Raw genomic sequence first — 288,358 nt, 5'->3', positions numbered from 1 at the left:
GAGAAAGACAAATCCTGAATGGTGTCACTTATATGTGGAATTTTAAAAGAAAAAAAAAGTCAAATTCATAGAAACAGAATGGTGGTTGTCTGAGGCTGGGAGGTGGGGGAAATAGGGAGAGGTTGGTAAAAGGGTACAAACTTTCTGTTATAAGATGAATAAGGTCTGAGGATCTAATGTATAACATGGTGGCTATAGGTGATAATACCGTATTATGTAATTGAAATTTGCTAAGAGAGTAGAACTTAAGTGTTCTCACAAAAAAGAAGGTAAATATCTGAGGTGATGCATGTGTTGACTCAATGTTGAGAATCCTTTTGTAATGTATGTGCGTCAAATCATCATGTTGTTCACTTTAAATATATTTCAATTTTGTCAGTTATACCTCAGTAAATTTGAGGTATAACAAGAAAATAAAAGAACATTTTGGTCTGGAACTAAAACATTGATTTCTTAAACTGTAATTGAGTCCTGGTATATAATTTCAATTTTTGGTTAAGATTTGGGCTGACAACAAGGTTAGTAATGGTGTTGGTTATAATGCCACCATAAGAGGAAGACAGAGGGATGTTCTAGAAAAGATCACATCAGTTGGTGATCAGCAGGATTATCTTTGCTCTCAGGCTGAATGTTTTACAATTTGAAATTTAAACCATATCTTACTTTCATCTAATTATCTAAGAAGCACTTACTGACTACCCAGCATTGTTCAGAGCTAGGCATTGTGGGCAATAAAAAGACAAATCAAACACATTCTATCCCTCTCACGTAGAACAGCAAGAGAGATCCAGCTCTGAAAGTATTATAAAATATAAAGCAGAAAGTAGTAGATATCATAGGAAACCTACAGGCAGGTGAGACTTTTCAATATAATCTGAATCCTTTTTATTGGGGTAGGATAAAATTGATGAATTTGAATGAGTGAGAAAAAAATTGGGTTTGGGTCAGAAGGTCTGAGTTATGTCCTGCTTCTTACATTTCCTATGTGGCCATGGGCAGGCTACTTAACCTTTTCCATCGAGATTTTACCATCTCTGAAATGAGGACAATAGTACTTTTCCTGCGTACAGCACAGAGGGCTCATAAGAGACAATAGCAATAATTTTTTATAAACAGCTTATGTAAAATAGGCATTTTTTTTTCAGAAAACAGTCAAATATTTGTTTTTTTAAAACAAGAGATTAATTTATCTTCTTCTAATTCCAGTGAGGCGTTACCGTAGGCCAGTCCTAGGAATTGCTCCATGGGTGCAATTTAATTATTTTAGGTAACACACATAAGGTAGCAAAGAGCCTCTTTATGGTGCCCCCATCAAACGTCACTCTCTTACTGGCTTGGTGAGAGCCGGTAATTTTGACTATGACACTGATTGCTTTTGCTGCAAGGCAGTGTGCCCCGGGGGTTTAGCTTTGCCACAGACCCTGGCTTTTGTTTGTTATCCTTGATCCTCTCCTGTCCTTTCCCAGTGCCCACTGTTTGCTGAATGTAGCCGATACTTCAGGTTGTAAGTGGGCTAATGTGGGAGAGAAGCACCTGAACCAGAGATTCTCAGCCCTGACTGCCCATTAGAATCGCTGGAGGAACTTCAAATATAGGCTAAGGGCCAACCCCATCCCAGAGATTCTGATTGAGCTGTCTGGGTGGCCCAGGTTTTGTTAGTTAACAAAATCTCCCTGGGTGATTCTAATGCACAGATGCTGCTGAGAGGCACCACTACACTGGTTCTCTAAGTTTGGAGTGCACCAGAATCACACAGAGAACATGAGGAAATGCAGGCTCTGGGGCCTCACTCCCAGAGATGCTGAACCCAGAGACATGGGCTAGAGCCCACACATTAACTTTTAAATAATTCCGAAGCAGCTGATCTGGTGGCCACACTTTGAGAAACACTGTTTTAAATAGTGTCTTAGACACAGTATCAATGTGGTAGTAGCCATTTTGTGACCACTTCACTACGTGGATTAGAGGCCACTAGAGAGCCACACTTTTCCATACTTGGAAATTAATTTTTCTAATTTATGCATTCAAAACAGTTTCTCTAACACCTCTCAATTCAAGGCACTGTGTTGGGGCTGCAGGGGATACAAAGGGTGAATCAAACATAGATGCTATTCACTAAGAACCTACAGGCAGATGGGGACTGAACAGAAAACTGTAATTCATAGCTTACATAAAGGTTTACTTCTAAAGTTGGTTATAAGTATAAGGTGAAAATCATAACTAGTCAAATTACTAAGGAAGAGACACTTTGGAGGCTATTCTCCAACTTTGGGACAGAATGCTGCTTCTGCAGTTGGGTCCCCTATGTGGCTGGCTTGCAGTTAGGGATAATGTCTGAAAAGGTAAGTCTTGAAATACTGAAATCATTTTCAGTGCACGGGACCCGGAAGATTCAAGGCTCCCAGCTCAGGCTCACTCAGTCGTGTGTTCTTTGGGTGGGATCGAGTGGGAGGTAGTGGGGGGTGGGGGGTGTTGCTTGCACCATTTAGATAGGACTTCCTTCTCACGCTGTCACTCTCTTCATCTTTGGGTTGTTTATCTAAATTTTTTTAAGATCAGTGGGTGCCCGATAATTCGAGACCCTTTTCTACAATATGAAAAGCGATTAAGGTGTCAAGATAGACTGAGGCAGCCCTGCGTCGAATGAGAGAAATGTTAGTGAACTTCAAAATAACTGTGTAAAAATTGCCAAAAAGAGAAAATTTACCAGACTTTAATAATTTTCTTTACTAATGTAGCATTGTGTGTCAAAGCTATTAAAAAAAATATCTGTTTATGAGGAATAAGATAAAATCCAAGAGTAAGGTTGTTTGGGCAGATTAACTGAAGTCAAAAAAGAGAAAAAAAACACAAGAGATTGGCAAAATGTACAGAAAGAATAAGACATTAATGAATAAATGAAAGATTAACGCGTTTCTCTCCAAGGGCTCTGAAATGAAAACCGAACAGAGCAGAATCGTGTTTCACCATAGCCTTGCTTAGACCCTTGTGAATACCCTGTGCTGAGCTGGACCCACAGAGACCATCCACGATGGCCAAGCAGGGAATTTCAGGGCTGATCGGCTTTAAGCCTCAGGACACCTGGGACATGGCTGCCGCTGGCGGGGCTTCTAACCTGGAAAAGTCCCTTTGCTATTTTCATATCCTTTGTACTTCAGGGAGGGTTTAAGCATGGGCACGAACTGCATCCATCCATACAGAAGAGTCCTTTCAGGAACATTTGGCAAAGCCGAATTGATTGGTCCTTCGAGGATACTGGTTCCACACACGGAAATAGTCTCTGTGGACTCACGTACCTGTATGGTTCCACCTGAGACTGACAGTGAGTGTTCAAGAGAAAGCGGGTCCTGACTTCAAGAAAACAGAAGAGGCTTATTTTCCTACATACCTTGTTGGCTTACTTTGGGGCTTCAGTTGTTTTATGTTAACTTTTGGTGACTCAGACACTGGCCACCCCCTCCCTCCTAACATTTCAGCACCCGGGATGAGAGGACAGAGACTCACAGACCGTATGTCTACACACATGAAGGTTCTAAATCAAGCTAACATACTGCCAAATAAAATATGTTCTTTCTTTCTACTATGTATCTTCATAATGAGAAATAAAAACAATGTGGGTAAAGACATGTTTTTTATAGGATAGAAAGTTGGCAAATGTTAAGAATGACTAAATTTAATTATTATTGTGCACGCCTTGGTATTATGGTATGGGCCAATGATGTTTGGCTGAGTAATAAAATACATGCACGTTGTATCAGTTGTTATATATTTTTTCTGTAAGATACCTTTTTCTCTTTATTTTAGCAAAATCACTACTTATATTGTTATACCTAATATTTTTCATAATTTAAGTGGTATTTATAGAAATGAACTAAAGAATTAAAAGCAAGATATATTTGTACTCTAAAGTGTACAGTTGATTATATCTTATCAAAAGTATAAATTAGAGTAAATGTAAAAATAAAAACATTAAATTCATTTATCATTTCTTAAAAGTTATATTTATCTTAAAATATTCAAGATTTAATAACAGTGAGCTAAAATTACAAATCATAATTTATGAATATAACAATTTTTAAATAAAAGTGTTATTTAAAATTTAAATTCTGAGCATGTTTATAAGCATAAAGCTATTCACAATTCCAATGTTGAAAGTTCTTCTAGTTGCCAATATAAAGAATTTTTATTATTCTTAACACATATTATGTTCAGATCTACATGAAGATAAATTTAAGAGTAACATGAGTTAGTTATTTAATGTTGTGAATGTTCTTCGTCCTCTGAACTACTGCAAATATATGGCTCATTGTGAGTATTTGCAGAATCATAAATTGGTACTTGACGAGAAGTAACTCTTAGTTTTGTGAGAATCTGTCTGTGAGGGAAAGTTTGATAAGAGAATTAATTTGTCCTTTCTCTTGCCTAAGTGATTTTGCTGCTCAAATTCTGTTCTGCTCTTAAGCAATGTCCATTTGCACCTCAGCAGTGTCACAATCCATAAACCTTCACAGCATTTGGACACAGTTGCCTTTTGTTTTGACGAGATAGGACAAAAGATATAGGAAAGCCTAAATGGTATTAGTCACGAGACAGAAAGTTTAGGGTCTGGGTGGGTACTATGCCAGTACTGAGTGTCAAATCCTGAGTTGTGACAGAGATGCTCATATGTTTCTTATTTATTCACTCACTCATTCATTCATTCATTCATTTGAGAGAGAGAGGAAGAGAGAATCCTAAGCAGACTCCATGCAGAGCCTAGAGCTGGACATGCGGCTCAATCTCACGACCCTGAGATTACGACCTGAGCCAAAACCAAGAGTCCATCGCTTAACCAACTGAGCCCCCCAGGTGCCCCAGTGCTCATGTGTTTCTAATAGTGTGTGTTTGTGTGTGTGTGTGTGTGTATGTGGGTGCACACACGCGGGTGATTGTGTGTATGTAAAGAATTCTTGGTTCAGAGATAGCACAGTCAGTGAGTTCCCTGAAAGCAGAGATTCTATTTCATTCATCTTTATAACCGCAGTACTGAGCTCCGTGCCTGATGTTTAGTACATGCTCAGTGGACATTTGGTGAGTTGATGGATAAGGCACTGCCTGATGAAAGAAAGCTTCAGGAAATGTTGCCTTCTTTTTTCTAAAGTCATGTGTGATTCACATTTTGGTCCATCTCAATCAGAGACAGAGATTCAGACCAAGGCAGACCCAAAGACTATTCTGGAAGTCAACTACTGCACAAGATCTGACCCAGGAGCAGCCTATCTTGATCCTAGATATAAATCTGAAACTGTTCTAGAGGGCCTCCTTATATCTCATTAGCTGCAAATTATGTCGAGTTCCATCATTTCTTCTCTTATTTCTTGTACTAAGACAGCTTTTTTGGCCAGTGCTTATGTCTCTGGGGAGGAAAAAAATATAGAGTAGCTGGTGGAAGTTCTCTCTTTCTGAATCCAGCTCAATTGCTGGGGCCTTCCGCAAACCCCTTCATGAGCATTGGAAGAAATGGACCCTCAACAAACTGAATCCAGTTTATAGACTGGTAAACCAAGCCCTGGGCAGGAAGCAGGGAGACTTGGATTTTATTCTTTCTCTGCTGTTCACTGGCTTTGACTTGACTTCTTGGGAGTCTCAGATTCCTCATCTATGAAATGAAGGGATTTGTACTAGATATTCAAGATCACACTTGTTCAAAAATTACGTGATTTTATTTTAATAGTGTAATTGGGCAAAATAATTTTTAGGCTTTGCATATAATGAACTACGGCAAGGACCTTATAGGACTGTTAGGGGGCAGACAGGTTGAACAGCTACTTCCAATGTTTATAGAGCTCATGGGCCATGACTAAAAGGTATTTGTTCAGTGACATTAAGATCAAAGAAAATCTACTCGAAAACCATTTTTTCACTGCCATCCATATGAGGGGTTGGGGCTTCAAAGATGAAGAAGCCCAAGCTCCTGCTCTCAAGAAACATGCAAACAAATAATTTTGGTAGAATGTGATCATTGTTGTTACTGAGAGATTTTCAAAGTGTAGGAGTGACCAAGGACAAAGGGGTTCCTGCTAAAGAAAAGGGGTGAGAGCGTCAGGAAAGGCCCCCAGGTGAGGAGATCCTGGAGGGGTATATTAGGTGATTTTCATCTCTAAGCTCCCCAGGAGTACAGGAGCGATTTGAGCAGTGGCTTTCGATCAGTCTATTCTTTTCAGCAAACCACTATGATATCAGTGATTGGAATCATGACAAAGGATGAGCCAGTGAGTCTCAGACTTTGCTGTGGGCATTTGATGCATGTGCTTTTCTATGGCAGCGGATGGTTCAGGTTTCAAATTGTGCATATTTTCCTGCAGTGGGCCCAGGGGAGGTCCTACTGTTGAGCAGAGCCTTAGAGATGGATTTACGGGCACACTGCTCAAGTTCTGAGATTGCTTGTCTCATTAGCAGGGCAGGAATGGCTAGGGGTAGAGGCAGGAAGAGGCCAGAGATACTTGGTATGCAAATGATTTCATAGTCATGGACTCAGGGCTCTGAGAGAAAAAAATTCTCATCTTGGCTTCTGAATCATTTCAGCCAAGGACCTTAGTACTGAGTCTGCATATAGCAAGTTCTCAAAAAATATTCTCTGCATCAATAGTCACCAAATGCCTCCTATGTAACAAGAACTGTTGTAGGCACTTAATAAATATTTGTGGAATAAATTAATTTCACTTAACTAATAAAATGCCAAAGGACAACCAAATAACTTATATGAGTGTTTCGTTGCCATGAAATAGAAATGAAATATTGATTAACCTCTAACCACACATTATATAAATGCATCCCTCCCTGAATATGTAGCTTGTCAATGCCATCCAAGGGAACAATAACTTTTGTCTTTGTAAAATGTTTACTTGTTAAGTAAAATGGGAAATGAGATTTTTTTTGGCTTTGTATCTCTACTGGGTACTCTGCTAGTGGTCTTTTTCTAATGGTTTTTCTCTTATATCAGACACACATATTTGGGGTCACCTATGAAATACTGCAGTACTAGAGACCAAAAATTAACATTCTAAATAAATCAAAGGTAACAGACCCTCCTCTCAGTATTTATGCTGGTGGGGGCGGGGTTTAAAGGTAGACATTTGAATCATTTCAGGACCCTAAGGGGTCAAACATGAACACTTTTTTTATTGTTTTTGGAAGATTGAAAAAGAAAAGAGAAGAAATAAGAGCTCTGATGCACTGTTCATTTCTTAATCTTTTATTATAAGGATGTAGTATTCTCAATAAATGACATTTGCAAACTATAGTTTTTATTATGAATAGTCTACTTTTTTGTTACAGGTGGATAAAACGTTCATCAGCCCTAATCTTTAGCCATCTAATGTACAACTGGCATTTGGAAATCACATCCAGTAAAGATAGAAAAGCTCCTTTTGTTGTGTCAGAGAACATTGTCTCCTCAGACATCACCCAGACCAACATGTCACAATTATGTGTACAAAGTCTCCAGATCAACCCATACCCTACCTCTTGTACCGGTCCTTTTCCTTACAAAGCACTCACAGAAAAATTGAATAGGACCCAGTGGAACAACACTCTCTACCTGAAAATGGCCAAAGGAGTTCTCAGAAATAAATTGGAAAAGATAGGAGTTACCTAGAAAACTAGAAATGGAGGGAAGGAAGCCTATTTAACTCCTAGTAATCTCAACCAGTTTGTGCTTATCTGGAGAAGGAAAAAGGCTGCACTGGAATGGATTTCCAAGTAGCTAGGCTTATCTTGAGCTCAATTTACTAACAATGCTCATTCAGTACATTGAGCTCAAGGGCGACCTCTGGACCTAGATTTCCTTGCTGAAGGCTCATGCCTTTCTTTGAATTTTGTCTTAGCCCTTCTCACCTTCCTGAATTTGCATTTCACCTGTCCTCTCTGAGTTCTGTTTTCATTGCTTTTTCCAAGTGGCCTTTCCTCAGCCATTGGGTACCAAAAAGGGCTCTCAATATTTGTAGGGGTTTTGGGGCATGAGACATTTTGCTGGCTGAGAGATGAGGCCACAAGTTACAAACATGGTAGGAAAAGGTAGAGAGAAGGCAGTGACCATGTGTTTACTGGTCAGAATCTTCAATATTTGGATAATGTTTGGAAGACTAAATGAGCTTCTGAAATTGTACAATTTAAATTGTGTCATGGTGGTGGAGGTGCTAAAATCAAAGTCAAGGGGCGCCTGGGTGGCTCAGTTGGTTAAGCATCTGCCTTCGGCTCAGGTCATGATCCCAGGGTCCTGGGATCGAGCCTAATGTCGAGCTCCCTGCTCCGCAGAGAGTCTGCTTCTGCCTGCCACTCTGCCTGTTTGTGCTCACTCAATTTCTCTCTCTCTCCCTGTCAAGTAAAGCGGAGTGTCTCAACCTTTAGTGAACCTCAGAACCACATGGAGGGCTCCTTAAAATACCCATCACTATCCCCTATCGGCAAAGTTTCTGATTCAGTGGTTCTGAGGTGAGATCCAGGCGTTTGCATTTCTAACAAGTTTCCAGGAGACAGAGCTGCTGGTCTGGGAAACCATTGGAAATCATTGCTCTAAAATCTAGGGGGATTTGAAAAGGAGAAATAGAGGAGGAGTAGGGCTGTCAGTACAACACAATGAGCAAGGTTGATTCATTTTGTATTTAGTTGCTGTATACCAGCAATTTACTACAAATAATTTTTCCCCATTTTTCTATTTTTTAGTGTTTTGTTTTAAGATACAGTTGGTTCCCTGGTTCCCTTTGAGTGACAGGAACATTGTGCCTCCTTGACATTCCTCTTCCAGGGAAAGTTGAGTCTCTTTGCCTTCAGGCTGCCTGTATTCTGAAGTCCACAGTTTGCCAACAATGGGGGTCACTGATAACTTGGACACCACTGAAGTAAGGACACACATGCCCAACTAGGGCTCAGGAAGATCAACAGACCATTTTTAAAGTCCCCATGCCCTTAATAAAGCGTATATTTTGTTTAAACAATTTTGTGTAATTGTGGACCTCTCCTTTGGAGTTCAGAATGAGTTTGTGAGATAATTATGTGGGGGATTATCTGTAGGTGTCTGATAATATAGGAGAGAAAAAGAGCTTTTAGTGTGAGTAAACTTAGGGGAGATGAATGTGTGGTCGGCTTGAGAGATGATGCAGAGGCATTGTGGCTGGAGGTGTTTGGGTTAGGGTGATAACGTCTGTACCATCAGAGAGAGATGGGGTCTGGGCAGCAGAAAAAAGCTATTTGAAGAAAAAAAACCCAAATCTGAAATTGAATATCTTCTGCTTTGAGTGTGTGGAGACATTGAGCAGTTCTTACTGTCATATCATAGTTAGAATGTCAGCACTTAATGTCAAGTTTACCCACTCAGTGATGCGATCTGCTTTGAATTCTTTAGGATACCTAAAAATCTAAGCCAGCTGGATAAGGGTCTTAATTGTGTAGTTTATTTGGTAGCCTCTCAGGCACCCGAAATGCTTAAATTTCTCAGGTTGTGTTTGGAAGCTTGAAGCTCACAAGTACCAGACAGAGACCAATTCCCCCAGCCCCACCCAGGTGGTTGGGGACCAGCTGGGCCTCGGGCTTTAGTTCCTGTAGCTGAAGTGGTACTATCATCGCCTCTTCCTTACCTGACCGTGGTGCTGACCTGAGCAATTAGAGCATTAAAAGAAGTTATTGTTCCTAGAGGATTTGTGACTAGAAGAGTCACTGTGCTCTAGACTGGCGGGGGGGGGGGGGGGGCGGGGAGGTGGGGGAGAAAACTTTGCTCAGTCCAGTGACCCACATTCTATCCATCAGAGTTACTTGACTGAACAAGTGCATCCCTGGAATATAAATGCACATTGGGATATTTGGGGCTATGAGTTAGTCATCTTGATACTATTTGCTTTAATCAGATCAATATTTAGCTTAGGTAATTAAGATATTGGAGTTTCAAATTGGATTGGGAAAAAGAAGGAAAAAGAAATGCACAGGCTTTTGAAATCAGTCACATGTTTAGGTCTTCCATTGCAAAATCAAAACAGAAATAGAACAATTAATGTACTCGCTGATAGATTTCACTATCACTGACAGATTTCATTTCCTTTAATTCTTTGGGAGAGATACTTGAATTTGGTTCAAGTTTAGACAATAATCTTCAAATATATCAGGTTTTATTTTCCAATCTATCTTTATAAAATACAAAATTTTTATTTTATCCCTAATTTCAGCATGTTTAAATTTGCAAAATCTGAGGCATAAAAAAATGGACCTTGAAATTCTACTTACTTTGGTTTTCCCAGAAAATGGAATTGAGATGCTTATTCAAAACAGCAGAAATGGATCCGATGTCCTTAAAACACAGAAGGCTATTTTTAAAACATACTAGTTCATAGATACAAACAAAATCTTAATAATAAATTCCTAGGGAAAATACAGAAGATAAAATGTTTCTTTTAGTTCTTATTTATTATACTCTAAAACTCTGATATCTATCATCTGTCAATCTATCTATTGATCAATCTATCGATCTAGCAATCTGTCTATGTATATGGGTCCAGCACTGGGAGGGAATTGTCTGTCCCTTCTCCTTGCTGCACACCTGAATGGTAGGATTGGCAGGAGGATAGGACGCTGAGCCTTTCCTGATGTGTCTCATCTCCTTCCCTGCAATGTGCGGTGATCTGCCTGGATGGGATTTGTGGGGAGGCGGTGGCTATACAATTTTGTCCCTCATTGGACCAACAAATCAATTACAAAATTTTGACCAAGATCTAACCCCATTTCTCACCCAGCCTTAACAGTTTATGAGATTATACTGTATTTTGACTGTTTGACTTGTGTGGCTCACTTCTTTGAAATGAGTTCCCAATTCACAGCAGATTTAAGGTGGTGAGTAGTCCTCCCCCTACAGCTCCTCCAAGAGACAGTGCTGCTGAGATTCCTCAAAGAAAGTCATTTTCAGACTTTCACTTTATGATAGGGTTTTAAGTTTTCTTCTACTCTTGAGCTGTGTTCATGAGTAGAGAAGAAGGGGTGTGAGAACCTCATTATTTACTTGACCCCATCCTCATGCATGCCCCTCTCCAGCTACCTGCATACACACTGCTTTTCCACCTCTCTCCTTCTTTCCCTGACTCTGTACTACCAGGTACTAGGTTTTCTTTTTCGCTGTCTTTTGGCCTTTTCTTAAATTCCTTCTTTCCCTCTTAGCCTATACAATTTTTCTGGCTCACTTACTTTGAGCTAAATGTTTATTTATACCCCTCAAGCTGGATTTATCGAATACTTCTTTGGAAGTTCACCTACATTGGATTGTCTTTGTGTTTGTTGCATTGTTGTAAGGCAAGATTCTATTGTTACAAAACAGGACCCAAAAACTCTCTGGGGGCAGGCACTTAGATTTATACTTATTAGTGTGTCTCAAATGCTTTGCAAATATTAGGTGCTTTATGAATATTAGTTGGCTGATTTGCCTACTGGACAGTCTTTATAGTGCTGTTTTAGGGTAAATATTAGAAAGATGGGATCTCTGACAGGCGATTGACTCATTTTAGCCAATAGTTTTCAAATATGCAAATTGTTATTAGTCGTACTTTGAGTAAGTTGCTAATGGAGGTGGACAGAAAGGAATTGTTGCTTCTATTTTGGCTTACTATAAATAATAGTGATATTCTTGAGTCTCTGCAATACAACAGCCATCAAGCTAAGCATTTTTCCACATTAATCTCATTTGATCATTACAATAGCTATGCTGCTGCTGCTGTCATTACCTTGTCTCGCTAGAGAATCTGGGGCTCCAATATAATGCCAGGTTGTAGGTGTCAGAGCTGGGCTTTGAACTTGAGGCTTCTTGACTCCAAAGCCCAAACTTTTAGCCACAGTGCCATGCTGCCAGAAAGCTTTTCCATGCCTACTCTCAGGGGGTTGTTCAGGCACTCAGCAGGTGTTTTGTGCTCTTCAGCTGTGCTGTTAACCAGAGGAAATGTGTAGGATGCTAGTCCAGTGGTTGAGAATATTGCTCTGAAATCAGCTGGACTAGGGCTTGAATCTCCTCAGTACATAAAAGCTGTGCCATCAGGAATGGCTTCCTTAACCTTTCCGATCCTCAATTCCATCATCTAAAACATCAAGATAGTAATTCTTTTAAGTGAGATAATGCTAACAAAGCACTTAGCCCAGAGCCTTAAGTGCTCAGGAAATGTCAGCCATTACTCCTGCTATTATAGTCCTGCTGCAAACTACTGAAGATTACATTAGTGAAGGAAGTGAGGAAATTGGCCATGGAGTCCTATGTGGAAGGGATACTTGGAAAGACTGACAGAACTGCAGTCTCCCTCAGGGCTTAGAAATAGATAGCATACCAATATTTTCTAAAAACTTTATTCTTTTCTTTACCCATAAGAGGAATTGCATGGAACCTGCCAGTTAATCCAGTGAGGCTGCCTACAGATCAATAAAGTTGTGTATGTATATCTATGGACATGAAAAGATCTGGGGAATGAAATCCTCCCAAGCAAGTGTACATGTGACCCCACAGCCTCCCCACACACTATCTCACTTCCGCTGTATAGGGTTTTAGCTGAGCCTCCTGCACTGGGGTGGAAAGCTTGGAGGCATGCTCACGGAATGCTGTCCACAGAGAAGGTGGCCCAGGGCAAGTCAGGAGTAAGAGCTCTCACTACAAGGGACTGGGAAATTTAGGGGGACTTTTCTTCCTTTTTACCCTTTTCTGTGTTTCTGTAGGTTCTCTGCTTTGTTTGTTTGCTAAATGAACTCAGGGCTGTGATGACTTTGTATTTGAATGGCTACAGTAGTAGAAAGAACATCATCTTTAGGCTGAGCAGACCCGGCTTGGGATCCTTACTCTCCCACTCACTAACCTAGAGACCTTGGGGAACTCCCTGACTGGGCTGAGCCCCTGTTGTCTCTCAAGTGGGGACCACAGTGATGTCACTTCCCTTTAATGCTCAGGGCTGTCATCGGGGTCAGGAAAGGCACAGGGGTGAAGTCCTGAGCTGTGCAAACATTCTACCGAAAGAGCTGTCGTAGAGCTGCTTTGCACTTTTGTCCCTCCCCAAATGCTCTTTTCTTTGCATATTAATGAACTTATAGAACGTGCTCTCTTGCTCCCCATACTATTTCCTCCGCGCCTTCCCACCTTCTAAATCTGTAAAAAAGAATAGGAAATTTTGAGAAGCGAAAAACTCAGTGTGTTTGTGCCATTGGCCTTCACCAGCCAAGGTTGAGCGAGCATCTTGGTCCAGCCGTGAACCAGTTGCCCTCCTCCCCCCTCACCATCCTCCTGGAGCTCCTGCTGCAGCTGGTTGGAACTGGAACCCAACTGGGAACGCTTGGTTTTCTTCCATGTCTCCCAATCCCAACCCAAGTGTCTTCTCTGAGTAGTTCACTGAAGTCCTGTCACCAGGCAAGAGATAAAGTGTTACAGGTGAGGTAGCAAGGCCTGGAAAAGGAAGTTGCTAGCCCAAGGCTAAGTGAGGGAGCAGGGGGCAGAACTTACAGGACACCATGCTGTGTTTCTTCCAATCCAGGGAAGCAGGGAAGGACAGGAAAGCGGGGGCCTGATAAGGGGCCGAGTTAGAGGAGTAGACATAAAATGAAAAATGGAAGTGGCTACTGAATTTGCTCTTCCAGTAGTAAAAACATTTATACAAATATACATAAACTCTAATGTGTGCATGATGTAGTATACAGACAGCTACGTGAGTCCCCCAGCTGCTCAGTACAAAAATTCCTAAAGACCTACCTGGAATCTGGAAGATCTAGGACAAATTCTTATCCGATATCCCTGGTCCAGCTCTAACCTTTGCTTTAATTTTTTTTCTTGAAATTTAAAATATTACAGAAAAAGCAAAGGTAGAACTGTAATAATGTCTGTTTCCATGACTTCAAAGGAACCATGGTTAATATCCTGGCATATCTGCGTCTAGTCTTTTTTAAGATGAAAGTACTTTATCATTATCTTTATGAAATTATAAATGCTACTTTGAAGTAAAAATTATTAAATTTAATGTTACTTGAAATTACAGAAGTAAGACCAGAGTAACTATTGTATTTCAAATACATATTTCCTCATCTTGGGATATATTATTTCATGAAAGGGCTTTCAAAATTTAAGAAAACATAAAACATACTATTGTTGGAATCAAGATTTTTAAAGTTATATATTTTAATTTTCAACATTGTAAATTTACTCCCTGCTATGAAAGAATAGGGCCCTACCTAGTACTATCACACGTCTTCACACCTTTCTCTCCTTCACCTCCAATTTTTGTAAGTTTTTTATTATTTGTACATTGTTTGGGTTTATAACATTGCATTTTGTCCTGTAACTTCAATTTCTGTATGCTAAGAATCAATATTTAAGTGGATTGAATGTTCACTATTAGTCTTTAAAAAAATCATACCTTCTCTATTTTTGAGTTTTCAATTTTAATTAAAAACGAATTGGCAGGTGTTCATCGCCTAGTTTTTTCCAGACCTGCTCATGGGTAACATGCTCCCTTTGTCCTTCCACGGCTCATAATGCTTTTCTATTTGATCGCCACTGTGGGTATCACGTTATTGGATCGTGCAATTCTCACCTCAGAACAATTGTTCCATTGTCTTACAGCATTGATTGATCTAAGGCAGCCTGATTTTAATCTCTTGTAGGTTATTTGCTTTTTCTGTCCAGATGCCTAAAATTGTTTTATTCCTGAAATTCAGGAGCTTGACTAGAATCTATCTTAGTATAGAGTCCTGTATTAAATTTTCTCAGAATACATGTTCTTTCCAACTGTAGATAATTTAAAAATTGTTTCTTCAACTCAGATAAATTTTCTTGTATTATGTTTTTGAATACATAACCATTCCACGTATCAGGCTTTTTTTAGGACTATTGTCTTTTTTTCATTGCTTTATCTTTTTAAATGTGCTTATACCTTAATTATCTCAAACCTTTATTCTATGCCAGTAATTTGATTATCAGTGGTACTTATTTTGTTCCTTGCTTTTCTAATTTATTTGTTATTTCTTTAGTTATTCTGTTTTGGTTCTCCAATTTGTTTCCATGGGTCTGAAGTTTTGTTTTTCATAATATTCTTGTTTCACCATTTTATCTTTGGCTCAATATTACTTGGTATTCTTGTTAAGATGTTCTGTATCAAGAAGCATTTGTGAGAAAATTTCCTTGAGACATGTCTCTTCAAGGGTTAGGTGTTGGGGTTTTTTTTTTTTTGTTTGTTTTTTGGATGTTTTGTACAGTATGCTTCTTCCCTGATCATGAAGAAAAGTCCTCCCCAATGTAATTGAAACAAAATAGCCCCAGATTATGTTGAGACATCTGTATATTTTCATTCTGATTTCCTAACCAAACTCTCAGGTAGAAACCAGGAGCAAAAAGGGCTTTGTACATAACCAGGGTGAACACAAGCATCTACACAGAAGGCTCACACTGGGTCACCGAGTATTTCCTTATCATGACTTACTAGTTTTTATTCCCCACTCTGTTCAATTCCCAGGCCTCTTGTAGACTTTGTGTGCTTTTTGCAAAAGAACATTTCTAATTTTAGCTTGCTGGCTTGTTTACACATGTATTACAGTGTATTCAAGCAATGAATATGTACTCCCTTAGAGAAAGATTAAAAAATCCTTCCTTTAACCCACATCTTTTGTATGTTAACTAGAAAATAAATACACTAGAAACTTCTAAATTAAAATTAAGACTGTTTCATGCTGACAATCTTCTCTATAGAGTGAGTAACTTCATGCATCCAACATTACTTTCTTTTTGGCATTAGAAGCTAAAAAATATCTAATTAGCTGAGAAGATGAGATGCAAAGAAATTAATGCGGAATGAAGTCTTTCTAAAGGAAACACCAACATATTCACAGGCAAGACTTGAAATGTATATGGTATTTAAACTGTATTCAAGTAATAGCAAGATAATGGTCAGAAAATGAACCAGATTCATGTATGAGAACTCAATTCATCACAATACCCAGTGTTTTTATAGTTTCTCCTCACAGTTAGAAGGAGGCAATCCATTTCGATTACATGTGCTAAATTTTGTGGTCTCTGAAGTGATATACAGTAATGGGCTGTATTTGGGTTTCAGCAAATATAATCAAATCATTTCATTTACTTTAGAATGCAAATTCAAGCTCCCTACTGCAGTTTGAAACCAAAAAAGTTGCTGGAGTGGCATATGCTGACTGGCTTTGTTTTATTCTCCTTAGGCTGAGAGCAGGTAACAGTTAGCAGATAATTTTGGCAATTTTATACGGGAGACATTACAACAGCATGCAAAACGTTTAATCGTATAGTGATTTTTGCTTAAGGTACATATTCACCAGAATCTCCTTTATCAATTACTACCCTCTGGAAATATTTTTAAAAGTACGAAATTTAAATTTTGTTAAACCTTGCCTAGGAGTCGGTTCTATATACATAAGAAGAAGAAAAGAATCCAAATTTCCTTTCATTGTTAAAATAGGAGAAATGTAAAAGCTAGAAAAAGATAGATGTCATAAGTAATGTTTCTCTTTTCTGGTAGCTCATGATTCATCGAACTTCACTCAGAAGAATCGCTGTGAAAATCTGGACCCTCTGGGATATAGCAACGGAATCAAAGATGCCCCTCTCTCTTTTCTTACCCTTTCTTGTGTTTATCAAACTTTACATTTCCTTTCATTTGGTGTCCTAACTATGGGCATTTGTAATGTCTAAAATATGCTTGTCTCAAAAAGCCAGGAGTAACAGAAAGTAAATTTATCCGCCCAAAAGATGTGGTGCCAATTAGAGGGAGAGAATTTTATAGATAGGAAGGGTCATTTATCTCCACTTTCAAAACCAGAACAAGTATTTGCTTGAATACTACTGAGATGGCTGTTTTGCCAAACAATACATATGATAACACTTGCAAAGAGCCTTGGGGGGCAGGGGGCAAAGGAACCCCTTCCAGAACAATACTAAGAATTGAGTGAGAGGGTATGGTTCCACAGCAAGTAGCAGGGACTACTGCTTCTTTTGTATTCCATTTTTTTCTGGTACTCCTTGGTCCTCCTGGAAATCTGTGGGCCCAGCCATAGTGGCTGCTCAACAAATATAATAGCGCTGGATATTGTGTCTGCAGGAGAGGAACCGGGATGCTCAGCACAGGGAGGTGAGTGGATGGACTCCTGTGTGTGACAGGTCATCTTTATGGTCTAATTTCTAAATTCATGTCCGGTCAGGTGTGTGAGCTCCAGGCTCACCTATCCATCCACCTTCTTGACAGGTCACACCTCACAGACATTACAAAATGAATGTGTATCTGAGACAGGACAACTTACTCTCCACCCCCTGCTTTCTCTTATCACTTCCAATTCATAAATGTGCCTAGAATTTATCTACTTCTTTCCCACTGATCCCAGCCACCATCATCTCTCATTTAGGTTACAGCAACAGTCTCCAAATTAACAATCTGTTTCCTTCCCAAGCCTAACTTGTGTTCTATATGATAGCAAAGGTAACCTTTTAAAACACACATCAGGGGGTGCCCCGGTGGCTCAGTTGTTAAGTGTCTGCCTTCGGCTCAGGTCATGGTCCCAGCGTCCTGGGATTGAGCCCCGCATCGGGCTCCCTGCTCCGCGGAAAGCCTGCTTCTCCCTCTCCCACTCCCCCTGCTTGTGTTCCCTCTCTCACTGTGTCTCTCTCTCTGTCAAATAAATAAAGAAAATCTTAAAAAAAAAAAAAAAAAAGACACACATCAGGTTATGTTACTGCCATGATCAAAACCTATCAACAACTTCTCAACAAGTTTAGCATAAAGTTCAAGCCCTTTTTGATGGTCTGGCCCCAGCCTGGCCCTTCACCCCAACCCCGTGCCTTCTCCCCCATGCACAGCATCTCAGGGTCTCGTCCTGAACTCTTTGCCACCTGAGGACCTCTTCCTTCCTTCCTGACGACCTTCTCTCTAGTAGTCCACACCTTAGCCTCTTGTCTGTTTTCTTCATTTACACTTATTTATACTCCATTACACTAGAATTATTTTACTTATTTTCTTGTCTACCTGTTCCTTTCTGTCTTTGCCTGAAAGTATGTAATGACTATGAGGAAAGGGACCGTGTTTGTGGTCCTGCTCTTAGCAGCAGCACATAGAGGGAGCCCAGTAAATGTTTGTGAATGAATGAATGGATGACTAACGTGAAGCAGGCAAGACTGAGACAGAAAGACACACTACAGGCTCTGCAACGGGAAAAGGCTGAGCTAAGACATGGGCATAATCTATAAAATTATGAATCAAAAGGAAAATGCAGTCTGGTTATCAAATCCCAGAACACTGGGCTGAGGAGGCTGCCTTTGACATTTCAGGGAGGTGATTTTAGAACAAAAAACTTGTGAGGCTCATTAATTAAGAGGTAATATAAGGAGGATCCATAAATGAATGGGAATGAATATCAAAAAGATTGGACAAATATGCAAATGACAGTGTTCTAGAAGGCCACCAAATGAAGTCTGGATGACAGGAATCGTTATAGTTGAAGGCCAAGGGAGATCCGCCATCCATCCCCTTTTTGGAAGGTCATAGCTCTTGTCAGTCTGGGTTTAATTCAATATGAACAAAAGTAATCACCATGTTTTTGGTTTTGTTTTGTTTTAAACCAAGAACTGTACCTAGTGTTTATCTTCGCGACTCTATTTGGTGGACACTCCTGTGTTACTGGTGAGGGAGCAGAGGCTCAAGAGGCCAAGTAACTGGCTGTAGGTCACATTTGGTGAGGCGAAGGACCAGGGAATGAAAGTAGTAGTGTCACCACAGCTCTGCTCTCCCCTTCTTCCCTGACCCTAATGCATATTCGGCATCCTGAGCCCTAGGGGAAAATGGCAAGACAGAGACATTTGCCTTTAGCATTTATTTCTCCATTTTTACCCTTTTAGGAGGTCCCTACCCAGGCCCTCCCTGGCTAGAGTGCCTTTAGAAAGCAAGCAAGCTGATAAGTCATTAACACCTTAGCATGAATTAGCTAATGACCCTACAGGGAAGCCACTGACCTTTGTGAGGTGAAACTATTTTACAGCAGCCTTCTCCTCCCCCTCAAATCCCAGACTCAGAGCTGCAACTCATGGGTCCATGCTGGCTAATGAGCATGTGCGGGCAGAGGAGCTCAATAAAGATTGACTGATTTATTGATCGATGGGAGTGAGGCCGAGCTTAATCTTCCCTTGCAGCTGCTCCTTTCCTTCCATATCTCTGGAGAAGTGTGTTTGGCCCCGCCCCACAGCCACATGCATTGCCCACCCCACTCTTTTGAACTGGGCCTTAATGGGAGTTTGGTGTGAAGTTAATCAGTGGCAGAGAAACATCTAGAGGGGAGGGGCTGAAACTGCAGCCCCAGTGCTGGGATCCTGGCAGGAATCTCCGTATCACACAAGAGGAAGGCTGGCCAAGGGCTTCCCCACTGCCAGAGTGCGACAGGGGGAGCAACCTTAATCCCCAAGAGAAGCAATAAGCCAGGGCAGCTCCGGGCTCCCTGATTCTGTGTATGAAGCTGCAAAGGAGCTGGGAAGGGCTCAGAGACCCTGGGATGGGACGAGGAAAGGTGATACTGGTGCTCCTGGCCCTCCTTGCATCCAGGGAGAGAAGCCAGCATCGGGGGGACACTCAGCTGGTGGGTGGAGACTGCCTGGCATCTGGTGTGGAGCTGGGCCTTGTGGGTGCCTGCCCCCAGGTGCTGGGGGTGTGGCTGGGGCAAAGACAGCAGTGGCGGGGAGGTTGCCCACAATCAGGAATGTTTGTCTTCAAGGCCCACACTGCACATTTTATGTGTAGTTCTGGGAGCTGCACTCTGCAAAGGGGGCATAACAACCAGCACCTACACACAGTGTGGAGAGGGGGTTTCACACTCTGTCATATGAGCAATCATGGAAATAACCTCATCCTTGATGCAAAGACACCTAGAGGGCACCGGAGAACCAACTTCAAATACTGGTAAAGTTGTCACATCGAAGACTTATTCTCTCCCCAGGGGTTGGTACTCAGACCAATGAGCAGCAGGTGGAGAGAAGAGGGGCGGGTTTCTAAGCCAAAGTCATCTGAAAGTGAACTGGGCACTCCTGGGGGCATGGCAAGTGGCTCACTGTTGGAGGCATTCAAGAAGAGGCTGAGGGATTGGCATGAGCATTGTATAAGGTGCTTGAGCACCCAGGAAGAGATTAGGCTAGACCACCGAGGGCCCCTGCAACTTTGAGGTGTAGGGTTCCAGGAAGTCAGGATGGTAGACGAGAGCATCCATAGAACTCTCTCCCTGTGCACAGGGGGCTGGGCACCGAGGCCTTGCCTGTTCCCTTTCAGGAAAAGACTGGCTTTGGAACTCAAAAATGACCTTTTGGCACTGGGACTAAAGTTGACTTCAGAGTTCATTTCCAAATAACTCTAAAATCCAAAGCCTGGAAAGACAGAGACTTTGTGAAGGGAATGTGCCTTTACCTAATATTTACCATGTTTATGGCCTGTGTGGCCGCATATGGCAGCCCCCCTCACAGGCACTTGGCATGTAGCCAGTCGCCATTGAGATGTGTAATATACATATAGATTTCAGAGATTTCATATGACAAAACGAATTTAAAGGTATTTAATACTTTATACTGATGTTGTTTTGTAATGATAATATTTATATGCATATGTAAAATTAAGTTTACCTGTTTCTTTTCCTTTTTTAAAAAAAGGAAACTACTAGAGAATTTAGAATTACATATGTGACTCACATAATATGTCTATTGGACAGTATTGCTCTAGACCCACCTAAGTATTTTTTTCTTTCTTTTTTTTAGATTTTATTTAAATTCAAGTTAGTTAACATATAGTGTATTATCAGCTTCAGGAGTAGAATTTAGTGATTCATCAGTTGCTTATCCCAGTGTTCATTACATCACGTGCCCTCCTTCATGCCCATCACCCAATTACTCCATCCCCCCACCCACTCTTCCCTCCAGCAACCCTCAGTTTGTTCTTTATAGTTAAGAGTCTCTTATGGTTTGCCTCCCTCTCTGTTTTTATCTTATTTTATTTTTCCTTCCCTTCCACTACGTTTATCTGTTTTGTTTCTTAAATTCCACATATGAGTGAAATCACATGATATTTGTCTTTCTCTGCCTGACTTATTTCGCTTAGCACAATACCCTCTAGTTCCATCCACATCATTGAAAATGGTAAGATTTCATTCTTTTTGATGGCTGAGTAATATTCCATTGTATGTATATACCACATCTTCTTTAGCTATTCATCTGTCATTGGACATCTGGGTTCTTTCCATGTTTTAGCTATTGTGGACATTGCTGCTATAAACATTGGGGTGCAGGTGCCCCTTCGAATCATTCTGTTTGTATTCTTTGAATAAATACCGAGTAGTACAATTGCTGGATCACAGGGTAGTTCTATTTTTTTTATTTTTTAAAATTTTTTATTGTTATGTTAATCACCATACATTACATCAGTAGTTTTAGATGTAGTGTTCCATGATTCATTGTTTGTGCATAACACCCAGTGCTCCATGCAGAACGTGCCCTCTTTAATACCCATCACCAGGCTAACCTATCCTCCCACCCCCCTCCCCTCTAGAAACCTTAGTTTGTTTTTCAGAGTCCATAGTCTCTCATGGTTCATCTCCCCCTCCGATTTCCCCCCCTTCATTCTTCCCCTCCTGCTATCTTCTTTTTTTTTTTCTTAACATATATTGCATTATTTGTTTCAGAGGTACAGATCTGAGATTCAACAGTCTTGCACAATTCACCGCACTTACCAGAGCACATACCCTCCCCAATGTCTATCACCCAGTCACCCCATCCCTCCCACCCTAGCCCCCACTCCAGCAACCCTCAGTTTGTTTCCTGAGATTAAGAATTCCTCATATCAGTGAGGTCATATGATACATGTCTTTCTCTGTTTGACTTATTTCGCTCAGCATAACACCCTCCAGTTCCATCCACATCATTGCAAATGGCAAGATCTCATTCCTTTTGATGGCTGCATAATATTCCATTGTATATATATACCACTTCTTCTTTATCCATTCATCTGTCGATGGACATCTTGGCTCTTTCCACAGTTTGGCTATTGTGGACATTGCTGCTATAAACATCGGGGTGCACGTACCCCTTCGGATCCCTACATTTGTATCTTTGGGGTAAATACCCAGTAATGCAATTGCTGGATCATATGGTAGTTCTATTTTCAACTTTTTGAAGAACCTCCATACTGTTTTCCAGAGTGGCTGCACCAGCTTACATTCCCACCAACAGTGTAGGAGAGTTCCCCTTTCTCTGCATCCTCGCCAACATCTGTCATTTCCTGACTTGCTAATTTTAGCCATTCTGACTGGTGTGAGGTGGTATCTCATTGAGGTTTTGATTTGGATTTCCCTGATGCTGAGCAATGTTGAGTGGGTAGTTCTATTTTTAACTTTTTGAGGCACCTCCATACTGTTTTCCAGAGTGGCTGCACCAGTTTGCATTCCCACCAACGGTGCAAGAGGATTCCCCTTTCTCTGCATCCTTGCCAACATCTTTTGTTTCCTAAGTTGTTAATTTTAGCCATTCTGACAGGTGTGAGGTGGTATCTCATTGTGGTTTTTTTTGCTGTTTTTTTTTTTTTTTTTTTTTTTTTTTAGCAAGGATGTACCACAATTTATTTAACTAATTACTCTTACTATTTGTATTTCCCTGAAGCTGAGTAATGTTGAGCACTTTTTCATGTGTCTGTTGGCCATTTGTATGTCTTCTTTGGAGACATGTCTGTTCATGTCTTCTGCCCATTTATTGACTGGGTTTTTTGTTTTTTGGGTGTTGAATTTGTTAAGGTCTTTCTAGATTTTGGATCAGATTAAGTATTTCTGTTCATTATCTTATTTTATCCTCTTAACTATTCCATGAGGCAGGTAGTGTTATCACCCCCATTTTATTCATGAAGACACTAGAATTAGGGAAGTTGAATATCTTGTCCAAGGCCACATAGCTAATAATCGGCTGACTCTGGACTTGAACCCGAGTCCCCCAGACTCTCTGACCACACTCTCCCATTATTTTATGCGGCTATATGGACATCCTCTTTAGGGGATTGCTGCTTGTTGTAGAACACTGAAGAAGAAGGATCATGAGAAACGACTGTGGAAATGCTGACAGCAGCTAAACTACAAAATTAAAAATGCAACAAGGCCTCTGAAATATGTGCCATAGGGGCAGGAATGGACAGTGAATCTGGCTCTAGGTTTGACCACAAAATCCGTGCCCTCAGAAAAGGGAAGCTGTCAACCCAGAACTTTGGAAATGAACATCACTCAGGGAATTTTAAAGTTTCTGAGATGTGTGGAGCCTGCTTAAGATTCTCTGTCTTTCCCTCTGCCCCTCCCCTGGCTCATGCAAGTGCTCTCTCTCTCTCTCTCAAAATAAAACAAAACAAAACAAAATAAAATAAAACGAACATTTTCTGCAGGGTTATTTGGTAGGACTGCTGATGGAGCAGGAGGGGAAGGACAATTAGGAGGTGTCTTGGGGAGAATTGAAACAGCCCCTTCAGTTCTGGCTTAACAAAACTCTCATAAATGACCATACTGTATTTGGAACTGCTTTACCTGACACAAGAAGGCACTTTCTTTTCTTTCTTCTCAAATTAGTGTCATAAGGGAAATTTGGAAGGAGTTCTTCACATTTCTCAATACACAAAAAGACCTCTCTCCCTATGCTGCCCCAGTGCCTCCCTTGAAGAGAGACTGTTGCTTCCCCTGGCCTTGTTGTAGGCTGGGGGCATCTCCAGGCCAGGCTGTGGTGGGCTGAGGGCTGTGTGTTGGGGGGCCCTCCAGGGCTGTGCCTCAGGAAGTTTTCTCTGTGGGGATCATCCACCCTTCACTCACACTTAGGAAAACAGAAGGTGGCCCGAGGCTGTGGAGGGCGGGGAAATCAATGACAGGCCTTCTGCTGCTCTGAGTTAAATAAATAAGTCCAACCCCCCTGCCACCACTACCACCACCAAATAACATTCAGTTGAGAAGATTCATGAGACATGAGGTAAATGGCCTGTATAAATATCTGGCTGAGGGGAGAAAGGAGCCATGGTAATGATTTTACCTGCCCAAAGGGAAGAGGAACCAGAGTTGGAAGGAGAGTGATTGACTTATAATTACACTGACTGGGGACCCTGGGGTTGTGACCACAGAAAATTACTCAAGTTTTCCAGAGCCTTAGGGCAGCAACAAAACCCCTAATACCCAAGGCTCCAAAGCAAGTTGACTGCGGTCACCTCTGGGTCTCTCAGGAAGCAGTGGGGCACGTGGAGGGGGCAGTGGGAGGCCAGCCGGTTCAGGAGATTCAGGGCAAGGCTGCAGTTAGAGCTGTTTCAAGGACCTCACCACCCAGGACCATGGAAGTGGGGGAGGGAGGCCAGGAATGAGTCCGAAAGGGAAAAGTTTCCATGCACAAACCATAAAGAAAATTTGAGGATCCCATCCTCCCAGCTTTAAGGACTTTGGAATGGCGTGATGGGGCCCAGCAGATAGGACAGATGAATGACTCAGTTCAGACCACAGTTCCTTCAGCTCTGCATTCTGGGTCTGGGGGAGACATCCAGGAGTGACTTGAGGGAATGCAGGTGTTCTTCTTAATGGCCTCAGAAGATTGGGGCTGCACCTGCAGACTGACCCTCCCAGACCTGGCTGTCGGGAATTTTTCCACCCCTTTGGAACTCACTTTTTACTTCTAATGAGTTTCCACCGGTAGCATTGTTAGCAGTAAATGGTGTGACCAATTAGTGGTCAGAGCAGGGTGAGGTAGGTCAAGAACAGCATCTTTTGGCCAAAGGCTATGGACCTCGGTGTCTGCTATAATCTGCAGTTCTGTTTCAGGAGCCTGGGGAGAACAGGGCTTGTGGGACTCTGAAGAGAGTCCCCAGTTCCCATTAGCCCCAGAAAGTCCATCAAAATTTTTACCAGAGTCCTAAAAAGAAGGTAAATTAATAAGCTTGAGTTTTCTCTCTGTGTATTTTCCCAGCCCACATAGTAAGTCTGCTTTGCAGTGATGCTTTTCCAAGGGCCATTCGTTGTAGTCTCTCTGAAATATGCAAACAGTTGCAAGAGATACTTACTGAACCAACTGCCTTGAAGGTCCCGTTTCCCTCAAGCCTTCCCTCCACAGCATCACCAGTGAAGCATCCACTGAGCTATGCCAACGCAGCCCAAACAATACACAAGTCACCCTTTTCTAACAAGGGGAGCACATTATTTTAGGCTGCTTAAGGAGTCTTCTGGAGTTCCAGACAGAGGCTGAGCAAAGCTTGTCATTTGACAACGGCTCCAACAAAAGCATCAAAATGAGAGCAATGATTTCAAAGCCCAATGTGAGATGTCCAAATGGCATCCGGAATCAAAGAGGCCTTAACAGTGAAAACTCACTCAGCATCTCCCCCACCACCCCACCCCTTCCTCAGAGCTATAGAAAGTAAACTCTCCCCTCCCCCGCCCCCCCCCCCCCCCCCCCGATCCAGCTCTGCCACACAGTGTTAGCGAGCAAAGTGCAGAGCAGGTCACAGTATTTCTAATTCAGATTAATGACCCCATTCAGCCCTGTCTCCTTAGCAGGAAATTAGAAAGTGTAGGAAGGAGCAAATAGTGATTCATAATGCGTGACTCTGGGTATTGGCAGTTGTGCTCGTTAAAAGCTAAGATATTGTTTTGATATAAAATAATTGAGTCTGACTTATTTATGGGATCAAGTGTCCTCCATAATGCCAGATCCCTTTTGCAAAGCCAGCTGGTTCCATACTCATGTGTTCTCAAAGGACCGGAGAACTGCTCTTTGCCCGGTTTGTGTTTGCGGCAGCTTTGTGGGAAATAGCACTTTAGGGTAATGGGCTGGTAGGGTGGTGTACCTCTCCTACACTCTGCTTTTGATTCTGTCTCTTCTTCCTCCCCTGGGCCAGCTCTCTCCACTATGACCTAGTCCTGGCCTTTCATTCTCCATCCTCCTCCTCTACTTCTTCAGGGACCTTCTTTAATTAGGGGGCTTCGTTTGTCACCTGTTTGCATACAGAGTCATGACACTTTTTTCCAAACCTTTTCCCCCTCCTCCCCAACATGCATTCACTTCCATTTGATTCACATAGACTCGTGTATAAGAACAGACCCCACATCGTCCCTGTGTAAATTCCATTCCTTCTCTATGATCCCCTGGATAGCCATGCATATCTGTTCTTTCCCTCTTGTGTCTCCATATCTTGTCTGTCACCAAAAGCTCTTCCTTCGTTTTTGGATTCAGCCCTTTTCTTCCATTTCCACACTCAGTATACAAGCTAGGTTCAGACTCTTGTTTCAGAGGAAGAAATGATTTCTTTGAATGACAATCATGTGGAGCTCCATCCCTGGGCATGCCCAATAAACCTTATCCTGGGAGGATGCATTCTTTGTTTTTGTGCTCCGGGGATGTGTCCACACTCAGCTCGCACACCAAAGTAGTACAGATGAGAACTGAGAAAAGTTGGATGAGCTTTAGAAATAAGTGCAACTGAGAAGTCATTTCCAAATCTGGATGTGTATTGGATTCTCCTGGGGAGCATTTAAAAAATGCTGATTCCTATTAAATCTGAATTTCATCTCCTATCACTCCCTCTCTTGCACACCCCCCTTCTGCCACCCATCTCCTTAGTTCTCCTTGAATATAATGAGCACATTTCTGCCTCAGGGCCTTTGTATTTGCCAATTCCCCTTTGGAACTCTCTTCACCTATACATCCACACTGGCTTGTTCTCTGCCCTGATGGATACTGTCTCCTCAGAGAGGTGAACATCCCACTAAAATACCATCCCTCCATCTGCCCACTTTTTTGGTCTTTCTTTGGATCCCCGGTCACATTATATATTTGTTATTTCTGGTTGGCTGTCACTTCTAGATAGTGAGCTCTATGAAGGCAGAGATTTTTTTTCTTCTTAGGTTACAGCTTTATCTTCAGAACAAAAAAGAAGCTTCGGGGTGCCTGGGTGGCTCAGTTGGTTGGGCATCTGCCTTTGGCTCAGGTCATGATCCCAGGGTCCTGGAATGGAGCCCCCCAGTTGGGCTCCCTGCTCAGTCTCCCTCTCCCTCTGCCTGCAGCTCCCCCTGCTTGTACTCTCTCTCTCTGTCAAATAAATAAATAAAATCTTTTAAATTAAAAAAAAAAAAAAGGAGCTTCCCATATAGTAGATACTCCAGCAATGTCTGCTGAATCAGTGAATAAAAGATGACTCAGAGAAGCTGAGTTAATCCAGGAAGGCTTGTCCTAAAATAGTGGTTCTTTTTTTTTTTTTTTTTTTTAATTTAATTAATTTATTTATTTGACAGAGAGAGAGACAGCGAGAAAGGGAACATAAGCAGGGGGAGTGGGAGAGGGAGAAGCAGGCTTCCTGTTGAGCAGGGAGACTGATGTGGGGCTCAATCCCAGGACCCTGGGATCATGGCCTGAGCCGAAGGCAGACACTTAATGACTGAGCCACCCAGGCACCCTAAAACAATGGTTCTTGAAGTATGGTCTCAGGACCAGCAGCTTCAGCATCACTTGATAAATTATTAGAAGTGCAAATTCTTGGGCTTCCCACCAGTCCTGCTAAATCACAAACTGGGAAGTGGCCATGTGTGTTTCAACTGGTCTTTGGGGTGACTCTCATGCTACCTAAAGCTTGTGAACCGCTGCACCGAGACACTGTTTTGGTACCATGTTCTGTTTGGCACGGACTACTAATTATCAAGGCAAAAATGAATCTTGTGGCCCTCATATCTGACATTTACACTAATCTTAGACTCTTCCCTAATTGTTTCAGGCGCATTGGATCAGGAAGCTGGCTTGTCGTGTGCTCCTCAAGCATCCAGGAAGAGCTCAGTACGTATTTGTCGGCTGGTTACTTTTGCAATATTCCTTAGATATGCATTTTTTGGCTCTAAATGACATAAGGAAAAAGAAGGTTTATAATATTCTACTTAGTGTTAGGACAGTATATATCCTATTAGAATATAGAAAAGACATTGCTTAAAAATACTTGTAGGTTGGTTTTGACTCATTGTTTTACTACTTCTTAAGAAAGTATTAGTTAGGAACATGGGCTTAGGAGTCAGATTTGGTCTGGATCAGGCTTTAATTTGGTAAAATGGGCAACAATACCTGCCTTGAAAAATTAATAGCGCTGGCACGCAGTGGGTACTCAAAGTAGTTATTAATAATGATAATTGGCATTTTAAACATATAATATGTGATGTTTATTATGCTGGGGTGTGTGTGTGTGTGTGTGATTCTATTCAGGCAGAAGGAGGACAGTGGAAAGTATATTTTAGAACAGTGGTTCTCACAAAGTGGTCCTAAGACCACCAGCAGCAGTGCAGCCTGGAAATTGTTAGAAATGCACGTTTCTGGGCCTCACCCAGATCTACTGAAACAACTCACAGTGGGCCTGTTGCTGTTTTAATAAGCCCTCTAATGACTCATGCATGCTCGTCTTTGGGAACCCTGCTCTAAAATCACACACACACATACACACACACACACACGCACGCACGCACACACCCTCTATGAGGGGTGCCTCTTTTGGGAAATAATCTAATAACAGATGGAAGGAGCAGGGTAGTCAACGACCAGAGAATTTCTGCGGAGGGACACGTCAATAGAATCTGAGTCATCTGAATTTGGAAGAGAGACCCAGTTCCTGGTTTCTGTATCCAACGCATTCCGTGGACCAGCTTTCTGACAGGTCTTTGAAAAATGAGGCCCCCGGTAACAGCCCTCTCTCCCTCAAATGTTTCCCTGGCTGCAGCAATTAAAGGGCTGAGCAGGAAACTGGACCTGATGTCCTGTTAACTCTTCGTCAGCTAAAACCCAGAGGCAATCTGTCTCACTGCAGAGATTTTCTTCTCATCTGCTCTCCCTCCCACTGCACCACAAAGGGAGAGGCTCCTAAACCATCTCCTGGTTGAGTTGTTTCCAGTTTCGAGTTTCGTTCCCGTGTCTGTGTGATTGAAACAGCCGGGTCAGAGAGCAACAGAGGGGAAAGGTCATTACAAACATAACAATAAAAAAAGAATTCTCCCGATGACACTCTCCTTTCTCATCAGCCTCCAAGCATTTCTTAATGAGCTACGGCTCAGCCCCCTACAAGCCTGATGGTCTTCAGTCAGAGCTGAGCCTTGATGGAAATGATCAGAATGGAGTCGATGGGGCTGGCTGTCTGAACATTTTTGTCCTGGTGTCCTGAAGGTCGGGTCTTCGCCTCAGCCCAAGTCCTCCCTCTTACCACTTAATGACAGTGTCAGACAGACACGTGGCCTTCAGGGCCAGGCAGGACTTCCTGGTGACTGACAGTGGTGTGTCTTTCCCTTTGTCTTTTACGGACATCCATTTTCTTACTGTCCACACAGGCTTGATAGATTTTCTCTGGAAATTTTGAATTCTAGACCGGCGGCTCTCCCACCGTCTCCTGAGGGATTTCTCAGCCAATCTGAATATGAATTTAAGCGAAATATAATTTGGATCATCACCTTATTTAAGCCACATCTGTTAGAACCCGGTTACACTTTATTAAGGAAAGATGATCCTGCCTTCCTGTTTCTCCGTTTCTGAAGTTGAGAAGAGTTTTGATTTTGGCAAACAGAATAGGAACCATCCAAAATTACCCAAGTGAATGCCTCTTCAGTGATGAGAATCCCCTGTACTCACCTGAAGCTGATTTTTGTGAGGTCTTTATTGTTGTCAGCATAGGGCTTTGCTCACCAAATGCCCAACACCTTTTTCGGATTCGATATTATTTTCAAACGTGAGTTTTAGTCACATAAAGCATAAAAACTGGAATGGAGATATAAGAGGTGGAGATATCTGATTTTATAGTAAAATGAGGATTTATTAATCAAATTGGATTTCTACTCTATTAATGCAGATGATAGAAGAAAGAATTGGACTCCTGCTTTTATTTAAATTTTTTTATTGTTATGTTAATCCCCATACATTACATCATTAGTTTTAGATATAGTGTTCCATGATTCATTGTTTGTGCATAACACCCAGTGCTCCATGCAGAACGTGCTTTTAAACGAAAATATGTATATAAGCCAGCCAATATGGACCCACTCCTGTCACATAAGGGCTCAATGTATATGACTTCTCTTCTCCTCTCCCTCTCAGGTGAGTGATGTGCCTTCCACATGCCAAGAGCCAACTGTGCTAAAGAGTGGGTAGGAATCAAAACTGTAGTCAGGGATTTCCCACCTTGGCCTGTGGACATCTCCCGGCAGGGTGGGCAGGCAGGGTTGGGGGAGGGGTGGCGGGAAGGTTAGCAGAGTATCTGCAAAAGCTCTTAAACCCATACGTGCACTGTGCATTGCATATAGATGGATTAAACACTACCTTTTACACAGAGTTCCTATTCTTTCTCAAATATTCATATATACCTTACTACAGTAAATAAACCACATATTTATCTACAATCATACAAAATGAATTGTAAATTTTGGCCATCCTGCATTTTCCCAAATGCTACCAAGGGATGTCTGAGAAATTTTTTGAGTACAAGATTTCCTCGTATTGACAAACAGAGAGCATTGCTATTCTATAGTATGGCTGAAGGCAGGGCTTCCCAGGTGTGGTCCTAAGACTCTGCGGTCTGTTTAAAGTGCGGATTGCCTGGCCCCATCCCTGACAGTCAGGCTTAGGATCCCCGAGGGGAACTGCAAATCTGCTTTTTTTTTTTTAATTTTATTTTATTATGTTATGTTAATCACTATACATTACATCCTTACTTGTTTTCTTTTTTTTAAATTTAATTTTATTATGTTAATCACCATACATTACATCATTAGTTTTTGATGTAGTGTTCTGTGATTCATTGTTTGCGTATAACACCCAGTGCTCCATGCAATACATGCCCTCCTTAATACCCATCACCGGGCTAACCCATCCCCCCACCCCCCTCCCCTCTAGAACCCTCAGTTTGTTTCTCAGAGTCCATAGTCTCTCATGGTTCGTCTCCCCCTCCGTTAAAACCCACTTTTTAAACAAACCCCAATGCCAGTTTTTCCCATGCATTGGCACTGGAGAGCCATGGGCTTAAGGGAATTGGAAAATACCTTCACAGCATCAGGAATCAACTTCAGAAGTTTAAATCTTTGTGTTTCCAGTTTCACCTGAAGATGGAATCTCTCTTTCCTCTTTAAATCCTTGCATACAGTCCAGAAACTTGCTAGAATATCTATCAATCATGTCAGATAGTCTATCGACAATTTGAAAGCACGGTATCCCTGCTGGAACTCTAAAACAGCAACAACAAAAAAAACGGTTTGGGATCATCTACAGATGTGGCTTGGTCACATGACTCTGCCTGCATTGGTGTGCACTGAAATGCCATGTAAATGAAATTACAGTGGGCAGAGGAGCTCAGATCTGAAATCATGAGTAACTCCTGGGGGCATTCACCTGATTTGTGTGTATTTAAATATAATCTTCAATAAAATTAGGAAACATTTACCCCCATCTGTGTTGCCATAGCAAAGTGCAGGCGCAGCAAATAGCTGGCCTCTGTGTTAACACCCCTCTCTAGTCGCATGGCAGCTAGACATTTCTAATCAATTCCAGCAGTCCTTCCCCTTGAACCAGGATATTTATGCCTCAAAATCCCCTGCCTTGGGCGACTGTTAGCAGATGGGATGACTGGATGATGAAATCTATTTGCTGTGTCTGGAGTGGAGAAGGGCATAGGCTCTGCCGTCATATGGGGTTCGAAGGCTCAAACCCCAGTTTGGCCACCTGGAAACTGTGGGACGCAGAGTAGGATATGTCAGCTATGTAGGTATTCTGGCAGTCTCCTTCTCCTCGTCTGCAAGAGCAGGATGAGAGTCCCATTTCACAGGATGGTTGCGAAGGGGACAGAAAGACCCCAGGTCTTGCTTAGTATTGCTTAGTATTCCTAGTTCATACCAGGTACTCAGTACATTTTAGGTGCTATGAATTTTAATAGAGCTTGAAAAGACATAGTGATGAACACATGGAGGAAAGAACCCGTCTTGAGGGACGACTTGGGTTCTACAAAGCAAGCATGGAGGATTTTAGAGCAAAGTGCATCCTTATTGCAACCCCTTCTCTGGGATTATGGTTTATATGGCCCACATTTATTGAGAGCTTAATAAATTCCAGAAAGTGTCCTAAGCACTTTATGAGGGGTAACTATTTAATCCTCACAAGAACCTCGTGAAGTCGATGTTCTTATCCCCAGTTTACAGATGAGGCACCTGAGGCCTAAAGAGGTTCAGTAACTGACCAGGGATGGAGTTAGACCCATGCAATTCACAGTAACCCCCCCAATCCCCCCAGCAGCAGCCCCACTGAGAACTGGGAGAAATACAAACTCTCAGGCCCCACCCCTGAGCCCCCAAATCCAAAACCCGGTGTGTGAGCCCAGAGCTCTTTGTTTCCACAAGTCCTCCTGGTGATTCTGAGGCTTGTTACCCAGACAGATGGAGGAGCAGGGCTGAGCCTGTGACCAAGTGGGGGACAGTCTGATGGAATTAGAGAAGGCACATCCGTTAAGGACCTGTGGATGCCTTTTCAGAAACTTTTCATTCCCATCTGTATCTCTTCCAGTCAACATCCTGGAATTCTGCATGCATTTTTTTTTTCTCGTTTATGAGGAAAATTGGTTGGTTTGTGCTATTGTTTTTTTACTTTGTGTTACAGGTTCCAGTAGAACAAAGGAGAAAACCCATCTCTCTCTGAATTGTGTAGGAACTGGTGTGAAAGGCACCCAAGTCTCTTTCAAATCCTTGCTCTCCTTACTTTATGCAAATGTGAGTTCCTGCATTTCTCCCTCTGCAGTCTCTTGTCTTCTCCCTGTCCTTCAGTTCAGGTCAATAACTTCTGACCATCAAGGAAGGTTTTGAGCCCTCTCGGCTACATGAATTTGAAAGGGCCTTAGTTGGAGGCCTGCAGTACATATTAAAAATTACAATAAAAATCTAAATGTGTTAAGAAGTGCAGTGCTAAGGACTGCCCAGTCACAGCTTCACTGAATCTTTGTAAAGATCTTAGTGAGGCTCCCATTGTTACCCCTGGGGCAAATGAGAACACTTACCCACCCTTAGCTTTGGGAGGGCCCTAACCTGCCCAGCACGTGAGCCACGGGGCCAGGATTCAACCCCAGGTCTGTCTGACACCTGAACCCACTCTCTTGGCCACATACTGTATGTGACGGAGGAGGAAAGATGGATGGATATCTGAGGTCACTGACGTCACTAAGGTGGAAAAGCCAAAACCCACTAGAGAGCAACTGGCTGCTGGGATTTAGGGACCTTCCCTGGTGATTTCATCCTGATCTGCTTGTATCCCTGGCACATGATCATGAACCCCAGAAAGCTCTCTAGCTGTTATTTGTTGACTGGGTTCCATCTGACGGCTCTTTAGTTTCAGAAAGAGCGAGAAGCTGCACGGACCTGTGTCCTTGTGGGGTACTCTGGGGGCCGCCCACCTCATGACCCTCTGGTGCATGGGGGGATGAGGGAGGAACTATCCCAAAAGACCACGTGCCCTTTCCTGGTGACCTCTGGAGTAACGTGCACTTTGGGGGAAGAGGAAAGAAGGAAAGGCATTCTTTCTGAGCCAACCTGTTTCTGCTGCTTTCCTGCCATCTCTCTCATGGATTTGTCAGCTTCTGCCAACACGAGCTGGGAATACATGAATACTGCGTCACAACACATTAAAAAGGACACAAAAAACCCAGCCATGTGTTGCACTGAATCTTTGGAACTCAGCCAACCTTTCTCTCTCTCGTGTTGGCCACACAGACCTTCCCTAGCTTGCTTTTTGGCTTTCTGCATATTAGAATATTAGAATAATATTCTAATATTCCATTAGAATATTCAGGTCTCTGAATATTCTAATGGGAGCTGTGAATCTCCAATAAAGGTCACGGAGGCAGAATTTTCCAAACTCATTTAATAACAGACACTTCCTGCTTTTGGCTTCTGACCTCCTTCACTACAGTGTTTTAACGCCCTGTGTTCATCCCAGACTTCCTTTTCCTAACAGTCACCATTGGACCTTCATCCCCAGGCCTCCCCCTCGGCCTGCTCTGGGCATGTTTATGAGGTTCGCCCCGGGCCCATGCACCCCATCTGTGGTGGGGGCTGTCACTGAGTTCTAGCGCCGTGCCAGAGCCGGCGGGGGTGGGGGGTGTCAAATGCCTCGGGGGTGGAAATTTCCCAGCTCCCAAGACCTGGGCAGTGGATCTGAAACTTCAGAACAGCTAAGAATCTACAAGGGATTTTGTTAAAATGAAGACTCTCAAGTCCCTTCTCCCTGAATTCTGATTCAGGAGGTTTGAGGCGAAGCCCAGGAATCTGCATTTTAATGAGCAGCTGGGTAGTTCATAGGCTTCACTTTGGGGAAGAGAGGTTTGCTGGCAACATGGTGGTATCAGACCGTATCACACGGAGCCTTCGGTTAGCAGAGGACCTGAGAGTGTATGTGTGTGTGGGGGGTGGGGAATGGGAAGAGCGGTGGAGGGGGGCTGGGGAGCAGTAGAGCTAAACTGAGGCCCAAGCTGGGAGCTCCAGATAGTACTGTGGGAGTCAGGGGAACAAGATGGCAATGGACATCCTCATACTCTTCCTCCCTTTCTGTCCCTTTCCCACTGCCTTCTCTTCCAAAAGGAATTTCTTCACAGGCTCTCTTACAAGGAAGCTTCGTCATATATGCTATGCCAGGTGCGGCCCAGGGGGGTCTGACCTCTTTTCTACTTCATCCTCTGAGGAAGCACCTAAGGTAGATCAAGGTAGATCCATGGACACTTTGGGGTTCCTTCAGGATTCATTTGAAAATAGTCTTAATCTAGCCCCCATTTTACAGATGAAGACGTTGAGACCCAGAGAAGTGAAGGGACTCACACAGAGCTGACTAGAGACATAACCAGATGACTACCTGGTTCTATTCTCAGGCCACCGAGATTTTCCAGACAGCTCATTAGAATACCAGTGTCCAGTGTGAGGCAACTAGGAGTTCTGGGGGACAGAGGGGTGAGCTGTGGCCTTATAAATAAGGTTAGAGCGTAGTTAAGCAGGTTTCTTTATTGCAGGATTTCACAGGTCCCTGAATATTCTAATGGGAGCTGTGAATCTCCAATAAAGGTCACGGAGGCAGAATTTTCCAAACTCATTTAATAACAGACACTTTCTCCTCCTTTGTAATGTATCAGTGTCTCAGCAGACGTTATTGTAAGGAGTACTGTTTGGGGGATTGCTGTAATATACTGTCCTTGCCCTGAGACCAGCCAGGGAAGGTCCTTAGTCACCAAAGACTAGAATCCTCAGGGGCTTATCAATCACAAAGACTTTCTCCGGACCAGCCACCTCTGAGAGCTGAGCTGCCACACCTGGGCTCTAGGTGGACCAATGAGACCCGTTCCACGAGAAGGAAGCCACAGGCCAGAAACATTTGTGAGCTGGTTGACAGAGTGGCTGTCAGCCCTACTCCCGCTGGATGCAAAAACCCAGCTCTCGGAATTGCTTCGCCTACAGGACAGCATTGACGATGTCAGGAAGGCATAAGCAGCTCAGTGTCCCGTTGAAGACACCAGGATTGTTCTGGGCAAGGATGGAGCCAGGGAAGTGCACGGAGGGGGCAGTTATGGGGGAGCACTCACCAGCCACCTGCTCCTAGAGCAGACATGTTACCAGGGAAATCAACAGAGCCAAGAGGGGCTAGGGCCTCGGTCAGGAGACAGGCCGGAGCTGACATGTTAGCTGGTCAAGGGGAAATTATGCTGGCAACTGTGCCTTTTCTGCCCTTTTTCTGAAGCTGTGGCTGTGATTTGTGGACATTTGCAGCCCATCCTTTGAAGGCTACCTGCAAGTGAGGAATGTAGGTTCTGCCTGCAGATGAGTCGGAGACTTGGTAGCAAAAGGAAGCTAGAAGAGAAGCACTAAATCAGAACCTGGGAACATAGAAAGGTTGGTTCAAACCAACAATGATTAGATCCCTGTCATATAACCTTAGATCTGAAGCAGATCACCCAGCGAGGGTTCCCAGGGAGGGCATGCGCTGAGCGACTGTGAAGGAGGGTGCTTCTCATGGCTGGATGTTTGCAGGGTGGTGTGTCCTGCAGACACTTGGCCCGGGGTAGGCTGAAAGGCCCTGTAGCCCAGGTTAACCTGTATGATGGACAATGCACCGAGCCCAGTAAGTTCCTATATCCTGCCCGGTAATCGTATGTTGTAGAAAATGTGCTTCCAGGTCTGATTTTATCTTAATCTTTAATTTTTTATATTATTGAGAAATAAATACATGTCCATTATTAGTGAAAAGCACCAGAGTGTATGGTTATGAGCAAGGTCTTCAGAAATTGAGTTTGAGCCCAGAACTCAGAAGCTATATGACTTTGGGCAAGTCATTTACCATTTCCTGTTTTGTAAAATGAGAAAAATAATGATATCTGGCCCCAAGTGGTTTTCATGAGGATTTAATGAGACAATTTATATAATATCCTTAGCAAAGTCTCTGACATGTAGTAAGCACTTAGATTTTAGCTATAATTATCATCATTATAATTACCAACCCAGATGATCTGTTAAAAAAATGCTTTAGTATATTCCCTTTCAGTCTTCTAATAATTTAATCATGCATTTATATTTTTAAATAGGTAGGATCATATTAGACATATGTAACATTGTGTCCTGCTTTTTTCAATCAATGTTCTGTCCTATGTGCTGAGTTTCTAACAGGTAGAGATAAGGGGACTGGTTCGGGAATAAGTAGTACTGGGTTGAATTTTAGCTTTACCACTTACAGACCCAGCCGTATGGCTTTGGGAAGGCTACTTAGCCCCGCTGAAACTCAGTTTCTCCGCTGAGTTGGTGTCATCATTGAGTTCCTTCACATATGGTTATGGTAAGGGAATTGAGTTAGCTACAAATGTTAGTTAAGCTGCCCTCCAAGCCTGGTGTCCAGAGCAGTTGGATCTGTTGTTTGCAAACTGTTCTTTCAGGAATCCCAAGTGTTCCAAAGATGCACCCTAGGCACCACTGAGTGGGAGAGGGCTGGGCGCCCTCTCTGTGTCTGCCTGTCTCTGTGCTTCAGCACTTCCGACTGTCAGCTGTAGGTAGAGCCCCTCACTTCTATTTTAGATATTGGAATTTACATGCAATTTTATTTGAGGACAGTCATGCTGCTGAAAAACAAATTTGAGTACTGTTGCTTTAGAGAATGATACCCAAGCAGGGTCCATTCCAGTAGGAATATTCCACATATTATACTTTGAGGGGGTTAGATATCACTGCAATTAATAGCAGCATGCAGGGAATATGACTAGAATTGTTCAAAAAGGCCCCATATCCTACTAACCTATAATTAATGGAGGAGGCTTCTCCACTGTGGACCTATTCATCTGGCCTGAGGCATTGTAATCAGTATAGAGGACTGTTATCATAACTATCGTGTTTGCCCTGCATGCCTCTTGACCCACCTCCTTATGGCAACAAAACCCCTAATTTCACTGGGGAGCCCTTTCTAAGTGCTTTAGGGTGAGCATATGACATAAGGCCAACTAATTAGAATACACACCACCCGGCCATAGTTAACAGTTTAGGTGTGACACATGATTAAGCAAGGTCAACCAGAGTGCACCTGGGATTTGTATTGGAATTATTGGGACCACTAGCCGTAAAGATGAGGTGAATCTAGAGCTGCAGGTGATCCACTTTGCTAACACATAGGGAGGTGGCACCTTAAAATGAAGCTGAGACCAAAAAAGGCAGAGCTGAGAAATGGTGCTAGATTTCTGAGGACATTGTCTAAACCCCTGCATCCAATGATGCCTTGAGTTAGTTTGCCCCTTGAACTTCCTGTCTATGTAAATTTCCTGTGTGGTTTAAGTGTGAGATGAGTTTCTATCTGCTACAGCTGAGAGTCACAGCCCAATCACTGCATGATTCTTACTGATGGATGTTCTGAGCAGCGTTGTTGGGGAAAGAGAAGAGAGTGGGGCCCTTCATAGGGGAGCAGACAATATGGAGAGTTGCTGCAGAGCTGTGGAGGCCACTTGGAGGCACTGGACACCTGATGGGGACATGAGGGGAAGAACATGAAAGAGGAAGGAGGTGAGGGGAAAACTACTTTCCACTGTTACCCTGAGATGTGAATACCTGTCCTTTGAATGCCTCACTCCTGGGTATCTAACCCCCTGGAGGCATTTTGCGTCCATTTCCTTGTGCATCACTGAAGACCCATCTAACATGGTATCAGAAACACCTTGTAGGGGTCAGTGACTGGGGCTGGGACCACCAGCTAGGGTGGGAAGTGGAGAGTGGGCTGGCCGGAGGGTGCTCTGGTGGTTACCTGGGGCAAGACTGACAGCATAAGAGCAGTAGAGCCTGGAGGAGATTGCAGATGGGAGAATAGTGATGCTATTCCTGGATCAGAGACACAACTCCCAGAGGCAGCTGAAGATCCAGTGAAGCAATGTCACAAAATGTCAGACGTCTCTTTGCATTGTGATCGTGTCCGTCTTTCAAATCTGGCTAGTTGATTAAATTCTCCTTGTGATAAAAGGGTCGGGCAAACCTATAGTCACCAGAATTCAGCAGTTAAATGTTATTAGTATTTCTAAAGCTGACAGGTCAACATAGTTTGGGTTCTGAGTTGTACACTCTGTGTATGTTAAAACAATAAAAAATCAGCCCCACCTGCCCTATTCCACCCCCACCCGACCCCCCAAAGGGTGGTATTAGAAACCTAGTTCACACACATCAGCCTCAAATTTCTATTCACCTACTGCCATTTTACAGTCCCAAGTGAGAGCAATGGCAGTCAAGTTCCTGGCAGGAAATGGGTTTCTTCCGTGAATAGCCAGGGTATTCCTGAGTCGCTGTTGCTGAGAGAGGGGCCAGGCTGGGGTATATAGCATCTGGGCCCAGCAGCTGGGTCTTCACTGAGGCTATCACTTATTTCCATGGTCCCCAGTGGCGGCTTCAATAAGATCTCAGGGAAGGATAACTGGGAATAGAATAAATGTTGCAGCTGAAATAAATGCAAATAAAAATCTGCAAAATCACCGGCCCAGGAGCAGTGGGTGAAAGCAAAGATGCTTTCCGTTAATAGACTGGCCGGTCGTAGGAGGGTGATCCCATTGTGAGAAACTGTCTATTGTCACAGTCCTGATATGGTAATGACTTCTTTTCTTCCCTCTGAAGCTGGATAAATCAGAGACCAAAAATATCCTTAACATAAATCATTCTATTCCAGCATTTGACAGCCTCTGTCTCAAACTCAATTAGTCACTGGGCACAAGGAAAGCCGAGATCATCACAGATTCACACGTGTTTAATGAATAAAGCACAACTGGGGAGAGATTTCTTCTGTTTAATCTCTGCTGTTCGATGTTCATTAGTAGATCACATGGCTATTAAAATAAATAGGACAGTAGAAGTTTCTTTGGGGCAGGGTTCAACAGATGTGTTCTGTTTAAAAAGATTGAATGAATTGTGTCCCAGAGAGACATAAAGGAGGCAGAGCAAATGAAAGAGTCACAGGAGGATATAGAGGGCATTTAATCAAAAAGCTTGTCTCATTGCTTGGATGAGGACCCTCTCTACCCGGAAGCTTATTTCTGAACCCAAGAATCTGACCACTCGTTCAAAAACAGACCTCTAGGATACCAAAACCTGATTCAGATACCTCTGGAGAAAGTGCTAGACAAGAGACATGGTTTCACTGGTCCTAGAAAACTTGAGCTGCCTGGATCATTCCTATAAATCCTGTTTAGCAATTCTCTAGGTAGGGATGTCTCCCCCTTCTCGTGTCCTCTTTCTTGGAGTAATAGTGATAGTCATCACTTTATTATACCAAATGGGGTTTATCGGTGATTTCCTCATGCTGTACTGTTGATTGGTTCTAGGCTGGAGACGTGAATACAAAACAAGTCTGGGAATTGGTTTTAGACAGTACCTTTCTTTTTAACAATTCAGACTATTTACCTAGAGCCTTGTAATTGCTTTGCTTGTCTGGGTCAGCATCCTGTTTTTACTTTTTTTTTTTTTTTAAGTTTATTTGGTTTTAGTAATCTCTATGCCCAGCATAGGGCTCAAACTCACAACCCCAAGGTCAAGAGTTGCATGTTCTTCCAACTGAGTCAGCCAGGCGGTGGCTGCTTTGTTTTGCTTTTAAGTTTGAAATCAAAGAGACTATGTTTAAGCATCGATGAGGGTAATGCTGTATAAAAAGAGGTTCTTAGGGGCACCTGGGTGGTTCAGGCCATTGAGCATCCAACTCTTGATTTTGGCTCAGGTCATGATCTCAGGGCTGTGAGATGGAGCCCTGCATCAGGCTCCATACTGGGCATGGGGCCTGCTTAAGATTCTCTCTCTCCCTCTCCCTCTGCCCACCATTCCCCCACCCCCACTCTCTCTGTCATTAAAAGAGAAAGAAGAGGTTCTTAGCAGTCTTCCTCATAGGTTTATGAGGTTGTTCTGAGGAGTCTCAAGACAAAGTTTATAGCTGAAATCTTGATGATGGAAGAAGATGTTTAAACATCATGTTTACAGGGGCTAAACACAGGGATTAAATTCAGAGGTCAGAGCCAAATATCAAGATTGAGAAGAAGATGGATCCAAGTATGGCAAGCTGGAAATGCTCAGGATCTGGGACAATTGTCTCAAACTGCAGCTAGGCAGGACGTGGGTGGTAGGGCTTACCGAAGGACCAGGGCTGGCTCTCTTGGAGGCAAGTCCTTGGAAGGTCTCTTCTTTTACAGGATTTTATGTGCCTACTCAAACCCAGGAAGACTTGTCATTTGAAATCTAACTAGTTAAGGTACAAAAAGGAGATAAGAAAATCAGGGACTTAAGTTGTTATCTTTCTTCTTGTTTTTTATGACTATTTTAGATTTGGCAAGATGGAAGAAAGGATAAATAAATCACTTGGCTATATCAAATTAACTTTCTGAGTTCTTTCAGTCATGTATTTATTTTAGCCAAGGTTATTTGTTTATTGTTTTCTCTAAAAGTACCCATAAGAATTCCTGTATATAAAGAACTAGGGCACCAGCTCAGATGCATGGTCCGCTGGGACTGCCATTTTATTGGCTAATACGGGCCTGAGGGACATCCACTGTGTGACATCTCTTCCTTCTCTCACACCCATCTTATTGTTCCAAATTTTTTAGAGATCTGAATTTTATTAGTTCATCCATGGCAGGGGTGGGGGATGGGGTGTAAAATGTTCCTCCACCCTCCTAGGGTCTCCATTTGGGACTGACGTAAGATAGATAAACAGGAGAAAAGCACATGAATTGTATTTTTATGTGTGTGGGAACTATTACAAGAAAAATGAAGATCCAAAGAAATGGTTATATACTAAGTTGAACAAAGAGTGGCAATTATGGAAGGATACTAAAATATATGGGGAGACTAAAGGAAAGTAAGGGTTATTTTAACAAAGGTCTGTTTTTACAGATTTCTCTTGGCCTTCACTCCCTGTCCCTGGTGATGAGAATGTTTCTTCCTCTGCTACAGAGAGGGCATCTTTCACATGGGAATTTTATTACCTATTTTCAGGAAGAAAAAGGAAGGTCAGGGTGTCTGTCCTGTACCCACTGTTTTTCAAGTGCCTATAACTCAAAATAATCAATATGGCAAAGTGGCATATTTTGGGGTAGCATGTTCTGAACTCCTTTATATCCAAACTTAAAAAAATATTTCCTGCTAGTTCTGTTTTGGGGGTACCAAGCTTATTACTCTTTGCAAGAAGCCAAGGATTTCTTTCTTTTGTAGTAAAACAACTAGAAAAGTCCCCAGAAAGTGACATAGAGCTTGATGTATAGACCCCATCCGCGTATGAGTGTTGAAGGAAGATGGAAGCCAATGAAATCAGGAGCCTTGTGAACTTTGAAGTGAAACAGAAGGCCCTTGGAGTCTCCAGTAGTTCAAAGCAAATCTCAGTTCTTTGGAAGATAGAGTGACCAAACTGTCCCTGTTTTCCTGGAAGTTTCCTGGTGTTTGCACTGAAATTTCCACATGCTGGGGAACCCCTCAGTCTCAGAGAAACTGGGACAGTTGGTCCTCTATTGGAAGACCACAGTGTTGGCCCATCTCAGATGCCCTATGCATCTCTAGAACCTTTCTCTTCCATCCTAAGTTGGTTTGGAAGTTGGTCCTTACCCATATGTCACTGGTTAATCTCCTAAATGTCTTGGCTTGAAATTTCTGAGTGAAGTTGAGTAACACCTCTTCTTAGGCTCTGTAGCTCCTGCAAAGAGACTTGTCTTGGTCACTGCTGTAAGCCTGGTGCCTTTTTAGGACTCAACAGCTCGTGTGATTCACAAACTTGTGTGCATGAAGCTGAAAAATGAATATTTATTGTCCTTTCTAGCTTGTGGCATTTGAAGCAACGTATGGCCATCTTTTCTTTTAAAAAATGGGGATAATAATCACATTAACCCCACAGAGTTGTTTTAAGAATTAAATAAATTAATACAGGAAAAGTGCTTAGAAGAGCAGCACAGAGTATATACTAAATAAATATTAGGAAAAAAGAAAAAATCAATAATACTATAGAAATACAGGCTTCTGGTAGAATTGTCTTTGTCATCCTAGTTTGCCCGTTCCCATGGCTGAGGGCTTTCACGCTGTGGAGCAGACATATTGAAGGTAATATGAAAGTCGTTCAGAATTGGTGAGGGTTTGCCCAAGGAAACCTAACCTGGGAGTCAGGTGGCCTAGTTCCCCCACCACTTAACTGAAACTGTAGCCTCATATCCTTAGGAAGCCAGTGAACTGTGCCCATAAATCAGCAGACCATCAAAACTACAAATTTGTGCAGTGGCCGGTCGGTGAGGCTTCGACCACCAGAGGGAGCCAAAGGAGCAAATCACTGAAAACCCAACTCAAACAGGATTGGGCGCCTAGGAAACTTTAAGTGTTCAGTAACCAGAAGTCTAGAAGATCATGCAACTGACCTTGAGGGTTAACTCAGCTGTTAGAAATAAGGAAGTTAGAGCCAGATGTTGATCTTTTCTCCAGGCAGAGAGCAGGGAGTTAATAGTGTGGGGATGGAGGCCGTGGGGGCCATCTCTTACCCGGAAAAGCCAGGGTGCCCAATCCCAGGAGTTTATCGAAGCTCACAGCAGTGGGGAAAGAATGTCAGCATAATAAGCAGGGCTTGAGGTAGGTTTTAGGAGCTGGAGAATAAAGGTCTTGGAACCCAGTGCCTGAGGTGAGAGCAGGTAAGGACACGTCAGTCAGATTCAAGGTGGTTGTTGGTTGGGCTGGGTGTTAACCTATTTGTGCACTCCCCCATGCATTAAAGGGGCTAGATTCCCCAGAAAAGTAATTCAGGGCTTCCCTTCCAGTAGAGAAACAGGAATACATTCAGGTAATAACTGATGATGGTTCTAGCTCCAAGGGTATCAGGTAGCCAGGCTGGTCCCAGGAGCTCTGGGCTGAGGGCAGCAACACTAATCCTGGTAACACCTACATGGGTAGGACTGGGTTCCTAATCCACTGCCAGGCTTGAAGCAGGGGTTGGTTCTTCCTGACCTGAGGCTGGTGAGATCTTTGTTCACCTTCTTACTTTTCTCAGAAGTTAAATTCAAATTTCTAAGCTCATGTTTCCCAGTGTTAGAGGCCTTTCTCTTCTCACTTACTGGCTTCTTTGCTTGCCAGTATCCTAGAATAAATCTTTCTACAATACAGGCCATGCTGTACCCCCACCTCCCCAACCCATGGCAAAAGCAGCCAGCTGGGAGACAGAACATATGGGCTGAAAATAAGGTAATAAGTGGATGAATGCTATTCCTTCCAAAATCATTAAAAGTGAGTGGTCAAATTTCATTGCGTGTGAAATATTTGCAAATAGCCTTTCCAAGGGGAAATTAAAAAAACCCAAACAACTCGAATGTGAGGATTATCCAGGAAGATGGTACTATCGGGAAGGGATTGTCAAAAGGAGGCACTGAGATTTTTTTCTCAGGTAGGCTGGAAACTGATCATGAGATTATATTTCTGGGGAATGATTTTCTAAATGTTTTTTAAATAGCAATATGACAGCATCATTTGATCAGCTGTAATTTCAAAGTTTCATCATTTTGAAGGGCAGGATTCAGTTCTAACATAAAACAGTCTGATGTATCTATATCAAAACATTCTAATGTCTTTATGACACCTTCTATGCAGAACCTAGATGATTGTTTAAATTTTAGAAAAATCAATGAATATGTTAGGTGGATGTTTAACATGAAGTTTCTCTTATTTATCTGTGTTTGATAAACAAATGTTCCCCACAGGCTCTTCACTCTGTTTATTTTCTGGGCTGTCGGCCCTTTGTAGGCAGAAGGTAATTGAAAGTTGTAATGGGATGCCATCTACTGGGGAAAGAGAACGATAGATTAAAAAAAGATCTGATGGGGGTCTCATTTGCAGAGGAATGAATACTTAGTAAAAGAGAACTTGGTGAAGATGTAAAAGCAAACATGGAAAGCGATGGAAAGTACATTTAGCTTACTCTGGAAAATTCTTATTTGAACTCTAATGTGCTTCCGTTGATAAGATACTTGTTTTACATTAGGTCAAACATTAGTTGTCAGGAGAAACCCTCAGTCTATACTTAAAATCCTGAAACTGTCAAAGGGCCGAGGCCTCTGCGATCACCCAGTCCAACGCCCTCAGGTCACAGGTGGGAAGCAGGGGCTCAGAGACGAGGCAGGATGCTCCGTTCTTCCCAGCTAGGGAACGGCACAGCTCCATGTCCTCCCGATGTGCACTTAGATGAGTGGCCATTTGGCTCAACATTATGACTGAAGAGACATCCAGAAGTTATCCAGGGCCCAAACCATCATCTCTCTTGCTGGCCAGACAGACTATGAGCAAGTCTCATGGTTAGAGTTGCTCCTTTGAGTGGAAACTGGTCCTTCTTCATTTGCATTATGTCTCCACAAACACCTTCACACACGTAGGGTTTTTCTGATTAGCTGTTATTTCCCTGCTTATTTAGAAAGTAACCAGCAGAGTTGCTGATTTAGATCTAATTCTAACCGAGAGAGGGTGATGGGGAGGGAGAGTCTTGTGAGAGTGACCATGGCATCCCAGAGGCAGTGAGAGCCCAGGAGGAAAGCTGAGTCTCATGAGGCATTGGCTCTGGGCTCCAGAGTTCCGAGAGAAGCGGGTACTTGGAGGGAAGGCGGTGCACGAGGGACCAGGAACTCTCAAAACCTTGGAGGTGACTCTGCAAATGGAAATGCACCCAGTGACAAGTAATTAACTGGGTGCTTAGGGAGACGGGGGCGCCTCCACAGGAGCTCACCCATGAGTCCTGATTTCTTCAAGAGAACACTTACAAAGGAGAGATGTAAGTGGTTGAAGCCAGAGATGAGAGGCAAGACCTCCGAAACCAGTACTATGCGGGCTTTAATTTCCAGGAGCTCTTAAGAAGTGCTCAGGGCGACAACAACCATAAAATGACTTTCAGAGTAAGTCCCACAAGGGGTGAGGGCGCGTGTGGGTCTGCTGCTTGGAGGGATTCTTGTGTTCTGGCCAAGAATACAGAAAAATCAGAGCTTCTCACTTCTGTCCATCTTCATTTTTTGCAACAAAGAATGATCTCTGGGTTGAAAAGCATAGAACAAACATTGATGGATGGGAAAGCAAGTCCAGCCTGGAGGGGCTGCGTATCTATCAGAGGGTAGCAGAAATGCCTCTGAATGCTCCTGGCTCTCGGGGTTTTACCTGCGTGATCTCATTTAATTTGTCCAATAACTCTGGTTTCCAGCACTATCTTATTTAGATACTAGGAGCCTTACACTTAGGGAGGTGAAGCTATTTGTTGAAGTTCCATGTCATTAGGAGGAGGGAAAAGGGAAAACACCTGGTTGCCCCATCTGCAGCCCGAGAGTCGAGCTGCTCACTGAAAGGATCCTGGGGCAATGCGTTCCTTTTCCTTTCACTAAAAAGGTTTTTTGAGTGAGATTTCTGTTAAATTTTTAGGTGAACTCTATAACCATATGGCATTGCCTTTTTAAAAAGCCATAAATAGTCAAATATTCGCAATTTCGTATGTTCTAACCTAACCCAACATCTTAGAAGTCCAAGAGCAGGACAAATAAGTGTTAATATGGAAAGGGCAGGAGCTCTCTGCTCTACATCTCCCCTCCCAGACTTTTCTTGCCAAGCCTGCCTCCTTCAACTCCTGGAGCTGTTTTTAGCTATTGGTAGCTACTTATTGCCACCTAATATATTTTGCTGTCCTTTCTCGCCTATCCATTTTAACACTCTGCATTGACTTTCTGTTGTAAAGATAGGGCTGCAGCTGTCTTAAGCCTCTGCGACCATACACACCTGCATTCCCTCACACTTCTTACACTGCTCTGTTATAATTTCTGGTGAACTCGCTGTGTTGGCATTGTTAGTGTCGGGGGGAAGCCTGTTCCCTGCTCCTAATGTCTTCTTCCATGAGGTGGGATTTCCCCTACATGTTCTCTTTTCTTTCTTGCTCTTTATTCCGTTATTACTGGCTTCTCTCTAGGGGAGGAGGCGCGGCTTCATCTGGGTGGTAGATTAGGATCAGCCCTTTGTCCTTCTGCCTACTGGAAGCTCTTTGTTGCCAAGGAGCAAGCTTTCCCTGGAGCACTGCTCTGCCTGGGTGGGAAAATCTGCCCAATTCTGGGGTTCAAAGCCCATCTGGCTCTCAAAACTAAGCTACATTAGCTAAATAATCCTTTATCATGAAGAAGAAAAACAGTGATCTAAATTCCTACTTTTATTTATCAAATGATTTAAAACTTGGATGGGGAAGAAGAAAATGATTTATGAGGTTGCTTGGAAGGACCTACAATTAAATTATAATTATGTACCTCAAAATTTATCCTTTTCCTGTAGAACCCCCTCTTTTCTGTAGGCCTGTTGATTGGCTCTATTTATTCACTTAGCTCAACCCCAAAGGACTGAAGTTTGAAGACTCTCTATCAAGTCATCTTTTCAAGTCATCTCTGCACACCCACCCTCCTCCATGCCCCTCTGACCTTTCGACCTTCCCTAACTTTCAGATTCCTCCTCCCCCATTTCTGTCCATCCTGCAGCTCTTAGCTGTCCACTTTCTGGGCCTAAAGCTCAGCTGTCGTCCAGAGGCTCTCCTTACCAGCATCCTGGGCATTTTGTTTGCTTCTCTCTGGTGTTGAATCCCAGTATTTTATTATTTTTTTTAAGATTATTTATTTATTTATTTGAGAGACAGAGAGAGAGCAGAGTGGGTAAGAGAGAACATGAGTGGTGGGGAGGGGCAGAGGGAGAGGGAGAAGCAGGCTCCCACTGAGCAGGGAGCCCAATGTGGGGCTCGATGACCTGGGATCATGACCTAAGCCGAAGGCAAACATAACCGACGGAGCCACCCAGGCATCCCATGAATCCCAATATTTTAGACTACATGATTTTCTCTTTCTTGGTCTACATTCTACCCTCAGACTTAATTAATGATTTTGCTGAATAAGGAATTCTGTGTTGGACAGAATTTCCCTTAGATTTGAAGGCACTGCTCCTCGTCTTCCAAAATCCTAGTTATGAAATTTCACAGTGATGGATACCTGGTAGGTCCTTTCAGTTTAGAAACATATTCTTTGATGTTTTCGGAATTTTTATTGCATTTTCTTTTTTTTAAATATTTGTTCATTTATTATATTGAGAGAGGGGCAGAGGCAGAGGAAATGAGAGAATCTTAAGCAGACTCTGTGCTTAGTGTGTAGCCTCACACGGGGCTAAATCTCATGACCCTGAGATCATGACCTGAGACCAAACCAAGAGTCAGATGCTTAGTCAACTGCACCACCCAGGCGCTCCTGCATTATTTCTTTTATGATATTTCCTCTTGTTTTCTCTGAACTTGTCTACCCACCTATCCATGGAACTTCTGTTATTTTGATGTTTGACCATCTGGATTGGTGCTCCAATTTTCTTGTCTTTTTTCTTATTTCCCATCTCTTTGCCATTTTGTTTTACTTTCTGGGAGATTCCTAGACCTTACCTTTTAATATAGAGCATTGTATTCAATTCCCCTGCTTTTAGTTGACCATCTCACTCCTCCCTCTTCTGTGACTTAGATCCCTTGAGTCCAGAGCTTGAGTCCTGAGCCCAGAGTCTGAGACCCACCACTTCTGTAGAAAGGAAGCCACTTGTTGGTTCTCATCAGAAGAAAAAAAAATTGTTAAGTATGCAAGGTGATATCCTTAACTAGACTTATTGTTATTTTTTAATGTATAAAAATATGGACTCATGTTATACACCTGAAACTAATATAATGTTATATGTCATACCTCAATTTTTTAGATTAAAAATAAAAAAATAAAAAAAGGGAACCGGGGGAACCTGGGTGGCTCAGTCATTAAGCATCTGTCTTCGGCTCAGGTCATGATCCCACGGTCCTGGGATCAAGCCCCGCATAGGGCTCCCTGCTCTGTGGGAAGCCTGCTTCTCCCTCTCCCACTCCCCCTGCTTGTGTTCCCTCTCTCGCTGTGTTTCTCTCTGTCAAATAAATAAATAAAACCTTTTAAAAAAATTTTTAAAAAAAGAGGAAACCGTCTGTCTCTCTCCAGCTAAGGCAGCAGAGTGGGGGTGGGGGTGGGCTTTGTAGCCTAGCTTCATGGGTTTGGGAAGGGGATTTAATTCCCTCTTATATAAACTTTCGATCAGGACTCCAATTTTCAGCCTTATTCCATACTCTGGTCTTCAGAATTAATTGATACTTCCAATTTCTTCACATTTAATTGATGCCTCTAATTTGTGAGCCTTTCTGGAGATTTCTGGAGTGTAAGTATTCCATCCTGTCTTTTTCTATAGGCTTGGTTTTCAGCTTTCCTGAGTCTGCTAGGTCAAGGTGATGCTCATGCATCTACTTTCCAACACCCAAAATTGTGTTGACATCACTTTGCTGTGCTCTATTCTCCCATATTATTTGTCCCTGTGGGATTATGTCTTTTTAAAAAATTCTTTTATCACCACTTTATTGGGATCTTGGGGAGAGATAAACGAGTGTGTTTAATATTACATATTTAAAGAGAACTCTCTCCCTCCTTCCTTCACTCCATCACTTTTTGTTACAACTTTATTAAGATAAATTCACATATCCTGCACCTCACCCATTTACAGTTATTTTTAGTATATTCACAGAGTTGTGCAACCATCACCACAACCAATTTTAGAACGTTTTTGTCAACCCCAAAAGAAACCTGTGCCCATTGACAATCACTGCTCATCTTCCCCCCCAATCCCTCCAGCCCTAGACAACCACGAATCTACTTTCTGTATCTATGGATTTGCCTAATCTAGGCATTTCATATCATGGAATCAGATAATATGCGGTCTTTTGTGACTGGCTTCTTTTACTTAGCATGAAGTTTTCAAGATTCGTCCATGTTGCAGCAGGTATCAGAATTTCATCTCTTTTTATCAATGAATAATATTCCATTATAATATTGGAATGGGATAATCCATTATCCAATAATATCAATATTATCCATCTGGATATATCACGTTTTATCCATTCATTCATTGATGGACATGTGGATGGTTTCCATTTTTTGGCTATTAAGGATAATGCAGCTATAAACATTCATGTCCATGTTTGCCAATGGATCTATGCTTTCATTTCTCTTGAGTATTTACCTATGACTGGAATTGTTGGGTAATTATATTTAACCTTTTGAGGAACTGCCAGATAGTGCCTGTACTATTTTACATCCCTAGCAGTGGTGCCTGGGTGTTCCAAGTACTGCCTCCCCACCAACACTTGCTATTATCTATCTTTTTTATTTTGGCCATCCTGGTGGATGTGAAGTGACATTTCATTGTGGTTTTCATTTGTATTTTCCTGGTGGATAATAATATTGAGAATCTTGTCATGTGCCTATTGCCCATTCGTATGTCTTCTTTGGAGAAATGTCTATTCAAACACTTAATCCATTTTTAAATTGGGTTACAGTTTTTTTTTTTTTTTATTATTGAGGTGTGTGTGTGTGTGTGTAAAATGCATTCTAGTTCCTTATTCATTATGTAATTTGCAAATAATTTCTTCCATTCTGTGTGTTGTCTTTTCACTTTCTTGGTAGTGTCCTTTTGCAATACAAAATATGTCCAATTTACCTATTTTTTCTTCGGCTGTTTGTGCTTTTGGTGTGATAGGAAGAGTTATGAAGTATTCCCTTCTGTTCTTTGGAAGAATTTGTAATGAGTTGGGATTGTTCTTGTTTGTTTTTTTCTTTTTTTTTTTTAAGTTTTTATTTAAATTCCATTTAGTTAACATACAGTGTAATATTAGTTTCAGGTGTACAACATAGTGATTCAGTACTTCCATACAACACCGGGTGCTCATCACAAGTGAACGCTTCAATCCCCATCATCTATTTCACCCATCCCCCCATCCCCCTCTCCTCTGGTAGCCATCAGTTTGTTCTCTCAAGTTAAGAGTCTGTTTTTTGATTTGCCTCTCTCTCTCTCTTTTTTTCCCCCATTGATTGTTTTGTTTCTTACATTCCACATATGAGTGAAATCATACGGTATTTGTCTTTCTCTGACTGACTTATTTGGCTTAGCATTATACTCTCTAGCTCCATCCATGTCATTGCAAATGGCAAGATTTCATTCTTTTTTATGGTTGAGTAATATTACATTATATATATATATATATATATATTTCACAACTTCCTCATTCATTTATCAGTTGATGGACACTGGGCTGTTCCCATAATTGGTCTATTGTCGATAAGGCTGCTATAAACATTGGCAGTGCCATGTATCCCTTTGAACATTAGGGTGCATGTATCTCTTTGAATTAGTATTTTTGTATTCTTTGGGTAAATACCTAGTAGTGCAATTGCTGGATTGTAGGGTAGTTCTATTTTTAACTTTTTGAGGAAACTCCATACTGTTTTCCAAGTAGCTGTACCAGTTTGCATTCCCACTAATAGTGTGAGAGGGTTCCTTTTTCCCCTGCATCCCACTTCATCAATACCTATTATTTCTTATGTTGTTGGTTTTAGCCATTCTGACAGACGTCAAGGGATATCTCATTGTAGTTTTGGTTTGTATTTATTTCCCTGATGATCAGTAATGTTGAGCATCTTTTCATGTGTCTGTTGGCCATCTCTATGTCTTCTTTGGAAAAATGTCTATTCATGTCTTCTGCCCATTTTTAATTGGATTATTCATTTTTTGAGTGTTGAATTTTATAAATTCTTTATATATTATGGATGCTAATCCTTTATCAGATTTGTCATTTGCAAATATCTTCTCCCATTCTGTAGGTTGCCTTTTAGTTTTGTTGATTGTTTCCCTTGCTGTGCAGAAGTTTTTTGTTTTGATGAAGTCCCAATAATTTATTTTTGCTTTTTTTTTTTAAAAGATTTTATTTATTTGACAGAGAGAGACACAGCGAGAGAGGGAACACAAGAAGGGGGAGTAGGAGAGGGAGAAGCAGGCTTCCCGCTGGGAAGGGAGCCCGATGTGGGGCTTGATCCCAGGACCCTGGGACCATGACCTGAGCCGAAGGCAGACGCTTAACAATTGAGCCACCCAGGCACCCCTTATTTTTGCATTTGTTTCCCTTGCCTCAGGAGACATATCTAAAAGGAAGATGTCAGAGAGGTTACTGCCTGTGTTCTCCTCTAAGATTTTTAGGGTTTCAGGTCTCACATTTAACTCTTAAACAATTTTAAATTTATTTTTGTGTTTGGTGTAAGAAAGTGGTCCAGATTCATTCTTTTGCAACAACACCATTTGTTGGAGACTTTTTCCCATTGGATATTCTTTCCTGTTTTTCTGAAGATTAATTGACCATATTGTTGTGGTTTCATTTCTGGCTTTTCTATTCTGTTCTATTGATCTATGTGTCTATTTTTGTGCCAGTATCATATTGTTTTGATCACTTCTTCTTTAATTGTTTTGATAGGACTCACCAGTGAAGACATGCTGGCTTGTACTTTTCTTTGTGGGTAGTTTTAAAATTATTAATTTAATCTCCTTATATATTAGTCTTTTCAGATTTTCCATTTCTCTTTGAGTCAATTTCAGTAGTTTGTGTCTCTCTAGAAAATTTTCCATTTCATCTCCTTCCATTTATGTGTTTAGTTTTGTCTTAGACCCCAGGTGGAGAAAAATCATAGGATAAGGCAAAATGGTGGTGTCTGGGCTTTGGTCTGCTATATGAGATTGTGTAGGCTGTAGTCATTTGAGCTATCCTCCTCTAAGTTGTGTGGTACACAAGTTGTGAGCAAACATGGTAGTGATCTTAAATAGCAGAAGTGTTAAATGTGCCATCTTTGGAGACAGACCATCTGAGTTTGAAGCCTGTTTCCACCACTTGCCAGAGGCTTTGGGCAAATTACTTAATCTCCTGAACTTTAGTTTTCCTCTATATAAATAATAGTACTTTCTTTAGGGTTTATTATCTGTGAGCATTAAATGACACCATACAAGTAAAGTGCTTAAAATAGTGTATAATTCAATAAATATTATTTCTTATTCGCTGTCTTTATAGCTTTCACTTGATGATTCAGGAGGTTAGAAATGGCCTTTTTTTTTCTTTTATTCTTGTCTCTTTTTTTTTAAGGTAGACTCTGCCCAGCATGGAGCCCAACAGGGGGCCCAAACTCATCACCCTGAGATCAAGACCTGAGCTGAGATCAAGAGTAGGACACTCAATTGACTGAGCCACCCAGGCACCCCAACTTTTTTCTTTTTTATTGCTGAAATTTTAGTACCAATCAAGATGCCTGGTCCATAGTAGGAGGTCAATATTGTTTGTTTAATGTTTTCATGTTAAAGAACTGGATTCGAGGGCAAAACAGCCTGTTTAGGTATTGATTAGAGTACTGATTGATAATGAACGTCAACTGGAAGAGACCAGAGGTGTGATGAAGCTAGTTTGGCTCTTGTTGGGCTTAACAGAGTTTAAATGGCTTGAATAAAGTCATGGAGCCTATACCTATAACATTTGCACTTGACATAAAGTTATGTGGGAGAACAAAGTTTGGGTATGCATGTATTTGTGTGTATATATTCCTGTTCCTGTGTCCTAAAATGACAGCTGCATGAGCAAAGAAGAGAAATATGTGATTAGCAACAACATAAAAAAATTCTAGGGGTTCTTGTCAATAACAAACTCATTATGAATAAACAGTTCAGAAGCAATAGCAATCTGAAGCTACATTCATAATGTGTGGAACAAAGGAGGGGACAGACACACACACACACACAGATGTATTGTGGCTTCTCCCTTTTCAGCTGTTTTTGGGAAAATTTCACTGTCTCTTTTAATAAGCTAGATGTAGACCCTCAAGCAACAGGTAATAGACACTGAAACATTCTCATTTATGAATAGGGTAAGCATATTATTTATTATGCTCTTAGTAGACAGGTTGCTGTATCCTAGGTATAGCATGTCATCATGATTGATATAAGGATGCATCCTCCTATCACTGAATTGTCATTGAATGGGTGTTGACCTTTTTTGTAGGCATGAGTCTTAGGCTCCTCAGATTTCACACAAAGCTATCAGTCCTATTTCTAGGTCAGTTGAACTGAAACATGGAATAAGGATACCTGTTAGTACCCATCAGTACTCAATTACTTTCAAAACTGGGACTGAGAGAAATAATATTAATGGAAAACAACCTGAAGGCTATGTAAACCACTCGTCTACACTCTAATGTTTGTCCCTGAATGAAGCCTGTCAGAGAATTAGACCTGGAAAGCATTGTTGCGTGGCTCATGTAAAATTCACTATTATATCATTGACTTTGGCATGAGGGTATCAAACTATGTATATTAAAGATCATTATAGGAAACATCTTTATGAGGTGTGTCTTTGGCTTTACATTATTCAAACATGGTTCATTATAACATGGTTTCCCAGAATAATTGCTTGAATTAAGCCTGCCTGGAAGATAAAGCCTGGGCAAATATGATAGAGGAGGTAGTGTTGGGGAGGGACAAGGAGGCATTAGAGGTGAGAAAGTACATTGTGTATGTGGGAAATGATGGTTATCTCAGTTTACCTGGAGTGAGGTATACAGTTAGGACTGGAAATAGAATACAGCCATCTCGTACTAGGCCAGAGAATGAAAATGGGAATGAACAGAACATCCCTCATTTGAAAGAATATGATTTCAGGGCTTATTCTTTGACAGGTGCTAGATGTGGAGTGAGAGATAAATGGACATAATGCTTGACCCCCTAGAGCTATTATGAGCAGTGAGGCAGATAATAATTCAGTAAGTAAAATCCAATAAAGAAATGCTTAATTTCTCCCGATGGAGTCAAAGAACAGGGTGCTAGGAGAGAACAGAGTGAAAGAAATCTATAGAGAGGGTGAACTCATCTCTGAGGAGAGGACATTGAGTCAGAGACTTTTTGAAAATTCTATGTGTGTGGTGAGCACTGTGAATTGTGTAAGACTGTTGAGTCACAGACCTGTACCTCTGAAACAAATAATACATTATATGTTTAAAAAAAAAAAAAAAGAACATAGTAGGAAGGGAAAAATGAAGGGGGGAGGAAATCGGAGGGGGAGACAAACCATGAGAGACTATGGACTCTGAGAAACAAACTGAGGGTTCTAGAGGGGAGAGGGGTGGGGGGATGGGTTAGACTGGTGATGGGTATTAAAGAGGGCACGTTCTGCATGGAGCACTGGGTGTTATACGCAAACAATGAATCATGGAACACTACATCAAAAACTAATGATGTAATGTATGGTGATTAACATAACATAATAAAATTAAAAAAAAGAAAACTCTATGTGTGGGTTTGGGTGTGTGGGTGTGTGTTAAGATTCATAGGTAGGGTAATTCATTAGTACAAGGTTTGGATTAGGGCATTTTTTTTTAAAAAGTAGGGAGAACTGGAAAGAAGTTCAGGCTGGGCACACCGTTTGCAATATTATAGTGCAGGAGTTAGCAAACATTTTCTGTAAATGGCCTAAGAGTAAATACTTTGGGTTTTCAGGGCCAGTCTCTGTCTCAACCACTCAACCTTGCTGTTGTAGTGTGAAAGTACCCATAGGTGATACAGAAATGAATGAGTATGGCTGTGTTCCAATAAAACTTTATTTACCAAAAGCAGGTGGTGGGCCAGACTTGGCTTTGGGGCCCTGGGGCACTAAGGATGTGCCAGTGGGCATGAGCAGAAAGGATGAGCTAAGAAGGAGCTAGGATGAAGAACTGCTAGGCTTTGTGACTCTATGCAAGAGCTGAGATGGAAGGCATCTAGAGATGGGGTTCGAAGCCTCAGATACAGAGAGAATGGTGATATTATTATTAGCAGTAGTAGAGCTATATGGAAGTCAGGACAAAAAGCCGGTTTTAGAGGCAAATAATGCATTTACGTTTAGTTTCTTTTTTTTTTTTAATTATGTTATGTTAATCACCGTACACGACATCATTAGTTTTTGATATAGTGTTCCAGGATTCATTGCTTGCGTATAACACCCAGTGCTCCATGCAGAACGTGCCCTCTTTAATGCCCATCACCAGGCTAACCCATCCTCCCACCCCCCTCCCCTCTAGAACCCTCAGTTTGTTTTTCAGAGTCCATAGTCTCTCATGGTTCATCTCCCCCTCCGATTTCTCTCCCTTCATTCTTCCCCTCCTGCTATCTTCTTTATTTTTTTTTTTTAACATATAATGTATTATTTGCTTCAGAGGTACAGATCTGTGATTCAACAATCTTGCACAATTCACAGAGCTCACCATAGCACATACCCTCCCCAATGTCTATCCACCCAGCCACCCCATCCCTCCCACACTCCACCACTCCAGCAACCCTCAGTTTGTTTCCTGAGATTAAGAATTCCTCATATCAGTGAGGTCATATGATCATGTCTTTCTCTGATTGACTTATTTCGCTCAGCATAATACCCTCCAGTTCCATCCACGTTGTTGCAAATGGCAAGATTTCATTCTTTTTGATGGCTGCATAATATTCCATTGTATATATCTACCACATCTTCTTTATCCATTCATCTGTTGATGGACAGCTTGGCTCTTTCCACAGTTTGGCTATTGTGGACATTGCTGCTATAAACATCGGGGTGCATGTACCCCTTCGGATCCCTACATTTGTATCTTTGGGGTAAATACCCAGTAGTGCAATTGCTGGATCGTATGGTAGCTCTATTTTCAACTTTTTGAAGAACCTCCATACTGTTTTCCAGAGTGGCTGCACCAGCTTGCATTCCCACCAACAGTGTAGGAGGGTTCCCCTTTCTCCACATCCCCACCAACATCTGTCATTTCCTGACTTGTTAATTTTAGCCATTCTGACTGGTGTGAGGTGATATCTCATTGAGGTTTTGATTTGGATTTCCCTGATGCCGAGCGATGTTGAGCACCTTTCATGTGTCTGTTGTCCATTTGGATGTCTTCTTTGGAAAATTGTCTGTTCATGTCTTCTGTCCATTTCTTGATTGGATCATTTGTTCTTTGGGTGTTGAGTTTCAGAAGTTCTTTATAGATTTTGGATACTAGCCTTTTATCTGATATGTCATTTGCAAATATCTTCTCCCATTCTGTCGGTTGTCTTTTGGTTTTGTTGACTGTTTCTTTTGCTGTGCAAAAGCTTTTTATCTTGATGAGGTCCCAATAGTTCATTTTTGCCCTTGCTTCCCTTGCCTTTGGTGATGTTTCTAGGAAGAGGTTGCTGCCTGTGTTCTCCTTTAGGATGTTGATGGACTCCTGTCTCACATTTAGGTCTTTCAACCATTTGGAGTCTATTTTTGTGTGTGGTGTAAGGAAATGGTCTGGTTTCATTCTTCTGCACGTGGCTATCCAATTTTCCCAACACCATTTGTTGAAGAGACTGTCTTTTTCCATTGGATATTCTTTCCTGCTTTGTCAAAGATGAGTTGACCATAGAGTTGAGGGTCCATTTCTGGGCTCTCTATTCTGTTCCATTGATCTATGTGTCTGTTTTTGTGCCAGTATCATACTGTCTTGATGATGACAGCTTTGTAATAGAGCTTGAAGTCCGGAATTGTAATGCCGCCAGCTTTGCTTTTCTTTTTCAACATTCCTCTGGCTATTCGAGGTCTTTTCTGGTTCCATACAAATTTTAGGATTATTTGTTCCATTTCTTTGAAAAAAGTGGATGGTATTTTGATGGGGATTGCATTGAATGTATAGATTGCTCTAGGTAGCATTGACATCTTCACAATATTTGTTCTTCCAATCCATGAGCATGGAATGTTTTTCCATTTCTTTGTGTCTTCCTCAATTTCTTTCATGAGTATTTTATAGTTTTCTGAGTAGAGATTCTTTGCCTCTTTGGTTAGATTTATTCCTAGGTATCTTATGGTTTTGGGTGCCATTGTAAATGGAATCGACTCCTTAATTTCTCTTTCTTCTGTCTTGTTGTTGGTGTATAGGAATGCCACTGATTTCTGTGCATTGATTTTATATCCTGTCACGTTGCTGAATTCCTGTATGAGTTCTAGCAGTTTTGGGGTGGAGTCTTTTGGGTTTGCCACATAAAGTATCATATCATCTGCAAACAGTGAGAGTTTGACTTCTTTGCCAATTTGGATGCCTTTTATTTCTTTTTGTTGTCTGATTGCTGTGGCTAGGACTTCTAATACTATGTTGCATAGCAGTGGTGATAGTGGACATCCCTGCAATGTTCCTGACCTTTATGGGGAAAGCTCTCAGTTTTTCCCCATTGAGAATGATATTTGCTGTGGGTTTTTCATAGATGGCTTTTATGATATTGAGGTAGGTACCCTCTATCCCTATGCTCTGAGGAGTTTTGATCAAAAAAAGATGCTATACTTTGTCAAATGCTTTTTCTGCATCTATTGAGAGGATCATATGGTTCTTGTTCTTTCTTTGATTAATGTATTGTATCACATTGATTGATTTGCAGATGTTGAACCAACCTTGCAGCCCAGGGATAAATTCCACTTGGTCGTGGTGAGTAATCCTTTTAACGTCCTGTTGGATCCTATTGGCTAGTATTTTGGTGAGAATTTTTGCATCCGTGTTCATCAAGGATATTGGTCTGTAATTCTCCTTTTTGATGGGGTCTTTGTCTGGTTTTGGGATCAAGGTAATGGTGGCCTCATAAAACGAGTTTGGAAGTTTTCCTTCCATTTCTGTTTTTTGAAACAGTTCCAGAAGAATAGGTATTAATTCTTCTTTAAATGTTTGGTAGAATTCCCCTGGGAAGCCATCTGGCCCTGGGCTTTTGTTTCTTGGGAGATTTTTGATGACTGCTTCAATTTCCTTAGTGGTTATAGGTCTGTTCAGGTTTTCTATTTCTTCCTGGTTCAGTTTTCGTAGTTGATACATCTCTGGGAATGCATCCATTTCTTCCAGATTATCTAATTTGCTGGCATACAGTTGCTCATAATATGTTCTTATAATTGTTTGTATTACTTTGGTGTTGGTTGTGATCTCTCCTCTTTCATTCATGATTTTGTTGATTTGGGTCATTTCTCTTTTCTTTTTGATAAGTCTGGACAGGGGTTTATCAATCTTGTTAATTCTTTCAAAGAACCAGCTCCTTGTTTCATTGATCTGTTCTACTGTTCTATGGTTTCTATTTCATTGATTTCTGCTCTGATCTTTATTATTTCTCTTCTCCTGCTGGGTTTAGGCTTTATTTGCTGTTCTTTCTCCAGCTCCTTTAGGTGTAGGGTTAGATTGTGTATTTGAGACCTTTCTTGTTTCTTGAGAAAGGCTTGTATTGCTATATCCTTTCCTCTTAGGACTGCCTTTCCTCAAAGATTTTTAACAGTTGTGTTTTCATTTTCATTTTTTGCATGAATTTTTTTAATTCTTCTTTAATTTCCTGGTTGACCCATTCATTCTTCAGTAGGATGCTCTTTAGCCTCCATGTATTTGAGTTCTTTCTGACTTTCCTCTTGTGATTGAGTTCCAGTTTCAAAGCATTGTAGTCTGAAAATAGGCAGGGAATGATCCCAATCTTTTGGGACCGGTTGAGACCTGATTTGTGACCTAGGATGTGATCTATTGTGGAGAATGTTCCATGGGCACTAGAGAAGAATGTGTATTCTGTTGCTTTGGGATGGAATGTTCTGAATATATCTGTGAAGTCCATTTGGTCCAGTGTGTCATTTAAAGTCTTTATTTCCTTGTTGATCTTTTGCTTAGACGATCTGTCCATTTCAGTGAGGGGGTTGTTAAAGTCCCCCGCTATTACTGTATTGTTGTCAATGTGTTTCGTTGCTTTTGTTATTAATTGCCTTATATAATTGGCCACTCCCATGTTAGGGGCATAGATATTTAAAATTGTTAGATCTTCTTGTTGGATAGACCCTTTAAGTAGGATATAGTGTTCTTCCTCATCTCTTATTACAGTCTTTGGCTTAAAATCTAATTTGTCTGATAGAAGAATTGCCACCCCAGCTTTCTTTTGGTGTCCATTAGTATGGTAAATGGTTTTTCACCCCTTCACTTTCAATCTGGGGGTGTCTTTCGGTCTAAAATGAGTCTCTTGCAGACAGCATATTGATGGGTCTTGTTTTTTTATCCGATCTGATAGCCTGTGTCTTTTGATTGGGGCATTTAGCCCATTTACATTCAGGGTAACTATTGAAAGATAGGAATTTAGTGCCATTGGATTGCCTGTAAGGTGACTGTTACTGTATATTGTCTGTGTTCCTTTCTGGTCTATGTTGCTTTTAGGCTCTCTCTTTGCTTAGAGGACCCCTTTCAATATTTCTTGTAGGGCTGGTTTCGTGTTTGCAAATTCCTTTAGTTTTTGTTTGTCCTGTAGGCTTTTTATCTCTCCTTCTATTTTCAGTGACAGCCTAGCTGGATATAGTGTTCTTGGCTGCATATTTTTCTCATTTAGAGCTCTGAATATATCAGGCCAGTCCTTTCTGGCCTGCCAGGTCTCCGTGGATAGGTCTGTTGCCAATCTAATATTTCTACCATTTTAGGTTACATTTTATAAAAGGAATTGATAAGATAAGAAGTTGTTTGAAAAAAGAAAGAAGAGGATTTAAAAAAAAAGAAAAAAAAAGGGAGAGAATGTGATCAGGCAGGAGACTAGAACAAAGCCATACACTAGAGATTTAGGGTGTATTTTGATCTGTTAGAAGAAACTGTATCTCAAAATTTTAAAGAGAGAACAACTTATATATATATGCCAAAAATAAGGGTAACTACTATGAAGGGGTAGAATATGACTCGAAAAATGAAAAATAAAAATGTTTTTTTAAAAAAGGGATTGATAAGATGTTAGTGGAAAAAGGGAAAAAGAAAATTTCAAAAAGAAAAAAAAGTTAAAAAAAAATTAACTTTGAAAGACTGAAGAATTAGGGGGAAAAAGCCATGAATTCTACATGCAGTATTCCCCTAGCTCTGGAGTTCTGCCGTTCTCATTGATCGGTAAACTTGGTCTTGGCTGGCTGTTCTCGCTGATCTTCTGGGGGAGGGGCCTGTTGCCGTGGTTCCCAAATGTCTTTGCCTGAGGCGGAATTGCCCCGCCCTTGCCGGTCGGGCTAAGTAATCTGCTCGGGTTTGCTCTCCGGAGCTTTTGTTCCCTGCAAGCTTTCCGTACAGCTTTGGAGGACGAGAGTGAAAATGGTGGCCTCCCAATCTCCGCCCCGGAGGAGCCGAGAACTCGGGGCCCCACTCCTCAATGAGCCCCCAGAGAAAAGCCGTCAGTCACTCCTGTCTCCCCGGTCTCCAGCCGCACTCCGTGCTCACCCGGCCTGTGACCGAGCATTTCTTTCTCTGGCGCACGACCCCATGCAGAGTCTCCAAACCCAGCAGATCCCTGTGGTGCGCTCCCACGCCACTCCTCCCGGGGGAGGAAGGGGGGTCTCCCCGGATCTGCTGCTTGTTGGGTCCCTGCTGGAGGAGCAGTGGCCCGACTGTACCATGGATCACGGTTTATGGCAACCCCGAGCTGAGAGCCCGCGCCTGGGCTCCGTCTCTGCAGCCGGCTTCCCTGCTCCGATACCTGGGAGCTCTGCCGCACTCAGGCACCCCCGGTCTTTCTGTGACCCCGAGGGTCCTGAGACCACACTGTCCCACGAGGTTTCCACCCCCCAATTAACCACTGGAGCGACATCCCTCAGCGGAGCCGACTTCTAAAAGTTCCGATTTTGTCCTCCGTGGCTCTATCACTTGCCAGAAGCGGCCGACGGAGGCCCCTCCCCCGCCGTCTATCCTCCCGAATATCGCCTCGGATTCACTTCTCTGCACGTCCTACCTTTCAGAAAGTGGTTGCTTTTCTGTTCAGAGAGTTGTTGCTATTCTTTTCTTCGATCTCCTGTTGAGTTCGTAGGTGTTCAGAATGGTTTGATCCCTATCCGGCTGAATTCCTGAGACCAGACGAAATCCAGGTCTCCTACTCCCCCGCCATCTTGCTCCGCCCTCTCCCTTGTAAGTTCTTAAATGGGATCTGCCCTGCTCTGCTGATAGAACCACAAGGAGGCTGATTTGTAGGGGTGGTGCTGTGTCCACGGCTGGGCAACAGAGCCTATGTGCAGACAGATAGGATAAGGCGCACCCTGGAAGAGCAGCATGAAGGCAAGGCAGGGGAAGTCCAAGTGATGTGCATGTTTCTGTTTTCTTCTGAGGTCTTTAGGGCTACCCTCCCTATCCTGCTCAAAGCTCAGGAGTTAAGCTTTCTTTTTGATTCTCTGAGCTACCCTGCAATCTTACAACAAATCCCCTGTTTGCTTAAGTGATTTAAAGTTGAGGTTCTTTCATCTGCCGTTTGATAAGGTTTTGGAGTGGGGATCAGGACAGAGCATCATAACAGAGCATTTTTCTGCAGTCAAACAATCAAAACGAGAGTACTCTATTTGTTTGCTCTGAGTGGACGAGTGGAGGGATCACTTTCAAGTAGTTTATCAGAATTAGCCTCAAGACATTCAGAATTTTAGACAGGGGCTGTCCCTGAGGGCATAGGTCACTAGAACATTTTGTGGGCCCATCTTGCAATGAGAAATCACATGTTGTAGCCTAAGGATAGCTGGCTAAGGAGGGATAAATGGCGGGAAAGATCTGGAGTCTTGTCTACCTAGAAAGGGTCTTTAGTTCTGGCTTTGTGCTGGGAAGGAGACCCATTCAGCTCTCTTGGTTCTCCTTCAAGTGGCCCCAGGCCATTGGTCCATCTTTATTGTTCATTACTAGACAATCTATTAAACCTTCCCCAAAGGCAGTTTCTGCTTTCTTGCCTCTGTCTTAGAACAGAGTGCCTCTCCTCCCCTCACTTTTCCACCTACTGAAATCCTACATAGACTTCAAGGCTTATTGAAGATGCCATCCCTTCCATGCCTATCTTATTGATCCCAGTTAAAATTAACCTCTGCCTCTTTAATTTACAATAGGGATTTTATAGTTCCCTTAGCATTCATGTATTACTTCTTTCCAGTAGTCACAGGTACACTCATCTTATTTTCATGCTAGCTTGTAAAACATTAGGTCGGGAGGTTGGCCTATATAATTTCTAGACTCTAGCAGTAATTCTGTAACTTCTGTAATTCTATAACAATATGAGCTTCACAAACTTAGGGTACAGATAAAGGCATGTCTTCTTATTTTTTCTAATGATTATCCTAATACCTTTTATCCCTCTTTATTTTTCCAGCTTTATTGGGATATAATTGACATATTGTGTACATTTAAGATGTACAACACATTGATTTGATACACTTACATATTGTGAAATGGTTACCACTGGAGCATTAATCAACACCTCCATCACCTCGTAGAATTACCATTTCTTCTTTGTGATGAGACATTTAATATTTACTCCCTTAACAGCTTTCAAGTGTATAACCCTATGTGGTTAACTATAATCACCACACTGTACATTAGGTCCCTTATGGTCAAGAGGTTGGTATGTCTTTTTCCTCGAGATTTCCCCTCTTCCTGAAATACCCAATAACTAGGGAGGCTACTTCCAATAGAAATTTCTGCCGTAAGGGTATCTGCAGGTAGTTACTGAGCACTTGAAATGTGGCTAGGTCAAACTAAAAACTGAACTTTTAATTTTATTTAATTGTCATTAATTTAGATGCAAATTTAAATAGCCATGTATGATTAGTGGCTATCATATTGGATAGCACAGCCATAATGCTTGCTCTAACCTCTGTACCCAAGTGGAGTATCACTGGACTCAGTAACCACAGTAGCTGATGCTTCCCATCACCAAATTATGTTGCTTTTTGAAATTCAGTGCTGCACTGCCTTCTTACAGTTGCTGGTTACTTGCTGTGAAGGGAGTGGTAATAGGATCCTGCTTTTCCTACTGTAAGTCTTGGGGGGTATGATCATACTCCCTCAGGCTAACTTTGGCCACACTGCTCATGGTTGGACTCCAAGGCTGGAAGTCTTCTTATTCGTGTTTCCATGTGAAACTACCACCCAGGACTCTTGCAGCAACCAACTTAGGATCAGAGGTGATTCTGTTGTTCATCATCTCATGGACCCAGAATTACTGACCCTTCTTTGTCTAGGTATCCACCAGCTGGAGGCAGATAGCTTTTCTTTTGAATCCTCAGAAGCACAAAGGACTTGTCTTTGGATTTCTCCACAAATAGACTATTAGACAAGGGTTCAACTATAAGAAGTTTATTTAAGGAGGTGATGAGGAAATACTGGAAAGGGGGTTGAGAAGTGAAATAAGGAGGTGAAGGAAGCCACTGAAGAATGCGTATCAGGTATCCTGGGCAACTGAAGCTCAACCATCCTGGGGAACTCCAGGAGGTAGGGTAGAACATGCTTCAGAGTTATCTCAGCTGAGAGGCAAATAAAATACAGTCTATCCATCCAGTCCTCATTGGTCATTGGCTGAGCACTTCTGCTGGAGGCATCACCTCCCTAGCACTCTCAGCACACTCTGCCACCCTCAGAGAAGAAAGACATTAGGCAGAGTTATAACCATTTGCAATAAGAAGTCACTGGACTGTAGAGGTGAGTGAGGGAGTGACAATGCATGCTGCAGGGTCCTGGACGATGGAGTACTCGTAGTTCCTTTTATAAGATTGACTGCCTTAACTGGTTCTGCGGTGCTCACACCTCCCCTTCTAGGGATAGCACCCCCCAGAAGTTTCTCACAAGAGAAGTAGAATCTGCTACAATTGTAAAAGCTGGGGTAGGGGCATCATCTCTGATGGGCTACCCCATTTCAACTTGATTTGTCTGTTAGGTAATATACTGACCATTTAATGTACTCAAAACATCGAATAAAACTTGCATGTGGTCTGAAAAGCACAATAAAAATTAAACTGAACCACCTCCACAGGTTCTAACAGTAGCACCAGCTTTGTATAAAAGAAAGGGGTTTAGAATTTGAAGATATCTTACGGTTTCAGATTTTAAATGTACACATTTTCATAAATTCTTGCCTTCCTCAGGTTCAGTAGGAATGAGTAGTATTGTGTTGGCAGAAGGTGAATAGGGTATATTGGGTCCCATATGCACAAAGTGAAAAAACAATTTTTAAAAGATAGATCTGCTCTTAAATAAAGTCAGGTAGAATTTAATGATTTGAAAGCCACTCTAGAGGTGACTCAGGGTGCCTTCATGGTAAAGCTTTCAGCTTTGTTTAAAATGGATCATTTTAGAAAGCTCATTGGTGACAATATCTCCTATCACTACTTCCTGGGGCCTGAAATAAAAGGCTTTTTGACTTTACATTTAATCATAAATTTAATTTGGTCTGTAAGCAAAGATTTACCATCTCTCCAGATATGCAGGGTATCAATAATAGAGGGGCTGCTGGGCAGTCGGCTGCTTCTCATTGAATATTCAGTGTGTGATATGCAGATTTATCTTGTAAATATCACTGCTTATAGCCTTGTAAATTCAGAGATACATCATCTACAGTTCAGCTTTGAATATAGAACAAATGAGGGAAGAATGGATTTTTTAAATGAAAAGATCAAAAAGGATAATTAATATTTCATAACCTTAATTAACTTTTCCACTGCACATTGATTTTTAATGCTACTTGGGGTGTAAGGTGTGATTATTGCTTTCATAGACAAATCAGATAATCTGGTCACAAACTCAAATGTTAAAAATGTAATGTGAACATCTTGTTTGGCTTGAGAAATTAGTCATTAAGTTCCTCAATTAGCTCTGTGCTTATTCTGGGGAAATTGCATTACACAAGTGAATAAGCTTTTAGAATAAGAAGCAAGTCATAAGCGTGTTGGGTTGGAGCCCACTGATGGGAGATGCATGAAGCAGTGGGTTTTGGGGGAAAGAGGAACCCTTGCCTTGAAGAGCATGGAATAAACCCTGTGCATTTACAAGCGTGATAGGGTTTAGCAGATCACCTGGCATGGTAGATTGGTCAGTGCTTCTGTGCTAGTAGATACCTGATCCTTGAGGCCAGCCAGAATTACCTCCACAAATTTACCCACTGACCCAATAGAGGTGAGCCACATACACCAACCGGGGCGGGAGGGAATTGCCCAGGACCATCCACTTTTGATCACTACTCACTTTCCCTTTGGCCTCATTGTTCTATCCTAAAACACTGGCTCCAAGACTCTAAGTCTTTAATTCCTACTTCTGAGCAAATCTCAGATTTAGCTCACTTACCCCAATTTCTAAAATGTCAACTCTTTCTCTACTTTTTTCTTCCTTGCTCTAGTGACTCCCTGCATCAGCTGAAAACTCCCTGTTCCATTCTCTATTCTGGTGACTTAGCAAATCTCCAGCTGGCTTACCTCCTGATCTCTTTAGGGTTGAGGTAGGATTTAGGGGAGAAAGGGAAGGAGGGATGCAAATAATAAACTCCTGCATGATGATAAGAACTTCACATTCTGCATCTGCTGTAGAGTGTGCTAGGATCAGAGAGGCAAAATGGGACCCCGTATGGGAATCTTGGAGATGTGGCCAAGAGCAAGAGACCCAATTCTAATTTACAGGCAGGGATTGAATTTGATATAAATTAGAACATGCTAGGTTGTGCTGTAATAACACACAGCCCCAAATCAGTGTTTGAACAAAATACAAGTTGACTTAGACAAAGTATCTTGTGTGGCATGGTGTAATGATCCACTCCACACAGCCACTCAGGAAATCAAGCTAACCAAGGCTCTGCTATTTTAGTACCTGCACACATCTGGGTCATGTAGACTTTGTGCTCCATAGCAGGAGAAATTAGTCCAGAGACTCTTGCATCGCCTCTATCTGCCTCAGTGCAAAGGTGATGGATGGATGTCACTTCTCGACCCATTTTACTGGCTACGAGTCAGATGGCCCTGTAATGTTAAGGGAGTCAGGAAATGTAGAAGAGTTAAGTATAATATCTGGTGAGAATTCTGTCTCTACCACGAGATCCACGGGTAAGAATCCCACAGAAGGAGTGGAGGAGAGGGGCTGCTGCTGAAGTACAGGCCAGAAGTTTGAGGGGGGTTAAGTGCAAAGGAACCCATCCAAAGGAGAGGTGGAGGAAGGCAACAGGAGAGCCTTGTCTGGTAGGAAGACGTTCCAGGGGGCCCTCAGCTGGCTGGGTCCTCAAGCTGACCACTAGGATGGCCTGGGATCTGACATGAAGGATCTGAAAGTAACTTCTAAAGATCCGTATTTCATGCAATTATGAAGGGAGTGTACTAAGTGACTCCTGAATGTATAGAGAATGCATGTGCCTTCAAAAGCCATATGCATGCTTGTCTGATGTTTTGAACTAGTCAGGCATCATCTCAGGAGATGTGCCATCTTCTGGGAATCACTTGGTTGAGAGTCACCTGTCCTTCTGAGTCATATACTTTGCCTATAAAAATAGAGCTACATTTTGATAAATTTTTGTTACCACTTTTATATTAAGTACTTCATGTGCATGACCTCATGTAATCTTCTCTCTATAACCCTAGAGGATTGTTATTAGCAGCCCCACTTTACAGGTGAGACTACTTTCAGGGAGGTTAGAGTCAAATAGCTAGTAAGTGGCAGAGCTAGAATTCAAACCTAGGTCTCATCTGACTCCAGTTCCTCATAGTTGATTGCTGGAATTAATTAGAATATGACATGTTTGGCATTAACCATGAGCTCAATAATGTTGATTTTCTTCCTCGTCTTTTCTCTTTTCTTTTCTCCTTCTCATCCCTGGGACTCCAGGCAAAGAACTCTTCACTTTTGGGGGATTTCTCTTTTGAGAAGAGCCAGAGAACCACTGACACTGTGATTTCTCCAACTGAGCTGGCGAGGGGGAGGGAGAGCAGGGGTCTGGAGGACTGGGCATATGCTCTTGCTTCTGTTCCTTTCCCCGCTTGGGCGCTGGGAGAGGTAGGCGAACGAGGGGGTCAGAAAGAGTCCTCTGCCTATTTACCTCCTCAAAAATAAAAAATAAGAGCAGTCACCCTTGTCTCTCCCTCCTCCCCTTTTGCAATATTTCTGTCCTTAGTGCTGTTTTAGTTGTTTACGGCTGGAGAAAGTGAGTCACTCGGTAATAGAAACATTTCTCCTTTTTAAGCGGAGGAAGCTCTTCTCAGAAATGAAGTCATTTTGACATTCTTAAAAATATGTAGCTCCATCAACCAGATTCTGGTTCCTTTCCTGGACAGCCAGGTTCCTAGGACAGTGGGGTTGAAGTTCAAGAGTTGGAGGTAGGAGGATGTGGCTCTACATCTTGAAAACAAGATTCTCTCTGTGCTTTTTTAAATTTAGAGGAAAACAGGAGATGCCTCTTTATGGGACCCAGCATGGAGCCTGGGGATTGTCTTTTCTTTTATCTCATTCTATAAATAAACTGGATGACTGCCAGGGAAAAAGTAATGTGGGGCATGACTCTTAGTGTCTACTATAGTGAACTACTCCAAAAACCCCGGGATGCCACTTGGTTTCAGAGCCTTAAAGGGTCTTTGGAGTCTTCATGCATGGGAAGCTTAATACTTTGTCTTTTTTATCTAGTTTTCACTTGAAAAAAATCAACAGACTTGCAGAATGATTTAGAATCTCTCTGTAATCAAATGCTAACAAACATCCGCCTCAGCAAAATGTCCTGCTGATTTGCTTATTGCTTATGGTGTGCTGGGTGATCGGCTATTTTCTTGGTAATTTAAAGGACAGTGATGATTCACTACCACCAGTCCAGCAAGACCAAATTCTTTTTTTTCTAATTTTATTTTATTTAAATTCATTTAATTAACATATAGTATATTATTGGTTTCAGAGGTAGAGTTCAGTGATTCATCAGTTGCATATAACACCCAATGCTTGTTACATCAGGTGCCCTCCTTAATGCCCATCACCCAGTTACACCATCCCCCCACCCAAACCCTCTCCAACAACCCTCAGTTTGTTCCCTGTAGTTAAGAGTCTTTTATGGTTTGTCTCCCTCTCTGATTTCATCTTATTTTATTTTTCCCTCCCTCCCCCTATGATCCTCTGTTTTGTTTCTTAAATATGAGTGAAATCACATATGAGTGAAATCATATGATAATTGTCTTTATCTGATTGACTTATTTTGCTCAGTATAATACCCTCTAGTTCCATCCACATCATTAGAAATGGTAAGATTTCATTTTTTTTGATGTCTGAGTAATATTCCATTTTATGTATATACCACATCTTCTTTATCCATTCATATGCCGATGGGCATCTGGGCTCTTTCCATAGTTTGGCTCTTGTGGACCTTGCTGCTATAAACATTAGGGTGCAGGTGTCCCTTTGGATCACTATGTTTGTATCTTTTGGGTAAATAGTAATGCAATTGCTGGGTCATAGGGTAGCTCTATTCTTAACTTTTTGAAGAACCTCCATACTGTTTCCAGAGTGGCTGCACCAGTTTGCATTCCCACCAACAGTGTAGGAGGGTTCCCCTTTCTCTGCATCCTTTCCAACACCTGTCGTTTCCTGACTTGTTAATTTTAGCCATTCTGACCAGTATGAGGTGGTATCTCATGGTTTTGATTTGTATTTCCCTGATGCCAAGTGATGTGGAGCATTTTTTCATGTATCTGTTGGTCATTTGGGTGTCTTCTTTGGAGAAATGTCTGTTCATGTCTTCTGTCCATTTCTTGACTGGATTATTTGTTTTTTGGGTGTTGAGTTTGATAAGTTCTTTATAGATTTTGGATACTAGCCCTTTATCTGATAAGACATTTGCAGATATCTCCTCCCATTTTGTAGGTTGTCTTTTGGTTTAGTTGACTGTTTCCTTTGCTGTGCAAAAGCTTTTTATCTTGATGAGGTCCCAATAGTTCATTTTTGCCCTTGCTTCCCTTGCCTTTGGAGATGTGTCTAGCAAGAAGTTGCTGCAGCTGAGGTCACAGAGGTTGCTGCCTGTGTTCTCCTCTAGGATTCTGATGGATTCCTGTCTCACATTTAGGTCTTTCATCCATTTTGAGTTTATTTTGTGTATGGTGTAAAAAAATGGTCCAGTTTTATTCTTCTGCATGTGGCTGTCCAATTTTCCCAACACATTTATTGAAGAGACTGTCTTTTTTCCATTGGATATTCTTTCCTGCTTTGTCGAAGATTAGTTGACCATAAAGTTGAGGGTCCATTTCTGGGTTCTCTATTCTGTTCCATTGATCTATGTGTCTGTTTTTGTGACAGTAGTGTACTGTCTTGATGATGACAGCTTTATAATATAACTTGGAATCCAGAATTGTGATGCCACCAGCTTTGGCTAGTCAGGGTCTTTTCTGGTTCCATACAAATTTTAGGATTATTTGTTTCAGCTCTGTCAAAAATGTTGATGGTATTTTGGTGGGGATTGCATTGAATGTATAGATTGCTCTGGTAGCATAGACATTTTAGCAATATTACTTCTTCCAATCCGTGAGCATGGAATGTCTTTCCATTTCTTTGTGTCTTCCTCAATTTCTTTCATAAGTGTTCTATAGTTTTCAGAGTATAGATCCTTTGCCTCTTGGTTAGTTTTATTCCTAAGTATCGTATGGTTTTTGGTGCAGTTGTAAATGGGATCAATTCCTTAATTTCTCTTTCTTCTGCAGCAAGACCAAATTCTTAGTTAAAGGTTTAAATTCTGCTCCACTGATGTAACTCAGAATAGCCCTAGGAAGTGCCTGCCTGCAGGTAGAAAACCAATCAATTTTTAGTTTTTAGAATTTGGGCCTCAAAGATGGTTTTGTAGTCTCACATCTTTTCTGTTCTGGCAAATTTCTATTGAGGGTGTGGAGACCTTAAATCAGGATGGTAAGACTTTGACCATGGGGCACTGAGTCTTCAAAGAGAGGACATATTGCATCTCCCAGGCAGCTTAAGGATTTAGAAAATCATTCTCCTCTGTCTGCTTTGTATATGATGGGGTGGGGCAGTGTAGAAAGTATATCTTTATTTGGGGAATAGGCTAATCTGATAAATCAACAGAAGACCACAGGGGAGCTTGTTATGAGAAAACAGAGGTAAAATAAATGTACCCTGCAGGAACTGGTTCATCTATCAAATTACCTTTTAGCCTTAAAGGAAAATCTTTCCCTCTTTCTTCTGAAACCTTATGCTCCTATTGTCAAAACCATCTACTTCGCAATGGCACTTGTCACATTTTATTCCTATTGTGAGTGGGATTTTCATGTGTAAGAGCCTGCTATCTCAACTAGATGGGGGGTTCCTCAAGGCAAGGGGCTGGGCTTTCCAATCCTTTGTGTCCTTGCATCTTCCAGCTTTGAACTTCCTCCATAATGAACCAATCATTATTATGAATTATGCATTATTGTTATGAATTATGATGATCATTGTTATGACTCATTATTCATACTTGATAAAAATTCAGTTGAAGTTAAAAGTACACATTTGTGTACTTTTGTGCATTTGTGTAGAGTCAAGACAAGTTTATCTTGACTCAGGACCCAAAGCTCCTGTGTAGGGCACTTTCTTTATAGAAGGCTTATATTTAGGATGCAGTTTATTTAACTTGGTGAGAATTTACTCAGCTTCTATCACATGGAGGTTTATAGACTGTAGAAAAGAAATAAGATAATATCCAAGCACTCAATGAGTTTATAGTCTAATACATGAATGGCAAACAGATCAACTTAAATGTATATATCTATGGATGGTGACTGCTTGGATTGCTGACAAGGATTATAAAGTCTGGTCTAGATTCAGTAGGAACAAATGCTGTGATCAATTAGTAATCTACCATTTATTTAGGAATGGAGAATGGTAGCATGAATGCCATATATTCATAATTTCCAATTTGCAGAATGAATTCAAAGTCTAGATAGTAGAAGAAGCTTATATATTTAGTAGAATCCAATCAGTTAATACCTTAATCAAATTTGTTTGGTGCACAGTACCAATAAAATATATAAATTACAGGGAATAATTATTTATTAGTCTGCTTCGGCCACCATAACAAAATACCATAGACTAGCTGTCTTAAACAACAGAAATTTATTTTCTCATAGTTGTGGAGGCTAAAAGTCCAAGATCAAGGTTCTGGCCAGTTCAGTTCTTGTAGGGCTCTTTCTGGTTTGTAGACAGCTGCCTTTTGTATGAACATGACCTCTTCTGTGTGTTTTGGAGGAGAAAGAGTGCTAAGGCCCTATGGGATCAGGGCCTCAGCCTTATAACCTCATTTAACCTTAATTATTTCCTCAGAGGCCCCATCTCCAAATACAGCTTTCCTCAGCTATCCAAAAGTAGATGTTTCTGCGAAACCTTTCGCAAGCTGAAATGACATAAAGCCAGGACTACACCCCACTTTTGGAAAGTTCTCGTTATACCACTTCATTTTTACAAAAGACCTGCATCAGTACAGTAACTGCTTGTTTCATAACAGTGAATATTCTCTTTGGATATTTTTCAGCTAGTGGAAACAGGTACTAATGTCAGCCTTTCATAAAAGAGAAGTGGTGTAACGAGAACTTTCCAAAAGTGGGGTATACTCATATAGCTACACTGGGGGATAGGGCTTTGACGTATGAACTTGGGAGAACACATTCAGTCCATAACAATATGTGATATAAAAGAGGTTTATGTCTCATATTTGAAGAAGTGACTATCATAGGAGCCACAGATGTAGACAGGGTTATCATTTTTTAAAAAGCAAGACATAAAAATTGATTTCTTAATGTTTTTCACATTAGCTGCATTTATGAGTTTTAAACACATCTGATCTTATAGGCTGTTCAGTGTAACTCAAGTAATCTACATAACACGACAAAAAATTATATCACAAATGCCAATAGTTCAAAGTAATAGGTGGTCAATGGATTTGCAAATGCACATTTAACAAAAAATCATATACTTTTCTAAATCTTAGTGGCACCTTAAAATAATAACCAGCCATTAAAAAATACTGTCCTCCAAACGTTGTTAACTGCAAACTTTTTGCCTTGGAATAAGCCACCTTTTTCTAATTACCAGCATGTCTCACTTTTGTATTGATGTGTGCTTAATAGGCTGAAAAATCACATTTGTTTTATTGCTATATCCATTACAGTAGAATTAAGAATGTGATTTCTTAAGGTAACATTTGCTGTCAGTAAAATTTAAATCTGGATCCAGGCTAGTTTTTGTTTTGTGTGTGAGTGTTCTCCCCGCCCCCCCAAAGAAAATCCATTTATTGAAGTGACAAGGTACTAGAACTAGCTATCATCTCTAGAAAAATAGAAAATATATTGGTGTTGGATTTTGACCCCATCCACTTCTTGCTTATCTACCTACCCTTCCAGGGTTTTATATTTCAAAGTAAAAAAAAAGAGTTTAAATAATGTTATCTTGATTAGTTAATAAAAGCTAACCTGGGTTTTAATATAACTCTCAGCTTCAAGTGGGTCATAATACCTTGTCGGTTTTTGTCTTAACATGAGTGAAATGAACACTCACACTGATGATAAGCTGGATTCCCTTCATTTTAATCACAAACAGAACCTTCATAAAATGTTTAATGGATTCTTGGTTCAGATCTAGAAAATTATAGGGACTATTTTGTTAATCCATAGTCCCATCTCAAAATGGTTTTCTCTGTAATTATTAACATGAGAATAATGCAATAGCTCAGGGTGACACAGTAAAGTATGACTGAGTAATGATTGGAGTGCACATGTGAAAAAGATCTGACAATTCTATAAATAGGGACACATATCATTTGAAAATTTCAGTGTGGGGGCTCCTGGGTAGCTCAGTCGGTTGAGTGTCTGATTTTGGCTCAGGTCATGATCTCAGGTCCTAGGATCAAGCTTTGCTTAGGGCTCTGTGCTCAGTGGGGAGTCTGCTTCTCCCCCTCCCCCCACTCATGCTCTCTCTCTCTCAAATAAGTAAATAAAATCTTAAAATACAATAAAAATTTAGTGTGGAAAAATCTTTTCATGCCTTCAAGACAAAGTATAACAGGTGGAATTATAATCTGATATGCTCATTGATGTTTGTTATTATGGTATCTTTCCAATTAAAATATATACCTGCTATAGATCAGAACAAAAAAAATATAAAAATCATACATAATTCCACCACTCAATGTTCATTCAATTAATATATTAATGCAGAGATATCTACCATGAACATGTTATGTACATCTTTCCTGTTTTCAAAATTGGAATTGTATGGCATATTTTAGAATGCTATATTTGCTTAATAACCTATTACAAACATTTTTTATTATTACATTTTAATTAAATACAACTCTATCATATGTATATATCATAATTTATTTACCCAGTCCCCTTATTGCTGAACATTTATGTTATTTGCAATTTTCTGTTATTTCAATTAATAATGCCTCAAACATTATTAGCTCATAAAATTTGATTGTATGTAAGTTATTTTTCTTATGATAAATTCCTGAAAGTGGAAGTTTTGGGTTAAAGGTTATGAATATTTTTATGGATATCAATAACTATTGCTTTTCAGAAAGATGTACCATGTTACGTTCCTATCAGTAACTTGAAAACGCCCCTTTCTCCGTACCTTTGCTAACGCAGTGTTACAGTTTTTTCTGTTTGTCAATTTGATAGGCAAAGGGCATGATATATCATCCTTTTCTACTTATAGACTTACCTCTGGGCTTAGATCAGAAAATAGAATATGGAAGTAGAGAAGGAAGACTTGTCAATTTGTCTTATGACTCTAAAGACTCATTTTAGATTGATGTCTTTTCATCAGTGCCTTCAACAAATGTTTTTGAGTGCCTCTTCAAACAAGGAAAATAAGATGTAAAATTTATATCTGACAATTTAGTAATATTCCTTAGCTGATGGCACATTAGCACCATGGTCCATGCCAGGATGCTCTCTCATTCTGTCATTTCCCCTCCTTTCATCTGGATCCCCAGTCCTTTCCCGTGTTCTTCCATACGCACCCATTCTAGGATGTGTACCATATATAACAGATATACATGCTTCCTTGGAGAATATGTAGTGTTTTGTGGTTTTGAGAATATGTGGTTTTAATTTACATAAATTGTATTTATAAATGTTGTGTTATCTTACATTTCCCACTCCAAAACATTACATTAAAAGCAAATTAAACTATATCCTTGTTGTTGAAAGCATGTTTAGATTTTCACCTATAATTGCAGCCAAAGATTTCATGGTGACCGCCTGAGGTCCCAAAAAGAAGAAAATTGTGATCAATTCATTATTCTGAGAAGATTAAATACACATTTATGAGTTGTTATTTCTTGAATAAAGGAGATCATGATTAATTATGTGGCTACATGTTTCTATAATGGATCTATAAGTTTCTGAGACGGCTGCAAGAACTTTTAGGAATGCTTAAATTGGTAGCACCCCCTTACAACATCAGTGTTCCTGGGAAGAGTAGGACTGTTCTGTCCATCCCGCACTTACACCCAATGGGGCATGTGCAGCATGCCATTGACTTGAAGTGGGGGCAGTTGGAGTCATATTGTGGTGCCCCTCTCCCCCCACTGCCATGGGGCACCACAGCTAGGAACCCAAGGCTACCTCATGTAGTCTTGTATCTTCAGCATCATTCAGTGTGTGGAGGCATTCGAAAAATATTTGTTGAGTGGATGAATGAAAAGGAATCACTCTAAGATGAACCTTAGGACAGTAAGATAGGGAGACAAAAACCCTTACTGCCTAAGCAGTGAAGGATTTCCAAGGAAACAGCTCATAGTTCATGATATAGAAATTCACCCATGTCTTGTTCTCCTTTCCTTCCTGAGCATGTAGAATACTACACTTCCTAGGCCTTTTGCAGCTGGGTAAAACTGTTTGACTACCTGAAGCCGGATGAACTATGCATGAAACTGGTCTGTGCCATCCCTCCATCCAGGCGGATTAGAGCCGGTGTGTCACTTCTGAACTCTCTCTTCCCTTCCCTGGCCCAGGAGGTCATGTGTTCCAGATCACTCAGCTACAAGATGGTAAAACATTAAACAGCCTCGGACTCTGGGTTGGCGTGGGGAGAGACCACCCCCCTCCCTCTCTTTGCCAGTCCACATGGGGAGGGGGTTACATTTAAAGCAGCATGGCCGGGGAAGCCCTTCTGGAGATGCTGAAGTTGAGACCTGAAAGCCTGAAGGGAATGAGGGAGTGAGGCACCGGGGACAGGAGTATTATGAGCGGAGGGAGCAGCAAGTGCAAAGGCCCTGAGGTGGAACAAAGTTTGGCATGTTAAAGGAAGTGGGACAAAGTCAGTGAGGCTGGAGCAGAGTGAATGAAAGGGAAAGTAACAGAGATAAGGCAAGACAGGTGAACAGACATGGGGAAAACAGATTGTAGGTCCTGATAGGTCAGTTTAAGGACTTTGGCTTTCACTCTGAGTGACATGGCAGCATCGAAGAGTTCTGCATGTTGGAGTGACATGATCTGACTAGCCTGTGTTGAGAACAGACCCAGGGTGGCAAAGGGAGGAGGCAGGCTGTGCAGTTAGGGGGCTATGGCAGTAATCCAGGCAGGGGGTGGTGGTGGTGGCTTGGATTAGGGGGCTAGCAGTAGGAGCAGTGCAAAGCAGCCAAATTCTGGGTATATTTTGAAGGTAGAGCCATTAGAATTACAGTTGATTAGAGGAGGGGTATGAGAGAAAAAGTCAAGGATGAACCCGTGGCTTTTGGCCCGTGTAGCTGGAAGAATGGAGCTGCCATTTGCTGAGATGGGGAGCCTGCAGGGCGAGCGAGTCTGAGAGCCTGTCAGGCGCTCAGGTCTGGACCGTCTGGGTTTGAGGCAGTTGCTGGACACGCAAGTGTGCGTGAAGGGAGGCTGTGCCAGGCTAAGCTGGCCAGGCAGCTGGACTGGGGAGGGGGACAGGGATGATGACTCTCTTCCCCTAGGAGACTGAGGTCCAGGTTCTCCAAGTGGACGCCCAAATACTAAGGGCATTTGGGAGCCCAGTCCATGGTTTTTGTTGGGCAGGCTGGCCTGGAATTTTCCAGGCACTGTGATTAAGCTGAGTTTCTACCACACTAGCCGCTGATCTAGCAGCAAATGCATCTCCATATGACAACCATCCATTTGGCCCGCTGAAGGCCAGAAGTTCATTCACACTCTGTGCCTGAAACATCACCTGGAAGCCCCATTCTCGAAGCTTCTCCCTCCTTGGATCTGTGTTCATTTCCAGGTTTTTAGATCTCAGGGGTGGACACTGAAAGTATATTTTAAGGCAAGGCAATTCGTGCTTATTCCTCCGGCATGAAAGATTGCATTTCCACATCAGAGTCACGTTTGGTTTCTAAACCTGTTACCATGGCGAGAACTGTATTCTCGAGCTTTCCTTGGTGGCACTGTTTATATTTCTTAGCCGACAACATCTAAACCTTTTTTTTTTTTTAAACTCACTTGGAACTGCGATTTATTCCAACCCTTTGCTTCATGAAACATTTATATATTGTACGTGTGAGCCTTAAATGGGGAACTTTACATGCCACCCTCTTCTTCGCGGAGACACGATGCAGGTAGCATTTGTTTGCTTCCCGCGGCCGACCCCGCACGGCCCGCGCCTCACTGCCGCGCATGCCTTGTGACAGCAGCCGGTCCGGGGCCGGTAAACACTGACTCCTGCCAGATGCCACCGTTCTGTACAAGTGCCATTTCTGGGACTCAGGACTCACTGAATGCTTTGTCAGTTGTTATTTCTGTTTCTCCCCCTGTTCATTTGCATGGCTCCTTACTTCGTGGGCTTAATTTGTTTTTTTGGTTTTGTTTTTGTCCTCTTTCAGCAGTTTTAGATTTCCTCTGTCCTCTCATTCCTCGCTGGGGGTGGGGGGGTGGGTATTGAATGTGTTGTGCAGACCCGCCAGTCCGGGGGAATCGCCCTGCTTCCCTCAGTGGAAGGAAGGGTTCAGCATTGTACCCTTGACCCCCCTAAGTCATAGAACTCGGATGCTTGTCTGGTGGGCCCCCAGGTAAAAAATTAGAGGCTGCATTCAAACGAATCGTAAGGTGAAATGCCCTTTGTTGGGGGTATTCTGGAGCCCAAACCGTGATCGGTCCAGAAACTACGGTGGGACTGAGGGAGCCACAAAGGCGGGGCTCCAGTGGCCCTGATTCTGGAGAAGAGGCCATCTCTTAGGGTGGTCCTTCACATGGAAGGCAGGTCACTGTGTGTGTTTATGTAGATCGTCTTCTGCACGAGTGTGCCCAGCTGATAGGCAGAGGGGGAGTGGAATGCAGCCTGTGGTCCACGCATCATACTTGTGATGGATAATTTTATGTGTCAACTTGGCTAGGTGGTTGTACCCAGATATTTGGCCACACATTATTCTAGGTGTGTCTGTGAGGGTGTTTCGCCATGAGATTGACATTTGAATCAGTAGAGTGAGTAAAGCAGGTTGCCCTCCCTAATGTGAGTGACCCTCATCCAATCTATTGAAGGCCTGAATAGAATAAAAAGTGGAGTGAGGGAGAATTTGCTCTCTGTCTGACTGCCTTTGAGCAGGGACCTTGGTCTTCCCTTGCCTTTGGACTTGGAGTCAGACCGAAACTTGCTGACTGCAGATCTTGGGACCTCCCAGCCTCCATAACTGTCTGGGCTAATTCCTTATTTTATATATATGAAGAGATACACTATTTGAGACACCACTCAAGAGAGGGGTGCCTTTTGCTAATTCCCGCATAGTTTTCCAAAGGCTTTGGCAATGAGTGTAGAGTTGGGTGGGAAGGGGGCTGATGAGTATAATTTGAAAAATTACCTCCCCCCCCACCCCACACGCCCTCGTAGCTTAGATTTGGCTGTGCTGTAAAGTGCCTGGTCTCAGTGTGAGTCTTAGAATATGGGTGATTCTTCCAGAGGAATGGAAGCAACTAAGGGCTTCCATTTCTCTGCTACATTAGTGGTGAACCCTGCGAATGCCTTTGCTTGCTGGAGGGAGATTCAGGAAAATAGGGATGAGTAATAGCCATAGAAATTACTCAAATGATGGGGTGCCTGGGTGGCTCAGTGGTTAAGCGGCTGCCTTCAGCTCAGGTCATGATCCCAGGGTCCTGGGATCGAGCCCCGCATTGGGCTCCCTGCTCAGCGGGAAGCCTGCTTCTCCCTCTCCCGCTCCCCCTGCTTGTGTTCCCTCTCTCTCTCTCTGTCTCTCTCTTTCTCAAATAAGTAAATAAAATCTTAAAAAAAAATTACTCAAACATTGCATTTGGTGAGTCAATGTGTACTTTTTGAAACGTGTTCCTCTCATTGTATTAATACAAAGAAGTATGACTGATGCTTGTTATCCTTCTCATTTGAAAGGTGTGCAAATAGAGCTGCAGAGGGGACACTCAGATGTCCCTGTGGCGAGGTGATGGTTAGAGGGAAAGTGTCTCTGGCTGAGTGGCTGTCCAGCTCCCACGCTCTTTCCAGCCTTCCTCACAGGCCTATGGAACGCTCAGAACGTTAGTGCATTCTTTCGAAGCATTTCATTTTTTTGAAAAAATAGAACAGTATGATCAGGAGCATACTTTCCTTCAAGAACAAATACTAGAGATCCTGGCTGGGGCAGATTTTAATTTTTGTTTTATTTCTTGAGGAAAATGGCCATGTGTATTTGGGCTGAATTATATATTTTAGTCTAATTTTCTCCTTTCACTGTCCAAAGTTTCTTCTCTTCTAATTGCTGTAAAGGCAATGATCCACACATACACAAATGCACACCCACATACACACACACACACACACTCGTACCACACACATATATCTCAGAACTGTTTTGTTCTGTAATTTTCTAAAAAAGCTCTCAAACTGTACGTACTCCGGGCACTGCGATATCACACAGATCACTGCAATAGAGGCTAAATGTGAGGTCATGTTTACAGTCCCTTCAAAATAAGAATTATTGTTGGTGATCATTCACAGCGGGGGCAGGGGGGTGGGGGGAAGGGGAGCAGAGGGGGGTTGGGGAGGAGAGGAAAGAGTACCAGGGATATTATGATGTGCTTGAGAGTTCTTTGTGCTCTAGGGAGAAGATAAAAGTCAATGAACTAGAGAACCAATGTTTTGTTTTTGTTTTGTTTTTCAGCTGCTACCCAAATTGGTTTCTTGATTTCTTGCACTTTTATGTAACCTTGCCTCTGGGGCATTTAATGCAGATTGAAGCAACACAGCCACACTTCTGACTCTGGAAAGACCCAGCTCTGAGGAATGGACATTATGTTTATGAGCATGAATAACAGATTCCTAAAGCATTTTCTAAAATGTTGTGATCTTCATATTCACACATCATCCTAGGAGGGCTGGCTAGAGTTCCTAGGCCCAGAGTATTTAAGAGAAGATGGCAGAAGCGTATCTCAGTCAGCCCCTCAGAATGATCTTTACCTGATGTCACTGCCTCCCAAAAACCAAATTCTAGTTCCCAAGGCTGCACACCGTGAGGGACAGAAAGGAGTTTAGCGAACACTCCTTGGCCCTAGTTAACTTATACCCTCCTCAAGGAAACAGGACATTCAGGAATGCAAGAGTGATAAGCCCTGTTTCCCTGACTCACACTCTCTTTGGATATGATCAAGGCTTGAATATGTCTACAGTGGAATTTCCTTGAGGAAAGTTAAGGAATTCCTAAATTCTAAGGAATTTCCTCTGGTTCACCAAGCTCCTATTTCCCATTGGTGTAAGTCAGCGCTTCTCAAATGTTGATGTTCTTATAAATCGCCAGGTGATCGTCAAAAGGCAGTTTCCCACTGGGTAGCTCTGGAGTGGGGATGGGGATTCCCAGTGTCCAGCAAGGTCTTCAGCGAAGCTGACACTGCTGGTCCACAGGCCACACTATGAATACTAAGGGTCCAGGTGTTTCATGTCATTTCTGCTCTTTCTTCTGGTGCTACCCCAGTGCGGCTGGAACTCTACACCCTACGGCTGCCCATCTATTGCTGAAAGTGTTTGAGTGTTCTTCCATCATGCAAGCCTGCTGAGAGCCCATCTGGTCAACCTCAGGTGCTCTCGCTTCCAGTTCTTTTACAAGCCCCCAAAGGATGTATGTCGCTTTCAGTTTCCAAGGGCCTTGGAATGAGTTTCCCAGAAATTTCTCTGCTGCCCTGAATATTCTCCCGAAGACTGTGGTGAGTGTTAAATCATGGTGTATAAAAGGTAACATTAGCCTTAAAATCGAATTCATGGCTTCTCACAGGCAGACAAGTGGTACACATGCAATTAGGATTCAGAGGATACTCTCAGGCATCCCCAAGACGCAGAAATGAGTGTGTGAGTCAGGTTGTTGCCATGACTCTCACTGCAAAGAGAATAAAAATTGTGTGAGGGAGGCAGGCACCGGGGTCTGTTCCACATGCTGTTCTACTGACTGATTACATCAGAATCAGCCCTGAAACAACCTTCAAACACATATTTCCACGGCCTCGCCCCTGGCAAAATGAATTAGCATTCCTGGGGGGAGTATGGATTGTTACAAAGCACAGGGCAGTTAGTGGCTTGCTGTGCTGATGAGCAGGTATTAAACACCTGCAAATTATCCAGTCCCAGAGTTACCGAATATCTTTTGCATCAGGCATAATACAGCTCCTTCCTTCATCCCTCTCCCCGCTCAAAGCAGAAAGTAAACAAACCACAAATAATTGCAAAGGATAAGGGTTGTGAAGGAAGCAGGTGGTGAACTCACGATGAAGGAGTAGGTCCTTTAGATGACCTGATTAGGGATGGTGTCTCTGGGGCAGTGACATCAGGCTGTGGCTTGAAGGGTTAGGAATTATCCAGCATCATAGTGGTGCTCAGGCAGAGAGCATCCCATGCGGACATTCCCCTGGGAAAGAGCATGCTTTATGAACATCTGCAGATGCTACCAGACAAACGAAAGAAATCTTTACAACTCGCCTGCAAATTATTCTGCAATTAGGACTCTTTGTAGGTTGCAAAGGCATAAAGACTCCATTTCTGTCAACTTCAGAGCCTGTTCTCATTCTCTGCTTGCTCTACTGCTAACACCAAAAACCTGGGTCTCCCTGAACATACCAGTGAAGACCCACACCACTCCTTGAAGGTTGTATGGACGGTTGAGGGCCTGAGAGCCACCTGCAGAGTCCTCAAACTCCTCCTGTCTCTTCTGGTGAAGGTGATCATCAGGATGATACTCCGCATTCATTAACTGTGAGTCTGGCCTGAGTCTCAGCTGTAAAATGGGATAAGAACGTCTGTCCCAGAGTAGATTCCTTAAGATGGTGTGCCTCATCCATGATAGTTCCTGTCCAGTCACAATGTGATTATGGCACCCTGGAAGGTTCCATACCTCAGTGTTCCGTCTGTCATTTCTCATTTTTAGTGAATGGGGGCATGATAAGCCAGCATCTCAGGTGATACTGTTGCTGCCAGGGTCGGGCTATTTGAGAAACTGCCTAAGAGGGACATCCTAATCAAACCTCCACACCCTCAGGGCAGCTGATTTCTGTGCTAGGAGAAAAGCTCTCTTATTGAGCAAATGTGTGAAGAGGCATTTTCACTTGTGAGACTCTTAACTATGTCTATTTCAGGCAGCTTAGCAAAAGGACTGGAAATTTCCAGATCGCATGGGGGTGGGTCTGCGTGGAGACAGGCAGGGGTAGGCCAGTTCCTGTGGAAGGTCAGACCTGTCAGGCAGTCCTGCTTTTAGCGCTTTCTTCCTTTTCTCTACTCCCGGGGTCACGGCTTCTCAAAGACACTTCAAGCGGCCAGGCAGGCAGGCGTTCCAATGGACACCGGGGATGTTTGTGATCTGTTGCTTTCCCATATACAGACCTCTTCGGGAGGCAGCCTTTCTTGCTTTTCCTGAATGCGCACCAGATTCTGGGCATCCCCGAGGCTGAGCTTCTGGTGCTTTATTGTGCTCCTGCAACAAGTGCTTTACTTGCTAAGTGTGGTAGAGGGCTCATCAATGAAAAAGACAGGTCCCTGCCCTCCGAAGAAAAAAAAAAAAAATCAATAGGTATCCAACCAGCAATAAAAGAAGAAAGACTGTGATAACTTCAATCATACAGATAAAAAGGAAGTGCTTTCTTATTAAATGGCCTATATTAGTTTCCTATTGTGACCACAAGTTTAGGAGCTTAAAACAACAGAAATTAATTCTCTCACAGGAGGCCAGAAATCTGCAATGAGTCCTTCGGGGCTAAAATCAAGGTAGCAGGAGGGCCGCGCTTCCTCTGGAGGGTCTTGGGAGAATCCATTCCTGGACTCTCTCTGTTTCTAGGGCTGCCGGCATTCCTTTACTTTACTCATCACTCCAGTCTTTGCCTCTGTGGTTACATCACCTGCTGTTCCATTTGTGAAATCTCCCTTGTCTCCCTCCTATGAGGATACATGTGATTGCATTTATCCACTAGGATAAGCAAGGATGATTGCTCTCTCTCAAGATCTTTAACATAATCACATCTGCAAAGTCCCTTAGTGCCATTAAAGGGTAACACTCACAGATTCTAGGGATTGCTAGATGGATAGGTGGGGCAGGGTCATTGTTCAGCCCACCACAGGTGCCACTCTTATTCTTCCACTCCCTCCCCCAACCAGATGGTCTACGGCGGTGATGTCCAATATGGTAGCCATTTACTGGCGGTCACAATATTGGCAGTCAGATGGCTCTTGAGCGCTTGAAACATGGCTTGTTTGGATTGAAATATGCTGTACATGTAAGAGACACACTAGATTTTGAAGTCTTTTTTATTTTTTTAAGATTTTATTTATTTATTTGACAGAGAGAGATAGCGAGAGCAGGAACACAAGCAGGGGGAGTGGGAGAGGGAGAAGCAGGCTTCCCGCCGAGCAGGGAGCCCGATGTGGGCTCGATCCCAGGACCCTGGGACCATGACCTGAGCCGAAGGCAGACGCTTAATGACTGAGCCACCCAGATGCCCTGATTTTGAAGTCTTACTACAAAAAATGCAAAATATTTCATTAACAATTTTTATGTTGATTACATGTTGAAATGACATGTCGGATATATGTTAGATGAAATATATTATTAAAACTAGTATCGCCTCTTTCTTTTTACTTTTTAAGTGCAACTACTAGAAACTTTAAAATTTTATCTGTGGCTTGCATTTGTGGTTTGTGCTCTATGTCTACTGGACAGCGTTCTACACCATCTACAAGAGTAATTCTCAGACTGCTGCACAGCAGAATCTCGTGGGGAGTTTTTGAAAACCCCCAATAGGCAAGCTGCGCCCCAGACTTATTAAATCAGAAATCTCTAGGGAGAGGCCCAGGCATCCATATGCATTAAACTCCCCAGGCGATTCTAGTATGCGGCCAAGGTTGAGAATCTGTGGGGTAGAGACCTGGAAGAGGGTTAATAGTGGATACTGCATTACTGGCCCAGGGACTATCCAATGGGTCTGCCCATTTTCTTTACAAACAACAGAAAGTATGGGCTCCTGAAGTATCCTCTGCTTTCAGTTTTCCTCCCTGAGACACATGCCTCACCTCACCCACAGAAAGCAGATGGGGGCGGAGGTGGGGAGGGAACAGAGCAGTTGTTTTCATGACTCAGAAGACACCTGGGGTCTCAACAGTCTGAGGGGCAGGCTGGCGGGACCTCGCTGCCTTGGGTGTTTCTGGCAGTTAGATGAACCCTTCCTCGGCAGTTTCTGCTATAGGACCTGGCAGAACAAAATACAGTAAAGGCCAGCCAGCTTCTAAATGTTTGGTTTGTGGGGTCGGATCAAGGCAAAGCACCTTCACAGAGGCTCCCAGGGACAGCAGGTTTGGGAGACATCCATCAGTAATACCTCACCGCCAGAGGCTCCTGTTACTGCTGGGATTGCCGGCTACGTCCCATTTCCACACAACTCTCGTGTTCTCTGGATCTGGACTCAGAATTAGGTAATGAAGCAAAAATCCAGTGCACTTCACTGAGCTTTAAAGTATGGCCTGGAAAATTGGTTCTTAGTGGAGCAAGATGGGGTGTTTCAATAGCTTGCCTGTTGCCTGACACAAGGTAGACAGGAGATAAACCTCAGCCTTGTGCATGCCGTACCTTTACTTATGTCCAGCAGCACCAGTGGGTGAGCCTGTCACCTGAGTGCAGTTCACAGCGATTTGAGGCTAATGCTAAAATAACACATGATCCTACATTTAGACAGTTTAGAAAAATTTTCTGAACTGCATAGCACTCATGTGGCTTCCAAAATAGCATACACTAAAAGGTCATTAATATTTTCCAAAGGAAGAGGTTTTCTATGTATGTTGCAGGTGATGAGGCTTTCCAAACGAGGGGGATAAAAAAAAAATGAAACAAAGGCCTTGAGCAAGCTTGTTCTCTCCTTCCTTCCCTCTTTTATTCAATGCTGACTCTAGGTTAGCAAGTGGGCCTTGGCTTCACAGAGTTTAGGAGCTACTAGAGGAAGAAGACCTCAAAGTAAATGAGAGAAAACATTATAGGGTCTATGACTGGAGACAAGACATCCCTTCCCCTTTTGCCCCTTCTTTCCATTTTCTGCCGTATACATACACACATACACATGCACACATATGTTTGTATGTGTGTATATGCACGTGTGTATGTATATATGCGTACATGCATATGTATGTGTGTATCAGGAAACTTACAGAGGTAAAAAAGAAGAAATTAAGAGGGAGAAATTTGAAAGTAAAAAAATGATTAACGGCCATGTTAGTCAACAAGTCATATTCCTTAAGTCTTATTTAAATTGCCACAAATTTAGATCAGTTCCCAGCAGCCAGTGCAAAGAGAAATGTACACCAGTTGCATAATTCACAGTGTCTGTAAGATTGAAACTAACAAGCCCCAAGGACCCTGTGGATGAGGGTGTAGTGTTGTAATAAGGCATCTGGGACACACTCAGCAATGTCCTTGACAGCATTTCTGATTGCACTGAGGAGTTTCACAGGGCATGACAGAAATGCACAGGGTTTGGAGAAAGTGAAAAAGAGATAATATTAAATTCTAGCTAGAGCTAAACTATTCTGCTGGGGTTGGGATGGGTTAATATGAGCTTCCACCTGTAATTTCCTGTAGTTCACTATTCTGTTTTAGGCGCTGGGCTAGAGGTATGCTGGAGGTTATGGTAGTGGAGAGGGATACTCACTTCTGCCTTCACTGGAGAAGCATGGGCTGATGCCAGGGATCTGGAGGAGACGAGGCTGGTAGAAGGATCCAGTGGGATTCGTCCAGGGGATAAAGGCAGGGAAGGTCTTCCACGCACAAGAGAATAGCATCGGGAGACACAGAGGTATGGAGAGTTGCTGATGGGGATCTCTGGGCAGTTTGGCACTGATAAAGTATGAGATGAGGCCAGGTGTGATGGGAGTGGAGGCAAGGGCCAGACCGCACCCGTCTTATGCGCCCTGCTAAGGAATGTGGCTTTGTTCCGTGGACAGGTACTGAGTTGCCACTGAAGGGATTTAGGCAGGGGAGCCGCACCTGCAAACTATTGCATCCCTGCTGCCTGATCTATCTGGCCAAAACTCAGGGGCTTAAACAGCAGTCACATACTCTCGCACACAGATGTGAGAGTTTGCGAGGGGAAGGAGGCCCTACTTCAGGGTGAGGGTCTGTAGGATGCCTGGGGTGGCACTGGGTGGAGACCAAAGGAACAGCAGCTGCCCAAGGGCAGCTCTTCTGTCGGTGACATGTGGAAGTACAGGACGGTGAGGGGACAAACAGAAGGGATCCACCTCAGGGACACCCACATTCCATTAGCAACACCAGCCCACAGCCAAGCACAATATCCCTGGGGAGGGAAGATATACTCTGCCCCCTCCGTGGGAGCTACTGCAAAGTCACATGCAGAGAGTGGTCTGAATTATACCGGCAGGCTGTGAAGAACTCTGAGCAAGGATTCAGTCTCCAGTAGAGGTGAAGCGGCTGGACTTGACTTTGTAGTTGGTTCACTGGGGCAGCTCTGTGGAAAACAGATTCAAGAGAGGTGATGCAGGTGTCAGAGGGACCAGTGAGGAAGGTCAGCTGAGACCTAGTGAGAGCCTGGTCTGGGCGATAGTGAGCGGTGGATGGAACAGAGGTGGTTCAAAACAACAGATGAGAGAAAACCATCAGGGCTCAAGGACTTAGGGTGGTTTATGGCCGGTTTTTAGATACCTCCATATACTGTACGCAGAATCTACTGCCAGGGTTGCGTACCAAACTGTTAGCTGTCCATCACATATCTATCTTATTTCTTATTAAAACAACTCTGATTTTACTTGTGGCATTAATGTGCTTATCTTTTTTTCTTTTTTTTTTTTCAAGTAGGCTCCACATCTAGTGTGGAGCCCAACAGGGGCCTGAACTCACGACCCTGAGATCAAGACCTGAACTGAGATCAAGAGTCAGATGCTTGGAGCGCCTGGGTGGCTCAGGTGGTTGAGCATCTGGCTCTTGATTTCGGCTCAGGTTATGATCTGAGGGTTGTGGGATCAAGCCCTGCATCACGCTCCGCGCCCAGTGGTGAGTCTGCTTGAGATTCTCTCTCTCCCTCCCTTTCTGCCCTTCCCTCTGCTTGCACACTTTCTCTCTCTCTCTCTTTCTCAATAAAATATATAAAAAAAGAGTCAGACGCTTAACTGATTGAGCCACCCATGCACCCCTAATGTGCTTAGCTTTAAAAATTTCCTAGCTTCCCTTGTAGGTGGGAGGTGGTTACAGGGCAAGCCCTGGCTATTAGGATGTAAATGAGATTCACTGGGTCATATTACTAGGAACACATTTTAAAGGGGCACATGTCCTTTTGCCATTTGCTCCTATCCTTGTCCTGCCCCAGATGGAGATGGATGGCTAGCACTCCAGCAGCCATCTTGCTGCCAGGAGGCAATCATGTTAAGGATGGCTGATTAGAAAGAAGGAGTCCAAGTTTTTTTTTTTTTTTTAAGATTTTATTTATTTATTTATTTGAGAGAGAAAGAGAGTGTGAGTGGGGGGAGGGGACCAGGGAAAGGAAGAGGGAGAGGGAGAGAATCTTAAGCAGACTTCACACTGAGCACAGAGTCCAACGCAGGGCTTGATTTCACGACCTGATCATGACCTGAGCCAAAACCAAGAGTCGGTTGCTTAACTGACTGAGTCACCCAGGCGCCCCAGGAGTCTAAGTTTTTGATGATGTCATAAAGACATCATACTAACCCTCAACTGAATGTCGGTTATGTGCAAGAAAATAAATGCCTTCTTTAAGTGATTGTGTTTTGAGTTGTCTGTTTTTAGCAGCCAAGTTCCTGATACCACACATGACCTTAGCAACATGAAGCAACATCATTCATTCAATAATTATCCTGAATCAATGACCAAAATTAGAAACATCAAGACTTCATCAAGGTGATCTAACCCAGTAGTAAGTAGCTGCTAGTGTATATAAGTTTGTGGAAAATTTTTCTTTGGTTTCTTTCTTCCTTGACTTCTCAACTCACGTCTTATTCCTCCTCTCAGCCATCTATCTGCCTTTTAATAGCTGCTCAGGTGTTAAACGTCGGAGAGTGTTAGCAGCAAAGGGCGCTAGCCTTTGGATTTTGGAACAGGACTCTTAAAGAACAAACCTGGTGGAAGGAAAAACCAGCCAGATGCCGTGGTTCCTATTTCCAGAGAGTGGGCTGGGCAGATGTACTACTAGTCATAACAAAGTAGCATTTCTGTAGGTAACTTGACAAAGCACTTCATGTCCATTACCTTATTAGCTGTCTGAGGCCCAATAAGGTGAGATGATTTGTTCAAGGAGACAAATTAACAACGGACAGGGACAGGACTCATATTTTTCTAACTTGTATTTTCTCTTCCTATGTCAAAAGAGGTCTCAGGAACTGTGTTGAGGAGAGCCTTCTGCGTACATGAGAGTAGGGGAGGTGTCAAAGACAAATTTCACTTGTAGTTAAACCCAAGGGGAGAGAGACGGAATTCAACTCCTCTGACATAAGAGGCAGGAGGGTGTTTTTTTGTTGTTGTTGGTTTTTGTTTTTTAAGTAGGCTCCATGCCCAGCCAGGAGCCCAACGTGGGGCTTGAACCCAAGACCCTGAGATCAAGAGCCAGATGCTTAACGGACTAAGCCACCCAGGGCCCTAAGAGGCAGTAGGGTTTTTAAGCCCCCAAGGTGGGCTACTGGGAAAGTACTGGAGAACACTGGGAATGGGAGGGGGTGGGGGGAGTTGGGTGATTAGACCATTTATGTTTGCTAATTGACACTTAGTGAAGTTAGACTCCTCACCTTTCAGAGAGATGGAGAGATTGGGGGGCTATCTTCCGTGATAATTACATTTCCAAGGGATGGCTCCCAGGTCCTAAAGCTGGACATTCCTGGGTGGTGAGAAGCTGGGAGGTGATTTACAACTCAAGGCAGCAGAGAAAGAAATTCACAAGTGCAAGTTTTCTAAAGGAAGTGCTCTAAGAAAAGAGAGGCTAGGGACCTACAGTCAGGAAGAAACCTGTCTAAAGTTTAGAGTCAAGCTGAGGGGAACTTTAAGGCCATCTAGGTCAGAGGGCTGCATCCCCTTTCCTTGCTCTCCAGGAAGCTAAGTCTCAGAAGTCCCCATCTGATTGTCTGTTAAAAGGTGGTAGCCTTATTAAGGGATGCACAGTGACCTGCTGGTGGAGGGACTCTGATTCAGAGCCTCATCCTACCAGGTGATTATTCCCTTTGCACCCTGGCTTTCAGAAGCCCTGTGGAGGGGGAAGGGCGGTAAGTTCCTGCACTTCTCTGGCCCAGTCTCCATCCTGGAGAGGAGTATTCATTGAAATGACATGCCCAGGACAAGTGCATCTACTTCTTCAAGCAAGAAACAGATGCTTTCAGTTCAGGTTTGATCCCATGCAACGGGAGGGTAGAACAGGGGAGGTGGGAAAGGGAATTTTGTAGCCCAAAGATAGGACCCAGGGACAGGGAATACCCACTTCCAGAAATTACCATCTCAAAAAGCCAACCCCATAAGAACTGACTGCCTGCGGCAGGAGGAAAATGGAAATCTCCGCGGCAGGCAGGCAGTTCCGGCTGCTTAAGGGGCTGTCCTTTGCTCAGAGGGGAGGTGACTGTGCTGACCTTAAAAATCCAGGCCTGGGGAACCTGGAGGTGAAGGTATTTTATTTTCCCCTTAAGGCTTTGATGTTTTTCAAATAAAACTTTAAAAGATCCAATACTGTCCCCTGAAGCTTCTTCACAAAGTAGTGGATTTTTAGAAAAGCCAAAGGCCTGGGGGGTGGGGGGTGGGTGGTCCCTAAAGAGTAGTGCCCCGAAGCAAAGCCTTTCTTTCCTCTTTTCAGAGCACTGGGATTTTCTTAAAGGTTCCTTTCCCACCCCACCTACACCCCCCCACACACTTTTTTTTGGCCATCGACCTTGTCTTCCATTCTCCAAAGTAGAAACTGACAGTTATCCCCCAGGTCCTCCTATCTATCTATCTATCTATCTATCTATCTATCTATCTATCTATCTATCTATCATCATCTATCTATCTATCTATCATCATCTTCCCTGACCTCCAATCCCTGCAAGTACCAAGTGTCTCTCATCTTGGTCGCCCGTTGTTTCCCCCGCAAGGTGACAAGCCTGGCGCGCAGGGGGCGGAGGAGGGAGCTCCTTCCGCCACATGGTGGCGCGCGCGAGCCTGCGAGAGCCCGGGCCGCACACCTTCTCACGCTTCTCCCGCATCCCGCCCCACCCGCGCCCGGGCGCTGGAGGAGCCGCGCCCCCGGCCTTCCCCGGCGGGAGAGCGGGGAACGCGCCTCGGGAGGCCGGGAGGCGATCTAGCTGCAGTTGCGTCCGGTCCGCGCGGGAGGTGCGGCCGGCTGCGGACGGCCCCGGCTGCAGGCTCCACCTCCTGCCGGTCCAGCCTTTACCCCTCCACCCTCCACCCCTCCTCGGCTCGGCTCGGCTCGGCTCTGCAAATCGCAGGCTTCCCCGAGCAGCCTAGGAGCGGCGGCGGGCGCAGCGAAGGCGGCGGGAGGAGCGCAGCCGGCGGGCCGCGCCGAGCCCTCGGGCAGCAGCGGCGGCGTCGCTCGAGCAACCCCGGAGGCGCCGAGAAGCCCGGCGCGCCCTAGCTCGCTAGGAGCGCAGTGAGGCCGGGGCTGCAGCTGGGCGAGGGGGAGGAAAGTGCGCGCGTGTGTGCGTGTGTGCGAGAGTGTGGGGGGCGACGGTCTCGAATCGGAGCGGAGGAGAGGGCAGGGGAACCGGGGCGCGGCCCCCGGGCGCCCCCGCCGCTCCCCGAGGTTTTCCCGCGGCGGCGCCCGCTCCCCGGCGCCCCTCACCATGGACGTGCGCAGAGTTGGGACGCGCCTCGGCAGCAGCGCGCGGGTAACTGCTCGGCCCTGGGGGTGCGCGGGCGCGCGCGCGGGGATGGCGAGGTAGGATGGCCGCCCAGCGCGACCCCTGCCGCCCCAACCCAGCGGCCGCCGGGCGGTGCAGCTGACTCGCCGGAGCGCACAGGGGTGTGGGCGGAGGCGGCCCCGCCGCGCCCGCGCCTTCGGGAGTCGCTTTGCCTCTTCCACCCACTCGCACCTGCCACCGCGCGGATACCATGTCGAAGGCGGCCGGAGGTACGGCGGCGGCGGCGGAAAGTTGTCCCTCAGCCTCTGCCGGCCCGCCCGCCGCCGCCGCCGCCGCCGCGGAGGACCTGTCCAAAGTGTCGGACGAGGAGCTGCTGCAGTGGAGCAAGGAGGAGCTGATCCGCAGCCTGCGGCGCGCCGAGGCCGAGAAGGTGAGCGCGATGCTGGACCACAGCAACCTCATCCGCGAGGTGAACCGCCGCCTGCAGCTGCACCTCGGCGAGATCCGCGGGCTCAAGGTGAGCGCGGGGTCGGGCAGGGAGCGGGGCGCTCCGGGGAGGTGGGGCCGGGCAAACTTTCCCTCCCTCCGGCAACAGGTGATCCTCCCCTTTCTCCCGGTCAGCACCCCCTGCTCCCCAGCCCCAGCCCTTTGGAAACTTTTCCGAACTTTGGAAGTGATTGGTCTCCTCTTCCCTGTCTGGGGCGAGCCAGTGTGGAGCTCTCACTCGGGATCTTCTGTGGCCGCAGGAGAGGGCGCCGAGGATGCTGAAAAGTAGGGAGGGAGGTGATGGGCATGCAGAACCTTTATTTTCCTAGGAAGCCTGGAAAATCGGTGGTTTGGGGAGCCGGGTCACAGGCAGGGGAAAGGGTCATCGAGGGAGCGAGTCCAGGGGATCTTCATCCTTGGGGATCGTGGATACGGGTGCTGTGGAGCCACGACTTCTCTGGCGGATGAGGAAAGGGCACCAATGCTGGGGAGAAGGGTTGGCGGGGTGCCCAGGGAGAAGTCGCGGGCGCCACCTTCGCAGCTGGTGTATGTCACCCAGTGCAGAGGAGCTTAAGCTCTGCCTTCACATTTTCTACCTGCTCCTGCGCTTTCCTTCTCTCCAGTTTAGATGGCGTCATCTGGGGTTCCTTGACCCCCTTTCCCCTTCACCCCCAATTTGATTATAATTTCATCTAGCATTGAGGCGCTGGAGGGGATTTGAAAGGCACCACCCCAAGTGTCAGCCAATGATGCTTTGCTTTATGAACCAGCCTTCCCTCTTCGCTATTAGAAAAGAGAAAAAAAAAATTAGAAAGAAAAGAAGAAAGCCAAAGCCCCATCAACTTCTTTTCTCCTTGGAGAGCTCTGAGTATGACAGCCGAGTGCCTGCTAGCGGGGCTGTAGGAGACGGGCCGGGATCCGCCCTGCCAGCGCGCACAGCACCGCAAACTTCCTCTCCTCGCTGCTTGTGCTGGTGCCTGCTGGTATTCCTTCCTCTCATTGTTCTGCTTTTGTTTATAGGAAGCCAGACACACACGAAAACACTGCAGGGACATCAGGGAGCAAATTCCTGCAGGCACATGCTGTTCTTGTCCCCTTCCACTCCCACCCCACTTCTCAGGCTGTAGACACTTTCTTAATTGCCTCAGCCTCCAGCTCTGGGATTCTGGGGCAAAGAGATGCTCACCTGGGTGCTGGGTCCAGTGCAGGTGGAGATGGCCTTCCCCGGGGCCCCAACTCACTTGTCATCTACTTCCTAGAGTGGGTGCAGTTAGAAAGATCCCAGTCAAAAAAATCCCAAGGCTTCCACTCTCCTTTGGTTTAATTCATTACTAGTGGAGTATTGATTAAGTACCAGACTCTTGGGGACAGGCTAGTGTAGTGAGAAGATCATCTCAGAGGTGGGTTCACATCTAGAATCCTCATTCACTAAGGAGGGTGAGCTTGGGTAATTAATTTATCAGAACCTCATTTTACTCATCAATAAAATGCAAATGATAATAACCATCCCCTAGGGGGTTGCAACAAGATATTAGGATCATGTAGGAGAAGCTTTAATGCTGGACTTGATTACAAAACAATGGTAGATATTGTCATCAGGAGAAGGCGTGTAAATGTATAGGCGTGCACCTCCAGGATTGGGTTTCTTAGGCAAAGCTGGATAAAGGTATAGTTCATAACCCTCCAATTTAATCTTCTTCCATGGTTTGAACTATAATGTAACTTGGAAGAGTTTTTAATTAAGTAATTAATCAATTTCCTAAGGATTTTAATAGTATGGAGCATCGACATAATAGTTCAGAAATACTTGAAGGTTCTCTTGGGTTGTGGATTGTGTGTGTGTGTGTGTGTGTGTGTGTGTTGAGGGGAGCTATGTGTGAGTGGTGGGGGAGCCTGGTCTTCTTTCTAGTAGCTTAATTTAGAGAAATACCTATTAGGTCAGCTAAGGGCAGTTTCACCCCAAGTAGGAGAATCTCCTGGGGGTCTAGATTCATGACCTGGCTTCAAAAGACTTTCCTGTGCACCTCCTTATCAAGTTCAGAAAGGTGGGGCTGGATACTTTCTGACGCAGCCTCTACTCCTCCTTTTTGTCATCCCTGGCCAGTTACAGCATCGTAGCCTCCAAGGCCTCTGGCCCACCCCTGAGGGGTTGTGGCGAAGCCCTGCTGAGCGGCCAGTCTTCCCCCTTCTGTCCATCATCTTAGCCAGAACATCCCTGGACGCCCTCGTGATCCATTAATGTGGTTGACTGAGTAAATGATATGTGCACTTACTTAGTTTGCCTTAACTAAAAGGAGGATTTGGTTTGTTTTCGGCTCTGATGGTTTGGGACTCCCAGTTGAGGACTGTACATTGAGGGTAATGAAGGCCACAACACTTCTCTTGGTTTATGTTCCTTTCTGTGATCTGCTTTTGAAATGGCAAGAAATCTTTTCAAGGCTACGAGGTGGTACTGCAGCTTTAGAGATGGGGGATGGGAGCGCTAGGTCTTCCGTGGAGGTGCCTGTGCCTGGGTCCCAGCACAGGCTGACTTGTCTGTGTTTAAACATTTCAGAGGTGGAGCAGTGCGGGACAGTGGAGAGATAAAGGATTTGGAGTCTGACAATTTGGGCAGCGTGGGCAAGCTGGTAACCTCTCTGAGCCTCAGTGTTCTCATCTGCTAAATGGGGCTGCTAATTCTGTAAGGGGTTTGATGAAGATTAAATGATCCATAGATGGGGTTAAATAGCTTTCTCAATGTCACACAGATATACAATGTTTAAAATAGGCTGGCTTTCTTTTCTTTCAGCTAGTTGACATTCTCTGGTTAGAATGTGTGATCCTGCAAGGGTGCAGAAAGGGGATTCTGGTTCTGCTGTTATAAGGAGTTGGATTCTGAGAACCATGTCTGTGCACTGCTGAGCATATACCAATGCTCAGGTTGCTCCGACCTGGGATTTCAGGGGACAAGGGGCAGATTTGGGGGAACAGGATCTGTAGATTTGTTATGCATCACATTAATGTTCCTCTCTGTTCCCCAACACACCAATCCCCCTCCCTGCAGTGAAGAAAAATTACAAATTAGAACAATTCTTTAACCACAGATAGAGTACTTGAGAATCTTACGTATGAAAATTTGAGTGGTATGCTATGAGGTGGATTGAATCTTTTAAAAGTCCACTTTAGACAGATGGATAACATCTGGTGGCCAGTGGCAATGTTAAAAGGACAGTTTGTGTTTTGAAAAAGAAAGCCCAAATCTTAATGTAGGAGATTGGAAGAAGCTGCTTTATAAAGTGGTTATCCAATCGGTTGCTTAGCTGTTCCACAGACGGGAAAGGAAATCGCTCAGAATTGTATCCCCAAGAATATTATTTACTCTTGGAAGAAGGCGTGGTGATAAAGAAAGCTAAGTAGGCTGTTACCCCTTCTACCCCAACTGGAATTCTGGGAAGTATATTGTTCACTCCATTCAGAAAGGCATTAACCCCACGAAGCCCCGGGATAGCACTGCTCCTATTTATTTCCCAGTTCTGGAGAAATCAGGAATAGCTGTGGGATAGTCAAAAGGAAGTGTTTTCAGACGGAAGTTCATTTAGATGGAGAAGAATATGACTTGAACTTTCTATGAAATGCCAGGATTAAACTAAATGTAGAATAATTTTTGAAGCTTAGAAAGATTAATTTTTTTTAGTATTATTTTCTCAGAGTCTCCACAGCTTCTGATTTCCCTTAAAGCATCGATGTCAACAAACTCCAACCTTGCAGGGGTTTACTGAGACAATAATACGAAATCCTTCCTCAGTAGCTAGAGCTGTATCCTGTTTTGGCCACGGGCCTAGGGCTTTAAAGCACTGGTCAGCCCATAAACACGTATTACGTACTGTAGGCAAGGCGCCATGCTGGGCGTGTCAGCTTGTCAGCTATGCAAAGGATGACTCTAGACTTGAGTCTGCCCCCAGAAGCTAAGATACCTACATTGGAAAAGAAAAAAAAAAAAGATGCCCGATGAGTGCTCCAGCTAGTGTATCTCAGAGGCATTAAGCGGTGAGTGGGAAAGTTACTTCATTCATTCATTTGTGGTTGTCGCCGCCACAGGCCAGAAGCTGTTCTAGCGCTAGGCGAGACTTCTCAGAGGCATCTCTCCTCTTAGGTAAGTTCATACAGGGAAGAGGACAGGATTTTCTAATTGGGAAGCTAGATACAATCAGGCTTCATGATTAGCTGACAGAGGGAGCTAAAGGTGGAAAGGCAGGAGAAAGCCTTCCTGGCTTGGCCCAAGGGTTTATTCATCTTCCTGGTAAAGGGGAGGGGTGGGGTTGGTGCAGGAGAGACGGAACATTCAGGGGGTGATTCTGAAGATCAGTCTGGCCACGGCGAGCTTGACTCGGGTGGGTGAGGAAAGATAGAGGATGGGGCGGACCAAGGCAGGGACCCAGGTGGGAGGAGTTTGGAAATGGCCAGGCCTGAGGTCTGAAAGTGATAATGAGAAGGAAGAGGTGGGCATCAGAAACAAGGAAACAGAATAGTCAGGATGCCAAGAGTTGGCATTGGAGTTAAAACCACGCTGCGCAAGATCCGCTTCTTCCTCAGGATGACTCCCATCTGAGGCCTCAACACTCTCAGGGGAAGCAAGCTGTGGTTGGCAGATGTCTTATAGTATATTTTCTCACCAGTATCAGGCAAAGTGTTAGAATGAATCTGAGTGAACGGGGATCAAGTCTCATCTGAGTGCCTCTAGTTCTGGGTTGGATGACCGAGTCCCAAGACCGAGGTTTTCTGGCTTTGGAAAGCAGGGGAAATCTTCGGTAGCAACCCCATGACCGCCCCTGGTTCATCGCCACCAAACCAAGGTGCTTCAGGAAATGGTCCCTTCACTCTATGTGTGACTGGAGAATAAAGGGGGAACCTCACAATGCGTTTTCAAAGTTCCTTGGTTCAGGTGTCTACAGTGGGGGTGCTGTGTTCTGGACATACAGAGGTGGACAGAATAGATGGGGTCTCCATGCTCAGGACCAGTCTGGTGAGTTCTCATAGCCACATCCAACCATATGTGATTGTAATGAGTGCCACAGAGGGGAAATAAAAGCGGTAATGGTGGAGTGTATAAGGCAACTTCCTTTAGATTGGGGCTACTGGTCAGGGACGGCTTCTGGGGAAGTGACTTATAAAGTGAGGCCTTTAGGTTGTATAGAAGTTTAAGGGAATGCATTGCAAGTGAAAGAGGGAAAGGGCTTCTTCCTTGGGCCCTGAAACCAGGCCAGTGGTGGTGGGGCTCAGTTGGGGGTCAGGGGATAGGTCCCACCTTCTCCACTGCTACCATCTGTGCAAGCCGCTATCCTCTCCCTCTACCTGAACTAGCCTGGTGGCCTCCTCGCTGATCTCTCCTGGCTTCCACCTTACCTCGTCTCCCTTTCTTCTATCCACCACCCCCCTCCTCTGGTCTGTTTTCTACACAGAACAATGGTGATTCTTTATAAAATGAACCTATTGTGTCACTCCTCTATCCTCAGCTCACCAACAATCCAGAGTCCTTCCCGTGGCTGCCACGGCGCAGCATTAACCAGCCCCGACACCCACCCTCTTGGGTCTCATCTCTCCCACCTCCTCTCCCAGCTCTGCGCTCGGTGCTCACTGTGCTTCAGGCACACTGGCCTTGCTGCGACATCAGTCATATTCATCTCAGGACAAGTACTTGCCCTCCTGTCTGCCTGGGATCCTCTTCCCTCAGATGTTTGCTCCTTCATTTCACCCGGGTCTTTGTTTTCCTTCTCAGTGAGGTACCTTCTCTTAAAAAATAGTATTTTTTAGCCTACTTTAGTTTTCTTCCCAGCACTTTTCACGACGTGGCATTGTGCTCTATACTTACCTTTTGCCAGTTTTTCCCGCCAGAATGAAAGCCGTAGGATGTGAAGGTGTTTGCTGTGTCCACTGATACATCCCTAGCACCTGGACTGGTACCTGGCACATAATAGATGCTTACTAAATACTTGTGAATGAGTGAGTGGACCACCACTCATGTGGGAGAAATAGGCCAGGTTAAGAGGACTGGGGGTCTTGGGAGACTTGAAGGATTTTGCACTTTATCCTAAGGGCAGTGAGGTGCTGCCACGCATGGGAATGGGTTCAGAAGAACTGTTTAGTTCAGAAGTGAAAGGTGAGGGAGAAGGAGACGCCAGGCATAAGCACAGGCCCTTAGGGAGAGCAGCAGGATGGGTGGAGGCAGAATTTGCTGAGAGGGGCAGTTTGGGGAGGGGGCTTTGAAAATCCCACAAGAGCTTGGCATTGTTCAAGTTTTCGTGTGGGATGCCTGGGAGATGCGCAGGATGTTCAGCCAGTAGGGCTTAGATGCGCGGGTCAGAAATGCAGCTAGAGGGCAATTGTGCTGGTCCCCTGTGGGAACCGGGCTGTTAGTCCCGTGTCAAGGGCTGAACACAGGGCGGTGCTTGTGTTTGTGCTGATGGAAGGCGTGTTGCCTCAGAGCTGTTAAGCATTTCTCAGGTCCCAAGCAGCCATTTTCTTCCCGGAAGATGGGGCAGGGGATCCTTGGATTTTTAGTGGTTTCTTGTGAATTAACTGGCTGCTCCCTAGATACTGGCCGGATGGCCTTGGGCAAGTGAAGCTTTGTGAGGTCCAGCCCTCCCCCCCCCCAAAGAACCATGAAAATCATTATCCTCCAAGTGTTTTGTGAAAATTCGATGAGATCATACCAGTAAGCACTGGGCAGGGAGCATAACCAATACCCGTTATTGTTATTTTTATGACAATCCTCAGCTTCCTCTCAGCTTCTCCCCTCCTCCCCTAATATCACAGAGAATTCACCAAGTCCCGCCTCCCTCCCAGGAGGTCTGAGCCTGAGGATGCCTCAACTGTGTACCTCCCTTGAATGGTTGTCTCTCTCTCTCTTTTCAGGATATCAACCAGAAACTCCAGGAGGACAACCAGGAGCTGAGGGACCTCTGCTGTTTCCTGGATGATGACCGGCAGAAAGGCAAGAGGGTGTCCCGCGAGTGGCAGAGACTGGGCCGCTACACGGCTGGGGTGATGCACAAGGAAGTGGCCTTATACCTGCAGAAGCTGAAGGAGCTGGAGGTGAAGCAGGAGGAGGTGGTGAAGGAGAACATGGAGCTCAAGGAGCTCTGCGTGCTGCTTGACGAGGAGAAGGGCGCAGGCTGCGCGGGCAGCCGCTGCTCCATCGACAGCCAGGCCAGCCTGTGCCAGCTCGCCGCCTCCACGGCGCCCTACGTGCGGGACGTGGGCGACGGCAGCAGCACGTCCAGCACGGGCAGCACCGACAGCCCCGACCACCACAAGCAGCACGCGAGCAGTGGCAGCCCGGAGCACCTGCAGAAGCCCCGGGCCGAGGGCAGCCCGGAGCACGCCAAGCACCGGAGCACCAGCCCCGAGCATCTACAGAAACCCAGACCCTCCGGGACCCCGGATCACCCAAAAGCACTCAAAGGACCCAGCCCCGAGCACCACAAACCCTTGTGCAAGGGCAGCCCCGAGCAGCAAAGGCACCCGCACCCCGGGAGCAGCCCCGAGACGCTGCCCAAGCACGTGCTGAGCGGGAGCCCGGAACACTTTCAGAAGCACAGGCCCGGGGGCAGCCCTGAACACGCCAGGCACAGCGGAGGGAGCCCCGAGCATCTCCAGAAACACGCCCTCGGTGGGAGCCTGGAGCATCTACCCAGAGCCAGGGGCACCAGCCCTGAGCACCTCAAACAACATTTTGGGGGGAGCCCCGATCACAAACATGTGGGCGGAGGAGGCGGAGGCAGCGGTGGAGGCAGCCGGGAGGGTACCCTCCGAAGGCAGGCGCCGGAGGACGTGTCACCCCATCACCGGAGTGTCTACAGTGGCATGAACGGTGGGTCAGTACGTGCTGGGGAGCCGTTTTGGCTGGGGCAACTCGCTAGAGAGTTCTGAACCATGGAGGGCTTCCCAGCCACCCGAGGAAGTGCAGGCGCTGCTGGATGGGGGGGGGTGGTTTGGGGAGAGGAGCAACCATGTGCTTCCCAGGCTCCGTGTGTTTCTTCCCCTGGATTTGTTTTAGTTTGTACGAGTCGCAGTCAAGTAAGCCTGGCGAAGACAGGGGATGAGCAGTTAGGGGAAGGAGAGGAACAAGAATTCCGCGGGACTCTGAGTGGTCAGGGTGAGATGTGTGGGGATTGAAGATAAAAAGAGAACCAAGCTAAGGATTTCCAGTCTTGAACTTGAGTATTTTCCTAGTTGTGTGCGGTGTCCTATTGGGGTTCTTAGCCAATGGCTGACCAAAAAAAGGTTTTTGAATCCAGTTAACAGCTTATGTGCATAAAGAAATGAATATTTATTATGAAAAACGGTAACACTGGAAAAGAAATACGGTGTCCCTTCACAGGCTCCATGCCGTGTTCCCTGAACGCCTGCAGATACGCCTTACTTTACCTCGGCGACTTTGTCCTCAGTCGGGGGACTTCCCTTTGTGGGAGAAACACATCAAATGATTTCCTTCCATACTCTCAAAACCCGCCACCCTCTCCCAGACTCCCTTAACCATACTTTGAATAGCATGCTTTTTTTACACTGTGAGACAGCCTCCCCGGTTGTTTAAATGTTCCTCTTGAAAATGTACAGATGTATTTGGACTCTCCTTTGGTTTCCGAAGGGTAATATCCGCTGCATTTGCTGAGATCGCTCTAAACCAGACCCTAACCCTTTCGGAAGGGGTTGAATTTCCTGCATCTTGGTCCTAAAACCACTTGAACTCCAGAGAGGGGAAAAAAAATCATTTCTTAAAACAAACAAAACCCCCTCCCAACCCCTTCATGTTACTTACAGTTGAGTTAGAACTAAAATGTTTGGTTTTATAAACTGTGGGGTTTTTCATCCAACATACTTGAGCTTTTCCGCTTTATTTGAAAGCTGCCACAGAGTCTGTGTGCAGTTCAGCTCTGAGCAGTGGTGGAGGCGGCCAGTGTGAGCAGTGAGTGACATGAAGGGGTAAATTTTCAATATTGTACCTGGGGATTTACCTGTTGGATCCCATTTCATCCTAATCCTTTTCTCCTAGTGCTGAAAATTGACTCCTGAAGCTTGGCTTCTAATGCATCCTGTGCTCTTTTATGTGCAGATGGAATTGGAAAGGGTGGGGAAGATGCTGCTCCTTTCTGGTTTGGGCTGGGAAGTGGAAGGTGGGAGAAGCCAAGTCACCGGTGAGCTGAGGCCTCCCGGCTGGCTAGCTGGCTGGCTGGGGCCTTTACTAAGTTAATAGCACCCTCACTCACTCTTCCCAGGACTGGCCCAGAAGCTGCCCTGATTGCTGTGGGCGGCCTTGGCTGTGTACTTCTCACAAGAGATGAAAGTCATTTAAAAAGTCATTTTAGTTGTGTTACCACGGATGACGTGAGCTGCTAGCCATGAAGCTTGTCTTCAGGGAGTAATGGGTTAATGGGAAAGTTCAAGTTAATGACTTTTCCATTTCTCAATTACTTTTTAATGAGCATGAGAAGTAAATATGTTTACTATTTTAGGGAAAACTTGTATCGAACCAAAAAAAAAAAAAAATTACTTAGGGGCCAGGTAGTGTACATACAAAACAATTTTTTTTCTTTCCCAAAGTGCTCTTTTAAATAAAGAACTCCTCTAGTTTAATCAAGGCATGATTTAACTCACAAGAAAAGATTTCAAATGCAATTTTTCAGCAATACCTTGCATAAAGTAAGGTATGTTTCTAGATGAGGATGACATTACATCATGACTTATTATTGCCTGGATTCAGATAGATTTCATGATCTGGCAAATGATTTTTAAAATTTAACCATTTTATTTAATTAAGAGTTTGGTGTAACATAGATGCATTATTTAGAATGACACTGTATTTAATTCTTACGTTTACATCAGGTTTTCTCATTCTTAAGTGACAAATCTTCTGGAAGTGGATATCCTCACCAAAGTATATTTGTAGTGCATTTGCATTGCATTTTTATTTCAGTAATTGATTGGAAAATGAAGTGGCACAATGAGGTGTTTATGGATCATCAGCCTATAAATTTGGGCCTGTGTGTATCCTGCCGTTGCAAATTAATTTTTGATATGGATGGTAAGACATGACTTTTCATATTTTTAATCCCCCCACACTCCGGTTGAATCATTGGCTTAGAAACAAGTAGGAACTGGTAGCGAGCTAAATCCCAAATTGCAGATTTGCTGAGTCATGTACAGAGTCATTCTGTTTGGAGTTTGTGTGAAATTATGAGTGATTTGGATGAGCACTTGCAGGGTTTTGAGTGAAGAAAAAGTAGATGAAAGCGGGTGGAAGTGTGTCTGCATTGTGGCAGAATGAAACCGAAAAGAAGCACGTATTGGCACAATATGGTCTTACTTGTAACGTTCCCTCCAAAAAGACACACATATGCGCCCTGAAGGAACATCAGTGAAAACAATTACTGTTTTAGTTGACTGTGCCTTGGACATCTTTAAATCTTGTTACAAACTCAGTGGAGGAAACAGCTGATGAACTGGGTATCCAAGAGTTTTCTTTGGTTAAAACAGCTTAATTTCCAGCTGGATATAAGGGTGAATTGGGGGCATTTTTCCTTTCTTTAAAATAGCTAAGACTATATAGCCATGTTTAAATTAGTAGCTGATTGAAAAACAACAAAAGCCAAGACAAAACAGAAAAAAACCCTCCAACTTGAGTAATGTGCTCACGAGTGCATTTGCTTTTTTAGAAGTTATGATTCAACTGTTTTTCAATTTGCAGAGAATACCATGTGCAAAGAGGAAGTAGATTTAACATGGTTACATCTAGACGTTAAGGCATTTGTCTGTTCATTCAAGTCACTGCTGTGTACCAGATTTGTAAATTAAGTACTTGATTAGCTACTTTTATCTAGACATGCACCCAAATAGATAGCCTCCTGGAGAATGGGGGATTCGCTTCCCTGATCCCATTGAAATCCAAGGTTGGGTCAAACTTTCTTAGGTGAAAGTGTTCCCTCCCACAGTGAAACCAAGGCGTTTTGCTTCCAGATATCAGCTGGCAGATCTGTGCTTTTTAACAGGTAGCTTTTTAGCCCAGGTCACGGGCGTTGTGGACTCAGGTCCTTCCAGCAATAGCTGTTTGTTGTTGACCTTCCACGCAAAGATGATTCTGATGATCAGGAGCCCATATGAGTGGTTCACCCATTGGGCATTGTGAATCTAGTTGAAAAAGTCATAAAAGTAGTTTTATTTTAATTCTAGGGGCACATATTGCTGGTTATCAGCAACTGAGAAGGAATGATGAGAAGAAACATTACTCTGTTGTTTATCGTCCTTCTAAGAAAAATTGCTTAGCTATCCTGGTGGGTCTCATTTACTTTATGGACTTAGAACATGTTCCAGTGACCAGTAGCTTCACACTCTCCTTCATCATCACGCTAGCCAGTGAGAGCACCCATGAGGAAACTCTTCATTTGTGTCACACTGGCTCCATGTGGAATTACATCTGGCCTTGTGGATGGAGTGTCAGGGTTGTGAGTGTTCAGCTCCCTCCTGAAAGCTTCTTGGTGCTTCCTTCCTTCTTTTGTGAGGGGATCTCCAGAGACATAGCAGGTTGTGTCTCCCCCCAGTTCTTTCTCTAGAGCAGGGCGTCTCAACAGTGGCACCACTCACATTGGGATCAGATAATTCTTTGTTGTAATGGGTTGACTTATGCATTTTAAGAGGTTTAGCAGCATACTGGGCTCTCGCCACGAGCAACCCCCAATTGTGACAATGAAATATGTCTTCAGACATTGCCAAATGGTCCCAGGGGGTAGGGAATGGGTAAAATTGCCCCTGATTCAAAACCACTGCTTCAGAGAGAGCAGTGTTTTTCAACCTGGCTGCAGATTAAAATCACCGTGGTAGCTTTGAATAATCACCAGTGCTCGGGCCCACATGCAGATGTGTATTGAATTGGTCTGGCCCTGAGTACGTTGCAAAAGGAGGTCCGCAGGTGATTCTAAAGATCAGACCAGGTGAAAACCATTGCCCTAGGTGAGTGCGTGTTCTTTAAGATGGGTTGATGTGCGTGAAGTGGTGAGGAATGCGAGCTTCTTGGGAAGAAGAAAGTTAACATCTTTCCTTCTTTTGTCGAATTCCGAGCCTGAGAAGGACTGACCCCAGCAGGTATGGTGAAGCTTCATCCCTCATCCCCAGACCAAGGTTCTCAGATAACACCTTTGTTGTATGGGTTGAAAATTTGAGTTTTTGGTGGATGGGATTTTTAGGTTAACTTGGGGAAACTCTGGCATATGAGTAGTTCAGGGCTACTTTTTAAAGCCTTCACGTCCAGACTGACAGGGAAGCACATGAATTTCCAACCCATTTATAGCAGATGCTGATGGCGCATGTAGATCGTGTAACGCCTGCAGTGCTAATGAGTATTTCCCACCGAGGATACTGTATTTCACATCGCCCAGCTCATAAGTTTTACTCTGAATTTTCAGATTTCTTCTTATTCTCTGTTGAGGTTATTAATGAGTGAACGAAAAACGCTGATAACACAAAATGACCTTATCTACGAGGGGCAAGATAACCTGTGTGTGGAAGAGCCCAGCAGGAATTCTCTGAAGCAAGGTTGTCTGTAAATTAAGTACTGGGGCACTACAGCATGAGTAATTGCTCTCATAAATCTTTTATTTTGCTTAGAAAAAGTCAGAATATCCTTTATGAATGAATTTTGACAATAGAAATTAAATGTCTCTTGGGAGAAAAATTTTAACAGTTACAGAATACCAGAACTGATTTAAACTGAGGATCTGAGTGTTGTTTTCTATTGTGTGAACTGACGTGTAGGTGGTTAAAGAAGTAGATGATGTTTTTTGATCTTTAAGCTTCAGTGTGGTAATTTGGTAGCCTCATACACACTTCGATAGGACATCAGTTTAAGAAGTTCTGAAAAATAGAAGCAATTATCGTACTATACTTGTGTGTGCAAAGCATAGTGCATTTTTCATGACAGTGTTTCGATTTAATGATAGAGAAAGCTTAATATTGGAAATATAGTTTACGAAATTGCTCAATATCTAGGGCGAGCTATTATTGGAAAACCTAGATGGCTTAGAAAGGTATTTTCCAGTAGAATTTAAGGTTTTCAACTCCACTGGCAATAATAAAGCTATAAAATTTCTTTAAATCTAGGGGACCATTTTCCTTTTTCCAAAGGAGATTATCTGTATCTATAATCTATATATGTGTGTATATATTTCTGTTAATAAATAAATTTGTATCTGAACAATGCCAGACATTCAGTTTGATTCTGTTTAGTCAAACCAGTTTCAGCTGCATCTGGCATCCAGCATCCCTCCACTCGTGGAAGCCACTTGCTGCTATGAAGTCCAGAATCCCTTCCAGCTGATGGTGGTCATGTTCTTTAGACCCAATTGAAGTCAATTAAATGTTCATATTTTTGGTTCATTGCCAGAAGATATAACAGAAAAAAAAAAATCATTGAATTAGTGATGCATTTATCTTCTTAACAGAAGTAATTTAAAACCAAGCAGGAGAAGAGTACAAAGTTACGGTGAGTATTCCGTTTGATTGGCTACCTTTTCAGAAGCGTCAAAGGAGTACAGACACAGTGATCTGTTATGAGGCTATATACATTTACTCACAGTGATGATAGATTATTCTGGAGGCAACTGTGTAGGGATCTTGGTCAATCTCCCCTGGTCAGAAAAAGAACGTGAAGATAAACTTTGCCAAAGTTTTAAAAATAATAATAAAGTTTTACTTATGTAGCACCATTGGGCCAGTGTATGCTTGATGGAGTAAGTTTTCCAGACAAATTTATGACCTTAGGCTCTCAAAGTTTGTAAATTTTAGCCCCTTCTGATGCTTACAGGCCTCAGAGACTCTTATGATAGAACTGTGAGTCCTTACATCAGATGGCCCCACATGGCTGTTCTTACTCAGTATTTACTTTCAAATCCTAGACTTTCAGTTACTTCAAGCCCCAGCATGCCCACAGCAGTATTCCTTGCTGCCCTCAGCAGGCCTGACTTTAACTTACTTTCTTTCTCATTGCTCTTTCTAAATTCTGTTCTCTTTCTACTGGCTGGTCATACTTTGGGAAAGTGGATAACCACATTGATTAGAATTGTTTTTTTTAATCGGAGTGAATGACCTTAAATTGTCCTTCTGGCAGTAAAATGCATGAGCTATGGTGCATGGTCCATGTGTCCTGCATCAGTAAGTCCTTTGGCTTTTCAAGGCTCCTCCTGGCTTCTTTTCTGGGTCTTGACTGTACTTAAGAAAACTCTGCTATTCTTGTAATATAAGAACTCAGAAATGTTTGCTTTTTGGGGACTTAGGCACAACCAAGATTCCCTTAATACTATTTTAGTACGTAACGGTTATGGGGAAAAATTGTGTCCATTTGAAAAATTATTTTAAATTTGATTCTAGGAAATATTAAGAATATTTTATGTTTGGAATAAGAAATTAAAAATATTTCATGTTGTGAAAAGAGCTGATTTTCAAGAGTCTTAGGAAATGTGAGATTCAGACCATGGGACGCTTGAGAATACAGGCATGAAATCTCAGCTCTAATTTATAAAAGTCTCTAGTCTGCAGAAGAATGAGGTTCAGGTTACTGCTGCCCCTGACATAAATGGCCTCATCTTGAGAGTGCTGCTCATGAGTTTCCAATAAAAAGAGGGGCTGCTCTTTCTGAGACAGAGCATCTTTAAGAGGAGAGAGGCAGAAGAGGTGTTAGAGAAAGTGAGAGAGAAATAGCAGGTTGCATTATCGCCCTTATGAAGGCAATACTGGTTTGTCCTCCTTAAAAGACCATAACTGGGTTATTCACACATTGCTGGGTGGTCATTTACAGTTTTCACCCAGCAAAGAGGTATGTAGTATAGAGCTTCCGTACCTGAATCCTTAGGGAACGGTGCAGAAGGTCTTGGGATGTGGTCTTGGATGTGGATTGAAACCAGGCATGCATTTAATTACCAGATAAGTGAAAACTTCGATAATATTTTAGGGTTTTTTTTTTTTTTTCCTTCAGATCCTTACGTAGGCCTTCGGTAGGCTTTTCTGTAAGACAGGATATGTTAGGGAGAAGGGTTGGGTTTGGTGATTTCTCAAAGACTGTTTCAGTTATTTGTACTCTGTGCACGCACCTACATTGTAGTTAGTATTCTTGTATGTGTATTCGGTAGAACATTAAATGGATAGAATTTCACTATTGAATGACTTTATACCCCTTTACTTTCAGGTACATAAAAGAAAGTGGTGAATCTTTACATTCTAAAATCTTGCAAACAAGATACTAATAGCACTGCTTTTGCCTGCTGATATAGTTGAGGGATAGAATGTTTTGGTTAACTTTTGGCCACAAACTCAAAGGTCTCTGATGTTTCCTCAGTGAGCTGGCTTTTCTAGTCCAGTGTGTTCATTATTGCATTAAAGACTTTTTTTTTTTTTTTTTTTGAGAGCACACGAGAGAGTGAGCACGAGCGGGGGTGGGGGGGCAGAGGGAGAAGCAGGTTCCCTCCATGGGAGGCTCCCATCGCAGGATCCTGGGATCATGACCTGAGCTGAGGGCAGACGGTTAACCCACTGAACCACCCAAGTGCCTCCTTCCTTCCAATTATTAAGGGGTCTTTTGGCTTTTAGAAGAAAACCCTGATCTGGATTGTATATAGCTACAGCTCCCTGAGTGCCCATAATTGGTAGTTGGTTCACAAGTGATGAGAAGCATGAATTGCATGTAGGGGTGTGGTGTATGTGTGTTTTTATCAGTAGAAAAACCTAATTAGTGATGGATATTTACATGTGAATATATGCACACATATACACACATGTATGTTTTATTCTGTTAAGAATGGATATCTTAATGCTGACAAATAGAAAGAAATTAGGACACTGTGGTTGTATTTAGTTCAGGAAGTCAGAATCCTAGAATTTAAATCTGTAAAGTACTCTGTTTTATCCAGTTCAACTTGCCCAGTTTCTGAAGGAGAAAATTGACTTCCAGAGAAGTTCAATGAATTCTCCAAGGCCAGTTGCCAGTTAGCAGAAGGCTAAAATCAAGCTGACTCACAGGGCACAGAATTCATTTTATAAGGAAGATCTTTAATCTTATAGATTTTGAGGCCACTTGAAGTAGGGGTAATGTTAATAGTGAAGATCCTAAATGGAATAGAGAACCATTCTTCCTCCAGTGCAATTGGAAATTCCTGAAAACCAGAGCCCTGCAATGATAAGAATGAGACAAGGTGAACGTCCATAGACTCAGGCTCAGCAGACTTGGTGGTCTAGCAGGTGAGCTCGTATCTGTTGCTTGGGAACCTCTGATGAGGCCAGATGGGGTACATGGTTCACAGCTCCATGGACAGCTCCTGAAAGATGGTCTTAGTAGGAGTAGCCCGGTCCTAGCCTCAGGCTAACACCTTACTGCCCTTTTTCCTCCCACATGGACTCTTCCCCCACTTCAAGGCCATATTCCTTCCATTTAAATATTCTTGGGAAGATGGACTGACCTTAGTCCTGTCCTCACACATCCAGTTGCATTCACAGCCAAGATGCTGTGTGTCTGGAGGCATGTCAGCTTCTGGACTGCAAGAAACAGAAGGGAGAGAGACTAGGAGCAAGGGGATGGGCCAGATGGCAACACCAACTGCTCTCAAGGAGTTGTGTTTTTTAATAACTCAGCTTGCTGCAAACAAAACTAATTAAGCCAGTTACTCGGATTTATGCTACTATAGGCAGAAGTAGAGTACACTTACATTACACTTTTGATAGCATTTAAAAGGTCAGAATATCTGAGTTGCAGATTCCTGTTCGAAGCAGCTTGGTCTGTCGAACCACTCTTGAGAATTCAAATTAACCATGCTCATTAATTCAGCATCTCTTCTCTTTCCCTAGACAGCAAGTGCCAGTTCACCCAAACAGAATAATAAGACCCTGCAAGGCAAGTTATTAGTCTTATATGCAGATGATGGATTAGATGCAGCTCCCAGGAAAGTGAGCTAAGAGTCAACTTAGAGTAGAGAAGAGCATGAACTAGCAGACAGGGGCAGTGTGAGGGTCAAGGCCATGGAGAATTTCAAAAGGTCTGTGTGGCAGAGCATGCCCTTAACAGGCACCTGTCTTATGTTGATGGACGGGCCTTGCTCCGGGGACCAACCAGAATTGTCCTAGTCATGGAGCCATGGGGGGAACTAGCTGAACTGAGCTGCACATTTGACATGTGAGGGTATTTTGGAAGAGAGTACATTTAGCATTATGACCAATTAGGGGCCTAGAAATCAACATTATCCAAGTGGTTTGCCATGAATAGCTCCACCAGCATAGTGACGTTCATGAGAAACCGTTCGGCACCATTAAACTTTTCAAAATCTGCAGAAGAACAGGCTTGAAAATTGTTTATTTTTATACTGTCCCTTTAACACTTACACTGAAGACCGATACTTCAGTGCTTCTTACCCTAACACTATGTGCCACATGGTTTTCACCCTTCATCTCTTTGGCTTGACCTGGTGCATTCTCAAAACTGCCCACTTTGGGGTTGGTTGGTCTAGCACATAAATCTGTCTTCGATGGAAACCTTATTCTCACCAGAGTCTATATAGCCATGTATACAATAGGCATTCGTTTTAAAAAGAGAGCTAGGCTGGACAATTACACATATTCACAAATCTTATTTGGTTATTTTTATATTCATGGGTGTCTATTGAATTTCACCCATATATTAAAGTAATATTAGATAACCATCCTTAAATTGGCAAATGTTGATCCTTAAATTGGCATGTGGCATTTAAACTCGATTTGAGGCTTTACAGCAGTGAAACAACTTTATAAACCTTTAGCAAAATTCTGTTTTAATTGTGAGTAGGAATGATAGGTCTCTTAAAATGTATTTAAAAGCCCTTAAAAATAAAATCTTTCATGGAGTTAAAAAATAGTGTGATGCAGTAACTTAAAAGGCATCAAGACACACGAAAAGCCACTCAACATCACTCATCAGGGCAACTGCAAATCAACACAGTGAGCTGTCACCTCACACCTGTCAGATTGGCTAGTATCAAAAAGACAAATAGCAAGTGTTGACAAGGATGTGGGAGAAAAGGAATCCTTGTGTACTGTTGGTGGGAATGGAAATTGGTGGAAAACCTATGGAAATGAGGTGAGTCAGAGTGAGAAGGACAAATACGATATTTCATATGTGGAATCCAAAACAAAACGAATGAATCAATAAAAACCAGAATCCAGACCTATAAATAGAACAAACGGATGGTTGCCAGAGGGAAGGGGGATGGGCCAAATGGCTGAAAAGGAGTGAGGTATAGAGGCTTCCGGTTAGGGAACGAATAAGACCCGGGAATAGAAGGTACAGCCGTGTATTGGAATAGTGTTGGTGAACGGCGACAGCCATGCTGGTGGGGAGCAGAGCATCATGTATGGAGAAGTTGAATCACTATGTCGTACCCCTGAAACTAATGTGAACGTTGTGTGTCAACTATCCTCAAAAGAATTACAAAACAAAACTGGAAGAGTCGGTTACATAAGTACATCCCTAGAGAAAGTGACCTCAAAGTTGTTCACGTGGAGTCCCCTGGATTGATGAAGTGCCCACAAATTCAATATAAATTATTTTAAAAATAAGGCGTCATGGCACAGCTGCATAGCTAGTGATTTGCATATATCGAATTGACTTTGCTACTTTCTTGCTGCTGGGACATTTAGCACACCACCAACTTCTGTGAACAAAATAGTTTCTCCCTCAAGTAAGGGGCTCCCGATAGAGAACTTGTAAGTCCATAGTCCCAGAATATTTAAAATTTTCCAGTTATAGAAGACCTAAAAATAAACTTGGAATTGCCAACCTTTTACCTTTTTTAGGTGTGGACTATGAAATAATCCTCATCTAACACTATCATCTCCTGGAAGATCATTTGGACATTTAAAACAGGAAAAAAATACATTTACTAAAGGTCATTCTTTCTCCCTAAAGAAACAGCTGGCAACATTGTATTGCTGCATCTCCCTTGAATGTTTTTTTGGAATAATGTGTAACCCAGAGTTCAGATTTAACAATGCAATCCCAGGTACATTTCCAGGGTCCAGTACATTTAGGAACTTTATTTTTATCCCTGCTATTGTAGGAAATCTGGTTTCACCCAGATTCTGTTGATAAACCGAATTCTGAGAGTTAATGGATTTTCACTTAGGCACAGTCCATGTGACCTGGTGGAAGCCAGGAATCACAATCCAGGTATTACTACCAGATTCTTGCCTCCTTTCTCCCCAGGACGGGAAGAAAGAACCATCAGCCTGGGCGCCTGGGTGGCTCAGATGGTTGAGCGTCTGCCTTCGGCTCAGGTCATGATCCCGGGGTCCTGGGATCGAGTCCCGCATCAGGCTCTCTGCTCCTTGGGAGCCTGCTTCTCCCTCTGCCTCTCTCTCTCTCTGTCTCTCATGAATAAATAATAAATAAAATCTTTAAAAAAAAAAAAAAGATCCATCAGCCTGCAGGTCTGGCCAGCTTAGATTGGGGATTCCTCTCTCTGTTTGCTACCCCACCCATCTTCCTCCAGCGGTTGTGTTGCTGGGGCTGGGCTCCTAACCGAGAGCAGTAAGGATGGTGTCCAAGAGGGCTTTGCTTAGGAGGAGACTTCGCTGTGCATGGCACAACATGAGGACTATTGAGCTAACGTGCTCTCTGCACCATTCACTGTGCCTTGTAGGGCCCTTGTCAGGGTTGCCGAAGTTCTCCTAGCAACGTCAGAATGGACCCCATCCCCTTTGAAGTGGCCACACTGATGAGTCTGAATACCTTGTGGGTGAACAAGGAGCTGAAGAGGCTATAGTGGAGGTGACTTGGGCTTTGTACAGTTCTAAAATCTGCCTCATGTCTGGTTTCTTCTGCTCGAGCAGGTCTGTGGACTGCAAATGCACTGGCTGTGTATGAATCATGTGCATTCTGTTTGGACGCTTACATGGTTTCTCACGTTGCTTAGTGGAATAGTGCTCTGGAAAGTCAGAACGAGGGATTTCACTTGCTATTCTACTGCAGGCTGGGTTTTTCTCAAGTTTCTTTGCCATCTCTGCCCCAGATGGGAGAGCATGGCTATCAACTAGAGTTTCGAAGAGCATAAACCAATGACAATTCCGTGGCACCAGGCTCTTCGCGTGAGGTTATGTCCCATCTAACCAGATTTCAGTGGTCTTTTTCTGAAACCTTTGGACAGAGTGGAGACATTTTTGCCTTTCTTCATTTTAATCCTATTACTTTATAGCTGGTGTTTGAATGAGTTTGGAGTAAGGCTCTTGAATGAAATTGGGAGGGTAACATTAAGTGTGGGGAAGGGCAAAATCAACAGCAATTTCATTGTAAATCATTGCCTTGACTCATCAGGCAGCTACAAGTTCTAAACAATGCCAAGGATAATAGAGATTTATTACAACAAATTAAAGGCTAATCAGAGTGTGTCCTGTGATAAACAACATAGTAAAACAAACATAAGTGACAGTAAGGGAAGGCATGAGTTGATAAAAGACTCATGAGTGTGGGTGGTAGTAGAAAACCAAATTCCGTTCATGGCTCACTCACTTTGTATATTTCTGCACTGTTCCATGTATAGATGGGAGATGATTAGGAATAATGCATGCAGGTTTGTTCAACAAATACTGTGTGTTCCCTGTGGGTGCAGCATGGTGATAGATGCTGGGTGAGGTAGAGCAGAAAAACGAGCCACAGCCCCTTCATGCTAGAAGTTCATGGTGTGACACATCCATAGGGGGATGGAAGTGACAGGGAAGGTGTATGATTAAGAACCAAATAGACAGAATGAACTCTTGGTGCCGTGGGCCTTTGTGGGCCTGGGAGATGGCTCGTGGGCTGCCTTGCCAGGCTTGGCCACCTACAAAGGCATGTTGTGAGCTTGAGTCCTAGGGAGTGCCCGCATCTGGGGTAAGTGGGCATGAGGGGTGGGGGTGTCTGCAAGAGATGAAATTGAGCAAACAGTGTTGGAGAAATGATGAGGACATGAGTAGATCTGTGCTGGTGTCATTGTTAGAATGTGGCAGATCATTTTAGAAAGTAAACAGGGGCTAGACAGAGTGTTAAATGCTGTGCGTGGGTGCTTCCTACTAGCAGGGTTCCTGTCCAAATGGGGAGAAACGTCACATGTTCTTCATTCTCTAGACGTTGTAATCAAACTAAGTGGACCTGGAAAGCTGGTTTCTTAGCATTAAAAAACAAAACCAAACTCTTGTTGGGATTTTATAACTCAGTTTAATTCTAATTTTTTTTTAATTCCTTAAGTGTTCCTGGGCTAAGCGGTTGTACAGTGATCAGAGGTCTGTGTACCCAGATTTATGCCATCATATAAACCTCTTCCATTATTTTATTTTATTTTTTCTAGCAAAGGTTGTGCTGAATTACTACTTCTTTTTAGTGGAGGAGTTTTACGGTGAGCATTATCAGTTAAGAAAATCCATCTTCTGACTATTATCTTCTGAGTCAGTAATGAAGATGTTGTAAGATTTGGGGGAAAATATGGCCTAGTTGCCTGGAAGACAGAAAGATAGTGCTAAGTAAAAATCAATAAACTAATTCTGTTAAAACCATAAAAAGGGAAAAAATAATCTTGAAGCCTGTTGGCCCTTTGGTTAGTCTAGATAGGAAAATTAACCTAATCTAGCCTTTCTATTTCATTCACTTTGATGTTTTTCCATTTTAGTATTGTGACCTCATTTTAGCCTGTGGCATTGTATGCTGTCTCAGATCATTTTCAAAGCCCCAGCGGGTCTGTGGAGCCTCTTTGGGAGACCTGTTGAAGCGAGTGAGGGGGAAGAGGCAGGCTCTGCTACCCCGTTCACCCCAACCGCTGGCACCTTTCAGCTGGGGCAACCCTACAGTCACCTGCTTTGTTCACACTTAGCTTTTGCTTGAACAGCTTTGACTTTATAAAATTCAAAAACTGTTGGTCCAACCCAGAGACACCAAAAGCAAACATTTTGGACACACCAGCCAGATTTCTGGACCAGTGTATAGATGGTCCCCCATAACACCATTTCTGGATTCTTCTCATCACCGAATGTGTGTACTTGGTCACGTCTGTAAGGATAGGCATGGGGATTTAATTTAACTTGTAGGCACGGGGATTTTCTTTTTCAGAGGCAGACATTCAAATTGGCACACCTTCGAAAACTTGGACCTTTAGGTTCTTCTCCTTGGTCTCCACCACGTGTTCTTTATTTTGTGGTGCCTTCCAGGGCTGGAGAGGAAACAAAATAGAAATTCTGTAAAGGAAATGAAGCTTTTGCTAACCTCTACCTATAACTGCTGAGGTGCTGATAATTTTTAGTTTTTTTTTTTTTTTAAGAAAGTAACAGAATTTGCTGCATAAGTGTAAATGTTTATCCTTGAAGCCACCAAACACCTCGTTGTTTCCTGTTGCACCTTCCCTTTTCCTTTCTTTGTTATGGAACTTTCTGGGCAGAACTTCTATTTTTATAACTTAATTAGGTAAATGTGAGTTTTATTGTGACCTCAGTGAGGTTCCTTTTTGAAAAGATTGAGTTTGAGGTTCCTTTAATTGCCTGTCTTCTGAGTTCTTATAGGAAGGTTTACTTATTTAAGAGCTAGTTTTTTTTTTTTAAGATTTATTAGAGAGTATGTGCGTGTGTGCATGTGCACAAGCATGGTGGGGGAGGGGCAGAGAGAGAGAGACTCCTCAAGCAGACTCCCCTCTGAGCAGGGAGCCCGGCCACAGGGCTCGATCCCAGGACCCTGAGATCATGACCTGAGCCGAAATCGAGAGTGGGATGCTTAACTGACTGAGCCACTCACGTGTCCCAAGAGCTACTTTTTAATAGTATTCAAGATACTAAATTTTATTAGCTCAGAAAAAATAAAATTACTAATTTTATCTGTAAAATGGCGTTTGGTTCTGGGTGTCTCCTCTCCATTTTACACACACACACACACACACACACACACACACACGCCTCACCTTCTGCCAACAGCTACCTGAACTCACTGAAGATCCAGCTTCCCTGTAGCAGAGTATTTTGGAGCAGTGGTATACAGTATAGCAACACAGGATCCTTTACTTCCCTGTGGTCACATCTCCTGGAATCCTCGGTTAATGTAAATCAAGAAAAGCCGGGTTTGATGAGTAGCATCTTAGAATTTATTGGGTGCATGGTGAAGCCCTTGCTGTGAGGTCAAGCAATGTTCTTGAGCTCAGCTTGACTCAGAAACTTTCACAGTGATTTTTATAGGCTTCGAGATGACAAGCAAGCTTTCCACACTGTTCTCCAGGCTCACCCAGAACATGCGCTAAAAGGGACGTGGAGGAGAAAGGAGCATTATCAGGATAGCTGGCAGCAGCCTTGGCTCTTAGTCTCCAGGGTGTTTCCTCCCATCTACTTGTCAACTCTTGGCCCTTCCTGGTCTTGTATCCACCCCTAAATACTGGAGAAACCAGAATTCCTTTGGTACCCCATATCAAATCTCAAAAGTCCCCCATTTATAATCCAGACAGGAGATAGCAGGCATTCTTCACCTGTTTTAAGGACTTTCTTGTGCATATGGGCCTGGGGTCTAATGCAGGCAGAAAGGAAAGGAAAAAAAATCCTTTGGCCGTGGTGTCAAAGTCTGGCCCTTTCGAGCCATCCTTCTCTGAAGGCCTCCTAACCAGATCACAGAACGGCGGCAGATTTGACTTTGCAATCTGCGTTCGTATCCAAGTCATCTTTAATATTCAGCCCTGATAGGGTAATTATATCCTAGCTCACTTGTGCAGATGGCCGTGGTACAGTGATTTCACGGAAAGTAAATAGAATGCTAATTTGTTGAATGTAACCTATTTGAAAGTAAATATTCTTGCCGAGTCTCATGTGACTTCTTTTCTCTGCTTCTTACAAAGAAAATTAAAACAGACAAACAAAACCCTAGCCCTTTACAAGATTAATTTAGGCCTGGGTGGTACTCTGTTCTTTCCTTTCTTTCGGAACTCAATGCTGGCTTGGATACAAGACTCCCCACTCTGGAGTTTAAATGAGAATGGCCTTTTTTGGTTGTTTAATACTTCTATTTTGGGCAAAGGTTTTAATCTATAGTGAACTGTAATGAACTACCTGTACTGGTTGGTCCCCAACAAGTATAGAAACTTGGGAGAATTGGTCATTTCTATTTTAGGGACTTAGCAACTTACATTAGTTTAAGACCTTATGTGAACCTGGATTAGGTTGTGGTTTTGTGTTTTTTGGAGATGCCAGAATGCAGTGTAAGGGAAGGTTAGTCAAGTCATCTGTTGAAATGGTTATTTATCTGTCTATACATTTATACATTTATTTTTTATTGAGCTGCTATTGTGTCCTAGGCTCTGTGCTCACCTTTGATTCCACAGCTGAATTCCTGGTCTGCTTAGTGGGTCTTGGATCCCAGGCGTGCCACTTGAGCTCATATTTATGACTTCCAAACTTGGCCTCGGCTTTTGTTGTCTTCACTGTGGCTTGAGGTGTTAGCATAGGACCTTCTAATCTGTTGGAGATTTAAAGCTAAAGAAAATCCCGGAGTGTTTTTAGGAATATTTTGGGGAATTTCTCAGCCTTTCCTAGAGCTGACTCTTGCCTGGTGTTATCTAACGAAAAGCAGCAACCAAAGCTGGTCCGTGCCGAGTGGTGAGGGTGAGGTGGTCTGAACCACACTGCCCGTGTGCTCTCTGAAAGGGGCTGTCGTCAAGGGTGCATCTCTTTGCCTCCGAAGAATCTATATGCTATGTGAAGAGGTGCAAGCTGGCGGGTCAAAGACTAAACCCAGTCAAAATCATGTTTTGTTTGGCCCACACCGTGTTCTAACAATCGAAAAAGTCACCTACAGATCTCAGTTTCTGACTTCTTTTGATAAAGGAGAGGGTCTGCCAACACTGGCCCTGCGCTCCCTCAGGTCAGCGTCAGGCGGAATAGGGCAGGCCCTAGCTTTCTCTTGAGGCCCACTAGTTTCCTCTTGCTGTGTAAAAAACCATCTTGGCACTGGATGTTGTAAAACAGCAACCCTTTCATTATGTTCATGGACTCTGAGTTGGGAATGTGGACAAGGCATGGTGGGAATGGTTTGTTTCTAGTCCACAGTGGCTAAGGCCTCAGCTGGGGAGACTTAAATTTGGGGAGAAGAATCATCTGAAGGAGTAGTAATTCACATGTGTGCCTAGGCCAGGAGAGCTCAGGGCTCCTTGGGAATCCCCCAAATCTGTCTGAAGCCTCCAGCTTTCCATGTGTTCTTTCTAGGCGTGTTCTGCAACATGGCAGCCTCAGGGTAGTCAGCCTTCCAACATGATGACTCGATGATCCACGATGAAGCTGGAAAAGGCAAAAGCCATCTGGCCTCTCAGGACTAAGCCTCAGAGATCATACTGTGTCCCTTTCTTGTATTCTATTGGCTTGAGCAATCTCAAGTCCACCAAGATGGAAAACGAAGGAAGGGCCAGATACTCCACCTCTTGATAGGCTAATTATACAAAGAATTTGCAACTATGTTTTCAAACCGACAAAGGGGGGCTGACTGGTTCCATTGGCTGTTGTCTTCATTCCCTATTACATCATGTCCAGACTGCTTTACTGATGTCTATTATCTGACTGTCCCTGAGGGCATTTGAGTTAGAGATTACTGCTCTTCTTTGGGACTTCTCAATTTACATTAACTCTAACTAAAACTAGAATTTGGAGTTCATCTTCTGTCAACATTTATAATGATAAGTGTTCCCTTTAGGGGAATGAGTGGAAGGCAACGTGGACTCCCACTCCAAACATCTTTTGGGAAGTGATGTATGAGTTTTCACTGGGGGAGATAACCCACTGAGGTATGATTCATGCTCATGTTGGCCATGTTCTGAATTTCATTTGCAAAAATGAGTTCTCTTACTCATGTATTCACTGCTTTATTTCTTTACTCTGGATACATGCATTTCCTCCTGTATTTCCTTATTCTGGAGACTGTGGGCCAAACCGTTCATTTTTTAAATTACTTAAAAAATATCTTGTGACTGTCATCACTGTCATTGTAAATAATTAAATCTTAATTACGGGTGCTATACTACAAGGAGTGTTAGAATTAAAGCAACCATGGTTTAAAGAGACACTTAAGGAAAAGTATCTAAAATTATCATCTTTTCATTTTCACCCAGCTCTGTCCTTCCAGTGAAGGTATCACAATTGTCCTGGTAGGGGTACTTGGTGTTACCCCAGTCCCTCCCTTGCCCATCATCCTAGACTGTCAATAAATTTGGCAGTTTATTCTCCTAGATAGTTTTCTATCTGTTCCTTGTCCACTGTCACTCTCTTAGCTCAGACCCACGTAAATGGGCCACCTGCCTAGATGTTCCGCTAATCTGTAATATCTCCCCATTCCATTCTGCTCTATTTAAAGAGTGATCTTCCTAGAACCTCCATCAGATTGTGTTAGTTCCCCGCTAACAAATCGACAGAGGCATCACTCTGTCTCTGGATAAAACATTCTGTTGTAAATGGCACAGGAGGGCCTACCTGATCTGGACCCAGCTTAGCTCTTCGACCTCATCTCCAGCTTGCTCTCCCCTGCTCCAATACATTCCCACCCTAAGTTGCTCCAGTCATAACTGGTCACTTGTTTCCAGGCACTTTCTAGATACTCCTGGCTGAATCCTATACTGGAAGCCTTGACTGGTGTTCTGTCTTTTCCATTTGGTACCAAATGCTCCATCTTTGGGTTTCTGTAGCATTCCAGAATCTTTATCCAATGTAATAATTATTTTTCATCTGTCTTTTCAATTCTAATTCAGATTTTTTGAAGACAAACCATCTTTTGTCTCTATGTATCAACACTGGGCGTAGGTAGGACTTTGGGTAAATGTTTATGGAATGGCTGGCTGACTGAACCCCACGGGTGATTCCATTCCAGAACTATTCTTGCAGAATAGCAGTCTATTTATAATGGGGTAGAGGACCTTATTCTGGTTTTGTGTTTGACAGGGGGAAGTAATCCTTCTCTGTGCCTTTTACACCGAAAAGGAACATATACCATGTATTTGGGGGGAGAACAACGAAGATCTTCTAGATATGTATCTTGCTGATGTATTTGTGTATATTACAATAGTAGAAAGTAGTAAATCTAGCCCTCCCTGATAGATGTCAAGAAAAACCTTCCTTTGTGTGCACCTGCACATTTCTCAGTTCCCTCAGTGAACGGCCTGAATTTCCACCAATAATTCTCTCAAGAGCATCCCATATAGTAGGTGGGACATGAATTCAGAACGAGGCACACTCTGCAACTTCTGGTTCTCGTTTCTTCCTAAGCTACATATTCTCGGGGACAGCATATTTCATTTCTCAGAGCCTCCCTTTACTTATAACTGTTAAGTAGCATATAAGAGTAGCAGGTGATAAATGGTAGGTCCCTTCCTTCCTCCAGAGGAGAAATAATAGTGCACCTAATTTTGTGTTGGTTTGACAGTTGGATAGCCATCTCGTTCACGTCTTAGCTCCTTATTGTGTCATTTTAATCTCAGCAGCTTAGGAAATTATAAGTCTCGTACTGCAAGTTAATTGTTGCTAACTGAATGTAAAGAGGATGTAACATCACAGAATCAAGGGAATGAGAGAGGAAGACCTCTGGACTGACTCTACAGTCTTGAGTAGGGCTCTACTCTTCTTTCAGCTGACAACTGTCAAATGAATCACCTTGGTCATTATTGTTTATGAAAGAAGAAAGAAGCATTTGAATGTGCTTTGAGTGTGTCCAGAATTTCAGTTTCAAGCTCACTGCTTAGTCTGGGCCCCCGTTGCCTGGTATGAGGGTATTGGGTTAATATTTTACATCTACCTGTATTGCATTCCCGCCTTGTAGATCTAAGCTCAGGAGGCTTGGGGAGGGAGGTGGTACAGTAGCAATCAGGACCCACATTCTTGCTTTATGAAGAGTTGAGATTTGGCTGTGATTGGCAGCAGGTTCTTTGTGTTGCCAAGAGCTGAAGCTAAAATTACCTATGTTTCAAACAAAAGTTCTTCTAGGAACTGCCTTTTTCTAGGAGGTTGGAGGAAGAGGGGAGATAGATGACTTTTGTCTGAATACCCAGATTCTAGGATCTAGGCCAAACGGGGATTGAGCTGCCTCTTAAAATTTTTATTATTATGCTCTCTGGGAACCCCTTGAAAAGAGACTAATGCACTTTTAATGACTGGATATTAAAGAGTATTTATATCAAGTATAAAAAAGTTGCTGTTGAAGTGATTTTTCTTTCTTGCCTCAACTCAGACACAGAAGGAGCAAAGTCTAATAACTGAAAATAGAAAAAACAAAAATAGTGTGTTCTCATGAATGTGACCTGATCATGTAAGACCCAGTTTGGGTACGGCACCCCTTAGTATTGAACTGGAATTTTGGTGAGGAGCGTTCACAGTCAGCTGCAGTGTATGGCCCATGGGTGGGAGGCCAAGATGTGGCAGCAGATATGCCCAATGAGGCTGGATAAGCTTTGGGAAGTGGGCTTGACTGACCGTACGTGTTGATCTCGAGCACTCTCTTGAGACAAGACTACACAGTTAAGGATAGTCCCCTATGAAAAAGTGGTGTCTTGTCTTCTCCACTTGCTAGTTATCTGGCCTCTGACAAGTTACATTACCTCTTTGGGCCTCAGTTTTCTTATCTGTAGAAAGAGGAGAATAAAAACTTCTACGTTCTAGGGATGTTGTGAATATTGAGTCCATGTATATAAAACATTTAGATTGATGTCTGCCATGGGTACGCACAGTATAAATGTCTAAGGTGAATTATTAGGATTTTTCATTGATTGCCACAAGACTCCGAAACTGTAGGTGAGGATCAATGATAACAAATGCAAAAGCCTTTATCTGGATGCTAAGTACCCAGGGGGTGAATTTTCTTTCAATTTGCTGGCCAAATTCCTCTATTTATTCCCCGGATGATAGCTAGTATCTAAGATGACCTGAAGATGGCACAATTAAAGAAAAAGAATGGGAAAGGAGGAGTTCGTATAAATCATGGTTAACAGTTGAATTTATTTGTGGGTCAAAGGCAGACCTGAATTCAAATTCAGTTTGAGCCTAGAGTCCAGACTTTGAACCTTATCAAAGTAAAAAGTGATATGCCTACCTCTCCCCCCCCAACAAAAATGACTTCATTGTTTTTATAAAGATGGCACATTACCATAATAAAAAAATTCCTGAGCAGTCCAGAAAGTTAGGGAAAAAAAAGCCAAGATTGTATTGTCCAGAAATAAACACCATTCACATTTGTGAACCTTCTACACCTCTCTCCAGGCATAATATAAATGACAGGTAGATGGATAGAAATTATTTTATAAACTGAGGTTAAGTCTATACTCCCTCACCCCCCACCCTGCCTTTTTAAAGTGTTGCTGTGGAGAAAAATAAGAGCAACCTTTTTTCCTCCCCATGAATGCAGCTTGCTTTTCTGCCTAGAAAATTGTCCAGTGAACTTCCCCTGTGTCTTGTCTTGATGCTGATGCTTCAGAATTTTTTCCTGGGATGGAGTGGGCCCTCTTGATGTGGCTACTTTTTAATTTCAAGAAATTATCTTTCATTACGTCTTTAAAATATTTAGCCTTCTTAGGGTCACATGTAACAGGAAATGGAATGAAACTAAAATGTACAGTTCTAAGAATTGTTTATAAAGGAAATTCCCAAGTACCCACCACTTGGGTGAAGACCCAGATCCTATCTGCCTCCCCAGAGGCTCCCTTTTCTCCCCTTCCTACCCCCATCTTTCCGTGATGGTGTCCCTGTCCTGACTGAGGGTCACCAGTCCCTAGCTTTTCTTTATAATAATGTCTGTACCAGTTCAGGACATGACAGCTGGTGGTAAGTTTAGCTTTACTGAGCCCATACTGTATGTATGCTTTAATTACAAATGATGTTGAACATTTTTTGTGTGTTGGCCACTTGTAAATCTTCTCTGGTGAGATGTCTGTTCAGATCTTTTACCCATTTTAAAAACTGAATTGTTTTGTCTGATTTTTGAATTTTTAAGGGTTCTTCGCATATTTTGGATACAGTTCCTTTACCAATAGGTGTTTTGCAAATATTTTCTCCCAGTCTGTGGCTTGTCCTTTCATTTTCTTAAACCGTGTCCTTTGCGGGGCAGAGTGTTTCAGCTTTAATGAAATCTAACTTAACATGCCTTCTTTCATGGATCTTGCTTTTGGTGGTACATCTAAAAATTTATGGTCAAATCCAAGGTCACCTAGGTTTTCTCCTATATTATCTTCTAGGGGTTTTTTACTTTTACATTTCAATATAGGATCCATTTGGAATTTTTGTGAAAGGTTTAAGGTTTGTGTCTTTTTTTTTTTTTTTTTTGCATGCAGACAACACCATTTGTTGAAAGCACTATTTAATTACCACTGTTTCTTGTCAAAGATCAATTGACTATATTGATGTATCTCTGAGCTCTCTATTCTGTTACATTGATATGTGTCTGTCCTTTTGCTAATCCTGTACTGTCTTGATTACTGTAGCTTTGTAATTATAGAAGTTGAGTTTTGTGAGTCCCTAAATTTTGTTCAGTGTTGTGTTGGCTTTCCTGGGTCTTCCTTTTCACATAAACTTTAGAAGCTATTTGTTGATATCCACAGGAGAGTTTGCTGGGATTTCAATTGGTTCAAATTTCAATTTCAATGCCAGCAAACCTATAGGTCAGGTTGGGAAGAATTGATGTCATCATGAAATTAAGTATTCTCAATTTATGAGTACAGAATATCTCTTTATTGTAAATGGTATTGTTTTTAAATTTCAAATTACAATTGTCCATTTTTGGTATATAGGAAAGCAATGGACTTTTATCTATTAGCCTTATATTTTTGCTATACTGGCTTATTCTAGGAGGGGTTTTTTTTCTCCTCCTCCACTCTGGTATGTTCTATGTAGACAGTCATGTCCTCTGTGAGCAAAGATGGTGTTATTCCTTTCCAATTTCTATGCTTTTTATTTCCTTATTGTTCTATCTAGGACTTCCAGTGTGATGTTGCCTAGATTTGCATAGAGAGGACATTCTTGCCTTGTCCTGAATCTTAGGGGCGGAGGATCCAGTATGATGTTAGCTGTAGGCTTTTGTAGATGTCTTTTTATCAAGTTAAGGAAGTTCCTCTCTTTGTTAAGAGGTTGTTAAAGAAGTTCTTGTCAAGTTTGTTAGGAGTTCTTATCAAGAATGTTGGATTTTGTTTAAATGCTTTTTCTGTACTGATATCCTATGATTTTCCTTTTTTAGTATGTATTTTTGTACTTGCTCACTTTTTTTTTTTAACTGAATCTTTTAAGACTCACTAATCTTGTGCAGGTAGTTGGAATTTATACCTTGTTATTGCTGTACAACAGTGGTTAGTAAACTCTGGCCTGTAGGCTGTGTCTAGACCACTGCTTATTCTTATATGATTTGCAAGCTGAGAATGGTTTTTACATTTTTAGGTGATTGAAAAGATATAAAGAAAAAGCATTTGCGACATGAAAATTATGACATTCAGATGTCATTGCCCATAAATAAAGTTGAATTGGAACCAGCCACACTGATTTGTTTCTGTAACACGTCTGTGGCTGTTTTGTGCTCCGGTGCAGAGCTGAGTAGTTGCGATATTGATCCGAGGCGCTCCAAGTGGAAAATATTGACCACCTAGCACTTTGCAGGAGAAGTTTGCTGACCCCTGCTGTATCGTAGTCCACTGCATGAATATTCCACAAAATATGTACCCATTCTGCTGGGCTTAAGGATGTTAACGGGGTTTTGGCAATTTTTTTAAAAGATTTTATTTATTTGAGAAAGAGCATGAATGAGCAGGGCAAGGGGCAGACGGAGAGGGAGAGAGAGAATCTCAAACAGACTTTGCGCTAAATGTGGAGCCTGACGTGGGGCTTGGTCTCATGACCTTGAGATCATGACCTGAGCTGAGATCAAGAGTCAGAGGCTTAACAGACTGAGCCCCCCCCAAGTGCCCCGGTTTTTGGCAATTACAAAAAAGCTATCATGAATGTATGCATGTATAGTGATGCGTGTAGGCATGTATTCTGATTGCTGGGTGTGTGCTTTGCCATGGCATTGCTGAGTTGTGGATTGCGTCTGTCTGCAGCCGTGGCAGGTGATGCCAGAGTGGATGAACGGGTGTTTGCAGCTACACTGTCACCAGCAGTGATCGAAACTCCCAGCACGCCATAGGCTTGCCAATAACCACTGTTTGTAAGACTTAAACATTTTTGTCAGTGTGATAGATGTGACCTCCTATTTCATTTAGGTGTTATTTGTTCCTTCTTGACCACCCGTGGGACCGATTTTGGAGTCTTTTTTGGCATGCTTTTCCTCCAAAGCACCAATTATATGTATCTTGTCTCCACCCCCCCCAATTCCCTTTTATGGTGACTTAATCCTGTCCACCTTATTTTTGATTGTGATTTTTAGCTGTATCTATTTCACCTATTTCTTCCTAATGTTTTCATCTCAGTAATATTTTCATTTCTCTTTTTTATCTGATCTCTGCCAGCCACACACACACACACACACACACACACACACACATGCATGCACACATTTTTGAACTTGTCTCTCTGTTTCTGAGCTCTTTTATCTAAAATTTCTCAGCAGACTGGGGGATCTATTTCAGAAAATCCTGTTTCATTGTGGGTTTTTCTTATGTTCTTCATTTTTGCTCATGGGGCAAGAGGAATGTGAACTGGGCTAATCTGAAATTTCCATTTCGATTTTTGTTTCAAAAGTCCTCTCACCAAACAGGTTACTGTCTTTGCTGCGTGGGTTTGTCCTCCCTTAGATGTTAGGCTTGATCAGTGTCTTTGCTGTGAATCCCATCACCTGAAGTTAGAGACTGTCACCTTTCCTGCTTTCCTGCTGGTGGGCTCCCTCCTCTAAGTGTAGGTCACAGGTAACACCGGGGCAGGTATAAAGAGGGTTTGTGTGAGCTGTATGTCCCGTGACATTCTGTGGCGTCTTCTGCAACTTACTTGCCTCCAGATATATTCCCTCTAACCAGCCCCTGCAGACTTACACCTCTCCATCTAGTTGTCCTAATGCTTGGATGGGCCTCTTCTGGAGTCCTCGTCTGACTTGAGCTTTTAGGGAAACCCACTTCCACTAACATAGCAGGAGGTATGTAACTACCCTCCATTGCTTAGATGCTTTGTATTTTGCCTTTTGGAGTTGCCACGGTGTTCTTGTTCCAAAGAAATTTCTTCTGTGTTTAATTTTTTTGGTTGTTTTGAAGCAGTTGAATTCCTTTGCTTAGCCATTTTCAGTGAGAGGTCATGACTTTTTTTTTTTTTTTTAATGCTCTAAAAATATGTGAATGTTAGTGTTAAAAGCTAAAATAAGTGGATAATTATTTCACTTTTTTATCCACATGTGATGATGCCACATAAAGATTTGTAAAGTGTTTTCTTCCCAAAGTCATAAACATCAAGAATGGAAGGAAAAAAGACTTTTCTCTATGGAGTAAAAGCAAAATGTTCAAAACAATGATGTTCTTTCTAAAAGCCTAATGTAGTGTATCTTAATTATCCAAGGATTAAAGCATACAATGTACAGTTATTATATTGTACATGAAAATCATGGCAAACATCCTAATATACATCTCTGAACGTGATTTGCCAATGTTTTTTGTTAGTCATAATTATCTCTTTCTTAATTAGGCTTGCCTCATTATTGGTTTCTTAAAATATGTGCATATTTTAAGGATCATAGGGAAGTCAATTTATGGAAAAGCATCATTAAATTTGTTTTACAGACTCTGAGTTATTCCTGCTGAGGTTTGGGGGACATATGGCATCTTGTCTGATACAACATCTTGTGTGAAAAATCTTGCTCAGAAACCAAAACAAAAGCAACAAAAAATAAGAAAAAACTTCAACGTAAAATTTTCCTCAGTCAAAATGCTTTTAAGTAATTTCAGCAAATACATCGTACGTTACGACTGTGGATATAGCACTGAATATTTTCTATTTGTGAGAAAGAAAAGTTTAAAAAACAACTTGAAAATGGGAACTCTAGTCTTAATATAGTAATCTAAAATATTTAAAGTCTAAGATTTACTTGTTAAAGAAGCACTAAGTCGTTCTCTACTTTTTTAAAATTAAGAGCCTTTTTATTACAATAGCAATAGGTAGACATTGCAGAAAATTTTGCAATATAAGAAAATGAAAACCCAACTTCCTGCCACTAGGGATTACTGTTAACACTATACGTTTTTTTCACATGCATTTCTGTGTACCTGTTTTTTAGCCCCCCAAAAATCATACTTGAAGTGTCATTTTGTAATTTTTTTCCCAGTTAATAATCACCAGCTTTTGAGGTTAATAAATTTGCCTCTTAACATATGACCTGGTTCACATTCAAAATCAGCAGTTGTCTCAGATACCCTTGGGAGCTGCTTTGTCCAGTCAGGGTTGTCTCACCTCCTTCTGTTGGTATCCAGCTGCCATAGCCCTTGAGTTCCTTTTGTCCAGCGCGGTCCCCACCTTCTTTCCTGCCACACTGACTTGTGGAAGAAGCTTGGCAAGTTGCCTTGTGCTCAGAGGTTTTTAATGTGAAAGTTTTCAGAAATTGTATTTGACTTCTTGAATCATTCAAGTCACTTCTTAGGAGCTGTAGGGAGCAGCAGAGGCACGAGGAGGAGGGAAGGTAGATCTAAGTGTTGTCACTGAGGTGAGAAAATCCTTTTCTCCGCAAGGGCATGCTGGTTCTCATTTACGTGTCGGGTCTATGAGAGGTTGTCTCCTGAACTCAAGCTCTGAATTCACCAAGCCCCGCCATTATTTCTTAGTGTATTAACAAGGCCGGTGATGAGCATCAATTTACGAAGGAGGTTGGTAGTCACGCAGGCATCTTTGCTGAATTTTGGGGAGGCTGTTATTTGCTTTCACACTGACTCTCTGTGTGCACGCAGATACGTGGCCGTGAGGTCCACTGCTAAAAGCAGTGGTGTAGAGTCCTACTGTGTGCCAGGCCTTGTTAGATGTTCTGAGAGGTAAAGCTGAATAACGCAAAGATGAGTAACAGACTCCTCTCTCAGAGATCTCTGTGGAATCATTATGGGGGGGGGGGGGATATCTGCCAGAAATAGGAAGAAAGAATGTTAGTGGAGACTCTTGGCTCAGTAAAAAAGATGATCTGATCTTGTATTTTAACATCTGTCTTGAGGTATCATTTACATACAATAAAATGCACCCATTTGGGGGCACCTGGGTGGCTCAGTCAGTTAAGCGTCTGCCTTCGGCTCAGGTCATGATCCCAGGGTCCAGGGATCGAGCCCTGAATCAGGCTCCTTGCTCAGCGGGAAGCCTGCTTCTCTCTCTCTCACTCCCCCTGCTGTGTTCTCTCCTTCTCTCTCTCTCTCTCTAATAAATAAATAAAATCTTTTTTAAAAATGCCCCCATTTTAAAGTGTCTAGCCTTACGTGGTGGCCACCCCCTGCTTCATCCTGCTGCAATGACAAAGTGCTTGTGAAGTTGAACACAGATTCTACCTTCTCCTCGCCCTTCTGACGGTTTGGTATTTGTGTGTGTTTGCTGCTTCTCTGTCTGGAATGCCCTCCTCCCTCCTGTTTCTCAAGACCCACTCCTCAGCCTTTCGCCTCGTGCCTGGCTGTTACCCCCTCTTCCGTGCTCCGAGGTCTTCGTGTGTCAAACGAAGCATCATATGCTTCTGGGCCACTTGAACAGCATGTTCACTTGACTTTTGACCTTGTGTTAGCCACCTTTTTTCTTTTCCTTTTTCTGTTTCATCCATTTAGTAAATATTTTCCCCATATCCATTATAGAGCAGGCTTAATGCTCGATCCTGGGGTAGATAAAACTTAGACCCAGAATTTGTCCTTCTCTTCATGGGACCGAAATACAGCAGGCGTGACAGAAACCATATCAGTACAGTGTGGTAACTGTAACAAAACTACTGTGATCCATGGGAGCAAGGATTGTGTGGGGAAGAAAGAGAGCTTCCTTGAAGTTAATTCCAAAGGGTTAAAGATGCTGGGATTTGCGAGATATGGAAGAAGGGCCGTAAGAGTGTAGCAGACCGTACATAGGAAAGCATGGTGTTCTGAAGTCCAGACGCATTCAGGGAATTCTGAGATACCGTGTTCTTGGAAAATCCTTTCTTGAACGTGAATATTTGTCAATGTAGATACAAATATTTCCTTCTATAATCCCTTTTAATTCCATTTTCCTATTTAATCTTAAACTCCATTGCTCATCATTATATTCTTCACTTAAAAGGCTGGTAAATCAAGTAACCTCCATGTGCTGAATACACATTTTAGACTTTTTTTTTTTCCTTTTAATGAAGCCAAGCTTGTATGATCTAAGGACATAAAACACACACATAACGGAGAATAAGATGTGATTATTTAGAGCGAGTCCGTTAGCTATCACCGAGCTTCTGCAAACAGCTTACCTTTTCATAATGACTCGGAAGAAAGATAAATGTGATTTCAAAGAATAAGTTCAGACAACAAAACCACATGGTGTGGTGCTTTGTTTTCCAGAAACCCCATCATTTAATATTCCTCTCATTGCAGACAGTTTAGCAGGTCAGACATTTCTGAGAAGGCAGCTGTACTTCATCATTTCTTCTTAGTAGCTGAGTGGCATTCCGGAAGATCACTTTACAGAAATGTCAGTGTGCTCAATGATAGGACAAACCACAAATGGATTGTCTAAAAGCTAAGTAAGACTGGCTTTATCTAACAAAATAGCAATAAAAGTTGATCTCCATTGGTAACTTCTTTTGTCTCCCGGCTACCAAAAATAGCTTGTAATAACTTTTTCCATGAGTCTAGAAGGAAAGCAATATGCAGGAGGCCAAGGATTAGGGTCTCTTGGTTCTTAGATGACTTCTCCATTCCCACCAAAGCCACTGCCACCCTTTTGTCCCCTCCTCCTGACATTTGGCCCGCCGAATTGGATCATGTGGGGGAGAAGGAGGACTTCACTGAGGTTAATTCTAAAGATTTAAAGCATCTGGGTGTAGGAGTGCTGACAAAACTGACTCCATCTTTGGCCCTCCATCATGTTCCTGCCCATTCGATGACCTCCCTCAAGGCTACCTGTTCCAGGACCCTGGAGCTTAATGTAAGCCCTGACTGGAAGGCTTGTTCTGGTCTTCCCTAAAGTGGGGCACAAAAGGCGTCATGTTAGATAACTACCCTTTGACCTCGCCACACTGCCCCTCGCTGTGGATTAAAGTTCACATACGGGCTGGAGAACAGCTACATAGTACTGGATCTTTTGTCTGCCTGATGCCTCCCTCAGTAAGTTACCCTGAATAAAACCACACGTAAATAGTACGGAAGGGCCTGCTTCGTTTTTCAGTCTCACGGTGCCTTCTCAGTCTGAAGGATACGTTACTGACCCTCCTCTATCTTCTAACAGTGCGATTTGCCAGAGATGCATATCCTCTTTTTTCCAGACAAATTTGCATTCTGTGAAAACCTCTCCATTTAAGGTCCTCAGTCTCTAGATGTTTTCTGTGGTTCTTTGCTTTCCTGACTCCATTTCCTGGTACACTAATAACCAGCCCTTGCTTATGAATAAGAGATGAGCCACAGATCGTTTCATAGAGAAGTCTTAGATGGACTTCTAGATGGCCACTCAAGAATAGAATCAGCCTGCATGCAAGGTTTCTCTGGGCATTTGAAACTTGCAGCTGCCAAGGCATTTATGTCCTATCACGGGGTTGTGTACCACGTACGCACTTACAAGGTAGTATTTACTCAGCCGGCTGCCACTCACCCGACTTAATGGCCTGAAGCTTTCCATTTTTGCTATAAAACATATTGATGCCCTTGGCATTTGCAGCTAGAAGGATACTCCTTGGTAAGCTTGCGTATTTCTCCCAACTAATTGAATTGTTTGCTTACTGGGAGTTAGCTGCGTGTATTCCCAAACGTGTGTACGTCCATTGCACTTGTTATTATTGAAATCTTGCAATTTAATGAAATACTGCACAGACTGATGAACTGGAACTGTAAATGAGAGTTATTTTTCTCTGAAAAGGAATCAAATGCTATGGAAAGATTCAGTAAAGGCAAGTTGTCTAAGAAAATTGTCAAATTATAGATGGGCAAGAAAATGGTAAACTATTTAGAAACAGAATTGTAAAAATTAAAGATTTTGCTAGGTTATAGATTTCTGACTCTTTAAAGGTTTAAGTATTGATTTTTCACTACACTTTAGACTGCAAAACCAGAAAATCTGGGTGATGCATTTTGCATTGGCTTTTGTGAGCATTACAGTATAAATTCTGAGAAAAGAACTTGGCCTATATTTGTCTTTTTTTTTTAAAGATTTTATTTACTTATTTGACAGAGACAAAGCGAGAGAAGGAACACAAGCCAGGGAAGTGAGAGAGGGAGAAGCAGGCTTCCTGCTGAGCAGGGAGCCCGATGAGGGGCTCGATCCCAGGACCCCGGGATCATGACCTGAGCCAAAGGCAGATGCTTAATGACTGAGCCACCCAGGTGCCCCTATATTTGTCCTTTTAAAAGTGATCCCCAACTTTTGAAATTAATGAAATAACCCTTGTTATGGTGTACCTTAGGCAAAAGACTTGGAAAGCATCTGAAGTGCAGGGACCCCCTTTTTTTATCTGCTGTCATGCACAGAAGAGTATTCCCTGTGAGAACCACTGAACTGGAACATTTCTCTTTTATAGAAGAATGAATTTCTGGACCCAGTCAGGGAAGAAGATGCACAGGCCCTCCAGCTATTAGGGAGCCCATCAAGGATAATTGAACCACGGAGAGTTAATGTCTTTGTAAATCTGTTTTCCTGGCACATAATATTCAGGGGCACATCAGACACATTTTCCCACCCGTTGATAATAAATGTATCCTAAGTTGCCAGTATGAGATGTGACTGGGAAGTAAAGAGACCGGTTTAACCAATATACCAGAATTTATACATCCAAATGAGCTTGTTTTTCAAAATAATGGCAGTAGGAGGTTCAACAATTATTCCAAAGATTCTGTCTCTATTCGAAAATCAGTTTTGGAACCCATTTGAAATTGCTTTTGAAGGCAATTTACATGCTACATGGGAATGCCAGTTGACTTGTTTCAGAGTTAACCCTGATTTTAAACCAATGATAGTTTAACCCATCTTGATTTGCCATCTTGGTTCCAAATAGCTACCTATTACTTATAAGTGCCAAGATTTTCCATTGCTAGAATATTAAAAAGCATACATTTCAGGTCTTAAAGACAGCCCAAAGGGGAGTTTCAAAAAAAGCCTTGAGCAACAGTAGCATCACTGAAATAAACATAAACCATCTAATTAAGTGGATGCTTTGAAGAGGGGAGTGTTGATTTGCATATGCAAATCCTTTGTTAAAAAGTTGAATTAATCCTATTGTTCTAGAGCTACCATTAGCAAATTTTTTCCATAGAGGGCCAGATAGTCAATGGTTTAGACTTTGCAGGCCAAGGGTCTGTGTCGCAACTATTGAACTATGCACAAAAGCAATGAGAGACAATATGTAAAGGAACGGGCATGTCTGTTCCAACAAAACTTATTTTCAAGCACAGGCAATAGGTTGAATTTGGCCCATGGGCCATAGTTTGTTAAGCACTACTCTGCAGAGCCCTGAAAAATGAATGACCCTCAATAGTTAAGTCTCCATCTCATCCTCTGAAAATATAGGTTGGAATCATTGCTTCCATCTTTGATACAATAATCACCATTTTAAAGGATCGCTACTTACGTCAAAGAGGGAAAAAATACCCGACCATCCTAACCTACAATTGCAATCTGATATTCCTAGCCAGTAGCCTAAATCAGAAGTCTAAAGGGGAATTTACTTCTGTATGCAGTCAGCTGGAAGTGCTCATTACTATGGTGTTATAGTGACACTGTTGCTGCCCCAAAGGCTGGTCATTGAAATATCTGGAATGGCTGTGTCAGAGATTTAAGAAAGACATGATGGCATGGGTCTTCCCATTCCCCTAAATAAATCCTCTAGAATTCACTTCAGCTCTCTGGTGGTGCTTGTTGTCTTTGCTCTCTTCCCTTCCTTCATTCCCCCTGGTACTTTTCTTCTCACTCTCTTTCATATCTTCAAGATATAATTCACATATAAAATTCACCCATTTAAAAAATATATATATATGTATATATATCATTGGTTTTTAGTATATTCACACTTGCACCATCATGACTGCAAACAATTTTAGAACATTTCCACTGCCCCCAAAAGAATCCTCTTTTATTTTTAATTCCATTAGTAGTTGATCCCCATTTTCCCCATAACCTTGAAGAAATAACTAATCTACTTTCTGTATTTATAGATTTGCTTATTGTGGATTTCATATAAATGGAACCATATAATGAATGGTCATATTTGACTGGTTGCTTTCATTTTAAGATAATGTTTTCAAGGTTCATCCATCTTCTAGCATGTATCAGTACCTCATTTGTTTTTATTGCTGAATAATACAATACAATAATCACTGGATGCATATACCACATTTTTTAAACCTGTTCCTCAGCTGATGAATATTTGGGTTTCCATATCTTAGCTCTTAGAAATAACGCTTCTATGAACATGTATGTAAACTGTTTGTGTGTAGATATACGTTTTCACAGTTCTTGTATAAATACCTAGGAGTAGAATTGTGAGGTCATATGGCACCTATATATGTTGAACGTTTTGAGGAACTGTTGGCTGTTTTCCAGAGGGGATGCACCATTTTTACATTCCCTCTAACAGTGTGTGAGGGTTCCAGTTCTCCACATCCTTGTCAACACTTGTTGATGTCTACTTTTTTTTTTTTTTTTTTTTTATCATAACTGTCCTAATGGGTATGAAAAATCTCATTGTGGTTTTGGTTTTTATTTCTTTGATGACTTACGATATTGAACACTTTTTATGTTTAGTGACAATTTGTATATATACTTTGGAGAAATGTCTATATGTCTGTCCTTAAGCCAGTGCCACCTGTTTTAATTACTTTAACTGTATAGTAAGTTTTGAAATTGGGAAATGTGAATCTTCCAACTTTGTTTAATTTCCCCCCCCCCAAGAGTATTTTGGCTATTCTGGGTCCCTTAAACTTCCATCTGTGTTTTAGTATCTGCTTGTCAGTTTCTTCAAAAGAGGCAGCTGAAAGTATGACAGGGTTTACATTGAATTTGTAGATCTATTTGGGGCATATCACCAGCATAACAATATGGCTTCTGATTCATTAACATGGGATGTCTTCCCATTTATTTAGATCTTCTTTAATTTCTTCCAATAATGTTTTGCAATTTTTAATGTACAAGTCTTATACTTACGTTGTTAAATTTATTCATGTGTTTTTGATGCCCTTATAAATGGAATTGTTAATTTCATTTTTGGATTGTTCGTTGCTAGTATGTAGAAATAGAATTGACTTCTGTATATTGATCTTATGTCTTGCAATCTTGCTCAATTCATTTATTCTGATAGTTTTTAGTGGATTCCTTAGAATTTTCTGTATAGTAGATCACATAATTAACAAATTAGGCATTTTTTTTTAAAGAATCTATTTTATTGGACTCGGTTAACATCCTTTATGATAGCCCTCTGTAACTGTTTCAGACTTTCATCACCATAGTTAAGTCTCCTTCGCAGCAGCTGTACCCCCTCTGATCTCAGCGGCTGATCCTCTAGAATGACAGAAAGGCTGAGAGATAAATAACACTGTATGCATGGGAAATCTCAAGCAATTTTCCATTACCAGAACCTTAACTGCAAGTTAAGGAGAGGATGAAAAAATAAAAAATGTATCTTTTGTAGCTCGTTTATAAAAAAAAAAAAAATGTTAAAATAGAGCTTTTTAAAAGAAACTATTATTGCTTTTATGAATAGTGAGATTTGGGGGCATCTGGGTGCCTCATTCAGTTCGGCAACCAACTCTTGGTTATGGCTCAGGTCATGATCTCAGAGTCAAGGGTTTGAGCCCCATGTCCATGGGTCTCTGTGCTCAGCAGGGAGTCTGCTTGAGATTCTTTCCCCTCCCCCTCACTTCTTTTCCCACTTGTGCTCTCTCTTTCTCTCTTAAATAAATAAATAAATAAATAAATAAATAAATAAATAATAAAATCTTTAAAAAATAGTGAGCTTTTGGTTTTGGGTTTTTGTCATAACCAGACAAAGATCTTGCTTAGGATATATACTCAGAGCAGTGGGCCAGTGAGATCAAAATCAATTTGATCACTGTGTTAGGCAGTCTTGTAACGATGTACCATCAGCTGTCATGAGGTGGTGGTGAAAGAAAAATTGAGCTTATGAAGCCTTGGGCATCAGTGGAAATGGAACTCAGTGTGTCTAACTGGAAGAGGGTCAGTCATGTTCTCTTGGTTTAAAAAGGATAAGCAGGGTTGGGCCATATGGCCTCGCAAATTGTGCATTGAACAACTCCAGGGAGTACAGTTCACATAGACTAAAATGTACACTTATGCTCAGTGGACTTGTGATAGGGTTACATATTGTCAGAATTTGAAGCCTTTTAGATTTGCTGGTAGAGAATTTGTTCTTAATAGTCATTTATATTCTACAACTCAGATCCTCAATTCCTGGGTTGGCTTCAGCCCATTCCTGCCGTTTCTTGTTATTTTGTTGTTTTGGTATTTTCAGCAAGTGTTAAAGGGAGTTGTTAAAGATAACTTGATACTTAATTGAGCTTTTCTCCTTGATGTAATCAACATGATTTAAAAAGAAAAGAGAAAAGTAGAGCTTTTTTCCTTCTATATACAGAAATATATCCAGCTACCTGAATTGTGTGTGTGTCAGAAAACAAAGTATATGAATCTCCTTTAGAATGCTGGCATATTAAAGTGGGTGGATTTTTAGAAGCCATTTGATCCAACCTTCAGTTAACACATACCCTCCACATCACCATCAGTGGTTTATTGGCCATTCTTCACTTGAAGAATTTTAGTTCATGGGATTTTATTTTGTTTTAAAGCCACCAATAATCAATTTTGGACATATTTTCTGTCAGAAAGTTATTTTTGTTGGACTGAAATCTGCCCCCTTGCTGTCATTCCTCCCACCCCCCATTATGTCCTCTTTGGTTTATGCTTAAGACTTTAAGCATAATTTTTCAAAGTAAAAATCCTTCTATTAGGTAAAGATGTTTATCACATCTCCAGCTAAATCCTTCCTGGTTATACAACCTAGAGAGTATTCCTGATACGTTTTCTAGATATTTCATTATCCTGATTGACAAAATGGAATGTATCGAGAGGAACTCAAGGCCCCTCTTAAAATGCATCACAGAGAACTGAAGATAATTTTCCAGGTGTGATATCATTGCAAGGTACAATGGAATTATTACCTGCCAAGTCAGGACATATGTAATGTGGTTAAGACTCTAGGCTTTGGAATCAAAGACACTGGAGTTTAAATTCCAGGCCTGCTACTTACTAGCTTTGTGGGGAAGTTATTTGAATGTGCTTAATTTCCTCATCCATAAAATAAAGGAACTCCTCTAGCCTGTGGATTTCATGAGGGCAGGAACTATATTTGTTTTGCTTTGCTTACCATCAGTTACCCAGTTCTTAGAACAGTGCCTATAGACCATAGTGTGTGCTCATTAAATGTGTATTGAATGGATGTGAGAAAGGATGCCATCACATAGAACTGGTAGCATCTAAAGCACTTAGCACAGTGCCCAGCACTTAGCATTCACTCATTTTAAAAATGCTTTTTAAACAACTGTATTATAGCGTATATTGAACCTCCATTCAGCTAAAAGTCCAAGATCTTTTGCTCATGAAATCATACTTGCCCAATTTGATCTTTTTAACCTCAGTGCATATTGTTACATTACATTTGGTGTTAGCTTTGCTGTTGCGAATTTCCTTTCTTTCTTCTGTTTTGTCGAACTGTTGTATCTTCATTGTATCTCCCAAATGTTACCATTCCTCAGTCCTCCCACTCTCCCCACTGGCTTTATAGGATTAATGAAGTCACCCAACCATGGTAGTCACACCTTTAAAATCTCTCTAAAATTTCTGCCCACAGTTTTGATATCTGACTTCATAGCTCAAGTAGAAGGCTGTTAACATGGACTGGGTCTGTAGCTTTGGAGTTTTGTACCCAAATATTGGTGGCTTTTTCTTTGTTATATGAATACTTGCAAGGATGCATCCTGAATCATTTCAACAGGCAAATTCTAACACTACAAGGTGCAAAAGCTAATGAAAACCATTCAGTAACTAACAGTGCATGATTACAGCTAATGTGGGAAGAGTGACTTTGCTATGTTTTTACATGGCTACAGCAATTTGAGTAGCTGCATAGAATTCTTCTTTATTATTAGTTCTGCACACTGAGTTTTCAGAAATTGAAGAATCCATGGCTTACTGTTTCCAGTATAAAAATCAAATGATTTAATGTGAGTCCTATTTCTTTCTCCTTTCTTTCATTTATTTTTTTAAAAAACTTCATTCTGTAATCAAGATATCCTGTTTCTATATCCTTTCTATACAACTGAGAATGTTAATCAAGGTCTCAAATTGTATCATAGCAAAAGTGTGTTGCTTGGCAACAGAAGGGAAGATATAATGTTTTCAGATTTTAAAAATAATCCAGGGTTTTATTATTCATTTTTTTTATTAAAATGATTTCATTATTTGTGGAAAAATAGCCTGGAGGGACAAGAAAATGGACCATGGTATCGGTTTTTTTTGTTTGTTTTTGCATTTGTCTTCTAAGAAATGTTTTAAGCAGGAATTGGTTTTTGTCCATTTGAGCTGTGTAGCTACTCTGGCTGAGACTCGGGTTCCTGGTTTGAAGATTTGCCCAGCCTAGTCGTTATAGACAGAGGTCTAACCACTGTCCCCTGTGTGAGTACAAGGGCCCTGGAGGCCTTTTTCAGAACCACCCTCCCATCCCCATCCTGTGGGCTTAATGAGGCTTGTTGCTGGTCTGATTGCCCCTTTCAAAATGTGCTTACCTTGATTTTAAGAATTGTGAAAGACTCAGTGTTGTGCACACCAGAGCTTTCCTATTTCAGAATCCTGGAAATGACTGAATTGCTGACGGATTGAGATGCTTTTTTTCAAGGATATGGCACAGAGCAGAGCTGAGGACTAAAGTTCCCCCATTGAGCGTCAAGGAATAACTATGTAATTAAGAACTTCCTTTGTGAAGCTAGCCAGTCCAATATTGCTTTCTGACTCTGCTATTTACAAGCTCTGTGATATGAACACAATTCTTAACATCTCTGTGCCCTAGTTTCCTTCTCCATAAGCTGAGAATAATAATAGTACATGTCATATAAGGTTGTTCTCAGAATTAAATAAGACAGCACACTATTTGGCACGCAGTAAGTATACAATAATACATTTGCTTTTATTATTAATATTAAGCATTAAAAGGCAAGAACATAAAAGCCTACACATTATCTTTTTCCTCCTCCTATTTCTTTACTTGTACTCCACTTGACCTTATTAAGATGCGAAATTAAGTTGGGAGTTTTTATGTACCTTCTAAACTATATTCATTGGATAGTAAAATGCTTAAATAATGAACTTCCACATGAAGGCTTTGCGGTTGCACAGCTGAAATAAAGGGACAGGGTACCTGGGATGATTGCAAGGCTTCTGAAGACCCTAAACTTCTCCCTGGTTAAGAGTCTCTTTGTTATGTAAAATCAAGCCAAGGACAGGATTTTCCCACCATAGACCAGGATTGCTGTGACATGGACTTTTACCAGCAGAATTAGGACCTATCCCCCATCCCCTCTGGGAATTTTTTGGCGTTTTGGATGTATCCAAAGTGTCATTTGTCCATTTTATATCCTATGTGTGTGTGTGTGTGTGTGCGCGTGCGCCAGTATTTGCTTATAAGGAGCTTAATCCTACCTAATCAAGACACAGACTCATGTTTGTGAATATCTGTACTATTTTGCAACTGTCTTATTTCTTCCTTTTGATTGGGTGAGTTTTTTGAGCGTGTGTAATGTTTTCTCTAGTTTTTTAATAGAAAAACTGGAAACGTTTTATTTTTCAGGTAAGATTATTAACATTGTAGCCAGTAATCATGGCAAACGCTATGGGTCACTGATTACCAGTCATCTTTAGACCTTAGTTTTGCAAAGTTTTGTAAAAACTTGGGTATTGGTGGGAAGCCCGGAGTGTAGAGAAGAGGAGGGAAAAAGTAAGAGCGAGGAAAAGGAGCAGCACATTTGCTGTCGTAGACCTCTGATTTTTGCTCCAAGTGACCATAAACTTGTTTGTGTTTTGTTTTTAAAGATAGAAGAATCAAGTTGAAGCACAGTTATAAACAGCCAAATCTATAAGTCTAGATTTTTCTTCTAAATGAAACGTGAAAATGTGATCAATTTTTCAAAACAGTATATGGGACAAATTTGGCTTAAAATGCCTACCTACATGGTCTTTGTGTTGTTTCTAAGGCAAAGATGAATCAGTCTCAGCAAATGGGTTTTCACCAGGCAATCGATAGGACTTTCACCTTGAGCTCCCTTTGCTTTACAACTAGCAAGATGTACCTGAATTTGGACTCTGATACTGTACTAGGAAAATTTGTTTCTTAATTGTCAGAATTTTGGTGAGGTCGATACAGATCTTAATGCTGTCCATAAAATTATGCTTGAGAAAGTATTGCTGGGCCAATTTTTTCTTAATACTGGACAGTGTCATTTTCAGAATCAGCCAGAGAAATTTAGCCAGGTATTAGGCAATATTGAGCCCAACATATCCAGCCTTCTACTCCCTGTAGCTCATGCTTAGTTTCATTTTCTTTGTTTCAAACATTTTCTTGAGGCTGGATGAAATTTGCCCAATTACTTAGACTAACTGAACTAAATAAACTCTTCTCTGCTTATGATCTTAGTAACTCATGACTGATAATGTAGGAACATAGACTTATTCTAGGGATAGATACCTAGGGCAGATGATGTAATTCTTGGACACCGGCAGTAAAAGTACAAACCGTTGTTAACTTTTCCCTGCTCCTTACTCTCTTGGTCATTGAAAACCTCATAAAAGAAGTAATGACTCATTCTTTTTTATAGGCAATCCCAGGAGTTCATATTTATTTTCCTGCTATTAGAAATATTGCTGCTAAACTGCAAAGTCTGGATAATTTTCCAGTGGCTTTAAGCTTAATGTTGGAAATGAGATGCTAAAAGCATAAATGGAACCCTCTTCCTCTGCTCTTCCTGTGGCCGCTCCCTCTTGTCATTCAGGTCTCAGAGTCCTCCCCAGAGCATCCAATTTAGAGAAACCTCTCTACTTCTGACTCTGGTTTAATTTTTTTTTTTTTTCAAAGCAGTAATCCCATTTGAGAATTTCTTGTGTATTTGTTTATTTTTTCTTGTTTGTTGTGTCTTCATCTACCCAAATGTGAGCTCCATGAGTGGAGGGACCTCAGCTGTCACTCAGCACTTGCTTTTTGCTCCCCCCACCACAACCCCTGCTCCCCAGTACTGGCCTTCTGAGGGCATGGTAGGTGCTGGTCCTGGGTAGAGGAATATTGGAAGAAATAAAAGAGTAAGAATGAACTGTTCCTGGTTCAGATAGTGCTTTTGTCCTATTCTTTAGCTACTGAAAGTCGCTTAGGTACCTAAGTGAATTGCAAAGCATGATCTCTTGCCTCCTCCTCTGGCTATGATTTCTCTTACACTTGGGCTCTTGGTCTTCCTCTTCTCCTTGACCTCTCAGTGTTGGAGGATGCTCTTCTGGATACCTCCCTTTCTTACCTAAATATTTAGATAATTTCATCTGGTCCCATGGATTTAAATCCTAAATACAGAGGACTCCCAAATCCGTACCTATAGCCATGATTTGTCTGCAAGATTCAGACTCTGATATATAAATACCTATTTAACATTCTCACTAGGATGTCTAAGTGTCTAAGACTCTGGATTTCTTCTCCATAGCTGCTTCTCCCATGGAAATGGCACCAGTTGCTCAAGCGAAAAGTTTACTACTTGCTTTTGATGTCTTGCATTTCCTTACCCTCCACATCCAGTCCATTGGGTCTGCTATCATATGACCAATGCCTTTTGTGTTGTGCAAACATAAACTTGTCGGAAATGTGCCCATGGAAGAAGAAAGGCTTGCATGTGAGCTAAGAAGGCAAGGCCAAGAACTCACCAGCCTGTCCAGCTTCTGGTAAACCTACGCTGCTGATGGGTTGGTGTGGATTGATAGTACTCTCCTGGACAGGAAAGGAAACTGGGGCTGTGATGAGTTAAGTCACTAGGCGGATGACGCGGCTGGTGACTGGGAGGCTAGGCCTGGAGCCCTGTCTTTCTGACTACAGAGCCTGTTCTGTAACGATAAAACTACACAGCTTTCTTGTCTCATCTTTTTGAAACATAGCAGAGGAAATACATGTTAAACATTTGTGTTGGGGAATCCTGGCACGCTCTAAAGCCAGAGTCAGCCAACTTTTTCTGTAAAAAACTAGATGGTAAATATTTAGGCTGGGTTTCTGGGCCAATAGGTCTCTGTCATAACTACTCAGCTCTGCTATTATGGTGCCAAAGAAACCATAGGCAAGATGTAAACAAATGGATGTGGCTGTGTTCCAATCAAACTTTATTTATGGACGCTAAAATTTGAATTTTAGATAATGTCATAATTTCATGTGTCATAAAGTATGTTGAAAGAACTTCCTTTTCAACTGTTTAAAAATGTAAAACTCCTTCTTTGTGTCTGGGCCGTACAACAGGCGGTAGGCTGGATTCAGCCCAGGGCTGGCTGACCTCAGCTCTAAGGGATGTTATCAGAGTTTTCAAGTGTTGTACTTGAGAATCTAAGAATGGCCTTCAGACGACCTCTGAATTGCAGCTACTGTAAGCTCCTTGAGGGAAGGCCCTTGGGATGTGTTACTCACCATGTTTTTTATTTTTGTTGTTGTTGTTGTTGTTGTTTTTTACTGATGCTTGCTTGAGTTGACCCCATTTTGTTAAGTCTGCAAGGAAAAAAAAATCCTCCTTACAGTTTAGGTCAAGAGAAAAAGGGGAAAAGTCAGCTGATGCATAATCCAATGGGAAATGTACCAAGAGCTGAGTTGTTTTTCAAGTATTATTTTCACACTTCTGTGCTAAGATGTTGAATAAAATTTATTCTGGAGATTCAGTGGCACAGCACCTGACAAATGCTCTCTGCCCTGAAATGCCGCCTAGAACATCTTTCCGTGGCTGCTCGTATTCACCAGTGTTTGAAGGATACCTGTCCTTATACTTAAGACTGTAGCACGGGTATTGCTTGTTCTGGTCCTTTTTTATTTCCACGTTCTTTCTTCCCAGCCCAACCACGTTAAAATGAGAAAGTCTTCTTCCTGCTTTTTAATACAAGGCAGTGTGGGGTGTTCATGTAACTCTCGTTTTTCCATGAATGAGAATAGCGTGCATGCTCAAATGTGCTCATGAGATCTTTCCGTCATTAGGGAGCTTTCTCCTTTCCCTCCTTACCTCTAGGTGCTTCTCTCCTGACAGTCATCTCAATCTGCCATCTATCGTGGTTTTTAGGTATGTGCTAGCTTTGTTTCTGTCATTTCATTGGGCTTTGGAAGGGCAGGGTCTTTCTTTCTTTTCTGTCTTTGTAGGTTCAGCAGCTCTTACCATGGCTGTCTGGCCCTCGCTGGGACCTCAGTAAATAGCTGTTGTATTGGACTGGCCCCCCTCTGAGCCTGCTCAGCCTTTCTTTTCTAACTCTTAGCTATTCAAAAATAAATCTACAATTATTTTTCTGATTTTTTTAAAAAAATTAAACCTCCATGGGGGGCACCTGGGTGGCCCAGTCAGTTAAGCATCTGACTCTTGATTTTGGCTCAGGTCATGTGATCTCAGAGTCTTGAGATGGAGCCCCACCCCCACCCCCCCGCATTGGACTCTGCACTCAGCGGGGCATCTGCTTCTCCCTCCACTTGCAAGTAGGTGCACGCTCGCTCTCTCAATCTCTCTCTCTTTCTCTCAAATAAATAAAATCTTTAAAAAAAATTAAGCCTCCATGGATTTTCATTTTCTCTTGGGTTTCATGCTTATTCCCATCTGGGTTCTTTTGGGACTCCTTAGTGTTTTCCTCAAAGTTGCCTGCTTCACTTCCGTCAGCCATCATTTATCATCCACTTTTTTCTCCTTTCTGTGTTTCATTTCCCTTTGAAATATGCATGTCCTCTGGAGCCAGCTTAGACCTTTCTTAAAGATATTCAGAATTGATCTAGTCTTTCTAACCCCTTAATTATGTATTCCTCTTCCTTCACCTGAGAATTTACACATTCTTTTCTTGTCCTGCCTGTTTGCTGACTTAAGGAAGACACTATGGTTTAATTATTTGGTGAATAATAATTACCACATTATGAAAGGTTGACCAGTTTTTATCATCTCTGCTGATAGAAATAGCTTAGGAAATGTTCCCATATACTTATAAGCCTGTGTATAAATGAGTTGATCTCAGATTGTGAGAAACCATTTACTAAAATCAGAAACAAGTCAAAACAGATGTAAGGTTTTGGGGTCATTAATTTCCATTAAACTTCCTGGAGACCTATGCCCAAGCTAAAAATATCTTCAGTGGAATTATATGAAATGCCATCTTCCATGGTGTGCGGTGTGATAAGAGAAAAATATAAAGCTAAATACTGATGACTCCTAATCTGAAAACTTACCTAAATAAAAATGTGGATAATCTCATTACTTGAAATAGTTAATAGAGTAGGTACATAGATTCCTCCTATAATTTTTTGTTAAGGTCCACTTACTGTAGAACCAACCAGAGCCTTGATGAAATAACCGTCGTTAGATGTACTTTGAAAAATAATTTAATGCCATGGGAGGCTTATTTGATACTGGTTTTTACATATGCATGAAAAAGGTAAATTAGGAAAAAGAACTAATCAGGGGTGCCTGGGTGGCTCAGTCAGTTAAGTGTCTACCTTCGGCTCAGGTCATGATCTCAGGGTCCCAGGATCAAGCCCCACATTGGGCTCCCTGCTCAGTGGGGAGTCCGCTTCTCCCTGTCCCTCTGCCCGCCGTTCCCTCCCACCCCCCTGCTTGTGCTCGCTGGCTCTCTCTCTCTCTCTCTGTCAAATAAATAAAATCTTAAAAAATCTAATCAATGAGAGAAGCAGATGCATAAGATGATAAAGAGATGAGGTTTTCTCCTCAAAGTTCGTATTGATCTATAAGATGTTTCTTGAGCAAATGTGTGTTGTGCGCCTAATGTTGAACACAGGAATTGACGTCATGATATTAAGTCTCTTGAAGAATGGTCAGTCTAGCAGAGGAGAGAGATGTGCAAAATCAAATGAAAGTTCCGTATGGGTGGTACTAAAAAGCTCTGTAATGATTAAGAGAGACTGCTAGTTTTGGCTAAGCGGTATGAGAAGTCCTTGTGGAAGAGGTGTGTTTGAGATCCCCTTTGAAAAGAGGGGGGTATGCAGTTAGTAGGAGAGCATTCCTACTACTTGGAAAGTCACAAGCAAGAATCAAAAGGGAAGAACTGCAAAGCAGTAAGAAGTTTGTTTGGAGTACTGCTGAAAATACAAGTATGGAGTTTGAATACTATTGGGGATGATGATGATGATGATAATAATGACAGAACAATAACTTGCTTCCAGGGTCATGCAAGCACTGGGAGTACTGCAGGAAAAGTCCGTGTGCTGTCAGTCCCTGGTACCTAGCATGTGCTCTCTGACAGGTATTAGGAGGATGTAGGGAGCTGCTGTCTGTGTTTGAGCAGAAAAGTGGCATGGTCACGGTCATGTGCCTGATGGAATGGGGGAGGGGAGGGCCTTGAGCAACTGGGAGACCAGGAGAGGTGACGAGGCTGGGCCTGACTTCTCGAGTCCATTTCTGGTCTTGCCCCCTCCCCTGAGTTCGAAGTCAGGTACAGATGGTGATGAGAGGAGGTGAGAAGATCATGTGCTGTGGAGATGGAAAAGGAAGAGCAACTAACTCACGGAGAGTTGAGGAGGCGTGACCTCACATGTCTTGACATTCCGTGAGAAATTCGTTTTCATTTCCTCTTAATTCTCCACCCACCTTTTACATATTCTCTTTCAGGATCTAAAAACGTCCTGCATGGTATCAGGACAAGGGGTGAGGACTTGGGGCAGATGAGAGAAAACAAGCATGCAGTTTCATGGAGGAAAGGAAAGAACCTGGATCTTCTGAAGACGTTCTTTTGTCTCTGTAAATGGCTGCTTTGGCATTTTGGCCTCATATTTGTGCACATTTGTCAGGCTGCTTCTGTCCCCATGGTTCTTATTCCTAGTCTCACACCTGAATGTGTGAATGATGCAGTCACCCGTGAGGTGTACTAGATTGTCTTTTCAGTTAGCAACAAAGTAGGGCCCATTCCCCAAAGAAGACTGATTCTGTCCTATTCTTTCTGTCTTGTCCAGCTTTCCTGTGAACTTATTTACATGGCTCATCAAAATACGTTAGTTGGTTTATCCATGCAAAGTGCGCTTTGGTGCAAAGGGGCATTTCTAAATGGTTCTTATTTCGGCATTTATATTGGGATTCCCACTGGGGATAGATCCCTAATCTATAGCCTTGCTAGGAGGGCTAACCACAGACCTCGCCCAGTGTGGACAGCTGCTCACTTAAATACAGCTTGTGCGCTTCGTCAAAGCCAGATAGAGGTTCTCTTCAGATTGCTGTCATGACTTAGCACTGTAATTTACACTTAGTTCTTCAAGCTTATTGTTACAGTTATAATTCAAATCACAGGCAGACCTGGCTCATTTGACTGGAAAGGTTGGGTGCAGGAGGCAGAAAGCAGGTGTCTGTGGGTGTTTCTGGTGTAAGGTCGCTTTTTTTCTCCATAATGGAGATTCAATAGATTTATACCTTAAGGGAATTTAGTAGAGAAAAAAAACCATGTAACCATCTTGATCATTCATAACAATAATCTCTAAATGTTTATCAAGCTCTTTGTTAAGCAATTTACATGAATGTCTCATCCCTATTTCAAAGATAGACTGCATTTGGGAGGTTAGGGAATTCAGTCCAGATCTTCTCAGCAGTATGCAGTGGAGCTAGGATTCAAACTCACATCTCATCTCTCTTTTACTGGAACTCTGGTTAACTGTGATGCTCTGCTACCTCTAGCATTGAATGATAATAAAAGTGAACAAAGTTGGCTGTAACAGAATGTTTAAGGAAGTGTCCTTTGTTTTGTAGGTGAAGAAGATAACCTTCGTTAGGAGCCTGCCACAGGCTGGGGTGGGCATGAGATCCTTGTTGTCGTGTTGTATCCTCATGGCCACGCTAGAGGGTAGACATGATTATGTCTGTTCTACGGAGTTGAAAGCTGAGAGTTAAGGAGGCAAAGTGAACTCCTCAAGTTCACCCACAGCCAATTCGTTGTGGAGCTGGGCTTTGAACCCCGATCGGCCTGCCTGTCCTGTTTATCTCTGCTCCTTATACGGTGCCTTGCTGCCCTGAGGCGGCAGGCTAATAGAAAAGCAGCGCTCAGCATTCAACTTCGTCATTCAAAACATAGAACATAATGAATGCTTTTGTTAAACATACAACTCCTCATGGCACAGTTGGTGGAGCCCATAGTTTCCTTCGGTTGTACATTGTACACATACATTTAGAATGTGGAGAAAATCTTTGAAAATTATTTTGGAGGCTTTTTTTTTTTTTAAGATTTTTTTTATTTATTTGACAGACAGTGAGAGAGGGAATACAAGCAGGGGGAGTGGGAGAGGGAGAAGCAGGCTTCCCGCCGAGCAGGGAGCCCGATGCAGGGCTTGATCCCAGGACCCCAGGATCATGACCTGAGCCGAAGGCAGACGCCCAGTGACTGAGCCACCCAGGCGCCCCTGGAGGCTTTGTTTTTATGGGGATACTTGCTTAGAGTGACAAAATGGTGCTGTTGGCTTACCTGCTCATTCATTTTCCTGTCAAAGAATTGATCATTTTCTTAATACAAGACCATTTGTTAGGTACTGTGCAAGAAGGATAAACTTGTATCATTTTGAGTCCTGGGCACAGTCTACACAAAACCAGCCCTTTTCGTGGAGGATTGACTCATTCGGGAAGTCATCATGTGCACTTGTAACCATAGCTGTGTGGTCTGAGATGAGTGTTTGCTAGAACTTATTTAACTACTTTATATCTTTTTATTTTGTGTTCTCCTCATGAGATGGAGCCTCATACTCGTATGCTTGATACTTACCTAAGAGCAAAGTGGATCCTTATGCCTAAGAATTCACTTGGCAGCTAAAAAATAAATGCAGGGAAAGTTGAAAAGAGAGGTAGATTTCCTCTCTAAAGTGTGCCGAAATTTAAAATGTTGAAGAGAGAAGAGTGTGTTTTGAGGTTCCCCCAGTAGATATTTCACTGTCTCTTTTTATTGAGCTGGTTGTCAAGGTCACTCTATGACTGTGGAATATGCACCGACAGCCTGTTTGGGTCAGAAAAAGAGATAATTAAATGTCCTGAGACTCAAGGTACATGTCATACTGTTTGCTTTGTTCAAAAGGGGGCAGGAGAGAGAAACCTCTGGATGATGGAGCCCAAAAGAGAAATGGCATAAGATGTATTGTATGGTGACTAACATAACATAATAAAATTAAAAAAAAAAAAAAAAAAAGGCAATCTGCTTATGAAGCCCGAACTAATGCCTTGTTATTGGCTGACAGACTACTCTCTGTGGGTTTTATCTGGCATATTCCTGTTTCCTCTTTAAAATAACTTTGTAGGAAGCTACGTGTTGCTGGGAGCTAGCCATGTGCATTTCAGTTCGAATCACGTAGTACGTTAGGGTCTGGAACCTTGCAAACAGCTCTGAAATACTGAGACATATAGCTTATTTGAGAAATAAATTGGCAGTGTTCATTTTTGTGATGAAGAATTGTTAAAAATATTTTTGGGCTGACTTATGCTTTGCTAAGGGTGTTCACCATTGATTCCTCAGACCAAGCTAAAGATTTTTTTTCCCGGTTTTGGATTTTGGAAAGGTCTCCTTCAGTGAGCATATTGTTCTGACCCTTCAGTGACAGCTCCTGGCAATATGATGTGATCATTTGTTGGAAAATGTCCTCAAAAGGCTTTTGGAATCATACTTTCAAGGACCATCATAACTTGGTCCTTTTATCAACTTGTCGTTTTATATGCTTATGTCTGTTCCATGGAAAGTTTTTAAATGGAATTGCTTGATTTTTTTTTTAACCAAGATTTGCATAATCTTAAAATCTACATAGCACTAGAGTTCAAAACTTAAAAATTGAGATGTAATTCACATACCATAAAATTCACCTTTTAAAAGGGTGTGGAGTAAATTCACAGGATTGTGCAACCATCAATACCGTGTAATCCCAGATTGAATCCTTTCCATCACTCCGAAAAGAAACCCCATACCTATGAGCAATTGCTCCCCGTTTCCCCCTCTTGCAATCCCTAGCACTCACTTACATACTTTCTGTCTCTATGAATTTGCCTATACTGGGCATTTCATACAAATGGAATCATGCAATATGTGATCTTCTGTGTCTGCCGTTTTCACTTAGTATAATCATAAGGTTTGTTCTTATTGTAGCAGGTCAGTACTTCAGTTCTTCTTAAGGCTGTGTAATAGTCCACTGTATGGAGGTACCATCTTTTATCCATTCATCAGTTGATGGACATTAGAGTTTCCTTTTTTTTTTTTTTTTGGCTATTAGAAATCATGCTGCTATGAATATTTGTGTACAAGTGTTTGTGTGGACATATGTTTTCAGTTCTTTGGGGAATGAAATTGCTGCACCATATGATGACTCTTTGATTACCTTTTTGAAGAACTGCCAAACTGTTTTCCAAAGTAGCTGTACCATTTTACATTCCCACTGGCAACATATAAGTTCCAATTTCTCCTCATCCTTGTCAACATTTGTTATTTTCTGTCCTTTGGATCATTGCCATCCTAGTAGGTGTAAATGGTATTTCTTGTAGTTCTGATTTGCATTGCCCTAATGACTAATAAACATCTTGTCATGTCTTACTAGCCATTTCCATGTATCATTTAGATAAATGTCTATTTAAATCTTTTGCCATTTTTTAATTGGGTTTCTTTTTAAGAGTTCTTTATATATAATCTGATTACATGCTGCTTATCAGATATGATTTTGCAAATACCTTTTCTCATTCTGTGAGCTTTTTATTTTCTTAATTGTGTCCTTTGAAGTGCAACAGAATTCTAATTTCTATGCAGTCGAATTTACCCATTCTTAGACTGCTTGTGCTCTTCGTGTCATAGCTGAGAAACTACTGTCTAATCCACGGTCGTGAAGATTTATGCCCATGTTTTCTTCTAAGAGATTTATAGTTTTGCCTCCCACTTTTCATTTTTTGATCCATTTTGAGTTAATTTTTGTATATGGTATGAGGTAGAGGTCCAGCTTCGTTCTTTTTTGTGTGGGTATACAGTTGTCCCGGCACCTTTTGTTGAAAGATGTTTCTCTCTCCATTGACTTGCTTTGGCATCCTTGTTGGAAATCAGTCCTATATAAATGTGAGAGTTTACTTCTGGACTGTTTTATTCTGCTGATCTATATGCTCTTATGGCAGTGCTATACTATCTTGATTACTCCAGCTTTGTAGTAAACTTTGAAATTGGGAAGGTGAGTCTTCCAACTTTTTTTCGCCCCCCAAGATTATTTTGGTTGGTCTGGATCCTTTGAATTTCTGTATGTATTTTCATATGAGCTTGTCAATTTCTTCAATGAAACCAGCTAGACTTTTTAAAAAAGATTTTATTTATTTATTTGAGAGAGAGACAGCACAAGCAGTGGGAGGGGCAGAGGGACAAGCAGACTCCCTGCTGAGCAGGGAGCCCGACATGGGGCTGGATCCCAGGACCCCGAGATCATGATCTGGGCTGAAGTCAGATACTTAACTGACTGAGCCACCCAGGTGCCCCAAAACCAGCTAGGATTTTGATAGGGATTGTGTTGACTGTAGATTAGTTTAGGGAGTATTGCCATCTTAACAATATTAAGTCATGATTAGTGAACATGGGATATCTTTGCATTTATTTAGGGCATCTTTAGTTTCTTTCAACAATGTTTTGTGGTTTTCAGGATATATACTTTGCATGTCTTTTGTTAACTTTATTCCGAAGTATTCTTTTGATGCCCTTGGTTTTTTTTTTTTTTTTTAAAGATTTTATTTATTTATTTGACAGAGAGAGACACAGCAAGAGAGGGAACACAAGCAGGGGGAGTGGGAGAGGGAGAAGCAGGCTTCCCATGGAGCAGGGAGCCTGATGTGGGGCTGATCCCAGGACCCTGAGATCACAACACAAACTGAAGGCAGACGCTCAATGACTGAGCCACCCAGGCGCCCCTCTTTTGATGACCTTGTAAATGAAATTGTGAATTTCATTTTTTGGATTGTTCATTGCTAGTGTGCAGAAATACACTTGGTTTTTGTATCCTGCAAACTTGCTGAACTATTAGCTCTAATATTTTATTTGTGAATTCTTTAGGATTTTCTAAGTACAAGGTTATGCCATCTACAAAGAGAGAGTTTTTACTACTTTTCCAATATTTCATTTTCTTGCCCAATTTTTCTATCTAAAAATGCACTTGATTTTTGTGTCCTGCAAACTTGCTGAATTCACTATTAGCTCTAATAGTTTATTTGTGAATTCTTTAGGATTTTCTAAGTACAAGATTATGCCATCTACAAAGAGAGATAGTTTTTACTACTTTTCCAGTATTTCATTTTCTTGCCCAACTTTTCTATCTAAAACCTCCAGTACAATGTTGAATGGAAGTAATGAGAGGAGACATCCCGATTTTGTTTCTAACTTTAGAGGGAAAATTTTAGTCTTTAACTACTAAGTATCATGTTAGCTGTGGGTTTTTCATAGGTGCCTCCTATCGGGTTGAGAAAATTTGGCTTTTTCCTGGTTTGTTGTGTTTTTATTATAAAAGGGTATTGGATTTTATCAGATGTGTTCTTGTCCTTTATTCTATTAATATGCTGTATTATGTTGATTTTTATATGTTGAACCAACCTTGCATTCCTGAGATAAATCTTCTGTGGTCATGGTGTATAATGTTTTTTATCTTTAAAATCGACTTGATGTTCAGGCTACTGTCTTGAGAGGAAAGGGTTTTATGTTGGAATTCCTTCTATACTTTTTAACAAAATTCAGTGGAATTTGGGCTGTGAGGGGAGATGATGGAGGTATGTGATCTGAATTGGCACTTGCAGGCAAGTCCTAGCATCACCATTGGGTAGCCTTTAGAGGATAATTGCTTCGTTTGGTTTTAGACATTCAAGATGAGTCACTGGAAAACCAGGCTACCCTGAGGGTAGAGAGAAACTGCTATTGCCAAGAAACTTTTCCCTAGAGTGTGCATTACTTTTTAAATCTGTACCCACCACTTAAATCTTAAATGGGGACATTTGGGGAAAGAAGGACAGAAGGTTTTTGTTGGTGTTGTTGTTGAAGATTTTATTTATTTTTTGTCAGAGAAAGAGTGAGCACAAGCAGGGGGAGCGGCAGGCAGAGGGAGAAGCAGACTTCCTGCTGAGCAGGGAGCCCAATGCAGGACTCCATCCCAGGACCCTGGGATCACAACCAGAGCCAAAGGCTGAGTCACCCAGGTGTCCCGGTTTTTTTTTTTTTTTTAACAATTTCTTGGAAAGATGGTAGACTCAGTGTAAAGTAACGAAGGAAAACACATAAGAGGAAGAGGGGACTCAGCACAGATAGACTTTTTTCATTGAGGTTAGAGAACAAAATAAAAAACATTGACTTGCTGGATTTGTTTCTGCCCTGAAGGTATGGTTTCAGGCCCTTTCACTTCTGACTTCATGGTTTGAAAATATGCTTATTTTGAAAAAGAACAATTGATTCTAGTCCTCCTTGCAGCTGAAGTATGTGTGAGGGACTTGAAGGAGTTGTGATTTTTATGATTTTCAACAATATTTTCCTATGAAAATTCAGTGAGGCTCCACTCTCTAATGTTTTTATTGGAAAATTTCAGATCTGCTATGTGCTAAATGATGTCCTTTCAAAACATGAGTATGCCATAGTACAGGTTCTTCCCAGGAGCCGAGATTGGCTTGGTGTGTGGCTGCCTAATAATATGGGGTAATCTGAAGGTGACCAGAACACAGTGAGTTTCCAGAGTTTTTCCTATCGATGTCATGATCCCTTATTTGGGTTGGCACTGAGCCTCTCTGACATTGGGTCGTTATGAAACCATGTTGCTTGGGAGAAGTAACAGTAACCCACTGGTATCCAGGGAGAATGAGTCCTGAGAAATTTAAATTTGATTTTAATACTTACCTGGGGATTATAGACATGGAATATAACAGGTACATGGAATATTTCCTTGGAAGGAAAAGCAAAGAGACTTGAAAGATACATTTTTTTCTTGTGTCCTTCTGCCTTGCATAGATCACACACCTGGTAGGACTAAAAGGGTGTTACTCAATGATCTTAAAGTATTTGGAATGTTGTCCTGCTTTTTCTCATTAAAAGTGTTCAGGTTTTTAATGCAGTAGGAGTCCACAGGGAGAAATGGGCTCCTTGAAGCCACCTTATTTAAATGTGAAGTGTTTTGTTTGGGTATTTCCAAACTGTCTTGTTTCGATGGTGACGGATAAGTGTCTCCTTTTATGCTTTGATAAAATGGTGAAATGGAAAAGAACCAGACCATTAAAAAATATAAACAAATAAAAAGACATCAGAGAGGATATGAAGGACACTGAAGATGGAAGTTATAGTCTCTCTTTTAATACAGTCTTGTAAAATACAGCCCTTTTAAATTCTTTCCTTTGGGTCACAGGAGAAAGGAAGGAATGCTCTGATTCAATAAACAAGTGGAAAATCTGGGGATACTGGAATTGGGGCCAGTGTTTTGCTGGTACCAGAAGCTGTGTAGGGAGGTACAAGCCCTTCAGAGAGGAAAGCAAGAGTCCTCAGAAGTGCGCCCCTCGTTTGCCGGGGAGCAGGGAGGCACGTCAGCTGTACTCAGGCTTTACCTGCTTGGCAGAAAGTTACAGCAATTTTGTCTTTCTCTCTCACTGGATCATTTCAGAAGGTGACAGGGGATATAAGTGATATTACTCAGATGCCTGTTTCTAGATGTCTCAATTTCTGGAAATCGGGTTATATCACTATGATAAATGCTTTTGCTCTCTAAATATTCTACAGAAACTTTGGCTCTGGAGGGAGCATGCTTTGCCAGCTGGCAGGAGGGATAATGGATTTAAGGTGAAGGGCCTTTTCTGGGCATAGCTGGCCCTGTATGGGGGTCCCTTACTCAGGTCTCCAGCCTTGGTGACCTTTGGTTTTGAGATCCTGATCAGGTGCTAAGGTGCAGGTGGCACACTCCGAAGGAGACTCATGTGCTTCTTGGCCCCATATGGTTTGCTCTTGGGGAAATGGGGAAGCAGATAACACAGGCCATTTGTGCCTATCCACCTCCCTCCCAGCGCTGGCTTCTCTGTCTTGTAGCCAGCTTATCTCTCAAGCCTTCGCTTCCTGATCAAAGGCCCTGGCATCCCAGGGCTCCCATTATGGCAATCCACTGAATCCTGCCTATCCAGGCCCACATGTTGGCTGCTTCTGGGCAGATTCCTGCTTGGAATGGTAGCTGGTCCTAGCTGCTGAATGTGTCCTCTCTCCCTGAGGTGTTTTTATTTATATTTTTAATAGAGCATATTTTTTTGAGCAGCTTTAGGTTCACAGAAAAAAATGAGCAGAAGCTACAGAGACTTCCCAAATATCCCCAAAACATTTCTATTTTAACAGTGGCTTCTAGCAATATAGAGGCTCATCACAAAAGTGTGGATTTCAGGCAACTGTAGCAATTCAGGGAGGAGCCAGAGAGTGATGGCTGTAAATAATAATTGTGATAACAATAATGACTAACGTTTTTCGAGCACTTTTACATGACAGGGAGTGCGGTAAATGTCACACACAACTTAATTGTCATGACAACACTCTGAGCTGGGTTCCATTAGGATCCCCATGGTGAGGAAGCTTTAAGGGGGCAGATCACTCGTCCAAAGGCACAGAGCTAATGCCTGGCAAAATCAGAATTTGTATCAGGGAGTCAGATGCCAGAACCCATATTCTTCGCTGTTGCAGTTGTCCTGGACATCACATCAGGTGAGTGCCTGTACCAGTCAGGGCCCCATAAGAATTGGGGAGTTTCTAGGCAATGAGGATAAGGACAGGGGCTGTAACCTCAGTCAGGGGATGACCACACCAGTCCAAGGTGGCACTGGAGGGAGGGCACCGAGGGAATAGGGTCCAGGATCTCACTCTCTTCCTTCTGTCCAGTATCCTGCAAGTGCTGCTCAGTAACTAGGGGAAAGCCAGAGGCCAGGAGAGCCCATGGTTGCAATCCACATGGATCAGACATGCAGGGACAAGGGGAGGAGGTGGCTGTCACAGGGGAGAGGGGCCAGCAGACGCAAACTTTGCCTTAGGTAGAGGGGTGTACCCACTGCCACAGCACAGCCTGGCAGGGAGAGAATCCTTATTCTCTTTCTTGCCTCCCATCTCTTGCCAGGGCTTCTTGTTGGTGGAGCCCAGTGAGAAGCTAGGAGGCAGGGGAAGCCAGGGTGATGCAATCTTCGGGGCACAGAACAGGGCAGAGGAGGGTAGAGAGAGTCTAGAGGAGTGCACACACACACACACACACACACACACACACACACAATCTTGCTCATGACCCGTCTGTGAGTCCGTCCCTGAAGAGCAACCTCAGAAGCCACCCTGAGGCAGCTTCCAGGTCACAGGGTCCCTGGTCAGCAGCTGTATTAAGGCCGGTTGCCTTTGTCTAGACAGTATCTTTCACTTGACCTTGTTACATATCCGTTTTCTCGAAGCCTTCTGGAAGAAGCCTGCATCAGTTTGCTTTGCCTTGTGAGTCAAAGCCAGCATATTTGCAGAGGGCTGGTCTCCTCACATCTGGATGTCTGTGTAGTTTGCAAATTCTTGACCTTGAGTGGCCCTGGCATGTAGTTATCCTTCTGTGTCTACACCTGGGCCCTGGGGCATTTGTATCCTTCAGATGCCCCTTCCTTTGATAAACTTTCTGAAGGTTCAGCATTTTCTGTGTCTCATTAAAATTTAATTTGCTGTAACATTGCCAGGTCCAGCCATAGCTATACTTAAATGGCTTCATTGCCTCATTCTGTGCTCTGCCTCTGCTTTTGAGATTCTTGAGGCAGTAAATGCATTCGGTGTGCCAACAGCCATGAAGGGCAGGCCAGGCTGTGCAGACGAGATCTGTGTGTTCACAGGTTTGCTTCTCAACAATATGGTGAGCATGAGGTAGATGGGAAGGGCCTGTGGGACAGCAGGAAGCCTCTGGAAGCAAGTATTTTCTCGTTAAAAGCTTGGTACTTATTGGTTCTGGGGATGCCCACTTAAAATATAGCAAGATTTTATGTTGGAATGCTTTTCTAAGCATTAGCAATAGAAATGTCCCTCGGCCCCAATTGTGTAATTGGCATAAAAACTATAGAGGATTTTTACAATTATTTTCGTGCACCCAGGGCTGTGTATATGCAACCTTTGGAAAATATTCTTAGTTTGAAGTTAGAAAACAAAGTAAATTTTCTGTTGGGAACATTGTTGAGAAGGATGTTACACTGTGTACCAAGAGTAAGATGATATAGACTTGGCCAGGGAAAATAGGGGAGGAAAAGTTCTCCTTGGACTTCTGGCATGGTGGTTGACATGGCAGCCAGCCTAACCAGTGAGGACACCAGTGGGGAGGGAGAGAGAGCTTCAGGGAGGGTAGGGGGGCCCGGGTCAGGACATTGGGGGACTGAGAATTCCAGGTCTTCTAAGAAGCAGTGAATTAAGGATTTCTTTCCTGGTTTTGACAAGTAGATGCATTAGAGGAAGGGGTTATACTGTGTTTCAACTTGCAAAAATATACTTCTTAAAAAAAAAAAAACCCTAAACATCCTGAAAAATTGAGCTTGGTTAATAAGCAATCAGATCTCTGTTCATTGAGTGACCACTGGTCATTGCCACAGATGATGTGTTGAACCAGAGCAAACAGAAGAATATTAGAAGGACATTTGAAGGATTTTAGATGCAGAAATCTTACTGTAAATGTCGTCTTTTTTCCTTTCTTTTCTGCCAGATTCTCACTATGTTGCCCTGACCTCCCATATCTCCTGTTCTGTTTTTCACCCTAATCCCTTTTTATTCTTTCCACCCTAGTTCAGTTCTCCTGTGTGTGTGTTTGTGTTTCTTTGTGGGATGTTTTTGGTCCCAAACACTTCTTCGTCTGCTGTTACCTGTGCCAGGTGTGTCCTCACGTCCTCGCGCAAACGCGTCCCCTGGAACCCGGAAGTCAGCCGGACGCTCTGTGCCACCACGTCAGCCGGTTGCCTGGCACCCGTCAGGTGCCTAGTGCACGCGTACTGAACGGTGGCTGTGTTCTCTGAACCCTCCGGGCGGTCGGAGCGGAAGGTGAGGACGCCGTTGGGGAAGGCGTGGGCAGGTTTCGCGGGGCTCGGCGTCCGGTGTGGTGGCTCAGCCGTCTTGGCTGCCGGTGCGGCTTGGCACTCTGTTTCTTTCTCGCCAGCGCGTTTCCATCGGGTTCTGCTGCTGCTTTTCCTTTCTCTGTTCTTATAGTAAACTTGATTCTTAATGTTTTATCAAGTTGCACCTTCCTCTTGGCTCACCCACCTTTGGGTGCGTGGCTGCCGGCGGCCGCCCGGAGGCTCCTTTCTTCGTGGCTGTCTCGGCGCCGGCGCCTTTCCCCTTGGCCGCTCTGCCGCGCCGTGCTTTTCCTGGCCTTGTTACTGTGCCTCCTCTGCTGCCCTCCCTCTGTCTGGTGCCCTTTGATTCTTTCCTTCTGCCTAAATGATGCAGGTCTTGGTCTCTCTAAGATGAAGAGCTTGTGCTTTGTCACCGGGCCTGAGCACTGGCGTGTGGGAGGGACCCCGAGAGAATACAATGTTCACTGCAGGAGGGAGGGCGCAACCATGGTTTCTTCCGACAGAGAGCCTGTGCCCTTCCCTTTGACCTTTTTTCTGTTTTCTGTGAGATTCATCCCATCAGAGGTTCACTGGCCAAATCACGTAGTATTTCTTGAGTGCTTTCCTAGGCCAGGCATTGTAGGGTTCTGGTGAGCAAACCCAGCCTGCCTCCACCGAGCATAGGGCCTAATGGCAGAGGGTTAGCCGTAAATCCAGTGGTGTAAAATTGCAGCTGGGCAAAGACCTAATATGTAAAAGGAGAAATAGACTAGGATCAAGGTGCTCTGGGAGTTTTTAAAAGCTTTTCATTGAAGTATAATATACATATAAGAGAGTGCACATATTAAGTGTGCAGCTTGATGAATCTTCACAAACTCAACAGTTCTGTGTAGCTAGCACCAGATTGAGAAACACAACTTTACCAGCCCCAGAAGCCCCTGTTGAATTCCCTTTAAGTTCCTCCTCCCTATCTAAGGATTGCAGCCTCTGTAATTGCAACTTCTAACAGTGCAGGCTGGTTTGGAGCATGGGTCAAATACAAAGCCAGGAGAGCCTTCCTCAGAGAAGTGTGGCTTGAGCTGAGAGCTGGGGATGAGTAGGACAGGAATTAAGGCAAAGACTGAGGGAAGAGTTTCCTGGTAAGGAATTCTGAGACAGGAGGGAGCAGGAAGCTTTTGAGGAATAAAAGATAAGCATATGATGGGAAAAGAGGTTTTCTTGGTACAAGAGAAGGCTGAAAAGGAAGGTAAGGCTGGATCATGCTAGGTCTCATGGACTATCGTATGTGGTTTTGACTCATCCTAAAGCAGTGGAGTTGGGGGATCACATGTGTTTTGTAAAGATCGTTCTGGATGCAGGGAAAAGAATGGATTGAAGAGGGGTCATAGTGAATATGGGGAGACCAGTTAGGAGGGTTTTGCAATATTCTAAGCTGGGGAGGAGGTGGCACGGTCCAGGGTAGTAGTAGCAATGTAGGGAAATGGGTGGATTAGAGGGCTGTTTTGTAGCGAAGATGGACAGGACTTGTTGATAGATCAGCCCCAAAGACCAGAAGAGGAAGATGTCAAGGATGCCTTCCATGTTTCTGGCTTGGAAACATGAAAGAATGGTGATGCCAGTTGCTGAGATCATCTGTCAGCTCAACCAAAATGGCTTTACAGAATATAGGTCTGGAACAAAGTTGGCAGAACAAAGGACAGGTGTAATTAGTTTTGTGTCCATCCAAGCAAATATTGGCTCTAAGTCACAGTTTGGTATGTTGGGTATTAAAAGAAAGTGCCACATTTACTCCTGTATCTCCTAACTTACTGCCCTCAGCTCTACTCTTGAGGAGGAGATGCACACACTCAAATATATATACATACACGTATGCATGTGTAGCTTGTGTGTATTTTCCCTTTTATCAGGCCGGAGTTCACAGGAGTGGTTGTTCAAGTATTTGAAGGAATGATGATAACTTTTTTTTTTAAGGTTTTATTTATTTGAGAGAGAGAGAGCACAAGCAGTGGGGGCCAGGTAGAGGGAGAAGCAGGCTCCCCGCAAAGCAGGGAGCCTGGAGCAGGACTCGATCCCAGGAACCTGGGATCATGACCTGAGCCGAAGGCAGACGCTTAACCGATTGAGCCACCCGAGCGTCCCTGATAACTGTTAAATTTGATGAATATGGAAGGATTAACACCTACTACCTGTTTGCAGCTCATAAAGCACTCAGCAAATTCTCAGAGGAGATCCTACAATCCCACTGGTGACTCTCTACGGGTTTTAGTGATGCTATCTTTCTCCACTTGAGGTAGAGAAGGTCACAGTTAAGTATATAAATGTGGATCTTGCCCTGAAACAATTGAATAGAGGTGATGAGACATTTATGCTGATGTTTATTGTGTACCATGGTGCCATACTGATTAATTACTTCCTGTTAAAAACCAAGTATTGTACCAAGTGCTGCATTAGACACTGTAGATAAAAAAAGATAAATAACATTGACTCAGTTTGCAAGTGCTTATTTCTTTATTCTGTGCTGGACCTTGGGTTTCACTGGTGAACTAGAACAAGCATCACGTCCCTGCTCTGAGAGCTTCTAGGCTAGTAGTGGAAATGTACATTAGTTAAACAAACAAAAGACAATGATGTGTACCATAAGGGAGAAATATACGGTGTTATGAGAACATATAAATAAGGACTGGTTCTAGTGAGGGGCATCAGCAAAAGTTTCCCTGGGGAAGTGATGATTCCATTGCAAGAATAGTATTATTTGGACAGGAGAGGATGGTGAGAAAAGCATTGTCTTAGTTGGGCAGTTTGAAAAACAAGAGAGGAGGTGGGCCAGGTTATGTGTGAGGAGCCCATTAAGCCCCAGATTCCTGGCACTTAGCATCACAGTTTTAGTTCTTCCTGCCCCTATGTGAATGATGTAGCTTGGTAAGGTCCTAATCATAGGTAATCAGGGACCCCACCAAATAAAGGCTTCTCCTTCTAAAGCACTGAAAGTCATTGTAGCATGAGAAAAGAAGACATGGAGTTCTCATGCTTTGGTTTTCCCTCTGCCCATTCAGAAGTAAAGTACTTCTGCTCATGGCTCATTGGCCAGACTGCTCACACTACCACACCAGCTGCAGGGGACTGGAAGGTATAGTTTTCTGTGTGAGGCGATAATGACGTTCACTGAAGTGTGATTATGGCTATGTCAAAGGAGCAGAACATCTCAGTGACCATACAAATGACATCTCAGATCAGTTTTGTGGCTTATAAAATGTGGGTGGTAAAAGAGGGGGAGGAGTCAAGAAGAAAGAGATGGTTTTTAGCACCCGAGTGAGTGTAGAATTAAAACACAGTTCACAAAGTTAAGGAAGTAAATGGAGGCTTTTAGGGAGAGGGACTGTAAGTCTGGTTGAGGTCATGTTTAGTATGGGGTATTTTTAGGAGAAGATGTCTAACAAGCCATTGGAAATTCAAGACTCAGGCTCTAGAAGGGAGGGTTGGAGAAGGCATGTTGAGAGCAGTACAACAAGGAGTGACAGGTGAAACTAAACCAGAAGAGGGTAGGGATTGTTCCTTGGGGAACCATTCTGTGCAGCTGGACCAGGAAGAGACAGGCTGCTCCAGAGAGAAGAGGAGCAATCAAAGTATAGCCCGTGGAGTTACAGGAGGTACGGGGCATTTCAGAAGGGAGAAGTGGCCAGCACTGTCAGATGCTGTAGACATTACAGATGGAGAACGAGGCCAGGTCCCTGGGTTGGAGAATTGAGGGAGGTCATTGATGATCTAGGAAGGAGAAAGAAATGATGGAATTCCGGGAGATTATTAAAGTCATGGGTTAGAAGTTTTTAGGGGGAGGGAGTGAATCCTGGACATGACGGTTGGCCTAGAATCATGATTCTGTGGACAAAGAGACAATGAAAACACAGGAAGATGAGGATTTAGGAGAGACAAGAGCAGACCGTGTCCTGAGTTAGCCTTGGTAACGGCGGCGGGGGGAGGGGGGTGTATTGCTTTCTTACAGATAAGAGCAGTAGATTCTTCAGGAGACTTCAAAAATAGATATCTTTGGGGGTGATGAAGGGGATGAGAGGAGAGATGAAAAGATGAATATAACCTGTATAGAATTCAAGACTCTTAGAGGTTTCTTGTTCATAATCCTGAAATGTATAATAAGTTGCCCAGCAGGACTCAATATTCAAGTGAGCTCGTGATCATCAGAATTCAAATATATCTTGATTACAGGCCAGAACTATGGAGGACCCTATGAAAGGGCTGCTATTGGGAAATGTAAAACAATAGTCCATGTTGCATTTTGAATAATTGTGCATTTATTATTCTGTTTTTATGGGAATATAGAATCAACCTGCTGGGTGGAATTTACTACAGATCTTCTTAAGTGGAGTCAAGGTACCTTGTAGGGCTGTGTATGAGAATTAATTAATGGGAATCTTTCAGATGTCAGGGACCTGCTTATTGTTACTATTAAGTGGGCACACTGTGTCCTTGGTGGCCTATTGATCAGTGTTATTACTTTAAAACCTGTCAGTCAACCTAGCTGTGAATTGCCTAAAGAAAATGCAATTATAAAGTGGTTGACTAAAATAACTCATGCATAGGGAGGGAATGAATTATGCTCCTAAGAATTTCATTTGCAGTATTAAGTCAGTTTTTTTTTTTTTTTTTTGGAGGATTAGGTCTTCAGTGTTCGCTCTAAAAATTCAAAGGAGGGCAGGCCATTTTTATCCCAATGTAAGAGCCACACAGGTGACTGAGTTATTGTTTGGCTGGATTTGACTCCCTTGTCCAGCTAGATAAATATAGACCTCCTGGCCTAATGCCTGCGCTGTGTGAATGACTGCCACATGAATTTAGTAAGCTCCCAGTGACTCCAGAAGTTATAAAGAGAGTAAACAGCCCTGCAGACTCACCTGAAAAGACTTTTTAAAAAATCAGAACACAGTCGTGAGTTGTTGCTAGATGAATGCCATTTATTTTTCACTTTGTGCTTAAAAAAAAAAAAAAAAGTGGTAGTAGTAATCTCAGCCAGATTCAACTTGTCAAAAAAATATTTGAGAGAGAAAAGGAGCGAGCTCATAGGGGGAACATTCATCTGAAGTCCACATAGGAGCACCCTTCCTAGACCATGAATGTAGAGTAACTCCAATGACCCGTGACCTTAGAAGTTAACCGGTGATAGACCTCTGTTTGCTTTTCTTCACTTTCTTCAGTTGGCAACATGTTTAACGAATACCTTCCATGTGTGAGGTGTTATGGTATGTACCTTCTGGAAGCAGAAACTTAAGACCCACTCTTGGACTTAAGAGAGCTTGTAGTAGATGATCATATATGTATGTGTATCTGGGAGATGGTGGCAAGGCATAAAATAACGCGACCTAGAACGTAATGGATGACACAGATGAGACCCAAAGTACCATAGGAGTGCAAAAGAAGAAGGTGATGGGGTGCCTGGGTGGCTCAGTCGTTAAATGTCTGCCTTCAGCTCAGGTCACAGTTCCAGGGTCCTGGCATCGAGCCCTGCATCGGCCTCCCTGCTTGATGAGCCTGCTTCTCCCTGTCCCTCTGTCTGCTGCTCGCCCTGCTTGTGCTCTCTCTCTCTCTCTCTGTCAAATAAATAAATAAATAAATAAATAAATAATATCTTAAAAAAATAAAAAAGGAAGGTGATGTCTTGAACTGGGGGACCAGGAAAGTTTTTTTATGAAGGAGGTAGTATTTAAAGTGAGCCCTCCGGGGCACCTGGGTGGCTCAGTCATTAAGCGTCTGCCTTCGGCTCAGGTCATGATCCCAGGGTCCTGGGATCGAGTCCCACATGGGGCTCCCTTCTTGGCAGGGAGCCTGCTTCTCCCTCTCTCACTCCCCCTGCTTGTGTTCCCTCTCTTACTGTCTCTCTCTCTGTTAAATAAATAAATAAAATCTTTAAAAAATAATAAAGTGAGCCCTCCTATGAGCTGAACCTATATTACGGGGGGGGGGGCAGGTAGTGAGAAAGGGAGATGGGGAGGTGGAGGTGAGGGCAGAAAGCAGTGGGAGCAAAAAGGAGGCACACACAGGCGAGGCGTCTGTAGTCCTTAGTCTGACAGAAGCAAAGGTACAGGAGTAGAAGTGACACATGACAAATACATGGGAGGAAGGAAGGCTTGGGCCAAAGTTGGCAGCTCTTAGATGCCTGTGTGAGGAATTGGTACATTTGAGTGGAGGAGCTGAGGTATGTTTAGGAAGTGGAATCAGGTGTGTGTTCAGGCATGTGTAAGACGGGTTAGGAGAGGTGCTGGAGGCAGGGAGTTGAGGTAGGGAGCTATTTTGAGGATCTAAATGAGAAATTGTAAAGACAGAAACAAGGAGAGCTGTACTCTGAACCTGCCACGAAGGAGGAGATAAAAAAGATGTGGATGTAAAACTTTTGCGTATTAGCTACTGATGGAGGGGAAGGAAAAGGGAGTGAAGATGGTGGTGAGTTGTTGAAATCCTTTCCATCAACAGAAATAGGTAAATCAGGAGGAAAGACTGTCTTTTATTTGGGACCAGCTAAGGTAAAAAGTTTGGGTTTATAATTCTTAAATCATAGACACATTAGAATGATCAGATGTTCTCCTTTGAGATGCTGCTGTGGAGCCATGGACATGGCACAGAAGGGGTGAGTCAGTTTCTGAGGATGGAGTGTGAGGATGTAGAAGCAAGTGGGGACCAGGGTCTGGCAGCACCCCTGTGGTGAGGAGGTGACGGAGGAGGTATGGCTATGGGAGGAGATCAAGGAGGAGCAGCCAGGGAGGGAGAAGAATGAAGCCAGTGGAGTGATAGAGAAGCCAATGGAAGAGTTTGCAGAAGGAGGGTACCGAGGAAAATGGATGAGAGAATGTCTGGATTTATCCATTAGAATCTTACCAAAAGCCAGGAGGTAAGAAATGCAGGGATGAGTGGGGGCAGGAAGACGAAGGGCATGTGCTTAACACTCTCACCGCTGCTGCCTTCTGTCCTGCTTCCCCGTTGGGGCCAGTGTGATAACTGGTTCGTCTTCACCAAAGCCATCTGGACCCACTTCCTTAAGAATCTATGTTGCTGAGACCTCAATACTCCCTTGGTCGAACCTGCTTAAATGCTAGCATTTAAGATAAGAGAAGTAGGATATGAAGGGAACCAGAGAGCCAGAGAACAGGATGACTGATGGGAAGCAGTGAAATACCAAGGGGAAAGTCAGTATGCATCTTGTAGTCTAGAAAGATAGTATGGAACCGAAAAACAAAACAACAAAAAAAACCAACCCCAAAACTCCTCCCCCCTCCTCCCCCAAAACCAAAAAACCAAGAACAAATAGGGCAACAGACAATAGAAGGTGACCAGTAGTGCATGCTCTCCCCAAAACACCATTTGGCCTCCTGCTGGAGAAGGGGTTATTTTGAGTTTGGCTTTCCTAGGGATTAGATCGGAGTGGGGGCAGTGGTTAAAAAAATAATGGTGGATTCTGATAAGGAATTGCAGGGATCTTTCTTTTGGCCAGTGTACTCTTAAGATGATGTTTGCCACTGCCCATAATGTGAGAAGTCATGCTTGAAATACTTTAGTGGAACTAATTTATTCAAACCGGAGCTTCCATGAACATGATAAATTTGTCCAGTTTTTCTTGAGCTGCTCTAATGTCATGGGAGTTTATCTGCCGGCCGGAGTAGCCGCATGCTTGGCTCTGCAGTCTCGCCTGTTGAGCAGGACAGGCTGTGTGCGCGATCGTGGTGCCTTCATGACCCGAGGGGTTGCTTCACTCGGTGCTGCTGCCAGGAAGCATCTTTTGGGGGTGAGGTTGTCTGGAGTTGGCATAAACTCCATTGGCTTTGGGAGTATATGTACCGTACCTGTCCAGGTTATTACTTTAGTATCAGAACAAGGTTGTTTGGACACATATGTGAGAGTCATTTTTTTTTTTTTTAAGATTTTATTTATTTATCAGAGAGAGAGAGACAGAGGCAGGCAGAGGGAGAAGCAGGCGCCCCGCCGAGCAAGGAGCCCGATGTGGGACTCGATCCCAGGACCCTGGGATCATGACCTGAGCCGAAGGCAGACGCCCAACCAACTGAGCCACCCAGGCGTCCCATGAGAGTCATTTTTAAAACCTTTCCAGTGATTCAGTTTGTTGGCCAAATATTTCGTTTAGCCTGAATAGTCTTTGTATCCTGTCCCAGGGTTTCTAATCTTTATTAGATTCTGTTTCTCATAGATCTGGCTTTCACAAAAACAAACAATTTTTTAAATGCACCTTAGCGTTACAAAACTATCTTGTACGTATCTAGTTTTGTTTCTATCTTTCCCAGAAGAAAATCTGAGGGCACCTGGGGGGCTCAGTCGGTTAAGCATCGGACTCTTGATTTCAGCTGAGGTCTTGAATCCAGGGTCGTGAGATTGAGCCCCACGTCAGGCTCTGTGCTCAGCAGGGAATCTGCTTGAGATTCTCTCCCTTCCTCTGTCCCTCTCCCCCACACTCTTTCTCCCTCTAAAATAAATAAATCTTTAAAAAAAAGAAAAAGAAAAAGAAAAAGAACATCTGATTTAGTGATGAAGTTGCCACATCCCTAAATAGTCATCAGGACTCTGGATTTCCATCCCAGATCAGTCTTGTTCCGGGTGATGTTGGGGAAATTTGTGAAATATAGCTTTCTTATCTCTTAAATGAAACCTCCTTCATCAGGGAGATTGTGGAGAAACCTGTGATAGCACTTTGAAAACCATAGGGCTGTACAAACATATGGTGCTATTCTTAGGCTAGAACTGAAACCCTCAGCTTTGCAGAGAGAAATAGAGCAGCAAGATAGGTAGTTTGTAAGCTCGGTGTTCTCATCCTCTTTCCTTCATAAATGTTGTGTGTATATCCTACTGCATCCAAAGTGATTCTGGCACAGTCCTGCTGCCATTTTGAACATTCATATGTCAGTTAACCAAATTCATATGCTAAGATTTATCTCATTTAAGCCATCTGAAATTCTGCATGCATCGTAGTACCCCAGTAGGATCATTTGCGTTGTATTCACAAAATCTATGCTTCATTTTACTTCAATTTACCCAACATTTAATGAGTGAGCATCAAACATATGTAAGGTATGGTATATGGCATATGCATGGCACAGCCCCTGTTCTCAAGGACTTACTTACCATCTGGTGAAATGAGAATAAGCTTGCTATAAATTTGCCATTTGAAAAGTAGAAACAATGCTAGTGACTTGATTCAAATTGTGTTGTGGGTGAAATGAATTTTTGTAGAACTCTTCATATACCCTTTTACTCCCAAATAGTCGCACTCCGTGGCCCTGAGGCCCACCCCTAGCTGTGGGCTGGCCCTTCACACTTACCCCTTTCCAGCATCCACTGTCCTAGCTCCTTTGGCAACGAGGAAAGAGCTAATGAAATCAACTACCCATACTCTCGCTCAGCATGGATTTCGTGAACCTCGGCCACATGATGTGTTGGAGAGTTTTAGAGTACCTCGAAGCTAAGAGGAGACAGCTGTGCATGAGCCCAGTTTCTCTGTGATGATGCAATTTCACATGCCTAGAAGGGGAATGGGATTGTAGAGGAAACTGGAGAGGGTCCGTGGAGGTGTGGGCTAATGTCCTATAGCTGTGCAGTGACCCTTCCTGTATGGTAAACGGATTCTTTTTGTCTTGATTGAGGTTTGGATAACTGAAGGGTGGGTTATTCAGAATTAACCTAATACTGATTTTGGATTTTTAAACAAAATTTGGTATGAGATGGAGTGCATCAGATATTTGGGGGATTTATTTCAAACAGAATAATATTTGTTCATGAAGATTTGTTTCACTCTTTCCTGTAACTAATTGCTGGAAATGTCTCTTTCAGTCTAATATGAAATTGGCTTTTACTCAACTTGCCTCATCTTGTAAGGTTTTTTTCCTACATGAGAAGGCCAGGACTGGGCCATTAGGTACTGCTGAATAAGCTGGTGTAACTCAGTTGTCCCCAGGTAATCAAGAGTTGTCTTCACCTCACTGGGAGATGCTCATCCCCAATGGTGGCCATCAATAAACAATCCACACATTGCTAAGGGTTCATTAAATTCTCTGTGGTATCTGGTAACCAGCAGCAGTTGTATTTGTGAGAGACCACAGCAGGGTCAGACCTTACCTTCAAAGTAAGGTTAAGGCGGGGCATCGCAGCGCATCACTGTCTCTTCTCAGTTTTATGCTTTCCAATGGAGTCCTCACAGGCAAGGTCCTTAGCACAGAGAATGTCCATCTGATTGATGCCAGCACGGTAGCTCACAAATAGAAAATGTAAATGCTCAGCCATGTGCCTCTAAACAGGGCATTTGGTTTACCCATTTCTTCCCCCACTGGATCATTTCATTATTTTGGCAAAGTATAACTACAGCCTCAATTACATTGCTTGGAAAATAAGAGGCGCCTCAGAACATTTTTTTTTCTCTTTCAAGACCACTTAAAGCGTTGATTAACAAAGAGACCAGCAGGGACCAAATGAATACTTAGTTCAGAATAGCACTAGGAATACTGCAAGCAGCAAAAAGCAAGTGAAAGTACTTAATTGGAGTGTGTGAAACTTGACCTTTCCTGGGCACTGTGACATCTTGTACAGAAATGCAGTATCACCCAGAGGTAAACGGACTTCCTCCAGGCAGCCCGTTGCCCTCAGGGATGGCTAAAGTCCTGATGCATGAGGGGCGTTGATATCCTGGACCTCTGTTTTGCACTCCGTATACACCTAAAGAGAGCTTGTAGATCGTGTTGGGCTCTGTAAGTATGAAAACTCGATTAAGATACAAATTCTTTTAAACTTGCAAGAATGTTTGGAGATAGGTAGGATAATTTTCTTTTTGAGTTTTGTTCCCTCTGGGGAAGCATTCTGTGTGATTGAATCAGAACAGGATCTTGAAGTCGACAGTGAGTTCCCTGATCCCCTGTCCGTACTCTGCCTGCCTCCTTGGGTTTGTGGAGAGAGGCTCTCAGATCCTCCTGCCTCCGTGGAGCCTTAGCCGGGATAGTCCCCAGCATATTCTCCTAAGTTTGCACTTTAGCTGTATTTTGGGCTTGTCCTATAGAGAAACAACCTGGATGTGAGGGTGTGTGTGAAAGTGTGTTCTTGAGAGCGAGAGAGTATGCCTATGTGTATGGGAGCAATTTGTGTTGGAAAGTGATGAGTGGGATGGTATAGACACTTTAGCAGCCTCCTTCCTCCAGTAGAGAGTTTGGCTCTTGAAAACCCATGAACTGATTCATTCTCCTTTTACAGTGGGGCAAACAGAATAATTTATGAGGGACTCCTTCTCAGCCCTTTTTCCCAATTTATTTTTATCTCCTCCAACTTACAGATTAAAACATTGGACTGCCCAGAGTTTGAATCCTTGATGCTCTTCCCTTTTCTGAGTCCTCTCGTTCCCTGGATGATTCCATCTGGTCTCACGTGTGTATACAGTCCTTTAAAGCAGGTCTGTGCTCTTGACTTTCAGATTTTATCTATAGCCTTGACCTCCCTCCAGAACTCTAGACTTTTATATCTGCTTCCTTGATAGTTCTTCCTGACTATCCAGTAGGTTTTCAAATTTGACATGGCTCAAACCAGACTTCTAATGCCCTCATCCGCACAAAACCCGCTTCTTTCTCTGCCTGATCAGTCTTCCTGCATAGTAATGTCCTGTTTTTCATTTCCCAGACCAGGAATCTCGGTCACCCATGACTCCCATCCTATCGACCTCTGAAATTTCATATCCAAAATACCAGCAAGCCCTATGGGCTCTGCTTTCAAAACCTCTCCAGAATCCCCCCACTTCCCTCCCCATCCCCCCACCAGCACTGGGGTCTCAGATGCCATCATCTGCCTCTGGGATCATTACATCGCTTCCTCACTGGGGTCCCTCTTGGGACCCTTGCTCCCAGCTGCCCTTCATACGGCCCCCAGTGCCATCCTGTCCTTATGTCACTCTTCTTTGCACAACCTTCCAGACCTCTTCCCACTTAGTCTGAGCGCAGAAGTCCTGACAGGACTGCAGAGGCAGGCCTTCTGTGAGCTGGTCCCTGTTTCTCCCTGACCTCTCCTCCCCTCCCAGCAGGCTCCCCCCCTGTCCTCCCCATGCTGTCCTTGCACTCCTGCTCTTCAGTCGCACCCTGTATGCTTTGCCTCAGGGCTCTTGCGTGTGCTGTTCCCTCCGTCTTCTACCTACAGTTACTTTGCATGGTGAGGCCCTTAGAAATTCAGATCTCTGGTAAAATGTCACCTCTTTAAGGAGGCCTTCCGGGACCTGCCTGTATAAGATGACACAGTAACAGCCTCCTCATCCTCAAGTTACCTCCGCCCCTCCTTTATTTTTTTCTGGAGCACATACCACTATGTGACGTGACCGGAGTGCCATTGTGTGTGTGTGGAGGGGGTGGTTGGGGGGAGGTGCAGGCAGCCATTGCCCGTGGATGCCACCGGCAACCCCAAGGAGTAGGGAGCAGGAAAGGGAGAAAAGGAGGCACTGACGGGGGAAGGAGAAGCTATAGAAAGAAAAACCATTCTTCCTTCTGATGCTTTTTTGCTGCCAGTGTCAGAGTTGCCTTTGCTGGAACCCACTTACTGGAGTAATCTCTTCTGTGGAGAAGAGTTTTCACAACACGGCTACTAGCAAAGATTAACCCTGATTTCTATGAAAAGGGTTGGGGCAAGCCTTGAAATGTGCAAGTTAGCATTCATGGCTTTGGATTTTCAGAGCCTTACATGGGTTAACAGCTTCCTGATTCCCGTTGTTGCTCAAGCTCCTCCGTCCCTGCTGTCCTCACCCACTTATGGCCCTGACCCTCAGTGATATCCTCTTCATTAAGGATTATTAGCACTTTGTAGAAATGAGGACGTTTAAAATATATTAGCAGTTAATGAAGGCTTCTCTGCTGCTGTTGTATGAAGAACAAGATGGCAGGCCATTAATGTCAGGGGTGGGGGCAGGCGGTGGAACATGTTTGGGTATGCAGAAAAAGTGAGCAGCTGTAAGACCCATTCCCACCTGAGAACAAGATCTTTGGAGACTTTTTAAATTTGTGAATCTTCATGTGCTTGCACACATGAAGACAGCCTTGTTGTTGTTGTTGTTGTTGTTGAACATGCCATGTAGAGCTAGTGTAGTATGTAATTACGGACCATGAAATATGTTCATGGGCTTGGTTTGTGGTATTTCCAACTGAGGAGTAGAAGCTGTTCTAAAATGGAACAATTTTCACTGGCCCTAAAAATAGAGATCAACTTCTCCACCCCCTGGACCCTGCTTTCCTGCCAGTTCTCACCATCCCTGGCCAAGGCTACAGAACAGGATTCAAGCCAGCTCCCTGGGCAGAGCTCGTTAACAACCAGTATTGCTATTTCTGATGCCTTTTTTTTTTTTTTCTTTTTTAAGACACAAAAACTCAAATCTGTGAAAAGATGGATGAAACCCGTTGGGAATGGTAGTGTTTCAAGTGCGTTTTTACATATATGGTCCATACCTGAGTAATTTTAATCTGTTTTTATCTATGCACATTCTGGATTCTTCTTCAAAAAGATAATTGGTGTGTTCATCACAGTGCATAGCTCCTTGTGTTCATTCTGACTGAAACCAGATGGGACGTGGCTCTGGCCTGCTGGCATCCAGGGTGAGCCCAGGGGGCTTTTGAGCAAGTTTATTGAGTGCTCACAACCCTCATAAAGCATAAAACTGGCTAAGTTAACCTCAGGAGGCAACCATATAGGCCCATTTTTCACTAGAAACACTAGAGAGCTAGATTTAGTATAATTCAGGACTATTTTTTTTTTTTCAGGACTATTTTGAATCCCCCCTCCCAGATTACACTTATAATGTAAACCTTTTGGTCAATATCTAACTCCCAGAATTTAGGAACATCTGGAATTTCTCCTTGAACATAATTTAGAGAAAAAGGCTAAACGGGCAATGGTGTAACAGCTAGTGATGTCTGTGTGACGTTGGCTAGCCTTTAGAAGCCTATGCCAATCATTTTTCTTAAAATTAATTTCAAGGATAAATCTCCTAGACTTTCTCTGACATCTTCTGTGTGATGATTAAATGATGCCCTTGAAGCTTGATATACAAAATAGAGAAAATCTAAATTTTGCTTTTAAAACATTTTAGGTTATTGCATTGTATATTTTTAGAAGATTTATATGAGCTCTTCAGGTTAATACTAAGTCAAGTTTCTAAGTTGCTGAGGCTTCCACGTATACATCAGGAATACTATTCATTTACCCTATGGAATGTTGAAGACAAGGATCTAATATGCAGAGGCAGACCTAGGTTTTGTGAGGGCTAAAACATAAAATTTTGGAGGACGTCTTAAAGGAAAACAAAAGAATAGTACAGTGGAATTTTTAGAATGAGAAAAGAAATCACAGCAAATTACATATTTTAAAAAAGTGAGAAATTCCATTATCATATAATATCCCCCAAAATATGTAATATTTTAATTAAATGCCTCCACTGTCTGTTGTTTGAAAAAACACTTTTGGCTGCATGGTCTTTGATCACTTCATACAACAGTGATTTTTGTAATATTTTCTTTTTCTTTTCTTTTTTCTCTTTTTTTTTTTTTTTTTAAGAAAGTGAGAATGCAATTGGGGTGGGTAGAGGGAGATGGAGAGAGAGAATCTCAAGCAGGCTCGACGCCTAGCGTGGAGCCTGACACGGGGCTTGATCTCATGACCCTGAGATCATGAACTGAGCCAGAATCAAGAACTCAGTTGCTTAACCACCTGAGCTATCCACACATCCTGATTTTTGTAATATTTTCTGTGAAGAGATTAGAAAGAGAATTGTTTTCCCTCTCTCAAGGTTGATTGGACTTTGCTTTTTATTGCTAGTTTAGGAAAATTTTATGGTTTAATAATAATGTCATATACATTTTTTCAGCACTGCTGTCAAATTGGGAAACTCAATCAAGTTTCTTTCACTGTAAATACCTTTCTGGAAGATTTGGAAGACTTTTCCATAAACTGATTTCTGGCTCTGAACATTTATTTCAAGCCTTGTTTTCTCCTTCCCCACTCTATTTCCTTTTTGGTCCTGGGCAGTTTATTTTGCCATCCCTGGTCCTGTGTCTTTGGATCATGACAGAGAGGGGAATTAGGACAGGAGCATTCCTGGAAGCCATTTCTCCACCAGGACACCTAGCAATAACTTACGTCACGTAGAAACTCCTAAGTGTATCCTACTAAATCCCAACCTAATGTACTCGCAACTCAAATGCTCTTTATCGGGGTCCCAAATGCCTATAGATGTCACCACACCACCTGGCAGGGGGTAGGTACATGTGTCTGGCAGGGTGTATAGAGAAGGAATACTTGGAGGAGAGAGGAATAGAGGGAAACAATCTTAATGGTAGTGGTAATATATCTCATTCGTGCAGATTTTAGAGTCGTAAGACTGAACCATCACACTGCTAGGGCTCCTCCCAAGTTGTTGGAAGAGGCCCATGCAAGTGAGAATCCTAAAGCTTAAGCTTCCTTATGGTCACAGTAAATCTGCCTTAGTTAATACGTATTGATGATCCATCAAATCCATCACCAAGAGTGCTCTCCAGAGAAAGAGTGTGGCATTTCCTCTCACCAGCTCCTATCCCCAGGGTCACATTCAGTTCTCATAATTTAAGCATGTGATTGAAAGTCCCCTTGTGTTTAATTGAGGCTGTCCCCCTCCTCCCCATTAGCACTACCCTCCTCCTTGCTAAAAAAGCAACCAGGATAGAAAGCTGTTACTTTTTTTTTTAAGTGAGGATATGCAAACGTTAGGCTGACTCGGGGCACAAGATGGAAGTTAACACCCATTCATTCCCTTGGATTATCTCCGATGATCCATTACCATAAACAGCACTATTATATTAGCTTTGCTGGTGATTTTTATTTTATACTTAACATGGGGTATGCATATCTGTCAGTTGGAATGCTGTTAGGAGTCTTGTCTGCTAAATGCTTCCTCATAGTAATGGCATTGTCAGGCTAAGTGAGTGGCAGTTTCATTTTGTGCAGAAATAGCCTGTCATGTATGCCCCAGCTGTTTTCATTCCACTGCAGGAATTATGAAGATCTTGGCCGGTGGATGTATACATGTATTTATGTCAATCCAGATTGACTGATTTGCACCTTTCTGTTATACTAATTAGTATAGGTAGGATCCAGGAAGTTTTGATGATTTATCCTACTGATTGGAAATTGACAACTTGAGGAATTGTGGGAGAATTACAATTAGCATCATTTTCTTAAGTATCATTCATATAATTTTGTAATTTAATATCAAATAACAATACCTAAAAAAAAGTTCACTCTCCTATTAATTCATAAGGTATCTTTGAAGGCTGATTTTTAAAAAGTCCTGGGTAATTGGGTAGAATGTTGCTACTATTCAGATTTCCAAAGAAAATGTGATCATAAAATACCAAAGAATGAGAAAAGCTTTGAATGGAATAGTATCCTACATTCCATTTAAACACCTGGGATGAAAAGTAATAGATACTTTGTGGATACCTGTAGTATTATGTCAATTACTGTGTGCCCCTGAATAGTTAATTTTCCATTTAAATCAAGAACTGTTAAACCTAGAGGAGTTATTTTTATGTGATTTTTACAAGTTCAAATTAACTAATGACCTCCCATTTTTATGTTTGTGCTATTTTAATGTGCATTTTATATTGTAGTGGGTCCGAAAGATTGGCTGTTTGTGTATGTGAAGGTCAAAGGATTTAGAAGCATCCAGAAATCAGCACTAGAGATAAAGGTGATTAACTTAGGAACTCAAGGCAAGCAGGGTCTGTGTGATGTTTCCCAGATAGTCTATGCAGTCCACAATGGGAAAACCACTAAATTGGCTACTATTTCAGGTCAGCTTTGATGGGGCGGATTAATATGTATCACGTGCTTGTTCTGTTTCATGTCCTCTGTTAATTGATAGTTGCTATATTATTTCCTTGAATCCTCACAACTTTTTGAATTAGAATTTATTATTCTCTCCATTCTCCAGATGAGGAAATAGGCTCAAGGAGATGCAGTGACTTGCCCAGGATCCCACAGCTAATGAGTACCTGAGCTGGCATTGAACCCAAGTCTGTCCGCAGCTCCAGTGTGTGATCTGTTACTAGTACAGATCCTACCCATACTAATTAGTATAACATCACCTCTCCTGTAGGATTTCCTAACCTGGAGTTATGAGGCTAGAGTCATATTTGGGTCAGACATAGGTCAATTCTGAGGAGCTACAGATTTTGGCCAAGAACTGGTCCTCAGTAGGGATAAGAATAATTGGAGTAATGAATTACTATTGGACGGAGCACAGTGGGAGAGTTGGGAGATCCTGTGTGTGGTTAGGCAAAGCACAGGATCGCATTCAGACAACTCAGCTGTAGTGGAGAGGAGCAGACAGGTATCACTGGCTAGGCTGGCAGGGCTCAGATACCAAGAAGGCAGGAGCATTCACTGGAGAGTGGGATGCCCTGTATACGAGCCAGAGCTGCTCCCTGCCCTGTTTTATGCCACCTTTTGCTTTTGATCCACAAACATTACACAGCAGGTATCAGATATATGGGTGAGTTTCAGGGCAGAGATGCTAAAGGTTGCCTTATAAAGAAACAGGCCAGGGGTATTAAGTCCTTTAGTTTCTTTCCTCTCTCTTTCAGGCTGCTCCCAATCCATCATTCTATCCCCAAACTTTATACTAATTAAGAGGTCTTTGTTGCTGGAGCTCTGTGTGCCTGATGGGAGGTTAGGCACAGAGACAAGAGCAGGCATTTCCCCTGTGAAGGAGGGAAGCATCAGATCAGGTCAGGGCTGGGCTGCTTCAGATACAGCAGAAAGACCGTATGCTCAGGGGGCAGAAATAGATCAGATCTGGGCTCTTCGGTCAGTGGCAGGCCTTACCTGGCCCAGTCCTTGCTGTCTGGCAAATGACGGCATTGATGAGGTGAAGGGTAGAGGTTCGAGTTTTGGACCATTTGGATTTGTAAGCTTCCCTCCAGGCTTCTTCCAGTTTCTGCCTAGAGCAAGAACCCTGGTGGGAAGCTACGAGGCGTGGGGGTAGGGCCAGTTGGTGGTGTTCATTTCCAAATAAGTTAGCCCGCTGTGTTGTGAGACTAAGATAATCTGGGGCTTTGGACATAGTTTAATACGACAAATTGGCCACTTGCTTCCTTTCTCCTCTCCCTCTCCCCCCAAAATACTACCAAACAATAGTAAACTCATTAAGTGGTATTGATCTCCAAGGCTGAAGAAAATGGGCACCAGTGGGTAATAGACTTCAATAAAGTTTAGCAAAACAAATGTAGCAAAACAAAGGAAGCTACCACCCACCATCTGGCAGAGGGGTATACTGACCAAAAGCAAGTAGATTCACCTTACACAGCTTCTAATGGCTTTAGAAGTAGTGGGTATCACAGAAGGTGGCGGTGAGCTAGGTTTGAAAGCTGCCAAGATACATTTATTCAGGAGGTTCTTAAGGAACAGGGGGGTTTAGGCTCCTTGTCTGCCTCTCCACCTAACACAATCACATGATCATCTCCTCACCAGCCTCCCATCTCTTTCTCCTAGCACTTACCTGGGAAGCTCCACACGGAGGGATATCGAATACAAAGCAGAGGGCAAAGATAAGTCATGGGACTACAACCAGGAGACTCAGTAAATCTATAGGGTAGGTGCTCCTGAGGCAGGAGAGTAGAAAATTAGTGTCTTGTGAAACAGAATGACTCCTAGATGAAAAGATTGCCAGATCCTTATATTTGAGAGCCTCTCAAACAAACAAACAAAAAACTTCTCTCTGGCTGCTTGCTTTTCATTGAAGCCTCCAAGGCAAGGTACCTAGCCCATACATTTCAGCCATCCACAGATTTTTAGTGCCTCAACTTGTAAATGTGAATAGGCAGGTGAAGATTACAGAGCATTAGAGGAAAGCTTTCAATGTGGGAGAAACACTGATAGGAACAGATTTAAAAAAAAAAAGGAAATATAGAAAATTGAGATAAGAAAAATGTCAAAATAACCATATTTGATATTCCTAAAGAGATTTGGGGTGGTATTGCATTTATGAATTAAAAGAATGCTATGAGAAAGGAATAATTAAGGAATAGACAGGAAGTATTATAAATAAAAATATACTAAGAGCCGAGATGTCCATCAATAGATGAATGGATAAAGAAGATGTGTATATGTACAATGGAATAGTACTCAGCCATCAGAAAGAATGAAATCTTACCATTTGCAATGACATGGATGGAACTAGAGGGTATTATGCTAAGCAAAATAAGTCAATCAGAGAAAGACAATTATCATATGATCTCACTCATTTATGGAATTTAAGAAACAAAACAGGATCGTAGGGGAAGAGAGTAAAAAATAAAACAAGATGAAATCAGAGAGGCAGACAAACCATAAGAGACTCTTAATCATAGGAAACAAACTGAGGGTTGCTGGAGGGGTGGGGGTAGGGGTATGGAGTAACGGGGTGATGACCATTAAGGAGGGAGAAAAAAGAGTGAATTTTTACTCTCTGTAAATTGTACCCCAGTAAACCTGACTTTAAAAAAAATAAAATCAGATCCAGATTTAAAAAAAATAAAATAAAAATATACTTAGCCAAAATAAATTCAAAGGAAGATTTGGAAGATAACTCTCCTAGAAAGTAAATAAAAAGAAAAACATGGAAAAAGGAGATGAAAGATAGAAAAACAGGAGCTCTGTTTGAGCGTCAAATCCAATACTCTAGAAAGAGACCACAAAAAAGAGGGCAGGAAATCAACAAAGAAGCATTTTTTAAAAAATCTGAAGGCCTGTGTTTTTTGAACACATCAAAATGCAGAAAGATGTGTACTTGTAAAGGGCACCCTAGTCTATGGGGGTAAAACCTAGACCAAAGAAAACCATCATGGAGTTCCATAACCAGGAGGGGAAAAGAAAGAAACAGAAAGGAATTGGAGTCAGACTTCAGGAATGATGTTGGATTCTAGAACACAAAGGAACGGTGCCTTTGAAATAGAGGGGGGAGGGCGCCTGGGTGGCTCAGTTGGTTAAGCGACTGCCTTCGGCTCAGGTCATGATCCCGGAGTTCCAGGATCAAGTCCCGCATAGGCTCCCTGCTCAGCAGGGAGTCTGCTTCTCCCTCTGACCCTCCCCCCTCTCATGTACTCTCTCTCATTCTCTCTCTCAAAATAAATAAATAAAATCAAAAAAAATAAAAAAATAGAGGGGGCATTATCTTCGACTTGATATTTTATTCTCAAGCAAATGATCAAGTAGGAAGTAAAATATTTTCAGAAATGTATTTAAAAATGTACCTTTCATCTCCTCTTTCTTGGAAAGTTACTAGAGGATGTTCAACAAAGTGAAAGAATAATGGGTGCCTGAGTGGCTCAGTCAGTTAAGCATTTGCCCTTCTACTCAGGTTCCTGGGATCCAGCCTCACGTCGGGCTCCCTGCTCAGCAGGGAGTCTGCTTCTCCCTCTCCCCCTGCTCGTGCTCTCTCTCTCTCTCTCTCACTCTCTGTCTCTCAAATAAAGTATTAAGGAAAAAAAACCCCAACAAAATGAATGGATAAATCAAGGAAGAAGAGGACGTGACTTCCAGAAAAAGACAACGCCATGCTGGAGAAAGGAGAAGGGCAGTCCCAGGATGACAGCTGTGTCATTGAGCTGGCTGTAGGAGTGGGGTGACTGGGAGGTAATGGTGTAGAAGGACTCCAGGAAAAAAAAAAGTGGAGTTGACAGAGTATCTGGTGTTTGTTTATGGAGGGGGGAGATCCTTTGTCAGGCATATGGCGTGTCTGATGGCAAAAAGCTGAATGAATTGAAAACTATGCAAGTGAGAAAACCAGGCCATTATTATCTCTAAGTAAAACACAACATTAAAGTAAACATGATCAGAGTGGGTAATACTAAGTTTTAATTTAACTATCTTTGCTTAGACTTACCAATCAAATCAGTTGATAAGTCTAAAATACTATTCTGTACTCCAGTAAGCTCTGTAAATTACCCCAACCCTTGTGGATAACTTCGGAAAGATCTACGTGTTGTTTTCTTTCTCCTTGTTCCCTACCCCCACTCTACCCCATCATTGATTATTGATTCCATGTTTGCATTCTGTCATTTTTCTTAAATTGTATATTAGGCAGGGTTCTACAAAGAGCATATGTGTGTGTATGTGTATGTATGTGTATATGTGTATGTGTGTGTTCTATCTATGCACAAACACAGAAAAATATGGGTATTTTAAGGAACATTTGGGGAAGGGTGGCAAGTCTGAAGCTTATAGGGCTGATCAGCAGGCTGGAAATTTGGGTAATGTTGTGAGTTCGAGTCTGAAATGTGGGCAGGCTAGCAGGCTAGAAACTCAGGCAAAGTTTACGTTGTAGTCTTGAGGCATAATTCCTGCTTTATTGGGAAACCACAGTCTCTGTTCTTAGGGCCCTCAACTGATTGGATCCACATTGTGGAGGGTAATCTGCTTTACATAAAGTTCATTGATTGTAAAGATTAATCACATCCATAAATACCTTCATAGAAACATCTAGGCTAGTGTTTGATCAAACATTAAAAATAATAGCTCAGCCACGTTGATACAAGACATTAACCATTACAATCTGTTAAGCATAATCTGTGTCTTAGGCTGGGCTGCCATAACAAAATACCATAGATGAGGTTCCTTAAATGACAGGAATTGATTTCTCAACATTTCAGGAGACTGGAAGTCCAAGATCAAGGTGCTAGCAAGGTTAGATGTCTGGTGAAATCTCTGTCCTTGGATTGCAGATGGCTGCTTTCTCACTGTGTCTTCATGTGGCCTTTCCTTGGGGATGTGCATGCAGGCAGGGAGGAAAGAGACGAAGCCAGCTCTCTGATGTCTCTTTTTATTAGGGCACTAATCCAATCGTGGGTGCCCAACCCTTACGACTTCCTCTAAACCTTATCATCTCCTAAAGTCCTCATCTTCAGATACCATCACATTAGTGGTTAAGGTTTCAATATAAGACTTTGGGGGGACACAATTCACTTGATAGCAAACAAAATATAAGTTGGTTGTCCTTTCTGTGAAACAGGAGGCAAAAGTTCATCGTGAACCTTCTGAGTAAATCTATCGTTTGGTTTTGGTACCATTTGGTACCAAACTAGGTCTAGTTTAGCAATTTAGGAGAAAAGACTGAGACAATGAGATGGAAAAATTAAGATCTTGTAGGCTAACCTCATGATGTTTCCTCATCCTCCATAACAGTTCTCTTTAAATTTGGTTCAGGAAAACTATTTCACACTTAATCAGTTGAGTGAGATTGATAGCTTAGAGACAATTTCACACTATATGACATAGATACAGGGCACCTCCCCATCTTGTATTCCTATTAGGTAAATTTAGAAACTCATTAATTTTTATTTTTTACTTAAGCTTTTGGGTGTAAATGTAGAATTATTCCCAGGAATATGCACGGATTAGGTTGCAAGGTTATAGGCCAAGGAATTCCTTTTTTCTTCAGTGCTTTTCATTTTGCTTACTGGCTCTTGGTACACTGCTTCCTGAGGATGACTGGTTAGAGTGACCCGGGCAGTTTTTAAGTCTTAGTGAGTATATTTTAACTTGATAGTTGATAGTACATCTGGATTGCAAATGCAAACCAGTGACCACTTAGGCAAGCAGCATCCTGCTTCAGCAGCTAACTTTTTTTAGTTTCTAGTCAGTGCAAAAAACCCTAAGATCTCAGCCTTATTATACAACCCAAGGAGCAGAGAATATAGTCTCCAGACCTTCCAAGACCAGACAAATTTTCAGATACTCTGAGTTGCTAGGTTGTTGTAAGGGCACAGAGTCCTCTCATTTTGACATGCCTTTCTGCCTTCAATGACTGTCTTGATTCTTTCATAATAGCAGCTCAAGTGAGGAAGCTGGATCCTGGTGCCTAGTTGTCAGTGATAACATTTTCCCTGCTCTTCCCTAATGGGGAACTTCTACCTTTGCCTTTGTCTGTATCCTCAAATGACAAAGTGGGAAAGGACATAAAATTTAAAAATCATCTTGCATGTTTCCTCATTTGGGGGGCATGATTAAACCTTTTAGAGCTGATGGTGGTTTGGTTTTTTCTTGAAAACTGTGGGAGCAGAAAATCCTCTTTTTCTTCCTTAAGAGGTTCTTTCTTACGTCCAATTAAAATCTCTCCTTTCAATTCCTTATTGATTCTCAGAATCCTAGCACTGTAGGATTTTAGAGTTGAAAATAATTGTTTAGAGGTTATTTAACCGATCTCTCTATATGACGATGGAGATAGGGGAGCATAAAAAATTCATGTGACCAGTGTAAAGTCATAGGCAGGATGCAAAGCTGACCTTGCTGTGTAATTGCCTCATATTACATTTCAAGAATTTTCTGGAAGACCTTCTTGACAGAATCCATATCTTCATTGGTTCATTCATGCCTTATTTTTTTCAGCTAACATTTATTGAGCACCTGCTGTGTACAAGGTACTCTGCCCAGTGGTAGGGTATGCTAACCTGAATAAGATGAGGCTCTAGACGGTCAGTCTAGTCTCCTAAGGAGCTGCCCGTTAGTAGTTTCTTCTTAGAAAACACCGTAATGTAGTGAGAATGGCCCTTTGCTCAGCTGGGTTTCTGAGATGTGTGACTTTTGCTCAGTTTCAGAAGATGAGTTGGAGTAACTCAGACTAGATATTATGAGAGGATGTGGGAGATACAGAGCAGCATGCAGGGGACGTAACTCAGGAGAGATTGTGGGGTTCCAAGCAGCTTGGTGAGACTAGGGAAACATGTAAAGATATGTGGGAGATACAGCTGGGGAGGTAGGTGTGACCCATATCCTCAAGGACCCTGCGTGCCGAAGAAGGCACCAGGAAGTTTTTGAAGGATTGTAGATGGGGATATGATGTAATCCTGTTTGCCTTTTGGAAGTATCAGTGTGACAGGAACATGGAGGATGATTCTGGGATGATTCTGAGAGGAGCAGCTGAGAGGAGGGAGGGGTGTAGCGAAAGCAGCAGGCCAGGTGAGAGCTAATGAAGACTGGAAGGGCACAGGAACGATGTTTCTTGGATCAACTGAGAACATGGGAGGAGAATGTGAGGTGAGGGTAGGTGACTACAATTTCAATCTTGAACATTCTGACTGTGGGGAGCTCTAAAAACCCTGGAATGAGCTGTCCAGTAGACAGTTGGATATACTAGTCAGGTACTCAGGACATGAGGTCTGGCTAGAGGCTTAGTAGGTGATTGTCCATATAGAAGTGTCATTAGAACCTGGGTGTCTTTCGTGTCTTTCCACCATGCCAATTTCTAGATCCTCTATTGGTTTGGGTATTTACTCTCCTCTCCTCCCCTCCCCCTTTTCAAGAAGAAAACCAAGAAAACGATTTTTTCATAACATAAACTGGTTGTTTGAGGTGAACACAAGACTGGGTACATAGATGAAATGGTTTCATTTTCCTCTAATCACAGCCTTCTACCAAGCCATGTTGAATTGCTCTTTTAATGATAACTTGGGTAATCACGGAGATTTCTGGTCACTTATAGATATCTAAGAAAGCCCACTCCAATCTGGTCCTGCCAAATTCTTCAAGCTGATACCTATCTTGGGGCTCACCTCATTCCCCTGTCCTTATAAGCAGTGCCCAACCCTCAGTCTCAGGGGCTTGGCATGGGAGGGACATATTCTGCTTTCTTAGCCCTTTGCCCATTTTTAATTGGATATTTTTTTCAATTGAGCTGTATGGGTTCCTTATGTATTTTGGAGATTGACCCCTTATCAGATGGTTTGCAAGTATTTTCTCCCATTCCATAGGTTGCCTTTTCATTTTAATGATTGTTTTGCTGTGCAGACGCTTTTTAGTTTGATGCATTTCCAGTTGTTTGTCCCGCTTTCATTGCTTGCACTTTTGGTGTCCTAGCTAAAAAAAAAATCTTTGCTAAGAATAATGTCAAGAGCTTTTCCCCTGTGGTTTCTTCCAGTAGTTTTTCAGTTTCAGATTTTACATTTAAGTCTTTAATCCAGAGCTGATTTTTGTGAGTGGTAGAAGATAAGGGTCTAATTTCATTCTTTTCCATGTGAATATCCAATTTTCCCAGCACCATTTATTGAAGAGTCCATCTTTTCCTCACTGAGTATTCTTGGCTTCCTTGTCAAATATTAGTTGACTGTGTATACATAGGCCTATTTCTGGGCTGTTTATTCTGTTCCAGTGGTTTAAGTGTCTGCTTTCATAACTAATACCATATTGTTTTGATTACTAGAGCATTGTAATAAAGTTTAAAATCAGGAATTATGTTGCCTCCAGCTTCATTCTATTTTATCTGGATCGCTTGGGGATCTTTTGTGTTTGCATAAAATTTTAGGATTAATCTCTTTTTGTGAAAAATGCCATTGGAATTTTGATAGTTTTGCATTGCATCCATAGATTGTTTTGGGTAGTGTGGCTATTTTAACAATATTCTTCTAATCCATGAGCATTTACTGTCTTTGTTTATTTCTGTCTTCCATTTCTGTCATCAATGTCTTCCAATTTTCAGTGTATAGATCTTTTACCTCCTTGGTTAAATTTATTCCTAAATATTGTTTTTGATGCTTGTAAATGGGATCATTTTCTTTATTTCTTCTTTAGAGGTTCCTCAGTAGTGTATAGAAATAACTGGTTTTTGTATGTTGATTTTGTATCCTCTACTGAATTCATTTAATACACGTAACAGTTTTTTGGTGGAGTCTCTAAGGTTTTCTATATATAAGATCATAACCTCTGCAAACAGACAATTTTACTTTTTTCTTTCCAATTTAGTTGCCTTTTATTTCTTTTTCTTGCCTAACTGCTCTGGCTAGGACTTCCAATGCTATACTGAAAAGGAGTGGAGAGAATGGGCATCCTGATCTTTTTTCTGATCTTAGTGGCAAAGCTTTTGACCTTTGGTGAGTATGATGTTAGCTGTGGGTTTGTCGTTTATGGCTTCTATTATATTGAGGTGCATTCCTTCTATTCCCAGTTTTCTGAGAGTTTTTATCATGAAACGTTATTGAAATTTGTCAAATGTTTCTTCTGCATCTATTAAGAAGATCATATGAATTTAACCCTTTATTCTCTTAATGTGCTGTATCACATTTATTGATTTGTGTATGTAGAGCCATCTGAATCCCTGGAGTAAATTCCACTTGATCCGGGTGTATAATCCTCTCAATGTATTGTAGAATTCTATTTGCTAGTATTTTGTTGAGCAATTTTGCATTTATATTCCTCAAGGATATTGGTTTGTAGTTTTCTTGGAGTGTTCTTTTCTGGCTTTTGACTCAAGTTAATGCTGGTCTAGTAAAATGAGTTTGAATGTGGTTCTCTCCTCTTTTTTGGAACAGTTTGGGAAAGATTGCTGTTAATTCTTTAAATCTTTGATAGAATTCACCAGTAAAGTCTTCTGGTCCAAGATTTTTCTTTGGTAAGGTTTTTGATAACAGTTTCAGTCTCCTTTCTCATAATTGATCTGTTCAAATTTTGTGTTCCTTTATGTTTGTATGTTCTAGAAATGGATCCATTTCTGTTAGGCTATCCAACTTTTTTGGCATATAACTGTTCATAGTAATCTCATGATGATTTGTATTTCTGTTGTGTCAGTGGTAATGTCTTTCTTTCATTTTTGGTTTTATGTATTTAAGGCTTTTCTCTCTTTCCTTTTTCAGTTTTATCTTTCCCAAAAACTAGCTCTTGGTATCATTGGTATTTTCTATTGTTTTTTTCTAGTCTGTTTGTTAATTTATGCCTTGTCTTTATTTTCTTTCTTCAGTTTATTTTGGGCTTTGCTTGTTCTTTTTCCAGTTCCTTGAGCTATAACGTTAGGTTGTTTGTGATCTTTCTTTTTTCTTAAAGTAGGTGTTCATCATTTAGAACTTCTGTATCCTGTGAGTATTGGTATATTGTGTTTCCATTTCATTTCTTCCATAATATTTTTTTATTTTTCTTTGGATTTCTTCTTTGACTCATTGCACATTCGGGTGTATGTTAACATCCACACATTTCTGCATTTTCCATTTTTCCTTCTGTTATTGATTTTGAGATTCATACCTTTGTGGTTAGGAAAGATACTTCGTGTGATTTTTTTTTTTTTTTAAGATTTTATTTATTTATTTGAGAGAGAGCAAGAGCGAGAAAGATCACAGATGGGAGAGGGAGAAGCAGACTTGCCACTGAGCAGACAGCCTGATGTGGCGCTTGATCCCAGGACCCCTGAGATCATGACCTGAGCTGGAGGCAGATGCTTAACCGACTGAGCCACCCAGGCACCCCGCTTGGTGTGATTTTAATGTTATGTTTGTTAAAGCTTGTTTTGTTGAACTAATATATGATTTATTCTGGAGGATGTTCTGTGTTTGCTTGAGAAGAATTTGCATTCTTCTTTTGGGTGGAATGTTCTGTGTATGGCTGTTAGGTCCAGTTGATCTAAGGTACAGTTCAAGTCCCATGTTTCCTTATTGATTTTCTATCTGTATGATCTATCCACTGTTAAAAGTGGATAATGACGTCCATATTAGTATTGTATTGCTATCTATTTCTGTGTTCAGATATTTTAATATTTGCTTAATATATTTAGTTGCATCAGTGTTGGATGCATGTACATTTGCAATGTTATATCTTCTTGATGAGTTGACCCCTTTATCATGTAATGACCTTGTCTCTTGTTACAGTTTTTGACTTAAGAGTCTATTTTTGTCCAGTAAAATTATAGCTACCACTGCTCTCTTTTGTTTTCTATTTGCAGGGACTGTCTTTTTCTATCCCTTTACTTTGAGCCTACATGTGTTCTTAGAACTGATGTGAGTCTCTCATAGGTAACATGTAGTTGTGGCTTGTTCTCTTAATCCATTCAGCTTTATGTTTTTGTTTGGATAATTTAATCACTTTACATTTAAAGTAATTATTGATGGGTAAGTACTAATAATGCCATCAAATTAATTGTTTTCTAACTATAGTTCCTTTGTTCCTTTCTTCCTCTTGCTGTCATTCTTTGTGAATTGATGATTTTCCATAGTGATAAGCTTTGTTTCCCATCTCTTTATCTTTTATGTGTATACTTTGTTTTTGCTTTGCAGTACCTTTGAGGCTTACATAAAACATAAATACAACAGTCTATTTTAAGCTGGTAACAACTTAACTGTAATCACATACAAATATTCTACCCTTTTACTCCCCTTCCCATATTTTACTTTTTTAATGTCATAATTTACTTGTTTTTATATTGTGTATTCACTAACAATTATAGCTCTGGTTCTTTTTAGTACTTTTGTGCGTTAAACCTTCATACTAGAGTTAGGTGATTAACACACTACCATATTACTATATTAAAGCATTCTAAATTTGATTATGTACTTAAATGTAACATTGTGTTTGATATTTTTATATGTTTTCATGTTATTAATTACTATGCTTTTATTTCAGCTTGAAGAACTTTGAGCATTTTGTAAGGCAGGCCATAGCTTTTGTTTGTTTGGGAAAGTCTTTATCTTTCCTCATCCCTGAAAGATCGCTTTGCTGGGTAAAGTGTTCTTGGTTGGCAAGAGGGGTGTGTGTGTGTGTGTGTGTGTCTTTTTTTCCAGTACTTTGAATATATCATCCCATTCCCTCTTGGCCTGCAAGGTTTCTACTGAGAAATCTGCTTGTAGCTTTAAGAGGGCGTACCCTTATATGTGAGAAATTCTTTTTCTCTTATTATTTTTAAAATTCTTTTTGTCTTTGATTTTAGACAGGTTTATTAGAATGTGTCTTGGAGAGAAGATCATTTTAGGTTGGTATTTTGGGGTGACATATAAGCTTCAATAACTTGGAAGTCTGAATTTCTCCCCAGACTTGGGAAGTTCACAGCCATTATTTCTTAAATAAGTTTTCTGCTCCTCTCTCCTTATCTTCTTCTTTTGGGACTCCAGTAATGCATAGATTGTTTCTTTTAATGGTATCCCATAATTTACATAGGCTTTCTTTATTCTGTTCATCTTTTTTTCTTTTTGTTCCTGTGAGTGGATGATTTCAAATGACTTGTTTTCTTGTTCATTAGTTCTCATTGGTTGAGTTTTCTGTTGAAGCTCTTTATTGAATTCTTCAGTTTGATCAGCCACCTGGGGCTGCAGGAGCCCACAGTTATAGATAGGGATGAGCTGGGGTCCTGGGTTTGTGGGAGCTCGTATGATACTACCTGTGGCTGTAACAGCTGGCCTCTTGCTGAGGTGGGCTGGCTCTGGGATCCATGGTGAACGTTGAGTGCTGACTTCACTTTCCTTCTTCCATAGGGCGGGTGTCTCTCTGTGTTGGTCTTCCTGGGCATGGGAGGAAGGGTGATGTGGGTAGGTTCAATCTATCTTTTTTACCCTCTTCAATGCGCTTTCCTTATTTCTGAACTTCACCAGGCACCAGGTTCTATAATCTCTCACCTGGAATCCTTGGCTCCTATGAAGGTATTTTATTGTGCAGATAGTTCAAATTGATATTTTTATGGAGGAGTGATGAGTACTAGAAATTCCTATGTTGCAGTTTTACTGATATCACTGTCCCTAATCCTTAAATCTAAAACCTGGAAAAAAAATCCAAAAGTTTTAATATCCCTTTTAAACTACTTTGCAAACTGTACCCAACCCCTCCTAAACACAAGGCATGCATTCTCTTTATACATGGTGCCTATCCTTTCTTAGAACCTTTTCGCTCTGTGCAGCACTTTCCATTCACTTCTGCAGAATTTGATGGAAATTCATGCCATTTCACTGGCCTGGCATTTGGATTTGGCTCTTCCTTGAGCCAGCTGGACAGGGGTGCTTCATTCTTAACCTCGAGGTTATATGGTTCAGTTAGAGTCATCATCCTTTCTGGACTTCAGTTTTCTCATCCATAGACTGAGCAATTTAGATCTTATTCAAAGACATCTCAGGTGCAGTAGAGCTTAGTATTTGAAAATGCTTCATGGCTTTGGGTGAGCCATTTCTTTGTCAAAGAGAGTGAGATGCTTAAAGCTCTAAGCAATCCACCAAGAGTGATAGGAATTGGGATCCAACTACAGAGAAAATCCCTAATTTCCTTCTTAAGTGTTAGACAGTATCAGTGAAGAATGATGTGGGGGAGAGGCAGTAATGTTAGCAAATACACCTAACAGAAAAATCATTTCTGGTCCATTTTTTCTCCCTACCCCTCTTTCTTTCTTTCTTTCTTTCTTTCTTTCTTTCTTTCTTTCTTTCTTTCTTTCTTTCTTTCTTTCTTTCTCTCTTTCTCTCTTTCTCTCTTTCTCTCTTTCTCTCTTTCTCTCTTTCTCTCTTTCTCTCTTTCTCTCTTTCTCTCTTTCTCTCTTTCTCTCTTTCTCTCTCTCTCTCTCTCTCTCTCTCTCTCTCTTTCTCTCTTTCTCTCTTTCTCTCTCTTTCTCTCTTTTTCTCTCTCTCTCTTTCTCTCTCTCTCTCTCTCTCTCACACACGCACACACACACACACACTTTTGGTGAGGAGGTAGTACCATATCCTAATTGAGCTGTATTATGAACTAGGTACATTCACAAACTAATGAAATTTCACATTCTCCTTTAGCATTTAGTATTCGTAAATGTCCTACATTCTGACCTTTTTTAGGTAAAAATTTCAAGAGTGAAATCCATGTATCATTAGTGTATAGTTTGAGGAATTTTGAAAAATGGTATTTCCATAGATCTAATACTTCAATGAAGATGTAGGACATTTCCATCACCCCGGAAAGTAACCTTGTACCCCCTTACATTCAATCTCTAAACCACTTGGACAACCACTTATTTAATGCACCACAGATTAGATTTGCCTTTTTTGAGCTTCACACAAATAGAATTATATAGTATCTACTCTTGTGTCTGCAGTCTTTCACTAAACATATTTCTGAGATGAAAACATGTTGTTGTGTGTATTATCAGTTCACTCCTTTTTTTAGTAATATATGTTCTGTTCAGTTATATAAATATGACACAATTTGTTTATACATGATTGTATTCCTTGGATTTTGTGTTTCTAGTTTTGGTCTGTTATAAATAAAGCCATGTGCAACATTTTTTTGTGGACATATGTTATTTATTTTGGGTAAATACTTAAGAGTGGAATTGGAGGTCATAGGGTAGGTGTATGTTGAGCTTTATTTAAAAAAAATCTGCAGATAATTTCTGAAAGTTGTTGTACCATTTCATCCAACCATCATCAGTGTATAAGAGCTCCCAATGTTCCACATCCTCATAAACATTTGGTAGTTTCAGGCTTTTTAGTTGGAGCCATTCTGGTGGGTATATAATGGTATCTTGCTGTTTCCATTTTCATTCCTCTAATGAATAATGATGTTGAACGGTTTATGTTGTGAGTATTGGTCATTTGTGTATCTTTTTAGTGAACTGTTTGTTCATATATTTTGCCCTTTTAATTAGATTGTTCCTCTTTTTTATTGAGTTAGAGTTCTTTATATAGTCTGTAATTGTTTTTCATATATGTCACAAATGTATAACATATAAATAGCAAATATTTTCTCAGCCTTAGCTTGACTTGTCATTTTCCTAAAAATGTAATAATAATTTTCCTAATAGATGAACAAGAAATCTTAGTTTTAATCCAGTATATTGATTTAAAAATGTGGGGGTTTGTACTTGCTTTATCCTTTCTAAGAAATCTTTCCCTGCTGTAAGATTGCAAATGTTATCCCCTATATTTTTAAATAGCACTGTCATTTTAGATTTTACCTTTAGATCTATGATCCATTTCAAGTTATTTTTTCTTTTGTCATGTAAGGAAAGTTTAAGTCCCCTTTTTTTCTTATATGGATATCCATGTTCTGGCACAATTTATTAAAGAGTATTGTTTCTCCATTGAATTACCATTGCACTTTTGTCAAAGATCAATTGACAATGTATTTTTTCTGGACTCTGTTCTTTTGTCTATCCTATTAATACATCAATGTCTTGGTAATTGTAGCATTATAATAAATCCTGTAATCAGGTAGCATGCGTTCTCTAAATTTTGTTGTTTTGATTATTTTGCTCATTCGAAGTCAGATATATTTCAGAATCAATTTATCAGTTTAGCTTTTAAAAAAGCCTGATGGGATTTTGATTTATATTGTGTTGAATTTATATATCTTAATAATACTGAGCCATTCTTTTTACCCTCCATTTATTTAGGCTTCTTTGATTTCTCTTTGCAGTTTTTTTTTAATTTTTCAGAATAATGGCTTTGCAAATTGTCCCCTAAATATACTTCTGACCACTTTTTTATAGTATTGTTAATGGCATTAAAATATTTTCTATTTTTTGCAAATATAGAGAAATACAGTTGATTTTTGTATATTTGCCTTGTATCCTGTGACAATATTAAATACTCTCAGTAGTAGTTTAATAAAATATTTAGTATTTTTTGTGTAAAATATCATGTACAAATGAAGACATTTTTATCTCTTTTCAATCTACATTTATTTTTATTGCCTTAATGTACATGCTATGAACTCAGGTATTATATTGAATAGAAATCTTAGGAAAGCATCCTAGGAAAAGCATTCAATATTCCACTATTACCTTTCACGTTTTTTTTAGTGTGATTGAGTTTTTAAAATTTCTCTTTCTTCATTTAACTGATTTTACCTGTTTTGTGATGTTTATTATTCATCAGTAGCATTTTTTTTTGTGTGTGTGAGCCAGTTAAGTATATAGCTGAAATAATCTTCGCTACATAACAGGAGGTGATTTTTAGAGTTCTGAAAGATGGAAAACCATTGGTTATCAAATCCTATGGGGCTGTAACCTCAAACCTTGACATGGTTAGCCATCTTTTTATCTTTTACATTTTGATTGCAGAAGTTATATAGAAGTATGCATCTAGGGTGTTTTAAAGGAAATCCCTGGTGTAAATACTAGTGTATATAGTGTATCCCTCAGATATAGGAGAAGTAAGGACCTTTTCCCCCCTATATAACCATAATAGAATTAGCAGATACCAAAATTAATGTTATAGTTTCATTGTCCCAAACATCCTCTGTGCTCCATCTATTCTCTATTCCTCCCCCCATTCCCAAACCCCTGGCAACCACTGATCTTTTTACTGTCCCCGTAGTGTTTCCTTTTTCTTAATGTCATATAGTTGGGATCATACAGTATGTAGTCTTTTCAGATTTTGCCTTCTTTCACTTCATAATATGCATTTATGTTTCCTCCGTGCCTTTTCATGGTTAAGGTATTTCATTTCTTTTTAGCGTTAAATAATATTCCATTGTGTGGATGTACCACAGTTTATCACATTACCTACTGAAGGATGTGATGGATTACTTCTAAGTTATGACAGTTATGAATAAAGGTGCTATAAACATTCATGGGCAAGTTTTTGTGTGGACATACATCTTCAGCTTCTCTCAGTAAACACCAAAGACTGTTTCTGCTGGATGGTATTGTAAGGATATTAGTTTTGTAAGAAACTGCCAAATTGTCTTTGAAAGTGGTTGTACCATTTTGCATTACCACAAGCAATGAATGAGAGTTCCTGTTGCTCCACATCTTCTTCAGCATTTGGTGTTGTCAGTGTCCTGAATTTTGCCCATTCTAGAAGGAGTGTAGTGGTATCTCATGGTTTTAATTTGGATTTCCCTGATGACATATGTATGATGTGGAACATTTTTCCATGTGTTTATTTGCTGTCGGTATATCTTCTTTGGTGAGGTATCTGTTAAGATCTTTGGCCCTTTTTTAAAAATCTGGTTGTTTTCTTATTGTTGAGTTTTCAGAGTTCTTTGTATATTTTGGAGAACAGTCCTTTATCAGATGTGTCTTTTGCAAATATTTTCTCCCAGTCTGTGGCTTGTCTTCTTATTTTCTTGACACGGTCTTTACCAGAGCTGAAGATTTTAATTTTAATGAAGTCCGGATTATCAATTGTTTTTCATGGATCATGTCTTTGATTGTGTATCTAAATGGTCATCACCAAACCCAAGTTCCTCTTGGTTTTCTCCCATGATATGGTCTAAGAATTTTAAGTACTGCATTTTACATTTAGGTCTGTGATCCATTTTGAATTTTTGTGAAGGGTGTAAGGTCTGTGTCTAGATTCACTTTCTTGCACGTGGATCCTAGTTATTCCAGCACTCTGTCACTTTATTGCAGATGTCCTTTATAATGCTGAACACTCTGCCCAGGTTCCGAGTTTTCATCATATATAGGTGTTAATTTTGTCAAATATTTTTTCTGTGTCTATTGTGATGATATGTTTTTCTTATTCTCTTAAAGTGAATTACATTGATTTTTGACTATTAAACCAAATGTGTATTTGGAATAAACCCTACTTGTTCATGACTCTTTTTTTCTACATCTTGCTGGGTTTGGATATTCTATTAATTTTTAAGGCTATCTTTATGAAGAATTTTGATCTGCAACTTTAAAAAAAAAATTATTCTTCGATTTTGGCACCAGTTATGCTAGTTCTTGAATCAATATTGGTAACTTGTGTTTTTCAAGGAATGTGTTTATTTCATCTGAGTTTTTAAAATTAATTAGTATGTGGTTGTTTTATATGTAGGATCTGTAGGATCTAACCTGTTTGCTTTCTGATGTTTGCAATTTGTGTTTTCCTACTTTTTTTTAAAATCAGTATTGATTTTATCAGTTCTAGTAATCCTTCAAATAAGCAACATTTAACTTTGTTTTATTTTTTATTTCATTAATTTTGTTATCTTTATCCATCTAATTTTTTGTCCCCTTTGCTGGCTTCTTAAAAAGGAAACTTAGGTAATGGACTTCAAGCCTTTTATCTCTTCTAGGTATTTAAAGCTCTGTATTTTCCTCTAAGAACTGCTTTATCTGTGTCTCATACATTTTGATATCTTGTGTGTTTATCACTCACTAATTTCAGTTTTCTCTGTGATATTTTTCTTTGACAAACAGGTTAGTTACAATTGTCTTTAATTTTTAAATATTGAGGAATTTCTAGATATTCACATTGATTTCTAATTTATTTCATTTTTATATGTCATTCTCTGTAATGTTTCAACAGTTTAAAATTTATTTTGACTTGCTCTTTCTAGAGAATCTATTTGCACATAAAAAGAATGTGAGTTCTGACATTTCTGGATGTAATGGTTTTTAATTAATTAATTAATTAATTTAGAGAAAGAACACGTGTTTGCAAGCAGCAGGGAGGGGCAGAGGGAGAGGGAGAGACAGAGAATCTTAAACAGGCTCTGTGGCATGGAGCCCCTCATGGGGCTCCATCTCATGACCCTGAGATCATGACCTGAGCTGAAATTAAGAGTCAGTAGCTTAACCAACTGAGCTACCCAGGGTTTGTATGTAATGGTTTTAAAATGTCCATTAGTAGATAGTGTTTGAAATGCCTAAATCCTAAACAATTTTTGGTTTACTGTTTTTGTCAATTACTGACAGAGGTGTATTGGAATATTGAACTATGATTCTGGGTTTGTCTCTCCTTTAGTTCTATCACCTCTTTCTTCTCTTATTTTGAAGTTCTGTTATTATGCACATAAGTATAACTGTCTTATCTTTCTGAAAAATCTGCCTTTTTATCCTTACGAATTATCCTTTAACTATGGTATTACTCCTTAACTTGAGGTCTTTTTTGTTATTGTTAATATATTCACACCATCTTTTTAAATACATATTATTTATATGGTATATGTTTTTCTGTCCTTTTACCTTGACCTCATATGTTTTTATATTAGTCCTTTCTGGTAGCATATGGTTGGATTTTGTTTTTCCATCTGGCAGTCTCTGCTTTTTTTTTTTTTTTTTTTTTTTTAAGATTTTATTTATTTATTTGACAGAGAGAGACACAGCGAGAGAGGGAACACAAGCAGGGGGAGTGGGAGAGGGAGAAGCAGGCTTCCCGCTGAGCAGACAGCCCGATGCGGGGCTCGATCCCAGGACCCTGGGATCATGACCTGAGCCGAAGGCAGACGCTTAACGACTGAGCCACCCAGGTGCCCCAGTCTCTGCTTTTTAATTAGAGTATTTTGTCAATTTCAATTTAATGTACTTTTTATGTGATTGAGTTGAGGAAAACCATTTGTTTTCTATTTGTCCCATCTTTCTTTTTTTCTCCTTTCTTTGCTTCATTTTTCCTTAATATTTAGATTAATTTACTGTTAATCAAAATTTTTAGCTTTAACCCTTTGTATTTTTAAATCATTGCCCTGAGAATTACACTGCACAAATGAATTTATCAGTCTTCTCAGAATTTATACTATACACTTAAATGTAAGAAATTTTTGATAATATAATTACATTTATCCTCTTGTCCTTGTGTGTTGTGTCCTATATTTTACTTCTATGTGCATTATAAACCATGCAGCGTAAGGATATTATTTTGCCTTTACAAAGTTTTCTTTAATGAAATTAAGAAAGGTAGGTTGTATTTTGTATTTACCTACATATTTACCATTTGCAGTGCTTTTCTTCCCTTCCTGTATTGTGAGTTTTGAACTGGTGTTGTTTTCCTTCAGCCTGCAGAAATATCTCTGTGTAGTGCAGGTCTGCTGAAGATGAATCTTCTTAGGTTTTATCTTTTCTGCAGATGTCTTTCTTTCACCTCTGCTTTTGAAGGATATATTCATTGGGTATAGAATTATGGGCTTACAAGGGTTACAGGGTTTCTTCCCCATCCTGCACCCCCAAAAAATGTAAAGACGGCTGTTTTATTGTTGTTCAGTCTTCATTATTTCTGATGAAGTCAGCTGCAATTTGAATCTTTGTTCCTTCGGAGGCAACGTCTTTGTTTTTCTCTGACTGCTTTTACAATTATCTCTGTATCTTTGGTTTTCAGCAGTTTGACATCATGTGGTTAGTGGTGATTCTCTTTGTATTTATCTGCTTCTGGTTCCTGAGCTTCTTGGATCTGTAGGTAGATGTTTTTCATCAAATTGGAAAATATTCAGCTATTATTTCCTTAAATATTTTTCTGCTGCATTCTTTCTTAGACCATTGGTGTTACTGAGACTCTCTCTGTTGAGGCTCTACTTTATTTTGCTAATACTTTTATCTGTGTTCTTCAAATTGGATAATTTCTATTGATCTGTCTTCAAGTTCACTGATCCTCTATTCTTTAGTGTCCAATATGCTATTAAGCCCATCTGGTGAATTTTTAATTTTAAATTTACTTTGCAGCAGTAGAATTGGTTTTCTTAATTTTTTCTATGGTGAGATTTTTCCATCTGTTCACGCATATGTCCATATTTTCCTCTAAGTCCTTGAACATAGTTAAAATAACTATTTTAAAATCCTGTCTACTCATTCCTACCTCTGGGTTATCTCTTTGTGTCTTTTTATTGAATGCTTGTTTTTCTTTATTAGTCACATTTTTCTACTTCTTTGTATGACTTGTAATTTCTTATCATATATTGGACAACTAGGATAACTCTTGTAGGCAATATTAAGTGCATTGTCTTCTTCGAAGGAGATTGGCTTCTTTTCTGGCCAGAGTTAAATTACTGGTGGATTCTCTAGATCCTGTCAGACTCGGTTTCATTCTCTGTGGGGACTACACTAGTTTAGATTTTGTTCTTAGTTAGAAGAGGCATGACTCCTTACTTTAGGGAGTATCTTTTTTTTTTTCTCCACAAGTATGGCCCTTCTCTGGTCTTAACTGAATGCGAAGGTGATAGGTGAGGTTCTTCCACTCTGGGCATAGCAGGGCTCCACTGGCTTTCAGCACAGGGCAGCATCTGGTAGCTTTGCTTATGTCTCAGCCTTGCATCAGCTACCCTCTGCTAGGCCTGACAGAGCCTTACTCCACACTTGTACATCCCAGCAGTGAGTCAAGGACCATGGGAGACTGCCAGACTTCTGGGTAACTCCCTAGAGAGCACCTTCCTCCCCAGTTCCCAGCCCCCACAAAATCTAGTTGCCTCAGTGGCTGCAAGCTCCAATCTCCAAGCTTAGGGAAATAGTGCTCTGCTTGGGTTCTGCCACCCTGTGCCAATTCCAGAATGTGCTCCTAGGTATAAAGCCAGGACAAATGTGGACTCACCTTGTGAGCTTCCCTTCTCTCAGAGATTACTATTTTCCATTTCCTGTTGTCTTAGTCTGGAAACAGTTGCCAGTATTTCATCCAACATTTTGGTTTGTGGCAGGAGGGCAAGTCCAATTCCAATTTATTCTATCATAACTAGAAGTAACATTCTCTGTGGAAGGCATGTTGGAGTTCCATGACTGATTCTCTGTCATCCTACATTCTTCTCCTACCAGGTCTGTGATGAGCTCAACTGTCAGACCCAGTATTTATGTGGCTCTTCTTTCTTGGCTCTTTCTTGGCATTTCTCCTTTATTTTCTCACCTTTACCCTTTTCACATTCTTTCCTTTTTCACTATTAGCCTGATTTTAAGAAATGTGCCATGCTAGCACCTAACACACAACGTTCTGTGTGTATAAATTGAAATACTTTGGGGAGTGTGAAGTTTTCTTGCCAATTTGGAGCAGAGCTTTAGGCCTCTTAAGTTCCTTTCCTGTTATCTTCTGGTTTTCTCTTTTCCCCATGGAACTGCCATGCATCATGGCAGGGGCTCTCTGGGGAAGCTTCAAGCCATGTCTCCTTCTAGCCCTTCTTGGAGGCTCCTTCACAGAGCCTGGTGTCAGCCTCACCTCTGGATCCAGTGCCTTTGGGGGTGATCAACAGCTCACTCCCCACCAGCTGAGAGAGGGCACTGCCACCATGGTAATTACTCATTGCAGAGGGATGGAGTGGACTGAAGGAGGCTGAGGTCTTTATATTAGTGTGATGGATAGTTTTATAACTGGTCACAATACCAGTGTTTTTATTTGCAGCAAGCTCATCCTGACTCATCAGGCTTTATCTTCACTTGCCGCCTCTCCATCCTTAAAACTGCCTGTGTTCTCCCCCCCCCCTTTAGTATCAAAATACTCAGATGCTTATATATTTCCCAAAGCAGGAAACCAGGAAGGAATTATAATGAAAATCACTGCCAGTTTTTAAGCTCTTCTTATAAACACAAACGAGTTTAATGCTTTCGAGTGACACTTTTCAATAAATAAATAATGAAATTAGTATGAAATAAGTTAGAACTAGTTATGTCTCTCTGCATATTTTAGCCTCAGAGTGCTTTAATTAGGTACTTTTGATGTATTACACATAATTATGTTTACATTTAATTTGGCATGAAAATGACATTTCCAGAACCAAGTTTTGTGGCATATTTTAGAACACACCAGTAGAGAAATACATTTCATTTCCTGGGGCCCTGTTTCTGCTTCCCCCACCATCATTAAAGTAAAATCAATATATATTTTTTTTAAACAAATCTGATTCCGCCTAAATGGTAGATCCTGAAATGAGAGCACCATAATTAACACCATTTTCCTGGTCAGTGATCCTTGCAAATTTGAAGTTCAATGTCTGCAGTAATGGTTCAAATGACTTGTGGGGGGCCATTACATCTGCTCTTTGTGGTGGAAAAGTGATAATTATTTCTAACAGTCTGTGTGCAGAAAGCCTTGTGCCCACTTACAGTGACCCTTCACTAACATGGCAATGTGTCTCAGTAGTTTAAGCAGAGAGGGTATAAGAGTTGCCCTGGGAAGAAATAGGGGCCTGGGATATAGACCGGTGTTCCTGGGTATAGGCAGAGCTGCCCAAACTGTGATTGGCATGTCAAACAAAGTACTCATAAGTCAGTAGGCACCAGAACCCACGATTTCTGATCATTGGCTGAATTCAGTTCCAGATTGTCACTCTTCTGTTTCTTTTTACAAATGGATTTTTTCACGTATCCATTCTACATATATTTATCAATCACTGTTGACTATTCACTATAGCAGACACTGGAAATATAAGCCTGTCAAATAAATGGCCGAGTAAATAGGCCATGCATTATAGTATAAATACTCTGATGTAGTTGTGTAAGGACTGGAAGATGCACTTAACTCAGACTGAGGAGGAGGGGAGCTAATGGAAGGCACCTGAGCCGAGCCTTGAAAGATAAGTAGGATTTAGCTGGGCAAGAGGGGGTGATGTGGATGGTAGAAAGGCATTCTGAGCAGAGGGATCAGCCTCAGAGAACATGACATGTGTGGGAGGCAACATAGTTTGGGTTGCGTGGAGTATAAAATCCAAAACAGGGCAAGGGTGACAGTGGGGGATAGTTGGGGTCTGGGGCTGGGAGTGAGCATACACTGGATCCCGAAGAACCCCCTCAGCTGGTACCTCTGCCCTCTTCTTCCCACTGTTTGTCTGTTTACACACTCTGTAAAGAGCATGTGGTATAACTTCAGCTCTCTTGTTGGAATTGTCACGAATTCTCAACTAGTGCACTTTAATTTAATATTCTTATTTTTGAGGGATAAAGTTATAGACCACCTTGACATTCTTTCTAGTCCTATAAGAACATGCTAGTAGTAAAATATAATCTGTCAGGTGCTTTCTGTTTTAATTTATATTGCAACTACAGATCAAGTTGAAGAACAAATTCTGGTACTAGGTTATCAGTCAGACCTCATCCCAGAGGAGTTGGGAGGTAGTGATTGAACAGGTTCTGACTCAGAACCTCTTTCCCTGCTATTACTCAGTTTTAGTTACTCTCCTGTCTGCTTTTCTGCTCTGTCTGCTACTGTGGGCCACATCCTTCTACAGTTCCCCTCTCTTGTTCTTATATCAGTGCTAACATTTCAATTGTAGTGAGTTCTTAATCTCTCTGTCTATAATCACTCAAAGATCAGTCTTAGATTTAATCCATTATCTCTGTCATTCTAGCTATTTTGATTCTTATTAACTATATAATCCACATTAATGTTAGAGGTGTAACTTTTTACCAATGCTAACGTGACATCTCTGTTTTCTTCCTGGTTTTGGTGGGAGGGGCCCTAAGAAAATCCATCTTTTGTGGTGGAGGGAAAGAAAAGCTTTTTGCTATTTCCTAAGTTTATGATTAGATATGCATGGCTCTTTGCCTCTCAGCTATGGCAAACGAAGTCAAACGAATTATGTGTGCATTCATGGTGAAGTTTTGCTGTCGAACACTTCCAGGCTTACTCAGCTCTGGGTTGAACTCAGAGTAACGTCACTGATGGTGACCATTTAACTGTCCAAAAGATAAACAGAAGAAGTAAATATTGTAGATGACAATTGTCATGTAATTATGATATATGATATCATCATGTAATTAACCTCTGGTGTAGAGATCATGACTTTTAACTATTGTTGTTAGTGTTGCAAGTTTTTATCACCAGTATCTTAAACCTAGTGAATGTCTCTTAAAAACACTGCATTTGACATTGTATTCTATATATTTGAAAATTGTTTCTAAAATGTATTCTTGAAAATACTAGTCCTTGGGGATGTTAATTGGTAGTAGAAAAAAAAAAGGTTCTATTGTCAAATAAGTATGGAAAATCTTGGGTTAGACACAGTTAATCAGGCTTCTCTACTATAATTCTTTTGGAGCTCTAATATACTAATGTGCATTGTGAATTTCCAAGGCAAAAAAAGAAATAATGTGGAATGTTTCCTAGATTCATTTGATCATGTCTCTCTTTTTGAGGGGATAATTGTCAGAACTAATGTTGTAGGTTGTATGGTTGTCATTGTTAGCACAACTGATGATAAATTGGGAAATTCTGGTCTTGAAAATTTAAATGTACTGCTTTCTTACTTAGAGACAAATATTGAAGAGTCCAATAAAATGGTGAGAGAATTAAATCTTGATGTCTTCATCTTGGAGTAGAGGGTCAACAACAAGAAAATATGCATAGATGGATCCAGCCATATTGTGGGTTCTCATTTATTCCTGGATCAGTCATTCAGCAAGTTCTGAGAGAGTCCTTCACTATGAGGCACTGTGCTGGGTACTAGGGACAGAATAGTGAATGACAGGACATTAGTAAGTGAGTTGAAGATATAAAGGACTGAAGCCTAATGTAGATAATGCAAACAGAAGGTGGTGAGTGCTGTGAAGAGCCCTTGGCTGTGAGGGAGAACAGGGCTGTTCTGGGTAGTGTGGGCAGAGAACTCCTCTCTGAGTAGATGATGTTTAGGCTGAAACCTCAAGGATGAAAGGATTATATTCCCTTGGAAATTTGGAAGGAGATCAGGGACGAGCAAGTACAACAGCCCTAAAGTGGGAAAGAATGTTTGAAGAGCCTTCAGAGCCCGAGGAGGTGGGAGTTTTGCAGACTAATAATTGCATTGCATGCAATGAGGTTGGAAATGGAGATGGAAAATGTCAGACTAGGCAGATGGAGTTACCTGTTTCGCTTTTATTCAAAGAAAAATGGGAAACCTTTGCAGAGTTAAAGAGAGGAGTAACATCTCCGGATTTGCGTGTTGGAAGCTCACGCTGATTCCTGCACAAAGAGAGTTGTAGGGCAAGGAGTAGACGCCGAGGGGCCGGTTGGAGGCTGGTGTAGGGCCAGGTGAGAGAAGGCCAAAGCTAGTTTGGCCAGTGGTGAAACATCGGGAATGGAGAGGATTGGGCAGATCTGCGGCAATGTCGCAGTGAAACCCGAGCCTCTGTAATAACAGTGACTATTGCAGCAAAGGCACGTTTTGAATTGCTGGGTAATTCTAAACTTGAGAAAGGATAGACATTTTTTTCTCATTTCCCCTGGTCTCAACCTTTCCATTTTGGCCTTCAGAGGGAGTTACAGATCCCTCTACTTTCCCCAACCCTGTCTTAGTCCCCTGAGAAGAAAAGGTGGTGTGAATAAGCTGTTGGATTTAAGGCAGGATGAGGGAATAGAAATTGGTCTGGCCTGCTTGTGTAGTTGCAGGCCACGGGGATCCATTTCAGACCAGGGCAGAAGTCAACAGAGGGACTGCACGTGATGCATTCTGTGCTACCCGGTACACCCTTGGTGCTCAGTTGCCTTAGATACGCCATTTATACATCTGTCTTCCAAAGCGGCCATGAAGGCATTGACAGGACAGGATGTAGGCGTTGTGCATTTTGGTTCCTGGCTAGATATCATCCCATCCCATTGTGGTGCACATTGATGAAATTGTCTATAAAAAGAAGCTGAAAACGAGTATGTAAGCCTATAAAGGTGTCACTTTTCCCAGATATTTTAAATGAATGGATAATCTTATGATCCCAATTGATAGCCCAGTTGGAGGAGAGGAGGGCAGAACAGAACAACACAGCAGCCTTTCTGTGTCATGGCACACAGGAAATGAGCATCTGTGTCCAGCATGGTGAAGTGAGTGGCCCAGGTCACCCCCAGCTGGAGAAGACCAGAGTCAGAGCTCAGCTCCCCTGCACACCGGATGGCTGCTCCAGTGGGGGAGGGGAGCAATATCTGTGGCCTATTAGTGATCCATTTGCTGCCCACCAGGTGTAAGTTGGAATGTTCTAGTCTGGAAGATTCTATGAAGAGAAAAGCCAAAGGTACACCAGAGATGGAACTTTAAAATCAGTTTACCAGGTCCTGGTAGTTTTTTTTGTTTGTTTGTTTTTTGTTTTTTGTTTTTATTCTGTAGGAATCGTTGTAGTCAGTGGCATCCAATCCCTGACACCCTTAATCTGGGAGTGGCCTCAGGGAAGTAACTGCTCATTCCACTGAAATGACTGTTCAGAATTGAGGGTTTACATTCCCCACCCCCACCCCCTGCCACTCCAAGTCCCTTGCTGTGTGATCTTGTAGGGACTGACGATGACAGGTAAAACACATACCTGAGCACCTTCCAAAAGGTGATAATGTGTCCACGTGGCTGGGCTGGAGGAGAGAACTTCTGGAAAATCCCACAGTTAAGACCTTAAGTCCAATGTAAATCTTGTTGTTGCGGGGAGTTCAGCTGTGAGGAAGTACATGGTGGTTCCTAAGGCAGTGCCTCCAATTGCTAGGTGCCTGAAATACCCAGGATGCGTTGGTGGGGGGTGGTGGTGGGAATGATGACAACAATTCGGGCATTCATGAGGACTGGACACAGAACAGCCAAAACCTGAGCCATTGAATCATGTGCATTACCTGATGTGAGTGTGGGATTCAAAACAATGTATTTACCACGTCCACACTGTTAAAGGAATGTGCCAGGTAATAGTTGCAGAGTTTGTTTTTCCTGCCTACATTTTTTAAAACTTATCAGTTGTTTTCTTTTTTCTTTCTTTTTTTTTTTTCTTCTTATTTTGGTTGCTGTTGAATGGACACCTCCCTAAATGACACTGCCTCAAAAAAAAAAAAAAGTCACAGCTTCAAAGAAAGAAGCCAATTGACTAGCATACTTACTGAATTAATTTTTCCCTTACACTTATTTTTAAGATCATTAGAACATTGCATCTCATCTTAATCCTGAACTGTTTTTTTTTCTTTTGTGGAGTAAGACCTAAATCAAGGTTTCCTTTGGGCGTCTGGGTGGCTCAGTTGGTTAAGCGACTGCCTTCGGCCCAGGTCATGATCTTGGAGTCCTGGGATCGAGTCCCGCATCGGGCTCCCTGCTCGGCAGGGAGTCTGCTTCTCCCTCTGACCCTACCCCCTCTCATGTACTCGCTCTCTCTCATTCTCTCTCTCTCAAATAAATAAATAAAATCTTTAAATAAAAAAAAAAAAATCAAGGTTTCCTTTGTGTTTTTTAAACTGTGATTTCCCAGATGGGTTGGTTTCCTTACAAAGGACCAGACCTGATCCATGGCAATAACCTAAGCATAACTGATCACTAGCACGCTGAAACTTTTCACTCTTTGTGATGTAGAACCTCAGCCTATACGTGGTTAAAGGCAAGGAGGTTGACCTCTTTCTAAAGGATGCTGCTGGAGTCTACCCTAAGGGCCCTCACCGGGGCCGTCAGTGTGCGTGGCTCAAAAGCCCACACTCCCAAAGAGAGGGGTCACGTCTCTTTATTGGACATCATTTCTGTCCAAATTAAGAAGGTGGTGTTTGTGTTGTAACTTGTTTCCATGAGCTTTAGCATCATTATCTAATGGCAGGGACCTCTTTGGGGGATAGGATGGGAAGGAGGTGCCTGGGGGAATCTCTCCTGGTCCCACACCATACTAGCTTTTGGCCTCAGGGTGGGGTGCGAAGCCGCCAGTGTCACTGCCCAGGTTCTGTGTGCCTGAGGATTTCTGTGTCAGGATTCTGCAATCTAGCTGACAGTGTATTCTACTACTTTCTAATTAAAGCTGCAAAGTGTTGACATCTTTCTTACTTATCGATAAGGCGAGGGGAGGCAGGCAGCCTGAAAAATGAAAAAGAAGTCAGTTTCTACAATGTGAAATCTACAAGCAGCAATTTTCTTTTTTTCTCTGTGAAAAGAACATCAGGAAGTTCAGCACACTGGCAGGATCTGATGGGCATAGCTTTCATTGCCTCTTTGTATTCTCCTCCTCAATATTTCCCAATTAATAGAAGCTTTACATATGTGTCTGATGGCCCATACCATAACAGCACCTGTGTAAAAGGTTTATCCCAAGGAGTCATTAATAGTGTAGAAAAAGATTTTTTTGCCGAACTGTGCCATCATGTGAGGAAATGACTTTGTCACATACCTACTAGAATGCAATAGTTTGCTTCTTTCCCTTTTCCATAAACAGCAAATGTAAATGAGGAAGAGAGACTATTGAAACATACCTAAGCCTGTCAAAGGAGAAGGCAACTCAAGATCACCGGGCACCTGGGCATTACCATATGAAGGCATTCGGGTAGTCCCCAACCAGTGCTTTCTCCTAAAGCAAGGGGGTAGCTTCTAGAGTAGGGAAGAAAATTTTGGTGGGTTTTGACGTTGAGTGAGCGTTAAGCAACCATTACACTGAATGCTTTTCATCGAGTTTATGGCTGCTTTTGGGAAGTAATCCTGGGACAGAGCACCTGGATGGTGTATCTGGGGCACGAGGGAGAAAACCGTTTACTTTGGAAGGGAATTTTCCATTTTCCTTGGGAAGGAATGCACGGTCTCTAATAATGGAAAGAGTTAGCAATTTAAACAATTCACATAACAAATTAATAGTACAATAATTATCCATTGCTTATTTAAAATGGGCCAGAAATGCCTCCTTTTTTGCGTGGAAGAACATTTCGTTGCATGTACTAAAATAGAATAAGGCCATACAGAAAAGCAATAAAAATGAAATAAGACTTTTGAAAACATATTAATACATAAAATATTTATTACAGAGTCTCAGAAGTGTTTGCATTTAATCATTTTTATTGTATATCAGAGGTTAGTCACTTCATTCTGAATTCTGAAAAATGAACATGAGATGTTTTGCAAGCCCTGCTTTTTCTAGAGTGCACTCTCATTGGGATTTACTGAGGAAATACTTATTTGTTGAGAGGTGGAGGTACGGGTCTGTAAGCACATTATGGATGTTTCCCACAGTGGCACTAAGATGATCAAGGGAAATGAGGAACAAGCCAGGCGAGGTTGCTTCATTGAAAGGGATCCTCACCTGTATGTTCCATGGAGTATAGATGAGTTGGGGGAACTTGCTCAGGACAGTAGAGAGGCAGTGCCTCTTTTCTAGCTCTGTGCTTAGAAAACCACATTCTTCTCTTAGGTTTTTTGGACACCAGTCTTTGTACTAGCCTGTGTTTTCCATGGTGGGATCTCTGTGTGACAAAGGTATATTTTTGTCTCCAAAGCATGTGTATACAGTTGTTCAAGTTTTCGGGCCAAGAGTTGGGGCATTTGTGATGTAGCTACTTAATAAACAAGAGTTCATTGACTGAATGATGATTTATTTCGAATAGAATCACAGTGGAGGCCCTGGAAAGTGGCTCCTCATGCGTAGGTTTCCTGTGTCAGACAGTGAGGTCCCTAAGGAAAGGGTATGGCCTATTCTCGGCCCATTCTAGTAGCAGAGACTGGTGGGAGAAATATGTGTTTACTCAATTAAGGTGAGTATCAGAGCTTGCTCCCTGAGATAACTCGATGGCCTTCAATGGTGGTGCTTGGAACTGGGTCCAGAGCTTCCTTAAACCTTAGCCATCTGGCAAAATTGGGGGCACTGGGCAGATGGTTAGCTGGAGCTTGGCACCAACTACTGAGAGTGTTTAGGGCTGTATAAAAAAAAAGGGGGGGGGCACTGTGAAATGGTCATACTTTCCAACCTGTTCCATGTTGGAGACTCTCTGATCTGTCAACCACATAGTCATCTCCAGGAAAGGTTTAAGCTATGATTCTCCAGCTGTGCCATCACACGTAGACTGCAGAAGAGATTTACAGGGTCATGCCCCAGGCACCAGAACCATCTTGCATAACCACGGAACCTTCCCGAGGTTAATGTCATACTGAGAAATGATGATTCTTTGTGGATGCACTAACTGAATGGTATCCTGTGCTAAGAGGATATTTTCGGATAATTTGAAGCTGACTGAGTAGTATGGGTTGAGAAATGGCAGCAGGAGAGAATTCACGAGACCGATCTGATACCCAGTGCTCAGAGTCTCATGCAGAGGTCACTGTAGAAGTGAGGGTTCTGGTGTGAGCATACGTTCTAGAGACACCCACACCACCTGGGGAGCATCATGGAATTTCAGATCTGAAAGGAACCTAAATACATGAGAGCTCTTATTTCAACCACATGATAAGCTGCATTATGGGAAAAGAAAAAAAAAGTGATCTTGTTCCACATTTAGTTGAAGGAAAATATTAATACTCTCAGTAAGTATTTATATCTGAATTCTATTTTGGGGCACAGCTGAATTTTCCTTAATTCGGAAATTCTTAAGGAAAATTGTCTTAATATATATGGTGTCATGCACTCTCAGAGAACGTGATGAGTTTAGGGAATCCTTTAAGCCTACTATCCCTTTTCCAGTTTCAGATTTTCTTCAACTCTTTCTAGGATAACTAGAGTCCAGAGATCACTGGTTTGTCATGGTATCACTACTCTAAAGATTTGAGAACAGTTGGAAAATAGGAGAGGCTGCTAACTTACTTGCAAATAAAGCTTTGCAAGGTTGGGAATTTACGACCTTACCAGTAGAGTATTAACCACACACATCACTTCTATTTACTTTTGTGGCCTTTGAAATGCTGTGATTTTTATTACCTAGCCAAATTTCCCAGGTCTGGAGAGGAAAGATCTGGGAGGGGCGGCAACAGAGGAGACAGAACAGCTGGAGAGGGGCTAAGGACGGATCACAGGTACAGATTCTTCTTCAACTCTGTCATTCTCATTACCATTTTGGACACACAGAGTAGCAAATCCAGTCACATGGTAGCAAATACCAGGCTTAGGCATGCATTAGCGTGGCAGGTCTGAATAAAGCTTTCCACACCTGTAGTTCTCATGCATTATTTATGCTTGTACCTCTGTTCTTACTCCTCTTAGAACTGCACTCAGTCTGAAAGAGTAAAGGGTGCACAGGAAATCCTCAACTCGTGGCCTAGTGCACTTAGAGAATATCACCTGCCAATTTGCTAACTGTGGTAACTGCAGCAATATTCTTGGGTAGCCTGTTTTCAGGGCATCTTTAATGGGAGGAGAGGCTATAAGGAGGCTGTTAGCCTTGGCTGTGCTGTTTAGAGTGCTGTCAGTGATCCTTGGCACAGATGCCCCTGCTGATTTCTTCCTGATTAGCCTGTTCTCATGTTCTTGCCTGGGTACGTCCGTGCTGCAGTAGAGAATTAAAATTCATAATCTCTGCTTGGGATCCCGAGGCTGTACTCTGTTCTGGAGCGCAGACGTCTTTTGTTTCCTAGCTTTGCCACTGAAAACAAATTTCTTGGCAATTTGGCTGATGGTTGGATGAGCAGCATGGATGTGAGAAAGAAAATGCTGGGAATGGGAGGTGGTCAGTTACAGTCTGTCTGACTCAGAGGATGAGGCTCCAGCTGCCTTGTAGATTACAAAGGACAATAGCCAGTGACTACTTGTCCTGAATCAGGAAACTGGAGAGGGTGGGAAAAACATCACTCTAAGCAAAAAGACAATCTGAATTAGATCCCTGAAGTCATGTTAGCTGTGATCCCTGCCATTGTCCTCATGAAATCAGCTGATGCTCCCTCCCCCAGCCCCATTGCTTTCTACCGCTGTGTTCGTATGTGTCTGACACGGGGTTGGCATGTGAATTTTTACTAACCAAAGACTGGCAGTGATTCATTTCAAGTATGAGGATACATTTCTTAGAGCTCCCAGGTGCAGTGACTCAAGGACATGATGGGGACTAGAAGAGTTAACTCAACCAGGATGGGAAAAACTGGAGGAGGTGAGCAGCTGGTCGAAAAAGTTGGCCTTTGGCATGTTCGATAAGCTTTGTTCTAGGGAAGGAAGGAGAGAGTGTCAGGAGAGAATGGTAGCAGGGAAGAGGCACCTGAGTGACGTAAAGGTGTATCCTAGTGGTGGCCTGCATTCAGAAACAGATAGTACACATAAATACAAGCTTCAGGCCCCTCCAAGGTGACAAGGATTCAGAGAAAGGACTCCATAGGTCCCAGACCTGGAGGAACTGTCTTGCTAAACAAGTTATCAAGGTACAGCATTAGATATTAGGGGAATAAGATAGGACATAGAAGATGGGATGGCTGGAGTTCAACTTTACGATCTAGATCAAAAGACCCTTTAGGGTAAATACCATACATTATATAAAGTAGGTTCTAAGTAAATATTTGTTGAAAAGGTGAATGAACTTGAACAGCATTTGTTGATGCTGAAAATAGACTCAGATGTAGTCTATCAGCAAGTATAATTTAATGCTTATGCTTAGTGAGTTGACTTAGTTTTTCCCAGCACTCCCCTGCCCCCTCTCTGACTTATGGGCAACTTTAGTCACCTGGGGACAAGGCTGAGCCAGGTTGGGGGAGGCGCCGGCTCGTGTCTCATCAAGTGGTTCTGGTTGGGTGGGAAAGAAATACACAGAAAACAGAGGTTCCTCCAGCACAGTGCTGACGATTTTCAAATATGGACTACTTTTCTGTTTGTAGACGCAGGGAATTTATACTTTAATTTGTTCTCAGAGCATTTGAGGAAACAGTCCATAGTATGTACAACATAACCCGATGTGATAGAAACAGCTGACAGTGTTGGCCATTGCAGTCAGTGTGGATGGGCTGGTCCACTCTTGTTAATCGCTCATGGGGGGATGGTGCTTTTTGCGAGTATGATTGCATTTACGATGTTTGCCCTGGGAAGGTCCATGGATCTTGTTTCGCAAGTCTGTGCTTTGAGTCACATTTAATCGCAATAATTTTTCCTGCAAACACCAACCAGAGAGCTCAGCCTAGAGTACTACCTAAGTTATGTGGATTTTGAAACTCTGGTTTTATTTTATAAGCATTAATGAATCAAAAGAGCAATATTCAACCCCTTCTTTTTTTTTTTTTTTGAATCTGTCCAAGCCACTAATAAGTTTTTACATCAGAAATTTTGTAAAATATTGAACCTCTAGACTTTGGAGGCTGAAATAATAAAAAGCTCTACCCTAAAATATTTTCCCACTCAATGTAATATTCATTTGTGTTGTAGGACATATTTATGGAGGCAAATCAAATTACTGCGTGATCACTAAATGTGTCATGCGAGGGTGTTGAGTATGTTTTGAGTGCGTGTGCACATATATGAGTGTGCAGAGTTCTGTCACAGGATGAATTTATGACAGCACACTGTCTCTGAGTAGGACCATCCTGCCACCTGAGACAGAATCACCTAAGGTGCTGGTGAAAATAGTTTTTTTGGCTACCTCTTCCCAGTCAGAATTTCTTGAGGCTAGAGTGAGGGAACCTCTGTTTTAAACAAGCATGTGCCTGCCACCTACAATTCTGATACACAGGGGATACAAGGTTAAACCATGATTTTTTGGGGCCATATATGATTAGCACCAAGTGAATAAGAAGTGAGAAGAGAAAGGTCCTCAGAGATGGTGCTTGGGGTGTTGAGAAACTTTAATAGACAGTATGGAATTTGAATTTTTCTTGGTGCTGAAGCAGAAGATGGACATTATATGCATAAAGAATGGCTTAAAAGGTAGGATTTAAAAGAAAGTAAATAGATCTGTTCCTTCAAGAGTGAAGGCTTTGTTTGACCTAGGGCAGTAGAAGAAGATACTTGGATAGATGAGGCAACTTATAATGAGGGGCTTCTGAGAGAAATTGATTGGTGTTGAGGTGGTGGGCGGGAAGGAGACTGGGTTGTAACACCACTGGGAGTAACATGCGCCACTTTGGCCCCTAGAGATTTCCTTCCTCTTTCCCACCTGCCAGAAAATGACATAGGCATGGCCCCCCAGTATTTTGGACCAGAAAAACTAACCACTTGATTATAGGAGGAAAACAATCTGAGAGAAATACATTTGTTTTTGTACTATTTGCTTAGTATGAAGAGATCTGGACAGAGATTAGGGTGTCTAGATACCATATTTCCAATACAAAGACATCTTTGTTTCTACTGTTCTCTGGTGTGAACCTAATCTTAGACTAATATCGAAATTTCACCGTAAAGCTCATTTTTACAAATACCAATGTGAGATTCACACTGTGCATGTGCATCATATTTGTTAGCATCTTTTAGATCAGCTCTCCTAAGCCTTCCTCTTATCCCATTCTCTACAGCCAGCCGGCCTAGTTATGAGAACTGAGAATGGAATTTTAGTAAATTGCATTTCCATCCTTTTCCTCTCATTTGATGCTCAAATGAACCCTATGAGATAAATGAAATCGACAGGCCTTGTCAGAACATTTAAGCTGACAACCCGAGTAGGGGAGAAGTTAGGCCATGTGCTCAGGGTCCAGCTGAGCTAAGACAGGGAGGAGTCAGGCCAGGCTTCACCTCGGGATTCCCAGGCCAGTGCTTCTCCACTTTATACTCCATGCCTCCTTGGGACAGACCTGCTGATTGCTTTTCTGGATCTCAAGTGTAAAGCCTCTAGACTGCTGGAAACAGTGATGATTGTGTTTCCAGTCATAGATTTCTCACAAAATGCAGAGTTAGAACATTCTTTGGACTTTTGTCCTAGGATTAGGTCCATCAAAAAAAAATAATTATTATAGGAAATACTGAACACTTATAACTGTTTTTCTAATCACCTTATACATATTGACTTATTTAATCCTCATGTTAACCTCATGAAGTTAAGAACTATTTCTATCCCCATTTTAGAGATAAACAGAAGCCCAGGGTTCATAAGTAAGACTTAACATTGCACAGGAGGCAAGGAATGTAAAGAGAAACAAAAAAGTTGTTTGGGGCTGTCTAGTTAACATTTATCTGGGATAAAATGTTGCTAATATTGAGCACTCAATGGGCCTTTCCTCCTCTTGTGTGACTCCCAAATGTACTGTCTGTCTTCTGAGAGGCTGATTGTGGTACCTAACTCGTAGGACAGGCTGATGATTGCAAAGTAGATGATTTTTAGTGGGTTTAGAGATTTCTGATTGAATATACTTCTGATAGTTGCAGGGTTACATGTTTTATGGTTTTTTTTTTTTTATTTTTTATTTAGTAATTTCCACATACAAGGCATTTGGGGCATATATAGGATTCTAAATCACAGATCCTAAAAAGCTTATCATAACATTTTTAATATATATGTTAGAGGGCTAAAAATAAGGAAAGAGATTGAAACTTTCCAGGGAATAATTTCTTTTCCATTAAAAATAAAATTTCAACCATTTGGAAGTGATATTACTATTCCATGTCTTAGTAGAATTGAGTTCCCTCTTTATCTCATCGTCTCTGAGTTCATTTGTTTTTTTTCCTCCAGATTGAGCTCAAACCAGTTAAAATAAACATTTTGCTGGTTTGTTTTCTTAATCAATTGGCTAACTTGTATGGAAGTCCTCTTGTCTGTGCTGTACCCTGCAGTCGGTGAGCATTGTGATACAAAGGAGGTTTGAAACATGGCGCCCACCATCATGGAAGGTAAAGCATAGATGGGAATGCAGGTCTCTCATGTTCAGCATCTTCTTCTTTCACCCCCCCCCCCAATGTGGACTCTGTCCTCATATCTTTCAGTTCTCTGAATTTTTCTCTTCCTTCCCATCAGCTACTTACAGAATTATACTGTCTTCCCAGCTATTTTACTAGTTTCTTGTTATACCCTTAGTCTGCAATCTGGTCTAGTCTTCTTCCATTTATTACTTCTCAATGGCTCTCCATTGCCCTGGCTAAAGGTCCTGGTAGAGATGGGCAAGGGATTCTTCATCTTCTGGCCTCTGCCCATATTCCTGGCCTGTCTGCCACTTCCCTGGCACTGTTTTTGCCCCTTTGTGTCTCTGTGCCATGGTGCTCACATCACAACATGGCGCCTTTGCCCTTTGTGCACTGCCACTGTGAAGTCATCTGCAGTCTCCTCCTCGACCCAGAAAGGATTGCATCTCATTGCATTGTAATTCTTGTCTGCCTATTCCCTGTACCAGACTTGGAGTAAACTGCTTCAAGCCTAAGATGACATCTTCTCTATACCCTCAATCCCCCACACGTTGGCACAGAGTAAGTAATCATTAGGTAATGTTTAAGTGAAAGCATGGGCATGATTTTGTGTTTCAACTAAAGATAATTCAAAAGACACAATACTGGACTCCAGGAACCCAGAGGGCATCAATTGTTCCTTTCCTCTCTGTTGCACCCTCAATTCTTGGCTCGAGACCTGGCACAGAGTATGCTTGATTGGTATTTGTTGCATGCAGACAAGAAGGAAGGTCAGCAAGGACTGCTACAGCAAGGACAGCAAGTAGCAAAGAACTTGATTCGAACCCTGAACCTGGAAGAATAAGTAGGGCTTTTGAAGGGCACCGTGCAGTAAAGGCATTCCAAGGATGGTAATTGCTTGGAGCAGATAATTTGGGAAAATGAGGAGTTTGTCTTTATAGGAATTGAATTATTATTTTTCCCCTTTGAATGGTGGGTACGTTTATAGTGCAGACGAGAAAATACCATGAGCTTTTTTTTTTGATTGAAGGAAGAAAATTATATCCATAAAAGTTTTCAACTGTCTTTGTCAACTGCAAGGAGCAATAAGTTGTTAAGTATGTTGTGTTCTGGCATCATTAATGGACAAGCAGTATGTTGGTTGATATGAGTATCTCTTAATGAAGGTTGCTTAGAAGCTCACAATCTGCAAGGACATTTTTGGGATCTGACATCAAGAATTGAGGAAGTTGAGGAAGTTCCTATTATCAAGTAAAGCCAGGAGGAGCTGTGAAAGAGAGAAAGATTGGAACAGAAAGCAGAAAGAGTCGATGTTAGATCTCTGTGTTCTGGTGATTTTTGTCAAATGAAATCCTTTACCTAAGTTATTTCAATTAGGTAGCAATTGTGATGGTTCCTTGCACTGCTATGAACTGGGCTGTTGTAAGTGTGTTCTCATTGGGGGTTAGGGTGTATTATCGGGAATCCCATCACATTTTATGACCAGTGCCGCTGACAGTAAGAGTCCCCTTGGATTCTGCAGTTTGAATTGAAGATAGCACCTATCATTTGGGTTTTCTGGACTTAAGAGGAATTCACAAAACTGACGTTTCAAATACATCATGTTTTTGAAACACTCTCACACTCACACTAAACAATGGTGCTGACGATGGACTCTGAGATGAATTTTAAATCTGACGACTAGGATATGCAAGCAAGCCTGACTTTTGTGAAGTGACATCACTAATTCCTCTAGGACTGGGGCATTTATATGAGAGTTCGCCAGGCCACACTTAATTATGAGGTGAAATAACACTTGTGATTTTACTTGCATCTGTGCTGGCAGCAGAATAGGAAATCCAAATTATGGGAAAAACTGTCGGGCTACCCACAATAATGTTGTGATGAAAATGAGGCGCCTGGGTGGCTCATTCATTAAGTGTCTGCCTTCGGCTTGGGGCATGATCCCAGGGGCCTGGGATCAAGCCCCGCATCGGGCTCCCTGCTCCGTGGGGAGCCTGCTTCTCCCTCCCCCACTCCCCTTGCTTGTATTCCCTCTCTCGCTGTGTCTCTCTCTGTCAAATAAATAACATCTTCAAAAAAAAAAAGAAAAAGAAAATGAAATGAAACTCAGAAATGTTGAAATAGCAAATGTACAAAAAAAAAAAAAAAAAAGAATTCACCTGATGCTCCCTCTAAGTTTTATCCATGGGAGAATCTAGGCGATAGAAACATACCTGAAATACTTGAAAGAAAATGTCTGACTTTAGTTAGGCTTCCTTTAAAAATGCTTAAAATTGGGGCACCTGGGTGGCTCAGATGGTTAAGCGTCTGCCTTTGGCTCAGGTCATGATCCCAGGGTCCTGGGATCGAGTTCCGCATCGGGCTCCCTGCTCCTTGGGAGCCTGCTTCTCCCTCTCCCTCTGCCTCTCTCCCTGCTCATGCTCTCTCTCTCTCTCTGTATCTCTGTGTCTCAAATGAATAAATAAAATCTTTAAAAAAAATGCTTAAAATTTTTTTCAATGTTTATTTTAACAATCCATGGAAGATTATCTTCAGGATTATTAAGAAAATTTAAAGAGCAATAATAGTTGTCATGAGTATATTTAGTACATAATGCTATTGACACATTGTCACGGTAAGGAATGGAGGTGAATACATAGGCTTTTTAGTAATGGCTAACATTTACTGAACAGTCACAATTTAGCAGATACTACTTTCAGTGTTTCCCAGGTACTAACTAACTTGATTTTCCAGCAAGTATGTGAAGTAGGTATTATTTTATTGAAACATAGAGATGTCAAGTGACGTGCCCTGGGTCACACAGCTGGTAAGTAGTGGAGTTGGGATTTGAACTTGGGCAGTCTCCAGTTCCTGTGTTTAATTACAATATAATTAACATACAGTGTTATATTAGTTTCAGGTGTACAATATAGTGATTCAACATTTCTGTACATAACTCAGTGCTCATCATGGTAAGTGTACTCTTAATCCCCATGAACTATTTCACCCATCCCCCCACCACCCTCCCCTCTGGTAACCATCTGTTTGTTCTCTAGAGTTAAGTCTGTTTTTCAGTTTGCCTCTTTTTTTCTTTATTCATATTTGGTTTGTTACTTAAATTCCACATATGGGTGAAATCATATGGTATTTGTCTTTCTCTGATTGACGTATTTCACTTAGCATTACACTCTCTACATCCATCCATGTTGTTGCAAATGGCAAGATTTAATTTTTTATGGCAGAGTAATACTCCATTATATATATGCCACATCTTCTTTATCCATTTGTCTATTGATGGACACTTGGATTACTTCCATACTTTGGCTATTGTAAATGATGCTGCAATGAATATAGGATATATTCTATCTTTACCTTTTTGAAGAACCTCCATACTGTTTTCCATAGTAGCTGCACCAGTTTGCATTCCCACCAACAGTGCATGAGGTTTCCTTTTGCTCCACATCCTTGCCAACGTTTGCTTCTTGGTTCCTGTGCTTTTAAACGCGAAAATATAGTGCTCTGTGTTTGCAATTGAGAGTATAATCTTTGTAGTACACAACCTCTGCTTCCAGATTTATTCAAAAGGCAAAGGCACAGCCAGTAGATGACTCCAAAAGATTCTGTAATTTCAGTATCTGCCTCAAAGGCAGCAAGATCAAGCTTGTTAAAGTTTTTAAAGAAGGAGACCATTACTCAAGTCGCTCTGATGTCTTGGTCAGCTTCATAAGCGAACCAAAACCTAACCCAGAGTCAATACACTTGAATATGAGAAAGTGAAACTTAAGAACAGCCATTTACAAACAGCTAACTGGACCTGGCCAAATAAAGCAACTGCTTAAGTTATAAGCAATCAAATAATTTCTTTGTTTTGCTTCCACATGTTCACTATAAAACCTTGCCCCTAGTTCTTGTTGGTAGAGTGCTCCTAGCCACTTTCAGTTTGAAGCTGCCTGATTTCAGTTGATGCTTGCTCAAATAATCTTTTCAAAATTTTAATTTGCCTCAGTTTACCTTATATTAGGCTTCAACAATGACTGAGGTTTCATTACTTGCAGAATTCAGCAAATTGTATCTCAGCATTCACCGATTAAAGTTATGGTCTTGGTGTTAATCGATTGGCTGGTTTGTATGCTTAAAATTCAATATTGATATTTACAAGCAGGCACACTGGCTTTGATTAATTGCTGAATTTAATTCAGCATAGAGCACTTCTGATTCTGTAATCAGCATTGCTGATTTAATAATCAAGTACTCCTGTTTCCCAGATAATGACATGAGGTACCCAAAATGACAATTTGAAGACTGATACATTTCTTTTCAACCGAACTATAAAGTTGTTCTAAAAAGAGATTCCCTCCTGTCTCTTGCTATCTTTTCCTTTTTTCATTTTCTTCACAAAAATTGTATTAAATGCTTGCCGGGTGCCAGAGCTGTACAGAATGATAGGGCTACACAAAGAACATGAACAGGAAGGTTGCAGTCTCCCCCCTGTATTGTAAGTTCTGTGAGGTTTACAGAACAACAACAAGAAAGGACAACTTCCTAAACAACAATTTTTCAGTTGGGTTGAAAATGTTTACAGAAATATCCAAATTTTAACTCTTTACATAACCACTTACATACTCCTACATCCAGTTTAATCAGAGAAATTATGGTGGTATAAGTTTAAATTAGTGAAAAGTATGAATTAGAAATGCTTTCTTTATTTTATTATAGTAAACCCATGTCATGGCTTTAGTCAGCTGGTGCTGCTCTCACAGAAATATCATAGCCTGGGTGACTTAACAGCGTAACTTTATTTCTCATGGTTCTGGAGACTGGAAGTCTAAGCTGAGCATGTCCACGAGATCGCGTTCTGGGAGGGCCCTTTTCTTGACTGGTGTCTCCTTACATGATGGAGGGAGAGAAGAATGATCCTCGTGTTTTTTCTTATAAGGGCAGTAATCCCATTCATGAGGGCTCACCCCTCATGACCCAATTACTGCTCAAAGGCCCTACCTCCAAATGCCCTCGCTAGGGCTTCACCATAGGGATTTGAGTGAACATGAACATGCGATCCATAGCATGACCCATACTGTTTCTAGCTGGAGATCTGCCAGGTATACTGAAATTTCAAGTAAGCGTGTTTGCCACCTGGTTAGGCAAAGATATTTATTGAATATCAACTATGTACCAAGCCCAGCCTGGGTGCTGAGTTACAGCAGTGAGCAAGATGTAACTCCTGTCCTTCTGGACAAGATGTTATAGTGGGATACTGCTAGACTCAATGAGATTATTGTCCGAAAGGGCATACAGTTTTCCTTTCCCAGCTTTCTTATGTTACAAAGACATTTTGCCTAGTTCGGGTTGATTGAAAATTTAAAATGAATGGTTTTGCTAGATTCAAAATTTATGTAACTCTTTTAATAATACAGATTTTTAAGCTGGAGATAAGGTTAAGAATTTCTAAAAAATTCTTAAACTGTAGCCCAAACCAGAGAAATCTGGTGGGTTATCTTTATAATTTACTTCCTGTGCTTTCCATAGAAGAAATTGGAGTCTTTGTAACAATGAGGAAAGAAAGGCCTTTCTGAGAACAGCCTTGATGACATCACTGTCAATAGCAAACAATTAAGTATCTTTAGGAAGTACATTTTCTATGAGTCACTCCCATCCTGAAGTTCATTCACTCCCAGATCATCCTGTTTTTATTTTTGTAGTGCGACTGGATATTTAAGGAGGACCTTTGATGACCTGGCCGTTTGACCCCAGCCCAGACCATCTGGAGCATATCTTGACATGTCCCTGAACCTAGTCACGAGAAGCCAATGTAGTTCAACATTTTCAGACTTTTTTTTTTTCCCCCAGCAAGACTTTTTTTTTTTTTTTAAGACTTTATTTTTTGGAGAAGTTTTAGATTTACAACAAAATTGAGAAGAAGGTACAGAGTTTTCCCATTTACCCCCTGCCCCAACACATACATAGCCTCCCTCATTATAAACATCCCTCACCAGAGTGGCACATTGGTTACAAACGCTGAACCCACACTGACACATCATAATCACCAAAGTCCATAGTTTACTTTAGGGTTCATTCTTGGGGTAGTACATTCTGAGGGTTTGGACAAAAGTAGAATGACAGATATCTACCTTTATGATATCATAGAGGTTGTTCTCACTGCCCTAAAAATCCTATGCTCTGCCTCCTCATCCTCCCACCCCACCCCTGGCAACCACTGATCTTATTACTGCCTTTATTGTTTTGCCTTTTCCAGAATGTCCTATAATTGGAATCATACAGTATGTAGCATTTCAGATGGGCTTCTTTCACTTAGCAATATGCATTTAAGATTCCTCCATGTCTTTTTAAGACTTGATAGCTCATTTCTTGTTAGCACTGGGTATTATTTCATTGTCTGGGTGTGCCACACTTGATTCATTCACTTACTGAAGGACATCTTGGCTACTTCCACAAGAGAGAGATTTATGTTCATCAGAATGTTCCTCTTCTGAAGCCCACTCTTTAAGCTGTCTATACCTCTGTAAAAAGAACTTCCCCTTACCCCTCATCCCTACTTTTAAACTAAAATGGAGGGCAATGTTGGGGGATCTCTCATCAATAGATTATTGAAAGGTTCTGGATTCAGCCAATGTCATTTTAGGGAGGGGATTTTATTTAGGGCACTGTGGAACTGTGAAGATCTACTTAAGATGGGATTTAGCAAGACTGAGCTTTCTTTTGGACTCAAAAAGACCTAGGTTCAAATCTTGGCTGTGCTACTTTTTAGCTGTGTGAACATTGCTGTGGGGTGAGGAGACTAGAATTCTCTGACCCTCAGTTTCCCTCAACTGGAAAAGTGAACTTAATAATGCCCACTGTATTTTTTGTAAGGTTCTCTCTCTGTTGATACTAACATTTACTGAAAGCAAAGTGGGGCCTTCAGCCCAAATGGCATTTATTCGTGAGCAAGAGGAAAGAGAACTTGTGTGTGGTTATTGGATGTCTACTGAGCCCAGTCCTTTGGCAGATCCATGTCACGTACTGTCTCATTTAATCTGTACACGTGTATTTTGCACCCCAAAGACAGCTGCTTTGGCTTCGGAGTCACACAGACTTGAGACAGAATCCTAGCCTTGCAACTTACAGGCTGTTTCAGGGAGGGCGAGAAGGATGTACCTTTGGGAAGACTGAGGGGACGAAGACCAAAGTCTTCTCCAGAAACCAGAACTTCCTTTTGGAGGTGGAAAGGAAAGGTGGATTCCCCAGCTTCCAAAGTTCCAAACTGTCAACTGGACCTTAAGGCTGCTTTCTCCAGAAATTGGGAAACTATTATTCATATGATAATTTTGTGCTTAGAGTTAATAAGATTCATTTTGGTCAGATGGGGACCTAGGCATTCCTTCTATGGAAAAAAATAAAGAGAAAACATAACATACAAACTTAGGTAACAAAACATTTTCATAGGAAAATAACTGCAGTGTAAGATTTTAGGTTTTATTTCTTGCCCTAGCACTATTCAGAAAAAAATACATGGTTTATGCCGTGAGTCCTTAAAATGGTTAAAATTAAATTTTTCTTAAGATCAGACTCCGCTCTTAAATCTGATAGGTGGCTCCACAGATCACAGCAGTTTTGTAAATATGTTTTATGAGCCTCAGCTTATGGCATAGTGACACCGCCAGCTTAATTATCACAAAAGCTTCACAGACCCTAGTTGGCATTACATGCTTGGTTTCTAAAATATTTTATGGTATCATGATAGCTTGCTTGATGCCACAGTGTAAAATATTGCTCAGAAAGTAATAGTGATGCTGATGTGAGAGGTGGCGAGATTGTGACATCTGGGTAACAACAGAGGTGATTTTGGAATGTTGAGATGATTTGGTGAACTGGGGAAATGCGTCTCCTTGTTAATGGTTCATCTTTCGATGGTCCCATTCAGACAAGAGCTTCAAGAAGGATTTAAACACATAAGCTATGGTGTACCCTGGCGTGAAAGGTTGGCATTGACTCTGACCATCATGCTGGCTGAGGGCCCAAAGGATGGCGATGGGGTTTGAGGCTGGCTTGACTGCACCACATCCACCATAGGCTGGATGTCAGCCCCATGCCTAGACTTGATGGTTGCTGCTTAAGGGGTTATAACATAATGTGTACTTTGCCTAAGAGAGAAAAATACTGTTTTTCTTTCTCCTTCAGTTTTTGGCCCTCTGAACATTTTTGTACAGGGCCCTGGAGGAGTCACAGTATTCACACCATCAACTTTTGCCTCGTTTTATCCCACCTGACATAGGAAAAACCAGAGGCTCTAAGAAATTACATACTCCTGGTCCCATCCAACTGTGACAGGGCAGGGTCATTTGCTGTCTCTGGGTCCAGCCACTGTTTAACCCATACTTCCCGTCTTGGGGGAGACAGAGGCATGCCTTGGGTGAAGTGTCATGGCCATGTCCACTGGTGTCGCTGGCTGTCGAGCAGTGTTTGCTTATTTTGACAAAGGTGGTGGGGTGGTGGGCTGTCCCCCGATACAAGAAGGTTTCTGATGGACCAAGGACAGGGTTAGGATCCTGAGGAGGTTAACCCATGTTCTTGCTGGAATCTAGCTTTCTGTTATTCCTGTCAACTGCTGCAACCAGAAGCAACAAGAAATCCCAGTGTTTGTCTAGGATGCACAAAAATCTCAGAATAATTCTTTTTAGTCAAAATGGCTTTCCTCTATTCTAAGTTATAGCAAGGCCTTTGCAAAGTTGGACCACAGTGATGATTCTACATTGAGAACTAAATCAATGCAAACAGACCAATCAAGCTCACAAAAAAAAAATAGATCTGCTTCAACTTTATTTTATTGGATCATCTGAGAATGTTCTCAATTGATTTCACATTCCCTGGGCTTAGTATTATTCTGATTACTATTTTTTTAAGTCTTTATGTGGCTGCCTCTGGGAATGCCCATTTAAGAATTGCCCCTGTGATGGAAAAAGGGAAAAAAAAGGGGGGGATTTCTATTGTCACAGCTGTCCCTTTAACATCTGTGTAAGGATATAGCCCTCTGAGCCATTGAGAAAAAGAAGCAGCCAGGAATTCTTCCAGGAAGCAAAATGGAAGCAAGGTTGTGTAGACAACTGCATATGCTTTTCAGGAAGAGAGGATTAGTTCTGTTTGATTTCCCACTTCCGGTTTGTAGGTCTGAAGAGACTGAAAATGAGACTGCTGAATCCCTACTCCTCCCACAGCTTGAGCCTTTGGTCTCTCTCCTGAATTCAGATCTTCCAGGAACTCGTGATCCTTGCAATGCTGGTGACTTTCAGGAAGAAAATGTAAAATCAGAACTTTTCCACCCAAATCTCCTGTAAGTTAAGTGGCAGTGTTCTTAACCATTTCCATGGATACATTACTGTTATGGGCTGGTGTTTTGACTTAAAACATAGGAAGGAAAGAATAATTTTGATTTAGATTTTGTTTCAGTTCCTAAAATTCTTCAGAATTCTTGGTAATCTCTGGTGATGAGGTTGAGGGGAAGAGAAAGAAAGAGAATACAAACTTGAATATCCCAAACTCTAGAGTCAGTCACTGGGGACAACCTTCCTCTTTGACTGCTTCCTATTTTTCTCCTCTCCTCATTCACACTGCATAATTCATACCTTTCCTCGGGTCTCAATGCCTTTCTCCATGTGACAGTTGTCATCAGTGCTTAAACATAAGATGTTGGTGTTTTGTGGCTTTTAGCAATTTTGGTGAGAGTTGCTTCCAGACTGCTCCTAAAAGCTCAACCTAATCTCTTAATCATTGTGGTTGTGCTTGTTTTTACTGACTTTGCACTAAAGGGAAGGTAACTAACATTCAGTGAGACTCTGTCAGAAGCTTTTGTGTGAATACAATTTATCTTTACAGTAATTCCAAAAATGTAGCAGTACAATTTCCCTTTTGGAGGTGAAAACCAGATCTGAAGGCTGTGTGACTCGCTCAAGTTCTCAGAGCTGGTGCAAGGCGGAGCAGGGAGCCCAGCATCCCTGGTGCTCTCACGCCTGGCTTCTCTGAGGGTAGTCCACAGAGTCGCAGCAAGACTGCCAGCCCAGCCCAGAACCACTGAACCAAAATATGTGCAAGGAGATCCATAAGTGACTGAATGCACATTAATATTCGAGAAGCATGGCTTCACTCAGAAGGTGAACTAAACTGGAAACTGAAGTAGATAACAGAGTTTCAGGGATACTTGCTTCCTGGTAGCACTGTGTGTTTAGGTGTGATGTTGGGCATCTGGTTTTCTAGCTCTGACTGAAGCAAGAGGTTGGGGAAAATGAAGAATAATGTTGCAGTAATGGTGATCTCCAGACTAATTTTGGAGGTGTAGAAACACCACCATCACTATTATTATCAGTAGTAAATACCTGCCAAGCACTTTTTTCTTGAACGACCGCTCTCTGTTGATGAAATTATTTATTTATTTATTTATTTATTTATTTATTTATTTATTTTAAAGATTATTTATTTATTTATTTGAGAGAGAGAGAATGAGAGACAGCATGAGAGGGAGGACGGTCAGAGGGAGAAGCAGACTCCCTGCCGAGCAGGGAGCCCGATGCGGGACTCGATCCTGGGACTCCAGGATCATGACCTGAGCCGAAGGCAGTCGCTTAACCAACTGAGCCACCCAGGCGCCCTGTTGATGAAATTATTTAGAAAGCCTCTGTTTGTCATGAGACATGGTTCAGGAGAAAATGGGGGCCTAAGTCAGAATTTCTTGGATTATGTTCAAACACCTGGAGACCATGCCAAAAAGGCAAAAAAAAAAAAAAAAAAAATCATTGATAATTGTTTAATGTTGACTATAGTTACAGTAGGTTGGGTTTGAATTTATAACATAATAGGGTTGTATTTTGTGATGTGGGTACAATTTATAATGCATTAGGGCCCTTTGAATCTATGTGTACCATGCACGATACCCATATCATAGGGTTTGAAGAATAACTTTAGTACTTTCCATGATTGTAAAGACGATAATATCTTTGCATTTATAAGATTGTAAATCATATTTGCAATAGCTGTAATACTGAATCCTTGGTCAGAAACAAACACCCAATTATAGTATAGTCTCAGTGGGAAAGATGATTTACTTTAGGAGTGTCCACTTCACAAAGTGATTTTAAGGATTTTAAGGTCACAAAAGGAAATACTATCTGCACAGCACTTTAATTTTAACGTTTATTTGATATTGAGTGCCTTCTATGTACTAATTACATTCATCTCAAATTTTGAAAATCTGATGATACGCACACGTCCTGAAACTGAGTCAATGTATTATTTCTGAAGTATTGTATTAAAAAGGATAGACTTGTTAGCCTGTGGTTTGATTCTGAAATACAGAAGCATGTTAGCTAAGTGTGTAGAGCTCTTTATGCTTCTAAAATGCTTCCTCTCTCCCATCTTATTTAAGCCTCACATGCATTAGCTGTTAACATGCCCATTTTAAGGAAGGATGGGTGAATCAGATGATCTTACTGCCCTTTGCATTCTGAAAGTCTTTTATTATCATAGATGAGGGATTGTCATTATTGCTCGGAACATTCATGGCTGTTATTGTTTGTATGAGCCAGTTGGCAATTAATCATGTTCCCTTGTGTGAAAACTTTGTCTTCTATTTTGATTTTAATAGCCATTTGAAGCATATTTATCTTTTTATACGTATCGGCTTTATTTTTCTAACTAGCCTGTGCAAGTCTCGTGTGTGTTCTATTTCTTTATATTCCTTATATTACCTGGCACATCATAGGCCATCAATAACGTTTAATGAATCTGAAGCGAGAATAAGGAGGACTGATCTCCTGATTTGCATCCTCGTTTGCTTCCTTTCCTGGGCAGGGTTTTGTTCTTGAGGCCAGACAAGGCTAGCGCTGCTGTCTTTCCCTTCCAGGCTCTCACTTTAAGGCATGGAGTCGCCCAGCAGACCATGATGCAACAAAGAGGATTTGGAGCCCACTCTTCTCCGTTTTGCCAAACATTCACTGCTCTGATAAATCATCTATTGGCTAAGCTAACTTTGGGGAATCATCTGTGGACTTTAATTCTATTTGCTGGGCCCATCTGGTTGCCATGGATACTTGCTGTGGCAGAAGGTGGTCCTACAAGCATTGTACAGGATGTTGCCTGTGGCAACAAATAGCTCAGTGGGTGGGCGGACTGGCCACAGAGGAACAGGGATGGAATGTGAGTACTAGATACTCACAGGGAGGGCGGGGACTTTGGTTGGATGGACTCAGCAGAGGCCCCGGGGTAGAGGGGGCATTCTAGGCAGGTAGTTAGGGCTGGGCCTGTGAAGGGAGTGTGTGGTATCAGGAGATGGTGTTGCTGCAAGCAGTGATCATTATTGAAGAGGTCCATTAAGGGCAGCAGGTGGGTTTTGGCTGGTGATCAGCCACGTCGTGATGGGGATTCTGGCGGCAGGTAATCTGCAGAGATACAGGTGAGCTGGCAGTTGGGATTGGATCAGGTATTAAGTAGAATAGATTAGGGACAGTAGACAAGGGCAGTCTTCAGTGAGCACGGGCATTTAGCCACGGAGGGAGGGGGAAGGCAGAGCCCCAGGATCCTAAGGAGAGGGGGTGGGGCTGAGGCACAGCTGCCTAACAGAATTGAACCTGTGGTCAGAGCTAGAGTTAGAAGCTGTGTGTTGCCATAGAAGAACGAGTACGGACCCGGAGTAGGAAAATCCTGAGTTCTGGTCCCTGCTCTTCCACATATAACCTTGCCATCTCAAGAAATTATTTTGCTTCTCTAGGTCTCCGTTTCCTCATCTGTAAAATGCAGAGGATGGGTTGATGTGCGTTTTCCAACCTATGACCTACATAGTGTTATCTTTTGTGAAAAACATTCTGTGTTAAAATAGTTTGGGGGAATGCTGTATGGTGTATCTCCCTCCAACATTGCCAATATATACAATGTTCCTTATTATCTTAAAGTAGCCAGTGATGACCTATGGTTGATTTTCATTTAGCCTAGTGATTCTCAAACTGACTGACCATGGAATGTCTTTTTCCCCGAGCAGCCATTGACCTGGTGAGGGGATCTATCGTTTGGAAACTCACGATTTGAGAAGGACTGGGCTCCATGGTTTCTCAGATGCCTGCCAGTGGAGCATACCCTCAAATATGTCTACCATTCATCCATGAGGCCGCTGATACACAAATGGCCTGTCCAGCTGGGTAGCCACACGTGGCTCTTTCCATTCAATTTTAACTTGGTTTTTCATTCTCTTTTTCCTCTTGAAAGTTATGGTGGGGACTCCACTGCTGTTAGGGATTTCCTGTCTCTGTTTCTCAGACCACAACACAGAGGAAGGGGTGTGGCGAGCGCCTGTAATTGTTCCTCGTTCCCTTCTCAGAGCCCTGGTGGTGGGCATAAAGTCAGCCTCCCCAGATCTGCTTCTCTTCCAGCCCCTTTAACTTCATCTCTTAGAAGCTTCTGGAAAACTTACCCCCACCCCATGCATTTCTGTCAGTGGGAAAGTGTTTTCCTCGTTCTAAACAATTGATTTACAAATAAGCTTCTGGAATTCTGCCCATCACCCCATGTCCCATGGGGTTGGCTGAGGTAATTCCTCAATACAATCTGTTCAAACATTCTGTCATCAAGAGTAGGAAAGAAATACTAATTGTTTTATCAGACTGCATTTTGCATAAATAACTTAAGAACAGCTTGACTTTTTTTTTTCCCCCAGCTGCCTTTTGGGATTTGGAAAATTTCATAAAATAAACGGTAGAAGTAAACGTGACTGTGTTTTAGTGATTGAATCTACTTATGGTGATGACTTTAAGACTGACAATATTTACTCAGGTAGCAAGCATTTATGCCATTTATACCACATGTCTAACATTGTACCAGGCACTGTGGAGTGTCAGTCAAGCTCCTGCCATCAAGGAATGTATGCAACTGAGGAGGTAAGACCACAGTAAGACCACCTTCTTTGAGGTGGCATGTGGATATGGGAAAATGAATGTGTGTAAACAGAGTAACTGCAGACAGAAAGAATAATAAATCCAGCTTCCCTGCTTGGGGTTAAATTGGAATTTTCCCAGCTTGGTGGGAATGGGCAGATTAGCCTGCTCGGTGATGGACTCAGTGTTGGGAGACCTGGGACCAGAATTGAATGGTGGCAGGGGAATGTGATATTAACAATTAAGTAATCATAATAATTAAACATTCCTGAGATGTATTTGTTAAAAGAACTTAGAGATTTGGATTGGTTGACTGCTAATGAGATTATAAATTTCAAGTAAAATAAATTTCAAATTTTCATTTGGAATCATTCTAAGAACTGTCCCGTGCCAAATTTGGTTTGGATAGCTTTATTTATTTATTTTTTTTAAAGATTTATTTGAGAGAGAGTGGGGGAAGGGGCAGAGGGAAGGAATATCCAAGCAGACTCCTGCTGAGGGCGGAGACTGATGTGGGGCTTGATCCCATGAGCCATGAGATCAAGACCTGAGCCAAATCCAAGAGCTTAACCTACTGAGCCACCCAGGTGCCCCTGGTTTGGGTAGCTTTTAACCATTAATCTTTGCCAGGACACTTATATGGTTATATGGACACTTAGCTTTTATAACCTGTTCTTGGATGTCAGGGACCAAATGATCCTATCACATCTCACATTTTTTTTCTCGTATATTTAGTTAGGCAAAGTCTTAGAATTGTAGTTCTGCTTTTAACTGTGTCCAAGGACCCACACAAAAGACCTTTGGTCCTATTGAATGCATAGCAAGATCAGTCCAGTGATTCACCTGAGTGTTTGGTTTTGGCTTTATTATTTACAAAAATTGAGAACTATCAGTGAAGCTAACTGGTCAATTCTTTTGAAGGTGTGGACCGGTTTGCATGTGTAGACACAGTCTGCGTACTTGACTTGGAAGGAGTCACTAACCTTTGCTAGATCCCATCCACCCTATCTGTTGAGTCATGATGATACTATTGTGGGGATAAAACAGAAAGTGTCCCGAAAGTACATAGTAAAGGGGTGTTCTGTTAAATATACTTTATCTGGATTTTGTTTTTCTTCAGTACAGACACATGGTTGACTGCCCATAAGTGTTTGTTAAATAAATGTGTGGTTAGAGGGTCCCATTTCTGTTTCAGGCAGTTATTCACAAAATGGCAAAGTGGTACTTTTCTATAGTAAACAGACATCATTGACATTAAATAAATTGGAAGTATTAATAGTTTTCAAAAGGTTTTTAAAATGTCTTTTTCTTTTTTGTCTGTCTTATCCATGGCTGGAAATCCATTCTTAAGCCAGAATTATAATTTTTTTTCTATTTTGTGTTCGAGTGGATTTTCTATTCAGAGGGCAAATTTTAGCTTTATGCATATCGGAAAATTAATTCAAGCTATCTAATAGAGTATAAGAGATGCACGTAGTAAATGGAAGATGGTAAAAGATTTTTCTTTTCCCGTTATTAAAAGCCTGTATTTCCCATAGCTAAGCCAGTTCAGCAAAGACGTGTAGGTACCAATTATGTAAGATTTTCCTTTGAAGCAGCAAACTTTAATTAAAATATATAGTTGCTATGGTTTCCGAGCCATCTATTTGAACAATTTATCTGTAAAGATATTTTCACAAAATAAATTCCATGTTAATTGGAGGTTTCCTTCAGTATGAAGGAGCACACACCTCCACCAGCAAGTAGCAGTTCAGAAAGTCTAAGCTGGTGTTGCTAGATGTAGCATTTCCCCCAAATCTTCTCTCCAAATGAAACATTATCACATTTTTTCATGAATATTAATGTTTGAATTAAGGCTGTCTATCTCGACTTGCAAAGCTAAGTGGGAAATTAAATACTTAGCCAAGCAACCCAGTTCATCTGTCCCCAGACTCTTCTTCTTCCTCATTAAGAGGAAATTCTACCTGAAATACTGGAGTTGTGCTCATAATAGGAAATGAGTTTTTCAGAAGGAACTTGAAAAGGGTGTTTGTTTCAAAGCCCCCAGCAGAGTAGTCTGACTGATGCTCTTAAACAGTCTTTGGAGTTTTAAACTTTTTAAAATCTCTGTCTCTGTTTACAAAAAGGAATTAAAATAATTTTTTAAATTCCAAGTGGTTTGTGGATCTTCTTACCTGTTGCTATGTAACCTCCAGTTCCTCTTTACCTCTTTATCCATATCACCTCCATCCTGAGTCCATGGTCCTTTTTTTTTTTTTTTTTTTATGATTTTATTTGTTCATTTGACAGAGAGCACGCACACTCATGAGCAGGGGGGAGCAGCAGAGGCAGAGGGAGAAGCAGACTCCCTGCTGGGCAGGGAGCCCTACTCAGGGCTCAGTCCCAGGACCCTGGGATCATGATCTGAGCTGAAGGCAGAACTTAACCCAATGAGCTACCCAGGCACCCCACCTGTGGCCTTTTGATGTGAAGATGGGGGATTATCCTATTACTTTCCTTTTTCTTTAACTGACTAGATCACCACAAAGTTTCTAGAATCTAATCCGTCTTCTTATTCTTCTAATGAAGACTGATGACTGCTGCGTAGGTCATCTACTGGCATGTTTGTATTGTCAGACCAGAGTGCTAGAGCAGTCTAATCTGCCACATCTGTACCTAAGAATATATCACTTTGTTTTTGTAAGAGTTTATTCATCTGAGAGAGAGAGAGCACACATGCACAAGTTGGTGGGGGCGGGGCAGGGGGAGTGGCCGGGAGGGGGGTAGAAAAGCAGACTCCCTGCTGAGCAGGGAGACCTACACAGGCTGGATTCCAGGACCCTGAGATCATGACCTGAGCCAAAGGCAGATGCTTAACCAACTGAGCCACCCAGATGCCCGAGGATACATCACTGCGAATAGAGGTGTATAGAATTTTAGAGCAGGGAGAGATCACATGACCCCCATGACCAAGCTGGTTTGAGGCAGATACAGACTTGCTGCTTAACAGTCTTCTTTCTAATTGTACTTTTTTTTATTATGTTATGTTAATCACCATACATTACATCATTAGTTTTTGATGTAGTGTTCCATGATTCATTGTTTGTGTATAACACCCAGTGCTCCATGCAGTATGTGCCCTCTTTAATACCCATCACCAGGTTAACCCATCCCCCCACCCCCTCTCCTCTAGAACCCTCAGTTTGTTTCTCATAGTCCATAGTCTCTCATGATTCATCTCCCCCTTTGATTTCCCCCCCTTCATTTTTCCCTTCCTGCTATCTTCTTTTTTTTTGTAAACATATAATGTATTATTTGTTTCAGAGGTACACGTCTGTGATTCAACAGTCTTACACAATTCACAGCGCTCACAATAGCACATACCCTCCCCAATGTCTATCACCCAGCCACCCCATCCCTCCCACCTCCCCCCACTCCAGCAACCCTCAGTTTGTTTCCTGAGATTAAGAATTCCTCATATCAGTGAGGTCATATGATACATGTCTTCCTCTGATTGACTTATTTCACTCAGCATAACACTCTCCAGTTCTACCCATGTTGTTGCAAATGGCAAGATTTCATTCCTTTTGATGGCTGCATAATATTTCATTATATATATATATATATATATATATATATATATATATATATACCACTTCTTTTTATCCATTCATCTGTCGATGGACATCTTGGCTCTTTCCATAGTTTGGCTATTGTGGACATGGCTGCTATAAACATTGGGGTGCATGTACCCCTTTGGATCCCTACATTTGTATCTTTGGGGTAAATACCCAGTAGTGCAATTGCTGGCTCGTATGGTAGCTCTATTTTCAGCTTTATGAGGAACCTCCATACTGTTTTGCAGAGTGGCTGCACCAGCTTGCATTCCCACCAACAGTGTAGGAGGGTTCCCCTTCACATCCCTGCCAACCTCTGTCGTTTCCTGACTTGTTAATTTTAGCCATTCTGACTGGTGTGAGGTGATATCTCATTGAGGTTTTGATTTGGATTTCCCTGATGCTGAGCAATGTTGAGCACTTTTTCATGTGTCTATTGGCCATTTGGATGTCATCTTTGGAAAAATGTCTGTTCATGTCTTCTGCCCATTTCTTGATTGGATCATTTGTTCTTTGGGTGTTGAGTTTAAGAAGTTCTTTATAGATTTTGGATACTAGCCCTTTATCTGATATGTCATTTGCAAATATCTTCTCCTATTCTGTCAGTTGTCTTTTGGTTTTGTTGACTGTTTCTTTTGCTGTGCAAAAGCTTTTTATCTTGATGACGTCCCAATAGTTTATTTTTGCCCTTGCTTCCCTTGCCTTTGGCGATGTTTCTAGGAAGAAGTTGCTGTGGCTGAGGTCGAAGAGGTTGCTGCCTGTGTTCTCCTTTAGGATGTTGATGGACTCCTGTCTCACATTTAGGTCTTTCAACCATTTGGAGTCTATTTTTGTGTGTGGTGTAAGGAAAAGGTCCAGTTTCATTCTTCTGCATGTGGCTGTCCAATTTTCCCAACACCATTTGTTGAAGAGACTCTCTTTTTTCCATTGGACATTCTTTCCTGCTTTGTTGAAGATGAGTTGACCATAGCGTTGAGGGTCCATTTCTGGGCTCTCTATTCTGTTCCATTGATCTATGTGTCTGTTTTTGCGCCAGTACCATACTGTCTTGATGATGACACCTTTGTAATAGAGCTTGAAGTCCGGAATTGTGATGCCACCAGCTTTGCTTTTCTTTTTCAACATTCCTCTGGCTATTCGGGGTCTTTTCTGGTTCCATACAAATTTTAGGATTATTTGTTTCATTTCTTTGAAAAAAGTGGATGGTATTTTGATAGGGATTGCATTAAATGTGTAGATTGCTCTAGGTAGCATTGACATCTTCACAATATTTGTTCTTCTAATCCATGAGGATGGAACATTTTTCCATTTCTTTGTGTCTTCCTCAGTTTCTTTCATGAGTATTTTATAGTTTTCTGAGTACAGAGCCTTTGCCTCTTTGGTTGGATTTATTCCTAGGTATCCTACGGTTTTGGGTGCCATTGTAAATGGGATCGACTCCTTAATTTCTCTTTCTTCTGTCTTGTTGTTGGTGTATAGGAATGCCACTGATTTCTGTGCATTGATTTTATATCCTGCCACTTTACTGAATTCCTGTATGAGTTCTAGCAGTTTTGGGGTGGAGTCTTTTGGGTTTTCCACATAAAGTATCATACCATCTGCAAAGGGTGAGAGTTTGACTTCTTTGCCGATTTGGATGCTTTTTATTTCTTTTTGTTGTCTGATTGCTGTGGCTAGGACTTCTAATACTATGTTGCATAGCAGTGGTGATAGTGGACATCTCTGCCATGTTCCTGACCTTAGGGGGAAAGCTCTCAGTTTTTCCTCATTGAGAATGATATTCGCTGTAGGTTTTTCATAGATGGCTTTTATGATTTTGAGGTATGTACCCTCTATCCCTATGCTCTGAAGAGTTTTGATCAAGAAAGGATGCTGTACTTTGCCAAATGCTTTTTCTGCATCTATTGAGAGGATCATGTGGTTCTTGTTCTTTCTTTTATTAATGTATTGTATCACATTGATTTGCAGTTGTTGAACCAACCTTGCAGCCCAGGGATAAATCCCACTTGCTCGTGGTGAGTAATCCTTTTAATGTACTGTTGGATCCTTTTGGCTAGTATTTTGGTGAGAATTTTTGCATCCGTGTTCATCAAGGATATTGGTCTGTAATCCTCCTTTTTGATGCGGTCTTTGTCTGGTTTTGGGATCAAGGTAATGGTGGCCTCATAAAATGAGTGTGGAAGTTTTCCTTCCATTTCTATTTTTTGGAACAGTTTCAGAAGAATAGGTATTAATTCTTCTTTAAAAGTTGTTAGAATTCCCCTGGGAAGCCATCTGGCCCTGGGCTTTTGTTTATTGGGAGATTTTTGATGACTGCTTCAATTTCCTTAGTGGTTATAAATCTGTTCAGGTTTTCTGTTTCTTCCTGGTTCAGTTTTGGGAGTTGATACATCTCTAGGAATGCATCCATTTTTTCCAGATTATCTAATTTGCTGGCATATAGTTGCTCATACTATGTTCTTATAATTGTTTGTATTTCTTTGGTGTTGGTTGTGATCTCTCCTCTTTCATTCATGATTTTATTTATTTGGGTCATTTCTCTTTTCTTTTTGATAAGTCTGGCCAGGGGTTTATCAATCTTATTAATTCTTTCAAAGAACTAGCTCCTAGTTCCGTTGATCTGTTCTACTATTCTTTTGGTTTCTATTTCATTGATTTCTGCTCTGATCTTTATGATTTCTCTTCTCCTGCTGGGTTTAGGCTTTATTTGCTGTTCTTTCTCCAGCTCCTTTAGGTGTAGGGTTAGGTTGTGTATTTGAAACCTTTCTTGTTTCTTGAGAAAGGCTTGTATTGCTATATACTTTCCTCTTAGGACTGCCTTTGCTGCGTCCCAAAGAATTTGAACAGTTGTGTTTTCATTTTCATTGGTTTCCATGAATTTTTTTAATTCTCCTTCAATTTCCTGGTTGACCCATTCATTCTTTAGTAGGATGCTCTTTAGCTTCCATGTATTTGAGTTCTTTCTGACTTTCCTCTTGTGACTGAGTTCTAGTTTCAAAGCATTGTGGTCTGAAAATAGGCAGGGAATGATCCCAACCTTTTGGTACTGGTTGAGACTTGATTTGTGATCTAGGATGTGATCTGTTCTGGAGAATGTTCCATGGGCACTAGAGAAGAATGTGTATAATGTTGCTTTGGGATGGGATATTCTGAATATATCTGTGAAGTCCATTTGGTCCAGTGTGTCATTTAAAGTCTTTATTTCCTTGTTGATCTTTTGCTTAGACGATCTGTCCATTTCAGTGAGGGGGGTGTTAAAGTCCTCCACTATTATTGTATGGTTGTCTATGTGTTTCTTTGCTTTTGTTATTAATTGGCTTATATAATTGGCTGCTCCCATGTTAGGGGCATAGATATTTACAATTGTTAGGTCTTCTTGTTGGATAGACCCTTTAAGTAGGATATAGTGTCCTTCCTCATCTCTTATTAAAGTCTTTGGTTTAAAATCTAATTTGTCTGATATAAGGATTGCCACCCAGCTTTCTTTTGGTGTCCATTAGCATGGTAAATGGTTTTCCACCCCTTCACTTTCAATCTGGGGGTGTCTTTCGGTCTAAAATGAGTCTCTTGCAGACAGCATATTGATGGGTCTTGTTTTTTTATCCAATCTGATAGCCTGTGTCTTTTGATTGGGGCATTTAGCCCATTTACATTCAGGGTAACTATTGAAAGATATGAATTTAGTGCCATTGTATTGCCTGTAGGGTGACTGTTACTGTATATTGTTTGTGTTACTTTCTGGTCTATGTTACTTTTAGGCCCTCTCTTTGCTTAGAGGACCCCTTTCAAGATTTCTTGTAGGGCTGGTTTCATGTGTGCAAATTCCTTTAGTTTTTGTTTGTCCTGGAAGCTTTTTATGTCTCTTTCTATTTTCAATTACAGCCTAGCTGTATATAGTATTCTTGGCTGCATATTTTTCTCATTTAGCGCTCTGAATATTACATGCCAGTCCTTTCTGGCCTGCCAGGTCTCTGTGGATAGGTCTGTTGCCAGTCTAATGTTTCTACCATTGTAGGTTACAGATCTCTTCTCCCGAGCTGCTTTCAGGATTTTCTCTTTGTCTCTGAGACTCGTAAGTTTAACTATTAGATGTCAGGGTGTTGACCTATTTTTATTGATTTTTGAGGGGGGTTCTCTGTGCCTCCCAGATTTTGATGCCTGTTTCCTTCCCCAAATTAGGGAAGTTCTCTGCTATAATTTGCTCCAATATACCTTCTGCCCCTCTCTCTCTTTCTTCTTCTTCTGAGATCCCAATTATTCTAATATTGTTTTGTCTTATGGTATCACTTATCTCTCGAATTCTGCCCTCGTGATCCAGTAGTTTATCTCTCTTTTCCTCAGCTTCTTTATTTTCCATCATTTGGTCTTCTATATCACTGATTCTCTATTCTCCCTCATTTATCCTAGCAGTTAGAGTCTCCATTTTTGATTGCACCTCATTAATAGCCTTTTTGATTTTCACTTGGTTAGATTTTAGTTCTTTTATTTCTCCAGAAAGCATTTCTCTAATATCTTCCATGCTTTTTTCAAGCCCAGCTAGTATCTTTATGATCATCATTCTGAACTCTAGTTCTGATATCTTACTAATGTCCGTATTGATTAGGTCCCTGGCAGTCGGTACTGCCTCTTGTTCTTTTTTTTTTGAGGTGATTTTTTCCATCTTGTCATTTTGTCCAGAGAGGAATAGATGAATGAGAGAACAAAATGCTAACAGGGTAACAATGACCCCAGAAAAATATACACTAAACAAATCAGAAGAGACCTGAAACCTGGGGGAAAGAAAGGGAAAGAATGGGGAAAAAAAAAAGAAAGAAAGAAAAGAAAAAGATAAAAACAAATAAACCAGAATATGATCAAATATGATCAGGCTGGTTCATAGATCAGTGTCACACACTAGGTTTTGGGCATATTTTGGTCTGTTAGAAGAAAGTGCCTCCCAAAATTTTAAAGAAAAAAATCTTATATATGTACAAAAATAAGGGTAAATATGATGAAGGGATGGAATATGACTGTAAAGATGAAAATTATAAAAGATTTTATAAAAGGAATTGATAAGAAGTTGGTTGAAAAAAGAAAGGATTTAAAAAAGAGAATGTGATCAGGCAGGATACTAGAACAAAGCCATACTCTAGAGATTTAGGGTATATTTTGGTCTGTTAGAAGAAACAGTATCCCAAAATTTTAAAGAGAGGACAACATATATATATATATACCAAAAATAAGGTTAACTACTATGAAGGGATAGAATATGACTCTAAAAATGAAAAATAAAAAAGAATTTTTAAAAAAGGGATTGATAAGATGTTGGTTGAAAAAGGGAAAAAGAAAAATTAAAAAAAAAAGACAATTAAAAAAAACTTTGAAAGACTAAAGAATCATGGGGAAAAAGCCATTAATTCTATGTGCAGTATTCCCCTAGCGCTGGAGTTCTGCCATTCTCATTGATCGGTAAACTTGGTCTTGGCTGGCTGTTCTTGCTGAGCTTCTGGGGGAGGGGCCTGTTGCCATGGTTCTCAGATGTCTTTGCCGGAGGCGGAACTGCCCTGCCCTCGCCCTGTCCGGGCTAAGTAATCTGCTCGGGTTTACTCTGGGAGCTTTTGTTCCCTGCAAGCTTTCTGTACAGCTTTGGAGGACGAGAGTGAAAATGGTGGCCTCCCAATCTCCACCCCGGAGGAGCCGAGAACTCGGGGCCCCACTCCTCAGTGTGCCCCCAGAGAAAAGCTGTCAATCACTCCCGTGTCCCTGGTCTCCGGCCGCACTCCGTGCTCACCCGGTCTGCGACCGAGCGTTTCTGTCTCTGGGACCTGACCCTGTGTGGAGTCTCCAAACCCAGCAGATCTCTGCGGTGCACTCCTGCGCTGCTCCTCCCAGGGGAGGAAGGGGGGTCTCCCCGGATCTGCCGCTTGTTGGGTCCCTGCTGGAGGAGCAGTGGCCCGACTGTGCCGCGGATCATGGTTTATGGCAACCCCGAGCTGAGAGCCCGCGCCTCGGCTCTGTCTCTGCAGCCAGCTTCCCTGCTCCGATACCTGGGAGCTCTGCCGCACTCAGGCACCCCCGCTCTTTCTGTGACCCCGAGGGTCCTGAGACCACACTGTCCCAGCAAGGGATCCACCCACCGCCTAGCCACTGGAGCGACATCCCTCAGTGCAGCCGACTTCTAAAATTTCCGATTTTGTGCTCCACTGCTCTATCACTGGCCTGTAGCTGCTGAAGGAGGCCCCCTCCCCTGCTGTCTATCTTCCTGAATATCACCTCGGATTCATTTCTCCGCACGTCCTACCTTCCAGAAAGGGTCGGATAAGAGCTGGAACTGTCTGGAAGATTTCTAGTTAAAGTTAGTAGAAGCAAATGAATAGGAAAGATGCCTGGTCCTGGAAGTCAGGCACAGGGCAACCCCAGTAATCTCCAAGCCTGACCTTTGTCCCTAATGTGCCTCCTTTGAAGGTCTAGCACCTGCCTTCCTGCCTGGCCTTTGCTTTCTTTAAGGGCTCAGTGCTCCACTCCTCAGCCTGACTTTGGGTTTTTGGCTTGAGTCCAGGTCCAGTTCCTAAGCCTGGAATCTAGTTTGTCAGAGCAGATTGAAAGCATCCACATGCAGTACACAGACTCTCAGGAGTACAGCAGGTTGGGACGAGTTGGGCAGAATATTCTGGCTATAGACAGTAATCCTTTGTCCAAGGAAATATTCTAAGACCTTGGATCTGACATGTTCCATTTTACTGTGAAAACAATGCATAAAAATGTATAATACGTTGGCGAACATTAAGAGACTTTTTTAAAGCTAGAAACCTTTTATTTAAGAGTAAGTTTTAGGGGTGCCTGGGTGGCTCAGTTGGTTAAATGTCTGCCTTCAGCGCAGGTCATGATCCCGGAGTCCCGGGATCGAGACCCTGAGCAGGGAGCCCACTTCTCCCTGTCCCTCTGCTGCCCCCCTTGTTTATGTGCTTTCTCTGTCAAATAAATAAATACAATCTTAAAAAAATAACTTTTAAAAGGCCAGTTAAAAGAACACAATATCGGTGAATGTTGTTTTGAAACAAATATTGCATGTACTTTCCAGGTGCTGATAAAAGTGGAATAAGATATATGGAAAACACAATAGAATTAAACAGTGGGCACAGCTCATACCACTGTAATGCTGAAGTCATGCAGAAGACCCAAGTGCTAAAGGCTAGACCCTGTGAAATGTCCTGGAAATTGGCTAGGAAATTCACTGGACCGCACAGAACAGTGTGACTGGGTAGTGAGCATAGACCTCGGTGCGGGGAGACTGAAGAGCAAGACAGAACTTAGCTTCTGACAGTGGAAGAAATGGAGGCTGGGTTAGGGCTCCCGGGAGGCTCTCTGGTGAAGTTAACTTTGGAGCTACTGTGCAGCTGCTTGCTATTTAGATCAGAGTGAGCAGAAGATTAGTAACAGGCAGTTCCTGACCCTCGTGCATTTGAGAAAGTTCCATTTGCAGCTCCCTTCCTGGGGTAGAACCTTCTCTGACCTGATATGGAGGACTTGGCTAAGCTTGGAAACTTTTGTTTCCTCCCTACATATGTATCAAATATTCTGTGATGGTAGTGATCACAATACAAGTATTTTTCTAAGCCTCTCTAAAAATAAGGCTGATTTTACCTTATTTACACAGAATTGAGGAGCACTGTCTTCAGAATTATTATAAGCACTCCTTCCAAGTAATTTATTTTTCTCCATGTATATTGGAGCTAAATTCTTGGCTTGATAGGAGTGATGGAATAAGAGAAGTTGGTGTCTCTTGATGATAGATTGACTTCTCTGTCATCCCCGCATAGACAGCAATAGGAAAATAAATTTGAAGTGAGTTGTTATTTAGATGGAGAAGATTAATCTACCTATAGATCAGTTTGTTAAAATGCTCATTATGAAAAGATATATGTATTTGTAAATGTAAGAGGTATCCATCATTTTTTATGGATTTGACTATACATGGGCCATGAGATATTGTTTTATTCTACCTTAATGTTCCTGGGTACTTCTTAAGGACAGAATGGAAATTAAAAACAATTCATCTTGTCCCATTCTTGGGTCTAATGTGATGATTTAAGGAAGCTCTTTCTCAGTAAATCTGCTAAGCCAGTAGCCTCAAACAGAAGCCCCATTTGGGTTGTTGGTGCTAATGGCAGAGAGCTGAGCCATACACAGTGGGGAGAAGGATGTATTTATAAGCAATTCTGCTAGCAGACCCTCTACTGCATCATTTTAAGTTCTTGCATAAACTTAGTTTATTCTCAGGGAAAAAATAGACTTGTAATTCTCTTTACACAGTGATGGTGCCCCCATAGCTGTGTACTCCTAGAGGAGTCGGGATAGAATAATGTTAATTATTAATTAAAGAAACATTAGCAGGAGACACCTCTTTGACCAGCCTCCCTCCACTCTGCCTGCCCTGAGGTATCTTATTAGAATGGAATTTTCCCAAATGTATAAAAACATTATTATTATTATTATTATTATTTAAATTCAAGTGCCCACTCAAGCCACTGGGGACCAGGTAGACCCCCCACATTTTTTAAAAATCTTAATGTGTTCTGCAGGGGAATGTTTTTATTGGGATCTTATTTTTACTTCTACTTACTTTATTTACAGTTTTCTTTCTTCCTTGAAGCCAACTGTTTGCATTTTGTCTTCACTCTCATACACTTGAACTTTATAGAGATGTTTTTAACTCTTAAAATATTCAAAGGTCATTATTTTCATGTTGAAGAAACATGCCCCTTAGTATAACAATTATTTATAGAGTTTAATGTTGGTGCCAGACTTGGAGTTATAAACATGAATAAAACACAATCCCTTCCCTAAGGAACTTGGAGTTCACAGTTCGTTTTAGGATTTCACAGTTTATTTCTTCTTTAATTTTTATTTATAAATTTATTTTTTATTTATGATTTAAGGTTTTGCCTAAACTGTTAGAATGATTATGCACTGACAAGAAGTAACTGAGTGAACACTTAGATTTTCAATTCTATCTGCTTTGAAGGTTAAGGAAGCACTCTTACATTTTGTGAAGGTGAATAAAAATCATTGACTTAAGAATGCCATTTCATAATACAGCACATAACATTTTAGGGTAATACATAATCAATCTGAAAATTAGTATTAGCAGAACAGAATTTAATAGATTCATTGTATGCCAAAATTAATTTAAAATATCCTTTTTGGGGGCACCTGGGTGACTCTGTCAGTTGAGCATCTGACTCTTAATTTCAGCTCAGGTTATGATCTCAAAATTGTGGGATCAAGCCCCACGTCAGGTTCATCACTTAGTGGGGAGTCTGCTGGAAATTCTCTCTCCCTCCCCCTTAAATAAATAAATAAATAAATCTTTAAAAAATATCCTTTTGATTGTTGTATGTATAATTTTGGGCTGCACAGAGCTTGAGAAACCATTATTTGAAGATAACAGTTATTTTAGGTATAGAAATGTATTGTACCTACTTGTTTTTCCTGTACCATAAATACTGATACATACTTTCAGAGTCCATAGGATTTTGTGGACAAGGATGATTACTTTAAAAACAGCGCGTTGGGGCGCCTGGGTGGCTCAGTCGTTAAGCGTCTGCCTTCGGCTCAGGTCATGATCCCAGGGTCCTGGGATCGAGCCCCACATCGGGCTCCCTGCTCGGCGGGAAGCCTGCTTCTCCCTCTCCCACTCCCCCTGCTTGTGTTCCCTCTCTTGCTGTATCTCTGTCAAATAAATAAATAAAATCTTTAAAAAATAAAAAAATAAAAACAGTGTGTTGATATATTTGATTTGGAGGAATAAGCAACCTCTGTCCAAATGCCTGTGGTTACTTCTGTTAGGTGATTTCTATCAAATTGTCTTTGGTTATCACCGGGAAGAATGTTAACAGCTTTGAGAGTGGTGACATTAAATTAAGCAGAGTGAACATTTCATTGGGTTGTCCAGCTGTCCAGAAGAGGATCCAGGGGAGATTCAGGAAGGCAGCTACTTTGAGAACAAGAATTAGACATTTACAAGCCAGGAGAAACTGCCCTTTGCCTTGTCATCATTTTCTTCCAAGACTGAAGATTTCCGAGACTTGGGTTGTAAGAAGTTTGTGAACGTTTCCAAAGATTGCATTGTGATTGGCATCTGCATTTATTAAGTGCACTGATGACTTGGCAGATCCAGGCGTTTAGCTTGGGATGGTTTGGTGATTTTATTGACTGTGAAACTTACTGTCTCCACTTTGGCTGACTCTTGCTTAATTGAAGGCACCGCCATATGAACCAAAGAGGTGATGCGCTAATTTGCATCTCAGGGAAAAATACAGTTTTCATTCTGTCAATAAATGCATCAATTGAGTCATGGTGTAGTGCTCAATTATGATAAGAGAATTTAAATCAGCCTGTACTGGTGCTGGTCAAATTCTTTGATAATTGCTTTATTTAGCCTTCACTCTGTCTCTCTGCAGGACCTATGCTCTCCAGCAAAGAGGAGTATTCACAGTGCCGCAGATGGTGGGCTTCATGGGAGCAGATCTCAGGTTGAGGTCCAGAGTTGTGCTCACTAGCTTTGTGACTTTGAGGAGTTACTCAACAGCTTTAAGCCTTTAGTCTTTCATCTCTAAGATGGGGGTAATAATCCCTGCTTAATAGTTTTGCAGTGAGGATTAAATGCATTAATGCATGTGAAAAATGCATATGCCCTTTTAGCAAAGCGTTTGACGCATGATAAATCAAGTTAAAGTTATTAGCCATTATTTACATCATCTGATTTACTTGCTTGACCAAATTGCTTAGTCTGTTGTTGCTTAGCAACTGTTTAGTGAAGACAAAATGATTGAATGCTTGTGAATCTAGAAGAGCCCAAATGAACTTTGAGGTCAGCAGGAATTTTCCTAACTAGAATGCTCTCCCCCTACCATTCCCTACTTTACTGTTGTGAAGTGTCTCTAAAAATCAAAGGACGTGAAAAACAGGATGAACAGTTCAAGTTGCCCTGTATTGGCTGTGTTAAATAGGACTTTTGAGATATACTTCCTATATCAATTTTACTAGTGGCCGAAAAAAAGCTGTTATCTTAAGTTTAGAGTACCATCATTTTATTTAGATTAAGTAGTGCCTTTAAAGTTTTTCAAGTCCTTGTTTTTGCACACATTCACTACTTTGTTCTCATCAATGGCATCAGTTAATATTCCTTTATACTAAGATGGTTTTTTTCTTACCCTGATGATTTTCTTGGGTGGAAAAGAGTTTTTAAGTGTACAGAGTTAGGACTGAAATCTGTAAGGAGATATTGTGAAAGGACAGTATTTGAAAATGTGAACAAACCTCAGATAAGCGTGTTGAGCTGCCATAATCAGAACTAGTATGCATCCATCACATGGGTGTGCTTTCTCCTATTTCTCAGAACATTACAACATCGTCTTAAATATTCTCTGCTTCCCCAAGGTCTCATACATGGTAGATATTCCACAAGATTTGTCTAATGAATAAATGAAACAGCAGAAATATACATCTACTATTAGAGATCCTATCTTGGCTGCCTTTAGTGTTAAACCACTCGTAAGGATTATTGTAAAGTGCCTGATAATTGATACCCAGGAATCGTGGGTCTTAAAGAGTCTTAAAGATCATCTGCTGCAATATTTGTGTTTGATGAGGGAAAATTAAAATCCATAGAGCGAGGACTGTTAGCTACTGTGCTCTACTTCCCTCCTTCCAAAATTACTGTGGGAGGGCAAGGGTCCCAGACGGTGAAGAATGAGGGGAGCATGCTAAATGGGGCAGCAGGAGATCAACAAGAAAGTGGGAGGATTGGATTTAGGAATTGAAACAGAGGTGAGAATGAAGATGGATAAAGGGGTCTCATTAAAGCATTCCCACGTGGAAGACACACAGATCCAGGCTGTGTCTGCCAGGGAGGCTGGGTGGTGGTCAGCTTTCCGAGGCTCAGGGCTGGGAAGAGGAGGGATTGTGGAGAGGTGTCTGCCCTGGGGGCCCTGCTTCCTCCCCCAGCCTTCCATACTCAGACCGGGCTCTAGCCCTCAGGCTTCCTTTCCACATTGGCTCTCTGCTCTTGACTTTGACATTAAAACCAAAACCCCAAGTGTCTTGTCTGAGCTCCAGACTTGTGCATTTAAGTCACCCCCTATGTCTTACCTCACATATCTAGTACAAATATTAAGCCTAATATGAACAAAATAGATTTCTTGATTTCAGATCCCCATCGTGCTCCTTCTCCAAGCCGTCCCCCGACTGCCACCACCACCCTATTCATGTCAAAACTGTAGCTATATCTTTGATTCCTCTTTTCCCCGTAAGACCTTACTTCTACTCTGTGCATGTGCTGTGTGGCTGCCACCTCTAGGAGACGTAGTGAGGGAGGCCAGTGCATTCTGCCCCACTGCTGTGGCTCACTTGCAACCCGCAGTCCTGTCCCCACACACCTCGAGGCCCCCTCAGCCATCACTCTGCCTTCACCCACGTTCTTCTCTTCTCCACAGAGCAGCCAGGAAGAGCATTTGAAAGTAAATCAGTTGCGTCACATGATAGTGGCCCAGCCCCCTTCTGTAATGGCTCCTCACTGCGAACGGTATGAAATCCAGGCTCCTTGCATTGGCCCACTGACACGCTGGGTGTCTGGTCTCCTTCCTGCTCCAGTGGGATCCTTTCTCCTCTCGCCTCACCTCTTGACCTCGCTTTAGCCACGCAAGCCTTCTTTCTGCTCTTGGAGTGCCTGCAGCTCATTTCCACTTTGGAGACTTTCCCGTTCAAGTTTCAACTTGGATGCCTCAGATGTTTCTCGGATGATCCAGGGCTAAGCCAAGTGGTGGAGGGTGTCTGGGAGAGCACCATGGCTGTTTATGTGTCTGTGTGTGCGTGTCTGTCTTCCATACGAGAATGTTCCTTAAGCAGAGGAGCCCTTTTTGTTTTCAGTGAGTGTCTGTAGCACAGGAAAGAGTGTTTAGAACCTAGTTAGTACTCAAATATATGTTAACTGCCTTTGATTACAGAGTGCTTTTTGATAAATATACCAAAAGAGCTAACATACAAAAAAAATGTTCCAAAGTATGTGGTCTTTCCAGTTTTGTTTATCTAAATTAACTGTCCATTATCTGACTAGATTCATCCATTATCTATCACTTTGTGTGAACATAGATGATGCTAAAACATTGGGGAGTTTGTTTTGCCAACGGTTTCATAGCCAGGTCTGAGAGCGTATATAGGCTCAATTGAACAAAATTTTTATGAATTCCCAAATGATGGGATCCAAATTAATGATGCTTTGCTGTATAATTTGATAAAAATTAATTTTATTTCACTGACAAGTATGACAGTAGAAACAACTATATACAGGCTTTTAAAAACAATCTAAAAATATATAAAAGTCCAAATAATTATCTGAAGAGAGTAACATTTTTGTAGGTTTTACTGTCCTTTGAAAATTTTTTTTACAGATTTACTTCCTTATGCATTCACTGACAATACTGACAAGATACGCTTACAAGGGTGCCACCTACATTGAAGAAAATTGTTACATTTATTAAAATGACATCAGTTTTTATGCTCTGGCCTTGGGAAAAGGCAGTTATTTTCTCTGGGAAATGACAACAAGGACAGCAACAACGTAACAGTGGAAAGTAAGACGCATTTGAACCCCAAATAGCTGTGAAAATGGTACTTATGCTAAACAGCTCTTTAGAGTTTGAAATATTTTCCATATAGTCCCCCATCCTTTTGCCAATTTATTGCTATTTACCTAGTGCCTCCTTTGTGGGGCTGGAGCTTTCAAAGGGAATAGTAAAAGTGAAGGCAATTTTAGGGCACAAAACTTTCCTCTGAACCAGACTTCAATTTAGATTGCATGTTATTGTGTGTTTTCTAGGTGGAAATCTGACTGCATTTGGAGTTAACTGCTTCAAAGGATCCGGGAAGCACAAACTTTGTGTAGGAGCGAGAGCTCTTGGGAACAGGGTGATGGGATGTTCATTCCTTCCTTCCTTCATCAATAAGTTATTGAACACCTTGTAGCACATAGCTCTGTGCTAGTCATAAGGCTGCTCGGAAAAGAACTGGAAGGCAGGACCTTGCCATATGGAGCCTCCAGCTTTTATATATGGGGGGGGAGGGAGAAATGGAGGCTGAAACCATCACGTGTCTGTTACCAAGGAATAGGCCAGGTGGATGACAGCAAATACACAAGTGCCTTTCTCTCCCATTTTCAAAACGCTTTCATTTGGGAAGAGGAGAGACTAGGACAAATCTATGGTGATTATTTTCTGGTACAAAAGTTAGGATCGTTTTTTTCTGATTTCTAAATTGACTTACATGCAAGTCGTCGGGTTTCAATATCCATTTAACCATTTCCTCTTTTACAGAAAATAAATGAAACCAAATCTGGACTGTTTCAAAAAATACAGCACTTGGGGGGCACTGGGAGAAGAGCATTCACAATGTTTTCTGTCAGCGCATTCTTGGAAAAAGATGCGGTATTTTCAGCCTTCATTCAAATTTGAAATAAACAGGACAGTCCCTTGTTCTGGTTCCTTTAACTTTGAAATGACAGGTTTTCCCCTTCTCGAAGAAACATAACCCGTTTTGATAAGGACCGTGGCCCCCCGCCGTTGTCCAGCTGCCCTCTGAGAGACCCGAGCCCCTCCCTCAGGCTCAGCAGACACCTGCCGGTGCCCCATAGCTGTGTGCTACTGCACCCTCAGGGCGCCCCTCACAGAGACGGGCCGGGAGGACGTGTTCAGGGAAGGCGCCATGCTAACCAAAAAGCAACCTTACTAACTAGAGCACATTTCCAGCTGCAGGACATTTATACTGTATTCCAAGCTATTAGTGGTAGAAATGGTCCATTTTTTATACATCCCCACACCTGTCTCTCCCTTTCTCTGCTCTCTATTCTCTCTCTCTCTCTCTCTCTCCTTCTCTTTCCCTCTTTCCTACTCTTGCTTCCTCCCCAACCCCCTAACACACACACACACACACACACACACACACACACACAATTTTTTTAACCTGCTTGGCACATTTCACATTTTCTTACTGAAATTACCCACCAGTGATTTGATCTGGCATAATCTGAGAACCTGTGCCAAGTTTCCACCCAAAGTTTAATGTTCTTTCGTATGTTTCTCAAATGGCACAACGGAATTGATACTAAGCTCCATTTAAATGCTGGAGTGATTGAAAAGCCTAGACCTGTGCTATAAAATAATTCCCTTTCAGAGCACTGTCTGCATAACTGGTTGACACACTGAATAAATTTTAATTGTACCAGACACTCTTCTAGGCACTTGGAGGGTATCGCTCAACACAGCAAAGGTCCCTGCCTTGTGGAGTTTACACAAGCGGAGATGGGGAGAGGCAGAACTTCTACAGTAAAGATAGCATGTGCACAAGGTAATTTGTATGATAGAAGGTGATGAAGTGTTTTTGAGAAAAGTAAGTACAACAGGCTTGGAACTCAGGAAGATAGGGTAGAGATGGGGGCAGGTGGAGGGATTAAATGAGGTGGACTCGGTGAATCGCATGGAGAGGCTGACACTTGGACAAAGACTTGTGGGAAGTGAAGAAGTCAGCCGAGCAGCTCTCGGGGGTCGGGGGGTGGAGGGAAAGAGCATTCCAGAAAGCGGGGACAGAAGAAAGCAGGAGCATACCTGGGGTGTTGAGGACAGAAAGGCAGCTGTGTGGCTGGAGCCCGGGGTGTGGTGGTGTGAAGGCAGACAGCAACCGGGGAGCCAGATCATATGGGGCCCCGCTGGACTTCTGAAGGACTTTGGCTTTTATGTGGAGCAAAATGGTGAGTTCCTGCAGAGTTCTGAGTGGAGAAAGAAATGAGCAGTCTTAGCATTTTAGAAAGAAAACCCTGGCCACTGTGGGTTGAAAGAGAATTTGAATGAAAATGGACCTGGGAGAGGAGGCAAGAACAGAAGTAGGGACACCGGTTAGGAGACTCTGGTGAGGTTGGGTTTTCAGGATATTCTTGGGGTAGGGTCAACGGGATTTCCGGGTGGATGGGAACTGGGTGTGTGAGAGAACAGAACCGAACACAGTGCGGATGTTTCTGTCACAAGAGAAGCCTGTTGGTCAAAAGGTTTAAGTCTAGGCCTAAGGGGTAAAAGCCAAAAAGAGGACAGCATTTTAAAAACTTAAGCAGTGGAGGAAGGTGACAAGACAGATGGATCCATCTCGGTGGCTCTCACTTCCCCCCTCACAACTGGATTCCAGAATGCGAGCCTTCCCAGCCTGGGCTTGTGCACTTACCTTGCCTAGAACTCTCTTCTCCCAGGTCTTTACATAGCTGGCTTATTCACAGGACCTTAGCCTCAGAGCTTTTCCCAGGCCATGCTCCCTAACATAGCTGTACTTCCCCAGATCTCGCTACACCAGTACTGTCTTGTCCTCACTGCACAGATCACCTTCCCTTTGCTTTTCATTGCCTGTCTTCCCCAACCTCCCCCGCTCCGCCCCAGACTGCCCCAAATGCAGACTCCATGAACTCACAGACTCTTACCGTGTTTGCTTGCTGCCGTATCCCCAATACCTAGGACATCGTCTGGCACACGGGTGAAGGACACTCTCTGTTGGGTGAAGAAGTCTTGATATTAAAGTAAATTGACATGTCTGTATTAAACCCCTGCAGGGAACACCACCGGTCACTGTGTGAAGTTCAGGGAATATTTTCACGTAGCATATTTGGGCAAAAAATGAAAACATGAGAAAAAAATAACATAGAAGAAAGTAGATAAAGAGAAATCATAAGGCACGCAATACATGATTTATTAACAAGTGAGTTGAAAAGAAGTAAAACTAAAAGATATTCATGGAATGGAAAGAATTTAAAAATTTAGGATCACTGAACTTCAAATGGCCCAAGAGCATGCACAGGTAGAAATCTCTGTGGCATCTTACTGAGCTTTCTCCAAATACCTGCAATAACATGAAGCCTGTTATTGTACAAAGCAGTATACTCCAATCGGGTTGTTCTAATGATTAGAAAGCTACTTTTTATACCATGCATAGAAGAATAAGGAGTGTTGCACTAGGCAGAATTGAGTATTTGGCCAAGGGAAGGTGTCGGAGAGACTCAGACCTAAGGGGTTTTGGAGCCAGTGAATAACCAGTGACCAGGTTTCCACATGGGAGGAACAGGATGAAAAATATTTCCTATCTCTTTCAGGTTGGCAAAGAGGGAAGGGTCTGAGAAGAGTAAAATTAGCCCCATAGATAATGGACTGGAACAAGACCTGACATCATTTTTTATTTATTTAGGACAATTAAATTTCCCATTTAAAGAAAAAAATCCCGTTTCTGCCCATGAATAAGGCAGTCGGAGTTAAATATCCAGGCAAATCTGAAAATGCTGATTCCAACAAGATTTTTTTAATAAGAAAGGCATCAAATTATAGTGAGAAATGTAATCACTTATATTTCTGGAGCTAATATGAATTCTAAGTAGGAGGCTGCTCTGTGTTTGCCTGAGGAAGAAAGAGAAACACTTCTAGTCAGAACAGTAATAATTTTTTTAAAAACATACAGTTCTGAAGTAATTTCCTTAAGAATGTGCAAAAGCCTGTGGATGGTGGGATTAATTTGGAACTAATGCACGCGGTGTCTTTAGAAGTTGGGGTTTATCGAAGAGATTGCCTCCAGACTTAAATCACGTGGTCATTGGTCTCTCTCTGGCTCAGGGGGCTAACTCGGAGGGAGCCACCGAAAAGCTTCCATCTATAAACCCATGGCCACAAAAGTCTTCCAAGTGCTTTTCTTCCTGTGTGCTCTTCCAAATGCTGTAATTTGTCTTAGAATGGACCATTACTAGATTTTATTTTCTGCCCTGAAATTTTGGAGACCCAATGGTACTTCATCTAATCAAAACCACTCAGAAGTTTTTCAAACCTTAGACAGTAGCAACTACCAACAATAAACCTTTTATGTACAATAATCAGAGTAATTTGTGGGTGATTTCAAGGGTGGGTGTTCCCTTACGAAGAGAAACGCTGCTTTAGAAAGCAGGGGGAAGTGAGAGGGCTTAACGTTTTGAGCAGATTATTTTCAAACTAGCAGAGGAAAAAGTCCAGCTACCTTGTATGATCAAAAACATTTCAGGTAAAATGAAGTGAAATCAAGTCCCAGATGTTGTCCAAGGAAAATATCAAGGTTTTTTTTTTTTTATGCTATGTTAATCACCATGCATTATATCATTAGTTTTTGATGTCGTGTTCCATGATTCATTGTTTGCGTATAACACCCAGTGCACCGTGCAGAACGTGCCCTCTTTAATACCCATCACCAGGCTAACCCATCCCCCCACACCCTTCCCCTCTAGAACCCTCAGTTTGTTTCTCAGAGTCCACAGTGTCTCATGGTTCGTCTCCCCCTCCGATTTCACCCCTTCATTTTTCCCTTCCTGCTATCTTTTTTTTTTTTTTTTAACATATAATATATTATTTGTTTCAGAGGTACAGGTCTGTGATTCAACAGTCTTACACAATTCACAGCACTCACCATAGCGCATACCCTCCCCAATGTCTATCACCCAGCCACCCCATCCCTCCCAACCCCCACCACTCCAGCAACCCTCAGTTTGTTTCCTAAGATTGAGAATTCCTCATATCAGTGAGGTCATATGATACATGTCTTTCTCTGATTGACTTATTTCGCTCAGCATAATACCCTCCAGTTCTATCCACGTCGTTGCAAATGGCAAGATTTCATTCCTTTTGATGGCTGCATAATATTCCATCGTATATATACACACATCTTCTTTATCCATTCATCTGTCGATGGACATCTTGGCTCTTTCCATAGTTTGGCTATTGTGGACATTGCTGCTATAAACATCAGGGTGCACGTACCCCTTCAGATCCCTCCATTTGTATCTTTGGGGTAAATACCCAGTAGTGCAATTGCTGGGTCGTATGGTAGCTCTATTTTCAACTTTATGAGGAACCTCCATACTGTTTTCCAGAATGGTTGCACCAGCTTGCATTCCCACCAACAGTGTAGGAGGGTTCCCCTTTCTCCGCATCCCCGCCAACATCTGTCATTTCCTGACTTGTTAATTTTAGCCATTCTGACTGGTGTGAGGTGGTATCTCATTGAGGTTTTGATTTGGAGTTCCCTGATGCTGAGTGATGTTGAGCACTTTTTCATGTGTCTGTTGGCCATTTGGATGTCTTCTTTGGAAAAATGTCTGTTCATGTCTTCTGCCCATTTCTTGATTGGATCATTTGTTCTTTGGGTGTTGAGTTTAAGAAGTTCTTTATAGATTTTGGATACTAGCCCTTTATCTGATATGTCATTTGCAAATATCTTCTCCTATTCTGTCAGTTGTCTTTTGGTTTTGTTGACTGTTTCTTTGTTGTGCAAAAGCTTTTTATCTTGATGTCGTCTCAATAGTTCATTTTTGCCCTTGCTTCCCTTGTCTTTGGCGATGTTTCTAGGAAGAAGTTGCTGTGGCTGAGGTCGAAGAGGTTGCTGCCTGTGTTCTCCTTTAGGATGTTGATGGACTCCTGTCTCACATTTAGGTCTTTCAACCATTTGGAGTCTATTTTTATGTGTGGTGTAAGGAAAAGGTCCAGTTTCATTCTTCTGCATGTGGCTGTCCAATTTTCCCAACACCATTTGTTGAAGAGACTCTTTTTTCCATTGGACATTCTTTCCTGCTTTGTTGAAGATGAGTTGACCATAGAGTTGAGGGTCCATTTCTGGGCTCTCTATTCTGTTCCATTGATCTATGTGTCTGTTTTTGCGCCAGTACCATACTGTCTTGATGATGACAGCTTTGTAATAGAGCTGGAAGTCTGGAATTGTGATGCCACCAGCTTTGCTTTTCTTTTTCAACATTCCTCTGGCTATTTGAGGTCTTTTCTGGTTCCATACAAATTTTAGGATTATTTGTTCCATTTCTTTGAAAAAAGTGGATGGTATTGTGATGGGGATTGCGTTAAATGTGTAGATTGCTCTAGGTAGCATTGACATCTTCACAATATTTGTTCTTCCAATCCATGAGCATGGAACGTTTTTCCATTTCTTTGTGTCTTCCTCAAATTCTTTCATGAGTATTTTATAGTTTTCTGAGTACAGATGCTTTGCCTCTTTGGTTAGATTTATTCCTAGGTATCTTATGGTTTTGGGTGCCATTGTAAATGGGATTGACTCCTTAATTTCTCTTTCTTCTGTCTTGTTGTTGGTGTATAGGAATGCCACTGATTTCTGTGCATTGATTTTATATCCTGCCACTTTACTGAATTCCTGTATGAGTTCTAGCAGTTTTGGGGTGGAGTCTTTTGAGTTTTCCACATAAAGTACCATGTCATCTGCAAAGAGTGAGAGTTTGACTTCCTCTTTGCCGATTTGGATCCTTTTTATTTCTTTTTGTTGTCTGGTTGCTGTGGCTAAGACTTCTAATACTATGTTGAATAGCAATGGTGATAGTGGACATCCCTCAAGTTATTTTAAGTAAAGATCCATCTAGAATATCTAAAATCAGGAAGAAGAAGGAAGAACTTGGAATTTATGTAAGAAGTTTGCTATCACTTAATAATTAAAAGACTCAAGATGGCAGTCACTGTGATGTCCCAGCAATGAAACAAAATCTTCTGAATATATTTAATCTCCAGTGTTAGAGGGCAAATTTACTACCCTCTGGGTTTTATTCTCTCATCTGCCTAATGAGTCAGGGGATCAAGGATAGGCTGAACTAGGAAACCTCTAAGGTACATCCCAGTTCTAAAATTGGCACCATTTAGAAGGTACAAACTTAATGGAATTCTTGTGACTATTGAATGTTTCTTAGACTTGTCTTATTGGGAGAGGTGCTGTGGACTTTTACATGTAGATTCAAAGAAAAGTAAGATACATGGCAATAAGTTGTTTCTGATTTGAAAATACATCCAAGATTTACCTGGAGAACATCTTGACAATGTCACTGGATTTTCACATGGGTATTGTTTGCTTAACCTTGCTTAGTTTCTAGTGGGTCGATATCCTCGGTTTCCTATGGTGGAAAAAGAAAATACCTTTTGGGGATGTTAAAAGCAAATCGCCATCTGCATAACTGGGTTTGGATGTTGGCTTTTCATACCCTGGATTGTGGGAAGCAGCTTGGCCTTTCCTCCTTCTCCCCAGTATGTCCCTTTCTCCTCCTTGGTGTGCCTCCTTTCCCTCTTCCCTGTTTACACCAGGATCATTCTTGGCTTCTGGTCCTTGTCCATCCTGTGGCTATGCTTTCATCTCTCTGGCCTGTCAAACTTCTGTTGATCCGTGAAGCTCAAGTTTCTCTTTCCTGAGAACTGCCGCCAATATTGATCTTTCTGGGCTCATGTTTCACATGATTTCACACTAAATTTCACATTACCTTACCATTTCCTTTATTTTCCCTTCTTCCCTCCCCACAGCCGGTTATATACTTCTGAAAGATCGGGTCCTTCTGGAACACATTGTAGATCTATGTAGATCTAGTATAGCCTAGTGTTTGGCTGTTTTTCAGGAGCCTCATTCTCAGAGTTCTGAAAGCCAAAATGACATTCTGAAATCGAAGTTTTAACAGCGGTCAGCCACTGGTAGAAGATGAGACGATCAGTTCAAATCATAGGGCATTCTAATTCAGGGCTGCATGCGCATGTGTCTACGGGTATCACTTAATGATAAAAAAGAACACCATGAGCACAGCATAATGTAGAGTGCTGTGGAATCGCCGTGTAGTCACCTGAAACTAATACAACATTGTACTTCAACTGTACCTCAGTTAAGAAAAGAACGCCAGTGTTTGTCAGATACTTCTCTTAGGTTAATGCACACCGGCAGCCCTCATCCCCTGTGTGTAATGGAAAACCCACTTATTTTATAGTTGACACCACTTTGGAAGTCCCTTGAATAAGGAAGAAAAGGGAAGAAGCAGCCTGGGGAAGGGGTTGTACCAACATGGCCAAATATGTTATAGCAAAGAAGGGGCTCCTTTTCTTCCTTACAAGAAAATTATTCCAGTGTTTTATCCAGTATTCAGCTAGGACTGGGATATACATTGTGGTGCATTTTTAAAGTATGGATCTTCGAGGTGCCTGGGTGGCTCAGTCGGGTAAGCATCTGCCTTCAGCTCAGGTCATGACCTCAGGGTCCTGGGATGGAGCCCCAAGTTGGGCTCCCTGCTCAGCAGGGAGTCTGCTTCTCCCCTCTCCCTCTGTGCAACCCCGCTCCTGCTCTCTCTCTCTCAAATAAATAAAATCTTTAAACACAAATAAATACATAAAAGTATGGAGTTTCTTATACTTTATCCTATTATGTCTTATTTTAAAATGGTTACGTATTTTCTATACCATTATTAGCTCTGTACTAGTAGTCAGGCTTGGCTAGCCTATGGAGGAGTCACAAATCTCACAGTCCTAAAAGCTTAACAAAATGTTTCTTGTTTTTTCCTGTCACAGGGGAAGGATTGGGTAGTTTCTTCAATGGTTTTTTTATATAGGGACTTGAGGACCCAGTGTATTCCAGAAAAATGTTTGCATACTTCACTCCCATTAAGGAATTGTATAATCAGGTTCTTGATGAATAAAAGAACTAACAGCATGAATTCTCTTATTTATGCATGCGCATCAGCTATTCTTCCTGTTCTCCCCACCCCCATCCCCTGCGGAGTTTTTCATTGTGGTATTGTTCACTGTTAAGTAATAATTGCAACAGAGACAGCCTGAAACAATAGGGCCTTCTGGAACACAGAACATGGGCATGTAATCCTAAAGCAGAATTTGTTTTCTGAGAAATCTAAGTCTTGCAGTAACTGGCCTTCTCTTCATCTCAACCCTAGAATAGTGCCTGACACAAACCAGTGACACAGTCAATATGTGTTGAATGAATGAACTCAAAACTCTCCTTTGCTTTGCCTTTATCTTGTAAAGCTAATCTCTAAAAATTATTTTACCAGTCTAAAAATGTTTCCTATCTTTTTCTGTCCCAGCCTATATTTGCAGTGAATGCTTGGAAACAAAGATATGGACTTCATCTATTTTAACTTGACATTAAAAATTGGACTTAAGGCATGTTTTCCAAATTCAGGAATTTACCCTCTTTTTTTGAACTGACATGCTAGGTCTTTCATAATATAGGTTGACGCTTAATGAAACCATCGGATATGTAAACTGAAAAAACTTTAAAAAGAAGTAGATTAAAGTGACTGAAGATAGTTACTGAATTAAAATCCATTCAGTGGCATTTTCAAATGTCACCCAAAGCACTCTGTGTGGAGTCATTTGAGCTGCTTTAAGTATCACGGCTTTGAGGATAGTGCAGTCTAGGGACAATAAAGATAAGGTATAAATTATGAACAAAGGAGAAAAGAATTATATACTTTTTCATGGTGTAAGTAGAACATTTCTGAGCAACTTTTCACTTGGATGGCCCTTATCAAGTGGTTGTTTTTCTAGAGTAGAGAGTGGGGCTTGCAAAACTGTAAATCAGGCAATTTACATTCATATTTTGATGATCTGCAAATCACTTATTCATTTGCTAGAGTAAAGCAGATTCATAAAATCAATATGTTATTCATTTATGCTTCTTTCTTTCTTTCTTTCTTTTTTTTTTTTTTTTGCCATTTGGAAGAGTCCGTAAAGCAAACTCTTAACATTTCATTGAGCTAAAAAATGAGAGCCTATTTCTAGGAACTGTCTTCAGTTTTCTTTACGCTGTGTTTCTGTCTTGTATGAGGGATGCTCAAAACTAAGTCTTGCCCACTGGTGTGAGATCGGTGGGTGGTTATATTAACGTCAGTGATGGGGACTTTATGCAAACATTTGTGAAAAAACCGGCAGGCTGTAAGCCCATCAGGGATGAGCTTAATTATTACATTTGCAAATTAAGGACTGAAGTTTCTTATTTATTTTAAGAAAGTAAAACACTATCTTACTGCTTTGAAGGTCACAAAAATGGAATTGAGTTCATATAACCAATTTCCATATAAAAATTATAAAGTAGAATTTCCAGGATGAATTTCAGATCAAGGTATTAATTTGCATCAATATCCATTCAGATTGTTAGGGACGCCAAATATTTACCATTTAAATGCGCTACCATCTTGGTCTTGCTTCTTGCTCTTTTATGTTTCTGAAGCTGAAGAACATGCGCTGAGGTTTAATATTAACTATGCTGCTCTAAGATTAACTATGGAAATATGCTGGAGGAATTCTATTGTCATGTACATTTTACTATACCTGAAGTATGTTTGTTCTTGGGCAATGAATCAATGGCAACTATGTTGCTATGTGATGCAGGTGAATATTGTTGCTTTAATGAAGAGTTCCTGTCAGATTGTTTCTCAAAGTGAAACTCTTCTTTAGAGAACTTTAGAGTTCATATGGAACAAACTCTCAGCGTAATGGTGATTGTCACCAGGCAGCACACTCCTGAGCTCCTGAAGAAATGAAAACAAGAATGAGTTTTAAAGCCAACCCCTGGCTTACCTAAAGATTTGGGAAAAACTTGGGTCTGTGTCACATTCAGTCAAAATCAAAGTCAAAATTTAGCCTCCCCTCCACTTAGCCCTTTGGTAGCTGTTCTCTGGATTACAGACATAATATCTGGAGATTGGGGAGAAGAATGAATGTTGCATTTAAGACTTGAAGTATTTTTTGGGAAAACTAAGGGAGCTGGATATTGAAAATATTTTAATTTTCTATTTTTAATATGACTTTGTAATTTATTTTCGTTATAATTAACATTACAAAAAGTCTTATGTGGGGGACAGCTCCTTGAAAGCTCAAAATGCCCAGAATAAGTAGAAAAGGGAGTAAGTGTCTTCAAGATGTCTGACCTTCTGAGGGCTGTATGGTGTAGGAAAGCCTACGACCTCACCCCCAATAAATTCCTCTAATTGTCTTTAACATGGTACAGTTGTTCAAAGTGCTTGTGGTTTCAATGGCTTTTGTTACTTTTTTTTTTTAATAACTACGTTGTCACTACCTGATTTGAATAAATCGAACCAGAAATATCCTGACAGTGCACTAAACAAGACCTGTGTGTATAATGTGAGTTCTTTCTTTTTAATTTTAGAATCAACCTTGTCCTATGTTAGGCAGCTGGAGGCAAGAGTAAGACAGCTGGAGGAAGAAAATCGCATGCTGCCCCAGGTGGGTGACTTCCAGAAGCTCATAGCTAGTCAGTGTCATTGGAGTTGTAGCATTTTTATCTGGAATTTAAAGTCTCAATTACATTTCTCCTGTAAATGATAGAAATCATTTTGTAAATAGTCATTCATCAATGTAGAGTGTGATTGCTTTCCATAATGACCATCATATTATCTGGGTTCTTAAGTGTGATACCACAGGATGCAGATGTCTGAAATAAGAATGCAATGTAATTTTGAAAGGAAGAAGACAAGAGAAAGAGAAAAATGAAGAGAAGGAGAAAATACTTTGCTAGTACTACTCCTATACATCCTGCATGTAGTTGGTGAATATAGGGAAGGGACTCTTATTTAAATAAAAATTTTGCTAATTTATGAGCTCGGGGAAGCTGTAGGTAGTTTGAAGATTTCATATGTTAAAGAAATTAGTACTTTTGCTAAAATTCTTTGTGATCGAATTGAACTCTTTCAGTGCAACAAAGCCATGACAGTAACTAACAGCTTTACCGTGGGGCTTAACTTCTTTTCCCTGGTGAATCTAAAGTGGCACTTTTTCTGGGATTTAATGCCTCACCATATATTTTACTTATAATATTATTTCTATGGGCTGAACTATCTTGATGAGAATGATGTTGGCTGAGGTGGTGGTTCTCAGGGAATGTTTTGTTGAGTTGAACAAATCTTCTAGGTTGGTTTCCTTTACAGACATGGAGGCAGTATTTTAATATTTTGTGAGCGGAGTTTTCTAAGCATATAGTCACTAGTGTTCTTTATACATTTGGGTGATTATTTCTGTTTCCTAAGTGACTAAGGGAAAATCCACCCCTAAAAAAACTAAGCAAACAGTAGTTTAAATGGGAAGACAGAGACTGGTTATAATTCAGGGGAAAACACATAAACATGAACACTTTGCAAAGATATTTTAGGTCTTTTAAACCTCATTTTGTTTTCAAACTACGTTTGCTCATTAATGATGATTTGGTCTGTCAGGTACTGCATCTAAGAATGCCTTTCTCTTTCTCTCATTGGCCAGCCATCTGGCTGAAAATCATGAGAGTGAAATGAATACTTCTTTCCCTTCTCAAACTATGCATATGTCAATACTCATGTTGACAGAAGGGATTATTTGCATCATAAAATAAGATACTGCTGGTAGAGTTTTCTCTTTGCTCTTCTATACTTTCCATTTTTAAAATTTTCTTTGCCATTTGTCCTTTTATATGGGATTCACAGTATGACTGTGCCAGGGCCCTTGACTGAAAACATCTAACTTCTTTCCGTTCCAAGAAACCTAAAAATATAATCAGGTTATTGTGAGTATTCTACATGGTTATACCATCTCTGGGGCAACTGGGAATGTAAATGAAAAGAGAAAAAAAAGAGATCAGTTTCTTAGTTTCCCTCTGAGTGGGAATTGAGGCTCATGTCAAACATTGAAATGCTAGCATGGATACTATGTTATTTAAAAAGAGGCACAACAAATATGAAAATGATTACAGGATTGATTTTTAAAAATCTGTAAAAGTGTTAGAAGTCTTGAAGAGAAATCAGAGGAGTCTTCAACTGTACTTGATACATCAAGTGTTGCATATTTAAATACAGAGTACTTGCACAGTCGAGAAGTAGAAGAGATTAAACAACTTTTCAGACTAAAGTCTGAAAACATATGTTTTTAAATGCATTGCTATTTTCTATCAAAGAAGGTTTTCTTTCTCCACAAGAAAAGCCTAAGAAGGATCATGTTTTACTGAATCTTAAGATGTTATTGATGTGGGATGGACCATTATCATATGTAGCACTAAGAATGAAAAAAGATGTTGTCGATTATACCATGTCGGATTCTTGCTGATCTCAGAGATGTTAAAATGGAAAAACAATGTTTTAGAATTAAACAGCTTTTTTTTTTTTTTAAGATTTTATTTATTTATTTGAGAGAGAGAGAATGAAAGACAGAGAGCATGAGAGGGAGGAGGGTCAGAGGGAGAAGCAGACTCCCTGCTGAGCAGGGAGCCCGATGCGGGACTCGATCCCGGGACTCCAGGATCATGACCTGAGCCAAAGGCAGTCGCTTAACCAACTGAGCCACCCAGGCGCCCAGAATTAAACAGCTTTTTACATGTCCAGGGTACTTTAGTGAAAAGAAAATCCATTGTTTGAAATATGCTGTTGGACATATATGCAAAGAATACAATAGATCTCAGTTCGAAAACAATATTGTGTTGAATTTCTGTATTGGAGAGTGTTGCCTCCATTTATAGCTAAGATATATATGATAGGACCACCAATTGCAAGTACTTGTATAAATACAACTGAAATGAACAGACAATAGACGAGATCTGAGGGTGGAAAGCAATAAGTGAATCTCAAAGCAGTGAGAATCCTGTAAAGGGAATACTTGTGGAAGGCTGAGATTTGGACTGAATAACACAAAGGCGTATGCGACTTACTCTTGGATGTTATTGGTACTATTACCAATAATTACGTGCTTTCCCTGCATAAACTATTTCTGACTGCATGATATTAGCTGATTTGCAAGGTCAATTCAATGTGACTAGCTGACATCTCTGCATAAATTAGTCTCAATATCTGAACACTTGATTTTCCCATTGTAGGAACTTGCTCACTGTGCTTTGATTAAAAGGTATTCTGTTTTACTTCCAAGTTTATAAAAATATATCCTCTTAACTGGATAAACAGGAAAGAAGAATATAGTTGGCAATTGGAATTCCAAGTATATTGGATATCTTTTGTGGCTGTGGCCAGGTTCTTTGCTGATAGTTTAGCATTTAGACTAATTATGTAAAGCATTTTCCTGGAGGAAGAAATCTCCTTTATGCTTATTTTTATACTTTATGTAAAATTGTGTATAATGAACTGAGAGTCCCAACTTTGTCCCAGCAATACATATTTAAAAGTAAACGAGATTAGCGTAGTAAGTGCTTGTGGATTTCTCTCTGGTTAGATTCAAAGGCTTCAATTTCTTAGTTTAAAAATGACAAGTTTCCTCCTAGCCTCTTGTTGGCCTAAGTATAAATAAAGCTTGGGTACAGTTTTACATCCAGGTGAAGTTACCAAGCCCCAGAATAAAAGGTTTTTTATTCAAAAACAGATAGAAAAAGGCAGTGAAGATTGAGTCCGTTCTATCCAGTGGTGCAGGAGGTGTGGTTGGAATATCAGCGTGGAGCCCATGTGAGCATGTAGCTCTTTGCTCTGCCATGATTTCTGCAATATCTCACAAGAATCACTGAGCAGTACTTTAAATCCAGTTTGTGAACACAATATTTCAAAAGAATCCTAAAGTGATAACAGAAAATGCAGTATTATTTGCTATGTTATTACTTGAAAAGAAAATGTCTTTATTTATATATTTGATAGGAAGACAACATGAGATCTACCCTCTTACCAGATTTTCAAGTGCATAACAATTATTGTTATTTATAGGCATGGTGTACATTTGATCTCTAGAACTCAACTCATTTTGCATATCTGAAATTTTGTACATGGTGATTAGCAACACCCCATCTCCCCTCCCCCTCAGCCTCTGACAACCACCATTCTAGTCTTTGCTTCTATGAGTTTATTTGAGATACCTCATGTAAGTGGAATCATGTGGTATTTGTCCTTTTGTGACTGGCTTATTTCACTTGGCATATTACCAAGTGATCATTACCGTATGATCCAGCAATCCTACTTCTGGATATTTACCCAAAAGAATTGAAATCAGGATCTCAAAGAAATATTAGCAATCCTGTGTTCATTGCAGCTCTGTTCACAGTAGCCAAGATGTGGAAGCAACCTAAATGCCCATCAAGAGATGAATGGATAAAGAAAATGTGGCATATACATATAATGGAATATTATTCAGCCTTAAAAAAGAAGGAAATCTTGCAATATGTGACAACATGGGCAAATCTTAAAAATGCTTTTTGGAAAGTTGCTACAAATGATCATTAAAGATCCCCTTTAATGAATTTAGAATTTAGGATATTCTTCCTTGAACACATAAACTAATGTGCACATTTTTTTTTTTTTACTGATTACATACAAAAATATTTCATAGGATTGCAACGAACCTCTCATTACACAGAATGCTAAAAGTGCTCAGACTGGTCTGTCAGCTCTGCTGTGTACATATTTAATAGGATAGGAACCCTAAATGAAGATTGTATGTGAATTAAATGTAGCCGCTGTATATGAAGTTTTATTAATTTTTAAATCTAATGAGGTGGAGTCACCCACAATGACATAAATAGACATTTTTGATAAAAGACCCAATATGGTATAAAGTAGTTGCAAGGAATTTTATATCAAACTTAAAAGGAATGTACCTATTTTGTGTATAGACATTTATACATAAACAAAAATTTTCTGTGGGTAAAGAATCCTAGATTTTCAAAGCTAGATAGAACCTCACATATCACATTGGACAACCCCATTTTCTAAGGCCTACAAGATTCACAGAATGTTAGGAGTAGAGTCCTAGTCAGACAGCTAATGAAGGATGGACCCAGGCTAAGATGTAGGCCTATTCAGTGTTCTTCTAGCAAATGTATAGCACCTCTTTTAATCATTTCATACTATTTATGTCATTCAGTGTAAGTAAGCTGCTAAATCTGTTTTTATCTTGTCAAATTCTTTTTTTTAAACATTTATTTTAATTAACATTGGATTTGCTTAGCCCTCTAAGATCTTTCAGATTTAGAGTAAATATTCTATTTTTCTTAAAGCCATAGATGGTATCTATCACAAATGAAAAAAAATTACATTTTATAGAGCCTTCTCCCTGACACATTTCCAAAATACTTCAGAATCCTGGTTTAGTACAAACATACATACCATACATATCTACATGAGAAATTCATACTGAACGGAATGTGGTCAGAGAGGGTCTTTCTGTCCAGAGTGAATTAGAGGTAGGTGGTGGCTAGGAGAACAAATAGTTATAGTAGTGGTTTTTAAGGTACCCATGAAATTTGTTATTTTAGCCCAAATTTAAAAATCTTGCTTGGATCTCTCAACTTCTCCCGTGATACTTTTCTTGATGGTCACAAGGATTTTTAATCCAGACTTCTCCACGATGTTTATGTGCTGTATCTGCAATGAAGTCTACTCAGCCAGAAAATATCTTAAAGTAGATGATACAGAACACTTAGCTGATGATTTTATTATAAATAATACTGTCTTTTGAAGAAATCAGTCACTAATCCAACATCACCGCGAGGGAAAAACTATTTTTTTAAAACTCTTCTCACCTATTTTGTGTCGAGTTTGGGTTTTGCATCAAGAGGAGACCAGAAATAAGCAGTTTGCTCTGATTCCAAAGTCAGTTAAGTACATTTGTTAAAAGTCCTACTGGGAAATCGGTTCCCCCTCATCAAATGCTTCTGCACCAGCATCTGCCCAGAAAGCACTCTGTGTCCTTTGTGCTCCAGAGTCCCTCTCCAAAACAAACCACCCACCTCTTGAGACTAACTTTTGAGAGATTTGTTAGAATCCGTAAAGCTGCCCCGATCTGCCCCATGTCCTACGCCTGCCCATGTTGCTGTGGGTTCAGCAAATGTGTTTGAAAGGCATGGCAACTCGGATCGCCACTGTGTGGGCTCCTTTCAGCAAGTGTTTCTATTTCTGTTGTGCTAGCACACACAGAGGAGTCTAATTTTAGGAATGGAAATGAAAAATCTTCCTCTCGTGTAATTTGGTTACAGCGTGGCCTCACAATGCAGTGCTTTGGGAAGGAGGCAGGGCCGTTTCCAGGGCAGTTTCTGAACAAAGGAAAGGAACCTGTCGCCATTGCCAGGAATGCTGAGGAGGGTACATGGGCTCTAAAGAAACTGAGCTTGTCACTTCCATGGCAACACACCCCGGGTCCAGCATCACATCTCTGAAAAGACCCCTCACGTGTGTACCTATGCGGATTACCAGTGTCCCGGACAGAAATGAGAAGATTCTTTCTGACACCTAGATTTCCCTCTTGTGCTTCTCCTTTCTTTGCCGTGGAGAGCCTTATTTTGCTGCTTTTTCTCTTTTTCATATTTTCTGACTTCTTCAAGTCATTTATGTCTTACAGGGTCATAAATATCTGGCTTTTCTAGGGTTTGGAATTGCTCTGAAAAAAAAAAAATCAGCCACTGTTGTACAAAAAACAGGCACAGAGTAATGCTTTACAGGATGCTTAAAGTAAGTGGTGCTAGTCTTCAATTGTTAATGCTTGGAAATTACCATTCTGGCATTCCTGAGGAGTAATTGGATAGCAACTCTATGTGGTGCAACCGGAGTAGAATCTGGATGCTAATGATAGAAGAAATTCGTTAAATCCATTAAGGGCTGGTTGCTGCTAGAATCTTATTTGGGGAAAAAAAAAATGGACTCCACCAGAGGAATAATGCTTGTGGGTTGCCATTTTCTCTAAGTCACCATGATTTATATAATTAAAGAAAAGAAAAAAAGCTTTTATGTATAGTTCAATAGAGTTTTCAGAGGACAGATGGGAGCTGCCCAAGTGGTGTGGGTGTATTGGAACAAAAGAGACAAATAGATATGGAAAATAAATTTATGGGGGGGGAAGTCATGTTGGAAAACTTGAATAAATGGTGACTGGATTAAGGGAAAAGCTAAAATGTATTAGCGAAAATACTGGAGAGTGAAATTCATAGGAAAAACATCAAAAATCAACATGGATGCTTTACATTCTTCTTTGCCCCACCCCATGCTCGAGGGTTCTTGTTTGAGAATCTCATATGCATGATGTGAAGTCTTCATTCTTTTTTTTTTTTAACTATTTTTTTTTTTAAAGATTTTATTTATTTATTTGAGAGAGAGAATGAGATAGAGCATGAGATGGGGGAGGGTCAGAGGGAGAAGCAGACTCCCTGCCGAGCAGGGAGCCCGATGCGGGACTCGATCCAGGGACTGAAGTCTTCATTCTAATGAGAGAAAATAGATGAACTAGAAATGCAACAGAAAATACAGCTATGCCACTTACTAAACTTATTAAGAGAATTATTGAATTTAAAAGGCACTCAATTATTAGGGACTGTGGTATCCATTCGTATTTAACAGGACTGCCTTTTTCTATCTGTACTGGCATGATAATAATTCTACCACTAGGGCATATTTAAAAAATGTTTTTTTATTTGGAGTAGCCATAAAAATAGCACCTTGGTTACCTGCCCTTGGCAGAATTTGTCACACAAAAAAATGATAGGACTCGCTCAGCAAAAATTTTTGCTGTGTAGTAATATCAACTAGGATCATAGATATTTGAATGAGAAGCAACATGGAGGACTATTTGGGGAAAACTTGAGATGGAACTGTAAGAGAAATTAATGTTGCCTTGGAGAAATGACTTTCTACTCTTTTTAATTTTTTTATCCAAAGTAAAGTGAAAAATCAAAAAAGATGAAACAGTCTTTCCTTTTGTCATTGTGTAAGGAAACAGTCTCATAGAAAACAATAGAAAAGATTGTGTAATGTTTGATATGGGAATTAAATTAGTTAAATGTAAATACTGTTGAGATATGGATATATATAATTAAAAAACAGTAAACTGTGAAAAGTTGGGTCTAGTAGAAGCTTGTAAAGATGGGAAGATTACCGCTTGAGAAGCCTCACTTTGCTTTCCATTTCTTACTGGAGGTCATCACCTCTCTGCTGTGAAAAAGGCACCCAATCCACCCTGTCCTCCTCTCTGATTCAGACCTTTCCTACAGTGGGGTTCAGGCATTTCTCATTTAAAAGTCTCTACTTCTAGTTGTTTGGTTTTTTGTTTTGTTTTGTTTTTTTTTGCTGTAGCCTGAGCAAAGTGATCAATCATACTTCTAACACATTAAAAATTAAAGTTGGTGCCTCTTAATATCTTATAAAAACAAAGTAGACAAATATAAATGTAATACAGGCAATGTCTGTATTGCCTAAATATAATCACTGTAATAGAGACAAATAATGGGGTTCTTTGACACAATAAAACAGTTTAAGTAAATAAATTTCTAAGTGATCTGAGATTTCCTAAATTATATTTAAGCTAGCATTGTGTGAAAAATAAGCAAAACATAACTGAGTTAATTTTAGAAAGCTGAGACATAGTCAACAGTGATTTTGGACCCTTAGTTACCAAGTAATTAAAGGAGTCCCTGTGAATATGCTAGAACAGAGAATAGGAATTACAAGAGCTAGGATTTAGCCTAATTAGCTGTTGGATCAAGATGATGGGTCTTAACCTTTGTGAACTTGTTATGCTTTGAGTAACAAAGAGAATAGTTGTAGGTGATATGGAAGGTTCTGCTCAGCTCTGCAAATCCATGAATCTCTATCCAGAGAAAGTTTGTGTTTATGTATAATGTATATACAAAATGGGCATGTCCTTTTTATTTTGATATTAAATTCCTTAAAACTACAACTTTATGCCATACTGGGTCTTTTATTTACAGGGACATATTTATGTCATTGTGGGTTATTCTACCTCATTGGGTTCTAAAGTTAATCAAATTTCACCAGATAGCTGTTTAAGTAAAAGTTAAGGGTACATATCTGTGAGGCTCATGTCACATTAATATGCATATAGACGGGCTCACATACCAGTCTGAGTAATGTTATGTGTATTTTGAGAGATAATGTGCATTAATGTCCCTTAATGTTCATTTTTATTCTTTGTCTAATCCCTCCATAATGAACATAAAGGCACTGGTTTTCCCTAAGAGTATACGTATTTAAAAATAAATAAGATGAGTATGTAAATGATTATTGATTCCTCTCTGGTCAGGAACAAAGGCATCTTTGTCTTCATTTGGTTAGTGTGGTCCCTTCCAGCCCTGAACATTCTGAGCTCAAGGATTAAAAAAAAAAAAAAAGTGTTGTGTCCAAGTCCTAGAACGAAGGCGTCTTTAGTCGAGAACAGCTAGAGACATGCAGGGAATTAGTTAGTGCTACTAGTGGGAAAGAGGAGCTCAGAGGAGGTATGGCTGGAACGTGAGTCATCACCAGAGAGCACAGCGATTTTCCTTTGCCGTGCTCCCTGTGGTATCCTGCGAGCATTGTGGAGCTGTACTTTAAATCCAGTGTGTGAGCACAACACTTCAAAGAGAGCCCAAAAGTATGAACTCTCTTATTAGGTATTATTTACGTATTAGCTGTCATTATGTGAGAAGGAGCTACCTTTTTTTTTTTTTTAAAGATTTTATTTATTTATTTGAGACAGAGAGAGAGAGCGCGCTCACAAGCGGGGGTGGGGGGGTTGGGGTGGGCAGTGGAAGAAGGAGAAGCAGGCTCCCAGCCGAGCAGGGAGCCCGATGCAGGGCTCGACCCTGGGATCATCACCTGAGCAGAAGGCAGACGCTTAACCGACTGAGCCACCCAGGCTCCCCAGGAGCTACCTTTTAAAAGTTGGCACAGGGCGCCTGGGTGGCTCAGTTGGTTAAGCGACTGCCTTCGGCTCAGGTCATGATCCTGGAGTCCCTGGATCGAGTCCCGCATCGGGCTCCCTGCTCGGCGGAGAGCCTGCTCCTCCCTCTGACCCTCCCCCCTCTCATGTGCTTTCTCTCTGTCTCAAATAAATAAATAAAATCTTTAAAAAAAAAAAAAATAAAAATAAAATAAAAGTTGGCACAAATGATAGTGAAAGATCACCTGAACATAGAATATCCTTTCCTGAGCACATAAACTAATGTAAACATTTTTTTTTAAATCACATTTAAAAATATTTTAAAGGATTTCATAGGATAAATGGAGACCTGACATTTCAGAGAGAATTTTTTTAAATGATGATGAAAGAGTATACCGATATAGGAAATGTTTAAAATTTAACTTTTATTTACCTGCAACTTATATGGAAACCATCTGTAGTCCTTATTTTAAAATATAACATAATTGTCAGGAATCCAATTCAGAGATAAGCCAAAAGAAATTACTGTGAAAAAGAGATGACAAAAACCTGATATAACATACATTATTTTTTTTTTTTTTTTAAAGATTTTTATTTATTTATTTGACAGAGAGAGACACAGCGAGAGAGGGAACACAAGCAGGGGGAGTGGGAGAGGGAGAAGCAGGCTTCCCACTGAGCAGGGAGCCCGATGTGGGGCTCGATCCCAGGACCCTGGGATCATGACCTGAGCTGAAGGCAGACACTTAACGACTGAGCCACCCAGGCGCCCCTAACATACATTATTTTTTTCTGGTGTGATAGACTGAGGAGAATGACAAGACGGCTTGCATATGAATCAAAGTCTGCTAGACAAGGGATACACAGAAGGAACAATGTCCAGAGGAAAAAAAGATCTTCTTCAAAGGATAGCTGATGTATTGGAGTCATTCTGGACACTAAAGCATCTGAAGTAAGAGCTAGCAATCAGTGGACTGGGCCTTTCTTCAGATTTTCTCATTGACACAGAGCATGAAAGAGAAATCATCAGGGGTACACCGTAAGACAATGATCCGTGTTGCCTTTACAGTTCACATGGAGCTCTTATGGATTATCTTTCAGACTGTGTGCCATCGAGCCCACATAACCAGGTAGCATGTTATCCTATGAAGCTAATTAAAGCACGTGTAGAGAAGCAGTATGAAGAGAGCATAGGAAATAAATCACGGGCTTCCCCTCAATTGTTGTAAGTCTGAAGGGCCTTTGGTGGCTAGGTAAATAAGTCTTAGAAGAGGACTTGGGGTTTACTCTAGCAATTCTACAAAGAAGTTCCTACATCAGTAAGCAGTGGAGTGTTTTGAAAAACAACCCGCCCACATTTGTAGAGGTGGCATCCCTGAAAGTAATAGAACAGTCTTCTGTTTCCTTGGGCCACACCAGCACAGATTGGGGTCGGACAGATGGAGTCCTAGCTCTCTCGGCTTACCTTCAAGTGGACGGGTTTTCACCTGTCCTCCTAAGTCTGCTCCTGACTTTGTTACTGGCCGCTACAGTGATGTCCTGGCCATTTCCCTGAATCCTATGATCGGGGCTCCCAACATTCTCTGGGCTGAGAAAATCCCCCCACTCCTGCTTGGGGTCTACCTTGTTCCAGATCCAAAGCCTATGGGACAAGTACTCCTTCCCACAGGTTCTTGTGGTAAGCCCAGAAATGGAGGTGGGGAAGAAGACTTAGTGTTAGTGAAGAGTCAATCTATTCAAAAAATGTTCCTCTCTTTTCAAAGTACTCCATTATTCTTCATTCAGGTGTCTCTCTCTGGTCTCATTCTTTCCTGGAGAACTTCTTGTCCTCAGGTTTCAGTACCTCCGCAAAATTGACTCAACTGGGATATTTGTGATTTCAGGAGTGCCCTAGTCAAGGCATGTAAATAATCAAGCCTTCTTTCAGAATTTTTATCTTTGAGATTTTTCTAACTTTCATAATCTAGGTTAGTTGAGTAGAAGCAGTTTTTGAATTAATATTTTTTAAAAAGAAAAAAAATTAAGCACAACAAGGAGACAACTAACCACCTTGCTTAAAACCCTTGGACTAATTATTTTGCTAGTTTTATTAATGTAGCTACAGTTTATTAGGAAAAAGATTGCATGTCGAAATGTAAGGATCAAAAAGAAATGTAAATCTGACTCAAATGTAGTGTAACAAATTTGGTACTGTCTTTTTTTTGACCTAAAATGCCTCTTATTTGCATCAGAACAACATGCGATGCAGAAGTTCTAATGTTTGACAGATAACAAATAACTAATAAACCCAGGACCAGATGGGAGCCATCCTGGACTTACATAAAAGCTGGCTCTAAGAAAGGGAGGATTTTTGATAGCCAAGATATTTCAGCTGTTTTTGACACCCAAGGCAGGTGTATCTTAATGTCAAAAAGGTAATTTCTTTATTGAAACATTTTCATATGCAAGAAAATTTAATATCCATAACTCCAGAAATCTCATACAAGAAAAACATAAAATACACACTCAAATAAATGACAACTCCAGCAAATTTAATCACAAATGAATTGTGTGGGAATGATAGGTCTTTATCCTTTTGGGTGGCAAGCATGTATTGAGAGCCAAAAGTTAACAGAAGCTACAGTTCGAATTTGACATCTTTTTCACAAAGAGTTTTAGACAAAGGGAGCTTCTGCAACTTTGCATTTTGAAATTTGTTGTTTTGTTTGGAACTAGCCCCATTCACTTTCCATTCCCTGTTTCTATCCCACTTGTATTTTAACACATGAGTCCTTAACCAGCAAAACTCAGACACTTTTGTCAGTAAGTTCTGCAAATGATACAGTAGTTGGTGATGGCAGCCCCGGTTCTTTGCCAGTAGAAAAGGACTTTGGAGAGGTCGATTGAAGACAGGACCCTCTAAATGCTCACTTGTGAAGAGGGTGGGCATGTGGCCTCACGGGCATTCGTTTAATTGAAGAGGACTCTCTTGGTTAGGGAACCAGTTCCACTGAGCCTTTGACACTGGAGAACGAGATTAAGATGGACATGAGGGCAGGTAAGAGCAGTAGCCTCTCCAGCGGTTTTCACTCAAAACAAGTACCCTGCTCATGATCTTGATATTGACAGAGTTCTTCAGAATCAGTCATGAGAGAGTCATAAGACAGCTCTCAATTCTGGGTGGTTTCTCAGGGCTGTAAATGATGCTATAGTAACTTACGAATCAATAGGACTTTGGTCTTTAAGCCTAGAAAATGTCCACTGTTGCTATCACATTGATTTTTAATACTTTATCACCTTATTAAATTATGCTTTTTATTTTAGGTATATCTTTTATGTTCATTCTGTTTGAAGGCATCAATCCTGTTGGTCTTCAGTATTCAGAATCTTAAGTCTTTAGGGCCCAAGGAGAGACGCTGTAGGTCATGAAAAGGATAGTGCCCGATTCTTTTATTTTTACAAGTTCTTAAATGATGGGGCTGCAGCCTGAAATGGACCGTTCTCCCTGTGAGAAACAAAGCTTAGGCCACAGCAAAATGGCTGATTTACAAGAATCCTGTAACCCTTGCAATGGAGTCAGCCTCAGGGTGCAGACAGCACACAGGATGGGGCTGGTTGAGTTGCCCGTTGCACCTTAGAGTTTTGTTGTCGTCACAAGCCCTAGAACCACATCCTGATTATCAGCTGAGGTCCTGCATATTGTAGCAACACTGAGGCCATCTTGATGCTGTCCCGTCCTGACCCTGGCCCCTATGATGATCTGCTTTGCAGGTGAGAGAATGTTCACTCATGGGCAGAGGCAAGGTTTGTGCCCAGATTTTCTGTTACCACTAGTCTAGCATTCTTCCCGTTTTGCTGAAACCTGTTGCATGGCAAGTGTGTTTCTTTTGAAGCAAGATAGTGGTGAAAACACCAACAACCACCACCACGATCTCCACCATCACCATCCAGAGCTCATGTGTAGCATCCTTGGGATTGGGAATTAACCAAGAAACCCAGTGAGTTGTTAGTCCATCTGTTTTACTAGTCACTGAGAGACTTCATTGCTCTGATAATGATTCTCTCAGGATGGGAGATTTTCTCATTCTTCTATTATTCTTAAGGACATGTCTAGCCCCTAGATAAGTGATTAATCAGGAAAGAATATTTGTCTACTTAATACTTATCACTTCTGTTTCAATTATAGTTTCTTTGTAAGCCACTTGCCTCCTTCTCCAAAAAATTCCCAGACTGTTCCAGTCTATCATAATGTTCTTAGACCCTCAACCAGGGCTTGGAACCTTTTAAATAAAGGGCCAGATAGTAAATATTTTCAAAGTTGTGAGCCATATGGTGTTTTCAACTACTCCTGTCTGCCATCGTGGCACTAGAACAGCTGAAAACAGAATATCTAAATAAACAGCTGTGGCTGTGTTCTAACAAAACTACTTATAAAACAGGTGAAAGGGTCTGGATTTAACTCCAACAGTAGTTGCTGACCCCTGTGTTGCCCTGAAATCATTTGTCAATTTCTTGGGTTATCTCTTAATATCATTTTTTAAATTGGTCCCTCATATTGTTATATACATTTTCATTTGTGCATAAATAACTTATTATATACAAAAACTTTTCCCAGTAAGTATTATTTATATTTTCATTGGCTTAACTTCCTTTGTCCTGTCATTCCCAAACCTGCCCTCAGTTATCAATATGTGGGATTTGAAAAGCACTGTGAGTGAACCAGAGGAGTAGTTGGGAAGAGGCAAAGCTATTCTTTCCAACAAACCACTTAGTTTTGGGGGGAAAATTTGTTGGAGATCAAGATGTTTGCATTTGACCTGAAAAGGCACGTCCTCCCCTACAGGACAGTTGTTGTGTTACTAATGGATAGGAATTTTGTACTTTTCCAAAACCCATATGTCTGGTGATTGAAGGTGTACGTTAGTGAGTGATTGATTATATTGCTTTTGTGTCCTTGCACATCTTAGAGAGATTGCTGGAAAGAGAACATGGGCAAGCTTGTCTTTAAAATAGATACCACATGGGTGGTAGCTTGGAAAGAACACGAAATGCTATATAGTCCTTCACAGACAAGTGAAATTCTAAATCCATGTCTCTCAGCGAATGAGGGAAACCATTTCTGGCTTGGAAGGAGGTCAGAAACCAATTAATCTCCCTTTTTCTTTAAGTGAGGACATCACAGGGTAGAGCGAGAAATCGGGAGATCACTAGTAAGAATAAAGTGAATTCTGTATTTTTCAGGTCGTTCATATTCATATTCTCTTCTCCCATGATCTTTGTCAAATCTGTGGTTTTTAATGATGATCTATGTTATGCTTGAAAAGGACAAAAAGGAAAGGCCTTCCGCGGGCCATTCATGCAGTCTCTCTTCATGGGGATCTGCAAGGTACTTTGGAAGGAACAAAGGAGTGCAAAGGCTAGTTTGCATCTCCATCATGTTTCCTGTGGATCAGGGGGAGACCTATAGGAGGGTGAGAAGAATCCTCACTCATCTTTTTGTCTTTGTCACAACGACTGATTAACATCAGAAGAGCCAAGGGGTGGAAAAGACTTAAAAAGAGCCAGATGCATTCGCAATGCTTTCATGGCAACTGATGGCGATCTGGCAATTAGGAAACTTCTCTATAGCACTTAATGTTTTCGGAGTGCCTTGCAATCAGGTTTATTAGTCACCCTTCACAGCCGCCACATGAAGCTAATTGATAGGGCTCTCCATTTTAGCCTCTCCATTGAGGACAAGTGACTTGCTGAGGGTCAGGCACTGAGAAGCTTACGGAGCTCATTAGTCTCCGGGTCATTTCTCTCTGGAGCTAGCAAAAGACTTGACTTTTTTTTTTTTTTTTAAGGCCACTCTGACTAGCTTAGGAAAACTTATTATTACTGGTTAACCTGATTGTTTTCCAGGATGATACTATTGTAAAAGTTCTAACTTTTAAAAATTCCTTTTTAAAATTGGCCTTTTCTAAAGCTTTATGACGTTGCTTTTCAGAACTTTCCAGGAAATTTTAGCTGTGCGTTTTATGGTTTAGCCAGGTCTTTACTAGGGTACTGTTCTCAGAATTTTGGACCTAGAGACTTCAGGAGAAACAAAACATTTTAGCCAGGCAGCCTTCATTTGTGGCATTAGCTGTGGTCAGAATTTGTATGGAGGGGTGAGGGAAACTGCTTTCTATCAGCTGTTAATGCTGTCTTTTACATTCAGAATCTCATAGAGGCTAGACAAAAGCAGTGACCTTGCTATTTGGAATGAGAAATGTTGACATTTATCGTTAGATCGATGCAGGGATATGCATTTAAAGATAGGTGATTAGTGGGCTTCCCCTACTTTTCTTCATATAAACAAAACAACCCCTAACAAATATGGAATGGGATTTCTGTAGATGATGGAAAGTTGATTGTTTATATTGGCCATTCTTTCAATAGTTTACCCCTCAAATATTTTTTGAGAGCACCTCTTGCATACAGATACTGCTTTAGACAATGGAGATACAGCCCTGAATTCATGCAGCTTACATTTTAGTGGACTATTATTTTAAAAGTGCTAAATATGTGATATGTGGAAGTAATAATCACTTTGAAGGAAACAAAAGCAGGGTACAGAACTGTGAGTGACTGGAGTGAAAGGGTATTTTACATGGAGTTAGAAGAAGCCTCTCTGAGGAAATGACATCTGGAGGAATCAGAAGAGGTATGGGAGAGTATCACAGGAAGTGAGAACAGCAAGGGCAAAGGCTTTCGGTGGGAGTGAACTAGGCATGTGTGAGGAGACAGTTGCAAGAAAGCTAGTGTGGCTGGAATAGAGTGTGTGAGACAGAGAATAACAGGAGGTGAGGTCGGAGACAGGCAGGTAACAGATCCTGTGGGCTTTGTTGACCAAAGTCAAGTGTTTGGGTTTGGGTCTGAGTTTGTGGAGAGCCATTGGAGGAACTGAGCAAGGGTGTGATACATCTAGTTACATTATCAGAAGGTCGCTGGGAATGCTAGGTAGAGACCAGACTGAAGAAGTGAGAGGCAGGTAGGGGAGGACATAGGGACACTCATTAGGGAGCTAGATTGGTAGTAGACGTAGTAGAGGGTAGTGGTAGCTTGAACTAAGTGGTAGAATGAAGATGTTGAGGAAGCGTTGGATTCATAGGATATTTTGAAGTAGAGTTGAGAGTGCTTCATGATGGATTGGATCTGGAATATAGGGGAAAGAGGCGGCATGTGGCTTTATAGTTTGAGTACTGACAACCCCAGGAAGAACTATTTACATAGGCTGTACAGCGAGTGACAGCCCAGGGGTGGTCCAGTGTGGCAGCCCTGGGAGGAATCAAGAATGACTCCTTGGATTTTGATCTAAGTAATTTTGTATGATTGGTGGTGCTGTTTATGGAGATGGGGAACACTGGGGGGAACAGGTTAGGAGGTGCAGGAAAGTTAAGTTCTGTGTTGGACATGGTACATTTGGGGTGGACATCTATGAGGAGACATCACCTGCAGAGTTAGGTATAGAGATGAAAGTCTGGGGAGAGGTCAGGGCCGGAGATACAAATTTGCAAGAATACTTGCCTATGGGACTGAATTAGAACTTCTTGTTGAATGAATGTTGAGGGGAAAAGAGGTTTATGGGCTGTGCCCTGAGACACTCTAAAATTTAAAGATTGGGAAGGAGAAAGTGCCATCCAGACTGGAAGGAAAGGCTCATTCAACCTCTTTAATCTCCCAGAGTTACAGATGATTTGTGTGCTAACTCTGCAAAGTAGTTTTACCCTTTATTTTAACTCTCTGATGGGTCCTCGCCTTACCTTTCTGAATATTATTGACTTAAATGGGCATTTATAGTTTGAATCCAAAACTCTTGCTTTTCGTCATAAGTTATTTATGTCATGAGGTAGGACACACATAAACCTATTTGTAAGTCTCTTTCTTTCTTCCTAGTAAGAGCTGTTTGTGAAAAAAGAGTTTTCAAGATGCTTCCTCTTGTGCCCTGATGGTGTTCTCATTAATGGGGGGATTTCATCGCTCCCGGCTTGAGATTTCATTTCCACCACGTACGCAGAGGCTACGCTGTCTGGATTTGTTTGGGCCGCTCCTGTTTTTGTGAGCCTTCACGCATAAAGTCACTGTGAATCTTCCAAGATGGAGCATCCAACAAATGGCATGGGCAGAACTGCAGTCTCTCAAGCTGCCGTGCTCATTGGGGGTATACATACGCATTCCAGAGAGGTTGCAGCCCTGGGATGAAGCTGACTCTACCTCTCTGTCTACCTCTCATCTTGACCTTCCCATTTTGTGCTGGGGTGGGGGTTAGGGGGAGGGCCTTGTGGAAAAAGAAGGAAAAGAAGATTCTTCCTCTTGCCAAAGCCAGGGCAGCCAACGCCACCTCACAAAGTAATATTTCTCAGTCAACAAGTATTTCTCTTAAATAGTTGGAGAGTCCCTGGGGCTCTAGCTCTGCGCACGTCTACACGTCCACCACCGGGCTCCGAGGAGTGCTGGGGGGTTTAACGCCAGCATCAGCCAGCTCTGTTCAGCAAGCCAAACGCAGGGTTAACTAGCGTTCCTTTTTTGCTTCAGTGTCTACGCGCATTTCAGCTGCAGGCCCTGACTCTCCGTCCTACTCCGGCCTCCTTGACCCCCATTCTTACGAGCCTAAAAGTATTCAGATATGTTTTTCTCAGCAAAAATGCCATCAATTTTCACTAATTAGTGTCAGCCTGATTGGAAAACCACTTAAATGTATCATTCTTTATTTTTTTCCTAGAAATTTCGGTGTTTCTCACCGGGGATTGTATGGTTAACAAAAGACAAGAATTTAGCACATAAACTCATTACCTAGAAGCAGAATGTACGTAAATGTAATTGTTCACATTTCCTACCTATTGTTTAACAGCTATTTTTTTTTTTTTTTTAAACCAGGCCGTCATTGTTCTTCTTTGTCTGCTGTCACTCTGGTTACAGCCATACAGGGTGTTTGCTGTCTCAGCCCTTTCAAGATAGGGATTCTTTTCTTCTGGGGTTTGCCCTAATTCTTGTAAAAAGGCATCGCGTTAACCTCTGTAATTACTTTTTTATTTTATTTTTGAAACTGTATTTCTATATCTGCAAGTTTCACCTAGAGTCACAGGTACTTCAAAATTACTTTGTTGTTCTCCCGAGAACACTGTATTATTTGATGGGAAATTTTCATCATGGCATGAAGTTACAATCAGTTTTCATTTAAAGATTTTGCAAGCTCTTTTACATGTCAGAAGAAAACCATCGTGGGGTTATCTGTGAGAGAGATGTTTTGGGGCTTTATATTGTTAATTACCTCTTTCATCTTGATTTTCAAATCTGATGAAGGAGTTAGATACCTGACTTGCAGTGGCATTGTCTGGCCTGGTTAACGGCATGACCATGTAGCTAGTGCCCCACCAGCAAGCTGGGAGCCATCCTGGATTCAGATTACCTCAAAGGCTCACAGGGTTCTGCCCTGCAGTCCATCAGTATTATCCTTTTCATTCCTTCCGCTGTTGCCCGGGTTGGGGGGCGGGCAGAGAGTGATCATTTTTCACTTGGACTCCTCTTTCGATCTCTTAATTGGACTTCATCCCAACCAGTCTTGTCCCACCTAGATCATTCTCCACGTTATTACTAGAAAGGCCTCTAAAACACAAATCGGGTCTTGTCACAGCTCATGCCTTAGCACAGAATAAATTTAAAATCCTTCACATGGTGAAGTTTCTCCACGATCTGACTCCTGCCTTTCATGTCCGCCTCAGTTCTTGTTCCTCTGCCCTCACATCCTTCTGAACCACTTCTGATTCCCTGAATGGGGCAAGTGTCTAAAATTTTAGGTTCTTTGAATTAAAGCTCCTTGCCATCTCTTCTGTTACTCCACAGACTTCAATCTTAGCCATTATTTGGCATACAAAATGAAGAATGAGTGAATAAATTTTACCTTCTGGTTTCCCTGGCTGGGAACACTGGGATACTTAGAGATTGGCCTACACTTAAAGAAGTTGAGAATAGTATCTCTTTTGATGATATTTTATTTTTTACCACTTGATGTTTGGCATTATGTAATGATTTTGATGAGAACCAGCATATACTTTGGATGCCCTGGTCATAAGTCTATTTCTACTTTTGGTCTACTAACCATCCCCAGTGATCTTTTCAGTTGCTATTTTAACATATTTGAGCTTTACTGTAGCTTTAGAAATAGAAGTGATTCAAGATTTTCAGGATGAATTTATTTTGCTCAAATATGAGTTACCTGGGTAATGAGAAGGAAAAAAAATAATGGGAATTTAGTTGGAGTTTAACTTGCCAAAATATGGACCATCACAGAAATGGAGTTTCACTTCTTGATTTGGGCCACGCTAGCACTCTAGAGGTGTGCTTTAGTTACTTGACAAGTAGTTGAGTGACTTCTAATTACCAAATGTACAGACACACAAGTAAAGCATTGACACAACTGTTCTTGAGATGATAAAGGAAAAGCCACAGTCTCACACCTAGATTTTGACCATCCAATAATATCTTTATTGAGCAACTACTATGTGCATCTAGGGTACTAATCATCACTATTGCAAAGATAGTAAAAGTCAAGTACAATGACCTCAGGGAGCTCAAAGATACATGAAATCTTACTGTAAAATGTGATAGGGCTTAAAACCGCGCTATGAACCAGATTCTTATCAGTTCACCTTAAGGTGAGTGGTCAGAGTAATTATATTCATCTGTCAAACAATGAAAGTAAAGTCCACATGATCATTACTTGTGCATCAGCAAAGCCAGGATTGAAGCAAGTTTTTTATTTTATTTTTTTTAAAGATTTTATTTATTTAGTTGACAGAGACACAGCAAAAGAGGGAACACAAGCAGGGGGAGTGGGAGAGGGAGAAGCAGGCTTCCCGCCGAGCAGGGAGCCCGATGTGGGCTCGATCCCAGGACCCTGGGATCATGACCTGAGCCGAAGGCAGACGCTCAACGACTGAGCCACCCAGGCGCCCTGAAGCAAGTTTTTAAGATACCTATTCCAGGATGAGAGAGGAAGAGAGAATTATGAATATGAATGAATAGAAACCAGAACCAAAAGAGGGACATCCTGGATCACACTGGTATGGTATCAAGAAAAGCATGAGATCCAGAAAAGTATCACTGAACCCAAACTCAAATAGAAGAAAGTTAGAACAGGAAATAGACTATTCTCTTGAAAACTGAATTTATCTGGAGCCCTATCGTATTTCATTTAGAGCATGACTCTTAAATTTTTCCAAAGTGAATTGTCAGTAATTCTCAACAGATTCTTTAGGAGACTTTGTAAAATTCAAAGTTTCAAAATCCTTGGGTTATAATTCTAGATGCAGACTTGAAGTAACTGTTGTGGCCACAGTTACGTGCCTTGAGTGGAGAAAGTCAAATGAGCACAGAGCTGATGTTCAGCTGGTATACACTGGTTCATCTGTATCAGTTACTAACATTAACACGCTTTTATTCCGATCCCCCCCAGACTCTGAGCCATTCCAGACAACTGGATCCTCCCCAGGATCTCTTTGCAGCCCAGGAACTAAGCAGCGGGTACATAGGAGATCTCTGAGACCGCAATACAAAAATTATGGAGCATAAGTTATTCAATTACTGAGAACAGCACCAGGCCAACAGTTAGTGTCTTAATAGGTATTAACATGTAGTAGGAGCTCATATTAGCTAGTCTTAATAGTCTTTTAAATGACAGCATTTCGGAGAGTCCTAACAGGTAGCAGGAGCTCCGTGGCTGACTACTCTGAGGACTCAGACACGCCCTCAGGAAGTCTTCTACCTGTTGAGGAGGCAAGCCCATAAACAGAGTACAACCCTTTGCCACGTATGAAGGAGAGAGTGGTCGCCGGTCGGGTAGGGATTTCTCTCTGATTCCCTCTGCACATCACACAATGCTCTCATCTGCCCCAGGATGTTGTTTCACGGTCAGGGCCCTCATTTCTATTTGCTGGCAATTGTATTCTTTCCTAGTGTGACTGCTTAAAATTGAGTGCAGAATCTCTACCTGCCGTATTGCTAAGGAAGCTTTATTTCATCATTTCCACAAAACACCTTCTGCCACTTTTATTCTCTGTGGGATTGGTGTCTCGATTCTTAAGGTGCTTGCAACATGCTGTCTCCTCTCAGAGAGCTCTTTGTTCTTTGGACCACTGCCCTGTGTTGCCCATTTGTATTCTTTTTCTGCTAGCCTTGTTACCAGTAGGATGTTTGGGGTATTTTTAATTCTTTCCCTTCTGTCAGAAAGAGCCATTTCCTATTTGGGGTTGGAAGATAGATGTCTTTATACTTAGACCACTTGAGGGCTGAAGCTGAGAGTTTCCTTTAAAATCATCACAAGCTCCAAATCATGGGGGCGACTTGTCCTCATCTGCAAAATCTACGAAGCTGTCATCAGAAATTTGCCATTTTCCAACACAGTTCTCCTTCTCTAAATCGGAGTTTCTCAACTTGAGCACTATTGACCTGGATAATTCTTTGTTGTGGGGGCCGTCCTGGCATTCAGCAGCATCCTTGGCCTCAACCCATAAATGCTCATAGAAATTGCCCAATCTTAACAACCAAAAAATGTCTGCATTTTTGCCTGATGTCCCCGTTGGAGGGCCAGCTCACCCCAGGTCGAGAACTACTCTCAATAATAAACATGTGAAAGTAGGTTGACAAATTATAAAATGTGTTGATAAGCAAAGCAAACACATTCATGATAAGGACAACAAATAGCTGCAGAGCACTTAATGTGGGCGAGGTGCTGTTTTAAGAGCTCTTTTCATATAAATAGCCTCATCGAGTGAGGTACCATTGTACCATAATTACCCACACTTTATAGATGGGGAAACTGAGGCTCAGGGAGGTCACATACCTGCCAGCTGTCTGACCAAGAATCTGAGCCCAGGCAGTGTGACGCCCCCTAGAGTCCATGACTTGAACTTACTGGGCTGCTCTTTATACAAAAAGTTACTGGATTAGATATCTACCTGGCGTAGCATGGGATGTTACCTTTGGTAGGTGCTTAGTAAATATTTAAGTGAATAAATGAGTAGCTATCAATCCAGGAAATTACTTAATATTTTAAATCAGTTTTGAATAGATTCCTTACTTTAGTTCATATAAATTTTAAAAATGTACTTTTGTTTGAATACAATCAACTAAATATCATGCATTAGAGCAAAGCAGAGGGTCTTTTAGCATTTCTAAGCTCATTCACAGGTTTGTCAAGGTAACCTCTAAAGCTTCTGTTTGTGTGCTAGTGCGATTTTGTAGTATGTCAGAATGAAGACTGGTCAAACTGAACAAAGTATTATTTTCCTGATGAAATTAAGCAAAGCATTTCCCTGTGTCCCATAATAAGGAAAGGAAATCCATCCTCCTTCCTAAACTAGGTATGCATTCTGATGCACTGTTTGATAGTTTGACCTAGCTTTAGATCTTATTAAAAATTGAACATCTTTAACTAACAGGAAACCACTTCAGCCGATCGATCTTTAGCTTTCCATAGTTGGCTTCCTATAATAGATAAGAGGGCCGGGATCCAAAGTTTGTTATAAATGCATTACATCTGATTTATATCTAAGTGATAAGCCTGTATTTTATATGATAAAATATAAAAACATATTTTTTGTGTTCAAAATTTTTTTAATATGTCTTCTGTAAGGCCAAAGAATGGAAACTTCTAGAATGTTAATTAAAATAATAAAATATAACCATAAAATAGAAAGAAGACAACTTAATCACAATAGCTTCATCTTGTTGGTTCTCTTAAAACCCCCTATTATGAAGTATAATAATTTTACTCAATGAGACCATAAGTAATATATTTTCTTGTTTAGATGATCTTTTAAAAAATTTGAGTGGCGCAGCTGGCCGGTTAGCTCAGTTGGTTAGAGCGTGGTGCTGATAAAAAATTTGAGTGGCTTCTTTTGTTCCCTTAATTCTGAGGAGAATTCTGTTATTGTAAGGACAATATTAGAAAATATCTCAAGTCTCAATTTTCTTGGAAAGACATCTTCCAGATAACATGTGATAAAAGGCATAATAGTACCAATACATTTTATCTTCTTCAGTGATAGTAAGGGATATTTTTGTGTCTTGATCTAGGGTGTTTGCTTAAAGCACTAGATTTCATGATTTCTATAATGAGTACTTACCACATAGTAAGTAATCTGTAATTTACCTCCCACGCTGTCTTGATGCAGAGCATTACTTTGCTATTAGCATTTAGAGTGGGTCCTCCTGATACCTCAATTAATTTATGGGTTACTCTACATACCTGGATATAAAGGAGCTGATTTCTAGGGGAATAGAAGGGTCATTCAGGCATTCTTTATAAACTTGGAATTTTGGAAAACTGAAGAAAACAAAACTAAGCAAAATAGAACTCCTCAGAAAATAGAAAGTGACTTTTTTAAGGTTTGGAGTTGTTCTCCCAGTTGATGGCCAGAATCTGGGTTCCGCCACTTCAAGCTCTGAATTGCCAAAAACAATTCTACCTACAGAGTTAGTGAGGCTTATTACATTTTATGAAGTAGCCTTCAGAAAAGAGCATCATTGACAATTATACAGAGCTAGCAGAGAGCTAAGCTTTCATTAGCCCATAAATACCATTCAGTTTACTTGAAGGTCAAAATGATGGCCAGTCCAGAACACATTTTTCCATGACCCGGAGTTTTTTTTTTTTTAAGTTGCCCACATGAGTAGAAAGTCAATAATCCTGATTCTAAGAGTATCTTTCCCTTTAAAATGGTTATATCACCAAGTAGTTTATTCTTCCACAAAAATCTGGCCCATGTATATTGCCCCCTCTTATCAGATTAATACTACTATGCAATCTATATTTAATGTCTTAAAAGAACCGTTTACAAGATGCTGAAAGGCACAGCTATTATTTCATGTTGTATCTACTTTACAAAAGTGGGGAAAGGTTGTAGCTAAAGGGCTGCTCCTTCCAGCAGGCCTCTAAATGGCTATAGATGTTACCTTAGATTTCATGGTTATGATAATGAGCTTGTTACAATGGAGAGACATTGAGGTTCAATCTCACTACACATTAAGGAAGAACGAAAGTAGGAATCCCTGTATGTCTTACTCAGTCACTGAATCCGAAAACATAAGATCTGAGAGAGGTTTAAGTAATGAAGGGAACCAAATCTGGAAGATAGGACTCATTTGTAAAACAAAACAAAACAAAAAGGCAGTACTTTTTAATGATCATCTCAAGAATAGAACTATGCAAACTGGGGGGAGAGGTGGATTTTGAGCCATAAACCATATTATAAATTATTGGATAGAATTCTTTTGATGGGAAGAAATTAGACACACATGAGATGATCACTGAAAGAGCCATGTTCAAATCTGTGTTGCTTACAATGAAATGATCATCATAGTCCAAATATGTAATTGTTATATGTGAGGAATACGTGTGGCTGACTTATTTAATAGGTAACTGGTTCCGCTGGTTCCACAGATTCAGATGAGAGATTTGCCCAGACCAACTGCTGGTCATCATTACTCTTTTTTCATTGTTCAACCTCCAAACATTGGAGAAGAGTGAAAATTAGACCAGTGCTATTCACAACACAGCACATGCTTCTAGGAAAAGAGATCAGTGGGAACTGAAGAATTATGTTGTCATTTTTTAGTGTCCTAAATTATACATTCAGACACTGGAATTTGGGGACTATTTGAATTTTCTATATTTAAAAAAATGCTTATTCCTTAGGACATAGCACACCTAGATAAGGGTCTCAGTGAACGTGTCAGGGAGAGGAAATTGTTCAAGTGAGTTCATTTTGCTTTTGATAATTTTAATAAAATTATGCTGTTTAGTCATAGAAAAAACTGAAAATTAGGGGAAAATTTTTATTTATCTGCTATCTTAGTTCTAACCAGTATAGAAATTTGGAGATTAACTGATTAATAGAAATTTTGATAATGATGTATACATCCCATGTAAAATAGTTATTTTAACGCAGCGATGACCTCTTAGCTTGTTACATACTCTTCAATGTGCACAAATGTTGCTGAGAATTTGATACAGTGCCAGTTTTTCTAAGTATTACTGAATATATCTACCCACCTTGTGTTTCTTAAAAAAAGAGCATAGTGCTCCCAATTGCATTTTGAATAATTTCTGTTAAGTTCTGAAGTTACACAGTTTTAAACACTAGGAAGACTTAACGGTTAATTCTCTGTTTCTCACAAGTAAAACTAACAAAACAAAGTTGTCTAAGTAGCTTCAGTGTTTTTTTGTTTTGTTTTGTTTTTTTGAATTTTGGCATTATCATCTACCTCTTTTCGATAGCTTAAGAATTAGTCAAAACCTTTTTTAAAAAAATCAGTATTAGCTCTAATAGGACTTTGTTTTTATTTTAATTTTTCCCCTAATTCGAGGTGCATGTTACAGCTTACCATTGTGGTCATTGTGGTTCATTTCATTAAGCTTCTTGTTCTGCTTTCTTGAGACTTGGGAAAGAGTATTTTTCTGAGTGATTGTACTATATTGTTCCAAATATAAGGCCACCCAGAATAGAAGGCAACCTCCAACTAGAAACAGCTCAAATATGGAGAAAGGCTGGGGTCCCAGAGCCCGGCGGGTCTTGCAGTGGTGGCAAGGGTGCCGAGGAATAGGACGATGCCTGCCCACTCTCCCGGTGAGTGAAGATGAGTCAGCTGCTGCGTTTGCTTGTGCATACAGATGGCTTCTGTTGCTAGAGGAAAAGTTACACTGGGGTGGGAGAGAGTAAATCTGTACACATGAAAGAAAGTTGCTGTGTGTGTCTGAATCTGGGGAGGGAAGCTGGGAGTAGAGTCGTTCATCTCCTAATCGGTCAGCGTCAGTGTTGTTATTTTTTTTTTCCTGAACTTGGGGTTGAAAGTTGAATAACCCCACGCACTGGAGATGCATTGAAGGTACCCTGCACCTTTCATGAAAAGGAGTTTAAAAGGTCCGTGGCCATGAAAATGAATTGTCTGTAGACCAGCCCAGAAAACTATTCCTTGCCCTATAAAAGTGCTCGCTGACCCAAGAGGTGGTGTGTGCACTCTGCATCACGAGTCGTTTGGAAACAAGCAACCCAGAAGCTGGGAGTCACATTTCCAATTTTATTAAGATTTTCTTCCTTTTAAATTCCCTGTCTCCTGAGCCAGCCAAGTTACAATTTAAACAAACAGGCTTAATGTTATTGTAATAAATTGCAAGGGACTGTTTCAAATCAGTTGTTTCACTAACATTTCACTCAGCATATTTTAAAAATAGTTACGTGAAAACGTATTAGTCAACTGAGAGTAGGTAGATAATTCTCCAGATATCAGTCACAAAGATATATAGCCTTTTATTTTAGAGTAATTAAATGGGATGTGATAGAATGAAGTGCTTGATTGTGTTATAATCTAGAAAACAACGGAGCACACATTGGTGTACAACTTTACCAGGCATTTGCTTACCTTTGCGACTTTACAATAACCACGTGAAATATGAACCTTGATCTTTCCAGTGACCTAGTCCTTGGCTTACCAAGAAGACTTGAAGTAGAACTTTAATCCTTGAATGAGTTTTCCCCACTGTGCAGTTCCGACTTTAGGTATTGTTATTATTAAAAAAATAAGAGAGTGTTTAAGGGAAGAACAGGACTCTCCTTAAGTTTAAACAATGCCAACTTACCCAAAGGATTTGGTTTAGGGAAACCAGTTATCATTAATTTTAGAAATTCTTTTAAATCTAAATGCCCTGAAAGATCGAAGGCCCCATGCCCAAGCAAAAGCATGCTAGAATTGATATGCCTACCATTTTGCCAGTTTGGGAAGGGAACATTTGAAACAGAAGGGCTGGGCAGCAGAAGAAGGAATAGCTGAGAATTATGGCCTGCCCAGTGAGATTACCAGTCAGAGGGCCGACTGCTTTGCGTTGGTGGGTCCTAAATGAGAAGTTTGCAGTGAACTCCGCATCACCTCAGAGGCCTTTTCAAAACCATTCCTAAGGGTGGTAGCAGGTAGGGAAAGAGAATAGGGGACCAGAGCTATTCAGAGAAGAAGAGCTTCCTTTAGAACTCCTTCATTTTGGAAACATTTCATCTCTACAGAGGAAGAGGATGTCCAAAATCTGGTGGTGATGTTGGGGGTGGGGTGGGAATGGTAGGCCCCTTCACCACCTTTAAATTTCTAGTAAGTTCCCTTCTATTATTTGTATTGGGCACTATTATGTCTGATTTGATCTGAATTACAAATACAGGAAAACAGACATTTTCCCCCAGAAGGTGTTGGGGCTATTATAATTGGCTTTCCTGGTCATCACCTGCTATTAACATAATTATTAGTAGCAGTGGAGGGCAGAGCTGGAGAGGTCCCCTAAATGTCCTATTCTACAGCTTCCTCTCCCTGGTGGCTAGTAAGGGTCGGGGCAGGACCTGATTTGATTTCATAATTCTTTGAGCAAGGAAAAGAACATGGCTCCAGTTGGCTTGTGAGGTGGCAAGAATAGCCTTCAAGGATGTAGGAAGAAAGGACAGTGACAAGGGAAGGGGGAAGATACCCCAAATTGCAAAAATGATAATCTTTGTAAAAATCAATGAGAATTGTCAATTTCTCTACAAATAGTATGGTCTGCATAAAACCCATACTTATAACTGTTGCTGCTCTCAGATTTTCCCTCCCATCCCCAAAATGCACAACACAGAAGCTCTTCTGTAGGTGCTGGAAAATAAATGTCCCTAACCACAGTTGTCTTCCATTTATGAAGCCATCTTCAGTGGCTCCTTCTCAGGGTATTAGAGTCATAAGATCAAGGTAAATGGAGCAATTATTAATCTGTTAGGCATAAAGAAAATATGTAGATTTGTTGGACAGAAATTAAAATCTCTCAGGCCCTTCGAGTGTCATGATCTCCATAAAAACAGGTTTGGAAAATTCCCATTTGGCTGCTTTTTCTAGGAGGGTACATACCTGAAGTTTTCCTTTTCCCCAGTTCCTGTATGGGTGACTATGAGTCTCGTAGGCCAAGTTAAACATGCCCAAGTGCTGGTTTTTCAGCAATGAAGTCAAAGTCAATAATGTACAAATATGTAATTTGTGGCCATAGTTATTTTTTAAAAAACCAAAAAATAATTCTTCCTTAAAGAAAATGCTGAGTTTGGGTAAATCTCTCTGCCTCCAAGAAGGGTTTTATAAGACACACCATTTCTCCAATGCAAGAAGGTGATGTGTGCATATTTTCTGAGACATATGGAATACAGCATTTGTCTTGCTGAGTGAGCATGTTTAACTCAGCTGCTGAGTAACTCACAAATTCCCTACTCTTGAGTATCTTTAAGTTTTAAAAATCATTCTTGAAATGTTCTTAATGGGCATTCCTGAGGGGGCATTGTTCTCTTCGGCAAATCAGAAATGACATCTGGACATGCATAGAGATGGCTCTTGGTTAAGTGTTCTTGCTGGTCAAGCAGCAAGTGTATTCCAATTAACAGGTTGAGAGCATCTTAGGACAGGCTAGAAAAAAACTTAACAAAGCGGCTGATTCTCATTTGGCAGTGAAATTGAATACTGAATGACATCTATGCAGTTATAAACGACTTTTGTTTTAATAACAAAGTTGTTGATTTTCTACTAAGGGTTCTTTTAGGTTGTCATCAGGGGCTGATGGGAGTAACAGTCCACCCAACTCTCCAGCTAGCTTCAGTGGACATACCACACCTTCTCAGCAGCCTGAACCCGTGGTACATTCTCTTAAGGTAACCAACTGTGTCCAACCGTTTATCCAGATCTTCAGTTGTGTTGTGGCTTGTTTGCTATAGTCTGGTAGTCCTCACAGTCTTGTTTTAACCATAGATACTATAATTTTTGAAGTATAATTTTTTTTTTTTTGAAACGAGTTTGAGTAGTCCTGGTTGAAATCTCTAGTTTTATCATTTTGTTTTGAGTAATGTGATTCATATCAATCTGCATCGAAGTTGAAGTCTGATGTGCATGTATATCCATATGTGTAAACTCTCGTTCTGGGTATTTGATGTGCAGTGTCCGTAGCATGCATGTCTTCAAAAGAGGGAGTCAAGAGTTGGCCAAAATAAGGAAGGATACCCGATTTTTCTTTCTTCATGCAATTGAAGTACACGGTGCAACCAACTGAAAGAAAATCTTGAACTAAAAACCTCCTCTATCCCTCATTAAATAGAAATTAGGTCTTCAAACTCTAGTTAATGCTCTTCCATAGAATATTAGAAAATAGAGGGTCTTATTCAGAAAGCTAGTTTTATTTTTGGCTTTTACTTCAGATCCTCCAAGGACTTCAAAAAAGATTTAGCTGAAATTTATTATTTTCTTTACCAGTAGTGAGCTTTCCAATAAATAAGCACTATACATAAAATTAATAATATAAATATTATCTAAGAGAAGAAACTGATGCAGGCAATAAAAATCACCTTAAAAATTAGGACGGTTCACTGAAATTTTATCAATACCGTCCTTCAAATGATCTGTAATTCCTAACACATAGCCTTGATCAAACCTTTCTGAGCCATAAAGTAGGCAGCGTGCTTTAGTCCCACACTTGCCATAGGAGTTTCACAGCCTCACTAAAATGTTTTTGGTTTTGGAATGATTTATCAGCGGCATGAAGATGCACTCTTTTGGAGTGGGCCACACTTCCTTTGGCATGCATAAAGCAAATAAGCAGATAAGAAATTCAAAATACGCATTTGATTTGGTTTTAGCAGGAGATTTAGCTCCCTCAGTCATATTTTGCTGTAACTTCCATGAAATGAGTTGCTCCTCCCAAGCATATACTGCTTGCGGATGAGGGAAGGTAGCAGAACCATGCTGGTGGCCAGTGCAATCTTGTCTTGGTTGGAATAACTCACCAAGTGAGCAACCGAGAGGAATTTGCGTGGGAAGACACACCAGAATGAGGGGCGCTGCCCTGTATCCGGGGGGTGCTGATTTATCAACTGACCACCATCTTGCTCTCTGCAGTAGCATTTGGACGCAGTTTAGCATGAGCAGCATGCTAAACGTGCTGTTACTTGAGCATGAACCAGACGCTAGCTATCTGAAAAGCATCCTAGAAATAAAAAATGAGTGGCTTCAATCCTGTAGTGTTAGCGTCTGCACATACTCCAGCAACACATTGCTCTGCTTTTCGGATTGAAAACGGTTTCCACCTGTTGCCTTGTTAAATGGCAAGTGTAGTTTGAATCAGATCAGCATAGTGGATAGCACTGCAATCTTTCCCCAATTTTTCACTGCACCTGTGTTCCTATGGCCTAAAAGGAAGGGAAGGGCAAGGGGGAGCTCTTCAATTTTCTCTGAATTTGTTCTCTAATTTTCATATAAAATTTTTATCTCGAGAGAGAAAGATACTATGTTATAATCAGAACATGTTAAGTGTCCTCACTCGGCAGATGGGTAGTACTGAGCAACTGAAGCATAAGGGGAGGCTCTGGAATACAGAATATGTTTGCTTCCATGAGTTAACTGTGTCATGAAACAGAAATATGTGCCTGTGGTAAATGCATCTTAGGGATATCACAATATAAAGGAAGAAATGTAGCCACTCACGCATTTTGTTTTTAAAAGCCCACAGATCCTAGAGGTGATTTATAACATAAAATTTCTCTGTTGTGAAAGAATTAGAACGATGGCTCAGTTTCTCATCTTCTGATAGATTCCAACCCCCCCCCCCAAAAAAAATCTCTAGGCTTTAAAAAAACACTCTGTGGTTGTGGTTTGGGAGGAAAGTGTTGTAAATCAGTGTGAGAAATTAGCCCACTTGTAATAACACCACATTTATCTTGCTTTAAAATTCATGCTATTAATTGGAGCTTCACTTCATTTAGTAGAAATTAACTGATTTGAAGTACACTTCTCTGAGGTGCATTAGAAATTGAATTTGTAGGCAAATGAGCTTGTTCCAGGAGTTAAGTTTTCTATGAATATTCACTGAGCGTAGTCAGGATTTCCTCTGAGTGTAGAAAGAATGTGAACGGACTCTAATCGGAGTAGCAGGATGAGGCTTGTTTCCTACCGTGATATCCTCCCTTAAAGTAGTAGTACCTACAGAGTAATAAAGGCTAGACGTTTTGAGTTAATGAGGGAGTAGTTTGTGAATTAGATTATTGCAGGATTGAACTCCAGTAAATATTCATGTAGACTATCTATGAACTTGACATGAAGGTCTCACTTCATGCTTCATTTATTTTGGCTCAGCTGTTCATTGGTGCCAGTTCTCCGGTGACACCTTTAGGTGAGACCATCAGCATTGACCAGGATGACAATAGAACCAAGGAGTTTAGCAATGTCACAGTTCAGTGGGGATTCTTGGAGGAGCTTTTATGAAAAGCGTTATTTTTGGGGTTTTGTTTTCTTGGGTCTTTTTGCTCTATTGTGCTTTGGCTTATAAGCGGATATAGAGAAAAATAACACTCGAAACCAAAGTTTTCTCCCCTTTGGACCTATAGAAAGTATGGCATGAAAACTTTATAGACATATTTGAAGAATTATTGTTTTGAATCCATTTAGAGATAACGTGGAGAAGTGGAATCATAGGCCTCTAAAATTGCTTAAAAGCATCTCATCCCAACACTTTCTTTGTTCTAATGAAAAATAAAGTGTTGCTCAAATATTTTCACTGTGAGGAGCCAGTTTTTCTCTTTGATATTATCATTTGCATAGGCCTTTTCTAGGCCCTGGGAACATGTCCAGGCAAGAACTGTGATGTCAGTAGCGTCCATGTTCACTCGAGTTCTTATGTACATATTCCTGGGTTCTGACCGGTTTCACCTGTCAGTATCTTTTAGTCCTCTTTTCTATAGGCCATGTCTACATATCATTTGGATTATTTGGCAGATCATTAATTATATTGCTTACCTTTACAGTGGAGCGAGAATTTCTCCAAATGGTTGACATAGTCACGTTATCTTAATGACCCACTTAACTAAATTCATTAATGTCTACGATTAGATACATTCAATTGACTATTAGTGATAAGATTGCTTCTCGTGGTCATTTGAAAGTCAAGTAGAATTGATCCCTTTTAGATTTCAGAACAATCAACTATTTTAAAAATTTTGCCATATATTAATCCACTCTGATATGCAGACACGGAGAAAACCAAAGGTTTTACAAAGTGGAGCTCCTTGATGGTTTAATTCATAACTAACAAGTATTTTTCCATGTGAAATTTGCTTTTCTTTTTCAACAAATCCAGGTCTTGGATGTTCAGGAAACTATAGATCGTCAACAGGGTAAAGAGTATGAAAATGACCTTAGTGAGACAGAAAAAGCTATAGTCAGAGAAATGTGCAATGTAAGTTTAATGTGCTTTATTGTGTATTCTGTGTTGAAAGCCCCATCGTAGCTTACTTTATGAATACCTACTTTTTAAAATGCTGGCCAAATGCCTTTATGTTTTTATATGAAAATAAAACCAATTCCCCTTTTTATCTTTAGTATATTTTATTGCAGTTTTATTAACAGTCATAAAATATTCAGGTAAGCGATAATCAGCCAATTCTGGATTCCAGAATGATGAGCATTTTTAAAAATTTATTGTCTAAAATATTGTGGTGCTAGTTTTGAGAAATAGGTTTCTGTCTCATACTTTTAAGCAGTACCTAAAAATCAGTGTTTAAAAACCTGTGATAAAACACAGCCTTCTTCAGACTTATTTATAACCATACTTGGAAAAAAAAAATCATGTGATATGGGCACTTCATGTCCTGCAAAGTAGTATCTTTCAGTGGTGAATAAGAATAGATACACAGAAATCAGAGCAGAACACGGTTAAAAAAAATTGACATGCTGTTTTGATGCATATCAATAATGTGATTTGGATTTTATTATTAATCCCTGGCTAAATTTTGAGTAATTTGCATAGGTATATCATTTAATCAAGAATATAATTGAAGTTTGTTAGAAAGCTAAAAAGAATATTGTAGGGGAATACATTTTTTAAAAGCAAAAATCAATCAGATTATATTAAGCACTGATTTTAATTGGCTCTATATTGTACTTTTATCCTCATATTCTTTGTCCATTAGGCTATCAAAATTGCTTAGAAATGCTTTTAAGCTATTAGGGCCAGATATTCTCATGTATCTACTTCCCTGAGGTGTTCTTGGAATCCAGTAAATGTTTTAAGTCCCCCGGGCATTTTATATGTGCTGGGGCCACAGTTTTAGTCTCCTGCTTCTTTGTGTTGTAGCTGTTTTTCTTTTGAAATTCTTTCCAAGTTATTTTTCTTTCCTGCATATGTTTTCATCCGTTTTCAAAAGGTCATTGGTTTGAGAAGTCATAATTTCCCCTAATGCACCACTCTTCACACCTTCTGTAGCTTTTCAGCCTGTCCTTAGGGTTTTCAATTTGAATATTTCCTTCAGATCAATTAAAAAAGTTAAGCCACACACCTTTAAAAAAAATGCCTGTTGCTTCTCATCTGTTGACTACGGAATGAGAAATAAAGTTCAGACGTTAGGAATTCTAGAACTAGAAGGGAGCACAGCGATCATTCCGCAGGTGGTTCTCCAAATAGTACAACAGGATCCTTCATAATTCAGATGGTGGAGTTTCACCACAGCCCCTGAGCAGGTTGGAGAGGAAGCTCTGGATATGATCCCCACATTTGCATTTTATGTTTGAAGAAGCTAAAATCCCAAAATAAAGTTGCTTGCTCGAATTGTTCTCTAATGAACAGTAAGTCAGGACTATACCCAGATGTCCTCAGAATACTAGCAATCACCACTTTTCCAAATGGGGTAAATCTGGGGACTTCCATTTTCTTTCCCCAAGAATGAAAAGCAATGCATCTTCCAGAAATGTGTGAAGTTCTGTAAAAATACAAGTCAGGATTGGTTGTTTTCTTGCCTTTTTGTTTTAGATATAAGACTTCTGGACATTAGAAAATTCATTTCTTAGTCACAGAAGAAAGTATTAATGGACTGGGTCTCGATTAGTTCGTGTTGATCTTTTTGTAGGCCTGTATTTCCAAAAATGCTTCAAAAGACCATATGCAGTGGCAGTGGCGTTTTTCCCTGTAGAAGGTATTTTCAGGAAGCCAAAAGCTTGCCCTCCTTGTTTGCCTTTAGCAGTTTTTTAGGGGTCCTTGTCTACTTTTGTCTTTGATTCCCAAAATTTGATGGAAAAATGCAAGCCAACACCAATCTGATGATTAGTACTCTTACATTTGGAAACTTGTTAAAAGCTAAGACAAAAAAATGTTGATTTAAAATATTTTTGTCACCATTACAAATTATTTGAACATCGAACACACATAGTGCATACTGGAGAAAAAAGGGAAAAACAGATTGTGAGAAATTTTCACAGATAATTTCTTAGAAACAAGCTAAGGTTATTAAACCTAGTAGAGGAACTATGTGCTTTTATAATAATGTCACAGAAATGGAGTTTTCTTATAATGTGAGATCAATTCGAAGACTCAGAACCTAGGATAGTAAATTTTGCCTTTGTTTCTGGTGTTCCTCCTGGAGATCAGTTAACACCTATACAAGGAGTCACAAGGAAATGACTGTTAACATCATGTTGATTAGTAAGAGGTGCTTTTATTCTCTTCCCAAATTGTGCCACAAAAATAGATTTACAGTTTCTTAAAGTGCAGTATATTTCTTTTTGTAATAATGGTATTTTTTTTTTAGGTCTGTTTGGCTCTTATAAATTCCCTGAGAACAGCTGAAATATTTGACTGGTGGACTCAGACACCCACCTATTCTTTTAGTTAACAAGTCACTACTCTGTGTCTACCTTAGTATCACTGGCTCATTTCAGAGTTCTGCCTTCTTGGACTCTTTCACCACATAGTAATTTCAGGGTTAAGGCCCATGGTATCCTACAATGGAATACTCGGAGAGCGCTTGCAGTTTGGAGTTGTAACCATCTAATGCTTTGTGTCAGTGCTCCTGGAGGTCTTTGGCTTAGCAGCAGAGGATAGATTGAGACATTCAAAGCATTCTGGTCAGCTGTATTTGTACATACCATGTAAGGGCGAGAAAGGGTAAGTCTGTAGCATCCCTGGGCTCCCTGATTCAGTGTTTGTACCTTTTCACTGCTTATTAAGAAATGAGAATTTCCCTAACTCCCTGGTGGGCAGCTTGAGCCCTCCATTGCTAGATCATTCCTTTCCTACTATTTAAAGACCATGAGTACACTCTTCTTCAAATAGGACAGGTCATTTCTGCCACATAGTTGTGTCAAGAAGACGAATGGCTTCATTGGCTTAGGAATGTAGACAGCACCTTATATTCTTATGTATAACAATGAATAGTATTGGGTTACCCTATTTAAAATAAATGCAAAAAAAAAAGTATCAATAATGAACCCACTGGTGTGTTCATGTTAGAGCTATGTAAATTTTTAGGGAAAGAATCAATCTGAAAATAATCTTTATAGTGAATCACCCTAAGGAGGGTAATGACTGTTAATCGGGGGAAGGAGGGTGCATTTTCCAATTAGCATTAGCATATTGGTATATCATTGGTGAATTCCATGGTTTTACTTTATATTCTTAATCTCATCTTTTGCTATTGTCCCTCTAAAATGACCCAATTTTTGACATATTGTATCTTATTGATTCTTGAATGTATTCTTAATATTTTCCCTGCTTCGATAATCTGAGATTTTATACTATTTGGTAGCTAAGATTTATGACTGAGGGCCCCCCACTCTATAGGGAAAGGCAGGGAATTGACTAGTGGCCCTAAGCCTAGTAGTTCAGGGCTTAAATAGCTCAAGAACAAAAACTCCTTCCTTTTCCTTAGTGGATTAAACATTGTGGTATCCCTGGTTCAAGATGTAGGATATAGAAACCAGGATGATTTTGCTCATGTGTTCTTAATTCTGGCTATACAGAATTATATTAGCTTTTAAAAAAAAAAAAGGTGACCATGCCTCCCCTCTACGAGTGCAGTCAGTCAGAGAGTGGGAGTTACTGTGTAAGCTTCAAGTGCACAGTGTACAGCTTGAGTTGAAGACCACTCATGAACTAGAGTAAGTTGGCACATCTTTCTTGAATTTTGACCCTAATTGCTGACAAAGCCTAGTAGTTCCCTCCACTGAGCAGCTCTTATGAGTTAGAAACTTCCATCACATTTCACTGTGTTTGAGCTCATTCATGGAGGTATTTCGTCTCGTCTTCACATTCCTCTTTGCCCCTTCATGGATCCCCCTTTAAAAACCACAAATCTCTTTGTGGATGGGGCAATTAAGATGCTTATTTTTATTTATTTATGTATTTTACTTTTCTTAAGGTTGTGTGGAGGAAACTTGGAGATGCTGCAGGCTCCTGTCCTGGAATTAGGCAACATTTGTCTGGAAACCAGTACAAAGGACCAATGTGAAAGGCACTTTTTCAAACAAGAGATCACCACTGCCAGAGAGAGAGAAAAGAAGAAAAAAAACTTGGACTCACTGAATAACCTGGAGTGATTGATTGTATATTGCACATATTTTCCCTCTAAAACCTTAGTATTACTGACGCTGTATTTCACGTGTCTCATTTCCATGTCCACAACAGCTCATCTCAAACAGCTTTGAAAATCACCATTTGGGTACCACTATTTTCATTAGAACTAAAATGTTTTTGACTCCTCAGATCTAAGCTTGTCACTGGGAAACCTGCATGATTAGAAGAATCCAGTAGGGCCTCAATGGGTTTGAAGGAGTTGACTCATTGCACAGAATGGTGGGACTTTTCTAGCATGCTGTGTTGAGGAAGAGGTGTCTTCCAGCTTTCCAAGTTTGGGAGTTGGGCACCTACTTCTTATATTTTAGTCAACAAATTATGAATTCCTGATGCATAGTGAATTTGGATGTAAGATAAGCTTAGGTTTCTGGGATTTTGTTTTGACTGTTGAGGTGCTAAAAATACCACATAAATTCTCTTTACCAGCTAGAAGGGTAGCAAGACTTTGTAGAGTGCTTATCAGAGAGTACCATTTATTTCAAGTGATCAAGATAAATATAGCTTTTCTTTTAATCTTGCTATATTCATGAAGACACATCTCGGGGACATACCAACTTCCATATTCATTCAGTGTATCCATTGATGTTAATATTAATTCCAATTAAAGAACAAGCAAACATAATTTTTCTAAGTGTTTCCAGCTGTGAGATGTCAATTTCTACAATTTAGTTTCTAGATCTGCTGTTATATTTAATAAACTTTATGTAAACTTTAAAATATTGCACTGCATTTATGAAAAAAGCTTTGCCTACAGCAGCTAACGTTTTATGAAACTGACGCATGTCCTTCATTATTGAGGCTAAAAGCTCTTCAGATTGCTTGAGGTTTGAAAAAGAGGTGTGCTAGCTTTGCTTAGTTTATTTTTGGTATATATATATATAGACTGTGTGTATTGGAAATGCTATGATAGGTATTTTGTGTTTTTTTAAATGCAATGATAGTTTCTTGTATGAATGTGCCAGAATGCTAAGTTTTTATTGTAGTTTAAAATTATAAAAGTAGGAATGCAACAATTCCCAGTTTTTAGATTTCTAAATTACTCAGATTGGGTTCATAGCAGATGTTTTTAAATGGACTCATTACAGTGTGTTGTCATTGGTGAAGGAACGTGAAGGACTTTCGTTATACTTTTTAAAATGTTACTGTGATGAAAAAACGGCCCTGTTTTCAGAAAATATTTATGAATTTACTATAGCATTATCTCTAATTATTGTAATTGGCTTACCAGTTAAGCTTATCTTTCTTTTGGAAATGTTATATTACTCTGTAAAAAAAAAAAATTGCTTGCTATATTTACACCTTCTCTTGTAGAAAAGCTTTCATCCTTAAATTGTTGTATTCCTATGCTCTGAAGACATTTAAAACAAGTTTTTGTGCCTGCAGTAGACACTGCAGAAGCTAATACAAGGAACAGTGGTCTTTTGACAAAATACTTGTGTAAATTTTGATACTGTATTAAAACTATTTTTTTAAAGTTCTGCATAAAATTGAGTATCAAGTATATGTGTTCATCTTAGCAATGGTAATAAATTATTTAATCTCAGTGTTTTTCCTACATTGCGTAGATTTCTAATAGTCACTAAGTAGCACAATGTTTCTGTATGGTGGTATTAATGATGGTAATACAGATGATTCATTATCTTAAATATAAAACAAAGGACTCTTTCAAAATATGCTAATGAGGGATTTAATATTCACGTTACTCAATTCACGCCGTTCTGTTATAATGTAGTTAAAAATTTAGAATCGTATTTAAGAATATTTAAAAATCAGTTATAAAATCTTTCACTTGCTATAATTCATATACATTAAAATTATCATTAAA

The 288,358-nt window shown here is 41.3% G+C and overlaps 1 protein-coding gene and 1 long non-coding RNA gene across 14 annotated transcripts; one reads left to right on the top strand and one right to left on the bottom strand.

Annotated features, from left to right (window-relative positions):
• Positions 1 to 85,142: 85,142 nt before the first annotated feature.
• Positions 85,143 to 88,886, bottom strand: LOC144379230 (uncharacterized). Its single transcript, XR_013441814.1, has 3 exons — positions 87,895 to 88,886; positions 86,051 to 86,143; positions 85,143 to 85,512 (listed from the first exon to the last, which is right to left on the bottom strand). It is a non-coding gene; the product is annotated as an uncharacterized LOC144379230 (long non-coding RNA).
• A 1,010-nt stretch (positions 88,887 to 89,896) lies between these two features.
• CCDC85A (coiled-coil domain containing 85A) lies at positions 89,897 to 288,076 on the top strand. 13 transcript variants are annotated; one of them, XR_013441809.1, is made up of 8 exons: positions 89,897 to 90,996; positions 97,857 to 98,814; positions 249,646 to 249,722; positions 275,591 to 275,725; positions 278,678 to 278,797; positions 282,268 to 282,366; positions 284,711 to 285,050; positions 286,319 to 286,457. XR_013441809.1 is itself a non-coding variant. In XM_036087844.2 (7 exons), the coding sequence occupies exons 1-7, from the start codon at positions 90,730 to 90,732 to the stop codon at positions 286,406 to 286,408; spliced, it is 1,746 nt and encodes a 581-aa protein (XP_035943737.2). In that variant the 5' UTR covers positions 89,898 to 90,729; the 3' UTR covers positions 286,409 to 288,076. The 13 variants fall into 13 exon arrangements, 7 of the variants coding, with proteins under 7 accessions (XP_035943737.2, XP_035943739.2, XP_035943740.1 ...); XM_036087844.2 differs by lacking the exon at positions 284,711 to 285,050 and having other exon boundaries at positions 89,898 to 90,996; positions 286,319 to 288,076; XM_036087846.2 differs by lacking the exons at positions 275,591 to 275,725; positions 284,711 to 285,050 and having other exon boundaries at positions 89,899 to 90,996; positions 286,319 to 288,076.
• Positions 288,077 to 288,358: the final 282 nt, after the last annotated feature.

Source organism: Halichoerus grypus, chromosome 10 (genome assembly GCF_964656455.1).
Source record: "Halichoerus grypus chromosome 10, mHalGry1.hap1.1, whole genome shotgun sequence".
NCBI lineage: Eukaryota > Metazoa > Chordata > Mammalia > Carnivora > Phocidae > Halichoerus > Halichoerus grypus.
Note: the sequence above shows the minus strand (reverse complement) of the source record. Positions and strands in the feature narration are given on the sequence as shown.

What these genes read in the sequence shown, in the direction of transcription:
- CCDC85A (XM_036087844.2), top strand. Translation starts at nt 90,730, where the DNA reads ATGTCGAAGGCGGCCGGAGGTACGGCGGCGGCGGCGGAAAGTTGTCCC. An exon ending in GCGAGATCCGCGGGCTCAAG is followed by an intron (nt 90,997 to 97,856) that starts GTGAGCGCGGGG and finishes CTCTCTTTTCAG; the next exon opens with GATATCAACCAGAAACTCCA. An exon ending in AAAATCGCATGCTGCCCCAG is followed by an intron (nt 249,723 to 275,590) that starts GTGGGTGACTTC and finishes TCCAAATATAAG; the next exon opens with GCCACCCAGAATAGAAGGCA.